Source organism: Rhynchophorus ferrugineus, unplaced genomic scaffold, assembly GCF_030347505.1.
Source record: "Rhynchophorus ferrugineus isolate W39M unplaced genomic scaffold, kcgeb_rfMv2 rfM8, whole genome shotgun sequence".
Classification (NCBI taxonomy): Eukaryota; Metazoa; Arthropoda; class Insecta; order Coleoptera; family Curculionidae; genus Rhynchophorus; species Rhynchophorus ferrugineus.
In genome coordinates this window covers 23600992-23889349 of record NW_027472587.1, presented here as the reverse complement: position 1 = coordinate 23889349, position 288358 = coordinate 23600992, and the positions used below count along the sequence as shown (strand labels likewise).

At 31.8% G+C, this 288358-nt stretch overlaps 11 protein-coding genes, 2 long non-coding RNA genes and 7 other non-coding genes across 34 annotated transcripts; 9 read left to right on the top strand and 11 right to left on the bottom strand.

The window, feature by feature from the left end:
* Positions 1–19801: 19801 nt before the first annotated feature.
* On the top strand, positions 19802–19883 carry TRNAS-UGA (transfer RNA serine (anticodon UGA)). The gene has a single exon. It is a non-coding gene; the product is annotated as a tRNA-Ser (tRNA).
* A 59974-nt stretch (positions 19884–79857) lies between these two features.
* Positions 79858–251087, bottom strand: eEF2 (eukaryotic translation elongation factor 2). 4 transcript variants are annotated; one of them, XM_076411057.1, is made up of 12 exons: positions 250818–251087; positions 250114–250328; positions 249753–249946; positions 249152–249360; positions 248654–248913; positions 248167–248393; positions 247564–247980; positions 247026–247502; positions 246097–246302; positions 245714–245865; positions 245500–245656; positions 244580–245080 (listed from the first exon to the last, which is right to left on the bottom strand). In XM_076411057.1, the coding sequence occupies exons 1-12, from the start codon at positions 250818–250820 to the stop codon at positions 245021–245023; spliced, it is 2577 nt and encodes an 858-aa protein (XP_076267172.1). In that variant the 5' UTR covers positions 250821–251087; the 3' UTR covers positions 244580–245020. The 4 variants fall into 4 exon arrangements, with proteins under 4 accessions (XP_076267175.1, XP_076267172.1, XP_076267173.1 ...); XM_076411058.1 differs by having other exon boundaries at positions 244580–245031; positions 245551–245656; XM_076411059.1 differs by having other exon boundaries at positions 244580–245031; positions 245551–245656; positions 250114–250401; positions 250775–250894.
* Positions 109612–122514, bottom strand: LOC143200591 (ionotropic receptor 75a). The gene is made up of 6 exons (XM_076411071.1): positions 122294–122514; positions 122059–122229; positions 118969–119195; positions 112695–112906; positions 109909–110183; positions 109612–109854 (listed from the first exon to the last, which is right to left on the bottom strand). The coding sequence occupies exons 1-6, from the start codon at positions 122380–122382 to the stop codon at positions 109620–109622; spliced, it is 1209 nt and encodes a 402-aa protein (XP_076267186.1). The 5' UTR covers positions 122383–122514; the 3' UTR covers positions 109612–109619.
* TRNAI-AAU (transfer RNA isoleucine (anticodon AAU)) lies at positions 113364–113437 on the top strand. Its single transcript has one exon. It is a non-coding gene; the product is annotated as a tRNA-Ile (tRNA).
* Sgf29 (SAGA-associated factor 29) lies at positions 138319–143456 on the bottom strand. Of its 2 annotated transcripts, none has more exons than XM_076411074.1 (6): positions 143156–143456; positions 142850–143100; positions 142676–142795; positions 142463–142624; positions 142176–142407; positions 138319–139415 (listed from the first exon to the last, which is right to left on the bottom strand). In XM_076411074.1, the coding sequence occupies exons 2-6, from the start codon at positions 143009–143011 to the stop codon at positions 139162–139164; spliced, it is 930 nt and encodes a 309-aa protein (XP_076267189.1). In that variant the 5' UTR covers positions 143012–143100; positions 143156–143456; the 3' UTR covers positions 138319–139161. The 2 variants fall into 2 exon arrangements, with proteins under 2 accessions (XP_076267189.1, XP_076267190.1); XM_076411075.1 differs by lacking the exon at positions 138319–139415 and adding an exon at positions 139625–139781.
* On the top strand, positions 143452–155424 carry casp (Fas associated factor casp). 2 transcript variants are annotated; one of them, XM_076411062.1, is made up of 12 exons: positions 143452–143646; positions 143769–143837; positions 143929–144262; positions 144369–144549; positions 145187–145399; positions 147692–147876; positions 147930–148075; positions 152017–152308; positions 152408–152570; positions 152621–152852; positions 153616–153693; positions 155186–155424. In XM_076411062.1, the coding sequence occupies exons 1-12, from the start codon at positions 143608–143610 to the stop codon at positions 155264–155266; spliced, it is 2013 nt and encodes a 670-aa protein (XP_076267177.1). In that variant the 5' UTR covers positions 143452–143607; the 3' UTR covers positions 155267–155424. The 2 variants fall into 2 exon arrangements, with proteins under 2 accessions (XP_076267177.1, XP_076267178.1); XM_076411063.1 differs by lacking the exon at positions 145187–145399.
* On the top strand, positions 156897–161571 carry LOC143200590 (sorting nexin-2). Of its 5 annotated transcripts, none has more exons than XM_076411069.1 (10): positions 156897–156914; positions 158237–158354; positions 158403–158534; positions 158591–158837; positions 158891–159052; positions 159107–159228; positions 159288–159494; positions 159545–159781; positions 159840–159992; positions 161035–161571. In XM_076411069.1, the coding sequence occupies exons 2-10, from the start codon at positions 158259–158261 to the stop codon at positions 161083–161085; spliced, it is 1407 nt and encodes a 468-aa protein (XP_076267184.1). In that variant the 5' UTR covers positions 156897–156914; positions 158237–158258; the 3' UTR covers positions 161086–161571. The 5 variants fall into 5 exon arrangements, with proteins under 5 accessions (XP_076267184.1, XP_076267183.1, XP_076267182.1 ...); XM_076411068.1 differs by lacking the exon at positions 156897–156914 and adding an exon at positions 157094–157111; XM_076411067.1 differs by lacking the exon at positions 156897–156914 and adding an exon at positions 157922–157976.
* Positions 164440–168770, top strand: LOC143200599 (uncharacterized). Its single transcript, XR_013006758.1, has 2 exons — positions 164440–165255; positions 166233–168770. It is a non-coding gene; the product is annotated as an uncharacterized LOC143200599 (long non-coding RNA).
* On the bottom strand, positions 168365–173167 carry Pabp2 (poly(A) binding protein nuclear 1). 5 transcript variants are annotated; one of them, XM_076411076.1, is made up of 5 exons: positions 173038–173167; positions 172443–172710; positions 171906–172168; positions 171700–171842; positions 168365–168755 (listed from the first exon to the last, which is right to left on the bottom strand). In XM_076411076.1, exons 2-5 carry the CDS (start codon positions 172705–172707, stop codon positions 168722–168724), a joined length of 705 nt encoding a protein of 234 aa, XP_076267191.1. In that variant the 5' UTR covers positions 172708–172710; positions 173038–173167; the 3' UTR covers positions 168365–168721. The 5 variants fall into 5 exon arrangements, with proteins under 5 accessions (XP_076267191.1, XP_076267196.1, XP_076267195.1 ...); XM_076411081.1 differs by having other exon boundaries at positions 168365–168746; XM_076411080.1 differs by having other exon boundaries at positions 173091–173134.
* On the top strand, positions 173760–175391 carry LOC143200592 (protein PRRC1). 2 transcript variants are annotated; one of them, XM_076411072.1, is made up of 7 exons: positions 173760–173921; positions 173976–174174; positions 174236–174444; positions 174497–174605; positions 174680–174829; positions 174895–175048; positions 175099–175391. In XM_076411072.1, the coding sequence occupies exons 1-7, from the start codon at positions 173840–173842 to the stop codon at positions 175228–175230; spliced, it is 1035 nt and encodes a 344-aa protein (XP_076267187.1). In that variant the 5' UTR covers positions 173760–173839; the 3' UTR covers positions 175231–175391. The 2 variants fall into 2 exon arrangements, with proteins under 2 accessions (XP_076267187.1, XP_076267188.1); XM_076411073.1 differs by having other exon boundaries at positions 173761–173921; positions 174503–174605.
* Positions 187643–189642, top strand: LOC143200596 (polyadenylate-binding protein 2-like). Its single transcript, XM_076411083.1, has 4 exons — positions 187643–187907; positions 188160–188422; positions 188486–188628; positions 189609–189642. The coding sequence occupies exons 1-4, from the start codon at positions 187643–187645 to the stop codon at positions 189640–189642; spliced, it is 705 nt and encodes a 234-aa protein (XP_076267198.1).
* LOC143200597 (polyadenylate-binding protein 2-like) lies at positions 202265–203774 on the top strand. Its single transcript, XM_076411084.1, has 4 exons — positions 202265–202530; positions 202779–203037; positions 203101–203243; positions 203741–203774. The coding sequence occupies exons 1-4, from the start codon at positions 202265–202267 to the stop codon at positions 203772–203774; spliced, it is 702 nt and encodes a 233-aa protein (XP_076267199.1).
* On the bottom strand, positions 216850–217367 carry LOC143201518 (uncharacterized). The gene is made up of 2 exons (XR_013006964.1): positions 217235–217367; positions 216850–217169 (listed from the first exon to the last, which is right to left on the bottom strand). It is a non-coding gene; the product is annotated as an uncharacterized LOC143201518 (long non-coding RNA).
* LOC143200595 (polyadenylate-binding protein 2-like) lies at positions 223078–224711 on the bottom strand. Its single transcript, XM_076411082.1, has 4 exons — positions 224367–224711; positions 223822–224081; positions 223616–223758; positions 223078–223145 (listed from the first exon to the last, which is right to left on the bottom strand). Exons 1-4 carry the CDS (start codon positions 224608–224610, stop codon positions 223121–223123), a joined length of 672 nt encoding a protein of 223 aa, XP_076267197.1. The 5' UTR covers positions 224611–224711; the 3' UTR covers positions 223078–223120.
* LOC143201804 (U2 spliceosomal RNA) lies at positions 237847–238038 on the top strand. The gene has a single exon (XR_013007012.1). It is a non-coding gene; the product is annotated as a U2 spliceosomal RNA (small nuclear RNA).
* Positions 241717–241781, bottom strand: LOC143201836 (small nucleolar RNA SNORD31). The gene has a single exon (XR_013007039.1). It is a non-coding gene; the product is annotated as a small nucleolar RNA SNORD31 (small nucleolar RNA).
* LOC143201835 (small nucleolar RNA SNORD31) lies at positions 242382–242448 on the bottom strand. Its single transcript, XR_013007038.1, has one exon. It is a non-coding gene; the product is annotated as a small nucleolar RNA SNORD31 (small nucleolar RNA).
* Positions 248048–248121, bottom strand: LOC143201834 (small nucleolar RNA SNORD31). The gene has a single exon (XR_013007037.1). It is a non-coding gene; the product is annotated as a small nucleolar RNA SNORD31 (small nucleolar RNA).
* LOC143201838 (small nucleolar RNA SNORD31) lies at positions 249424–249490 on the bottom strand. The gene has a single exon (XR_013007041.1). It is a non-coding gene; the product is annotated as a small nucleolar RNA SNORD31 (small nucleolar RNA).
* A 614-nt stretch (positions 251088–251701) lies between the features above and the next one.
* Positions 251702–281097, bottom strand: LOC143200589 (lysosomal proton-coupled steroid conjugate and bile acid symporter SLC46A3). The gene is made up of 7 exons (XM_076411064.1): positions 280435–281097; positions 277285–277483; positions 260331–260461; positions 257997–258098; positions 257798–257935; positions 251919–252159; positions 251702–251864 (listed from the first exon to the last, which is right to left on the bottom strand). Exons 1-7 carry the CDS (start codon positions 281066–281068, stop codon positions 251759–251761), a joined length of 1551 nt encoding a protein of 516 aa, XP_076267179.1. The 5' UTR covers positions 281069–281097; the 3' UTR covers positions 251702–251758.
* Between the last annotated feature and the right edge of the window lie 7261 nt (positions 281098–288358).

Below are 288358 nucleotides of genomic sequence, written 5' to 3'. Positions count from 1 at the left end.
AACCATTAACGGCAACATTGTTAATGTTTCTTCTTGGGCTATATTTGCCAGATGGTATGACTTAACATGTCCAAGGGGCATTAGAACTTAAAAAGAGTTAATTTGTGATGACGCGACACTCAGAGTCGCTATCTTTTTCTTATTCAGTTTATTTTACTGTATGTTATGCCACCCACCCTGAATTTCATAAAATGGTGAGTTTGTTCACAGAATATTCTAGTTTTTCCTTTTTAATTATCATTGATTATTTAATAAATCTTCATTTATTATTTATTATTCTCCATTTATTATTTTATGTTTATTATTCCCTATTAATATTAAGTAATAAATTTCTTCTATTTATTTAATTATCTATCAATTTATCTTTATCTATTTTATTCTCCTCTATTTTACTATTTCCTCGTGCCTTCCTAATTGCCTTCCTTCGCATAATTCTTAAATCACAGTTAATTAAAGATAATAATTATAATCTACGGATTATTTGAAGCATACATAAACGCCACTGAGAGTGGCTTCTGCTGGCTTTTGGTGGCAGCGTTTCTAGCCTATGCCTTTAGCCCTTTTCCCACAAGGGTGCGCATTGCATATTTATCATAGCTGAAGCTGAAGAAGTTGGTGTACAATAGCAAGAATATAGCTTATTTATATATTAGATATGTTGGCTTTACCCTTGCAAGTACTACTAACCCTAATTACAGACTCTTGTACTTCAGCCTCCGTTGTTGTCAATGTTATTGACTACCATGAAATAAGATTGTTGTCATGGTTATTCTATCGTTGCTATTGACTACCATTATCATCGTGTCTTACTGATATTATCAATACCATCCATTATCAGTACATATGTCTATATTTGTTTATCGATATTATTATTTATTAGTACTATGATCCACCAGCATAATAACCCGTACCTTAAGCTGCCAATACATAACTGTCCATACAATTATATTTTATTATTAAATGTCATTAGAAATATTTGTTGTCATAATCACCGATCCTTGTAATATTTTATAAAAAAATTTAATTTCCCCCTTATTATTGAAAATTGGTTGCTCAGGTAAGTTTCATTATATTTTCAGAACTGTTGCCCGACCACCTCGACATCCGGAAGTCGCACGCTTAGAAAATGCTTTATTTAATTTGCCATTTATTGTGTAAGTAGCTGTTATATCATTTATTTTGATCTCTGTTTTATTTATTTAATGTTACACCAGTAAATTGTTTTACTCAATGTAATTTTTATATTACGCCCTGGATTTAAAATTAACCGTACGCAACTTGGTCTATTAATTATGTGTAAGTATATCGTAGTCATATTTTCGACGTAAATGATGTCTGGCCCACCAAGCAAAGTTATCCTCAGAATGAATATTGTCTTAATTAAACTTGATGTACCATAATTGCTCCCTTCGTTCATCGCGCTAACTTTCTTGTTAATTTCTGCAGCTGAATATTAAAAATATAAATAAGATGCAAGAGAATTACTTGTAAAAAAATACAATAATGTATACTTCGTATATTAGAATTCTTTGTTTTAATTAAGTGCTATCCATCTTCACCTTTCCAAAATATTAATGTATATACCAAAGCATCTGAAAAACTATGATTATCTTCTATATTGATATCATTATTCAGATAGTTTGCCAACCATAACAATTGCAACGAAAAAGGACTAGCAATGTTGGCCACAACATGCATGGCCACTGTATCTGCTGCTGGTGTAGAGATCCCGTGGATAAGAAGAAGAGGAAACCCTACTACGCGGATTGTATATTATCATTTAAATATTATCAGTAAGCATAATTGCCTAATCGTCCTCAATAGCCTTCAAAACTCCTAAATAGCTTCGTTTAGGTCTCCATTAGGATTTATAGATTTCCTAAGTCTGAAAATGTTTTTGTTCGCATTTCAGGACTTATATAGGAAATACAATTTTAAAAAATCGTTTCTATGTTAACTTAAACTTATTTGTTCTAATAACATTTTATTGTTATGGGTTTCCTCTCTCATTGCGAACCCGGAAATCAAAAAACTTAAATCTGACTAATAATGTGGCCGGTATTAACAATTCGTACCTAAATTCAATATACTTTTTGACTGCAAGAGGCTCCAACTGGTCTAAAAAGTTACAATATTAAAAAAAGTTTAAAGATTTGAACAATTTTTAACAATTTTAAATAATTGCAATCAAAATCGATAATTGGGATATGATACAGCAGCATCACCATAAAAACTTCCAATTGTGTTTCATTTTAATATTCGACAAAATAATACAACAAAAGTTATAAATCTCCAATACACAATTTTTGGCATTCCATGATTAGCGTCTGTTAACACTTAATAACTCAAAGAAGCTAAATGAAGGATTGCTATTTTATGTAGCGAAATGATAAACCAACAAATTTAACAGTTAAATTAGGTGATTCGGCAATTGTTTGTAATGATACTTGCATTTCCATCAAAAGATATCGCTGATCAAAATACATGAAACGAATTAACAGCTTACCTTATTCTCGCACCTCAAAAAATCGTGGCTTTCACCAAATGATGAAGAGAGATACTATAGTTACTGGTAGGTATGTAGATAAATATTAATATACCGATATTTTCGGTCGATATACCTAAACTTTTAATTTCAGATTTCGTCTCCAGATGTTCTTTTTTTTTATTTCGATAGCAAAAGCTACGATTTTTACGCAGCAATCAAAAGCTAATGCTCAATATTTTGTATTAGCATGATATAAATAACCTGAAATAAATTTGGAAATGTTATAGTAAGTTTATAAGTTAACCTCTTGCACAGCACATCTCGATATTTATTATAGTAGGAATGAAAGGGTTTATATATACAATAACGGCATATTTAAAAACCAAATCATACCCAAATTAATATTAATATTTAATCTAGTACTAGGAGGAGGTACTAGGATCTAGTACTTCTACTAATGCACTCCATATACAATTTAATGGTTAGTTCAAAGGCTTTTTATCTCTTCAACCTCTGGCTAAATTCACCGTTATCGAGTGGTGGTAATATTTTTATGTTTACGAATAGGACAGACATTAGTCTCCATCAATGTAAATAGTATCTAATGCTAACTGATAATGTTTTCGATGTTTTTATTTCGACAATTTGAATTGTATATAGGCATAATAACACATCTTCTAAGTTTATCCAAGAATCCATAGAGATCGGAAGACATATAGAAATTGCCAGTTATGTAGGAATAGACTTTTATGCAACCCATTTTTACAAGCATCTTCAAGTTTAATTAAGTTTTAGGTAAACTCATCTTACAGCTTAACATAAACCTTATTTTTGTGTTGATTTAATCTAGATATACCTTAAGTTGATTTATATCATTATTTAAAATGATTCATTTAGCTTACAAATTTTCCATAAAAATATTTCAAGTGTTGCGATAAAACTTTAATGACGTAATTTCAAAATACTTCGAAAATTATGTTTAAAGATGTTACTACGTTCTACATGCGGAATTTTTTTGAAATTTTGATATCACTGCATTTCTCTTTATTTATTCTATTACTACCGTTTATTGACTATATGTACAAACGCTTCATCAAAATTTATGAGTTTCAGGACATTCCTTAATTACATGCTTTGTCGATCCACTTGTTAGAATATTTTGCTTGGTATGGTATATTTATGGTTAGCATGGTTTATTTTCAAACCAGAGCAAGAACATGTTTTTGTCCTTATGTTTCCTTATAGGTCTATTTCTCCATAATGGGCGCTCTTGGATTCGGAAGAAGATACTAGCTTTGACGAATGATATATCAGCAATAAATTATTAAAAATGTTACTATTAACAAAAACTAATCAAATGCTATTCTAACTTTTACCTTTTTCCGTTAACTCTTTTTCTTTTTATACTTTTTATTAGCATCTTGCCATGAGTGGGCTAATGTTCCATTTTAGAATATCTATGTTTAGATACACAAATATATATATATATATATATATATAAATATATATATATATATATATATATATATATATATATATTAATCTTTTTAGCGACGGCCTATATGAAATAAATAATTTTACTACACATTATATTTAACATTGTTGTAGAAAGAACAAAATAATGTGTCCCTATTATGGTCAGTGGGACATATTCAGCTATGAAATAAAAATATATTCAAACAAAGCACTAACTAAATACTGTAGGTAATAAATATATTAATTTGTGCATCAAGAGTCAAAATTAATGTTGCAAAGAATATTAACAATTATAAAATAGCATTTTTTGACATAAGGCAAATTATAAAGTAGAAGATAAACGAAATTCATAGAAGGAAATTTAACGATGAGGTGTCTGCAATGGTGAGATCGAAAAGATGAATAATTTTACAACGATCGATGCAAGTTTATTTAAATATTTTAGTAAAGAACTAACTCTTTTACTCAAATCGGTTTATTTATTGTTTTTCAATATATATTTGAGGTGAGACGTATGGATAAAAGATAAAAATTATATGAATATGTAATTAAATTAATGAAAATATGCAGCAGTTAAAATGAAACTGCATATTTTGCATAGATGAAACATATAGGATAAATAGAAGAACAATAGAAAGCCCGATAATAGATAGAGTATTATAAAATTCATAGTTTGATTCTATAAATTCATAGAGTGATCAATATTTTCAACAATAAATTTGTAAAAACTTATCTATATAAATATATCTATACACAAGGTCGAATGGTACGCAACACCTAATAGCGCGACATATCAAAAGTTTAATTATATTTGATCTATAATTTTTAAAAAAATTGCCGAAAAGAGAAAACCGCGAAAAATCTGGCAACTGATTCTTACAATTCAAAGCCATTTAGAAATCTTAACGCCAACTGCACGCAACGGAATATTCTCTCAGGAAAGTAACAAAAAAATTAAAAAAGCTGAACAACATAACCCACCCATTAAAATTGACAACAATACCTGGGCTAAAAATGCTAAAGATAAAACGGAAGTTTTCTCTAAACATTTAAAGACATTATTTAATCCGTATCGATCGGCGGTCCCTAAACGTGGCGTATCAATGCAAATGAGAAAAAATCTACCCACGTGACATTAACCCTTTGTAGCAGAACATGTCCCTCAGTAATATTTAATAAACATGAACTTCCGCAAGCAGACAATGTTAAATATGGGGGAATGCATTTCGATCGACGTTTGACATGTAAAAAAACATATAGTTAGAAAACGTAAACAGCTTGGGCTTAAACTAAACCAAATATATTGGCTGATAGGAAGTATATATCTAAATTATCATTAGATAACAAGGTTTTGCTGTATAAGTCAATACTTAGACCCATCTGGACCTATGGTATTGAACTGTGGGATACTACTAGCAAATCTAACATAAATATCCTCCAGAGGTTCCAAAATAATTGCGAGTTGCGAGTCATTGTCGATGCGCTATATTACGTGTCCCACAAAGTTATTCAGCGCGATATCCCCATACAACCCATAACGAGTGTGATTCGGAGTGTTAGTTCGAAGTACTCTGAAAGACTATTAGTGCATGCCAATGCACTCGCTAAAGAGTTAAATGTGCGCTATGACTGTGAAGTGCGTAGGCTCAAATGCAAACTGCCATACGAATTGATTAATAGACACATAGAGTAAGATTTAATAATCTCTAGAATAAGCTAGAATAGTTTTTCGAATAAGTTAAGATAGACTTTAAAATAAGTTAGAATAATATCTAGAATAAGATACTGAAGATACTGATTACTTACAGAAGTGATCTACTACATGTCGGGATAGTTATAATATATAACTGAAATCACATAATAATACTTATTGCCTACGGGCAGATTTCTGACGTTCTATTAGATTAATTTTTAAAAAATATTTAATAGGCATAAGTAAAATAACATCATATATACCTATATTTAGCGCCCTGAAGTTGTTACATTTCTGAAAATAATCTTAGTTATGATACTTTTGTTATAATGTTCAGTGGTGTAGTGATTTAAACTTATGAATAATTTGTTAATTATTGAAACTTTATGAAAATTAGATTCTGCGATCACTAATATTCATCAACCCACTCAATCATGAAATGCCTTCGATTAGGGTAGGATCAGACTATGGGGTAATATGTATGTGGAAGGAGTCTTCCTTCTAGTTTTTCTTCCTTTCTTTTGACTTCTTAGTTCTAGTTTAGTTTTTTTGTCTAACTTATATGCCAGTCCATGCCGGTTATGCCGGACTTTGTTAAAGGCTTCAGTAATATAATCAATTTTCCAGTTCTCTATTGATCGTAGGTATCCTAAATACAGAAATTTTAAAACATTATACTTAAGACCTTATTAAAACGATTGCAATTCTTCGCGGAATAGTATCTATGCTGTGAAATGATTCACTGATGTTGGAGATGGAAATATATTCCCCACTCTGCTCTAAAACAATTCCCCATAACGGTCCTATTAGGTCTGGATTTATGCTGGCCAGGAAAGATGTTTGAAGATATATTAGTGCTTCTTAAACCTTGCTTCTTATATATATATATATATATATATATATATATATATATATATATATATATATATATATATATATATATACATATATATACATATATAAATATATATATATATATATACATATATATACATATATATATATATACATATATATATATATATATATATATATATATATATATATATATATATATATATATTCCATGTATAACACCTATCCAATTCCAGAAAGGAAATATCTCATATCAAATCAAAAACAACCTTTTCCTTTGCGAAATTATGATTGCTTTCAACATGTGCCTCACCACAGCCGTCATAGCCTGTCTGCAGTAAGATGTAATTATTCGATTGTTCCATGATCCTCTCGAAATCCAAACTGGCGAATGGAGATTATGTTGTTTAGTTTTCATTAGTTGTGCAATTACAGGTAGGAGGCCTATAGTCTATATGAGGTCTTTATATATTATGGAGGTTTGGGAACCAAACCAATGAGGAGATTTCCAGGTTTGGGAACCATTAGGACTTGGGCAATTTTCTATTGTTCGGGGAAATATTCAAGCCTAAAGCAGGCACTGAAAATTTTGGCTAAGCTCATGATTTCCTTGTGGGTTTAAAATTTCAAGGGAGTTGCGTCGACAATATCGTAGCCTGGTGATTCTTTCCTTGAGATCTTCTTCCGTGTATTTACAGAGGTGTTCAAGAATACCTTAATATTTTCTTTCGACTACGTCTTCCTCGTTAGACTCCGAGAATAGTTACTTAGAGAATTACTTAGATATTCAACAAAGTTGCTGCCTTTCTCCTGATTTGACCTTGCCTACCCTCATAACAGGTGAATTGAAAAGTACCCGGCCTAACATATAGATGGCGCTACTAGAATTAAATCAATATGTTTTTTAGTTAAACCTAACTCTCAAAAGATGTGCATAAATTTGACAGCTGTGGGATCATTAGTTTGTGAATTATAGCATTTTCAGTGAAGCAACTTTTGTTATTATGAAAAAAATGTATAAAAGGGAATTTCGCGTGTGATGAAATATTGTTTTTTGAAGGGAAAAAGTACAGTTGAAGCAAAAACTTGACTTGCTGACTGATGCCGACACTGGACACTGTCCCAGAAAAATAAAATAACAAGGATTGGTATGCTAAGTTTAGACGTGGTAAAATGAGCACCAAAGACGCTGAACTGACGCCCAAAAGAAATTGTTAGCGACGAAAACATTAAAAGAATCCACAAAATGATTTTGAATTACCGTAAATTGAAATTGAATAAAATACCAGACACTGTAAAGATATCAACTGAACGTGTATATCATCATCGTTCACGATCATCATAACAAAATCATTCACGAATATTTGGGTATGAGAAACCTCTATGCAAAGTAGGTGCCACGCGAGCTCACTTTTGGCCAAAAACAACGACTAGTTGATGATTTGGAACAGTGTTTGAAAATGATCAAGCGTAATAAACCCGAGTTTTTGCGTTGACATGTGACAATGGATGAAACATGGCTCCATCATTTCACTCCGAAGCCCAATCGACACTCATCCGAGTAGACTGCTTACGATGAACCCGCTTCAAAACTTGGGAAAACGCAACAGTTGGCTGGCAAGGTTATGGCGTCTATATTTTGGAGTGCGCATAGAATAATTTTCATTGACTACCTTGAGAAAGGAAAGACCATCAACAGCGACTATCACGTGACGTTATTGGACCATTTTAAGGACGAAATCTCCGAAATACGGGCTCATTTGAACAAAAAGAAAGTGCTGCTTCATCAAGACAATGCACCGTGTCACAAGTCAGTGAAAACGATGGCAAAAAGCCATGAATTGGGCTTCTAACTGCTTCCTCATCCACAGTAAAAAAAATAATGCTCGCTAAAAAAATTTTTTGACGAATGAATAGGTGATAGAAGATGAATGAAGATCAATAGGAGTTATTTGGGATTTAGGCTTCTTTGTGGTTTTAGTTGCTTTCCACAGCGAAAAATTCATCTCTACTGAGGTTTTAATTATAGACGTGTAGTTCTGGAAGTTGTTGTTAGTGAGCTTTACAATAAGGCTTTTCAATTCTTTCGAACATTTATTGAATAAGATATTGAAAAACAGTAAAGATATTTTCGTTAATAAATTACTATCTTTTCATAATTAGGCTCAAAATATAGATAACAACCCCCAAATAGTACGGTTTTATTAAGTAAACATTCCTAGAGACATACCACTTTAAAGTCATCTACTAGGAAAACTCGATATTACTTTTTCCCAATCTTATATATCAAGAGGTTATTGACTGTCATCGAAAGTTATTATCAAGCAATCATGGAACTCAAATTGCATCAACGAACTGGTGTCATCATACTCGCAAAATTGTCAGATTTCACCAGCACAACAAAGATCTGAATTGCAAACAAGAAGTCCATGATTTCGACATGTTTACATCTTACCAGCATATTCGTAAATTACTCTGCCAATGAATTACTGAACTGGTTACGAATACATTATCGTTGTACGATTCTGCAAACATAATATCTTAAAAATACTTAATTTGAATGTTACAATAAAGCAATTTCATCAGAAGCATATCTTCATCGCGACTGAATCGCAAATTCTAAAGTGAAAAACGTTATACATAGCAAGTAAGCCTTATTGAGTATTCTTGTCGTACGATATCTTGCTTTGTCCGTTTTTTTTTTTCAGGAAGTATATTTATTCCGTTTCATTACATAAGTATTACTGTCTGATTAACATTTAAATAATTAGTTTTAATTGTTATTTTTCTTTGTCTAAATGGTTCAATTATTTCTGTTTCAAATAAACCAATAGCTTAATTCACTAAATGTTAGGAAAACAAATACTAGCGCTTTTAATTATAATCTAATAATATATATCGTATTAATGAATTATAAGATTAATAAATATTTAAAATGTGCCTTCAATCGGTACTTTGATAAATTTATATTCTTGCAAATTTTTAAATTGAATTTCTGTTCATCAAATATCTGTTCAATTAACATTTTTAGATGCATGTATTCTGATCATTCCAATTCAATTAATTCAAATTTTTTCACATTAAAAAGGCAAAAAACAAACAAAACCCAAAACACGAAATTGAATTGAATTGGTAAAATATATTTATACAACACAATATATTATACAATATATTGGTACAATTGGTATTGGACGAAATATTTCCCACCATTTTCTACAACTTTTTCTCATCTCAGACAAAAAACGTCGTTGGTTTGTATCGATTTTCGGAACTACAGCATTTCGAAATCGTGTGCCAGCCAAGCTATTTTTTTATTAATCTCTTAGAGCTCCAACAATCTGCCTATGGGCAATAAGTATTATAATATGATTTCCGTTATAAATCTACTGTCACGTAGAAGATCGCTTCAGTCATTAATCTGCTGTACAATCTCATAATCTATATCTTATTATATATACTATTCTAACTTATTCTATAGATTATTATATCTCAGTCTATTTATCTATTAATCAATTCGTGTGAGTTTACGTTTGAGCCTAACCACTTCATTGTCATCGCGCACATTTAACTGTTTGGCGAAGGTATTGGGATGCACTAATAGCCTTTCAGAGTACTTCGCACTAACACTCCGAATCACATTCGTTATGGGTTCTAAGGTTATATCGCGCTGAATTAGTTTATTGGAGACGTAATATGGGGCATCGACGATGACTCGTAGCACTTTATGCTGAAACCTCTGGAAGGTATCTATGTTAGATTTGCTAGTAGTAAACCGCTGTTGAATACCATAGGTCAAAATGAGCCTAAGTATCGACATATTCGGCAAAACTTTATTATTTAAGGATAATTTAGATTTACGCCCTATCAGACAATGCATTTGATTTATTTTAAAGTCAAGCTGTTTGCATTTTGTCACTATATGTTTTTCTATGTTAAACGTCGAACAAAATGCATTCCCAGATATTTAACGTTGTCTGCTTGTGGTAGTTTATAATTTTTTATTTTTACTGAGGGATAATTTCTTCTACAAAGGGTGAATACCACATGATTAAATTTTGTCTCATTTGCTCTAATACGCCATGTTTTCAACCACACTTCGACTTTGTTAGGATGAACTTGGAGGTTTCTTGTGGCTGATATTGGATCCTTGTGTGATGATAAAACCGTTGTATCATCAGCAAATGTTGCAAGAAAAGTGTTTTTTTGAGGTCGGTAGGTCAGCTGTATACAATGGATATAACAGTGAACCAAGAACAGTGATGGAGATCGGTATTCGTCACCCTATTTCACAATAAAATGTCTATGTGTGAGGTACGATTTGAGTAATTGAAAGTGCGTATGGGGCAAAAGCTATTGCAACCAAGCTATACTGCATCGGTTTAAAGAAGTGATAACCTGACTGGAAGTTCATTGAGAGTTTAAACTGGATTTTGCCGAATTTGCTTTTCAATATATTATCTTGGAACTTTTCTTGTCATACAAGCCGTTCTTTGTTATTAATATCAAAGGACATGATGCAGCAGCATCACTTTTAAAGTTTATAAATTGGTTTAATCTAAATATTCAACAAAACAATGTAGCAAACGCAATGAATCTCAAAGATATAATTTTCAGCATTCTATGATTCAGACCTTAATCACTTAAAAACTGTTACTTGGTATAGCGAAATATTAAACAAAAAAAAATTAACAGTCCAATTAGTTGATTCGGCAATTGTTTAAATGATAATTTACAATTCCAACAAAGATATCACTGATCAAAATACATACAGGCTCTTAATAAGTTACTTAATAACTACTTATTTTGGTAGCTCAAAAAGTTGAAAACAGCTTTCACCAAATGAAGAAGAGAAATACTAGAGTTACTGATCGGAATACCGAAAAATATTGATATATCCATATTTTTGGACGATATATTAATTAATTTTTTTGTTTGGTTTTTTTGTTTTGGTTTTAATGAAGAATATCGATTTTTTATTTCTCTGGCATATCGATATTTTCCTCTGCAGTCGAAATTCACTAGCGATGTGTAAATTAATAGCTTCTTGGATTTTATATAAAGGTGTTTATATAATTTAGATGAAGGAATCTGGAAATATGAGTTTATTTTTGCTTGAAAGAAATTTTTATCATCTACCCGCATACCGCTTTATCTTTTCCGTTTTAATGTTGTTTTTTATTTTATTGAGTTTACAGTTCTATTAACCTTCTTCATTAAATTCACAAAACAAGAGATATATTATCATGATTTTGAAGACGAGTTACAACAAAATATCAGCAAATGTGCCATATCCTAATTAAAAACTTGAAATTGATGAGTCAGACTCATATACTACATTCGCACTGCCGACCATAAGAAAAAAATACTTAGTAATTAACCTATGAGATATGACTTTCTAATATGGTCTGTTCATATTATGTTCTTGAAATGGCAGATATAGTTCTGTAAAATGTCATCAAATAAGTAAGTAAATTAAACAAGAAAATGTTCGGTGTAGCTATTTTTTTTTTAGAAAATATCTCCTGAATTATTAATATTTGTTTTAAGATCAGATAATGTTTTTCTTCTCATTTTGTTTTAGTTAAACAGATATACAATGCTCAAGATCGAACATGTAACCGAATCAATCTAGAAATGTGGTCCAGTTAACAAAATTTACTCAGAACAGGAACAAGATAAAGAATGTTATTAATTATTAATACATTAATACTGTTAAATATAAAGTTACTGTGGGTTTTACTAAAAATATTTTAGCGCGTTGCAGTTGCACTGTATAATAGTCATTCAATTCACAGACACTGAAATATCTAAAAAAATGGAAAACAGTGTAATCTTGGATTCACCGAAAAGAAACTGTTCCCATAAGAAGCGGGCGACGAATCAAGATCACCTTGATATTACCTTAATTTGAAATCAAATATATGAAATGTATAACACTGTTTTTATATAGATCTTTCAATATAAACATATTTTGATACAATTATTTCAGAGAAAACTATTAGTCTGGAAAGTACTCATCTTAGAGATATGCAGCTCTTTGATGAATGTAGGACATCGCCTCATATACTGTTTGGTAATATATAATGTTAATAGTGTAAAGATATCTTTACAAGAATTTTATAACGCTTATATTAAAATCAAGAAAAACGTATTATTCCAATTTGTTTATTTATATGAACTATTTCAGAATGGGACATTGGGTCACGCTTAGCAAGATGATAATAAAAATAGTGTAAGGACAACCAAAGTTAATGGAGAAAGGTAAACATTGAAATAACTATTGATGAGATTTTGTTAGTCGTCATATTTATTAATAATTTATTAAAGATATATTTGTTCTTCATGCTGGAAACAGGAATGGTTTTATTCCTGGTGCAGAATTAGTGTTTTCTCTAAATCCAAGGGTAACTACCATGGAAAAATGAACTATAACATGTTTTGCTGTAGTTTGAAACTCAGCTCTTAAAAAACTTAAAGGAATTAACAGTTATTGTTATGGGCAATGCACCATACCATAGTACACTGTTGGAAAATATGCCAACAAGTGCACCGACAAAAGCTGCAATTAATGAAGAAACCATTGCTAAAGAGCGAACTATTTTATATTGTTACTAGTTTATAACAAATCTTAATATATAATTGAGAAATTTTCTGAATGTGGAATTATTATGCTGACAATTATCAAGAAAAGGGCATGAGAGTGGAAACATCTACACCTGTAGTATATTATTACTATACGATAACTGTAAGAAATCTCATTGTAAAGTGTAATTTATGTGCATAAAAAATTTATATGCATAGTTATATGTGTAAATGTTCAGAATATATATGAGCATTTGGTTAAAATGTATGATTAGGGGTAAATGGTACTAACTGTTTTGCAGATATAGCAAATACATTAGGGAGAATGCAGTGATTAAATCTAGTTTTATCAAAAAAGATTTATATAGATAGTAACAGAACAAACTAAGGAGAAATGCGTTGAAATCAAAATGACTTTAAAAGAAAACACTGCACCGAAGGAAACAAGAACTAAATGTAAAACGTAAATATGCTCTCTAATAAAAGTAAAATATATTACTTGGATATATAATTGTTAATTGGTGGATTAGGGCTTCACGGGATACCACTACATAAAATACGCGCCTAAAACACTACCTCATAGGTGGTGTGGAAAACAGTTCAGTGTAAATATAATTAATGACCCTAGTCTACAATTATAATTAATTGTAGTTTAACTACTTCGATAATATAGGTATTAGATATACTATAATGTTAAGATAGATTATATTTGATAACATTTTTGTTTCGTTATTTTATGTAGATTAAAATTTTGTCAGATCAGAGTTAAAATGAACTAAAACTCGGAATGAATGCGGCAACATTGCGAGGTTGTGACATCATCAATTCAGATGACGTGAGTTCACTATTTTAATGAATGGACTATAGTAAGTAGTTGTAATATATAATAATAACATCTAATAATTGTTACCTTTTTCCTTTTTCCAGTGTAATTTAGTTAGTAGCATCTTTTTTTCTTAAATGTATGTAAAAGCGAGTTTTATTGTTTATATTTTCTGGACATTTTTTCCTAAAACCCAGGCAAAAACATGTACCATTCAAGGAAAGCAGAAATCGTTCAGAATATCCACGGTACTTAGAATTTTCTGTTAGTTCAATATTTTAGACCTTTTTAATTTTGGGTTGTTTATGTTCTTAAATAGAAGGTTTAAACGAAAAAGGAAATAAATAAAAAAAAGAATTTAAATGACATAAGCTGAAACGTCGTGCGTTACCGTCTCTTCGAACCGTATGCCATGTCGTACTTCATCCTAACACAGTTTATCATTAATTTGAATTATCGCTATTGTCGCTATTATCCTTTACATGTTGTTTGTTGGCTATACGTTGTATTTATGGTTTATTGATAATTTGAATCATACATAAATACCACCAAATGTGGTTCCTGTCGGCTCTTTGTAACAGCATATCGCATATCTAGAGTGTTTGCCTCTGACTTTCTCCCTTGTACGCATTGCTCGTTCATCATAGTCGGAGTTAGGAAAAGTGAGTGCACAATTCCAACAAAGTTACCCACTTATCTATTTATTTGCAAGTATATATTTCCTTAACAGGTCAATTGAAAAGACCCCGGCATACTATAGCAAAACACATTTTTGTGGCAAAATTATGTTTTTTTATTCAACATAATTCATTTCAAGGATGATACACTGATTATAACGACCCTCCAACTTTTCGATATCATTTTTGTAGTACGATTTGTCCTTTCCTTCAAAATAGATCTCAGTTTCGGCGATTACCTATTGATTCGACGAAAATTTCTTCACAGCGAGCATTCTTTTGAGATCTGAAAACAGGACATAGCCACTGGAAACCAGATCTGGGGAATACGGTGGATGAGGAAGCAATTCGAAGCCAAATTCATGGATTTTTGCCATCGTTTTCACTGACTTGTGATACAGTGCATTTTCTTGGTGAAACAGCTCTTTCTTTTTCTTCAAATGCGGCCGTTTTTCGGCGATTTCATCCCTCAAACGGTCCAATAACGCTATGTAACAGTCCCTATTGATGGTCCTTCCATTTTCAAGGTAGTCAATGGAAATTATTCCATGCGCATCCCAAAATACCGAAGACATAACTTTGCTAACTGACTGTGACATTTTCCTATTGCTTTGGAGCGGGTTCATCGTATGCAGTCCACTCGGAAGACTGTCGATTGGACTTCGGAGTGAAATGATCGATTCAAAAACTCGGGTTTATCACGCTTAACCATCTTCAAATACTGCTTCCAACCATCAACTTGTCGTTATTTTTGGTCAAAAGTGAGCTCGCGCGGCACCCACTTAGCACAAGGCTTTCTCATACCCAAATATTCGTGAATGATAATTATGTACACATTCAATTGATAACTTTAGACTGTCTGCTATTTCATTCAATATCAATTTACGGTCTTTCAAAATCATTCTGTGGATTTTTTAAAAGTTTTCGTTGGTAACAACCTCTTTTGGGCGTCCACTACTTTCACCGTCTTCGGTGCTCATTTCACCATGTCTACATAGCATAGCAATCCTTGATGGTTGATTTTCCTGAGGAAGTGTCCGGAAACTCGGCATCAAGCCAAGTTTTTGCTTCAACTGTATTTTTTCCTTTCAAAAAGCAATATTTTATCAACACGCGAAGTTCCTTTTTATCAATTTTTTTCACAATAAAAAAAGTTGCTTCACTCAAAATGCTATAATTCACAAACTAATAATCCGACAGCTGTTAAATTTATACACGCATCTTTTGAGGATTAGGCTGGGGACTTTTTCATTGACCTGTTATTTATAAAATATCATTAATCAGGTCGTATGGCAGTTTGCGTTTGAGCCTACGCACTTCACTATCATCGCGCACATTGAACTGTTTGGCGAGTGCATTGCGATGCACTAATAGTCTTTCAGAGTACTTCGCACTAACACTCCAAATCACACTCGTTTGTTGATCACGTAATTTGGGGCATCGACGATGATTCACAACACTTTATTCTGGAACCTCTGGAGGATATATATGTTATATTTGCTAGTAGTAGCCCACAGTTCAATACCGTAGGTCCTAATGGGCTTAAGTATTGACTTATTATCTAATGATAATTTATATTTACGCCCTATCAGCCAATACATTCGGGTTAGTTTAAGTCCAAGCTGATTGCGTTTTGTAACTATATGTTTTTTCTATGTCAAACGTTGATCGAAATACATTCCCAGATATTTAACGTAAGAGCAAATACGGGGTAGAAAATACAAACAATAGACGACAAAGTAAAAATATCAGTATTACTAACATTTAAGTGTTACAAATATTTCGACATAAATATCGAAACAGTCTCGATAATATATCAAGAACGAAATATTTTATAGCCACTTATTGGAACTTAACGAACGTAAAACGCGAATCGATTTCGGCATAGGCGAAAACCATCGGTAACAGGTGACGGTATGATAGAACGAACAGCGCGGACCTTGTTCTGCTTCCGGAGGCCAGCAGCTTTATTTCCGATTTAATTAAAAAAGGAGAAAAAAAATGCCGCATAAACATGTGCGCAACCATCAAGGTTCATTCCGATTTTAGAACACAAACTCGCACACACACACACACACACACGCGCGCGCAATAAACATCGGCTTAAAAGTTCAATTGTCCGCGATCTTGAGCTGCGTTAAAAAATGATTATTTGTCAAGGGAACGTTGGGTTTCACGATTGGGCCTGGGAAACCGAAGGAAGTGTAGTCGAAGGAAAGCACGCTTATTATTATTGAGCATATTAAATGAATGTGGGATGTATAAATATACATATTTTTAAATATTTATAAACCGATCTGCGATTTATGGCTATTTCATAACGTCAGGTATAATTTATTTATGGCTTTTAGGTGTATTTCATCACGACATAGATTCTGTATCCATCAAACTAATGACTTGGTGAATGCGTACATAAATTATTTTTTAAATTATATATTATTACTTGTTTATTTATTTTGATCTATCATATATGTTGGTGAAAATAGAATCCACGATCAACGAAACAAATATTAAAAAACCTAAAATAACAGCTTATGCGACCGCTCAACATTGCATTTTCGACATTCATTACTTTTATTGTTTGATTGGAATCAATCTGATGCTGAAGCACATATTCTGATTGTCGGTTTTGGTATCAACAATTTAAATGTGGCGATATTTGTGTCTGTAGTAAAGACGGGAGTTGTAGATCAAAACATTTCGAAGACAGTGAACTTAAAATTCATTTAATTTCTAGAACAAATAATTACGTTTTTAATTGATGACTGTGTAACAAATTTATGTCTAATTTAATACTGTATGCCTTGGGTAATATTTTCACAATTTAATGATAACGCTATGTAAACAAGTAATAGGATAATTTTCTATAAAAAAAAACAATGATATGTATAACTCAATTGTACTTTAAAATAAATTTATTTTACGTAATACGGTGTCATATGCAAATATTGCGACCACATTTTCATTGAATGTAGGTAAGTACTGAGTGTACAGAAGATAAAGGGCTGGTCCCAATACATTTCCCTATAGCACATCCGCTTGTATTTTCCTCAAGTCAAAATGAACATCTTTCTGTTTGACTCTGAAGTATCTGTCAGTTATATATGACTCTATATTTTTTGAATATTGGCTAGAGATATATTTTGCTTTAAATCCTCATACTTGAGCAACATCTAAAAATATTGCAGAACAAATTTTATTTTTTTCTAATGATTGTGCGTACCTGACCAAACGTGGTGTGTTGTTTCCTGAAACCAAGTTGATGATCTGGAATAAAATAATACTATTCCACAATGATTGGTTTTATCATTTTCGATAGAAGTTTTTCAAAAAATTTGGCAATATTAATATTGGCCGGTATGACACTGTGTGATGTTTCTTGAGTTTCGTTTTCTAGTTTTTAGGAATCATAATAACTTGTGCTACATATTAAAATCTGAATGAGGCATTTTTTAAATTGGTGATCTTAATTAGCGCTTTTATTTAAAAATTTCCAAGTAATAAGATCAAACACAAGGACACCTTTTGCGCTAATACCATTTTTTATTTATTTTGTATTTAATATGACAGGTCAATTCAAAAGTCCGCGGCCTGACACATAGATAGCGCTGCTAGTATTTAATCCATATATTTTTTAGTTAGCCATAACCCTCAAAAGATGCGTGTATAAATTTGACAGCTGTCGAATCATTAGTTTGTGAATTATAGCATTTTTAGTGAACCAACTTTTGTTAATGTGAAAAGAATGGATAAAAAGGAATTTCGCGTGTTGACAAAATAATCCTTTTTGAAGTGAAAAAATACAGTTGAAGCAAAAACTTGGCTTGGTGCCGAATTTTCGGACACTGTCCCAGGAAAATCAACCATCAAGGATTAGTTTGCTAAGTTTAGACGTGGTGAAATAAGCACCGAAGGTGGAAGTTAACGCAGTGGACGCCCAAAAAAATTGTTATCGACGAAAACATTAAAAAATACACAAAATGATTTTAAATTACCGTAAATTGAAATTGAATGAAGTAGCAGACACTCCAAAAATATCAACTGAACGTGTATGAGAAAGCTCTGTGCAAAGTGGGTGCCGCACGAGCTTACTTTTGACCAGAAGCAACGACGAGTTGATGATTTTGAGCAGTGTTTGAGGATGATCAAGCGTAATAAACCCAATTTTTTTGCGTCGATATGTGGCAATGGATGAAACATGGCTCCATTATTTCACTCGGAAATCCAATCGACAGACATCCGAATGGACTGCACACGATGAACCCGCTCCAAAACATGGAAAAACGCAACAGTCGGCTGACAAGGTTATGGCGTCTGTATTTTGGAATGCGCACAGAATAATTTTCATTGACTACCTTGAAGAATGAAGGGCCATCAACAGCGACTATTACATAGCGTTATTGGACCTTTTGAAGGACAAAATCGCTGAAAAACGGCCGCTTTTGAAGAAAAAGAAAGTGCTGCTTTACCAATACAATGCACCGTGTCACATGTCAGTCAAAGCGATGGTAAAAATCCGTGAGTTGGGTTTCAAATTGCTTCCTCATCCACCGTATTCTCCAGATCTAGCCCCCACCGACTATTTCCTAATCTCAGATCTCAAAAAAATGCTTGTTTGCTCACCGAAACTGTGGCCCATTTTGTAGCAAAGGACAAATCATACTACAAAAATAGTATCGAAAAGTTGGAGGGTCGTTATAATAAGTGTATCACCCTTGAAGGGAATTATGTTGAATAAAAAAAGAGCTAATTTTGCCAAAAAAATGTTTTGACTATGGTAAGTCGGGGACTTTTCAGTTGACCTGATATTATTGTTATACATAGTTTATAATATTCAAAGGGTATGGGGTTATTTGTGATTTTGGAGGAAAGTGGTATCTAACAATATTATAAACTTCTTTTGTTTAATTTATTCTATGCACTATTGCTGTAAACGAATATCTGGGATTTTCTATAATATATAAGTATTATTAAATATATGCGACATTAAAGTTATCTATTACGAAACACGAAATTAGTTTTTCTCCAGGCCACTATTATGATATCGAAATTCTGCTTACAGTGAATTTAATTTTGTTAATTAGCTATTATTATTTAAGAACTATATTTGTAAATGCAGTACAATTTAATACAAAACAAATATTATTAAATATATCTATTTCAATAATATATTCACCCTATCAGGTGAAACAAAATTATTCATAACAGCTGCGGTGTCCGAGTGGTTAAGGAGATGGACTTGAAATCCATTGGGCTTTGCCCGCACAGGTTCGAATCCTGTCCGCAGCGCAGAACTTTTTCATAAATTTTCACGAAAATATTTTCTATCAATCAAACGATATCAATTGGTCAATTGTTAAAAAGATTAAAATTGTGTTTGGTTATTTAATTATATTTTTGTAATTTCAAGTTGCATGCAGTATAACACCGTATATTATGATATCTGATACACAAACTTATAAGATCTGTTTTTCTATTATATATTTATGTAATCAGCTATAATAACAAGATATGAAAACTGTATCCAAATGGTTAAGAGACAGAGAAGGTCTTGAAACAATTTCGCTTTACATATTTCATTAAAACTATCCTTTATTTGTAGGAAACATAAAATGAGATGAAATACAAGTTTGAAAAGCCAATTTTAATAATGATCCATAGACAACACTATAAAAACCCATGAAAACTCAACCAGTTCACTCTAGATTTAGCAATCACTATTCTCCCAGTTGTTAATTTTATCAATTTTTCCTGCATTAACAAATAAAACATATGTTGTGTAAGGTGCTCTACGTTACGAAAAACAAAATACAAAGAAAAATTTCATTTCTTCAATAGTTCTATAATCCGAAAGCAACTTTATAAATTGAAGAGATAAATAGCCTATAATCCATATCAAAGTCTTGAGACATATAATTACAATATATTCAAGTTTTGTTTTAAAGATAAAATAAAAGCAATCAAATGTTTAAAGTCAATAATTGTGATACTAAAAATTAATTGTAACTAGTCACATGAACTTATCTCAAACTAAAAATATTGAAAAATAGATTTTCTAGGCTTCGAAATTGAATTAGCGAGTTTATTTCTTATTAGTGTGTTCCACGATCACTTCTCCCTTCGAGTCAATCCAGGACTTCTAGACACTACTACAGACAAAAACTATACAATGCAATTAAACAAGCCAAATGTGTAGACCATGTGCACAATATAACAGGTCAATTGAAAATTTTCCGGCCTGACAAATAGATGGCGCTACAATAATTAAATCCATATGTGTTTAGTTAGCCTTAACCCTCAAAAGATACGTGTATAAATTTGACAGCTGTGGGATCATTAGTATGTGAATTATAGCATTTTGAGTGAAGCAACTTTAATTATTGTGAAAAAAATGGATAAAAAGGAATTTCGCATGTTTATAAAATATTGCTTTTTGGAGGGAAAAATATAGTTGAGCAGAAACTTGGCTTGATGCCGAGTTTCCAGATACTGCCCCAGGAAAATCAACCATCAAGGCTTGGTATGCCAAGTTTAGACTTGGTGAAATAAGCACCGAAGACGGTGAATGCAGTGGACGCACAAAAGAGGTTGTGACCGACGAAAACATTTTTAAAAATCCACAAAATGATTTTGAATGAATGTTATTGTGAAAAAAATGGATAAAAAGGAATTTCGCATGTTTATAAAATATTGCTTTTTGGAGGGAAAAATATAGTTGAGCAGAAACTTGGCTTGATGCCGAGTTTCCAGATACTGCCCCAGGAAAATCAACCATCAAGGCTTGGTATGCCAAGTTTAGACTTGGTGAAATAAGCACCGAAGACGGTGAATGCAGTGGACGCACAAAAGAGGTTGTGACCGACGAAAACATTTTAAAAAATCCACTAAATGATTTTAAATGAGCATAAAATGAAATAGTAGACACTCTAAATCTATCAACTAAAGATATGAACGTGTACATTATATCATCCACTAATATTTGGGTTTGAGCAAGCTCTGTGCTCGCGGCACCCACGGGCTCACTTTTGACCAAATATAACGACGAGTTGATGATTCGGAGCAGTGTTTGAAGATGATCAAATGTAATAAACCCGAGTTTTTGTGTCGATATGTGACAATGTATAAAACATGGCTCCATCATTTCACTCCGAGGACCAATCGACAGTCATTCGAGTGGACAGCACACGATGACCAAGCTCCAAAACGTGGGAAAACGCAAGGTTATGGTGTTTGTACTTTGGGATGCGCATGGAATAATTTTCATTGGCTACCTTGAAAAAGGAAGGACCATCAACAACGACTATTAGAGAGCGTTTTTGGACCATTTGAAGGATGAAATCTCCGAAAATCGGCCGCATTTAAAGGAAAAGATAGTGCTACCTCACCAAGACAATGCACCGTTTCACAAGTCAGTGAAAACGATAGCAAAAATCCATGAATTGGGCTCCGAATTGCTTCCTCAACCACCGTATTCTCCAGATCTGGCCAGAGGCGACTATTTCCTGTTCTCAGATCTCAAAAGAATGCTCGCTGGGAAGAAATTTTCGTCGAATGAAGAGGTGATCGACGAAGAAATCGTACTACAAAAATAGTATCGAAAAGTTGGAAAGTCACTATAATCAGTGTGTCACCCTTGAAGGGAATTATGTTGAATAAAAAAAAATAATTTTTCCAAAAAAATGTGTTTTGCTATGGTAGGCCAGGGACTTTTCAATTGACCTGTTAGCACCTCTCATTGCCTTTTTCTTACTGAAATGTAGTATATGTTAATATATGAATTTATATATACATAGTAATGAATATATGTGTTAATGTTAGTATATCACCAAAATATGCCGTCACTAACAAAAAAATACGTAAAATGAAATGAATTTAAAGTATATATAAACCTATATCTTACAGTCAAAATAATGAAACTGAATACAGAATGAAAATAGTTAGTGGTTAGTCAACAAACGATTTAAAAGTGATCAAAGAGCGATAGGAAATTAAAAAGGATAGGTATGACTATTAGTAAATTAAACTTAATATCTGACTAATGAGACAAATACAAATTACATTGTTTCTATCCTATTGAGCAAGTTTTATTCGGGCAAGTTTCAAAGAAAGGTGTTTTTGTAAAAAAAATGATTGAGTTTTATGTAAATAATACAATTTATATGACAGGATATATTACAATACTAATATTTAACATTAAAATATAACCTTAAAATTATTAATATGCTATTAAGTTATATTGTAGGAAAATATGTACTTAAAAAAAGTATTAAATATTTAAAGTTGAGTAAATCATGTCTTGCAATGAAAACGTTTACTAATATTTCTCCGGATTCAATTGTATCACATTTCTTTAAAAATTCATCAGATTATTAATTCATCAAATACTGGTTCTAGATAGAAATATAGTTCTGATTATAGATCGTTATTCATAGTTTACATAACATCACATCTATCATCTTTGATATTAAAATTACTATGAGGTTATTGTTAAAATCAGCTTGTACTCAATTAGTTTTTTATTTTTATACCACCTTATCTCAAGTTTTAGATTAGCAGTCGTACAAAGTAACAACGATTATAATGTTTATTTCACACTGCTGTGATCAAAATATAGTAAAACCTGGTGTTGTTCATTCTATTTTTTCTGCCTGGCTAAACTACCAACTAGAAATAATATGTTCATGTTGTGCGCCGTTTGCATGAAGATATTCGACAAATTATGAGTCGATAACTCTTTTTTTACAGTTCAATGTTCTCTCGCGCAGCATTCGTCCGTCACGAATTTTTCAACATTAATTAATTTTATCTGTTTACTGATTTAACTTTGTCGTACCTCTAACTATATCATAAACCCAAACAGCTTCTAACAAAGCTCTGTGGGTATTGAATATATATTAAAGCCATTTGAACAGTTGTTATTCAATGAATTGGCATACATGTATGTAATATGTATCTAATAGCGATTATTTTGAAGAACAACAAACTAATTTGGATACATTTATAATCATCGTTATTTTAGAATAAGATACGGCGATAAATATTTAAATTTTAAATATATATGTGTGGTTGTGTCAGATGAATATTATACCTACATTATGCCTGTGATATCCCTAAATGTGAAGTAGTAACAATGCGCATATTTGCTGATGATGCTATCTTATTCGCTACAATAATTGACAAACAGCTATAAATTAAATAACATTCCCGAATGGACTGAGAATAAGCTGATATAATAACTGATTATATTTAACCGATACTCATCTAGAGCCTGTGATCACAGCAAAATTCTTGGGCATGGCACTGAATATCAAGCTCTAGTAGAAAGAAGCAGAAATTATTAATTGAATATAAAAAATAAATTAAATTATTAAGAAGAAATGATCAGAGATTCATATGACGCTTAAAAAATATTCACAGCAAATTGTAATCATATAATAAACATATTTTAAAATCTGAGTGTGGACCTATGATATGCAACTACAGGGTTGCATAAAAAAATCCAATATCAATATGAAACTTATATCAAACCCAAAAATCAATTTAGGACTTCTAGATACTACTAGAGATAAACAGTATACAAGGCAATTAAACAAGCCAAATGTATAGATCGTGTGCACAATATAACAGGTCAATTGAGAAGTCCCCGGCCTGACAAATAGATAGCGCTACAAGAATTAAATCCATATGTTTTTAGTTAGCCCTAACCCTCAAAAGATGCGTGTATAAATTTGACAGCTGTCGGATCATTAGTTTGTGAATTATAGCATTTTGAGTGAAGCAACTTTTGTTATTGTGAAAAAAATGGGTAAAAAGGAATTTCGCGTGTTTATAAAATATTGCTTTTCGAAAGAAAATACAGTTGAAGCAAAAACTTTGCTTGATGCCGAGTTTCCAGACACTCTCAGGAAAATTAACCATCAAGGATTGGCATGCTAAATTTAGATGTGGTGAAATGAATATCCATGACGGTGTGGACGCCTCAAAGAGGTCGTTACCGACGAAAACATTTAAAAAATCCACAAAATGATTTTGAATTACCGTAAATTGAAATTGAATGAAATGAGACACTCTAAAGATATCGACTGAACGTTGTGGGTATTGAATATGTATTAAAGCCATTTCAACAGTCGTAGTTCAATACATTGGCATACATGTATAAACTAATTTGGATATACGGCGATGAATATTTCAATTTCAAATGTATATGTGTGGTTGTATCAGATGAATATTATATTTACATTATGCCTGTGGTATCCCTAAATGTGAAGTAGTAACAATGCGCATATTTGTTGATGCCGCTATCTTATTCGCTACAAGTAACTACACTGAGACGATTGTAAAAATAATTGACAAACAGCTATAAATAACATTCCTGAATGGACTGAGAATAAGTTGATATAATAACTGATTATATGTAACCGTTAACAACTTCAGGGTTGCATAAAGAAACCCAATAACAATATGATCCAAACGTATATCAAACGCAAAAATCAAGCGCTGATAAGTTTGATTATAAAATCTTAGATCTAGGCTTTAGGAGATACTGAATAACTAGTGTACCATGTGCTTTTTAAATTAAAAAACAAATTTGAGTTAGGTTTCCTATATTCAATAGTTCATAACTGGGTAACATTAATCGACTATTAATGGCATTATAGTCTGCATTCCAGTGTTTATGCCCGAACTCCAATAAACTATATTAAGGAATGTTCTGAGTAATTGCGGAACTAAAACAACAAGCTGACTTTTTCTATAAAATAGTTCTTTTCAATTAATAAAATTAATTCAATTAATTAATATGAGAACAGACTTATGGTCTGTCCGGAATTTAAACCAATTTAGCCATCTATGGAACATGTAGGAAAACAAAAAATTAATTAAATAGTCTCGTAGTAGTGATGTCACAAGATGAAATAAGCCACTTTGGAGATGAATTTCACCGATTTTTAACAAGGTTCTACGAAATTTAAAAAATTATATATAACGAAAATTAACTTCTAATTATTTAAAATAATCTTTGTTTTTGAAAAGCAATGACTTTTGACTGAGTTAAAAAGTAACGCTACCTCTAAATCGGGAATGCTCTACTTCACACTTAACTGTTACCCTTCAAACTCCGTATAGTGTGGTTAATTAAATAGAAAATGGAAAAACTGAAATTATTTTATAATGAATTAGCCAAATATTTCATATAATTTTTAAAGCTCTATGATTACTAATAATAATAATAATAAAGAACCTCCGATAGATGATAGAATATAAATAGAATTAATAATTAGCAATCTTTTATTTTAATTTGTCATATTTATCTTAGATCTTGTCTCCAATTGGCATTTTTTCTCAGATATTTCAAAATTTAACTAAAGAAAAAATATTTATCCCATAAAAAAGCTAGAGTACAAAATTTTTTAAATTATTTAATACATTGTTACTAGTCGTTTCCGTCTAACCTACAATTTGTCTTTATGTTAACTTAAATCTAGGTATATATCTAGGATAACCCATCGGCTCTAACTCAGTCTCTGGTGAAATAATGTTTATACATGTCACTGCTGAATTTTTTAATATATGCACCTCACTACACAACACTACACAAGATCAGATGATTTGTTTCTTTTGAGTCTGTGTCCTGTTCTGGTGGTATTCAAAAGTTGCAATAATTCAATATTAGTACGAGAATGAAGTCTTTCCTCATGCCCCCTTGCCATTCTCTTGATTTCTTGACTGACTGTTTGTATCTGAAGATCTCGATGTAGGTAATCAGTACTATAGTATTTGGGTGCATCCACAATACCTCTCAGGACTTTGTTCTCAAAAATTTGTATTTTATTAATGTTACTCTTTATGTCCATATAGGTTTCAATATTTGCTTGTATAATAGCAATTTATTATGTACTGATAATTGTGATTTTCTTCCAATTAGATCCTTTAAAACCAATCCTTTTTCGTAACTAAAGATGAAAAAATAATCGGGAGATGGAAGAAATTAATTTGTCTACAGGAAGCAAAAAAGCAAAAAGCAAAACATACGAAAAAATATAACGACCGAAAAGAAAGAAGAATTAAAGGGTATATTGAGAATAGTGTAAATCGTAAAAGCAAAAGGCAATCTAAGATTGATCAAAAAGCTACTGAATTATTAATGGAAATTTACAATAAATTATGAAAAAAGGAATAGAGCCCACTCCACATATCTACATTGCCTTGTGTTCGACATGAGGACTAAAAACTCACTAACAAATGAGAAATTAAAACATTCACATTTTAACTATTAATTGTATTTATTAATGTATTTATTACCTGCACTATTTGGTTATGGCTTTGTTGCGAAATACATTTACTAATAAACTAACAAAATTTGCAGAAAAATCTCAATAAATTTTACAATTACCTCTAATACAATGATATGTTATGTTTCCAGGGCTTTGTCAATTACTACCAATTTTTAAGCAAGGACAATTTCTTTTAGCTGTTCCTGGTTCGCCACATATCAAATTAATTAATTCTTAAAATTAAAGATAGATTGTTTGATGTTTATATTATGAATCTGCCAAACCGCTTGCGAAAATCTAAATATCTTGTAAACAGAGCAATACTTCAGAAGACTGAAAAAACCCAGCTTAAGCAAGAGGATCAGACAGAAAAAAAAATAGACGGAATGTATAGATGGCAAAAAAATACACAATATACATAACGCATCTACACCACTAAGTGGTAAAAAAGGTGATATTTTATTAAATATCCAAATACAAATCCAAATTAAGTACTTCTCTATAATTAAAGCATTATTTTAAATTGTGTAAGTGAACAATTTGGGATGTTTTTCTTAATTGGCCTAAAGCTTCTCCAATCTTTTTGAAAAGACTCTGGCTAAACTAGAATTTAGTCTCGGCTTTAATATACTTCTGAAATCATTTATTCATTAAATACCATTATCAGTCTAATGAATCATGGCGAATCTTGACCTGAACGATTTCCTAAATTAATTGGGCGAGACAGCAAACGTGGGGCACCAACGGCGAACAGTAAAAGTAAATGTCATTGTTTACGGAAGTCGAACCATCGCAAATCGTTGCAGAACAGTTCTCGCAACGTTATTTATGGCATTCGCCTCGAACTTGATTCTTTGCTTCGATGATCACAGTGCCGTTCAGTGACTGTGGTCGTTTTAATTATTAGCCAACGACGAGTTCAAGACTATGGTCGCTTTCATGGAACATTTATATTTCTATTAATTCAGAACTAAACACTTAATAAAAATATGGCAAATAAAATATAAGGAATATTTAAAAATATTTTTAAAATATTTTTTTTTATATTTTAGGAAAGGACACGTGGAAATTAAAATAGTCCACTAAACAACTTCAAGATTTCCAATGGAGTCGACTAAAATTAATATTTATATCGGAATATTAAGAGTTCACATGCATTTTGAGCAGCGAAATATATATTTATAGAAAAGCGTAAAAGTATTAATATAAAAAAGTATTGAACAACCTAACCTGAATATTAAATTCACTTTTTTTTGACATTTCTCTATATAAAGTAATAAGTTTTCTATTTAGTATTATTGGATCATTCAGTGTATGCAGGAACTAGTCATGGAACGCCCAGATTATCCATCAAACCCTTTTTTAATTATAATAATAATAAATAAAATAAATAAATACATTTATTTTAAAATTTTACCAGAAATAAAAAACCAAATTTCAAAATCCACCATATCAAGTCAAACACCAATAAGAAGCGCCATAAAAACACTGACGTCACTTACCCTTTTCACTGATTTTTTTTTTGATTCATCATTTCCGCATCCCAACGTTTAAAATTTTTAGTGCGCTTCAATTTCATTTGGATTATATTTCACAGATAAAAATTGGCTTTATAATAAAGATGAAAAGAAAAAATAAACGAAAATTTTGGATTTATCCTATCAAAGAACATAAATTGGATCGGAATTGATTCATCGATGGTGACTGTACTGTGTGACAGTAACTGAAATAATTATTTTAAACAGAACACTAGCATTTTTATAGAATTGAAGTGAGTAAATATATCAAACACATTTACTATGAAATGCGGTAAAATATTGAAGAAGGTTAAAAAAATACCTTTACTATAACACTTCATAAGAACATTAATAAGTGCAGGTGATAAATCTAAAAAAAAACCAATAATATCATAATCGTCAGTTGGAAACTGTGAGAATAATCTTGTTGAAATCAAGTGCCCTATATTTGCTAAGAAACCAACTGAAAAATTTTATGGTGGTAATTTGGAGATACAAATGAAAATGTATTTGACACGGATACCAAAATATTCATTTCACATAGTTGATAGTAAGTAGAACACAGAAATAGTTTAAATCATATACATTTGATGATGGATATTTGATTTTCTTAAACTTTTCGCAGCTCTGCCGAATGAAAAATATATATGGTATTCAAAAATTAAATTATCTTGTAATATTTAAGAAAAAAAAATACAAACAATTTAGAAATTTATTTTAAAAAAGCCTTGTAAATTTATAAGCTCGTACATCTTCAAGACTTGACAAAATACTTTACATAATCTTTATTTAGACATGCTTTAATATATTAAGTTTTCCTATAAATTCTTATACTGGTTTCTTCCACTTTACTTGACTTCAGTGACAACAATTTGTTCGTTCATATTATCCAAAGTTATAATTATTTTTCCATGTTACTATTATATATTATAAACAGCTAAATAGCCTAATAAATTAGACTCCAAAACCTTAATCCTCTTAAACATAATACATGATTCAATTATAATTGCATGGCAACAATTTAAAATGTTAATTTTTCTTTCAAACCCATTTTTTAGCAGAAATAAGTTTTATACCGTGTAAAGTAAATATGCTGAATTGTAAATTAGTTCTTTAAAAATAGTTATCTAGCCTATTGTCGATTTTGGTTTCAATGATTTTAAAGTGGCTATTTTAATATCAATAACAAAAATCAGTCTGGGGGATCAAGAATATTGGATTAGAAGTATCTAAAGTAGAGCTCGGTAATTAAACCATGAACTTGGGGAACGCCTCCATGATTATTCCTGACGAACCAGGGGGCATTGATTATTGTTCTGAGAATTTTGTTCTAAATAACTTGAAGACGTTCCATCTGACCTGGTGATACGTATTTGACATAGACACTAAAGCCTTATAGAACGACAGATCGAACCAGCATCTTGTACAGGAAAGATTGTATTGAGAGAGGAAGCCTGCTGGCGCAGTTGACGAGCGGGAGTAACAAATTGACAATATCTTGACCTTCTGGAAGGACCTTTGAATCTGGGAGTTCCACCTAAACTTGCGATCGAAGACAAGTCTGAGATAGGGGGTTTCTTCTGAGTACATCTATAGTATATTCAAAGTTTTTTAGTAATGCGTCATGGATATTTGTGACCTCCAAACACTGCAATGTTGCCGCATCAACTCAGTTTTATTTCAGTTTGGCTTTGACATACAAGAAAATTTTAATCTAAATAAAATGATTGAACAAAAATGTTATCAAATATAATTTATTTTAATATTATAGTACATTTAATACGATAATTACCAAAGGACTTAAAACTACAATTAAGAACGCAGGTATAATAGTTCGTAAGTTAGATTTGTTTTGTTTACATTGAATTCTCTTGTTTTTTATGTAATGGTATCCCCCTGCAGGCCTAATCCACCTAATTAACTATTGTATATCTGAGGAACGTGACATGTTGGAATTTTTGTTGTCTCTACACTTTTTGTTTTACTGTTTTGCCAAGAGTGCCACAATGAACCACTTTGATATATTCAAGTTTCATAAAGATACACAAATTCAAATAGTTTATCTTCCTTGGTCTCATTTTATGCCTTTAAAAATTTAATTCTTTTTAAGGCAATATTTGGAAGTTCCATTAAACCTCTCCGAGGGTTATCTTTACACCATTTAAAACCTATGCCCTGTAAGAGTGTATGAAAGGATGATGAATGGAAAATAGTTTGTGTACTTACTGTTCTTATACATTTCGTATATTTGGTCTTGAATAGAGCCTATATCAAGATGGTCAAGATCCATCACCTACTTGTAGACAAATTTTCTTGGGTGAATCTAACGTATTATTCATTATTTTGTAAGCGATGCTATTCACAGTACCCACACTAACATTTAGCGCAGCAGCAACCCGCTAAAAACATTTTCAATAAAATTGTAGGGACTTATATTATTTAATATCATGAATAATTACGTCTTTAACGGAAATTATAGGCAAAAGGGAGCCTCCATTATCTCATTCCTTTTCTAAATATTTTATAAAAAGCCGCAATCAATTTGTGATGCTGACTATCTATTGTTTTCGGCATTTTCAAAGGAAATGATATCATATATTACGGAGCGATTTAAAATTTATCAAAATAATCAAAGCGCTAAAACAACGTTTGTTGGTTTTTAATCTATAGTAATAATAACAAATATTTTGAATAATTTTGCGTAGGTCTGACAACCGGCCACCGTCCGTTGGTCAGACGTATGCAAAATTATTTAATGCAATAGTATTAAAAAATTTTAACTCTTACCTATAAATTATTGTGACTGTATAATTAACTGTAGTTTTCAAATATAATATAATGTTAAAATAAATTATATTTGATAACATTTTTGTTCAATTATTTTATATAGATTAGAATTTTCTTGTATGTCAAAGCCAAACTGAACTATAACTCAGAGTTGATGCGGCAACATTGCAATGTTTCGACGTCACAAATATCCAAGACGCATTACTAAAAAAACTTTTAATAGACTATATATACCATACTCAGCGTACTCGCGAGATATAGCGCCTTCTGGTTACCACTGGTTCAGTACATGGCTTGGTATCGTTTAGCGCCTATTGTAACTAGCGTACAATGTGTTAAGTGCAAAGCTTAAAAAATAGGTATAACATTTTTAATCATTACTCATTACATTTTCTTTTATTTCAAATCCAGTTCTTTTCTTTTCTTCTTAATGTGCTTCTTGCATCAAAGCTTTACATCGAAGCTCATCCCAAGATATTAGATGATAATAGTATTCAGATTCAAATATAAGACGATAGCAGTCATTGCTATTATTGCATTTACAGTTTGGTTATATGTAAAAACAATATAAACTGATTAACATTCGTTTAAATGAAATTCGTTAAATTTAATTCCCCATATCTGAGTCTAGTATTTATATCGACCTCGGCTATTGTAATTTTCTGGGTGCTTCTTCGCAATTATTTCCAACGGCAGGTTTTGTAGTATAATCACCAAATTCATCTATGGTAAAATAAATAAATAAGCCCCATAGACTTCATGGATAAGAAAAATATTGTACTATAACCTTTTTTGATATAAACCAAGCTCTTTTGTACCCAGTTACGTCAGTAACCAAGTTGGTGTTAACGATACTCTAAAATTTAACAAAAAACAGTGTTGCTTGTACAAGGCATCTGTGGAAAAATAATTATTAATTATTAAGACTATATAATGTAAATACACAAATAATAAGATTTTATTTCATTATTCATAAAATAACCTTAAAAAGTAAAACGCTAATAATTCCTCCCACTGATATTCCAACCCATACAGTTGATATGATGAAGTGGTTATTTCATTCTGGATTCGTTACACTCTTGTTCAACATTGACGGGTTTTGCTTATTTACGTGTCTGCCAAAATAAAAAAGAGTTACACATGAAAATATATTAAAGGTAAACATTGGAAAGCGCTCAACTGTCTGTTTTTACTCTCATACCAACTGAATTTTGGCATAGCTTTAGGCATTCGTATAAAATGCAATGTAGTGATGTCAATGCATTTTAAAACTGCTCTTCTGAATTGAAAGCTTGAAGTCACAAATAAACTCGACACTCCATGTTTCGGTAGTTCCTGATTCCCTTGATTGCCTGGATTGTTACTTATTTCAGTTGTGTACCGATCCCATGAAATATGACATTAAAATTTTGAAGCCAAAGAAATGTAAACCTCCAAAAAAAATCACCTTGTATGACCCAACATATGTTCCACCCTATATATTAAAATCTAATGAAGGAAACGACCTTCATTATTCGAACAATACTAATAAAAATAAACGATTATCAAATCAGCCACACTAAAAATGTATAACGTCATCCAATACGAAATTAACCTAAAAAATGTCCCTGACTTCGATTTAATAATGAGACACATAAAAACAATTACCTAGAAAAGCTGTATTTAAATTAATACCTTTGAATGTGTTATTTAAATTATTACCCATCTCAGCTACAAAAATTATTAAAATCATAAAAGTTTACGAGCTAGGATAGATCATTGACTTTTATTCCTCCCTCTCTCTCCTATGAAGATCCATTTTCTGCCTGTTTTTGTACCAAAATCCAAAAAAAACGAATAACAAAAATATTAAAATAGTATTTATGATCAGTTACACTAATATCAATATAACGATCTTTGACAAATCCCTCATGGTTAATTAAATAACAAATAACTGCGAATAAGAGGTCAATTGAAAAGTCCCCGGCCTGACATATAGATGGCGCTACTAGAATTAAATCCATATGTTTTTTAGTTAGCCCTAACACTCAAACGATGTGTGTATAAATTTGACAGCTGTCGGATCATTAGTTTGTGAATTATAGCATTTTGAGTGAAACAACTTTTGTTATCGTGAATAAAATGGATAAAAAAGAATTTCGCGTGCTGAGAAAATGTTGCTTTTTGAAGGGAAAAACACAGTTGAAGCAAAAACTTGGCTTGATGCCGAGTTTCTGGACACTGCCGCAGAAAAATCAACCATTGGAGGATTGGTATGCTAAATTTAGACGTGGTGAAATAAGCAATGGATGCCCAAAATAGGTTGTTATCGACAAAAAACATTAAAAAATCCACCAAATGGTTTTGAATGACCGTAAATTGAAACTGAATGAAATAGCAGACACTTTAAAGATACATATCAACTGAACGCGTACATTATATCATTCACAAATATTTGGGTATGAGGAAGCTCTATGCAAAGTGGGTGCCACGCGAGCTCACTTCTGACCAAAACAACGACGAGTTGATGATTCGCAGCAGTGTGGGATCAGATGATGAAGCGTAATAAACCCGAGTTTTTGCGTCGATATGTGACAATGGATGAAATATGGCTCCATCATTTCACTCCGAAGTTCAATCGACAGTCATACGAATGGACTGCACATCATGAGCCTGTCCCAAAGCGTGGGAAAACACAACAGTCGGCTGGCAAGATTATGGCGTCTGTATTTTGGGATGCGCATGAAATAATATCCATTGACTACCTTGAAAAAGGAAAGACCATCAACAGCGATTATTACATAGCGTTTGAAGGACAAAATCGCCAAAAAAACGGCCGCGTTTCAAGACAAAGAAAGTGCTGCTTAACCAAGACAATGCACCGTGTTACAAGTCAGTGAAAACGATGGAAAAATCCATGAGTTGGGCTTCGAATTGCTTCCTCATCTACCGTATTACAAAATATGGGAATACTATTAATAAAGTCTAAAAGCCATATCAAACTTGCTAAATAATGATGTATTTAATGAAAGTATGGACAGTTATTTTTAATTGTATTTCCTTGTGTTGTAAGTTAGATACCAATAATATAATATAATATTACTTAAAAATCTGAGAGTATAGAGATGTATAAGCAGCTAATTAGTTCGTTTAGTCATAATTATCTAAGAAAATCAATGGAAATGGTAACAGTGACAAAGAATTATAAAAATATTGACGATTTTATATACAATTTCTGTAGAAACAAGAAGACAAATCATAACAATCATTTTCATATTTTTCGGATTTTTTGTCATTATTTATCTGATATTTCATGGTTATGAAATAAGTTTTTTACTACCATTATTAAAAACAAGAAACGAAATATATATTGAACATGTGAAATAATGGCTTTTGCTCGGTGAAATATCGAAACTTTAAAACTTTCGTAAGGCCTAGAATCAACAATCAGGACACATTAAGTAATTAAAATTTCTAGAAAAACATGCATTTATCTTTATTAAGCAGTTATATATAACTCATAATATATAATGAAAGACTACCCTTTCTGTAAAATATTTCAAATATTTGCACCTATGGTATGATCATAATTTAGCTGTTGCCCAAAATAATTAAGCAATATGGCATTGATAATGGTAGTAAAATAGCGTCATATAAAAAGTATCTTAACTATAAGAGACCTATTTGTATCCGAAACGAAATATCCCCGGATTCTGGGATATATCGCTCTCATCATCTCCCCAAAGAAGCAATTCAAATGCTTCCCAAAAGTTAATGCAATTTATAATATTTAATAAAACATACCTATTCCTTGGCACATTTTCATTATGTCTGTGTAGATTTATCCAATACACAACCATGTTCATTATGATAGAAATTATAATAATTTAATAGTTTAACTTCGAAACTACAACAACTTGTGGCATTACTCATGGTCATAAAGTATTCGTTCATTAAAAGCTGCTAGAACCGAATAAATCTATTACTGCAGATATCTAGCGATTTGAATTGAACAGATTGAACAGAATATTGTGGTAAAAAGGCCAGTAATAGCGAGTAACTGGCTAAAATCCATGTTTTCTCTGATAACCACTTGTTCAGATCGACGCATCATAATACTAAATCAACATCGTTCTTTCGACACGATGTCGTCAAGTTGCCAAAAAGATGGCAAAAAGTTAATATTGCGATTTATTTATATTAGAACATTATTAATATTGTTCACGTGAAATATAATTTAACTAGTCATTAAATGCAAAAAATGCGTGGAAAATATTTAGTAAATATCAATATCGAATCCCATTTTTTAAATTAATTCTATATATGTATTCCAACTCTATATATTACGTAACAGATAAAAAGATATCTATGGAAATATCAAACTAACTAATTGTTAAAATATTTTAAATTCAGATAAAGGACCAATCCTATAACATTGTTCGGCGTGCGAATGCATGAATAATTGGGTCACACTTCAGTGGCTATAATATGGTTCACTGAACTTGGCTAAAAATTTTAAACTATAGATAAAAACAACAAGATTTATTTATCTTAATTATTTAGGACAACTTATTAAAATATTTAAAAAATTTGCATATAATAATATGAGATCATAGTTTAGTGTAAAATTAGGGCTTAGTCTGCTTCATTTGGAAATATAAATTCATATATAATAAAAGCTACAAAGGAGATTGAAATAGTTTCTAGAATCTCTTCTCTGGCTATTTCCAGTTCCTATAAATATTTATTTGGGGCTTCCCTTTTTGTCAAAAATTTCAACTTTTGGGTGAATAAAAATGTCTTCTCATTACAGTATCTTTCGTATTAGATATCTACAATTCTTTCAAAAATATGTATCGGCTGTCTGCAGTAATCTTTCTAGCTTCGAATACAAAAGCGGGTAGTCTAGTATATCGGGTCGAAAATATAACTTTGTTTATAAATCACATCTGAAAGACATGTCGAGCACGTCGATAGAAGGATTTTTTGAACCTTGATGCCGTGCAATACTGGCTTTCTAGTCAGATATTTTCCGAGTCCCAGCTAGCTAGCTGACTCTTTTGTATATTAGACTCACTCAATTATGGATACTCAACAATTATCCGTGTCTATTTCACGACTACGGATATCATTCAATCTCTGTGCATTTTAATTTACTTTTTGACTTTAGTAGATTATCACATCTTAATTGAATATCCTCAGATCAAAAGTAGATTCAGATGAAGGCACACATAATTTGTTTAACATATTATTTAATAATTTAATAATATTAAAAAAACTTTGGACCTTCGTACTATATTGGACTAAAGTAAAATACAGGTCATAAAACTACACGGAACAACTCACAAAATAAGATATTTAAAACAGTATATTTTAGTCGTGATTTCGTGATATTAATATTTCCCTTCTTCCATACGTTAGATCCTAAAGAAATTAAACGTAACATGTGTAGCTTGACCGATTCGATGTTAATATATTATAATATTATTAGCAACATATAAAAAATAATTTATTTAAACTATATTAATAATTATAAGTAGTACAATATTTGAACTTTGTGTAACCAGTCGCCGTAGAGATTTATAGCAAGATTTGTAAAATATAGAGCGATACAAATATATTCTAATTAAGTTTTTGCGAGCAATGTCAATCATACTCAATCATAATTGACGTAAGAAATGATAAAGTTTCTGTTATTAACTTTATGGGTGGCAGTATATGGCAATAATATCAATTATATAATTGTATATTATATAACTAAACATGCAGATAATATTTAAGAATAAGAATTATAAGAAGAAATAAATACTACTGGGAACCTTTGCTGATGATATAATTATTAAGGCAAACGACATATCTCTGCCTAGAGCAGTAGAAAATGTACAAATGGCAGTCAACAAAATCTACAAAAGGACGTAAGATTGAAAAACTCAACTTTATAGCTCCAAATCTGTTCATGTTAATTTTGCATTGCGGCGAAACAATAAAAATGTAATTATATCACTCAAAGGATGCCCGATTCCTGAAGTAGAATCAGCTAAATACCTCGGAATCCATCTTGACAGTAGATTAGATTGGAAACATCATATTACACAAAAAGCAAAACACATTAGAACCAAAATAAAACAACTATACTGGTTAGTCAGAAGATACTCTTAACTTGATCTAAAATCGAAGAGTAACCAACGAAGAACTGTACGATGACCTGGAAATCAAATGGATTTACACAGTTATCCAAGATTTCGCCTTGAAACACTAAAGGAGATGACTAAACCATACTATCGTGGAAGCAACACAACTGCTGGGCAGCGCGCAGGATGTCAGAAGATTAAAGCGAACTTATACCATACGAACTTATATTTAGTGTATACCTTTAGTGTAAACTAACATATAATTTAAGTTATTATAACTTTATAATTGAGGAATACATATTGATGTATTTTCTCGCACTCGTCTTGCTTGTGACGTACGATTGAGGTACAAATAAAATATAGTAATATATTAATTTATAATTAAGATTGTACTAAGCGTATCCAATAAAGATGTTATCAAAAAAATATTTAAGACCAAAGCTAATAATATTTTTAACAAAATAAAACAGTGAACTCAAATTATCAAATTGATAACGTCAAAACGTCGAAATAACGCAGTATTAACTTTGAGTATTAGTTGATTTTATCCTTGACATCAAAAAATGCTAATCTAAATAAAGGAATAAAACAAAAATGTTATGAAATATAATTTGGTTTAATATTATAGTACATCTATTGCATATATTATGGAAAGAATTAAATTACAAGTAATTTTACACTGTTAGTGTATATAACTTAGTGTATATATACAATAGTTCGTAGGTTTGGGTTGTGTTTTATTATATTTACAATGAACTATTTTACTCACCACCTATGAGGTAGAGTTTTAGGCGCATTTTTTATGTAGTGGTATCTCCTGGAGGCCTAATCCACTTAACTAATAGTTCTACATCCAAGTAATATGTTTTACTTCCATTAGAGAGCACATTTACGTTCTACGTATAGTTCTTGTTTCCTTGGATGTTATTGTAAAGTAATTTTGATCACTCAGCTTTAATTGTTTCCACTCTCATCACTTGGCCTTGGTAATAGTCAGTATTGAATCATAATCCCACATTCAGTAAGTTTCTATCCCACATTCAGTAAGTTTCTATCCCACATTCAGTAAGTTTCTATCACTGCCAGTTGTTGTTTTATCACTGCCAATTTTGGAATAGGAGTTTAAGTGAATAACTAAGCAGTTAATTTCCAATCTATCTAACACTTGATCACTATTTGTCAATTTCTTCCTCAGTGTGTATGATCGGGTTCATCCAAACCGAAGGTGTTATTGTTATAGCTCTTTCCGCATAAACTGATATTTACATATCCTTCCCTACCATATTGCCTATTGTAATAATTCTTTGTCACAACCCTTATAAATTGCATTCCTGTTTCCAGCATGAAGAACACTATATGTGCAATTAATTGTTAATAAATGTTATAACAAACAAAATTAATCAATCAATTGTTATCAATCACTTTGTTCTTTTATTATCACCTTGCCATGTTTGGTCCAATGTCCCATTCTGAAATGTCCTCCTATGTCCCATCTAAATTCCTTAACTTTATTGTATGCTTTAAAAAAATGTGTTATTTTAAAAAACAATGCCTGAAAGTTCTATTAGATCTCTTTGTGGTTATCTTTTAGAATAGATTATGATCTAATAATCATGATTTAGATTGCGTATTACCCAACAGTGTATAAAGGGATGTTCTATATCCCTGAAAGAGCTTCATATCTCTAAGCTTTCTATGTAGACTTTCCAGGCTAACAGTTTCCCCTGATATAAATATTTTAAATTATACATATATTGAAAAAACTACACAACTACGTAGAGCTAACACCAAGCTGATATTGATTCATCATCAGCTTCATATAAGGACGGTTTCTTTTCGGTGAATCCAGGATTATATTGGTTTAAACTTTTTTAAAATATTTTAGTGACTATGTCTATACTAATATTCAGTGCAGCTGAAACTCGTTAAAAACTATCTCCAATAAAAACAGCAGGATCTTAGTATTTACCAGCAAAAATACTTATCTCTTCGACGCATTTTACTAGCAAGAGGGGTGCTCTATTATCTCATTCCTGTTCGAAGTAACTTAAAAAATATTATTTCTTTTTTTTAAGACTGGGCCTAAATTTAACGTGGGCTCCGAACTACGGTCCTCAACATTAAGCCTACCGACTGGCGAGTGACCAGCTTTAGGGTCTTCAGAAGTTTTACCACTGCGCCACCAAGCGGGCAAATATTATTTCTAAGACTGTTTCTAACTCTGGCTATGACTAGGGTTTCAGAAGTTTCAAACAGAGTAATATTAATTAGCGTTAAAACAACGTTTGCCGATTTATTAGCTGTAGTTATTATAATTAGTATTTTGAAGAATTTTGCAGAAGTTTGACAACCGGACGACGTTTGTAAGCTGATTTGGTTACATATTCGTACGTTTCTGGCAGCATTGTATCTTTTTTTAACTAGAATAATATGAGAGGGAAAATATTGCCTGACGAATTTACAAATTGCGATAGGCAATACATTAAACATCTTAATGACGTGAATTTACTATTATTTTGACTATTATTAATAGATTCTACATGTATTTTAAAGCTTTATAGAAATAAGCCCATAGTGAGGTATTTTCATAAAACAGATTATTAAAAATGCTGACGATTCATATTTAAACGTTTTCAAATAGATTCTCTAGAATTTGTTTGAACTTAATAACACAATATGGAAACTTACAAATCACATCCCATTACTGACTGGTGAGGTAATGGTCATTAAAATAAATTACATCATAAGTAATTGAAAGAAAGTATCTACAGAGAGTAATTACAATTTTACATTTTGATAACTACAATGTAATGATCTTCAGAGCAGCATAGCATAAATATAATTTTCAATGTATCACCATAAATAACATAAATAAAGATCAAATGAAACTCAGACTTGTTATTTACAACAAGATAGTTTCTCTATTCTACTGCTTCTATTGGTAATAAGCACCAGCAAGCCAAATTACAGTTAGTAATCTATAGTGACATACTGATGAATAAAACTAGGAATACAAATAATAAGTAGACCAGTTAACAGAGAATAAATTTAAAAACTTAAAATACATATATAACTAAATTCTTAAATTAATCAACCTAATGCAAAATCTTTTCAGAAATGAATTTAAAATGGGCTTCTTTTTTTATTCACATGTTAATTTAAATTAATTTCGGATCTAAAATTATATGAACATGGTCATATTGCTTACTCTGTGTTTAGCTAAGTTGATATCAATTATTACATACAGTGAAAATTTAATAATTATCACGAGATTATCTATAAATTAGTACATTAATACACGTATCTATAATAAAAAGGGAACACCACGCAGAACATTTTATATTGCATAAAAAATATTAGTGCTTAACTTTAAATGCATATATCTCAGCTCGAAATAAAATGCATTAGTCAAGATAAATTCCTTTAAAGACCATTCAGTCGTGCACGATTTATTCAAACGTATATAGAATTATAGGAAAATTGACTTAAATTTAGAAATTAACAAATCATTGTTTTTACTAAAAAGTTAGTAGCTAAAATTAGTTGTTAAATTTAATATCCTCTATCTAACAAATTAATGCCTAAATTAATATTAATTTTAACATAAATATTAATTCCACAGTTGGATGGGATATACCATGTATACCATCTAAAAAAAGCAGAGAAAATACCAGCTTATATAAATGGGCTCCTTCTATCTATTTATATCATTTTATAAATATTAGATAAAAGCAGAGAAAATAATGGGAAATATTAGTTATTATAATTTTTATCACTGTGTATCTTTTTCCTTAATATTTAAAATCAGTTATATATGAATTCGAAGATACTTAACCTTTATTGCATATTTTATTTATCATAAAACTTTAAAAAAGGTACATGTCGAGAAAGTTTTGATTCAAGTCAGGATTTTGTTTTTTTAGAATCAAATTGATGTTTATGAAGTTGTTCTTAAGAACTTATAGAATATGATTTTAACATTTCTACACTTGAAAAATTCTAAGTCTATCAAATATTTCACCATAATAACTTATGGTGATTTATATCATATTCCAATTGTCAATTTCATCGATTTAAGGCAGTAGTTTTAGTGCCAATGACAAAAAACTCCCGTGTTGACCAAAAAAAAAAGGTCGAAGGTAGTGAACTTTTAGATAGACTAGCAGTTAATAAATCTATATATGCGATATATATCTTTCTATTCGATTAGGAAGGTCTAAAACAAGGTAAAATGGTTACTACACGAAATGAGTGAAAATGACATTTCGAAAGGTGTAAACATAACAGTTTAATTACTTGCCAAGCTAAGAAAATTGCAAAGAGCATTTTGCTTTTCATATGGTTAGATCAGCAAGCTGTATATATTACGAGCTGGTAAGATCGAATGAAACTCTTAGTGCATATATATCTGATGATTTCAACGCCCTAGTAACAGATACAATGTCACACTCTCTCATAATATAGCTTGGTAATACATTGCAAGAGCTGTGAAGGATACAATATCTAGCATATTCGCCTTCTGATTACCACTTATCCCTTATCCCTAGCTCTTCGTAGAAATCCACTAACAAGTGCAAATCAGTGGCTGTACTAATTATTACCATCAGTATTCTCGTGAACAACAGGAATGTTTGAAATGATCAATCAGCAAAGTATTTATTAGTTCAGACATTTATTAGACAAATATTACTTAAATTATCGCTCCTGGACAAGATTGGCAGACAGATTAGATAAATATATATTCTACCAATTTTCTCTTTTCTCGAAAAATTATATTCACATAAACAATTTTGTGAATTAAAGGGAAACAATTATATATACAAGCACCCAATATTTACGTATTTTTATTTGTTATTTTAAACTCATATATATTATTGTTTATGTCACATACATTACATAACAGATCGGCTTGTGAACTGTAACAATTAAATAAATAATATCTCTGAACTTATCAACCACATACATCAGATAATCTTATTGAATAAATGATACTAATATTATGTGTTTGCTACATATATTATTATAGCCTATTCAAATTAACAGTGAACTCAGGTCATTACGATGTCGACTGTACGCCTATAGTAGACTCTAAATTCGTTTTGAAATCAGACAGTATTTTGCGTCTCATTTTATTCTAATTAAAAAGAGATACAATGATGGTTGATGCCTATAAATCGTTGTTCGCACTTTGCTTGTTTTTATACATTTAAAATAGCTGCTTAATATTTCTTAATACTCTAATTGGAAATGCCGAAGCAATCATAAAATCAGAGTCAGAAACATATTGCCTTTTCAATCAGTTACTTCGGACAGGGACTAAATGCAGGCCCATTCTTGCCAGTATTTTTTTTTTAATAAGTAAAGGGTTAAATAGGTAAATATTGATACTATTGTTTCGTTTTCTAGAACTAAACTGAACTGCACTGACCACTAGTATCTATATGTGAGATGGATATTTCAAAATAGAATAAAAGACAACATGTAAAGACAACAAGTTTATGGGAAAAAGTCAAAATTATAATAACATCTGATTATATTTTCTTAGTCATAAAATATTTTAATAAATAAGGAATTAAGGCTGTAATTAAGGAATATCTTGCAAAATAAATTAAATTTTGAAGACGTTAAAGAGTGAATTATTTTAAATTGTTACGAGGGTTAAAAGTTTATTTACGATTCATGTAATTTTATTTTAGAATAGTCCTAAAAAGATACTTGATAGATCAGATGGCTGAACAATATGGCAGCGTATATGTCCCCACTGCTTATTCAGTCCCTATCGCTGTGAAAAAGAACTATTAAAATAGATATGCAGGTCGAAAAGCATATACAAACAAGGACCGTCTGGATATGTGGAAAAAACATTGTCTAAAACAACACCTTCAGTTTGGATGAACCAACCTCCAACACAACAAACTGGCCAATTTAACAAATAAATATTCAATATTGACTTCAATAGTGACTAGGAAAGTGACAGTGTCTGAATAAAACTTTCCAGATGATGGATTAAGAACCAATGCTGACAATTACCAAAATAGGGTGATGAGAGTAGAAACAACCAAAGGTAACTCAAATCTAATTGTACAGTGTGAGAGATTTGATTGCATGGATATGTGTGTAATTGTTCTGATTATACATGAGCATTTGGTTATAATGTATAAGTAGAGAAGGAATACTAATTGTTTTGCATATATGACAAATGAATTAAGAAAATGCACACATATAGTGACAGAAGAAATATTGATATCAAGATGACTTCTTAAGGATATACAATTGTTAATTGGGTCTATTAGGCTTTCACGGTTTACCACTGCATAAAAAAACACGACAAGAACTCTACCTCATAGGTTGTGTCGAAAAAGAGTTCAATGTAAATATATAAAAATACTCTAACCTACAAACTATTATGGCTTCGATAATATATGTATTAGAAGTACTATAAGATTAAATTAATTATATTTGATAACATTATTTTTGTTTCATTATTTTATGTTTATGTAGAATTTTGTATGCGAAAGCCAAATAAACCAAATGTTAAATTTGATACGGATTGATGTTATAGATTACTTAGGCTTTGACTAAGTAAAGTTTGGAATTTATGGCTTAATGGATGGCGGTAGGACGAAAATAAAACAGTGAGATGACCGTTATTTATTAACATTATAAAAAATATAGAAAATATAATAAATAAGACGGAAAGCAAGGCGATGTTACCTAAAGAGAGACGAAGGTGGCACGTTTGAACTGAATGAGTGTCTGCATCAGTCTGCATGTGAGAGTCAGTGACTGCATGATCAATGCAAAATAACCTTTAATGATGTCCTTCAATGAGATCAACGTCTCGGACTTCGTTATAGTTTACTGCTCATCGTTGCTGACACCCACACTTGTTCAACATCTGGTATTTTGGGATATTCATTTTTCTAGGTATTTTGTGAGCCGTCATGTAATATACAATGGAAAGTACAGAGTTGAATGAAACGAACGTTCGGGGTCTGCGCGAGAACTTGTGCGAAAATTCGGCATGGATTCAGCGATATTTCTCCGTTCGCGGTGATCTAAATCAATTCGTGGCGCGTTCGGTTCATCTCGGAAAGTTTCGGTCTCCGAAAATCATTTGACGGTTTTCATCACTGGGTTCGGAGGCCTGTATTCTTTTATTTATAACCATACTTTTCACAATTTTTTTATAACATCTTTATTAGATAAGCTTAGTACAACCTTAATTACAAATTAAAACTACTAATTATTACTACTTTTCATTTGTACTTGGATTAATTCACAAGCAAGACGACTGCGAGAAAATACGTCAATATGTATTCCTCAATTATAAAATTATAATAACTTATAGCTATATAACTAGAACTTTATATAAGTTCGTATGGTTTGGTTCGTTTCAATCTCCTGACATCCTGCACGCTGTCCAGCAGTTGTATTGCTTCCATGTTAGTATGATTTAGTAATCTTATTTCGTGTTTCAAGGCAAAATCTTGGATAACTTCGAAAAATCCTTTTGATTCCCAGGTCATCGTGCAGTTCTTTGTTGGTTACGTAGCGATAGGCATTGGTAATCAATCGAAGCAATTGTTGAGTCAAGCGCTTATGGATGGTTATTTTTACACCTTGATGTGTTCGTCACATTTTAAAATGTTTACATTGTTCTATGTATTAAATAAAATTAATAGTAATGTGACATTGTATTTTTTCAATTGCTATTTCTAGAATCTGCACAACTATCATATATGATACGAACAATAATATGTCGAAAAATAATATTCCAACTACCCTTGGCAAACTTAATATTCTTATGTTGTTAATAATTATTTTATATATGATTATTATTAAACATCTTTTCTTTCACCAGTTGTGAAATAGTTTTTCCATTTTACTTGACAAATTTTGTACTATGGAAAATATCAATAAATGAAAGAACAATGATCAGAAAAACAACTCATAATGTTGATACGAATTTTTTCAATTACCATTTGCAAAATAGATATCAAAGTTAGATATTATTTCAGATATCATAACAAGATTCCGGCAAATAAAATATATCTATGTTAATTTTCCTTTTTTTAGAAGGTTTTTGTATAATCTTATGTATTATTATTAATCATTAACAAATATTAAATACATATTTATCATTCAGAAACATCTTTATAGCAATAATTAAATTATAAGGAAAAGCAGCCTTAGTTCTCGAAACCAAAACATATGTCATTCATAATCCCGCCAATTTCTCCTACGTTCGTTCGAATTTGTTGGCCCAATAAATTTTGATGGCTCCTGGAACAACGTTCTGTTCGTCGCCAAGCGCTGAAAGTCATGCGGCGAACGCTGGAACTATGAAAAGTGCATGCGCAATATGACTTTGACCCAATTTTGAAACCTGCTTGACACGAATGTTCGCCGAATTCAGTTCTGCCCATGCGCATTTTCAATTTTCGGTCGCTACACAAAGTTAATGCCACAACATCGCGACGTTTTTGCGTCATACATTTTGATGACGTTAATTCAGTGTTTTATTGGATAAAGCTATAGCATATCGGCTTAAATCAATTGTGACATTTAAATAAATAATTTTTCCAAATATATTAACAACGTAGGTTAGGTAATCTTATTTAAGGAGAATAAATGATATAAATGTCATGTGTGTGTTACATATATTACCACGTTCGATTTCCACCGTTATTTATCAACGAATGATTGGCGCGGTACCGTCGCTATCAACATTGGCAGCGCCGTAATTACCCGCTCTCCTGTACTGGACACCTCGCAGTCTGTCCTGCAAGCGGATCAAGGTGACCAGGCCTCGGTTTGAGCTGTCTCCCGTCAAGGTGATAATCTATCAGACCGTCGAGGCGAGGTGGTCCGCCGTTTCTTCGAACAAACAAAAATTCGGGTTATCGAGAGCGAACAGCGCAACAGAAAAAAAGTCCGGCTACCTTTGTCGATGATGCCGAAGCGAGCACAAGATCGACGCGTGTCAAATATAGAACACACCTCTGATATTGACACTTCACCATCTACTAAAACATAAATATTAATGTTGTCACATCCCATCGTGCTACTTTGTACTTTATCTGGGTTGTTAGTCTCATATTTTTGCATCAACTTAATTTTCCGTAATTTAATTTTCTTCAATAATTTACTTGTAATCAGCTTTAATTACAAATAATTTGGCAATGCGAAACTGAAAAAATATATTTTTGTTTTTGTTTAATATAGTGTCTAACAAAGAGAGTTTGGTTATGTTTGCAGTCTTCTGTCAAAACCTAATAATTTACTAAGAATGGAAGCTCGAATAGTAAATTTAAGCTAATAACATACTAATATTTTTACAACATGCGCTTTATTTGCAATTGTTATACTTTAAATTAAGAAAAATGTGTGGAAAAAATGTTCTCCACCTAATCAACAATTGTATATCTGAGTAATGTGTTTTACTTTCATTAGATATTTATATTACATATTTACATTTTACCCTTAATTCTTGTTTCCTTCAATGCAATGTTTCCATGTAAAGTATTTTTTATGCAAGACAGTTAGTATAATTTTTCTCCTCCTAAATTTCAACCAAACGTTCTTGTATATACTGAACAATAACACACATCCTCATAAAGCTTTCACATTCTATAAAACAATTTCCTACAGTTAAAGTATAATAAAGTATATTAGTAGTATATGTGTATACTGACCTTTAGTTATTTCCTCTTTCATCACCCTGTTATTATAACTGTCAGCACTGAATGATACATCAACATTCATAAAGTTTTAGTCAATCACTGTCACTCTCAGAAATACTAATCAAGTGAATAACCAATCTGTTTATTTACTACAACTATCTGTTTATTTATCAATTTCTTCTTGATCGTGTCCGATCGAGCTCATCCAAACCGAAGGTGTTATTCTCAACAGTGCCTCTTTCCATAAATCCAGATAGTGTTGGTTTGAATATCCTCCTCAACCTGAATGTCAATTGTAATAATTCTTTACAATGCCCCATATCAATTCAATTGGATTAAATATGCAGTGATAGGGAAGAAGACATAATACTCCGTAGCCATAGCGTTCAGCAATCTAATCTACTATGTATCTTTTATCAGGCTCATTTCTAAAAAAGTAAATTACATAAAATGCAATTAAATATTTCATTTATATTTACCGAGTAACGATTTGTAATAGTTCATTCTTTAACATGGTTTCTTCGAAACTTATTTTATGTAATTTAAACCATTCCTCAATTGCAGAGTTTATTGGTGCACTTATTGGAATCTTCTCCACCAATGTACTATGATATGGTGCATTGTACATAACAATAATTGATGGTTCCTCCAAGTTCTTTAAAAGCTTAATTTCAAGCTACTGTAAAAACAAGTTATGGTTCATTTCTCCATGGTAGTCACCCTTGCACTTAGAGGAAAACACTGATTCTACAACAGGAGTTAAACCAATCCTACCTCCAGCATGGAGAACTATATGTCTACAATGAATTATTAAGAAATGTTATGACTAATAAAACCTAATCGATAGTTATACCAACGTTTACCTTTTTCCATCAACTTTTGTTGTCTTTGCTATCTTACTATCTTTACTATATTTACTTTACTATATTTATTATCAGCTTGCCATGAGTGACCCAATATACCATACTGAAATATTTATATCTCATCTAAATATACAAATTCATATAATTATTCTTCCTTGATTTTGTTATATGTATTTAAAAATTGTATGTGTTTTAAAAGCAATGTCTGGAAGTTCCATTAAACCCCTTCGTGGATTAGCTGTACACCAATTAAATTCTATATTACCCAACAGTGTATGGAAGAATTTTCTATATCCCTCAAATTAGCTGCATATCTTTCAACTTTTTATGGATACTTTCCAGACAAACCATTTTCTCTGAAATAATTGTATTAAATTATGTTTCGATTAAAATAACTACTTACTGTTTTTATATATTTCGTATATTTGATCTCTGATACAGCTAACATCAAGCTAATCTTGATTCATCATCCATTTCGCATAAAGACTTTTTCTTTTTGGTGAATTTAAGGTTATATTGTTTTTTATTTTTTGAGGTATTCTAGAGATTGTGCCCGTACTAATATTCATTACGCAAAAAATATTTTCAATAAAAACCCCGGCGATTTGCAATTTATTAAGACAAAACATTAAAACAATGTTTGCAGGTTTATGACACATAATTATAATATTTTGAAGAATTTTGTAGGCTTTTGACAAACGGACAACTTTTGCAGGCATATTCTATCTCTTTTTAAATAGAATAAAATGAGAAGGAAATTATTGTCTGACTGTAAAACGAATTTACAATTTGATAGGCACACATTAATAACTTGCGTCACTACTGTTTTGAATAGACTATACATATACTTGCTATACTATTATATTATTATACTATTATATTACATATTAAATAATTGGCCTAATATGTCAAAATTCTTATTTCTATAAACATTGTGGAGTGCGTACCATTCAAAAAGTGGAAAACTTAACAAATCATAACCAATTTTTTAACCATATTTTAGACAAATACACATGGTGAGTGGAGTGAGTCCATCTTTAGAAGTCAATGTTCTGAATAAAATAGCTCAAGAGCAAATTATTAGAAATAAAGTAGATACTAATTAAAAATATTAACCTACTAAGTGAAAAAGGCGGAAAAACTACTTTAAGAAATGTTACGAAAAAAATCAAGCAAATATTTGAAAGAATTGAATATAAACTTTCAACTTGAAAGCAGAACGAAAGAAAAATTAAACATAATTAAAGAGAATACAAAGAATACTAGACGAAGAATACAAGGACTAGAAAAGCGGGGAAATAAGAATAAAAACATGAATAACAATAGTTGAAAGGAACAAGCGAACACGAAATCATTAAAAAACAAAATCATTTAAATTGTTTTGGAAAATATATACTGATGTATTAATCCCGTGCTCTCTTTGCTTATGTATTAATTGCAAGTACAACAGAACAGTAATAATAAATTAATTTGTAAATTAAGATTGTACTAAGCATATCTGCATATATATATAAGTGATTATGATATAAACAACACATTCAAACAACACATAAACTATTCTAAATAAACAAAAAACTTTTAAAGGAATTCGATTAAAATCTGCGACATAGAGCTCAAGGATATCTACATGCGGCAAGAGTGAGAGAAGAGTGAGAGAGAGAGAGAGGACATTGATAAAAGTGATGGGTAATATACGAAGAAAGAAAGATAATACAAAAGGAAAATGAGATTTATGGATGCAGAAAAAAGGAACTAACAATAATAAGTGTGATAGAACAAAAATGGTTACAGAGTAGGTTAATACAAAGAACAAGAGCAAACATATGTTAAACTTTTAACACAAACCTAAAAAATTACAAGAATGAACTCACAAAAACTAATTCATCATAAAAACAAAGAAATGTTTACTGAAAGCGCCCAAAGAAGAGATAAGAGATAAGAACAATGTTAGTAAGTAGAAAAATTAAGAAAGTGAGGATAAAAAAAGAACTCAAGAATTATAAAATAAAAATATATCAATATATAATAGTGTGTTCATAGCGAAGCAATAATGCCAAAAAATAAAATGAGAACTGAGCAGAGCAAAACTCCTTAAGAAGCAGGATTTACGCTATCACAAATTGTTTAATAGTCGTATGGTGTAATCGCATAATAAAAATAAAAAATAAAGGAAAATTATTTCTTAACACCAATAATCTATTAATACAAAAAAAAGCTCACAACTAAACTGTATTTTAAAAACCTTCAAAGTATCGAGAGAAACAGATTCGTATCTAAAAACATATGCGACATTAAATAACTAAAGAAACAATAACATAAAATTTAAACGATGACTAAGTCTACTACGTCTTTAGATCATCGCTAGAAACGAAATTCTATACTAGACTAATTATTTGGACAAGATCTTTAACGCGATGACCTCGGTCTACTTGCATTTTACCAACCCACCAGCAAATCGAGTACCTAATTGTTTGATTTAATGAATCAAATATTCCGATGTGACCCGTTGATTGTCTATAGTATTAAACAAGCCCAAAAAACAAGCCAACTGAAATTAAAAGACGATGATGCATTGCAAAAAATAATAAATGATATAAACATTGTTTCTGTCCTTGGTCTCGTCAATAATAATTTCATTCGACAAAACGATATGCTGCCCACTTTTTGGGTGTCATTGACATTAATATGGTCCCTGAGGAAATAATTTACTTTCCGCTATAATTGCGACATTTCGCTTGTCACCACGTTTTAAAATTTAAAGGGGAGCACCTACTTTGAAGTTTTCGTGAAACACAGAGCGGTATCACCATATGTTACACTATTTTTACATCAAAGAAGTACATTTTATTAATAAAAATATTCTGTATTTTACCACATTATTATTACTAAAAATATAATGTTGTTTACATTTTCAAAAATACAGAGAGTTATATAAAAATATCAAGTCGCATAGAATTGAAGAATTTCATTCAACTGCACAATTACGGCAGGAATTAAAACACAGTAAAAAAATCACTAAAATATGCCAATTAATAGAAGGAAGCCAAATTATTTTAAAAAACCTCTATTGAAAAGAATAAAACCAATCACAATAAAACATTTGACGATTGCTAAATCAAGTTCTTCTGTGAACCTGATCAATTCGATCACCAGCATCATAGAAAAATTACTAGAGTAAAATAAATCTTGTTCTGCAATATTTCTAGATGTTGCTCAAGCTTCCGATAAATTTCGGCATAAAGGTTTAAAACATAAAATTAAAAAGCTTCTTTCTCCTTCTCTAATATTCAAAAATTTTAGAGTCTTATGTAATTGACTGATACTTCAGAGTCAAACAAGAATATGCCTATTCTGACTTGAGAAAAATACATGAGGGTGTTTCACAGGAACGTTATATTGTAATTGTGAGCAGTCTTATAGGCTGCATACTCGAGACTTCTTAATGGCCAAGGCTTATGATGCGGTGCAACTACTAAGTAGAATGGCCTCATTATATTTGGAGGCGGAAATGTCTTGGCCTTAGGATGAACACCTGTTCCGGACCGACGTTGAGAGCGAGGGTGAAATAACGACTGAAATTTGGACTGACAGAAACGCAAAAGAGAGCAACGCAGGGATAGGTGTAGTTTGCAGTAAGGGTGGTAGTAGAAAGGAAACAAGCAGTTGGATAAGGGATGGAGCATCGACAATTGTCAGCTAACTGATCGTTCTATTTTACTATCGTAAAGGGTGATAGTAAAACATTAGCTGGATAACAACAGCGGTAGCAGTCAATAGTGAGATGAAGAAAATTCATGAGATAGCCAGGAAACTGCAATTGGAAGGAAAAATAATCAAAATAACGTGGGACAAAAGAAAATCGAACAACGAATGGGAGCGCGCTCATAAACTGGCAAAAGCAGCAGTGGAAAAAGAAGAAATCCACCTACGGAAGGGCTGGCTTAGCAAGTTAGACTTTAAAAGAATAAGATATGATAGGATTATTCGAACTTGGCAGCAATATTGGGATATATCTGACACGGGAAGAATAACCTACAGATACTACCGACAAATCGGAAGGGATAGACTCAATTTGACCTCTGAAGCCGTTCAGATCATCATTGGGCACGGGAATATGAAGGCCTATTTAAAAAGTTCTCGATTCAGACCGGGGCCTGGTGTTTGTCCGTGCGGTGGAGGAAACGAAGATAGTGAGCATATCATGTGGCAGTACACTGCTCACAGTCGGCTAGCAAGATTATGGCGTCTGTATTTTGGCATGCATAAGGAATAATTTTCATTGACTACCTTGAAACAGAAAGGACCATCAACAGCGATTATTACATAGCGTTGTTGGACCGTTTGAACCACGAAATTGCCGAAAAACGGCCGCTTTTGAAGAAAAATAAAGTGCTGCCTCAACAAGACAACGCACCGTATCACAAATCAGTGAAAACGATGGCAAAAATCCATAAATTGGGTTTCTAATTGCTAACTTATCCACCATATTATCCAGATCTAGCCCCCAGCGACTATTTCCTATTCTCAGATCTCAAGAGAATGCTCGCTGGGAAGAAATTTTCGTCGAATGAAGAGGTTATCGCCGAAACTGATACCTATTTTGAAACAAAGGACAAATCGTACTACAAGAATGGTATCGAAAAATTGGAGGGTCGCTATAATAAGTGTATCACCCTCGAAGGGAATTATGTTGAATAAAAAAAACTAATTTTGTCAAAAAAATGTTTTTTACTATGGTAGGCCGGGGATTTTTCAATTGACCTGTTAGTTTTTTCGAACAACAATAATTTGGCGAAATCATTTGTTTGATTCTTTTCCTTTGATACTTCATAAATCAAATATATGATAAAACCCATAATAAATTATTTGTTTATTATTTAAATATTATTATTTAGTAGAGTTTTAAATTTTTTCTCATCAAGTGGGCGCTAAAAACGATAACAACCATTTTGTTTTGATTCAAACCCAACAATATATATGTTGGCGATAAAAAAAATCCAAAAAATGTTACGTGCCATATGGCGGACACCACAATAAACACACTGCATAAATACTTTGGGAATCCATTTATCTCTGGTAAAAGTGACATAAATTGAATATTAAAGCTCCATTTAATGGGGGTCATCATAATCCAGGCCGTTCCTCAAATTCAGCGGAATCTCTATAAAGGTCATTGAAAATTGGAAAAAATTGTCACTGTAAAAAAGCGAATAGTTCCCCTTTAAAATAAAAATTAATTTCGTTAATAGCTCGCGCATAACTGGTTTCATTTTATTTTAAAATTAGCCCGCTCTTAATCTCCACTCTAAATAAAAGCAGTGACACATTGAATAGTTTACAAAGAAACTTCTTCTTGGCATAGCTATACTGCTTAAAGATTATCCTAACGTGTTAAATCTATACTTATATTATTTTTTATATATTACAATAAATTATATTTTAACCGAGAATTTCACAAAATGAAAACACAAAATTTGTTCATTTCCTCACATAACGATAAAATTTTCAGTTGTTTAAAAAGACATCCATTATAAGAAACATTATTAGTATTCAATCACCGGCATGTTCATAGCTATTATAAACATGCTGTTCCGTGGTTTAGAATATAGATTAAAACTTAACAAAACGACTCAGTATTTCGTATTTATTTATTTAAAAAAACGGTTCCTTTAAAAGCACAGCTATATAATTCGATGCCTTTTTTGTAGAATTTTTTGGAGAAACTATTTTTGGTTACATTAGACGGACTTCACGGCACACTACCCACTCAGCTGACGGTCTCTTTTATTCAGGTGGGTAATCCATGGTTCATCATCCCGCTATAAGAAATCCTTTTTATTTCATTAGATCTGCTTAAAACACCACATCTGAATCATCGACACGTTATTATTTTTTACTTAACGTAAGCAAACGCATCATCCGTATCGAAAGTAACTTACACATACTCGTACACGTATATATTTTAGTTGCTTATGGATATCCAAAAGTATTTTATGATGTTTATTATAATAAAGAATGTAATTTCTTTAATTTTTCTTGTCTTTGATGAAAGCGAATTTATTCATATAAACTTTCATTTATTCTTTTATCACTTTTCTGATAAGATCATAATTCTTTCTAAAATTTCTGAACTAAACACTGAACCAAGTGATTTTAACTCAAAGAGATTAAAAAGAGAATTCAAATTTACAGTATTAATAGAATCCTGCATGGATCGGAATAAGTAATATTAGAGCAGGGTAAGATCCGGTCTATACGATGGATATATCTAAACTTTCCATCGAATTTATCTCAATGTTTGTCTCATCCAAGTACATGATTCCAAACTATATTGTAGTCGATGTTTAGTTCTATGGCGATGTTACGAGATTAAATAAGTCTACTATAAATAGTGACCATGCAGTTTTGTTATAGTCTGATTATAACTTCGTTCATTTCGACTAGCAGACTTTAATCACATGGGTAATACTCGCGCATTGCCAACCTTATAAATATCATAAATATATAATAATACATAATCATATTGTTATTATATTGTACATGGATATGAGATTTTACAACCATGTATAAGGAAAAACTAAAACTACCTCTTCCACAACCTATTGTGTTCTACATTAAATGTTGATTAAATTTTTGATCATCAGAGATTTCAACATTATCAATATGTTTCTACATAAAAAATAACGTTTATTTAATACATGAAGTTATGTTATTCTAAACGCATTGTTGGAATTATTAGGCGTATTCTGTATAATTCCGGAATGCTCTGGCATTACTTATTTACTCTGATTATTTCTTCATTTTTAAGACGTTTAATTTTTAAAGTAAAAATATGTTCATTTTTAATAACTTCTTCGCAGCTTTCTGACAACACGGCTATATCGTATCAAAAGAACAATATGGCTTTGACAGCCATCCAATTATAGATCCATTTTCGCCATTCATTAGCACTTCGAAACCGATTGCTAGTATCGCTCTGAACAAGTGGTAACCAGAAGGCGTTATCTGGTGAGTACGCCAAGCACGGTAGAACTTCCAATTCGAGCTGCATTCTTCTTAGCTCTTACAACATGTGGCCAAGCTTTATCATGAAAGACCATAACCTGGCGTAAGTCATTATTGCTAGTTTTTTTGCAACAATTCGTGGTTGAACTTAGTCAACTGACATCTATAGGTATCTGTATCAACAATTTCACCGCTGTTCCTTGCTAATTTCACCATATCCACAACAAAAATAACAGGTTAATTGAAAAGTCCCCGGCCTACCATAGTAAAACACATTTTATTGCCAAAATTAGTTTTTTTCATTCAACATAATTCCCTTCAAGGGTGATACACCGATTATAGCGACCCTGCAACTTATCGATACCATTTTTGTAGTTCGATTTGTCTTTTGCTTCAAAAGAGGCCTCAGTTTCGGCGAGCACCTCTTCATTGGACGAAAATTTCTTCCCAGCGAGCATTGTTTTGAGATCTCAGAACAGGAAATAGTCGTTGGGGGCCAGATCTGAAGAATACGGTGGATGAAGCTCAATTCATGGATTTTCGCCGTCGTTTTCACTGACTTATGACACGGTCTTGTTGAAGCAGCATTTTCTTTTCCTTCAACCAAGTTTCTTCAATTGTCACATATCGATGCAAAAATTGGGGTTTATTAGGCTAGATCCTCTTCAAATACGGCTCAATCATCTTCAACTCGTCGTTGTTTTTGGTTAAAAGTGAGCTCGCACGGCACCCACTTTGCACAGAGCTTTCTCATGCCCAAATATTCGTGAATGATATAATGTACACATTTAGTTGATATCTTTAGAGTGTCTGCTATTTCATTCAATTTCAATTTACCGTCATTCAAAATCATTTTGTCGATTTTTTTAATGTTTTCATCGGTAACAACCTCTTTTGGGCGTCTATGGCGTTCACCGTCTTCAGTGCTCATTTCACCATGTCCAAACTTAGCATACCAATCTTTGATGGTTGATTTTCCTGGGGCAATGTCCTAAATCTCGGCATCAAGCCAAGTTTTTGCTTGAACTGTATTTTTTCCATTCAAAAATTATATTTTATCAATGCGCAAAATTCCTTTTTATCAATAATCATATAACATGTGATAAATACCCTGGGCTAATCCATGATTGCTTGCATCTGAGATTGTCATAGTATATATACTTTCCATCACCAGTCACAATAGGCCACCGAAAATTTAACTCTCTTTTATAAACAATTCGAAATGACATTTTCACTCAGGTTATTCGAGAGCTATTTTCCCCCTTTTGGATCTTTCCCATGACATTTAAATATATTAAAGCACTTTATTTAATAACGGCTACAGTACTCTAAAAGTTTGAGCTCGGCTTGGGTCGAACAAGTCTTACAATTCATTATATTCGAATTTCGAAATCACCGCTTATAAATTACTGAAACGAAAACCAATAATGGAAATATGGTAAAACTATAAACTCTTAATAGATTTCTTCAAATTAAATGAAGGTAATGACTGTTCAATATAGAATTTTGATATTTCTATGATTAGTGTCTGTACGTACTGAGTAAGTCAACAACACTAAATGGAAAACAGTTATTTTTTCTAGAAAAATGTCAAATCTATCGAACTCAATAATTAGGTTAATTATTTTCATTTTAACCATTGATTAACATTTTCACCAGCAGATGTCGCGGATCAAAATATAGCCAAGCATCTAATATTTAACCAATTATTAATATTGCAGGTGTATCGTTATAAATAAAAACACAACGTAAAAGCCGATTAGATATAACCATCTATGGTATAATTATGTTAAAACTATAAATTCTAATATGACTATTATGAATAGTACATCTAACAGCCGAGCTATTCTTTATAACAAAGCCGCTGGCATTCATGAATTGTATTGTAGTTAGATTTATGGGATGACTATTTCTACGTACAAGGCAAAAACGCACTTTAGTTCCATAATATACTTGTATTGCGAGGATAATTTTTAATTAGTATAAATATTATTTTTAGAAAACAGGCGTGAAATGCAACGAATGGCGAAGTTAAGCTGACCGACATTGAAATAGACCTATAAATATCAGAATATCTATATTTATAATATTGTCTGTATTTTATCGCTGTTATATTTTAATTTTAATTTGTTTGGTACATTTTGTCGGTTAATAAGAAATTCATTTTTAAGAGTTAAGATTCCAAATTTAAACAACAAAATGTATACTTTTAATTAATGCGTGGTCAATTTTCTTATCTGTAAACTAGGTTTTTGTTATGATTTTTTACATAGAGCTAATTAAAAACGTTATATTAATTTATGTTATAAGTATATTTTTTATCAAAACCTTTTTATTTTGAATACCCACCTGTTAAGGCCTTATTGGTCTTCGCATTCGATCTTGATGGTATAACTAGTATCAGAACCAACGTAGCTGATTCACATCACTTTTAGAGTTTTATTTTGCTCAGGACGGTAATCTTCTTTATAGTGATTAAAGGACACACAAAACTCTTTTAACCAGTTGTACTGCATTACAAGCTTACCATTGCTTTAACCATTTTACTAGAAATTAATTCACTGTAACTAATGCTAAAGGGATGGTTGGAATGAAGAATAGATTGGGTCCTTATATTTAGTCTGAATGGTATGATGAATGAGAAATGAGGAAGTTTGGTTTTGGACTCCAATAAATTTAAATCGCCAGTGTCGTCTTGTATCGCGGTTCAACAAGTAAACTCTACATACTATTAAAAAAATGTTTTTTAAGTAAAATAATAGTGCTTGTGTTCCAAACCCTTTCCCATTTCATATGATTTCATGACGCTTTAAGACTAATTATCATGTTTGCTTCAGGGCCTTTTCGAGATTAATTTTTAATAACGAAAATATATTAAAAACTTCTTTCATAAAACCCTGTGGAGCAGTGGAAGCAGATGTTTTGTTTTATATTCATTGGCAATGACTAAATTAAATAATAACCTTATATCTGATCATCCTAAAATGTGATCCTGTTCTCTATTTTAGTTATTGGCATTTTCAGCGATAAATTATTTGAACGTCTTCTTAAAACTATCGCTTCAATTGTTATAAGTATTTCAACCAACCACAATGAACTACTAAGCTTTTATTACATTGTGTACATTATTAAATCAACACAGTCACATTGATTTTTTTTTGTTCATATCAGGCAAAATCCAAAACTTCAGCCGAAATATCCTCACACTTAATCGGCTATTGGATAAAAAAAAAACCGATTGATCACTAAAACATAAAAAACAACCGACTTCAAAGTGATAAGTCCAATTTTTTATTAAAAATATTTTATTTTTCTCTTTTTAGTGTTAGATATATACCCAATAAATTACTTATTTTATTAAGTAGTTATTTTATCATTAAGTATTACAATGGATAGCCCAAGTAAAAGTGCAGACCGTATGAGGAAAAATAGTAGTAAAGAAACAACGATTGAAAATAAGAATCGTTTCAGGCCCCGTGGTCCGCTACTTAGTCTAGATGATTTGGCAAATGTTCCAGCCAAACTAGAAAAGAAAGACTGGTGCCCCAGTTGGGAATCGAATCCGCGACCTCTGCATGTAAGCTTAACGTTCTAACCGTAACACCATGTTTTTTGTTTATATGATGGTTAGTGTTTTAAAAACAAACTGAATGGCTTTTACACTGAACTACTTCCGATTTTTCGTCATATTAGTTCAGCAATAACATTATACACAATATCTAATTATTTTAGATAAAAATATGCCAAATCGGTTTCCCTCGATTTTCTCTCCTTCCCCCTATCAGATCCTAAGTTGATTCCAAATGGACCAACTCGGAAGTGCACTTTTTCGAATAAAAAAAAGAATTTTGAAAATTGGTTCATAATTGACGGAGAAATCGGCGAACATACATTTAAAAAATACGTACAGCCGAAAATAGAACCTCCTTTTTGAAGTCTGTTAATAAAAAATAAAAGATAAAAAATCGATCGAAGTTAAGAACTACTTCAAGAGACACTACCAGTAATTCAAGCACGCCCGTAGAGTGATATTCTTTTTCAAGTGTTGTCATACTATACACCTTCATTTAGATTTAAGAAACTACCTCTTCTTATAATGATATTGAAATAAATATGTTTAAGTACAATAAAAGCGTATTTTATTCCTACAGATAGAAAAATTATAGTACAAATATGTAATTGAACTATTTCAGTTAACCACAACTGAACAATCAAGAAGAAGAGTTAGGTTGACGTTGAATCCACAATACGTCCCTCACCACTGAAATTTGAGAAGCTCAATTTCTCGAAGTGGGAAATTTCGTTTAAATGTAATGAAATTGAAGCAATACCCTCTATATTAGTTTGCTGGAATTTTAGGAGAAGCATTGTTAAATTGTCGAAAGTTTCCTTAACCGTCAGCATTTGGGAACTATAAATTGAAATTAGCTTTTTCTAGTCGAATTTAGGTAGAAATAGCTAGTTGCTCAGACATTAGCTATTATAATTTAATGAAACTATGCCATATGAAACATCTACATAGCTTGAACTTCGTAAATATTTTGGTACAAACATTACGGAACAAAAAGCTACTCCATACTGATGTCATAAAGTCTTACTGTGCACATGGTGGATTTAGCAAGGTATAGTACATTACTAGCTGATAAATCCCAATGAAATTGTTGCTAAAGATCTTCGGGTGTCAATTAATCAAATTGATCAGCATTTTATTGCACAGGACAAGCAATAGCAAGTAACAGGCGCAAGGTCATTCTCTTAACTTACAAAGGATACATTGATGCAGCTCTAATTGTAGCTTCTACCGCAGTCAGCATACTTACTAATCTTAGCGCCTCCTGATAAACATAACCACTTGTTCAGATCAACATACATCGTTCTTTCAACATAATATATGTTATTAATATATAATATCATATATTGTACCAATTTATCTCATTAAATGGACTTTTAGATGAAAAAAATTATCAGAGTACTGGTAAGGATCTAATACTATAACTTAACTCACTATAACTTAACTTACTATGGCTTAACCTCCAAGATAACTAACATTAAAACTACTTTTATGTATAGTATATTTTTACATTTTTCATTCATTTCATTCAGGCGGCATCATTAGTACCACGACATTCGTAAAACCATCACCATTAAAAGCGCAAGAGAAGGATAATAACTAATTTCTTTTGACCTAAATTGAATGCTATGGGCATGGATGATATGTGCTTTCAGCAGAACGGCTTTATGCGACATTTGATGTTATATTTCATATATAATATCATACTTTCAAAAAAAAAATAATTTATTTAATATCTTATATACAGTCTGTTATTAATTATTATTATTTAATTGTTTTCATTATTTAATTAAAATCTATTTAAATTCTACTTCGACCCACCGTTATTGAAAAACTCTAGATGAAGTTTATTCAGGATAAGATTATATCAGTTGGTAAATTAATTGACCTGAAAAGAATCTAAATAGTAGGCTAGATGACTGACTGACTGATAAAGAATGAAAAATGTATGATTACTGAGATTTTAGTAGAAAGAAATGAAGACATTTTAAAAATTGCCCATTTTCAGTCGACACATATCAGTTGACGTTATCAGAATTATTGACATCACTTAATGTTTCCAAACAGTCATTTCTCATTTCAAACGTTTGAATTTTTTGGAGCCCTTCGATTTTATTTCAAATATTTTTCTTATATGTCAATTAAATAACTTAATTTTATGCTACCAACGGAAATAAAAGATAAACGAAAAAATTTGACTGGAATTTATCAAGGCAAATAAGTTAAATTTGCCAGAATCGATTCGTTGATGCTGACTACTGTGTAACCTTAACTGAAGAAGAACTCTTATAGAATTAAAGGCAAGTGCGTACTTCTGACACACTAGGCATGAAACATGGCATAGTTTGAAGAAAATGAAGATTATTATAAAAAATCAAATATACTATTAGCATATAATTTGGCTAGAATATTATTAAGTCCAAATAATTACTTTAAAAATACCTACTAATAGCACAATCGCCAGGAACTGTAAGAATGACAATTAATGTCAATCAATTTTACATAATATATATATTGACTACAACACAAAATGCTTAAAATTATATTTGATGATGAAATTACCTCGTAATATTTGAGTAAATTAAGTGCAAAAAAAATTAAGTTTTTTTAACAATAGACTTACTGTAACTTTGTACATGCCGCTGTAATACTCCATTAAATATTTTACAAAATCTCTGTTTAGACATGATTTAACAAATTAAATTCTCGTATGGATTCTTAAACTAAATCTAATAAACTATACCGGAAAACAGATATTTCATATTAGCTATGACGGGATTTGATTGAAATTTGTTGAAGACATGTATTTAGTTTTTCTGCATTTTCATAATATATGGCCGATAGTGAACATAAGAGGATGTTCAGTGAGTTCAGTTAGAAGCCCACCACTTTCTTCTATCTAGATGGCAATCGAATCTTGTAGGAATATATGCTTCATGCACATTTGTAAAACTAAACCTATTACATTACATATAATGTCAATATTATTTGCTAACTGAAACAAGAACGAAATTATTGGCGACTCATATATACCACAAGCAAAGCAAATAAAACTTTATCAGCAATGTTATTTACCTTGATATTGCGTTTATACACTTTAGACATACTTAAGGTAGTCAAGATACTTACAATAAAATGGTTTGCGCATTGTAAGATTTAGCCACTTTTATCACACTTTTTTCTGTCTTGGAACGAAAACTTATAACTTTCTTAGAGTTTTTACTGATATAGAAATATATTATGGAACATCATACCATCAACACACATTATAATGTATAATTATAATACAAAGTTAATAAAATAATATATAATATAATCATAAAAACCGTCCAATGCATCCTAAATAATTACGTCACGTGCCAGCTTTGTTGGTGCAGGACGATCCTCCTACTGTGGCACATGGTCGTAAAGGAAAATGATCACGCCAGTAGCCAGGCTGGGTAAGATCGGATATCTTCTGGGATAATCTCTAAGTTGTATGGATTCCGAAAGTTTTTAGTGCGTATTAAATATTACACTATTTCAAACATCAATTTTTCTCACAAATCTTTTGCAGATATAATTTTTATTTTTGTCATATCACATTAAAATATTTGCTCACTGCAATAAATTACTTAAAATTAATCAATATTTGAGTAACTGGAATCTAAAATTTAGAAATGGTCAATAATACTTGTCAATATTACTTCTATGTTAGTCAGTATATGGTTTCGTCGGGCTTCAATAGGTTTAACGGCAAACTGAACTACCGCCAAATAAAAACAGACTCTTTGTGTCACGCATTGAATAGCAACAGTAGAAAATTAATGAGCAATTAGTTCCATTTCACTTTAATTGCAGATGAATACAAAAGTGCATATTCGAAAGTAACAGTAAAAATTTCTCCTCTAAGCTCGACTAATGAGAATCGAGAAAATGATATTAACAATAATAACTAGGTTATTTTTAAATTGTCGCGTTTCGTATTTTTGTTCATCAATTTCAGATAAAATTAAATTGAGCATATGTTGAAATAGCATGTTGAATAAAAGGTTTAACAAAATGAAATTGAAGTGTTCCAAAATACTTTAGTCACATTTATGTTAATTTATGAACAGTTTTTAGAATTTCCTTCTAGCAACAAGGGTTTATTGATCCTACTGTTTAACTTAGGCGCCGAACCACCGTTATTGGCATTAAGCCCACTAAGTGGCAAGTTATAAACTTGGAGATCTTCCCAGAGGACATTCGGCCTTACCCAACCTGGTTACTGCCTTGCCTAAAATGAAAATTTGATAACATTTTTTTGTAATAATTTCCTTAGGATGAAATAGCTTAAAACAAAATAACAACAATCACATCACCTATCTGATGCACAGTATTCATTTCTGGCTGTAAATATTCGGTTTGGCCTTTGTCATGTTGAACCCACTTCACGATTCAAAAACAATTTATTTCCGATTTAGCTTTAAGTTGAACAACAGCTTGTCAATAAAATGGCGACGTCTCTTGGGTAATATTCATATTGGTAAGCCTTGAGGGAGAAAATGTTATTTGTTGAGCTGGTTTTACAATTGTATAGAGTTCTTCTTAAGTTTGCGATGAATATTGGATTAATAAAGTCTGCAACTTTTTAAACTCTGTTAATTAAACTCTAGTATAATCCGTCTTCAAATCTTGTTAAACTCCCCTCGACTTATAGGTTACTGGTGTTAATAATACCACTATTAAAAAGCACAAACGTTATTTCACATATGTTACCATTCCATTCCAAAATTAAAAACCAAGGCTTTCACAAATTGTGCTTGGCTCGTAGAAAAATCTATATATTAATAGGCTTAGCCTCCGTTTTAGGGAAAACGGAGCCATCTGAAGGCGTGAAAATTGCCACGGTTATGGCTTATATCGGGATAGAATTATGCTTAAAATTTTTGTGTAATATGCGCTACAAATAAATAAATTCCAATAAAACAAAATACGCGTAATTTTTAAAATCAAATTCTGGCAACGCTGTACCACAAAATGCCGGTTAGCAATTTTCAATCGAACATCAGCCAAAAGAAGAAGACATTAAAACATTGTACGAAGTTATTTAATTTTAAGCAATGTTATTTAAGATATTGTGTTATTTTCTGTTATTCTCGTATTGCTGTAACAATTAAAGAGTTATGGTAAGTTTAGATTTAAAAAAAACGTTTAAGAATAGTATGATAGTAAAATTGTGCTTTACATTTTTGTAGAAAGTACAATAATAATAACAATAATAACAGCTGTAAAAATAACACAAATATGTAAAATTTTATTCCAACATACACTAACAATATAGAACGAGATAATAACAAAATAACGAGAATAACAAGAATCGTTTATACTCTTTATTTACAAGATATTTAAAATTTCGAAAGCAGCTATTGTTTTAACTTAATACCTCGGGAACAGAAAACTGCTGAGAAAAATTGATCTTGCTTTAAGGCTCATAGTAATTGATATGGCTCTAGATACATAGTGTACCATTGTACTAGAGACTCTCTAAAGATAATTAAGATCTATCTGTAAGTTTTAGTGGCATTAATTACTCATTCATTTCGGGTTTCATTAGTAAATGCATTCCTTGATAAAACCCTAACCGAATATTGCATGTAATAAATATGTTAATTTGTTCATCAAAAGGTAAAATGAATGTTGAAAAGCATTACTTCAATAACAATTATTACTTCATTTATTATTCCACAAGTATGTTATAGTATAACACTAGGCATATAACATAAAAGTAGAGAAAGATCATATATAATTATATTTAATAATCTGAAGTTATCACAGTTCTGAAAATGATCTTACTTATGTTACTTTTTATAATGTTCAGTGATGTAGTAATTTAAGCTTGTCAAACTATGGTCATTGTTTAAACTTAGTGTAAATTACATTTACTTACATGTCATTTAAAAAAGGTTAGTGAGTAGTTCTTGAAGTAGTTTACATATATTTTAATTTGTTTTAATATACAGACATTAATTTTTTAATTGTTATATATCAAATACATTTCTAATGTGAACTGTAAAACTATGGCATTTGAAAACAAATTTTAGTAACATTTTTAAATTATTCCTATTACTTTGTTATGAGAGAAAAATGATTAACTTAATAAACTGGGGTCGAATTTTCGATCGAACCACACAATCACTAATTTACTTTATTAACAGAAAGAAACTGTGTTATTTACACATCACCTTAGTTAAAATTCGTAAATTCGTTCGAATTAAAACTGACCTGAAAAGATATGAAAAATTGATATGGATGGTATAAAAGAGTAAACCGATATGTTAGCATCAAGTTAGCAGCATCGTCAGATAACTAAGGTCGAAATAACAGAGCTTTTAAATCAATCGCACATATTAATTAAAATCACAAAATGTTTTCAAAACACGATGTTCCATATTTCGTGTTTGCATAATTTTAGTACCTTTTATTTAACAAAACAAATAATTATTTGAGGTATTCATATATTGCAGATGCTCTCCACATATTCTTAAAACACGACACAGTCTTCACACATAATTTAACAATATTCGTTCACAAGGCTCTGTCTCTTCAGCTTCGAATATACCCACTGGTGTCGAGCAGTTGTAGCACTTCGACGTTTAATGTTCACATAATCTCTTTTAATGCTCTTCCACAAACCGTTACTAACATACCGTTTAATTTACTCGCTAGCCGTTGATAACCTTAGTATATATGTAACGAACTTTGTTTTTGGAGCTGATTAGTCGCGTGCAACCCACTCGGATGACTGTCGATTGGACTTCGGAGTGAAATGATGGAACCATATTTCATCCATTGTCACATATCGATGCAAAAACTCGTGTTTATTGCGCTTGATCATCTTCAAACACTGCTCCAAATCATCGACTCGTCATTGTTTTTGGTCAAAAGCGAAGATCGGTGCTCATTTCACCACGTCTAAACTTAGAATACCAATCCTTGATGGTTAATTTTCCTGAACAGTATGCGGAAACTCGGCATCAACCCAAGATTTTGCTTCAACTGTATTTTTTCCCTTCAAAAAACGAAATTTTATCAACACGCGAATTTCCTTTTTATGCATTTTTTTTTCACAATAACAAAAGTTGCTTCACTCAAAATGCTATAATTCACAAACTAATGATCCGACAGCTGTCAAATTTATATATGCATCTTTTGAGGGTTAGGGCTAACTAAAAAATTTATGGGTGTAATTCTAGCAGCGCCATCTATGTGTTAAGCCGGGAACTTTTCAATTGACCTGTTATGTTATCCACAGCTGTTATATTTATTGCTCAATATTGCTACTTGTAACGAGTAGTACAGTATCTTCAGCCAATGCGCCCGTTCTTACTCCTTCACATTTAGGTATATCACTAGTGTAGAGTGAATTCAATGCTACTTCAAGGTCACTGCTTTGTGGTGTACCTGCACACCTCATTTCTAAATCACAATTATATTTATGTGGGATTTAAGACTCTGGCTCATCTGGCTAGGTAATTTGCTTACGAACTTGTATCTGTAGCCTTCAGTATGGCACTTTAGCAAAAATTAGAACCCATCTAGAATTATAGCTCAACAAAATTTCTTTTCTAACATTATTAAAAGTTTTCTCATTTACATCTATAATACGATGAATCTGGTCAACTGTCATCAAGACCAAACTGATGAGTCAAGATACATATAATTATTCTTTCAAATATTTTCTTAATATCAATATATCGATATTTGTCGACAATCATATACCCTATACAGAATTTCACCTCTTTAAATGGTTACGGTCAAATATTTCTAAAAAAGGGGACTAGTAATATTTAGAACAGTACTTCTTAAATAAATATCTTTACAAAGTAACTATAAAAAACTAAACAACTAGTTTTATTTATAAAAATGGTCTGCAATATAACACATTTATTAAAGGTTCCATTTTTCTCATAAGATTTCTTTAAATGGCATAAAATAAACATGCAAAGACAATACCCAAGCGAAAACCTCAAATGCATTTATGGAAGGATGAGTTGCAACTAATTTTGATGAAAACACATTTGTCATCTTTAAGCGATTGTTTGCTGTTCGCTGTTTGACAAACCCGGTAGGTGTGGCGGAGAATTTATTGAAGCCACAATAATATTTGGCAGATGACTAAACATAATACGCGGTTTAACACAATCACGTTGAAAAAATACTAATTTTGCGAATTGCTTAATAGCAACGTTCGATCTAGTGACATCAGATATTAATTTACTAGAAAATAATAATAAATAATTTAGTATAATAAAAATGATTAAAAATATAAATATGTCCAAAGACAATGCCAAAGTGTAAATTAACATTTAAATATAGAGAGAATGATTAGATGAAATATCTAAAAGAGCCTACAGTAAAATCTATAAGAGGCAACCTCAAAGTAACCTGGTAGAAATTATGTGAATAACAGGTCATTGAAAAGTCCCCAGCCTGACACATAGATGGCGCTACTATAATTAAATCCATATTTTTTCAGTTAGCCCTAACCCTCAAAATATGCGTTTATAAATTTGACAGCTGTCGGATGATTAGTCTGTGAATTATGGTATTTTGGGTGAAGCAACTTTTGTTATTGTGAAAAAAATGGATAAAATGGAATTTCGCGTCTTGATAAAATATTGTTTTTTGAAGGAAAAAATATAGTGAAGCAAAAACTTGGCTTGATGCCAAGTTTCCGGACACTACTCCAGGAAAATCAACAATCAAGGATTGGTAGGCTAAGTTTATATTTGGTGAAATGAGCACCGAATACGATGCAGTGGACGCCCAAAAGAGGCTGTTACCGACGAAATCATTTTAAAAATCAACAAAATGATTTTGAATGATCGTAAATTAAAATTGAATGAATCGCAGACACTCTAAAGATATCAACTTAACGTGTCCATTATGTCATTCACGAATATTTTGGTATGAGAAAGCTTTGTGCAGAGTGGGTGCAGTACGAGCTCACTTTTGACCAAAAACAACGACGAGTTGATGATTCGGAGCAGTGTTTAAAGATGATCAAGCGCAATTAACCCGAGTTTTTGACAGTCATCCGAATGGACTGCACACGATGAACCCGCTCCAATGCGTGGGAAAACGCAACAGTCGACTGGCAAGTTTATGGCGTCTGTATTTTGGGATGCGCATGGAATAATTTTCATTGACTACCTTGGAAAAGGAAGGACTATCAACAACGACTATTACATAGCGTTATTGGACCGTTTGAAGGACGAAATCGCCAAAAAAACGCCGCATTTAAAGAAAAAGAAACTGTTGCTTTACCAAGACAATGCACCGTGTCACAAGTCAGCGAAACCGATGGCAAAAATCCATGAATTGGGCTTCGAGTTGCTTCCTCATCCACCCTATTCTCCAGATCTGGCCCCCAACGACTATTTCCTGTTCTCAGATGTTAAAAGTATACTCGCTGGAAAGAAATTCTTGTTGAATGAAGAGGTGATCGCCGAAACTGAGGCCTATTTTGAAGCAAAGGACAAATCGTACTACAAAAATGGTATCGAAATGTTGGAGGGTCGCTATAATCGGTGTATCATCCTTTAAGGGAATTATGTTGAATAAAAAAACCAAAAAGATGTGTTTTACTATGGTAGGCCGTGGACTTTTCAATTGACCTGTTATGAAAGCAATGAAATACAGAGAAAATCAAAAATGGTTATAAGAATAGAATAAAGAGCCAGTACGAATATAGTGCTGAATATACGAATATACGAGATTGACGATGATGAATAATAACTGTTAAAAGGCAAAAATCTTTAAATTATCTGTAATGAACTGGTAGAATCATCGGTAACATAATATTAGTTTCCATTTTGTTCCAATACCTAATAAAATGTTTACCGCAAACCAACGACAATTGCACAAATTGAACGACATGTTGTTGCAAGATCAGTAATAGAGAGTAACAGACAGTCATCTCCTGTACGATAACGATCTGCTGGCCACATACTACAAAAAGTGAAAGATGCGCTGTTACAACTAGAATTTAAAGTTCTGCCATACGAGATAGAACTCCTTCTGATTAACATGTATTAAAATCGATCCATTATGGCTTGGTTGGCGTACTAATTGCTTCCAAACCAACATCGTTCTTTAGACACGGTATTAATATACCAGAAAGACTGGAAAAAACTGTAGAAAATAATGGAAAATATTATTATTAATACTGTTAATAATATTGTCACTTTTTCCCCAGTAAATGCATTTAATGAAAAATTAATCACCATATATGCAAGCAGATAATATATTCAAAAATTACTGTTATATAAGTCTATATATTTGTATTTGTATAGAAAAATTTTTGTACAAAAGCAACCCTTAATGTGTCTCGATTCTTACCACTTAAGCGAAAGTCGAAAGCGACACAATAAACATAACATAAAATTAATAGTCTACTGAGAATATAAATATATATATAGACAAATAAACAAAAAGTAATTTTCTTTTTCTGTAATTTAAATTTATTTTCAATTAAGATCGTATTTCTTTATAACTAATACAAACATGCATAGCTTTGTTCAAATATCTAGTTGTAAAAAAGCAAGGCTATATTTTTGGGAAAAATATATTTGTAAAAAAATTTCCACTAATATAATTAATCCCCCGTTATAATTCAACGAAAATGCGTACGAAAATGTCGTCGGGCCCATTCAAAAACGACCTTGCTGGTGCCAATCCACCGTACTTTCCGCGAACATCATCATTGCCCTTAGCATAATTTCAAGCAATAATATAAGGCTGTAAACAACAAACCGCAAATATTAAACGATAACACAAATATACGTTAATCTCGTAATTACGGTGTTTTTATCGTGATAACGTACGAGATAGCACGACGAAAAATAAAATACATATAGATATAAAACCGAACCTACCGATTAGCCCTGACCTACAATTGGATTGAAATCATTTTTGGACGCGTATACTTTTAAAAGTCAACTTTAAATCAGACCTCAAGGATGTTATGTTGTTACGTTTTCGAGTCGGTTGTAATTTATTTGTGTCTGCATTAATTTGTTCGTTCTTGAGCTAATCGGTCGCAAGCCGTATTAATACGGTTCTTCATCTGGTTAGATGCGAAATAATGCAATAATAAAGCAATTATAAATCATTGTCGGAATACTGAATTTACATAGTAATAGTGCTATATACAGTTTAGGTTTTTATATGATGCTTTATTGCAAAAGAACAAAATTATATTTTATGAGCCATCATCCATCAACCACTGTTAAATCTACTAAATAAATCTACTATAATATAATTTACTGAAATCGCCTAAAAAGTTATAGATCTAATACGTAAATGAAAATTATGAAATATATGTCTTAAAGAAAAAACTTGAAAGACCTGTTTGAACGACTGGGTAGACAATGTTCACCTAAAACTATTTTAATATAAGCAAAACCGATAATTTTAACACTTATCTCATCTTACACGTAAACTAAATACAGCGCTTTTTTCGAACAATCGGTATCATATTACTTATAATAGACAAAACAAAAGGTATTATCTTTGGTATCTGAGAAACCAAAAGAGGTGAGGTAAATTGGGGCCATAGGGTAATCATCACCAATTCCACTCCAGCAATAGGGCTACTTCTCTTATAAATACATAACAACATGAATGTCTCTATATCCTATATCTTTGATATTATCTTCAGGATACTAGCAAATATATAAATTGAAATATATTTTTCATTTGTAGCGGTACTATACTCGGCAGTCCTTTTCGCATATCGTACTTACCGAAACTACATCATATTGCTCAGAGTTTTTATATTATTTAACATAAATAAACATTTCTTTATTAGCAATCTACAAAATTAGTGTTACTAAATTACAACATTCTATCTATCACTACATAGTATAAAACAAAGTCGCCTTTTCTGTCCCTATATCCCTATGTGCGCTTAAATCTTTAAAACTACGCAACGGATTTTGATGCGGTTTTTTTCAATAGATAGAGTGATTCAAGAGGAAGGTTTATATGTATAATACATGCATAATATACTAAGGCAACATTGCTAATTTTAGAGGTTTCTAACGTGATGTCGTAAATTAACCTATTTTTTAGGCTTATTTAGCAATTAGCAAAAACGCTGCCTAACCCTACGAGTTAGATCAAATTAATGTACTACAGTATTGTACACCATAAAAAGGTCTACAAAAAAGTCCGCGATGGTATATGTTTATCTTTTAGGGATAACCCACATTAACCATTTTTATTGTTTACTTTTTACGTGAGAAAATGGCTTATTTACGAAGCTATTTTAAGCAATACGGCATTAATCCTTATCGAATTAAGTACCTTAAATACAGTGTGCAATTAATATAGATCAATATGGTTCCTTACAGCATGTAAATTAAACAAATATTTTCGGAGATATTACAAATTTAAAATTTGCGTTTAAAAATGTGTAATGTAATAAAAATTGTATGAATTTAGATATTCCAAAGATAGCAGGAAATCTTCATAGTAAGTATAGGGGAAGAGGAATTGTTTTACTCCAAATTTAATGCGTGCAGGCCAAGGGCAGTAATGAATGAACCAAAAAACTGGATCGATTTTAATCATGTTTTCATTGAGTTACATAGGCATATATATTTTATGCCCATGCAAAGTCGGAGCGGGCCGCTATATTTTTATATACAACGTTCATATTTTTTCTGTAGTGTATTTAATTTAGTATCAGCATTGCACCCGTGCGAAGCCGGGGCGGGTCGCTAGTAATTCATACTTTACAAACGTATGGTCATCTGCTAATTTTTTCTGTTAAGTTTTTTTATTACTCTTAGCAATTCCACAATCTGCCCAGAGCACTATAAGTATGTGTTATTTAAGTTTATGTTATATATACAAGGCATGTACAAAATCACTTCATTAAGTGATCTCCTGTATACATACCATTCTAATTAATCAGTCGTATTTTAAAGTTTATTCTAAAGTCTATATATATCCAAAAATCAGATCGGATGGTGTTAGACATTTTAGTCTACACACTTCACTGTCACTTCGCATATTTAGGGATTAGCGTGTACATTGGGATGCACCGACACACTTTCAAAGTACTTCACACAAAGACATTGAATCACACTCGTTATTGGTTCAAGAGGTTGTATGATTTCATTTGAAACTCAATAATGACACTTTATTTTTTAACCGTTGTGTGATGATTATATTAGACTTGTTAGCGGTTCCCAATAATAATATCTTGTTATCCAATGATAACTTGGATTTGCGCCCGATAAGGTATTACATTTGGTAGAGTCTAACTGCAAGTCGGTTTGTCTAGTATGTTCTTCTTCCAAGTTAGGCGTCAATCTAGGTGCATATCAAAAGAGATAGCAGCCTCTACTTGCGGGCTTTGACAATTATTGATATAGACTAGTGCACATGTTCTTCTACGGAAGGTAAAAGTTATATTACTAGATTTTGATTAGTTGGCTTTTAAACGTCATCTTTTTAGGCACGTTTGTATTTGATTTAGGTTTATTGCTGGATCTTCGTGAGAGGCTACGACAGCCGTGTCGTCTACGAATTTTGCCACAGTGGCTATTTTTATTGTAAATAGATCGACTGTGTACAGGAGATATAGTACTGGTCCCAGTACACTACCTTGCGGAACTCCTATATATTGCATGTAATTCGGATTGTTCATCGCCTTGTTTTACAGTAAAAGGACGATAAGAGATAAGATTTTAGTAGCTTATAATCCGGATGAGGGAGAAGTTTCTTTAATTTAACCTGCAATACCGTGTGCCATTCTTTATCGAAACAGTACCAGCAACCCAAGAACTATGGATGCTTTACAAATCACAGTTGTTACCTAGTTCTAATAATTCATGTCAAGATGATTTTGAGCACCTTCAATCCATCTTTGGTAATTTTACAATAGTAAACTATACCAAGGAATACTTAAAATAGAACTGTTTATAAAAAAAATTCCGCACCAATACCAATCTGTCTTCTTAAGTTTGATTATTTTTAAATTTTTAGTGAGTTCCTTATTTATTTCTTGAAGTCGGCTTAATTTTTTGTTAAAAATATTTTATTTTTCCTGTGTTAAGAAATACTATCGAAAAATAATTAAAGGAATTGATAATATGAATAGTCAACTAAGAAAACAGAACAATGAAATAGAATATATGAAACAAGTAATAAAAAGGTAAGGAAAATATCTTACAAAATTTAGCGTAAGGGACCAATAAGAGGAAACCATATAATTGTTAAGAATCAAAATACTGGAAATTATAAAACAAATGAGGGTAGACAAAACAATATAAACGCGAACGCGAGAGAAAACAATCGCATTAACACTGAAAACAAAAATAAAAATAAAAATGCTAAAGAAAAAGAATAATGTAAAAGAAACCGAGATAAATATTCAGGAATACATGAAAAAAGAACGATCAGAAAATTACTAAAACTACGTCTAACAGTAACAAAAAAAAACAGAAAGAGTCATACAAAAATGAAAAGATACTGCAGATACCATCTAATAAAATTTATATATGCTGCACTCTGCAGGATCAGTCACTAAACTTAGTAGAAAATATACTAACTCACTACCCAAAATTAATAAAAAGAAGACGAAAGCATTACCATTTGATACATCACCTGTTATTGCAAATCTCAACGACGTTTAGTTAGAGTAAGTACAAGAGCTCTAGTACTTGGAGTCAGTAAATCAGGAAAAGGAAATGGAATCTAGGTCTAAAGTAATAAGCCAATTTGACCGAGCTGCAGGTGCAGGAAATGTTATAAACAACAAGAAAACACGGCGCATCCGAAAAGTTATCTTACCAATCAGTATAGCTCCGATGCTTAAACATTCTTATAATATGTATCTGTTGTTGCATCCGTCTATAAGGTGCACTAGAATACATGATATCTCAGATTTATAATAAATCCCAATGAATAGATTAGATAATCTTAGAAAACATTCGATATTAGCGAATTATACAACATAGGGCAAAAGTCCCGCTACCATTTTGATTGCCTCTAACTTTGCTCAAAGAAAAGATAAGCAAGTTTGGTTGTCATAAAAAGTTTATTTGGTCTTGAAATTGTTTTTTGTTATGATTGAAAAATTATATCGGCTAAATGGTGAACGCGATTCGCTATGAAACTTTAGGCTCTAACTACGGCATTTTTCATGATATCCTGCAACACCTGAGGCTGAATTTCTTCGATTTCGTGGCGAATATTGTCTTTAAGATATTGAATCGTTTGAGGCTTATTCACATAAACTTTTGAATAAAGAAAAACCCATAAGAAAAAGTCTGGTGCTGTTAAATCCGGAGATCTGGCTGGTCATGCTAAATCGCCACTTAGCGAAATTAGTATTCGTGAAAAAAGTCATTCAATAATTGAATTGTTCAACGAGGTGTGTGTGCTGTGGCCTCATCTTGCTGAAGCCCCATGTCCTCTAGTTCTTGCTCTTCCATTTCAGACACAAACAAATTTCGAATCATGTCTTGGTACCGTTCAGCAATAACAGTAACTGCAACAACTTGGTCATTTAAAAAAAAAGAGACCAATGATCTTTCCAGCACGAATATCACACCATACAGTTGTTTTTAGTGGATGAAATGATATTTCATGAATTAATAGAGGATTCTGTATTCCCCAAAACCGACTGTTCTGTTTATTAACATGGCCACTTAAAAGAAAACGGGCTTCATCGCTATTTTCAATTTAGATGAGAAGACAATTGAATTTTGTGCGGGAATATTTTCAAATCAGTTTTCAAAATTCGCTTTAAACTGCGTGCAGAAATGTATAACTGGGAACCACGTCTCCGAATTGATGTCAGCTGTCGTACCGTACTGTCGAAAATTCGCATGTAAACGATAAATTGTGGTTTTGCGAGACACTGGACGATTTGGATATTTTTGACGCAATTTCCGCTGAGTGGCAATAATGGAACGATTATTTTCAATAAATATTGTCACTATTTCTGCTCGTTCTCGTGTCATATATTTATCCATAATAAAATTTGAACTGAGCTAAAGATTTCATCCCCTAATATATTTGTATACCTTATAATAAGTGACTTACTCACTAAACCAGGCCAGACCCGCAGTTATTTAAAGCACGACTCACGACTCCTACATATATGAAAGTAGTGATGCATAAAAGCAGTTGCTATTTGTCAGTTTCGTTATATTGTAATTTAATTAAATAATACATTCACAGTAAGATAATTGTACAATGCCAACGTGCAGTAACGATAATATTGCTATAAAATGATGTTGTCAATGCTATTGTAATTAATGTAAATGGTCTGAACCCATATAAGTATCGATAGTATTCATCTTGTTGGGTGACTAATGATTAATTCATCAAGCCGTTATGATATAACCTTGCAAAGATTAATCCAAACTGAAATATATCTGTATTATTTATTGTTTACAGTGTATCTAAAAGCCTTAAATTTAAAACAAGATAATATTCTTGTTTAATATAACACTATCGTTCATAATATGTCACCAGTTCAAACGGTCAGACGTCAATATCAGCTGTTAGAGATCTCCTGTGTTCATGGGTAAAAACTGATTATTTTTATGAATATAGATTATTTTACCAAATCCACTAAAGACACTAAGTCAAAAATTAATTTAAACAGAATATGGAGGATGTAAACTCATATAAAAGACGATAAGAAAGTACATGAATAAGACAGCAAAACTGAAATGCAGATGGCGAGCAAAAATATATGGAAACGAAGAAATGTGTTAAAACTAGAAAAAGTAAGAAATGGAGGTTACTAGAAAATTAACTACAGAAAATAAAGAACAAATGTATAAAAATAAATCAACGGGAGATAAAAATTAGCAAACAAAAATAATAGAACAGAAATACATACAGAGTAATTTTAGACAGTTTTTGATTCAGTAGAAGAAACAAATAATAAATAACATTAGCAACTTCACAATCTCTGGTAACCATGAAACAAATATGGAATTGATAAAATGTGGAAAAGTACTAATAGAAACTACGTAGTTCAATAATAGCGTTGGGAACTATTGATTGAAAATAGCCGAAACAGTCGATGTTCAAAAAATTAGCTACTATTTTCAGCCAAATGCACGATTCAACTATTTTTTCCATTCGTGATCTCAGACGAAGAGGTACGAATTCTTTCCTGCATAAATTGTAAGGGAGGAACGGACGGAGATAGTTGCTTGGAGCAGTTTATTTTTAATGTGTTAATTTTTTCAAACGGTAGTATGTGCGAGACGGAGATATATATATTCCTTCTCGTACTAACTTTAAAATAGAAAAGGAAAGAGATAATTACTGAATACTATTACCATGCAATTAATAATTTCATTTTAAAGGAAGTATAATTACTTTTATATTTGAATTTTCTGTGGATCTGTAAAAACGAACGAAGTAATAACCCCACAAATGTTTTATTGTATTTTAATAATATGATAATTTCTTTTTTTTTTAACATACTATAATAAATATAGATAACACAATAGAACTTAAACAAAACCTAAAAACTAAAGAGGTGCAATAACCATAAATACTTAATAAAAATTAAACATATACCTAATCATAAAAATAAAACTAATCCATGACATAACTAAAAATGATGACACAATAACTACCAGAGCCTTTTTAAATAAAATAATTGTTTCATTTAGCATTGAACAGAAATATTTTTTAATCACTATTCAAAAATAAAATTGTGTTTTCTCCCATGTTCCGATTTCTTCGATTGTTAATACTTGAAAATGTAACTGATATAATTCAAGTGATATCATTTCATGAGTTTGCCAAAAATCTAATGGGTTTTCTAAACACCCAATAAGTAGCATTTCCAAATACTACTTAATTTGTAAAGTTGTAGTAACTGGTGAAATTATTTCTTTCATTCTAGCTAATTCTTTATCAAAATATCTGAGATATCATTATATTCCTCGTCAGTGGTTGTGTCTTGAATTTCGAGTTGCGGAACTGTACCTGTATTCTTGAAGTTAGAGTGGAAGATATCTCTTTTGTAATAATTTCTTGTATCGCCTCAGCATTATTTGTATTACCAAATACTGATTCTTTAAATCGACGATCTAAAAGGTTGTTTTTTATTGATGACATCTAATTGCAGATAACGGAAGTTATGATTCTCTTTCAAAATATTCTCCAAGCATGGAACTTTCTTCATTTCGCTAAATTAATCATTCTACTGAAAAGTTATCAAACAATTAAAATAGATTTTAAAAAACATTTATCATTCTTACCTGCTGATAAAATAAATGTTAACCAAGAATATATATTATTGAATACTAAAGATGAGTTTTCCTATCAGAAATTGTATTTATTAGAAATATTTAGTATAAATATTGAATATAGTTTATCACCTCGTTACGGTTAATATTTTTTACAATTTTTTTTACAAATTTTTACAAAAAAAAAAACATGTTCAAGTCGTCTCGAATCCATTCAATTTTTTTAACCTTTCGAATGTAAATGCAATTCTCAAGATTTTAGGAAAGAAGTTTAAACAATCAAAAGACTTGAACAAAAATTGGGAGATTTAGATTGAAACAAAAAAGTCAATCAAAAAAAATATTACATATTATTGTCATAGAAACAGTAAAAAATATTTTACTACTTATCATTCACAATTTTAATCCGTGAATAAAAATAATAATAATAATATAATTTTATGACATCTACAAAAAATTAAATTAACAATAAAAAAATTCTGAATTAATATAACTGTTTGGGTTCGGCACCGACCTCAAAGTTATCAGTTGGTAGTAGTTAAAATAATATTGTAAATAGATAAATAGATTTAGGTAGGTATTAATCTAAATTGTGTGTATGCAGTAGAATATAGAAAACGTGTAGTAGATAAGTTAAATAAGGATTTTATTTATTTTTATTTAGTTATTACAACGATTATTATGTACATATTTTATTTCAAAATGTTTCATTATTTTTTAATTTTTAGTGAGTTCCTCATTTATTTTTTTAAGTCGGTTCAATTTCTTGTTATAAATATTTTATTTTTATCTATTTGTTTCTCATCACTTTTTTAATAACGTCAATGAACGCCGGTCACATTATGTAATAATCTTTCGTTTTGCCTCCATTCACCTAGACAATAATCTCTAAAGCTTCAGGGAAGGCAACGAATGCCAATGCTAACTGGTATTTGGTAAAATTGAAAAGGGGATTGTTTATTGAGACCTGTTAAGAGCTATCCGCACTTCGACGTGCTTAAGCTATTAATTCTACTCTCAATAACTAATGTAATTGAGGCAGATGATTTAAAAAACCACCCTAAGTAATCAATAGAAATATAGTTGTTTTCTATCACATCAACTTTAGATCGTAAACAAATTTAGTGATTAGGTGAAACCGAGGAAATGTTTTACGTGGTCCGTTCAATGCTGGCGCTGAGACCACTTTTTGATTGGTTCCTTTAAATTGGTTTACAAAGGCATTTGATAGGCTTATTTTTATAACGTCATTGTTTGTTTCAGTTTGTTTACGATGCCATTTTTCTGTCTCTGACATAAAATACTATCATCATTTTGTGTCTTAAATATAATCACTATTACTTGATCATAATGTGTCTTCATGCTCAAAAGTGTTGTGTATCCAATATATATATACGGAAATAAAACGACGTAGACTTCCTTCCTTCCAGACGTAGTTTTCCTTGAAAGAAACAACCCAAGTTAGCTAAATTAAAGATGTGTGTGTGTGTGTGTGTGTGTGATAGCATTGCTTCTACCTGGTACGTATATAATTATTAATATAAAGCATTTCTGTTCATATATATTACCATTTAGAGGAATGCAACAGAAGAAATCATGAAAATAATATCCACACTTTAAAACCAAAATGTTTTATGGTTAAAATGGTTTAAAACCAATGGTAAAATTGTATTGAAGGTAAATGTTATTATACTACATGAAAAGTTTTTGTTACCCTTTAAAAAGTTGTTTGTTAATTTCCATCAATATAAAACTTAATTATGTTGAAGGGGATTTATTTTTAACAAATGTATATTGGTTAAGATACTTATAATTAATATTTTAGCTTAAGGTTCCTTAACCGAGGTAACCTTTTCAACAAGTATGTTAATAAAATACATTAATGCAAAATAATATAATATAATTTGTAGACCAATAGGATGAGCTTGATTTTATAGATAAGAGATTATCATGCTTGTTTAATTATATTGTTAATAGATGCTTAAGCCAAGATCAATTATTAATTAAGATCAATTATATACTTATAGATTAGCATTTTGATATTGCATAATATTTGTATTTATATAGAATTTTAGAATTTATGGTTTTGAAAAATTGTATTTTGGTTTTATTTAAAATTTAATTGGTCAGTAGAATCTGACCTCAGAGGTTAGTCACGTGATGCATATGAAATTATAGGTGCCGGTAATGCCAATTTAAACTAACCAATGAATTTCAGCGAAATGACGTTCTCAGCGCCTTCCTGCTAAGACCACGCAAATCAATTCTGAAATTATTTGAATTAAGTTAACACTCTATGTATTACTCAATCAGAACCATAGTTTACGCAAATTTTTCATAACAGTGTAAATTTGTCTTCAGAAACAATGGTGAAAATTGCTTGTTCCAGTTTTTCACCCAGAAATCTACAGTGGTGGAATTATGGCTTCTACCAGAAAAGTTGGAAAAATACATGGATGAAAACGGTACAAATAACATAACAGTAAGGTTTGAAATACATTTAAATTGATTCGTTTTAAAAACATTTTAAACGAAATGCCTATTTCCCGAACTATGTAATTAATAATAATATGAATAATTTATAACATTAATAACCTTCTGATTTATGAAATACGAATTAATCTTCCTGTTTTTTATTGTACAATTGATTCAAGACTTAAAATTAAAACGTGCGTCAATGTCAAGCATTTGCACTAAAACAAACGCAAACATCAACAAGATAACGTTCTGTTTGCAAGCATGATTTAATTAGACAAAAAACATGTAGCAAACACAAAGTGACATAACCGGCAGGTAACATCAATGACAGCGTTAATTGATGGTTATTATATATTATTTCCTGATAACCTCGTCCCAGATTTTATAAATTAAATTTAAATAATAAGATATTACACTGATTTGTATTGTTCAGATAGGGCTTGTGCGATATCCAAAAATCCTTGTAGGTTTATTTTAGAGGTGTTTCACCTTGGGATATTAATTAATATCAAATTCGTTTTAATTATTATCATATACAATAGGATAAATACTTACCTGCAGTTTCAAGTTCACCTAAACAAGAATATTCTTTATTTTATTACACAGGTTGTTAAATCAGAACTTAATAAAATAAATATCTTTATTCCACAGTATAATGTTGTATAACTTGTTTATAATTTAATTAGGATACACATTACTGTTTGTATTTCCCTTTTTTTTTTTTTTTTTTTTTTTGTTCTGGCCTAAAAACCAGGCGGTGGAATGCATGACGCATACCTGGTCGCGGAGACTTGCCCTGGAGTGACAAGTTGGACCGGGTTATGTGGGACTGCCTCTGGGCTTACCAATACACTAAACCGAAACCGCCTCACAGTTGACCCCTGTGGATCACTACTGCTACTGCATTAAATTTGGGGATATGGCACCCGCTGATCGGGCAGCCGTTATTGGGCACGAGAGCCCGGCGATTCTATTGATTCGCGAACCTGAGTTAACACACAACTGGGTACTGTTGTATGGTGGCAAAAGTTATGACTGTAGCGACGGATGAGGTCGTTTCAGCCTGGAAAAGGGGGAGAGCTTAGCGGTGACGCGGTGCTAAGTTCCCAGCATGTCAACCAGCTCGCGAACAAGCGCGTTTTCAGAAGAACTTGAGCTGAGTTGTTGTTTGTGGAATGATTGAGATATGAAGTGCTTGATTTCTGGAGTGTCAGTTTCCCTATGGATTTGATTATTTCTGACAAACCATGGAGCGTTTAATATTCTCCTGAGGAGCTTATTTTGGAAAACTTGAAGCCGTTTGACCTGGTTGGGTGTAACAAACTTGAAGTAGACATTAGATCCGTAGAGGAGTACGGACCGAATTAACATCTTGTAAAATAAGCATTTGATGGAGATGGGAAGCCTGCTAGAAGGGCAGATCAGAGGAGATAGCAGGTTTGCTATCCCCGAACCTTTTTGGATTGCTTTCTGGATTTGGGAATGCCAACCGAACCGCCGGTCGAAGTGAAGACCTAGGTACGTGACGTTATCCAGCCATGGAATTATTGCGGTGTCGATCTTAAGTTGCGAGACGCGCAGTGCGTAACGCTTCTTGTGGAAAATGATGGCCTGGGTTTTCAGGGGGTTGATTTGCAACCTCCAGAATTTGAACCACTTGACCGCATGATCGAGCTGCTTCTGTAAACGCTCATGAATTGTAACTTCGAACCTGGCGGCCGTGAAGAAAGCAGTGTCGTCAGCGTAAAAGGCGACGTCAATATGCTCTTTTCTCGGCATATCTGAAATAAAGAGATTAAATAAGGCTGGGGCCAGCGGGGAACCTTGAGGTACGCCAGCATCGATTTGTTTACGACTGGAAAGTGACGCCCTGATCTTGACCTGGAAAGATCTGTCCGAGAGATAGGACTTGATGAGAGCGGTTAGGTCTTCTGGGAGGCCTAACCGCACGCACTTTGCGAACAATCCGTCGTGCCAGACCTTGTCGAAGGCTTTGGTTAGGTCCAGAAGAACTGCTCCAAGCTTTTTACGTTGGTCAAGAGCATGATGGATGTGTGCAGCCAGACGGGAAGCTTGATGGACGGATGAGTGGTGAGCGCGAAAGCCGAATTGTTCATCTGGAATGATGTTGTTTTCCTTTGTGAAAGAGTTGAGAGCGTAGAGTATTGCCCTCTCGGCAAGCTTCGAAATGGCGCTGAGAAGGCTGATAGGCCTGTAATCAGATGGAGATGATTTTGCTCCTTTCTTGGGTATAACCGCTATATGTGCGTGTTTCCAAGACGCCGGGAAGTGTTGCAGTCTCATGATGGAGTTAATAATGTTTGCCAGTTCTGCGAGTTGCTTATGCGGGAGCTTTTTTAACTGGGTAATCGATATTCCATCGAAACCTGGAGATTTTTTGGTTTGAAGTTTGCCGATCATAGTCTGTAGAGACTTTGGAGATACAAAATGGTTGAGAAGAAAGGCGGGGGTTACTGGTCTTTTGACGGAGTTGGATTCGTTGATGACAGTGTCAATGTCTTTAGTTTTAGTGTTCTGTGCGGGTGGGAGGCATTTCATTTGAGCTTCGTAGGTCTCTGCAAGGAGCTCGACTTTTTCTTGGTCAGTGACTGCAAAATTTCCTGTAACCGCTGACTTCAGGGGAGGGATGACATTGTGCGTCTTCCCCACGAGGCATTTGGAGACACGCCAGAAGGAAGGGGGGCCATCCAGCCTTTGGTCCGCGAGAAATGAGTTCCATTTCATTGCTCGCCAAGTCGAGACGGCCGCCCTTACCCTCTTGCATGCTCTGTTCGCCTCCCTTTTGTCTGCAGCATCAAGGGTGAATCGAGCTAATCTGCATAAACCGTTTTTGATGCGAATTTCACGTTTAAGAGAAGCGGGAAGATTGTTTTTCCACGGCTGGGGTTGTGATGAAATTTTGACTGTGGAAGATTCGTGAGCAGACTGAATATCGCGAGTTAGCTTGAGTACGGCTTCCTCGAGGTGTTCTGGTGTGTTAATTTTCGGAATTGGATCGGATTTCAGGAGAAGAGATTGGTAGTTTTTCCAGTCGGTTTTTTTCCTGAATCTTGTTAGTGGGACTTGAGTGGTGGCGCAGTTTCCGAGTTTGAGAAGGATCGGACGATGATCAGAGTCTAGTTCGTCAAGGACTCGAACTTCGGAATCGCGATTTACGTCTTGAAGAATAAAGAAATCAAGGATTCTTGCTGCGCCTTGAGAGACTGTACTAGGGTGATGGGTGGGTTCATCTGGCAAGGCAAGACCGTAGCCCAGATCTGCACTTAGAGCTACGATGGCGTTACCTGCGGGATTCGCTCTGGAACACCCCCAGGTGGGGTGGTGGGCGTTGAAGTCGCCACCTATTATTTTCGGAAATTTTCCTTCGACGAGTGATCGGTATTCGGCATAGTTGAATGCAGAAGATTTCCTGTACAGGGATGTAATCACGAAGGGACGTTCTTGGATATCGATTTTAATGGAGGTTGTTTCGAAGTTGTTTACTGATAACGATGGAAGGAGCTCGTGTTTGACTCCTTTTCTGACGAGAATGGCGGTTCCACCGCCTCGACCCGGAGTTCTATCGTTTCTGTAGACAAAAAAGTGTTCGAAAGAGAGACGATGCGAAGGTTTCAGGAAAGTTTCCTGGATGAGCACGATGTCGACGTCATAGAATGTTATGACGTCCTCCAATTCCGCTTGCTTTCCGCGTAAGCTATTTGCATTCCATGTCATCAGTATAAGAGATTTCGGAACAGCCATTTCGAAGAGTTAAAGGCTGCTGAAAGTTATAGAGACAGGTAAGTGTTGCCGCTTAGGCGGCGACATTTGGAAAAAGACGAGCAAGTTGGTGAGCCAGGGCGATCACTTGTAGGAAAGCCTGCGGGTCAGTAAACGCCTGCATTGTGGAGTTAAGGTCCGGTGTATTGGTTGGAGCAGGAGTTTGAGTTGGAGCAGGCTGGGTAGCGCTGGCTAATTTTTGGGCTAGCTTTCTGCCACCTTGGTTACTCCATGCAGAACCTTGTGGAGGTCTGGTTTCGGTCGGAATTTTTGGTTTTCTTGGAGCAGGACGGCAGCTGCAACCGCTGAAGTTTGCGGTATGAATTTCACCGCAGTTGCTGCACTTTGGAGGTGCTTCTGGGATTTTGGTACAGGATCTAGTGTCGTGATGCCCGGCACATTTGACGCACCGTGGGGGGGCTCGGCAATATGAGCTGGAGTGCCCGAAAAGCTGGCAGTTGAAGCACTGCACTGGCTGGCCGTTTCCTCTCTGGACCTCGACCTTCACTGTGATGACGCCGAGTTTGGTCATATATATGATCTGTCGCTCTTCGCGAGGGACAACTACCTGAACAATTGGTAGTTCTGTCCCGGATTTTAATTTCCATCTTTGCACAAATTTGGGATGGAAGCCTTGATCAAAGAGAAGTTCACGTACTTCGTCAATGCAGAGTGATTCTGGGATGTTTTTTATTATTACCCGGAATGCTCTCTCCTCCGGATGACAGAAGGAATGGTAAGGGTAATTCCTTTCCTCGAGCAGGGTAGTAAGTTTACGGTAATTGTCGCTTGTGGCGACGAATAAGAAAATGCCGTCCTTTTTATTTCGGGTTATAATGTCTATTGATTGTGCCTTAGTAATTCTAATAAGCTCCATGAACCTCTTCTTATCACGGAGCACTATAGGCGGAATTTTTTCCTTTGGGGGACTTTGAGAAACAGTCGCCGAAACGGTTGGCACTGTTTTTGCTGTGGAGGTTAAGACTTGTTTAGTGACCTGGCTACTTACCTGCGCAGGCTGGTCTTGGGTTGGTCTTGTGGTAACTTGTTTCGGTACTGGCTGTGGGGCCGTCTTGGTGGTCGGCTTGTTTTGCACTGGTCTGGTGGCAAATTTTGTAATCGAAGGCTGTACGTTAGCCTTGGCTTTCGATTGGGTAGATTTAGTGGCTGGCTTGGCTACCGGATTGGGTTGTGATTTGGGAGCCTGTTTTCCCTTGTTGCCGGCCTTCGGCAGCTGGCTTTCCTGAGGTGGAGTGACGGGCCCTCTTTTCCTTTTTCCCACCAAGGTGAAACCGTCTTCTGAGTCTTCAGTTTGGTCTAAGTGTTGTGTCGGTTTAGCTGGTGTCTGGGACTGAATTTCTATGGCAGCGGGAATCTTTACTTCCATGGCATCTCTTTGATGCTTCATGAATTGTGTTATCGTAGCTGTGAGAGTTTTTATTTCTTCCTTGAGCTCTTCGGAAGCCTTTTCGCTCTTTTCCAGCTTTTCCGTCTGTTTGTTCAGGGCGTCTGTTTGGGCTTTTGCGAACGTTTTAAGGTCAGCTATCTGCTTTCGCAGGTCTTCGTTCTGTTTTCTCAATTCCGTTATAAGCACTTCTCGGCTGTCTTCTGAAGATGGTCCATTTGAATTTGAAACACTGGGATTATGTTCAGGAGGCGACGTCGGCTCTGACGTACATGACGCCATTGCCTTGTCTGTAAAAACGCCTTTTCGGCGCTTACAGACGCTTTTTTTTTTTTTTACGTAGGCACTGGTGAAACGTGATAACGGGTCGACCGTCTTAGGGAAAGTTTCGGGTAATTCTCGGAAGCGCAGGTAGGTTCGGCGGACCGGACACGACCGTTCTCTTCGAGAGCTAGCACGGAACTGTTTGTATTTCCCTCTGATACATGCGAATAAATCAAACGATTTCCCGATAGGTAAAATAGCCGCAAACATATTTGAAAAGGATTCGCAATATTGTTGTAAAGTTGTGAACTAAATTGTTCCATTATTCCATATATATTGTTTTATCTAAAGGTCTAGCACTTCCAATCCTAAGTAAAATGTAGTTGTTTCACAAAAATGAAAAAGAAAATAATTTCCATTATTGCCGTTTGTTAATATCCAGAAATAGGGGCGTTGGCCACAAAAAAAAATTGGATAATTAGATATATCGGAGAAAAAAAAATATTGATGTATTTTTTTGCCAAAAAGTATAAAAAATATCGATATTTTTAAGAAAAAAGAAGATTAGTGAAGTATATTTTTTTTATAAATATTTCAGATGGGTCTTTCAAATTAAGTACCAATTTTAAAGGTTTATTAAAATTATTATTTAATTTATTTTAAATAAATATCGAAAAATATCGGCTAAAAATATTGATATCTCGGCCAAAAATATCGATATTTCTTCCAGGAAATGTTGATATTTTTTCTGCATCCCTACCCAGAGAAGCTGTACATAAATATTCTTTTTTTAAACACTGCAATAATAAAATACGTTAAGATGCAACTCATCTAATATTATATCTAACGTCAACATTCGCTATGTTGAACACGACTCAATAATTATCGTATCTTCCAATTGTACCAACTATCAAATTTGCAGGTTGAAAACCAAACGTTATTTAGAAAGTATAAATCGAATTGAGGGAACTAATAATAAATCAACGAAGGTTTTCAAAATAAGTAGTGATTGGCCCGTAGTCGAAATTGACAAAAAATTGTATGTTAATGACAAAAACGACTTGGTTGATCAAACAAGTTTGAAGACAATGAATTGCAAGAGTTATTGAACGAAAATACAGCTAAAATTAAACTTTCAGGCATGAATGACGACGTGGCTCAACATCTAGCCTAGCATTGTCATGAAACAACAATTATTTGGCATATGTTACTTACTGATCCTTCTTGTAAGAATATCCGTCAGATTTGTTCATTTGTTGCAACATAAAAAATAATAAAGAATAAAAAATAATAATAAAAATAATATTAAATAATTGACAAAAAAACGGAAGCAAGTCAAAAACGCAAGCAAAAAGGGAAGCAAAATTTTTGTTAATATGATTAATATATAGATTCTTTCAAATAAATCTTCAAGTAAAATGCTTAAAATTAGAAATTAAATTGTATAGTTGCACTTTGCCAATATGGTAAGCAACGTATTAACAATTTTAAGTTTTCAACATACGAAATCGCTCGTATTTAAATTATAACCTTCTACTAGTTTCATTCGATCAAATCCCTCTCAATGTTTTCTTAGAAAATAGCCTGGGGGAGTGGATAAAACCTCGAATTTATTGAAATAAATGTTATGCCCTATATACATCCAATGTTGAGCTAACACTGCCTAGATCGTGTGTCCATATCTCACACATCGTTGATGTTCTTTTATCTGTGAATTTATCATCCGTCCAGTCTCTCTTATGTTACTTTTGCACAATCTAGTTGCTGAATGCAGCTTCGTCATATCTTAATTATCGGTTTGTCAAGACCTATTAGGCGAAAATTAATGCATTGCAACTAGCAATGAAAAGTGGATCTACTACACAATCCCATGTACAAAAAGCGGAATATTCATAGCTGTATAGTCTTGCTATGGACACAGTAGTATCAGCAAGGTGTAGTGTATTACGAGCTACTAAAACCGAATGAAACTGTTATTGCAAATATCAACAATTGAACGAATTTGACGGAGATATTGTTACAAAAAACCAGTGAGTAACAGAGCCAAATAATCTCGTTTCATGACAATGCTAGACTGGATGTTGCAAAAGTTATGAAGGATACAAACGAGAAATGAAACCGTGATATCGAAACTGCTCGAAATGACATTTTCAGTAAATTCGTGCCTGAAAGTTGCTGACAATTTCAGCTGGATTTTGGTTCAATAACTCTTGCTATTTATACTCTTGCATTCCTTGTCTTCAAACTTGTTTGATCCACCAATTCATTTTTTGTCAATAACACTAAAAATTGCTACTTTTAAATTGTGGAAAGTAAAATCGGTAATTAGGATTTCTTCGGACAGTAGATTTCTTCTAATCAACAAAAGTATCAGTAAAGTCATTTGGGGCGTCTCGCGATAAACGTCTGTGACTGAAAGTGAAAAATCTCTATAATACTAAATGGAAAACTGTTATTTTATGTAGATAAATGTAAATATCATAGCATTTAATAGCTATCTTGTGTTTTTTATATTACTTTGATACTTCGCATTTTGAGCAATAAATAGCGTTAATCAACATATATAATATTACCCTAGAGCATAATTTCGCTATCTAAATATCTATATCATGTATTACAAAAAAAAGTGTTATCGATTTTAGTTTGTAACACCATTGAATCGACCACAGGACAGTATCCGGTGAAATGTTCCACATTAAATCGAAAGAATGCTTGGAATTTTTAATTACACATAGATTAATTAAAATCATATTTTATGAATCATTTTATGAATATAGAAATAATTAGAATGGCTCTTGTGCCACTAGTAATTGGAAAAAAACAAGCAGCTTAATTATCTAATTTTAGAGAACTAGTTTACTTAAAGTTCATATCCGTCTTAGGTGTGCGTGTTTAACCCAAATATTTTCGAGAAAAAAATTGCAGTGCATGTACGCAACAACAGACCCTGTTACATATTCCTTATTAGCGCGATATACGTAGGTCAATGCGCGTGTTAAAGAAATCCAATTAGAAGACAAATCTTATCTATAAACATACCTCTAGAGAAGCAATAATGCTTGGTAAAAAACAACAATTGGCTAAAAAGAAGTTGTAAAATATAAAAAGGAACTACAATGCGTGATCATTAACAACTATATGAATATGTTATACAAGTATCAGAATTATGCACCCTTAAAAGAAATCGTATTCGTAAGTTTCACTTTATTCAGTTTTCAATTACCATTTCTACATTTTTTTTTCATCAAATTTACCCATTAGTGGAGTTAATTTTTGAATATCTATATATCTATATCTAATCTATATAATATTTTGAACATTTTTATTTATATCTAACTTTCAAGAGCTTGTATCTAGCTATTTTAACAGGTGAATTGAAAGGTTTCCGGCCTGACAGATAGATGGCGCTACTAGAATTAAGTCCATATATTTCTTAGTTAACCCTAACATTCAGAAGAGGCGTGTATTAATTTGACAGCTGTCGGATCATTAGTTTGTGAATTATAGCATTTTGAGTGAAGCAACTTTTATTATTGTGAAAAAAATTGATAAAAAGAAATTTCGCGTGTGGATAAAATATTGCTTTTTGAAAGGAAAAAATACAGTTGAAGCAAACACTTGGCTTGATGACAAGTTTCCGGACACTGCCCCAGGAAAATCAACCATCAAGGATTGGTATGCTAAGTTTAGACGTGATGAAATGAGCACCGAAGGCGGTGAACGCAGTGGAAGCCCAAAAGAGGTTGGTGCCGACGAAAACATTTAAAAAATCCACAAAATGATTTTGAATGACCGTAAATTGAAACTAAATGAAATAGCAGACACTCTAAAGATATCAACTGAACGTACATCATCATTCACGAATATTTGGGTATGAGAAAGCTCTGTGCAAAGTGGGTGCCGCGCGAGCTCACTTTTGATCAAAAACAACGACGAGTTGATGATTCGGAGCAGTGTTTGAAGATGAGCAAGCGTAGTAAAGCCGAGTTTTTATTGTTTGTTCTGAATGTGATATGATTCGATGCTGCCAATTTCTAAGACAGGGTGATGAGAGTGGAAATAACTGAAGGTGCATATATAATTAATATATGATAATTGTAGCAAATGTTATTGTATAGTGTAAAAGATTTATGTGCACAGATATTTGTGGAATTGTTCAGAATATACATGAGCATTTGCATTAAGGAGAATGAATCTAGTTTTATCAAGAAAGATGTATACAGGTATTAATAAAACAATCCAAGAAGAAATATAATGATATCAAAATGTCTTTACAAGGGAACACTGTTCCCTAAGGACAGAAGGACTAAGCGTAAAACTTGAATATGCTCTCTAATGAAAGAAAAATATATTACTTGAATATACAATTTTTAATTTACAGCTACATATAAAATACACCTAGAACTCTAACTCATTGGTGGAATGGAAAAGAGTTCAATGTAAATATAACCAACATACTATTGTTTTGCATAGCTTCTTTCGGAAGGGGATCAATTTCTACAATTAAGAAAAATAAATATTTAATATATTTAATATTTATAGACATATGTATGTATATATAATAATTCATATATATATATATATATATATATATATATATATATATATATATATATATATATATATATATATATATGTATATATATGAATAAGATTACCCCAACTTACAACAACAAAACATGCTGCAACGAAGATTACCCCAACTTACAACAACAAAACATGCTGCAACGATCATAAATTTCTTTGATACTTAATCCAGTCTGTTTGGGATTTTTAACATTATCAACTATTTTTTAATGACAGCCAAATACTTCTTCGAATGAAAACGGTTCTGCATTTCTTTACTATCTGTGCATCGGGGTACAGAACACTTCCTAGCTCGAGAATTCTTTTTTTTTTCGAATTCTCGAATTTCTTTACATCAGGCATACTCACAAAATATAAAGAAGAATGCGATCTCCCCTGTATCTGACTGTGACTGTGACCAAATTATGCTCTGCCATGCCAGCAGAGGTCCTGCAAAGCCGGTTTATTTAATACGGGGGGGGAATAAAAAATAAGAATAAAATTTATTTTATTACAGGGGGAAATTAAAAAATACAATATTAATAAAATATTTTATTAAAATACTAGTTAACATTTGTTTAAAATATTTTCTAAATACATAAAAAAACAACATGTCCAATGACAACTGATAACTTATTTTCTAATTGTACATTAATTATTGTCGTAAATATTATTAGCAGATATATTATATAATATTACATGTTACAATTTTGATTGCGAAACCTCCTTTTCTTTTTTATGTATTTTTATAGGTGTATAATAGGGTCCTATCCATAAGATATGTAGCCATGCAAAATTTTTCATTTTTTTCCCTTTGCAATTCGGTTTACTTTTTCATCCACCGCAAGCGACACTAATTATTACAATTATTGCTTTTCTTATTATATTTCCCCTTTCTCGATGTTGAACACAAGTAATTGTTTTTGAAAAAAAGGCTGACATTTGCTGGCATAACATTTTATCAAGAATATCCTTTAAATTTGCTTTGGCACATACTTTGGCCAATACTTAAAAGTTCTAGAGATGGCTTCAAAAACCTGTGAGTTGAAACAAATTTCTGGTGTCGTAAGACAACATTAGTCATAATCGTCTCGCCAGCTTTAATAAATTCTGTATCGGAATTGTTTTGCCGATACAGAATTTTTGACCTAAGAACCTTCACATTTAATTAACTTTAATGATTTTCTGGCAAGGAAACCAGATATATAAATATGTTATAATATTCCTTCATATTTTATTTTTTTATATGTGTAGGAACTCTTATGGAAGGCATGGATAATAATGTGAAGGCTGTTGTGGATTGGTTGCCAGTTAGCACATCCCTTGTAAAAAAAATTCTTAAGTTATCCAAACCTCCTTCTGAACATCCTCTCCACAGCTTTTGAATGCCGAGACAAAATGGTCAGGTATGGAAGAAACCTCTCTAATCCCCTAGCATCTAATTATTTACAAAAAAAAATCCAAACTATTCTGCTGAAATGGCCTAAGTATTGCGAATTTTCTCTTCTGTAGTACTGTGCATATAGTAATTATTCTATTAACGTTTTTAGAAGCAGAAACTACTTAGAATAGTTGGGCTAGTATCCGACCTCTAGATTCTATAAAATAAAAATTATAAAAATTAACAAAATAATAAAAATATATTACACATATTTACTTGTACCTTTTGGTGTTGTATGGTCTGGCTCCTGACTGCCTGAATTTGAAGGCACATATTCCTCTATTTCCATATGATCTATATAGAGACATAATATAATTTTAAGTATTGAGTATCTTTATTTCGAAAATAACTGTACTTGAATAATTGCATCTTTGCTAAGCAGAGGTTTACCATATTTGAGTATATAATCTTCTGCTCTAAAATGCAAAATGCCTTTATATGCATATATAAATACTGCTAAGAGCGACCCTTAAGTTTATCATTGTTAACCTTATCAAGCCAGTTCTTGCTTAAAACCATAAAAACGATGCATTCTGTCAAAACCTTCACTTGACAAACGCTCACGTTATAGTTTATGACATCTATAATTCAAATCGAAAGGAAGAAATATGTAATCTTTTTATCGGCGGCTCTCTGGCGGTGTGGCATTTAAGTTCCCATTCTATATTTCAATGTTTTGTCGGCATTCTGAAAATGGCACTCAACATAAATAAACAACAAATGTATCATAGAAACGAAGTGAGCCAATCAGCTCTCGTCATGGACAGGGATTAGAGCAAGTAATAAGTTAAAAATAGCGACATCTGGATGTTGGACGTCACGAAACATTTCCCCAAAATGTTCTATAAAGTTAAATCTCTCTTTATAACAATAATTCACTTATCAGGAGGTTACACAAAGCCCTTTGAACTACTATACTTAAATTATGTGTGAACACTGTACCATATTTACAACGTAAAACTAGCTGATTGTTAATTAGTTATTAATAACTAATAAACTAGTTGCAATCGGTGTGCTGTGTGGTTTTAAATTAAAGAAAATATTGAGTGTGACTGAGAACTCAATAAATCATCTGACGTCTACGTTTATACAGAAAATGGACAAATAGAAGAGTCAGTGTAGTCTTTACTGACTTTACGAGAAAAAACTTATTGATAAACATTGTCTCTCTACATCCTTGCATTACACAGATATTAAATTGTATATCATATTCGCTAAATAGCTAAATTAATTTGCTCTTCTAATAATTATTCTGATTGTTATTAGATGGAGCCGCAATGAAGTGTTATCGAATTTAGTTAGTGATAAAATAATATTTAACCAACTATCTAAAATATCGGCAGCACATTAATCTTTATGAAACGATTCTCCATAATAGATTAAAAAATATGTAATAACCACCAATAGGACTTAAATCTTAATTTATTGGGTAGTATTACAATTATGTGACAGCATAGCATGCAAATTAAAATATTTCGTTCGGTTCAATCGAGCCCATCGTGAGACGCCGTAAACAAACAGGTAAATAAAACCGCATAAAACAATAATGCAATACCATAACAGATATTAATTGCTTATTAACGTTCTCCCAACAATTATAAATGGAAGTGCAGCATAACCTTTTGTGATACATGAAATGTTTTAATCATGACCGTCATGAGCGCGATAATTTATTGAATTGGAACTGTACATCATCTCAATAACAGTTCTATTGGCGATAATAAGGTCAAGATTATCTTGTTTGTGTTTTTTATGCTATGTAATGCATACTTAATATATATCCAGTGACGTCTACCTTTACCTATATGTCTAACATTCTTCTTTTCACACTACATAATATCAACATCACAAATAACTAACTCATTTTTGAAATATAATAGTTTCATATCCTACACATATATTTTATATAACGCTGCTAATGCATATCATAAGGCATATGAACGTCCAGAAAAATTAGAGATATGTTTATGTCAACACGTAATATATTTGAGATGCAATCAATGAATTCAATAAGTTCCCACATCTTTCTGGTGTAGCGGGAAGGACTTTGGGTAGACGATAATACTATTATATTTTGAATTCGTTGAATTAACAAGAATCAACATCCTTATAAAAGAAAACGAAAAGCTTATTGAGAATAGAAGATAAATTAATGTTGGGATCATTCCAGAGTTACTTGAAATATTTATTGACATAATTTAGGGAAGTTTAGATAAAAGAATCGAATTTTAAGCTGTAATATCACCATAAATAATATCAGTCATGAATTATTAAAATCAGGCTTTGAAAAATATCACAATTCGTGGTTTTCCGACACAAGCATCTCAGTTCAAGGCGTAATGCTATTAAAGGTAGACTAAATATGATGTGAATTAACCTAGTCTACTTCAATCTGGTAAGAAACTTTCAGTTCAGAATTTACAACCACCGTACATCTATTGGATCTGTATATGCTATATTATACTACTAGTACTACACTGTGATCTGAAGAACCATCCATTCAGAATGCTATTAGTAGTGACATATCTAAAAATATATGATAATTAAAACAGATTCTGAAGTAAATTGATGGTTTTTGTTTTTAAACCCCTTTACATTTTATAACTAACTCAATCGGTAGGATTTCGGGGATACCATAAGGCTGTTCTCTTTCGAACTCACTCAATTAAATGAAAAAATACAGGTTGGTGTTGGATTGGAAATCGTTCCACAGTAACTCGAAGTATTTCTTAATGTAGTTAAGCAACTCTAGCTATAAGATTACAAAATATAAACTGAAAGTACTCAATAAACTCTAGCTATAAACTATTCTAAGTGAAAATCGTTCAAGCATTAAAAAATATCCCCAGTTCGTGGATTACCATCAGAGTTCAAGGTGTATGGCCACCAATGGCAGACTGAAGTTGCTGTGAACTAAAATAGTCTGCTGAAATTTGGACAAAAGCTTAAAGTTCAGAGTGAACAACTACCAAAAGCGGATTGTAGTAGCTCAGTTCCTTAGCTATAGACTATTATAATCTGTAGTCACCAAAACTTGAAAAAGTATTCCATAGAAATTTGAAAAGCACACCATAGAAATTTCGGTAGAAACAATACCATTTCGAAGATATACCATTTCATAGCAGATAAAAGTACAGGCAATACTGAAACATAAGTTTATTCCTAGTTCATATTAAAAATAATTCCAGGTGGGACAACGTCCACTCTCATCTCTGTGGTTATTACTATAAAAGGTAGAATGCAACTCATTGCAACATTGGTTATCATGCAACTGTTACGCTACAGACCATACTGTGATCTGATAGCCCATGTGTAGTGGTGGCCCAACAATATAGTTACAATTGTATACAGAATTGCATACCTAAAAATGTTTTGTAATAGGCAAAACCCTCAGTGTCACTTCATATCGCAGTTCAACAAGTAAATAATAGCTTTTCAAGTTAATTTAGTTTTTATATTTAAAACCCTTTTATGTTCTAACTTTAATTTATTGAAACATGAGGACCCCAAAACTTAAAAATCCTGTAATTTAGAAGATCATCTAACTGGTGGACAACGGCACAAACAGTTTTAGCAAATATTTTTATTACAATTGTAAGTTGTCCATACGAGACAGACAGCACGAAAATGTATTTAATTAAAATGTTAATATTAAAACGAAACTGAGTCAGCATTATCGCTTATACCGTCGATTCAATAAGTCTCCATTTCTTTCATTCGTTAGAGTAGAAATAAAATAATTTTCCAGTGGGTATTAAAGAACTATTTTAAATCTTACACGTTAAATAGCTAATATAAATTAGAAACAGTTGGAAGTACAAATAAGTTTCGATCATTCAAAAAAATGAAGACTCAACCATGGCGTACAACTTCTTATTAGTAGAATAATCATTTGTCAAAAAAGTATGTTAATAATATTAGCTATCTGTATTGGCAAATTTTTAAACTCAGATGCACACATTAAATGTAAATTTTTCCTATTAATAGGGCCATGCATCATTTCTGATATTAATCATAACTAATTTTGAAGAACGTCGGCTGATCTTGTCATTATATTAACAGTAAATCATATTCAGTGTGTATGCCAATGCGTGCCTTTATACTTTAATAAAGGCCATACATTCCTTATGCTCTTCTTCGGCTTAATTTCAATAAAACACAATTTGTGAGATGGCTGCTCATTATCATCAAATAGAGTCGATTAATAAAATCTCTTTCCAATACTTTAGCCAAAATATGGTGATATTGAGACCAGAAACTAAAAATGCATGGTAGACAGTAAAATTTGCCGGATTAGATTTATAGGAATTATTGGACCAAGATTAGTGCCTATAAGCTATAAAACTCATGAGGTGTGTCCACAGTAAACTTGTGGTAACTGAAGTCGTTTTAATAAACATATAATCCACCACATATAGTTAGTGATTTTAATCATCACATACACTACAGCCTAAAATGATCATTGGAATGAACATTATCAGCAACAATTCTTGCCATTGGGGCACTGAAACTAAATAGCCTCTAACATAGAAATTTTGGAGACGTTTCAGGGGATATTCTACCTTTCCCATCATGTTAATACGATTACTCATTCCGAATTAACTTTTTAGGAACCCAAAAACTGGCTCTCGACTTTGCAAAATCGAATTATTCTGCCCAAATAGATAATAGATCAAGAATGAAAGGAAAGAAAAACTCTGACGATGTGAAATACTTTAAACTCTGAATAAAGATCAATTTTAGTTCATTTTGTAAGTATCTATTATACCTTCGTCCACCAGCTTATCCACCAGTACTATTCAAATGACCTTCCGAATGGAACTTTTTTATCCAAATTTCCATGATATAGCTTATAAATATCCATGGCAGCGCAAATAGCATGATACTATAAACAATATCAAGAATATAGAACTACATAACTTCCCCTTGAAAAATTCGAGATTATTTAGTCGATAACCAAGTTCTAATAAACAATTAAAGGAAAAATCCGAACCACCGATAAATAAAATGTAATAAATGGAAAACATATATCATCAATTTGCGTGTTAAAACTGATAAAATGAATTTCAACAAAACAACTTGTTAATCCTATATAATATATAGAAAAAAAACAAAAAGCCTGTAGCTAGGAATTAATAATAAGCAAACAATCTAACGTTAAAAATATAATATATAACTTATAGAGAAAATATGGCAAACACATGATGTTATATGGTTATTACTAATAATTTTCATATAACAGTTAACGTAAGAATTAACAGCCGAAACAATTATAAAATGTTAATTACTCAAAAAATAATAATATATAATATTGTTTTATTACTAAAATTAATTCAATTAACTTTTTTCTATTATTTAGGCGTTAACCCCAAATAACAGCAAACACTTCAAATAATAAAACTGTACCATTGTCCAGCGTTCGGTATTCAACTACAATTTATTATTTTATTATGTTTTTCCCATAACAGATTAAAGAAAATAATTTTAAAATGATATGTTACTAAAATTGTTTTGACAATATTTTCAATATTTCAAAACATATTAGTTTCAATTATATATAATACTAATTAAAATAATATATATTTGTATCTCGAAACATAATAACAGATTAAAATAACTAAAAAAATATTAAAATGCTGGAAATTCCTGAGACAGAGTGATGAAAGTGGAAACAACAAAAGGTATGCACATAACTAATTGAATATAACTGTAGAAAATGATATTGTAGGGCATGAAAAATTTGTGTGCACAGATATGATTGTAATTGTTCACAAATCAAACATAAGCATTAGGTTATAACATACGAGGAGGGAATAAATACTAACTGTTTTGTAGATATGGTAAATGCATTAGGCAGAATTCAGTGATTAATTTTATCAAGAATGGTGTACACAGGTAGTAGCAGAAGAAATAAAAATACAGTGATACCAAGATGACTTGCCAATTAACACACCATCGAAGGAAACAAGAGCAAAACGTAAAAAGTAAATATGCTTTCGAATGAAAGTAAAATACCTTTCTCAGATATACAATAATTAATTAAGTGAACTAATCCTCCAGGGAGATAACACTGTATGAAAAAACGCGTCTAGAAACTCTACCTCATAGATGGTGTGGAAAAGAATTCAATGTAAACAAAACAAATCTAACCTAGAAACTATTATACCTGTGTTCTTAATTGCAGTTTTAAGTCCTTCGATAATATATGTACTAGATGTAATGTTAAAATAAACTATATTTGATAACATTTTTGTTTAATTATTTTATTTAGATTAGAATTTTGTTGTATGTCAAAGCCAAACTGAACTAAAACTCAGAGTTGATGCGGCAACATTGTAATGTTTCGACGTCACAAATATCCACGACGCATTACTAAAAAAATTTTAAATTGACTATATATAAAACAGCTGCGTATTTCATTCTATTTATAATATATTTATTAAAATTCTGTGAATCAGAGCATTGTATGTACGATTATTCTTATAATATATAGGGAATATATTAATAAAACAACTTTAAAATTTTTATTTGACATTAGCACGTACATTAGAACAAAATTACGAGCTTTATTTTACAATTTTACATACAATCTAGAAATGTATATTAAAGGAATGTATTTACAATCGTTGAATGAACTTTTCGAAACTTAGATCTATAAAGTATCTAATTAAAATAACTGATAAAAAATTCAAAGAATAAAACATCATATAGTTAGATATTTTATAGCATTAATTATTAAATACTTTAAATTTAATTAACACTTTAAAACATTTGCCAAATTTTTCTAAAAAGTTTGTTAGTTAGTTTCATTTTTTTTAATATTTTTATTACTTTATCTTTTAGTATATATTTCTCGCTTAAATATTTATTGATGTCTTTAGCTTAACCTTTAAATAATATTACACTTTGCTTATTTGTATCGCTTTTCAACTTTTGAAACAATAGCTGTTACATTTTATTATTATATTTTTTCTTAAGCAATTTTAATTTATCTTCTTACTTTATTTTGTGTCTCGCGTGGGAAATAAAAACTCACCAACAAATGAGGAATTAAAATTCTATGTAGCTATATTGTAATTATTATTACTCTTTACAATATTCATCTTAACTCTTGATGTACAAATTAATGTACTTATTACCTGCCATATTCAATTAGTGAAATGCATTTATCAATAAAATCTTAAATTAATTAGAAGTTAATACAGATACATTCTATACAGAATACTCTTAATATCTTTTACAATTCCCTCTGGTACTATGTCTCTAGAACCATATCAATTACTATCAGTTCTTAAGCGAGTACATTTTCATTCAATTACTTAAACATTACAAGGAACTGACCACCAAATAATAAATAATATTGATTGCACTTGAATGCAAGATAAAAATAGAATACGAACACAAAGTCGAACTAAAAATAAATTTGTTATTGAAACGGAAAAAATCGTAATTGAATTGTTAAATAAACGAAGGTAAGTAGGAAACCAGGTGCATACTGAAACATATAGGAAGGAAATGCTAACGACAAAAAACGATAACTTATCAACCATGGACTAGAAAACGAATTGGATCTCGCCTTCACCTTTAACAAACCGAAGATTAATTTAATCTACCACCGATAGATATAATAAATTATCCTGAAAAGTCACATACATCATCGGATATTTTACCATTTGCGGTTCGAAATATCACAAAAATCAATGCCAAGGTCGGAGCGTTTATTCCAACGACTTCCATAGTCGATTCTCGAACGGAGTGCGCGATATAACCCATTGATGATCAGTTCACTAATCACCTTTCTCTTTTTTATGGTTTCTAGCTAAAAGTAGGGCAATCTAGAACGTATTAACAAGCCACGATACGATCTCGACTAATTTTTGTTGATAAACATGTCCCGGTCGATTAACAGAACGAGTAATAAACAAGCCTTTACAGCAAGGTAAAGGAAATAATTCGGAGAAAAATACATAATAAGCCGGAAGAACGGAAATGTGTCGCGGAGGTCGAAATGTTCCAACCGCTCGTATTTAAATGCGTTATTGTTATGTGGACTTGGTCAAATTACGACGCCCGTAATACGTAAACAACTCATAAATAATACAAGGAAATTGTTTAAAATTTCCACGTTCTATAATATAATCGATTTCGTCTTTGGGTTGTTTTTAACTTTCTTGAGGTCTTTTATTCTTGTCTAGAATTTTAAAAACTATTTTTATTTGTTTGCATATTTCCTTCGGTCAAATCATTTTAGAAAACGATATTTTATTCAACGTTCCTTACAAGTATTTCCGGGGATATACCTATTTTAGTGAAACGAATCCGACTATTATATTAACTCCAGTAAAAAGACTACCGTCGTTTTTGTATGACTTGGTTCCAGCTCTTACTCTAAACGTTTGATCGATTTAAACTAGATGTCATTAGAAAGTTGGAATGGTAGAGACCTTTACAACTCTTTAGGCCAACACGAATCTGCGCTGTCAGAATATAAAAGAGTAGCACGACTACGTCTCTTCCCTTACAAAAGCATGTAGCTCTGAATCTTTCCAACTTAACATCCCGAAAGAAATAAAAGAAGTAATCAGGTACAAGAACCGATTAGTGAGAAGAGCTCGTGCCACACTGGATCCTGAGAACAAACACATGGCGCAGTGCGCAATCATAGAAGTCAGGGACAGGGTTAAAGCCTGTCACAAGAGGAAATGGGAATCATTTTTTTCAAAATCTAGGCAATCTTACTGCTCCGTATGACCTCTAGCACCAAAGGTGTAATGGGGAAAACTTCAAATGCGATCCCCCCTCTAAAGGCCTCTCTCAATAAAACATATACCTTCGAAAAAAGCTCTAGGCCAATTATCTAGGAACAATTCGGTTTCCGTGCCAAACACTCAAGCCATCATCTGGCTGCCCGCGTCGCAGCAACTATCTACGAGGCACTAAGAAAAGATCGCAAAGCTGGAGCCATCTTTCTAGACGTTTCTGCAGCTTTCGATCAAGTATGTCACAACGGTCTAGTCTTCAAAGCGAACCAGCTAGGTCTACCGAATCACCTAATTTCCCTGATTCATTCATACTTGGGCGGCAGATCCTTTCAAGTAAAGATCGGTAACGCAGGCTCCTCTCTGTAACTGATCCGAGGATTCACGCAAAGTGCTCCACTAGCTCCTGATTACTTCAACCTTTATATGGCTGATTTTCCACTTCACAAATATTCCCACACAGCATTCTATGCAGATGATACAGCTTTCTTCACCACCGGTTACAGTCCCGACGCCATCCGTGACAGACTTCAAACCCAACTGAATCAGGCGATTGCATCATACAAATTTTGGAGGCTGTAGATTAACCCGAGTAAAACTCAGGCTATTCTCATCCACCGTATGAAACAGTTCCGCGCTTATTCTTATTCCATTCTATTCCTTATTATTATTCCAAATCGAAAGAGTTCCTATCCCCTGGCTCCAGAATGTATTATACCTGGATCTCCAGTTCGACCGCAGGTTCCAATAGTCAGCCCAAATACAGCACGCTATTTTCAAAGGCAATAGCGTTTAAAGTCTATTATATCCACACCTCTGCTGAAAAAGCAAACTTCCCAATCCCCCAGAAAGCGACTCTGTATAATATGCTAGTCCGTCCAGTCTGCCTCGACGGAGCACTTGCACTACTCCAAATGTTCCAGTCAAAAAATATCCGCGCGTTACTCAATTCCTCATGGTCTATGAGGAAAGTGAACACACACATCGAACCAGGCATCCCGTTAGTGAAAAGTTTGACGAACATGCTCAATATAAGGATACCCTTAGGTGCCTTAGAACACGATAACAATCTGATCAAATCACTACCCATCCACAAACCCCGGTAGCTGATCCAACTACTCCAATTCCAGTTATATCCCAGGGTCTCTGTCGCGATACTTCTCTATCCCGAACCCGAAGAGATATCAGCAAAAAACCATTTGGTTCTAGCTGATCAATCTGGAATAAGAAAAGAAACGTATTTTCTTCTTTGCTACTTTATTCTATTCCTTTAGCATCTATTCCTTCCGCATAAGATTGACTTATCCTAATATCCTGTCCATTCTCCCCTCTACCATATGTGAGCTTTAACAATTTAGCGTTTATGGCTTGGTGAACAAAGTAAAAGTCATAATTCCACGATGTAACCATTATTTATTGCCGTTATAAAATGTAACGAACGACAAATAGATAAAAGGAGAGTGCAGCGCAGTATTACCTGAGAGATGCTTGGGCAGTCGAACAAAGTACCCTTCAGTGATGTCCAATGAATGATAGTGGCATGCGATGTTTTCGGCACGCTACTATAAAGTAGTATTAATATTAAATACCCACAGTTGTTGGATGTTATGTGGCTTTCAAAATTGTTGTTTCTACAGACATATGGCAACGATTCAATAAATTGAATGTGAAGCTTCAAGATACAAAAAAAATTATATTCATAGTAAGTCTCATGCGCTATTATTACAAGAAACTAGAAGTATTTTCCAAATTTGAAAAAAAAATTTAACGATTTACACCAAATCAAACAAAGAATTTTCAGCGAAATTTTCTTAATTCTAATAATTATCGGAAACACTTATGTTCTTTACGTACCTTGATGTGGCATCATTTGATAAACTAGACTTACCCCAGCTTGATCGGTTGTAAATTGAAAAATTTTAAATGCAGCTTATTAATTTCCAGCACAGTTCAATATCGATTCACAAATCCATCAAAACGAAGAAATATTTGAAATCAATTGAAACAGAAAGATGGAGCAGCAAAAATGCCAATAACAAAATTTTGGAAACATGGAATTCGTTACCAGACACATTTAATTGTTGGTAGAAGCTATCTCGCGCTATTTTAACCAAATCTTCATCTACCTACGTCCAAATAGCATCAAAGAAATAATAGCATTAAAGACTCGCTTAGAAACCGTTTGACATATGACTCCAGTTCAGCATTCAATCTGCTAAAAATAACATCGCAAAACCATAATATAATCTACCCGAAGTTTTTTTGTACATACTTCATCAAGTTGCTTAATGTACTGCCTGTCGCAATTTGTATATTCGTTTTAGAATCAGACAATAGTTTCCTTTCCATTTTATTCTAGTTAAAAAGTTCGAACATCTATCCGAACTAGCCTGTCAATGTAGTCCGGTTATCAAACGTATGCTAAATTCTTCAAAAAAATAATCCGACACACCGACAAACGTTATTTTAATGCTTTAATTGTTTTGATAAACTTCAAATCGTTGCTTATTATTACTCTGATTAAAAATTTTGAAGCCAGACAAAACAGATTGCGTCTCAAATCAGTTATTTTGAACAGAAACGAGATAATGGAGGAGAAATATCTCAAAAAATTAAAAATATGTTCTTGAATTCGCCGAAAAAAAACCGTCCTCAGACGAAGCGGGTGACAAATCAAAAAAGTGGGTAGTTTTTCAATAAAAACATAATTTAATACAATTATTTCAAAGGAAACTGTTAGTTTGAAAAGTATCGAAGAGTTACGTATGGAACTTGCAGATATATTGTACTTGGTGCTGTAAACAGGAATGATTAATAACACCCTTCGATTTGGATAAACTCAATAAGACACATTGAAGAAGAAACTGACAAATGATGGAATTGTGAACAGAAGGTAGATAAATTGCAAATTAACAGCTTACTTATTCACTTGAATGAAACTTTCTGAATATATGATTCAATGCTGCCAATATCTAAAACAAGGTGATGAGAATGGAACCAAGTAAAGGTGAGCATATATTTAATATATGATAACTGTAGGAAATCTTATTGTAGAGTGTGAAAGATTTATGTGCACAGATATGTGTAGAATTGCTCAGAATATACATGAACATTTGGTTAAAATGTATTAGGAGAGAAAGAATAGCAACTGTTTTGCAGGTATGGCAAATGCATTAGGAGAATGCAGTGATTAAATCTAGTTTTATCAATAATGATGTATACAGGTATTAACAGAACAAACTAAACTATCCCCCTAATGAAAGTAAAATATATGGAAATACTTGGACATAGAATTGTTAATTGAGTGGATTAGGCCTCCAGAGCATTCAACTACAAACGCGCATAGAACTCTAACTCATAAGTGGTATGGAAAAGAGTTCAATGTAAATATAATCAAACACAACCCTAACTTATAAACTATTATAACCGTGTAGTTAATTATAGTCCTTCGATAATGTATGCATTATATTTAATATATAATGTTAAATAAATTATATTTGATATCAGTATTTTGGCCGGCTTGGTGGTACAGTGGTAAAGGAGATGGGACAGTCCTCCTACTGTTACGATAGCCGCGGGTTCGAATCCTGCTGGGGCATAGTCATAAATTTATGTTTGTGATTGTTTAACATTTGTGAATGTTCTAGGCTAGAGTGTAAAATCCGACAAGGAAAATGATCCCAGTCACACCAGTAACCAGGCTGGGTAAGACCGGATGTCTTCTGGGATTATTTCTAAAGTTGATCACTCGCCAGTCGGTAGGCTTTAATGCTGATGACCGTGGTTCGGAGCCCACGTTAAATTGTAGGTCCAGTCGAGATAAACCCATGGTTGGTAAAAGGAGACTTTAAAATATATTTTAAAAAAATAAACAAAAAAAAGTATTTTATTTTAATTATTTAAGGTAAAATTTTGTTGTATGTCAAAGCCAAACTGAACTAAAACTCAGAGTTGATATTTACAAAATAACTTCATCTAATCATCTAACATCATCTAATCTGCAACAACAGGAGTCACGCTAATATTAATTCCAATTTCAATTTTTTTATAACGTCTGGATATAATGTCATGATTCATAAATATTCGCCACTCCTGCTCTAGATCAACGTCTCAGGCTTGCCAGATCATTTATATCATTTACCGGTCATCACTGCTGGCACCCAGCATGTGTTCAACATCAACGTGGAATAATATTTCTGAGTATTTTGTAAAACACTATGGTAAGATATAAAATTCCACATGTCTCAAGGTTGCTGCAACTTAAATAAAGGAAATTTTTATGAATCAGTGTTTTCGGTTCCCATACAAATTTCTTCCACGGAATAATAGTGAGTGTTCAAATAAACAAACAAAGTCAATACAAATACAAGAAACGATCATTCCTAAAATTGGTGATCCCGATATTATTAAACTGCCAGTAGGTTCAACAAGGCCCACCTGCTCAACACGAAAATCGAAGCAAGACATGAGGAACTTATCAATACTACACAGTCGACGTTCCCACGAGATGTAACAACACCGCATGGACGCAATTGCTCCATGAGACGGGACACTTCCAAGCTTCCACTCTTACAGGTTCCCCAAAACAAAACGCCCCAAGGGAACTACATCCTGCTTTTCTGAAGACGCTACGTGATCCTGCAAAACTTCTAACTAAGGCTGGATTCCTACCTTCCAAGTTGTTTCTGGGCCGATGATAATGTAGTTGCAAAAGTCCTCAAGAACTATCACCCCTTAGAAGTACGTTTCGTAGCTGCTCCCCTTGGAGGGGAGTAATAGCGATGGCTATGACATTTTTAGGGTACTACAAATAGCGTAAATATAATCCTTACATGGAATAATAGTGAGTGTTCAAACGAACATATATAGCCAATATAAACAATAAAGGAAGACTTCAGAATATCATATATGATATTCAATGTGATATGATTGACGACGGTAAAATACGACGTTATAAAATTGATTATTATATTGATATATATTGATTTATTGCGAAATTCTAAAGGAAAAATTATGGTTATCATCCTTGCGTCCTATACATAGGAGATGCACTTACAGATCAGCACTTTCGAAGAAGTTAATAAATGACTGGATGAATGGTTTAGCTTCCATTCGTTCGATTAACTAGGTTTAAGAGAAACTGTCACTCAATTAAAAATTATTGTTCTTTGTACTACATAAAGCAGACTCACATACAATTATGTGATATTAAAGATGATAGGTATTTAAATGAATACAGTGTTTGCTTAGTAAAAATACAATTGAAATTGTGTTTGCATATACTAGACAAGTCGTCAATAAATTAGTAATTGGCCCAGATATGTTCTAAAACATTGCGGAAGGAAATACTAACGACAAACGACAGACAATTAACAATGTTATTAACCCTGACCTAAAAAACTAATTAGATCTCACCTTCACCTTTTACAAATTGAAGTTTAATTTACTTAATAACTACAGATAGTAAAAATACATTCTTTTTTCGTGGATGTTTCTTATTCTTTTATCGAAAGCTAAAACGAAGATTTTTAATATATTTTTAAATAAACTGTAATGAGAGTCTGTTTTATGAAGTATGTTGTGAATGAATATTTCTAATTTATTTTTTGAAATGTATATCGTCAAGATGTTCTCCATACCATTGACAACAGTTGCCAAAATTTTTTAACTAACATTTTGTTTTACCTCCTGAAGTATTTTATTAATAAGACATGTAAGATATTTACATAAAAATAAATCTTGTTGGAATAGGTCTGCACACCATGGTAGGCAATCGATGTAACTCCTATTCGAAATCATCTTTTTGGGAAACATTTATTGTACGTGAAAAGTAAGTTAAATGCTGCTCCTTAATTGTTGCTATTACTGGGTTTTATTCATTAAAGTGTTGGAGTTTTAAATCCATAAACTCCTTTAGCGCACGAATTCTAATAGCAATAAAGTAAAAATTAAAAAATCGTATTACATCGATCCTAAATAAGTGTCCTTAAAGTGTGCACCAAAGCTCGATCATCAGTATTAAGGCTAGTGACTATCCCAGAAGGCATCCGAACCCACCCTGATATGGCTAGGATGGTAATACCTTGTTCTGTATTGTTGCGTATGTACAATTCATGCATATGTGCAAGTATAAAGTATATCCATCTCCTGGCAAGATTCAAAATTGCGATTGTCACAGAAGAACGAGCAACATCCGTTTTCCTTGTATTACAAAAAATATTTCACAAATTAAGATGTATTTAGGTAATCGAATGGTATCGTCATTTATAATATTATTATACATTTTCCGCAAAAAAATTATCCAACTATTATTATGCTTTATGCTTAGTTTGAAAATATTTTATTTAATATTATAAATGTACTTGCCATATTATTCTTCCTATTGTGATATGCACTATGTGTAGAATTAGTACTAGTGCTACACTAATCCTTAATGATATTTTAAGATATTTTATTATCTTTCCGGTAAGTCGTTTCTATCTTCCTATTTTTCCTTCTAATTTAACTCGTAACATCTGATATTTGTTACATATCCTAAGTGCATTATATCGTGTTACATATCCTAAGTGCATATCATAATGCAATATCAGGGCTTGATGACAGAACTAGCATCCGACCATATAACCAAAGTTCAAAGGATTGAAGCTTTGTAGCTATTGCTAATCTACAAATATCTACACCATATAACAATATTGGCCAAATATACCATCTTGATGTTCATAATTTAAACTTATTTTGGTCAGAAAAATATATTCGTGAAAAGGCAAAATATCAATATACACTATCACTATTAAACAACCTATTAAATTCAATAGTTTTGATGTTTCTCTACATATAATAACTGTTTTCCATTCTATAATATTCGATTATTTAGTGTATACAGACGACTAATATTCTATGATCAAAATCAAATAGTTCTAGAAACTTATAGAGATATTGCCCCGACATATTCCGTTTGTTTGATGTATATAACAAATAACGGTCTAGAGGGTTAAAAATATTCGAAGACAAGAAATGCAAAACTTATTGGGCAACCTTGCTTAAACTCCCATAGAATTTTCAGACATCAAAACAGACTGTTTTCACACGTTTATATGCGATGATAATAATAAAAAAAGGAAAAAAGCTAACAAACGTTTCAACATAGCTATTGAATTGCTTGTCAGGTAAGGAAAAGCTCATAAAAAGCATTACATCGACTCCAAAGAGTATTCATGATCATAAAATTGTTAAAAATTATCTAAAAACCGAATGAAACCCTATTGCAAATGTCTACTGATCGTCAATGTCAAATAACAGACTGCATGACGTATTGTTGCAAAGTTCTGATTTTGCTGTATATAACAAAGAATGACCCAGAGCAAACCAACTGAAACTTTTAGGCCAGAAGAGTAATCTATATAGACATCGATGTGAATTTTTTCATGGCCATAAGTCTTGCTATACGTATCTAGTAGCATCAGAAGAGATAGCGTATTACAAAGCTACCAAACCTACTTGCTGTAACTCAAATGGGAGGTTCTACTACCAGCGTACATGTAACCATGCTTATTAACATGTGTTTTGCCAATTTTTCCTTACAAAACATTTCTAAAAAAGAAACAATCAGAATACATGCAAGCGCCTAATAGCTTGCTCGATTTCCAGTTCGTAATTCGGTTCGTTTGCCATTATTCATCAAAACTTGAACGTTCTGTACTTACTCTAGTCTCTTGCTATTTAGTTTGGTAATAATTTCTTTTGAAATACGACTTACTTTCATTACTTTGTTTTTTTCGCGAAATTCGCGACTATAGTAATTTAGAAAAACTTGTACGCCAACATTTGTATTACTGATTTTAATACTTCGTAACCGCTATTTCTCTACACTGAAAAAACTGAAAAACTTTACCTTTACCTTTAAAGCTACAAAAAGTACGGTTAAAGTACAGTTAAAAAAACCTATACATCCATGCTTACACAAGTTTCGATTGGCTAGTTCGAACTGCAGTTCTAATGGAACCTGACGGTTTCCATAACTACGCGTCCTTTTCTATATACGCCTTGTTTATCACAGTTGTGGTTAGAAGTAATTTTTAGGTTAATTTTATATTAGCATTTTGTGGAGGTAACATAATTATTTCATAGGAAAAATTAGCGGCAGATAATGCGAAAATAAGTGTATAAGGTATGAATTATTAGTAAAATGTTATCATTTATAATTTTAGTAGATTGTTATAGAACAAAGAATATATTTTTATTGTCATTTTGAGGTTAATGAAGAACAAAGGATTTGTTAAATAATTTGGAAACGTTTGTATACGTTTTCTGTCTATTTGTTATTATACTTATATCTTCCTGATTTTACAGATATTTCAAAAGAAGAAAAAATCTAAATGTTTAAACGAAGTATTATGATTTTTCAGCATAGTGTAAATATAAGGTGTACTTAATAGAAAGTGGTTGGAATAAATTGATAACATAGGATTTGAAGCTTTGTGATTTATTATTTCTTTTGGTTTATATAACTCCTCGGAGCAGATAAATTATGTCGAATTATATTACATCATTTAACCAATTTTATTGTAACAAATGGAATAAAATAAATAAAGAAAATGTAATCTAAGCAATACATATTTAGAGACATACTTGAAATTTAAAAACCATTTAAATAAAATATTAAAACAAATGTTTGGATCAAAATAACTTATCCTACATTTTCTTTTCGAAATGCTTTTTTGTTAAAATCTCCAAACCATTTAAATAAAATATTAAAACAAATGTTTGGATTAAAATAACTTATCCTACATTTTCTTTTCGACATGCTTTTTTGTTAAAATCTCTTAAGCACCATCTCTATGTTATTAATAATTTCAATTTGAGATTCTTGATTGACTGATTTCGAATTTGTAGATATATTGTTTATTCTATTATCGATGCCATTTTCCTTATTTGCTTCTTCTGCTTCTCAATGTGTGTTTTTTTAGTATAATTTTTCTAATTTCTTGTCTTGCAATTTAATCAGTGTCTTCTCTCCCCGAACACTAGCTACATTATCTGCAAAAGAATTAGTACCCGTTATCTTCTCATACATATATATCAAATGCACATGATTACACAAAGTATTTTTTATCGTAAACTCTGGACAGCTACCGACATACCTATACCCACAAATCAACACAACTATTCTCGCAGATTTAATTGATATTTACATTGCATATTTTGTTGTAATATTTGACTTCAAATTTGCCTGAATTTTGTTGAACTGTATGTATTAATAATGAAACGATCCTGACAAATACTAGCGTTTGGTCTTTCACTGTTCAAAATCCTTTTCCAAATTATAAAATCTACCAGATCATCCAACGTATCTAATAGTTTTTCAACTGACACCCTAGCATTCCTTCTTAGTGATTGATTGATTCGAAATATGTTTTAAAATATCATGAAGGATATATCAGGAAGATATAAGTATAATAACTAATAGACGTAGAGAAACATGACCACATTTCATTCTTACCTTTACTATAATCTTCAAATAAGTTCTGTTTCCATATTATTTAACATAAAAATATATGCTTTGAGCCATAGCAATATACAAAATTAGTGTTATAAAATGAGAATATTTTACTAATAATTCATACCTTATATACTTATTTTCGCATTATTTGTCCCTAATTTTGACTATGAAATAATTATATTACCTCAACAAAATGTAAATAGAAAATTAACATAAAAGTGACTTCGAACCACAACGGTGGTAAACAACAAGGCATATATAGAAAAAGACGCGTAGTTGTGAAAAGTGTCAGGCTAGATTAGAAGTGCGCATGTGCAGTTCTAGCCAATCGAAACTTGTATAGGCATTAATTTTTGGTTCTATTAATAGAAATAGAGTTTAAAAATAGAAGTGCTACTCAGTCTGTTTTTCAATGCATAATATATTTTTTTGTCACTTGTTATTGAGTTTTACACTTTTACTCATGTACAATCCCAAATAAAACAAATTTACACCCATACCTTTAAATTGCTGTAAATCATAAACACGTTAGTTCTATTTTCGAAATTATTTTATTGCATAATATTTTTACCGATATAGCAAAAAATTAAAATAAATAATTACATCAGTTGATAAATCCTTTTTATTCTCCTTATGTTGCTCAATTAAAAAACTAACTTTCACGTAAAACTATTTATATTTACTATTTAATAGTATCTACAATGTAAAGAAAACAAGACGAAAACAGAAACATGTTAATCAGAATCAGGTTTAGAGTAATCATTCACAGTAAGGTTTAATAATGGCGTGTGTTTTATTATACCATACGTGTTCCATTATGAGTATCTGTAAGCTCAAAAGCATACCAATGAAAAGCACCGCCAAAGCTGGGTAAAAGTCGTTCAATCCGGTATTGATAGTGATGGCTGTACCGGATAGCAAGCAATGCGGTTTCTTAGGGTGCCAGAAGATGTACTCCCTATTCAATACACCGTTCTCACTCAAACGAGCTAGGCTGAAAAGAACTTAATAGAAAGACCTAAATGGATTTATAATGAAATAACATTACCAAACATCCATGGCGTCTTTGAAGGGAGAGTTCTTCTGATAGGCGGCATGGACATGCCTTTTTCCCCACATTGGAACCTCTCTTAATTCACATATTGTATGTTCGTCGAAAGTATTCTGAATTATTGGGTACGCCATCTCTAAACCAATATGAAAAGCATACTGTCCTCTCTTTACTAGTTCCATGCCTTCTTCTGATTGTAGAAAAGCCGTTTTGTTATCAGTCTTCTTTAAAATTCTTCGATAAATCTCTTTCGTGACATTGTTACTTGATCGCTAAATAATTAACAAATATAACATACTGTAGATATACAAAATATACTGATCATTAAGAATAATTCCGAATATAATAGAACTAACGTCTACAGTAGAACTAAAAACTCAGAATAACAAAATCAAAATATTATGATAAAGATATATTTAATCTGAATATTTTAAAAACACAACAGACAATAGAATAAAAGTACATTCTAATGCGACTTTAAACAATCTGAAAGTTCCTTTTGCATAAATGCAATAAAACAACTTGAGCTTGTGTCAAATTAATCAGTGAATTATAATATAATTTTTCAATTAACAACACAACACAAATCCACAAACTTACTAAATATCCCATCATATTAATAAATTAATAGTTATTATCTCATTGCTATTATACATTAATATTATTGTTATTAATAATTTGGTTTATCATGGAAAGAAGGTCCCCAGAATAAAATTTTAATCAATCTGAGAAATATAATCAACTAGAACGTCCAATAAGTTTTGTGATTTAATAGGAGAGTTGAAAATATATTTTGTTACTCAATATATTCTCACTAATCTTCAAAACATTGTTTCAGCAATCTTGTGTTAAAATTACCACTCTTGAAATACACTTCCCTAGTTATTATTATCTACACGTTCGAATGGTCCCAGCTAAACCTGGCGAAAAAGCAACAGTTCGTTATTTTTTGTTTATTTTGTTACAATAAAAAAAAATCATATTTTTCTAATCGCTTGCTCGATTTCCACTTCGTCATTGTTTTGTTCGTTCCTTATGAAACTTATTGTGACGGGACTTAGTTGAAATGGTATTTAATGCATAATGTATTGTTTTCTTTCAATTGTTGTAGAATTTTACACTCTTGCCTATGAACAATCCTAAATATAACAACATTTCCATCCATAGTATTAAATTAATGTAAATAAAGACATCTTATTTTTATTTTAATAATTATTCAACGCGATTTTGTTTATATAAATTTCAAATAATTATCAATATACCTTCCTATTAATGACTTTTTCTTTTATAGTTTAACATACAGCGACCTTGAGGCATGTCGAAATTTATATATTATAATAGCGAAAAATATAATACCAGATGTTGAACACGTCCAACGGGGCTCCAACTGAGACGTCCAGTAAACGAAAACGAAAATCTGGCAACCCCGAGAATTTGATATCGGATATCATTAAGTTTTTGGAGAATTCAGTCACTGGTCATCATTCGGTTCAGATGTGCCATAGGTACATATGTAGCACCTGCACAGGATTCTACGGTTGGCAACGCGCAAGAATTGGTACGGCTCTGTATCTTTTCTCTTGCTCTCATCCCTTTCTCTCTCTCACGTTATCCGCAATAACCTTGCTCTAACCTAATTATCAAACAAGTTTAAAAGTCAGCTAGTATTTTCTATGCCCATGTAATTCTAACAATCTTAATTTACAAATCAATTTATTACTACTCTTCTGTTATACTCGCATTAATATACAAGCAAGGCGAGTACGGGATTAATACATCAGTATATATTGCACAAATCCTACAAATAGTAGCAAGCGTTTAAACAAACTAAACAAAATATATCAACGAACGTTCCTACCCGTTCTAATATTTAGCGGTATCTAACTAATCTAACAATTAAATTCAATTCGACAATTTCCCTCGCGGATTGCCCAATATCATATTCTGGATATTCATTAAGTTTGAAGACAATGAATTGCAACTTATTGGATGACCAGCTCAACTCAAGCAACTTTCAAGCAGCTTTAGCAGTTGATGAGGATGGAATATCATATCGTATACGAACCATTTCAACATTCTGATTTAATTGCTTACCAGGAAAAAAGGGTGTTCTGTATTGTCTTATAACTGGATTTAAAAAGTGGATCCACTACAACAATTTTAAGCGCAAAAGTCATGTTTTGCTTACTGTACATTTGGTGTAAAGTATCACAAGTTGTAATGTATTACGTGCTATTAAAACCTATGAAATTAAACTACTTCTACAAATATCTATTGATGTCATTTGAACAATTTGAACTGCGTCTTGTATTGATGCAGTATGCCTTGGCTGGCACACGATTTTAAAATGTTAAAAAAATATGAAAATGGATCACTCATAAGTCATCATCGTTCTTTCGACACGGTATCGCCATGCTGGTAAAGAGATGGGAAATAGTTGTAGAAGATGAAGAGAAAAAATGTTCAAAATTCATGAAATCATCTAGTATAGTCAATAATAATATAATCTATAATTTATATATCAAAAATATATATATTATAGCACTGACAGACGAAAAAATATATGTAAATCAGTTAATATATTAATGAAAATATATAATTACAACTTTTACAATTATATACATTATTATTTTAATTAGAGTTCTAAAAATCAATAGTAAATTACAATACAATAACCCTCAAGTAATATATACAATAGTAACATTGCATCTAAACGGAAGTCATGGAAAACGAGCTTTTATAATGGCATGACTCGTAAAAATAAATTGTACATGATTACTCACTGCCAAATACAGTCTGTCGTACAAGGTGTCCTGACAACCAACGCCAAAACCTTGATCTAGAATGCCTTGCATATTCGTGATGATGGTCGTTGGTACGTTCAGCAGGAACGACACTAAACTTGCCGAATAAAACTGGTAGACCATGGATCCAAGTAACAGGGTGAAGATTACGACGATTCTTCCTGATAGTAGATTCGAACACGATCCCATGCCTTCAACAATAAGAACAATCATTAATCTTATTTGTACAATCTCTGAAGATCAAATTATTTCGGCATTGTGCCTCTTGAAGATTTTAATCTCTAAATATTTAATTTATTAATATATTTAATATATTGCTTTAATAGATACACTGTTTATTTTACTTGTAGTTTTGGTGTGTCCTCTTTAAAATTATAAACTATTAGAATTTAGAGTAAATTTTCTTTGTCTCAAAAAGTTTAAAACATTAAATTCATTGTTTTTCCAATCTTGTTAACGGTACCAGGTATCTCGGTGGTCACTTTTTGATTTTTGTATGATATGATATATATATATATATATATATATATATATATATATATATATATATATATATATATATATATATATATAATGTGCCTCAGTCTTATTATAATTTCGCCATCATATTATGGATGCTGCTTTCACAAGTAAGAAGTAATGTCACCAGGCCCATTAGCTCAGTTGGTTAGAGCGTCGTGCTAATAACGCGAAGGTCGTGGGTTCGATCCCCCCATGGGCCAATATATATTTTTTATTCATTTCCGTTTTTCGAATAATATACCAAGGGGCATACCCAATATAATTATATTAGAAATTTGATTCATGAAACTCATTATCCTTTTACTATTTTGTAGATTCCGTTGATCTATGGAACTCAAATTGTTAAATTAATTACGCTGCTTTCCGAATGAGATTTGTAATAATTACTTGCATCGCAGTTGTGAAATTATATATGTGAAACATGTGAAACTTGGTTTTGACAATTCAAACGTGATTATATGGATGCAAAGAACATCCTGTAAACCGAAAACATTTGATTGAAGACCCAACACAAACTGAAAATTAATTGGTAGAATAGATGAATGTGAGCCGCGTCACAGTTTGTGAACAATTACGAACGATGAACAAGATCCAACAAATGGAAAGATGAATACCACATGAATTGAATGACAGACAATTAGCTTATGTATTGAATAAAACAGGTGATGAAAAATGATGTTGATGTTATCACCTGGCAGAACAAGGCTGCAAGGCTAAATCGCTTTGGTAGTAAAATCATGATCTGTGTCTGGTAGAACCAGGTTTATGTCATACGTTATAAACTGTTAAAATCTTGAGAAACATTTAATACCGACAACAGATGATCAATTTGAATAATCGAAAAACGTCTAAACTATGCTCAATGACATGATTTGCTATATGACAATCCCTCCCGCAAAGACACTAAACCTAAATACAACGACACTGTCATAAACGAATCCAACTCCATCAAAAGACCAGTCACTCCAGCCTTTCTTCTCAACCATTTCGTGTTTCCAAAGTCTCTACAGACTATTATCGGCAAACTTTAAACCAAAAAATCTCTAAGTTTCGAAGGAATATCGATTACCCAATTAAAAAATTTCCCGCATGAGCACCTCGCGGAACTGGCAAACATCATTAACTCCATCATGGGGCTGCAACATTTCCCGGCGTCTTGGAAACACGAACATATAGCGTTTATTTCTAAGAAAGGAGCAAAATCATCTCTATCTGACTACAGGGCCATCGGCCTTCTCAGTCCCATCTCAAAGCCTGTCGGGAGGGAAATACTCTACGCTCTCAACTCTTTCACAAAGGAAAACAACATCATTCCTAATGAACAATTCGGCTTTCGCGCTCACCACGCATCGGTCCATTAGGCTACTCGTCTGACCGCACAAATTAACCACGCTCTTGACCAACGTAAATAGCTTGGAGCAGTCCTTCTGGACCTAACCAAAGCTTTTGACAAGGCCTGGCACGACGGTTTGATCGCAAAGTGCGTGCGGTTAAGCCTCCCAGAAGACATAATCGCTCTCATCAAGTCCTACCTATCGGACAGATCTTTCCAGGTCAAGATCAGGAAAACACTTTCCAGTCAAAAACAAATCGACGCTGGCGTACCTCAAGGTTCTCCTCTGGCCCCAGCCTTATTTAACAATTCCATGGCTGAATAACGTCACGTACCTAGGTCTCCACTTCGACCGACGGTTCGGTTGGCATCGGCAGAGGGGATAGCACACCTACTATCCCCTCTGCCGTTCTAGCAGACTTCCCATCTCCATCAAATGCTTATTTTACAAAAGGTTAATTAGGTCCGTACTCCTCTAGGGATTTAATGTCTACTTCAACTTTGTTACACCCAACCAGGTGAAATGGCTTCAAGTTTTCCAAAATAAGCTCCTTAGGAACGCTCCATGGTTTGTCAAAAATAATCATATTCATAGGGAAACTGACACTCCAGAAATCAGGCACTTTATATCTCAGTCATTCCACAAACAACAACTCAGATCAAGTTCTTCTGAAAACGCGCTTGTTCACGATCTGGTCGACATGCTTAGTATCGCGATACCGCTAACCTCTCCCTTTTCCAGGCTGAAACGACCTCATCCGTCCCTGTAGTCATAATAACGGCTGTCCGATTAGCGGGTGATGATCCCCAAATTTAATGAGGTAACAGCAGCGATCCACAAGGGTCAACTGTAAGGCGGTTTAGTGTATTGGTAAGCCCAGAGGCAGTTCCACATAACCCGGTCCAGCTTGTTACTCCAGGGCAAGTCTCCGCGACCAGGTATGCGTCATGCATTCCACCACCTGGTTTTAGGCCAGAACAAAAAAATTATATGACAATGTGCCGTCTCATACAACAAAACGACGGAAGTATTGAAATCACTTGGATGGGATTATTGCACCCACCATACTCTTAAAACCTGGCTGTATAGCAAAGCAGCACTTGGTTGAAAAATAGATTAACTCAAAGGAAAACTATTCTTTTGGAATGGCATCCATAAATTGCCTGAGAGATGATTTTTCCATCCATGTATATAACTATATGTCCAATACTTTGAATAAATAACTTATATTACATAACAATAAACCGAAAAGCAATTACAGATACGCCTTGTATTTGAAAATAGGTTCCAAATATAAGACGCTTTGAATATTTTTACAAACAATAACAATTAAGTTTTAGTGTTAGTTTAATAACTCTTTTTTTCTTTACAGGTTTAATTTTTTTAAATGAGAGTTAGAATATGATCAAGTTATTTCTAAATTATATTCCGTCATTAGAAACTGGAATTTCATTTCCTATTTGTATTGAAAGCGCATGTTAAATAATATAAGAATATACCCGGCCTTTTTAATCATAAAATTGCACATTTGAATGATGCGATGTAACAGTTTCATTGAAAAAGTTTTTATTTTCATTAAGATACATTTATTCCTTACTTTTTATATCGTTATTCGGAGAAATTACTTCGAGTAATGATAATGAATTAAAAATAGATCTCGTTTCACTTCTTCTCTTCTTTCATAACTTTCAGTAACACTTTGCATCGTATTAGGTTCTCATAAAACTTTTGAATTGAATGATAATTTTCTTCTTAAAATTATTTAAAACATTTCTCAGAAATTGAATGATCAAAATCGCTTAACAGGCCTTTCGACGATGTGTTTTGAAAGTATAACATAACGAAACTGTAAAAAATGGTAACAGAAAAATGTAGCATTTATTTAATTTATATATTTAATTCTGGAAAAGTTACAATACACCTTACAATTTTTAACAGCAACCACCACTCTACTTTTGTTACGACTGTTTTACTTTTGACGTTTGATTCAACACCATGTCTCATTGATAAGACCAATGCAGAATAGATACTTAGAAAACTTTGATGTCAATGAATGGAAATAAAAAATAAATCAAGTTCGTACTTTGGTACTTCACTTCGTACGATATCGTACGTAAGTACATTACTTACGAATAAACCTCTGCAATTTGTTTGTTTCCAATTAATGATCTCAAATTGTTTCCATCTCATGGAAAAATGGCGATACCGTGTCCAAAGAACAATGTTGTTTCTCGAAACCATGTGCCCGACAAGCTATACCGCATCATGTTTGGTACTTTAAACCCAGCCCAGCAGAACTTCCGTAGATACCATCCAATTTAACAGGTGTTCCCATTAATATTTCGTATCTCACGAACAGAAACCGTGCATAAAAATTAATGGAAGTACCTAATATTTTTGAAGGGTTTAAATCACTATCTATAGTCTATCCAAAAAACAGTGCACTTACGTCATCAAGATGTTTAATGTATTACCTGCCGCAATTTGTAAATTCGTTTTAGAATGAGACAATATGTCCTTCACATTTTACTTCAATTAAAAAGAGATACAGTGCTGTCTGATACGTTCGAACATGTAAATGAATGAGCCTAAAATGGTTCGGTTGTCAAATATCTGCAAAATCCTTCAAAATATTAATTATAAAAAAATACAGGTGATAAACCGGAAACGTTGTTTTAACGCTCTGCTTGTTTTGATACATTGCAAATAGCTGCTTATTATTACTACTCTGACTGAAAATGCCGAAGCCAAACAAAACAAATTGCGCCTCTGATCAGTTACTTCAAACAGGGATGAGAGAGTGAACGAAATTCGAGAGGCAAGCATATTAAATTATAATTTGCTAGGATTTTTGTTAAAAATATGTTTAATGTATTGTAGCTGCACTGAATATTAGCATGGACACGATGACTAAAATATCTCAAAAAATGAAAAATATAATCTGGAATTCACCGAATAAAAAAAACGCCCTCATATGTTAAAAAGCTGGTGATGAATCAAGATCAGTTTGATATTAGCTCTATCGGAGATTAAATATATGAAATGTATAAAAACAGTGAGTATTTTTCCAATATTAACATAATTAAATACAATTATTTCAGATGAAACTGTCTGGCAATTATCCATAGATAGTTTAAAGCTATGAGATATGGTCTTTAATAAGACATGTAAAACAATACTCTGTCAGGTAATATAGGATTTAAGACTTATTTCAATTTGTGTATAGAAATGTAGAATGGGGCAATGGTCATTCATGGCAAGATGATAATAAAAAGTTTTAAAACAATAGAAGTTGATGGAAAAAGGTAAACGTTGGAATAACAATTTATTAGGTATTTTTATTCATAATATTTATTAATATTTCATTACAGATATATTGCTCTTGTTCTTCTAAGAACGGTCGAGTTGGAATGCCCAATAACACCTTTGGTTTGGATGATCAGACACATTGAAGAAGAAATTGACAAAAGATGAAATCGTGAACAAATGTTATAGAGATTGGAAATTGACGGCTTAGTTATTCACTTGGATTAAACTTTCTGAACGTAGGATTATGATTTAGTGCTGACAATTTCCAAGACAGGGTAATGAGAGTGGATACAACTAAAGATAAAGTATAGAAGAAAGTATATAATTAATATACGATAACTGTAGGAAATTGTTTTGTAGAATATTAACAAATTATGTGCATAGATATGCGTATAATTGTTCAAAATTATACATGAACATTAGGTTACAATGCATGAGGAGAGGATGAGCACTAACTGTTTTGTAGATATGGTAAATGCATTAGGGAGATTTCAGTGATTAATTTTAACAAGAATGGTGTATTCAGGTGATAATAAAATACGGTGGTATCAACATAATTTGACAAGAAAAGACATCGTCGAAGGAAACAAGAACTAGACGTAAAAAGGTAAATATGCTCTCTAATGAAAATAAAATACCATTACTTGGATATACAATTATAAATTAGGTGGATTAGTCCTCCAGGGAACACCACTACATGAAAAACACTCCTAGAACTCTACCTCATGGGTGGTGTGAAAAATAGTTAATTGTAAATGTAATAAAACAACTCTAACGTATAAATTATTGTGGCTGTAATATCAATCATAATTTTAAATTATTCGATAATATATGCATTAGATGTACTATAAATAAATTATATTTGATTATATTGCTGGCCGATTATTTTTTTGATTGACATTTTTGTTTCATTATTTTATTTAGGTTAGACCTTTGTTATTAAGCTATAACTTTGCGGTATAAATTGAGATGACGTAGATTCACTGCTACTTTGTATAGACTATATATGTTATTCTTTTTTACATCTAGGTTTCTTATATCTAGGTTCCTTAGGTCTAACTAAATAATTAAATATAACTTGATACTACCTTGCTGGCATAGTGATCCCAGAGTACGTAAAATAATATAACTCGAAGTCATGTCAGCGTTACTTCCTGGAAATCGTGGTGATTTTACTACACCGCGAATAAGCAATTGTGCTATTATAGAAGCTAGGCTTAGCAATACGATTCCAATCCACACGCCGCTCGATAAAGGCTTTAGGAAAATCTGGTACGACTTCCTCGACTTGGGATTTCTTAAAATAAAAGCCGCCCTAAAACAAATTAATAATCTGAAATACAAAAAAAGGAATAGAATATTTTGTACAGTAGACTCAACTCGATTATTCAACTAATTTAGGGTTGTCGAAAAAATATCGATATATCATATATATTTTTAATATACATGAATATTTTTTCGAAACAATGTTTTTTTTGCTCTTGCAGGACTATAAACCTAGAAAATATCAACCACTTTGCGCCCGCCTTCCAGATGTTGCATTTTTCATATTTAGTATTGCAAAATTCTTTAGGAACTACCTAAGGTAAGAGACAGGTTCGTCCATCGATCGATGGACGAACCTATCCTGATAAATTTGTAAGCTTTTGTTGAAGATAAAGCTTGCAATTCCTCGTTGCATTCCAGCTCGTATTGCCGAGCCCCCCCACGATGCGTTAAATGTGCCGGGCATCACGACATTAGATCCTGTACCAAAATCCCAAAAGCACCTCCAAAGTGCAGCAATTCATATGCGGTGAAATTCATATAAATTTAGGGTTGTCAAAAAAATATCGATATATCATATCTATTTTTAATATACATGAATATTTTTTCGAAACAATATTTTTTTTGCTCTTGCAGGACTATAAACCTAGAAAATATCAACCACTTTGCGACACATAAATATTTTTTGAGGAAACTAACATAAAAATGCATGTGGTTTGAGGAAATTTGGAACTCCTAGAATCGATTATTAGAAAATTTACGGTATCTACAAAATATCTAAACCGTCTTAATTATAATTTGTGTTTTTTGATGTAATTTTCTATTATGGAGCATTTATATTTTTTGGGAAAATTGAAATAACGATAAAAAACTTGAAGACGGGGTTGTCGTCTCTACATTTTCTGAGTTTTGCCACCTGTGCAGATACCGAACAGAAACAGTTTGGGCCTTTCATCAGGCTTAATTTACCAGATGTAATATGTTAACATGTTCAGTGGACGCTAGAACTTGATAAGCCCTACATTTTTTAATTTGTTGATTTTACTGTGTTTCGTCCTGCCTAACCTAAGTTTCATCAAATATTGAGTTTGTTCACGGAATATACCAGTTTTCTCCTTTTAATTTCATTCCATTCTATTTATTCCTCTATTTTATTATTTATTCGCATCTTTCCCATAATTCTTAAATTACTGTAAATTATAGATATAATTGTAGGATTGGAATTAAGTATAAATTATGACTACTTTGTAAGCCAGAAACGGAAGCCACCGATAGTGATTCCTGCTGACTCTTGGGGGCAGCGTATCTAGCGTATTTGCCCTAGGATAGAAGCTAGTACGTCGCATGCCAGCTTCCTTTGATACTGTGTTATACTTTTTCCTGGCATGTTTATCATTGCTATTAATTATCGCTGTTCACAAAAGAAATTCACGAATGAATTAACTGAAAGTATTTTTTCTTTGTACAGGTATAAAATTCACAATGATTCCTAACGATTTGTGTCTTTAGGATGTAATTTGTGACGTGATTTTATAAAATAATGCACATTTTAAGTTTCTATGGAATTTCGGCACCAACACAAAAAGCTACCTTTCTCTGAACTATATCACTTTCATTCCATCAAGCACAGTGTCAAGCAATTTTCGCTTAAAACCATTCGAGAACTTGTTTGTTGTGTTCGTTTATATGTATTAATTTTTCTTAATTTGTTTATTTCATAGAATTGTATAACTTAACAAACCTGGCTGAATTGTCTTTTTATGCTCCAAAGCTAATTTTAAAAGAAACGTAAATTTTTCAATGTATTGTCACTCTCTTCATATTATGAGATACAAACAAACTTGTACAAACCTTGTCCTGACCAAAAGTGGTTCTAAAGTTATACGCGTACATACACCTCGGGGATTCATTTTTATTCATATAAATAAATAAAATTAATATATCCCTATACTTCCTAATATAATGAGGGATTAACATACGGATTTAATTCAAATGCGTATGAAAAAATACTAATGCAAGATGGTAAGGCATTGGGCGTATGACACTAATTTGTAGAGATTTTTCATCAATAGTTTTTGTTATAACTAAAAATAGACAATAAAGAACATAGTCTTGAAAATAATATACATTGTTTTCTGCAACCCAACGCCATTTTCCAGGTACAATTAAAAAAATGCAGTTTTTGAATCAACCGATAAAGGTGAAGCTCGTTAAGCTCATTGTCATTCGATAGTAAATAACATCTTTTGATGTAGTTCTTCTCTCATGTTTGTTTGTGTCCTGCTGACCAGCCCCCTGAAATTCATAACAAAGCACCCTTCACGTTTCATGTACTGGATTGCTACCAAGATCTGACCACGATTTTGTATGATTGAAAGTCTCGTTTGTAAATATAATTTGCATCAACCGTCACAACTTTCCAAAAAAAAATTATTTCTTGCGTTCATTCATTGACCAAACTTGTGTTCCCTCAACACGCGTAGAACCCGCCTTCCAGATGTTGCGTTTTTCCCATTTACTATTGCAAAATTCTTTAGGAACTACCTAAGGTAAGAGACAATCCTAGTAGATTTGTAAGCTTTTGTTCAAGATAAAGCTTGCAATTCCACATCTTAAATCGAAATGATCCTAAACACGGATGTTCACTATCAGATCATGACTTCTAAAACATTTATACCAAATAATTACACGTTTCATTAAACACGCCATCGTAACCAACTTGAATTCTCATGCTTTAAAAATCCTTTTCGTTGTTCAAGTTCATATAATTATCATCGTAAACTTCGCTATTTTGATTAACAACAACCCACAAAGACTTGTCGTTCGGTGTTCTGAGACCTTTCAAAACCACAAGAGACTATGAAAATATTTATATTTTTAGCTGGAAGAAAAGAATCCTAGTTATGGCTTACCTCAGATTCCATGTTTTTCTGCCATAAGAAAGCAAGGATAACCGTTCTTGTTTTACAAATATCGGTGACATACCAATATCGATCTCTTTTCGAAGAAGACCACCAACAATTCCATCCACATGTCCATTCGGTTGGGTATAACCCCATGATTTTGTTGAAGAAACGTTAAGGCTTGTGAAATACATTATTTTTAATTAGTCCTAATAATTATTGAAATGATTATGCGGCTGCTTACCTAAAATTGTAATACCGCCTACAGAAGAACATTAAACGCGAATGAAATCTGTTGAATGTATTTACTGTGATATTTTCGTCACTCTTCATGTAATCCTCCAAAGATTCTTCATATGGTTCTTGTATCTAGAATAAGTATTAATTGATATGCAGTATTAATAAAACAAGCCACAGAAGTATTAGGTTGTTTAATGAGTTCACTGTAGAAATACGGATTCGTGTTAGGTGGTTATACATTTATATTAAATATTGTAAAACTTAATGGACCCAAACCTATCTCAATCTCTCAAAAAATTTACAGTTTAACCGTTCATGAGTCAAGTGTTTTCAAGCACCTACATGATATGGGGAACATTTAAAATGGGGGCAATTGGCTATCACATTAATTGACTAAAAATGACATTTCTATCAATTTAAATATCGCAGTTTCATAGCTTGCCTCTAAAAACAATGGATTAGTTCAAGAAAACCATCCACATCGATACCAATGCAAAATATTCATAGTCATAAGATGTAGTGTATTGCGAGATTCTAAAATATTATGTTACTGTACATGTCTACTGACGTCAATTGAACAAATTGAATGACGGATTTTGTAAAAAAAAATCTGCAATTGTGAGTGTCAACAGGTGTAAAGTCATCCTCTTGCATGACATCGCTCGGCTACGCATTACAAAAATTGTTACACTGCTTGTACAAAAATTGTTGCAAGGACAGCTCGAATGAAAAGTTATAACGCAGGCAGCGTACTCGTCAGACAAAACGCCTTCTGATTGCAACCTGTTCTGGTCAATGAAGCATGACTTGACTCGTACACTGTTTTTAAATGTTAAAAAGAAATTTAAAATGGATTGATGATTGGATTGCTGCCAATCTAGCATTGTTATTTGCATTTACAAGCATTGACGAAAAACTATATACTAGAGATTATAAACCGGCAAACGTTGTTTTAACGCTTTGCTTGTTTTGATAAATTTCAAATCGCAACTTATTATTACTCTGATTGAAAATGCCGAAGAGTATTAAGTTGCTGCGCTTTTTTACAAAGCAGGTGGCGAATCAAGATCAACTTGATTCTCTATCAGCGATAAAATATATGAAATGAATATATATGAAAAAACATTGAGCAGTTTTTTCAATATAAAAATAATTTAATACAATTATTTTAGAGATAACTGTTAGTCTAGAAAGTATCCGTGGAAAGCTTATGCAGAGATATGCAACTCTTGGAAAAATATAGAACATCCCTTCATGCACTGTTCGGTAATATAAGATTTAAATTTTGTAAAAATAACCTACGATGAGGTTTAATGGAACCTCCAGATATTGTTTTTAAAAGAATACAATTTTTAAAAGCATATAATAAAATCAAAGAAGACTTATTATTTCAATTTGCATATTTAAATGAGACATAACAACAATAGTTGATAGAAAAATGTAAACTTTGGAATAACAATTAGTCTAATTATCAATAGTCATAACATTTATCAAAAATTCATTTCAGATATATTGTTCTTCATGCTGGAAACAGGGATGGTTAATAACACTATCAGTTTGGATGAACTTCATCAGGCACATTGAAGAAGAAATTAACAAATGACATCGATGATGAATGATGAAATATGATTATGATTCAATGCTGGCAATTACCAAGACAAGGTGATAAGAGTGGAAACAACTAAAGGCGAGTATATAATTAATATACAATAGCTGTAGGAATCTTATTGTAGAGTGTGAAAGATTTAGGGTAACAGTTATGTTTGTAATTGTTCAGAATATACATGAGCATTTGCTTAAAATGTGCGAGGAGAGAAGGAATACCAACTGTTTTGCAGATATAGCGAATTCAATGGGAGAATGCAGTGATTAAATCAAGTTTTGTCAAGAAAGAAGTATACAGGTAATAACAAAAGAAACTAAGGAGAAATACAGTAATATCAAAATTACTTTACAATGAAACACTGCACCGAAGGAATCATGAACTAACAATAAAAGTCCTTCGATAATATATGCGTTAAATGTATTATAACGTTAAAATAAATTATATTCGATAACAATATTTTTGTTTAATTACATTATTTAGATCAAATTTTGTTCTATGTTAAAGCCAAAATGATCTAAAACAGAATTGATTTGACAACATTGCGACGTTTTGACATCATCAATTCAGATGACGTGAGTTCACTGTTTTATTAAACGGGCTATACATGGTAATACCTAGTATGTAGTAAAGACGTATTATTTCTTCAAAATACTTATTAGTATTATTGAAATGTCCAACAGTCAGTAATTTAACGACATAAATATATATTTAGTTTAGAAGTATATACTTCGATATAGTTATGTACTTCGGTTGTAGTTTCTTTCTAAATATACTGGTTACTTTAACTTTGTATTCTGCCACTAATTATAAAATTGTAAAACGTTATTTTATATAAGCATTGTATTACAACTTTAGTAATCGAATATATTCAACTAAAACCAATTTCGCCAAGATTTTAGTAACATTCACTAAGATTTAAGAAAATAACGGACAATATGGTGGATGTAACTCAATAAAATTCATGACCAATTTTAATTTTGATTGGATTCTTAAAATTCTTATTTTGTCGTAACGAAATACGTTTGGCAGTTTCAAAAATAATTAGTATTCTGTAGTATGATGGTCTTTTTTATCATTTTCTATGCCACTGAATCAGCAGTATAAAGATTTTTATTACTCAGTTCTATTATTAAGTATTTGTATATAGTGTTGAATATCAAATGTCCTCAATATCCTGTATCTTCAATAAGTTCACATAAATAACCATCTGCAGCAATTATCACTTTTTCATTTAACAAAAGTCTTTTTCCCAAAAGAAATTTTGAGATGTGAAAATCCCAGTCAGTCAAATCAGAAGGTCATATCTGGTGAATAAGCTTAATGTTGAATAATTCATAATTAATTAATTGATTAACATATGTTAACAGGTCAATTGAAAACTCCCCGGCCTACCATAGTAAAACACATTTTTTAGGCGGAATTAGTTTTTTTTATTCAACATAATTCCCTTCAAGGGTTACACACTGATTATAGAGACTCTCCAACTTTTCGATAATATTTTTGTAGTACGATTTCTCCTTTACCTCAAAATAGGCCTCAGTTTCGGCGATCACCTCTTCATTTGACGAAAATGTCTTCCCAGCGAGCATTCTTTTGAGATCTGAGAACAAGAAATAGTCCCTGGGAGCCAGATCAGGAGAATACGATGGATGGATGGATTTTTGCTCTCGTTTTCACTGATTTGTGACACGGTGCATTCTCTTGGTGAAGCAGCTCTTCCTTTTTCTTCAAATGCGGCCGTTTTTCGGCGATTTTGTCCTTGAAACGGCCCAATAATGCTATGTAATAGTCGCTGTTGATGGTCCTTCCTTTTTCAAAGTAGTCAATGAAAATTATTCCATGCGCATCCCAAAATACAGACGCCATAACCTTGCCAGCCAACTGTTGGGTTTTGCCACGCTTTGGAGCGGGTCATCATGTGCAGTCCACTTGGATGACTGTCAATTGGACTTCCGAGTGAAATTATGGAGCCATGTTTCATTCATTATCACATATCGATGCAAAAACTCCGGTATTATTACGCTTGATCATTTTCAAACACTGCTCAGAATTATCAACTCGTAGTTGTTTTTGGCCAAAAGTGAGCTCGCGCGGAGCCCACTTTGCACATAACTTTCTCATACCCAAATATTCCTAAATGATATGATGTATGAACACGTTCAATTGACACCTTTAGAGTGTCTGCTATTTCATTCAGTTTCAATTTACGGTCATTCAAAATCACTTTTGATTTTTTAAAAGTTTTCGTCGGTAACAATGTCTTTTGAGCATCCACTCGTTCACCGTCTTCGGTGCTCATTTCACCACGTCTAAACTTAGCAGACCAATCTTTGATGGTTGATTTTCCTAGGGCAGTGTCCGGAAACTCGGCATCAAGCCAAGTTTTTGGTTCAACTGGATCTGCGTTTCCTGTAACTGCATTCTGTTCATCGCCAAACGCTGAAAGTCATTGTGGCAAACAGTGGAACTAAGCAAAGTGTAAGCGCACTAAGATTTTGAACCAATTTTGAAACCTGTTCAAAAACCTGAAACGATTTTAGCACGAAGGTATTATAACAATTATATTACTACTATCGATTACTACTGAATCCTAATGTGTGAAGCAGATCCAATAAATGGTCATTAATAGTCAAAAATAATGAATTTATTGAATATCTCTAAACTAAAACCAATTTAAAAAATGGGCTGCTCACGTCCAAAACCTTGTATAATCAATAATATTATTTACTATTTCACTAGCTCATAAAACTTACAACAATAAGGCCTTTTAAATTAACTCCTGTTAAATTTCTTCGATCCATATATTTGTTCCTAAAGTCTGTTACAACATAACCATCGCGAATATCGTAATACCCTACTGTAGTAGTCTTTAAAACGCCTCCTTTATCATAAGCCTGATTATATAAATCTTGTATAATTAATTCATCAGATGTATTCGTAGCTAACGCAGTTGCATTTCTTGGAAACGCCAATTTTACTTCTGAATTTACTCCCAAATCTACTTGAATAAAATGGTTTAAATAATCGCTTGAGGCATAAAATATCAACCAAAATTTTGTGTCACCAAAATGCGGCCAATTTCTACACTAAAAACAAAACATAACTTATTTTAGAAAATCCACTTAACTATAACAGGTCAATTAAAAAGTACCCGACCTGACACATAGATGGCGCTACTAGAATTAAATCCATACAATTTTTAGTTAGCCCTCTCAAAAGATGCGTGTATAAATTTGACAGCTGTCGGATCATTAGTTTGCGAATTATAGCATTTTGAGTCAAGCAATTTTTGTTATTGTTAAAAAATGCATAAAAAGGGTAAATTTTTGAAGGGTAAAAATACAGTTAAAGCAAAAACTTGACTTGATTCCGGGCACTGCCTTAGGAAAATCAACCATCAAGTTATATCATTGGTATGTTAGGTTTAGACGTGGTGAAATGAGCACCGAAGACGGTGAACGCAGTGGACGCCCAAAAGAGGTTGTTACCGACCCAAACATTTAAAAAATCCACAAAATGATTTTGATGAATGACCGTAAATTGAAATTGAATGAAACAGCAGACACTCTAAAGATATCAATTGAACGTGTACATCATATCATTCACGAATATTTGGGTATGAGAAAGCTCTGTGCAAACTGGGTGCTACACAAGCTCACTTCTGACCAAAAACAACGACGAATTGATGATTCGGAGCTGTGTTTGAAGATGATCAAGCGTAATAAACTCGAGTTTTTCGGTCGATATGTAACAATGAATGAAACATAGCTCCATCATTTTACTCCGAAGTCCAATCGACAGTCATCCGAGTAAACTGCAGACGACGAACCCGCTGCAAAGCGTGGGAAAACGCAACAGTCGTCTGACAAAGTTATGGCGTCTGTATTTTGGGATGCGCATGGAATAATTTTCATTGACTACCTTGAAAAAGGAAGGACCATCAACAGCAACTATTACATAGCATTATTGGACAGTTTGAAGGATGAAATCGGCGAAAAACGGCCGCATTTGAAGAAAAAGAATGTACTGCTTTGCCAAAACAATGCACCCTGTCACAAATCAGGGAAAACGATGACAAAAATCCACGAATTGGGCTTCGAATTGATTTCTCACCCACAGTGTTCTCCAGATCTGACATCCAGCGACTATTTCCTGTTTTCAAATCTCAAAAGAATGCGTACTACAAAAAATGGCATCGAAAATTCGGACGCTATAATCGTGTATCACCCTTGAAGGGAATTATGTTGAATAAAAAAAAAATTGCCAAAACAATGTGTTTTACTACGGTAGGCCGGGGACTTTTCAATTGACCTGTTAATTTTTATTAATATGTACATTAAGCTGTATTAAAAAAATTGCTTGTTCTGTATTAGTATTAACATTTTAACTTAAACTTACATTATGAAGAATTTCTGTTGACTTTTCACATTCGAGATCCATTACAATTCCAAGTCTGTTAAAATTGAAAACGTTCGTTTTTAAAGAATCTATTTTTTCTATATTGTTTACTACTAATAGGGCGTTTTTCTTTACTGTTAGTTCTTTTATCAGTTGAATATTATCTAAAAATATAAATATATTAATTAGGCATCAACAATGAAAATTAATTTTAAAAATCAGTTTGCTTCCTTTGAAATATTGTATAGATCAATGTTGTGCATTACTGGACACTGCTTTCCTGCCTTTTGTTATTATGAGTCGCTCGGAACTAAGAATGTTTTCTAGAGGACGTTATCATATATGAGTTTATTAACAGTTTAATCGTATGCGCTAATAGGCACTATATTTTACTTATCTGTTCTAACATTAGATGCTGTTACGAACTACTTTTGATTCGGGACGAGACAGCAATAACAACACCACTTTTGGCTTTGAAACAAACAACAGAGAAACTTTTATTTACATTACTGTCTTTTGATATTTTTGAACAGTCACCTCAGCTAGTCTACAACGCTCTTTACTAGTTATTATTAACTAATTAACTATTTTTTTAGACATAGTTCCTTAATAAAGTGATACTTTATTTCAATATTGTGAGTGAACTTCTTGTGTTCAAAGATTTTAAACATAGAAATAACACTCAAATTGTTAACATTTAATTTCATTTGTTTAGTCTGTTCCTAAGCTGTCAAACCTGCAGATATATATTTGCCTTCCAACAAATTAACTCCATACCACTGGGATGCCTTTATGTATCGGTATGAAACCACTATTTTTTTTCCGGTTGAATGGTTACCATCTCAATCCACTATCGCTTTACATATACATTAGTTTATATAGACAGTGTGTTAAAAGCACATTAAAGCTATACTCACGGGATTTTATTTTAAACTTGGAAGGCAATTTTAAACAATTTTTAAGTCACGAGTTCAATATAGTCCACCAATATAAGGATTTAAAAACAAAAACAGAAATACTCACTGAGAGAGTTATGATACGAAATATGCTGAAAAGTCCAATCCTATCATTTCGGAGGATTGATACAGCAATTAATTAATTAAATTTATCTCCAGCGATTTAGGCTCATTTACAGCCAATAGTTTTAGATTTTAGATTTATTTACGACAACAAAAATACTCGAAACACATATGCATTATTTCGGAACATTTAGATACGCTAATTTCTAAGATTTAACTATTAATGATGCAGACATTTCGGGCAAAGTAATAAACCTTGATAGCAGAAAGTAAAAACATTTTCAGATATACTAAAGGTTCACCAAGCTACCGGTATTTCTTCCTAAGCGTTTGGTAATGCAAAGTTTGAGCTGCTTCTGTGACCTTGACAATACAGTAATTTCAGAACGTTTTAAAGTGTAACAGCACTGTGTTACTAACAGCTATTTGATAATTAAAAGTGTGATAATTAATAATTATGTAAAGAATAATTTAAGTTGATTCTTAAACATGTCGTCGTTTTCCTTCAGATGCAAAGTATCTTACACTGTACATTCACAAAATATTCCACCCTGTACATATAATTTCTCCCCTTTATTATATTGATAAACTTGTTAAACAAAATTGACTGATAATTAGATGGAAATTCTAACATTTATGTCGCGCCACTTTTCTTCATAAGCGTTTACCCCTTAACCATTTCCACTGAACATGTTATGTTTAGATCAAGGCGTCAAACGAATCAGTCATTGGTCTGCATATGTGAATGAAATACTTAAGGTTACTAAAGTATTTAAGTTAATAAGGATTAACACTGTATCCGTCAAATGTCAGTCAGTTTTATCCTTAAAAGATATAGGATATAACCTATCCCCCTATATATTGTTTTATTATATCCCAAAAAGAGATTAGGTAGCGTTTGCGGTGAAAGCTGCAAGTTACCCTGAGCTTTTCCGGTATTTTCATCAGTCATCATATCAACCGATTTAATTTTTTTCCTTAAGAATCACTCTGCATATTGGTGACAGTCATATAGCGAACAGACAGAAGCGGCTTGGGACTTTGTTTTATATTATGTATAGTGTGTAACAATTATTAATTTCATCCATGCTGACGGTACTTTCTCCGGTCGCTAAATTTGTATGAACAGAAAGTGAAGCCTTTGAAACACCGGCCTGGATCATTTGTACCATCAGTTGGTTGACACCTGCAGTCTTACATCACATTAGTCATCTTATTACCCTTTTTGTCTAACATCTCTATTTAGTTCACAGCATTTCTCTAAATCGATTTGTTTTGGTATCAATAAACTTTTTTATGTCTGATTTTTCTAATTTATTTGATCCGTTTACGAAAACGAAACATTTTTCTCGTAACTTGGGACAACAGGATAGATGAGCACCTGACTGCCTCACTCATAAAACATAACAAACACTAAAGACACAGTAAAACACTAACGCCATCTATTGTACATTCATCAAAATCAATTCACATTTCTAATCATTCTTATCAAGAAATTATAAATATTTGTTATTTATCGACTATTGTTAAATCCGATACGTAAAATCAATTTTGTTTCAGTTTTGTTTTAAGAAAGCAGTTATGTAAAATTTATTCATATCTATCCAAAACATAACAGGTCAATTGAAAAGTCCCCGGCCTGACACATAGATGGCGCTACTAGAATTAAATTCATATGTTTTTTAATTAGCCCTCACCCTCAAAAGATGCGTGTATAAATTTGACAGCTGTCGGATCATTTGTGAATTATAGCACTTTGAGTGAAGCAACTTTTGTTATTGTGAAAAAAATGGATAAAAAGGAATTGCACGTGTTGATAAAATATTGCTTTTTAAAGGGAAAAAATACAGTTAAGGCAAAAGCTTGATGGCTTGATATCGAGTTTCCGGACACTGCCCCAGGAAAATCAACCATCAAGGATTGGTATGCTCAGTTTGGACGTGGTGAAATGAGCATCGAAGACGGTGAACGCATTGGACGCCCAAAAGAGGTTATTACCGACGAAAACATTGAAAAAAATCCACAAAATGATTTTGAGCCCCCAGCGACTATTTCCTGTTCTCAGATATCAAAAGAACAAAAGAAGCTATGATCTACTCGTTGGGAAGAAATTTTCGTCGAATGAAGAGGTGATTGCCGAAACTGAGGCCTATTTTGAAGCAAAGAACAAATCGTACTACAAAAATGGTATCGAAAAGTCGGAGTGTCGCTATAATCAGTGTATTACACTTGAAAGGAATTATGTTAAATAAAAAAATCTAACTTTGCCAAAAAAAATGTGTTTTACTATGGTAGGCCGGGGACTTTTCAGTTGACCTGTTAGTTGCCTGTCTAAATAAAACTCACCTCTTTTTGAATAACACGTAAGAACAATATTATAATATAAATTGTTTTTCACAAAAAACTGCTTAACCATATTTGGATGTATTAAACATTCCGCCAAAACGAAATTAAAAATGATCAAAATTCTAAACAGCATATCCTAATATAATACAAAGAACACAAATAAACTGAACAAATATATAATTCGGACAACACGGTTCCCTCTTCACCTACGACTTAATAGGTTATATTCCCATATAGGCCACTAAAAGGTTTTTTTTTATTAATATGACATGAAAATATCAAAACTACATAATAACGACTCCAATTACGCTACAATAAATTGTTTTATCTATCACAGCAAACACACGTCAATCACTTAAAAACCGTTTAACGTTCAAAACCTAAATGAAACATTAATAAAGAAACCGCAAAACAAGAAAATAATAGGCATACATTGCAGATTAAAACAAATCTAGCGTATCGACGTTTGTACAAGCTCCATTACGAAATATATAAATAAATCATAAACGTGTCACACTTGATATATATCTTGGAGAAAATTAATATATAAATGGTACATTAAAATAAGCTTAATAAGATTTATGTCTTCTGTTTTCATGAAAAAATGTTAAGTTGATATAATGTAAATCAAAAATTCAAACACTTGAAGCTTGATCACGCATTGAAAATCATAGGTGCTTGCATCTACTATGTTAATTTTTTCACTACAAACAAGCTTTTATTGAGAATAATTGGTACAAAATATATTAATTAAACTATTTCCCACCATTTTCTACAACTTTTACCATTTTTCTGCCAACATAGAGATACCATGTCAAAAGAACGATATTGATTTGCCAACGATCCTATAATCGATTCATTTTCACACTTCAAGTTGCAACAGTATAACAGGTCAATTGAAAAGTCCCCAGCCTACCATAGTAAAACAAATTTTTTTGGAAAAATTAGTTTTTTTATTCAACATAATTCCATTCAAGGGTGATAGATTGGTTTTTGCGACCCTCCAACTTTTCGATACCATTTTTGTAGTACGATTTGTCCTTTGCTTCAAAGTAGGCCTCAGATTCGTCGATCACCTCTTCATTCGACGAAAATTTCTTCCCAGCGAGCATTCTTTTGAGATCTGAGAACAGGAAATAGTCGATGGGGGCCAGATCTGGAGAATACGATGGATGTCAAACCAACGCTCGTCCTTTCGCCATCTTGTTAGAAAAGTGGGAAAAAACTCTAGAAACGTATGGAAAATATTTTGAATAACCTACAGATAGAGAAACATTTTGTTTATTGTACACATGTTTCACAATGTATCCCTTTTTAAATGAACAAATGGTCGGAATATAGGTAAGCACCTAATATTTTAAAATTTCTGCCACAAGTATCGTTCTGTTTTTAATTATTTTAATTTTTTGTTCACTAAATAACCAGATCTGTGGAAAGCCGTTTTTTAATACATAATTTTCAGAAAACAGAAAAATTTATTTATTCAAAGTATTGACCATTTGATTCTATACATCTTGTTCGTCTTTCAGACAATTTATGGGTGCTGCTTTGTAAGCGAGTGTCCCCATTGATGCCTTAATAGTCCGACGGGGCAAAGTCCGGAGAGTACGGCATATGCGATAATATGTCCCATCGAAAGTGTTTTCAACGCTTCCTTGGCTGGTTTTGCTTTATGAGATAGCACCTTTTCGTGCTGTAAAATCACTTTACCGTATCTTCGGGCTCATTCTAAACGTTTTTTGATCAATGTATGGTTGAAATTGATTATTTGTTGTCGGCATCGATCACTATTAACTGTTTCATTAGGTTTCAACAGCTCGTAATACAGCACACCACGCTGGTCCCAATTAACACAGAGCATTGTCTGGTGACTAAAACGATTTGGCTTTGGAGTCGATCGGCCGGCTTCGCCAAATAATAACCATCATATTTTGCGCTTAGAGTTATCAAAATAAATCCATTTTTCATCATGTTTATAGCAGAATTTCACAGACGATGTTTCGATTTTTCATGTGCCTGTCATCAAATTGATGTAGCACCCATATTCCCATTTTCCCCACTGCTCGTAATCGGTCGCTAATCCTTTCTTGGGTTACATTTTTAGCAATTGTTTTTGAGTTTGGGTTGGATCTTCATCCAATAACTCTTGCAGTTTCGCATCTTCAAGCTATTTCGGTCTACCAGAACATTCTTTGTCTTGCACAGCGAAATCACCACTTTTTAGTATATTAATAACACCATGCCTCATATATTTTTAACGTTATAGCATACTCACCGTAAGTTTCTACTAGAAAACGATGACTTTTAACCACTTTTTTCAATTGATTAAATAAGCTGAATATTTTCAGGCATAAAACTTGACATTTTCAAAGCGGTATAAGCAAAATTTAATATATAAAGCTTTGAAGCTTGATATAAGAAAGATATTAGAACAGAATGATACATTTGTCAAATCATAACATCGCATACTTAAGTCTAGCGAAATCTGTTATAAAAGCCAGTAATGAATTTCCGGTACACCTGGTGATTATTAAATTTATTTTTAAGGTGCCGCTAACATTCAGTGCTTTTAGAATATTATAATAACCGAAAATTCAATATTTTGTGTGACAGTTCTGCAGGCGTACATAAAAACCTATTCTGATATAAATGTCGTAACATTTCTATATTGACATCCCCTTAGTTTGTAACCACTTTACCCTTGAATAATTCATAGACTTACCTTAATTAGATTGTCATGTTAACTAATCAAAGCAATCATTTTTGTAAATTTCATACTAAATATAAATAGAAAATTTCAAGCTCTTTCAACTCTTTACTATTAAATAAAACCCTTCAATACTACTACTATACTTGAACAAATACTAAAATGTTTTAGAATACTAATTATTTTGACAATATTTTCCAATGAACTTTGTTAAACGCTTATTCAAAATTCCACATATAATGAGTTTTTTATTGAAGTAGTTTAATTTTTTATAGTAATATTTCTGCACTGAAAGCCACATTTCTAACCAGTCAACCTCTGAATCATTCATCTTCTACTATTCGAAATCTTACCCTCTGTTTTTAGGCTGTCATGTGTACTAATCAAAGTTACTTTTCTCAATTTCAGGCTAATCAGATTAGGAAATTTTATTTCATTCTTATGAGTCTTCATCCGTTCTAATCCAAAAGTTGCAATACTTCGACGTCTTCCCATGTTAACACTTCACTCCATGAATCTGTCCTTATCTTTTGAATCCCTAAGTTCCTGAATATTTTTTTAGACGTTTAGATAAAAATACTTCTTAGGACTTTGGAATTATTGTATTATATTTATATTATTTCTGGCATCCCCATATCTAGATTACAAAAGTTTGAACAACAAAAAATGTATTATGTACACATAATCGAATTACCTAATATTTTTTTATAATTCAATTCAATTAAATACACGTTATTATCATAAGGTGGGCTGTGAGATTTTCTACTTGTTGTGTATCGCACGTGTAGATTAAATACCACTTGCTTTAGTTTCTTTTATTTTTAAATATACCTTCTCACTGAAGTCTTAAATATCCATAGATGAGGAAAACAATTCAACTGACCCTTTTAACATTCCATTTTAAATCGATCTAACAGGTCAATTGAAAAGTCCCCGGCCTACTATAGTAAAACAAATTTTTTGGCAAAATTATTTTTTTATTCAACATAATTCCCTTCAAGGGTGATACACTAATTCTAGCGACCCTCCAACTTTTCGATACCATTTTTGTAGTACGATTTGTCCTTTGCTTCAAAATAGGCATCAGATTCATCACCTCTTCATTGGACGAAAATGTCTTCCCAGTGAGCAGTGGGGGCCAGATCTGGAGAATACGGTGGATAAGGAAGCAATTGGAAACCCAATTCATGGATTTTTGCCAGCGTTTTCACTGACTTGTGACACGGTGCATTGTCTTTGTGAAGCAGCACTTTCTTTTTCTTCAAGTAAGGCCGTTTTTCGGCGATTTCGTCCTTCAAACGGTCCAATAACGCTATGTAATAGTCGCTGTTGACGGTTCTTCGTTTTTCAAGGTAGTTAATGAAAATTATTCCATGCGCATCTCAAAATACAGACGCCATAAACTTGCCAACCGACTTTTGCGTTTTCCCATGCTTTGTAACGAGTTCATCGTGTGTAGTCCACTCGGATGACTGTCGATTGGACTTCGGAATAAAATGATGGAGCCATGTTTCATTCATTGTCACATATCGACGTAAAAACTTTGACGAGTTTATTACGCTTGATCATCTTCAAACACTCCTCCGAATCATCAACTCGTCGTTGTTTTTGGTCAAAAGTGAACTCGCACGGCACCCACTTTGCACAGAGCTTTCTCATACCCAAATATTCGTGAATGATATGATGTACAGGTTCAGTTGATATATTTAGAGTGTCTGCTATTTCATTTTACAGTTTCAATTTACGGTCAAACTTAGCATAGCAATCCTTGATTGTTGATATTCCTGGGGCAGTGTCCGGAAACTCGGCATCAAGCCAAGTTTTTGCTTCAACTGTAATTTTTCCCTTCAAAAAGCAATATTTTATCAACACGCGAAATTCTTCTTTATCAATTTTTTTCACAATAACAAAAGTTGCTTCAATCAAAATTCTATAATTCACAAACTAATGATCCGACAGCTTTTTAATTTATACACGCATCTTTTGAGGGTTAGGGCTAACTAAAAAACATATGGATTTAATTCGAGTAGCGCTATCTATGTGTCAGGTCAGGAACTTTTCAATTGACCTGTTAATAACTGAAACAATCTTACAAGAAACTCTCAGAAAAGTGATTCAAGTTGATAACATTTATATTTAATGTCATATTATGTCCAAACTACATCCCTAATGTTTACAAAGTGGCCCAAATCATCATGATACTCAAACCAGTGAAAAAATCAGAACACGTTTTCTCCTATCGTCCTATAAGTCTGTTACCTGTAATATCCAAGATTTTCGAGTAATAACAGAAGAAAGAAATATTATTCATTCAATCATCAATGTAGTTCAATTCGGTTTCCGTAACAAACACGGAATAGAGCAAGTTCATAGATTGGTCGATCAAATAAATAAAAACTTAAAAGATAAAAAATATTGCTAGCCTGTGTTTTTCGATCTATCTCAAGCTTTTGATAAAGCCATATTGCACTTCATGTTAAATTGAAAAAGATTGTGTGAGAGAAAGATATTTTATTGGTGTTCCGCAGGGCAGTGTCAAGGCCATTGTTATTTCTCCTATATACAGCTAACGCCCGACCTCAAACACCACTACTATAGCAACGCATGTTAACGATACGGCCATTTTATCATCTCACAAAGATCAGCCACAAGAAACCTACAACTTCATCTCACCAAAATCCATTTGTGGTTGAAAACATGGCATATCAAGACGAATGAAACAAAATCTACTTACCTGAAGTTTACTCTGCGTAGAAGGACTTGTTCTCCAGTAAATATTAATAATCATGAACTCTTGCAAGCATATGATGTTAAATATATATGAATTCTTCTGGATCGACGCTTAAATTGAAAAAAAAATATATGCGAATAAAGCGTAAACAACGTATTATGCTTATAGGGCGTAAATCGAAATTTTATTCAGATAGTAAGATATTACTGTATAAATCAATGCTTAATTCTATACGAACGTATGGTATCGAACTATGGAATACTACTAGCAAATCCAACATACCTATCCTTCAGAGATTCCAAAATAAAGTGCTACAGAAATGATATCGTTGATGCTCCTAATTATGCCAGTAACAACCTTATTCACCGTAATATCCCCCTTGAAACCAGAAAGAGTGTGATCTAAAAAGCCAGTGTAAAGTACTCTGAAGGGGTGTCAGTGCACTCGAATGCACTCGCCATACAATTAAATGTGCGCGATGTCAGTGAAACCCCTAGGTTAAAACGTTTACTACCATCCAACCTGATTAATAGACACAGAATAGTTTTTAGAATAGCATAGAATAGTAATTATATTAAGTATAATACTAGTCTATAAGTTTGTATAAGAGATAAATTATTGAAGCTACATATCATTGTATAACATCAAATCCCATCAAATACTTATTGCCCATTGGGCAGATTGTAGAATGCTAAGAGATTAATAAAAAAGTAGACTTTCTGTTATTTGGGTCTAAAGATCCATACACATCACATAGATGAGGTTGTTATTTTTAATAATTAAAAACTCTAAAACTTTATAACCATATCAGATAACTGACGATCATAGAAAGCTAAATATAATTAAATTATTAACGAACTAAAAACAATAAAATCACAAAAAAAGAATATACTATAGAGAATAAAAACGAGCCACAGCAGAAATAACCAAAGTCAATAGGAGAAATTTATTATAACTGTTTTATAATCTACATACTGATACACAAACTGGTATTTCTAATGTCGTCATTTACCAAGAGTGAAAATAATCAGTACCAGTTATGTCTTTAAACAGATTACAAAATTACAAATTGTTCTGGTGAACTTTACAACACTACAGAACAAAAACACCACAAAAAACATCAAATATTCAAATAAAACAGTATTGTCAGTTGATCAAGGAAGTTACAATAAATAATAGAAAAAAATACTCCTTCAATGATGGAATTTGAAAATGAAATCACTTGAAATAAATAAATGCTTTATAACAATACATAATTTGGCAAAAAAACCTAGTATAACTTATTTTTTAATGGATTTATTATTCAAATTCAATATAATGTAATAAAACTGAACAAGGATATTTGCATACAGTAGAGTACACCATAAATTTAAATATTTCATTTAACTAAAAGATTCAGTAAGCTTAAACATCATCATAAATATCTAAGATACATTTTCGCAATACATTTGTCGAAAGATAATTTTAATAACATTGATAAATCCAGCAACAATTAATGAATACCTCTGGTGAACTTTTCAATCTGGAAAACGGAAAAAGCATTTTTCCCAAGTATTAACTCCTAGTTGTAAAATAACAATTTTAACATGTTTAATGTAATTAGCATTCCAGAAGCTAAAATCATTAAGCACTGCAAAACTATTTTCATAAAATATTTAATGCATTTTTGAATAATGATAGTTTGATATTAAAAATATATAAAATAACGGGGCAAAAAAAATGCTAACTGATACTGCACCACAAAAGAAAATATCAAATTATGACGTTGAAGAACGTTGAATTCATAAAGCACAGATTCTGTTATGTGAAATACATGTGCATGATTATTGAAGTATCTAACAACGCCCAAAACAAAACTATATCATTTTTATATAAAAAAATAATCATTAATTCATAGTTGATTACTATTCATTAATTGAAATTACCTATTTACATGTAAGTCAAAAAACATGATAATCTTAAGGATCTAGGATCTACCTAATGTGCTCCTTGCTTTACATAAAGAAAAAGTATGATTACTATGAAGTATGGGTAAGGCTAAAAAGTATGGGTACTTGTTAAAAATTTAGCTTTTCGAATAAGTGTCCTCTGAATCACTGTCGCTCCCGCCACCTTGTGATGTACTGGCGGCACTGGTACTTCCCTTCATCCTTTGCTTGTATGGGACCATGTAACGTTGTGCTACATTACAAGGTGGACTGTAACCCTCGGGATACGTGGAATCCTCGAATAAAACTTCATACTCGTCCGTGTGGGTGGTTGGTTGTTTATAAACAATCGCTTTATAAAAACAGGATGTTTGTGGGAACAACGCCAAAACTGCAATAAAAATCACAGTTCTAGAAAATATAACAATTAAAGTATAATTTTATGACAAAATAATAAAATTTTTAAGAATTTAATACTAGACTTGCAACTTGTATCAGAAATATGAATTGTGAAAGATTACATTAACTTACAAGGGACTGGTATACTAGGCTGTATATTTAACATGGTCAACCAATATATATACATGTGGATATATATTTCAGGAATTTCTTCTATTCTTTTTTAATTAGAAAAAGACAAGAAAGGCGAAGGCTGTCCAAACTACTGCTTCAAGATCATCAATCATCATGTTATGCCGACAACTGAAGATTTAACTCAGCTCTATAGTTGCTGCGAAGGGTACTTGGCCGTATCGTACTGCACAAGAAAGCAAGTAAAAGTCAAGTCAACTTTAGAATCCCGTAAATAACTAAACAAAATATTGGATATGATAGTCGATTAAAGCAATGCTATTCTTTAGCATTGCAACTTTTAATCGCATGTTGCAAAACCGGTAAAAAAATACTTAGAAACATTAATATAATAAGTGCTACCCCATCCGCCGTATTCTCCAGATCGATACGTGGGCATCAAAAAAACAAAAGATACATCGTTCTTTCGAGATGACCATAAATTGCCTAAAATATGGGAAAAAGTAGAAGCTATGAATGAACAATAGTTTGAATAAAATACATTGTAGCGATTTTTTCCAATGAAACTTCAAATTATCAAAACAAAACGATCGCCGCTTTCAGGGGGTATTTCTACTCCTTATTCTACTGTCCCCAGCTCTCGCCAATAGATCAAATAATAACGATATCTTTAATAACAATTTAAACGCGACGAAAAATTTATGTGTAGATACATATACATTTCAGAAATTTCTTTTTTTATTTAAAATTAATTTAATTTTTGTTGTCCGATTAAACTAAGCAGTAGTTTGTGTAGTGTGTAGTAGCAAGATTACCAATTATCATTATATGCCAACAACTAAGCATTTAGATATATTGCAGCTATATAGCTGCAACGCGAATATCACGTGCAGTATCACACCGCACAAGAAAATAATAATTTTCACTAGAATCAGATATCATAATCGAATATTTATACGCTGAGTGTTAATTTGTAATGATTCAGATCGAAAATTTGTAGCATTTTGTTTGATGTATATAGTGGCACTTTGGGATAACGAGAATGTAAAATTATTGCATTAAATTAACAGACATTAAACAGACAAATACAATATACCCAGAACAAAAACAATATATTAAAATAAAAATTATATCAAAAAAATATATAAAAATTAACATCTCAATGAAAAACAATATATTCAACGCATTAACAACAGATATATGTCTAGAGCTATAGAAAAAAACTACAAGTGGCAGTTAACAAGATCTATAAATCAACTAGAGACTGAACAGTTTAGCTAAATAGAAATCTGTCCATGTTAATTTTTCGTTGCAGGATCAAAGTGATAGATTTATTAGCCAATTATAAAGCCTATTTGAGTTTATGTTGCACAAATATGGGATTGCACTAAGACATCAAACCGACTAGTAATCCAACGCTACCAAAACAAAGTTCCTTAATTAATGACCAATGCTTAACACTGCTTTACGAACAAAGAACAGTACGATGACCTCATTATCAAATAAATCTATGACGTTATCCAAGATTTCGCCTTAAATCATGAAATAAGTTTACAAAATCCCAGCAAAGTAGAAGATGTAATAAAAAAAACTACATTATCAGCGTTTAAGTAAAATCTCCAAAACACATTTGTAATTCAACAAATGTAAAGTATCAGAAACTTTTAAGGTGCAATAAAACAAGGTGACTTGAGCTAACGACAGCGATTGAAAGAGTTATTAAAATGTTTACGCTTTGATAAATGTCCCGCTATTAAAAACAAGCCCACTCTCATCTGTAATACGCACAGCGCAAATACTTTCACGGAGTCATGTTAAACATTTAAGAACAAAAAGTGCTTGCAATAGTTTGTAAAGAAAACTAATCCCCACACAGTACCATAGTTTACTGGTAAAATTGCAAGAAACATTATTATGAAACATTATATTACATTATGGTAGACTCGCAGAATGCAAGAGCTGCTGCAGTTACGTTTTATAAACAAGTAAATGATACTTAGAATACTTATAGAAGTTCAACACGCCAACTAGAAGTATTATATTATTGTATTTTGATAGACCAACCTAATAAAATCTAACAAACTACGTCACACAAGAAAATAAACAAAATCATTAGCTGGAATACAATGGACTAAGACTCCTGAAGATCGTTGGGTGGAATTACTAAAGAGCTTCTGTAATAACAATCTCAACTGTACCAACTTTCAAAAATAAATGTTCACATTACGTATATTAGACATTTTATGTACTAAAACCAAATTACGATAAATTTTTGATGCAAACAATGCAAAAATCTATATATATATATATATATATATATATATATATATATATATATATATATATATATATATATATATATATATATATATATATATATATATATATATATATATATATATATATATATTGTCATATGTATTTATGTTATGTATTATATGTATTTTCTTATTAATAGTAAATTATTTTGCTGAAAAAATTAAATATAAAAAAAATGTTTATATCTTTTTAAAGTTCCCTAATGTGAATTAATAAATAAATTAAATGAATTATTAATGCCTAATAATTCTGTAACTGCAAATAATAAATGTACTTAGCATTATACAGGATTTTTACTAACCTACTTTCCCTTGTGGGAATAGAGCTTCTGGATTGGTTTCAGGATTGGCCCGCATTAAAGGCAGTGGTATCACTCTTCCTTTTCCTAATGTATGCCTGTCTTTTTGATTCTGTTCTTTCAAAATATCTTCTACTTCATATTTAGTTGTACCTGGATTATAACTAACAACTTCTGCCACTATCCAATCCTCTTTATCAACTAATTTTGCTAGTGCTACTACAGTATCTCCCACCTGATATTATAAACATACATTAAAGAACATAAATACAAAAAATTAGTTGGCTTACTTTAGCCACATAATTTCGTTCAGCAGGTATAGCACCACATAAAGGTGGTGCTTTTTCACCAACCTTTCCTACAAAGAGAGGTAATGTTTGTGCTGAACTTAAAAGCATTTTTATCCATGTTCCCCTACGTATTGCTTCTTTATTAGATGTCGATGTTCTTGCCTAAAAATCCACTCAATAAAAATTATATCCACTAACTAATACAACATTTACTTTAATACGCCTTTCATTTTTTATATTTCTAATTTCATGGATTTTCTGTAAAGCATTTTCTATTGCTTCCCTTTCCGCATCAGTCTGAGCCATGGCATTTTTGATCAGTGATTTGGTTTTCTAAAATACAGCATATAATATATACAATATTATATGTGTATATGTATACAATACCTGGGAATTGAGTCCTTTATCATCATTACTAAACCTTTGCAATGTGTTAATACTTTGTTCACATAAAGACCTCTTATTCTCTATGTCCTGAATTATACCATACAGTAACTTTAATCGTTCTTGAACTTGTTGTGCAGCAACTGCATCTGCAGTTAATGGCATGTTTACTGTTTACTACTGTTAGAATGTTTTAAATACTGATTTAAACTAACTACTGAAAACCAGGAAATAACTACAAAGATAAACAGAACCTGAAATTGATAAAAGATGAAATATATGTATTTATTAAGTGTACTGTAAACTAACAATGTTATAAATAGTTTGTGGGTTAAAACAATTAATAAATAGATTTAAAAACATTAGCCAAAAATTTGTAAACAAATCCTTTGACAAAATATAAATGTCATTTTTTAACCATATCTAGTATAGAAAACCGATAATACACATGGAATATTTGTCATTTCATGGAACATTTTTAAAAATTACATATAATAACTTTCTGTTAAAAAGTAAAATTTAAAATATCGATAATTAATTACAATTATATTAAAAATTTTCATTTAATTAATTCTGCAATATGACAAAACATTTCATTACGATCAAATGCGCATGCTTATAACTTAGTTTCCAATGTTGATGGAGCTTCTTTGCTGACAAAAACTGACGTTTTCTGACAAGTCGAATATCACGAACGTTGAAGTGCAGGTTAAAGTTAGGTTTATATTTTTGTAAATTTAGTTTCACAAATAGGTATAATAATGTCAGAAAATAGAGAAGAAATTCTTGCCGATTTTCAGGTAAGTTTCTGTCATAAAGTCATATCGAACCCAAGCACATTTTTATGTTCTTTTTACAATGACAAACACTTTCTGCATATTTGTTATGTCTTTCTATATCATCCTTATTGTGGTGTTTCTAGGCATGTACGGGAGTCGAAGATGTTGCTGAGGCAATATTTCATTTGGAAGAAACAAACTGGGATTTATTGGTAAGTGTTTTATTATTTTTTATTTCATAGACAAAGCTTATGGTTTCACACAAAGAATATCAAGTTTATTTAAAATCTTGTTATAATTTAGAGAGCAGTTAGCAGAGTTATGCCGCCAGACACACAAGCATTTCATGCTAGGAGTGATCCAGATGTAATGATTGTTGAAAATGACCAAGATGTGCCAACAGCAGTTCCCAAACCAATACCAGCTGATAAAGTAACTGACATGATGGATGTGGGCAACAATATTGGTCATTCACCAGCAAAAAAGAGAGATTATTCATCTTCATCGCGTGAAAATAATTTTGCTTCAGCCTCAACATCAAGTGGATCTGCATCTACTGGTCCGAAAATGTTAACATTCAACATTAAATATTGTGATAGAGTTATTAAAATTAGATTACCTGATAGTGCAAACCTAAGTAAGTTATTGTTTGAATTGTACATTACTTTCGTATTTATTTTATTTATATGCCAAAAATCATACTTCATGTTTGTTAATTACAACTGTAATTATCAATTTTTAAGGTGATTTAAAACAAAGACTCAGTAATGAGGTTAATGTGGCACCATGTAGACAGACATTGTCAAATTGGGCTCGTATGCAGATCTATGAAAAGACTCCATTTACAAAATTAATGCTACCTATTGAGAATGACTTGATTTTAACTGTAAAATCAATGAGTGATGGAGCTGCAGCAGAAAACGAGTAAGTTATTTCATATTTTTAACTGTCTTATTACTATATTTATAATTAAGTATTTTTATGTTTTTATTACCTAATTTTCTGATTTTTAAGTTTTTTATGGATATAATAAACTAGTAAAATTATTTTTCTTGCATAAATGTATAAGAAAAACACTAATAATAAAATAAATAACTTTAAATCTTAGGTTTACATTAAGCAACAATATTATATTTTAATTGATTTAGCATTGAATATTGAACTATGTTAAAGTAACATATAATTGGAAAATACAAAAAGATAATAGAATGGTATCAGAGATGAAATACTTTAAGTATTTTATGAACTTTAAGTATCATAAGGATTTGTATCACAGGTTATTTGATTACTTAGTGGCTGGGTTAACTTAATGAATAAATACAAGTGTTAAATGAATTAATAAAACCATGCATTTTCAACCTAGACTGTTGTTTTAACTAAAAACAAGACAAATATTTAATTGAAGCTGGTAATAGCATTCAGTTATGTAGTATCTTTAATTGTTACTCATTTATAACCTGAAAATTTTTAATAGTATATAATTAACAGTTTACTGATTTAATCCATTTTTAAAAATAAAAACCAGTGTAGCACAGAATATAATGAGCAAACTATTTTTTAGAAATGAGGTGACTCAAAAACTCAACGGTACATATACACTGCATGTTAAGTTTGAGAACAAGGCCTATGATCTGAAATACCAAGGTGTTAAAACCATTTTGCAAGTTAAGACTGATGTTTATACACTCACTAACATACCAGCAAGACATCAAATTTGGAGTGGTTGGCCTCCAAATATAGATGATAACACGGTGTTAGCATTATCAGGCATAAAGTAAGTAATATTGATCTAAATAGATTAATTCAACTTAATACATATAAAATATATCTCATTACTAATAGTTATTAAGTCAAGAATAGTTTTCTATATATAAACTTCATCAAAAATCACTTGCATTGAATGAATAACACTCCTGTTCCTATAACTTGCTTTTCTAAAGCATTTAGTCAAGTAATGCTATTTAAGGAATATTTTTTGGCAAATATATTTATGATCTGTGGCAAATTAAATTTGGAATTTACTACGTTTTCCTATATTGTAACAATTTTATCAACTCCACTTTGTGTAGAATTTATGAATGAATTTTCAAGCGAACTTTGCAAGAATACTCAAAAAACATTTAATAAATAAGATTAAATTATCGTTCTATTAATTTAAAAAATCACATACTAAAGATTTGTTAAGCCCATGCGATAAAACAAATCAGGGCCTTGGTGTATTAACATTATTTTTTATGGGATAATCAATTAACAAATTCAAATATTTATACTTGCTTAATGGATTAAGATTTATTATGAAAGCAATTTATTTTATTACTATAACTTATATATATTAAAAATATTAACGCTAAATTTAATCTAGTTAATAAACATTCCAAATTGGATACGGTTCTGTTGGAATTATTAAATTATATCTTATGTTCTCTTTGATGCATAGAGTTTTTCAATAAGGGGCAGGTCAATAGTGCGCCATTATCTGTGGAATTTAATATCGTTCAAATGGTCTCTCCTTCTCACGTTAACACAGAGAGGTACTTCTCTGTTTAACCATACCTTTAAACTGTTTATGCAAAGTGTCCATGATGGCATCCCCTGTGGGACACATAAAGCACGCAATTAACTTTAAATTCTTGGGTCATTTAGATCTTGTACGTGGCTATTCTCCCGTACACTCTCACAGAAAATTAAGTGTTTTTCAATTCAATAAGTTTGAAAGGCCATTGTATCGTAAAATGTGAAGAACATCATTCACACTCATTCATTTTGATAATCAAATAGGCGCTACCAACACAACGTGGTCATCATACCTTATTGAAAAACCCTATGTGTACCGGAAAGTCATTGCCGGTCTTTTCGAAAAAAAAAACTATATAATTTTCAAGAAAATGGAAACATGTACTTATTTCAATGTATTGTCAATTTGATTCTATATATCTTTCAACGAATTTAGGGATCCATCCCAAAAAAATTGTTTGTTCTTTAAGCAAAATCATTCATCGAGGCATTTTCTAACTTTTTCGAAATTGGCCAAGTGCAAGTCCGTGTCCCATTGATGCGAAAAGTTGATAATCGGACGGGGCAAGGTCTGAAGAGTACGGCGGGTGCGATAATATGTCCCATCCAAGTACTTTCAACGCTTCCTTGACCGGTTTTGCTTTATGAGACGGAACATTATGTTGCTGTAAAATCACTTTACCGCGTCTTTGGGTCCATTCTGGGCGTTTTTCGATCACTGCTTGGTTTGGTCACTCGTCAGTCACCACGCCACTCTGGTCCCACCAAACACAGAGCATTGTCTTGCGACCAAATCGCAAATCGCATCTAGGTGATAACCATAAATAATTTTTTTAAGCGTTTTTAAAATAAAGCCCCGATCATCCGTCGCTATTCTATGCAGAAATGACTTCCGATCATACCTTTGAAGCAGCATTTCACAGACGATTTTTTGATTTTCTATTTACCTGTCATTCAATTGATGTGGTACCCATCTTCCCAACTTTTGGATTTCCCTATTGCTCGTAATCGATCACTAATCGTTTCTTGCATTACATTTAACGCTTCGGTCAATTGTTTTTGAGTTTAGGTTGGATCTTCAATAACTCTTGTAGTTTCACATCTTAAAACTTTTTCGGCCTACCAGAAAGTTCTTTGTCTTGCACATCGAATTCACCACTTTTGAATTTTCAAAACCATGCCTGATATGTTTTTAAGGAACCGTAAGTTTCTACCAGCAAACTATTATTTTCAGCAGCTTTTACCTTTTGATTAAATAAGAAAGCTAATGCAAGTGCACGTTTTCAGGCACCGAACTTGACATTTTCAAAGAAGTATAAATCTATGACTGTGTTTCTAAGCCTAGATTATGTTGAAGACATTTGTTAGAAAACCGGTAATGAGTTTCCGGTACACTAGGTATATTGCCATTTCGGACTGTTAAATTGTAATTTATTTTATGTTACTCGAAAACAAGTTATTCTGTGTGCTTTAATGCTACACTGTGTGTAGCTTTAAATTCATTGTATGGTAACGGTGTTATTACTAAATATATAATATTGTGGATGATTAGTTATCCAGACCATGAACTGACTGTAAGGAAGAATCAACAAGTTCAAAGAGAAAAGCGATCCATGCCGACAATCGTTCAAATTGACAGCGATGAAGACGAATTTGAAGACGCTTCTGAAAGCTTCAACGTTGATGATGAATATTTCGTCGATAATGAAAACACAACGAAGAAACAAGAACCGCTAAGTAGGTTGTTCCGTTAAATACTTTGAAACGTGTAATATCGCATTATATTCCAGTTCCAGAAAACGTGGAAGACGAACTGATTGGAACCATAACATTTAACGAGAGATTCACAAATCGATACGGACCGATTCATCCAGCTTTTTATCAGGGTACTTTGGATGAAGCGTTAAAAGATGCTTGCAACAAACCAGCTAAGGATGTAAGTTTTTTTTCATTTTAATATATTATTAGATTTCGTTTTTTTATGTTTTTAATTCTATGTTGAAGTGTTTTTACATATCTCCAGTATATTTTAGGATAATTATTCACACATTATAAGAGAAAGAATATAAGAGAATAGTTTTATTAAGCTTATTTAACACTATAGCCTAGTATTAAATGTATTTCAATGTTGTTTTGTACATTGCCACGTGCTTAAAAAATTTTCTTTATAATGATATCTCATGCATCAACATGTGGGTTTAACGGTTTACGGATCTAGTCACGTCAACTATAAAATGTATATGTCATACCCCACCAAAATATTTCAATATTTTATATTTCTATTTAATATATTATATGATGGTAATGATGTAAAACTAACTTTAAAAGATGTATAATTAATAATTAAATTGATTTTAATTTAAAATATAATACTCAAGCAAGGCGAATACGGTATTAATACATCTGTATGTATTTTCTAAATTAAAATAAAACTAAAGTAAGTATAAGTTAAGAATACACTTATACACTAAACAAGTTCGTATGATTTGATTCGCATCAATCTTCTGACTTCCTGCGTGTTGTCCAGCAGCTGTATTGCTTCCATGGTGCTATGAATGTTGCTATTTAGCAACCTTATTTAATGTTTTAAGGCCAAATCTTGGACCACTATGTATATCCATTTTGATTGAGGTCATTGTGCAGCTCTTTGTTGGTTATGTAGCGATAAGTATTAGTAATTAATTGTAGAGCTTTGTTCTGGGTATGTTAGATTACTAGTTGGCTTGAAGTCTTAGTGCAAGCCCATATTTACACCCCATAGGTCCAAATTGGCTTTATGATTGACTAATAAACCAATCTCTTTGATTTTAGGTCAAGTTGAGAGTATCTTCCGACTAACCAGTACAATTTGAATCTGCTCTGATTTTTGTTTAACATGATGTTTCCAATTTAACCTACCGTCAATATGTATTACGAGGTATTTAGCTGATTCTGCTTGAGGAATCGGGCATCCGTCAAGTGATATAATTAGTTTTTTGTCATTTCGCCGTAACGCAAAATTAACATGGACAGATTTGGAGCTATTTCTATATTTAACTGTATTACTGCTATAACTGTATTTTCCAGTCTCTAGTCCATTTGTAGATGTTGTTGACCGCTACTTGTCCTTTTTCTACATCCTTAGGCAGCAATTATGTTGTGCCATGATAACGGTGTCATCGGTAAAGGTTCCAAGTTGTATTTCTTTTGTTGTTGGAATATCAGCTGTATAGAGCAGATACAGGAGTGGTCTCAAGACACTGCACTGTGGAATTCCAACTGAAATAAATTTAAATGTTGAGAATACCTTTCTTGCGAGGCTCTAAATTTTCTTTGCAAAAGATATGATTCCAGAAGTCGATGGTCGAGTGGTGATTTCGAATTCTAAACTGAAAACCTGGTATTTCTATAGTTTAATACGTTTTAACAGCAGTTTCTCAAATAATTTTAATATCAGCAGGTAGCAGCGAAATAGGCCTATAAGATCCAACTTATTCCGCCGGTTTGTCAAGTTTTTAAGCATAATTTTTCGAGCAGACTTAAGATATTCCGGAAGATGCTTCAGTCCTAAACTTCTTCATCTCAGCCATTGAATATATATGTCAATATGATTATTTTTCTTCGTTGCAGCTCTTTCAATAACCCAGATTGAGTTGGTTGTCAATTTCTGTGGCCACATTCATTGGAGAAATCAAATTTACAGCTACATATCAGCCTGATAAACAGGATTTAATCTATTGTAGATTCTGTATATTCGGTTGGAATACATTAACTAAATGTTCTGCAAATAATTCAGCATTTTCATCGTTGCGTCGAACCCATTCGAGCATTTTTAATAGGCAGTACCATAGCGAGTATTTTTTGTCTGCTTTCGGGCTTAATTCTCTTACCTATTTTTCGAAGCAGATCTATTTATATTCTTTAATCTTTTGATTTGTGTGATTACTAATTCTATTAAATATTGTTTTGTCTACAACACTTATGATTCTGTGCCATACTCTTCTAGCTTTTCGTCTTTATTTTATGAATGCTCTAATTTTAATGGGGTTATTTACCTCATATTCTGATTACTCGCTTGAAGTTGGGTTAGCTTCTTTTGCAGCAGACCGAATCTGTTCAATTATATTTCGGATTTGCTGCTCAAGATCGTCCATACTTTTGAGTCTTACGTTTAAACTGACTTATTCCTGCATTATAAGTCTAAACGTGCCCCAATTAGTAAATGTGCTATTAAGATTAGGCTTCTTTGTTTTTTTTCACAAAGATATATATTTTTCACATGATAGTTCGCATGAGCTCTCGATTTGTATTTGACTTGATGAGATGCCTTTCGAGATATAAAAGTCCAGTAGGTCTGGCACTTTATTACTGTCAGTGGGCCAGTAATTGGGTTCACGCCCTGAAGGATAGTTACAATTTGTTATTTTAATTGCTGCGAATAATTCATTTCCTTTTCCAAGGTGTTATTAATCGTGAACCCCTGTGTGTTTAACATTAAAATCCCCGTCAATCACAAATCTTAACTTAAAATACCTAATTTTAAAATTAAATCTCATTATTGTTGTTGTGTTATTATGTATCTTGTTGGATATTATACGGCTCGTATGTTTATTTCAGCGCCGTTCTTTTGAATGCTAACTATCGTAGCTTGTATTTCTTCTTTTTTGATATCGTCTTATTGGAAATGCTGTATATTTTCTTGTATATTTACAGCTGTTCCGTCTCGAGCACGTTCGCTGGGATGTACTGTCCAGTATGGATCATATCCCCGTATTTTAATATATTTTTTAGAATAATGAGTCTCTGATATGAGAGCTATATCTATGTTATTTGTTGTCAGATATAGTTTTCATTTCCGGACTCCATGATTTAACCCATTTGTGTTCCATGTTATAACTCTTAAGAACAAATTACTCATTTTGGGATTTTTATAGTTTTTCTACCCTGTTTGCTAACTAACTAGAATTGTGTCTCATTTCAGTCTGAAATTCACTGAGCAATTTCATCATGTCGACAATTGTTGGCTCGTTGATTACAGTTTCCATAGATTCTACCATTTCCATTCTGTTAGATCATGTGGTCATGTTTTCCGAATCGCTCCTAAGACTCTTAATCATTGATATATAGCTTTTCGACTAATACTTTTTACTGCAATTAAATCTGGTGTTGGATATTTATCCCACAATATGCTCACAGGTTATTCTTTATCTTATTGCTCACAGGTTATACTAAAACCATCTTTTTTAATAGTGTCGAACTTCATATTAAATTAGACGAATAGCAATGTAAAAATAATATAAGAAACTTGTTGACCCATGGAATCATAAAAACATGTAATCAAGGAATCACAAAAGCATGCATCACCAAAACATTACTATTAGAGATTGATAGCGCCATCTATTAGGATAATATAGATTGATAATATTAGGTGTGCTACTTATTTTTTACAGATTGTTTAGCAAAAGTGTTTGTTATAAAAAAGTAATCAACAACAATTGATCAATTATTTAACTTAATCTTAAACTTAGATTTCGAGGTGATAAAGTCGTCAATGAATTTACGCACATCATTTAGCGTTTTGAACTGTTTTTCGAATAAGGCGTACTATATTAACCCGAACACATGGTAATCAGATGGGTCCAAGTCGAGCATTGTCAGCAGAAATGTGACTTGCCTGCTTCCTTACAATTTTACGAACATGTCAAAAAATATTCTATAAAGCATTTAGTTTTTTATTTCTTATGACATTCTTATTCTACATCACTATTGATTGTTATATGCGATTTAAATTCGTATAAGAATTTTATAGTCGAAATATATTATGTAAGATTACATTACTATGTGCAAAAAACATATTAATTAGAATAGTATCGTAACTTATATTTTTTTGATTTTTAGCGTAAAATATTGGCTCTTTATTTGCACCATGACGCTAGTGTATTGACAAATGTTTTTTGCACGCATTTGCTTGGGTTTGAAAGCATAATGCAGATAATAGAGAAAAATTTCGTCTTGTGGGGCTGGGATATCACCTTCGAGAGCAACAGACAAAAGTTTCACGCTGCGCTTGCAAATTGTTTGGGCCCTACGGCCCCACTCAATCTAAGAAATATCCCGGTTGATAAACTACCAGCAATGGTACTTATAATGAAGATCAGATCAGCTACCGAAGTATTCAATGTAATTAACGGTAAGTGTAACTGTCAGTTGTAACAAATCACTTTATATGCAGAGAGAGTTGATTAATAAACAATGATTAAGAATTATAATATTTATAAGTGTATTTTAGGTAACGTCAGCGTTAATGAATTACTCTCTACTCTGATTGAATGCGTGGAAGTATTCAGTGATCACCAAAGTGTTGAGGTCAAAGAAGAAGCAGAGCGCCTAGAACGGGAGATGGTTAAATGGGAACAAGATCAGGCATATCGTGAAAGCTTGGAAGCCGATAGGTAAAGGGCAGTGGCTCATCTAATATTTATACATGAGTTGATTCTTACAGAGCTAAGGAAGAGGCCAAGCAACGACAGGAGAAAGAGGAGCGTGAGACTAAGAAGAGGATAGAAAATGAGAAGGCCGAATCGGCTGCTAAAAAGGAAGCACACCGAAAGGAAGTTGAGGCTAGATTACCATCCGAACCACCAGCAGGACAGGGGGAACAAACAAAAATTAGGTTTAGGTTGCCTAAGGGTGTTAACATTGAAAGGCGATTCCCCGCAGAAAGTCCATTACAGGTATTAATTTTAATTGATTTAATAACTGAGTATAACAAAAATACTATTTTACTACTACTATATATTATGCTACTATTAATTACTCGGAGTCACGTCTAATAGTTTCTATAGACAAATTACACATAAACAAATGTATTACAATTTTTAAAAATACAATAAAGTAAGTAAATTTGTAATGTTTACTACTAGATATCTGTTTTGGGTATTTCCATAAAAGTCATTTTTTAACGGATGGAAATAGATTATATTTTTCTATTATTATTATATTATATATTGCAATTTCCATAATTTGAGCTATTATGTTATTGAGTTGGAATCATAATAAATTGAATAGGACCTACGCACCTTAGAAGACACTGACTTTTGCACATTACTTTGTGGATAATTCATTTTCTGTTTCAACCTGAAACAATCCGTTTTCAGATATAGTTTTATAATGTTACTAGGTATTGCCTTAAGGTATTGTAGGTATGGTGGTAATTTACATTTGATAACTGAAACTACACTTAATGTACAAATAACCTCTTTCTAATAAAGTAAAAGAAAAAGACAATTCTTATAAATTTTCAAAAGGACACTATGATAAAATTGTGTTAAACAATTCTAAAATACAAATTGGAATAAAACACACAATTTGACAATATCGCAATATTTTTGTCCAGCAGTATAACTGTTATATTATCTTTTTACTGTCTTTTTTTATTTAGTAATCTTAAAAAATTGAACAAATAAAATACTTAAAAAATTATGTTTTCCTTTACAGGTTCTACTAGATTTTCTAGTAGTGCAGGGATACCCCAAGGACGAGTTTAAAGTTATATCTAGCTGGCCTAGAAGAGATGTAAGTTAAGATATAATATATGTGTATATTTTTGAGGATATTTCAAAGTGCGAATTTTTTCGTCTGTATGCATGTTTCGTTAGCATACCTTGTACCTCTCTAATGTTTTATTTACTCTTATAAAAAATAGTGACTAATTTATGCAATCTTCTTCTAGTATTAGTAAAAAGTAAATTTCAGTCTTTGTAATGTACTGAAATTACTTATATTACTAATATACCGTATTTTCATTCTATATTATGCAGTGTTTTTGTCCTTTATATATTGTTGGTCTAAAAATTGTTTCTCTATTTAAGCTATTTGTAGAGATTACACGATTTAAACATAAATTCCGATGTTTTTTCGAGGCTTGGAAATAACGAGGGAAACATTTCCTATATATTTGGTATGGCATTGAAAAATGTTGTGCTTTTTCCTGTTGGCATGAGTAGAGAAGGCACAAACATATTGTGGAGATGTTTAATAAACTTTTTTTTTTCGGCAATTTTCATTCCAAAAATGTAATGTTCATGAAAACTTCATAATACTTCAGCACAGTCATTTTACCAATCAGTCTGTACCAGCTGCATATAGTAGGCCTTCAATCCCCTCTAAAATAATTGAATATCTTCAATCTGCTGCTGCTTTCAAACTATGCGAGTTGGTTTTGTGTTTTTAGCCTAAAATGTAGGTGTTAAAACTTTCCTTGGCGTTTTGGGTATGGCAACTCAAGCAAGACGATCACCTCTGAACAAATCTTCATAAATGTATATGAAATGCTCATTAAAGTCATCATCAAGCAATGGATTAAGATCGTTTTCAGTCTTTGTTGTCAGCCACAAATTTCTGTTCCCGATTTTTTTGACATGCTCTCATCGGTAAATGTTCTTCTGAATAAACTTACAATCTAGAACTTAATTTAATGACTAAAAATTAATCAGGTCTGATGTTAGTATACGTTTTAGCCTACACACTTTGTCATTACGTACATTTAACTATTTGGCGAGTTATGCCGACGCTTTTTCCGAGTACTTTACTACCCCTTTGGAACCTGTAACACGGTTATCGGCGCTGTAGTAGTTTTTACAATTATTTTGAACTGATATGTTTAGCTGAAAAATATAATAATTAATAGTTATAATTTATTTTTTCATATCTTTAATACTATCTACCTTTCTCTGAATAACAAAGCCATATTTTGTAAATTTTTGTAGCATCGTCGGTCTTTTCTCTTCCCGATAGCCTTTCTTATATTTCAGGATCTGGCGGCCATACTCATTACTATGAAGAAAATATAATAACAGGACAATGTAATTATCCAATTGCGTTGCCCATTGTGAAAAAGATGACTATTCCACGTAGTGTTTGCTATTTTACGCGAATTCTCGATTATATCTTCAAAATCGAATTTGATCCTAGTAGAGAATTTAAATTCCAACCGACTCTTTTGAATTCAACTAAATTACATATTTACAGCTTGACAGATATATTAACATTACCTTTTCTTTTCCAGTTGACTGTGCTTGATGAAAACCAAACACTTAAAGATCTGAAATTGTGTCCTCAAGAAACTGTGATATTAGAAGAACGTTAATTAGTGTCACATTCCCGTACTCGGGGCTGAAGTTTTTATAACAGCATTTAAACTTTAATTCGAAATACAAATGTATAGTTAGTTAATATATTTTTAATTTAATGTAGTATTACTCCTTTAATTACGATAATTTAAGTATACTTACATAATTTGATGTATATGTGTGTTTTATTTTCATTAATATATATTTTAAGCATACAATAGCCCTCCATTAAAAAAATTATAGAAATTGAACAAATGAAAGAATTTGGGATGATCCCAGAAAACTTACGTCTTACCCTGCCTATTTACTGACCTAATTGGAATGGTTTTCCTTGTTGGATTTTACACTCTTACCTACGGACGATCACAATATAAGTTTACAAAACCACGTCCTGGTGGGATTCGAACCTGTAACTAGTAGCAGTAGGATGACCTTCCTGCCGCCTTAACCATTCCGACTACCATACAGGCACAAGGGATTCTTAAATAGTAACATATCAAAAAAGATAATATTTATGAATATATAAAATAATAATAGCAACAGTAACACAATGACATAATACAACAGTAGGCTTAGTTGGAAAATTTCAGATTGCAATTAATTACATTAATTAAAAAATTAACAACCTTATGATCTCCCCGGAATCCTATCGACTACGTTAGTTAAATACAAAGGATTTAAAATAACAAAAACTTTTATTTTACTTCAAAAACTATTTTATTTCACAGAAAGAAGTGACGACTTGTTAAACGGTGATACAAAACGTCACTAATATAAACCAAACCCCTATCTCTGGAATGATTGCACCTTTCAGTCTTAACATAAACACACTGCCTTATCAGTCGCGCAATATAACTGTAACATAAAGTGCCTGTTTCCAGACAGAAACAGCTTTTATATTTTTTTTATTATTACTCTTAGTGGTTCAACAATCGGCCCAGTGGGACTAAACATCACTTCATAAGTGATCTCTTATGTAAAATATTATCTCAATTATTTATAGAAAAAAGTCATAAGTCTAACAGATTTACTGAAAAGTCCCGGACCTATAGATGGCGCTAGTTTTATTGCATTCATCGCTTTCTCAGTTAGTCCTAACTTTCAAAAAAACATGACTTGATTCCAAGTTTCCGGACACTGCCCCAGGAAAATCAACCATCAAGGATTGGTATGCTAAGTTTAGGCGTAGTGAAATGAGCACCGAAGACAGTAGACGCCCAAAAGAGGTTGTTACCGACGAAAACATAATGATTTTGAATAACCGTAAATTGAAATTGAATTAAATAGCAGACACTCCAAAGATATCAACTCAACGTGTACATCATATGAATCATCAACTCGTTGTTTTTGATCAAAAGTGAGCTCGCGCGGCACCCACTTTGCCAAGTTTTTGCTTCAACTGTAATTTTTCCCTTCCAAAAGCAATATTTTATCAACACGCAAAATTCCTTTTTATCCATTTTTTTTTCACAATAACAAAAGTTGCTTCACTCAAAATACTATAATTCACAATCTAATGATTGCGCCATCTATGTGTCAGGCCGAAGACTTTTCAATTGACCTGTTATGTGTGCTTCTTGCTAAATGTATACACTATACTTAGCATCCTCAGTTTGGGGAAGTTGACAATTATTGATATACATTAGTGAGTATGTTCTATGCAGAGTGAGTGTTACATGGGTAGATTCTGTTTCATATGCTTTAACACGTCATGTTTTCATCAACAGTTGTGTTTTGTCATTGTATGTTTGGAGGTTCTTTGATGCTGTTGTTGGATCTTCGTGAGATGTTAAAATTTCTGTGCCGTCTAGTCGGTAGATCGGTTATATAAAGCAGTATTGTTGAACCCCACAGAGGCTTCGGTAAGGTTTGACAGGAAGGTCTACTCTCAAAAGCAATTAAACTAGGAAAACCCTCTAATCTAGTCGCATTAGTCGGCAGCTTCTAAACTATTCAAGATCGAGGGAAACATAAAGTAGGCCTCATATTTATGAAACGTTATACAAAATTATTGTAATACTTTGTTTTTTTATTTAGCATAATATACGTATTTTATTGAGTGTTAAAGTGTATTCAATAGTAATTATTATAAGTACACAAAATAGCCTTCATGTGACATTCTTTGAAATCGCTCACCTGTATTAATTTGCAAAGCGCGGGGGTAATTTGTAATATTGGTATTACAATTCGTAATTAGTGTGAAACAATGTATCGTAGTTTAAACAATTTAATATTTCCCCGTTACAGATATCAACTCAGTTTTTAAATTTTTTTAGCCCTTTTATGACAAACATATATCTTTTATTATTTTTCCCAAAATCTAATACGTTATGAAGCATTTAGGTCTATTATCCCTAAAGCTTAACTGATTACAAGTATTTTAACGTAAAGTATACCTCAATTTGAATGTGGCTGGCTCGATATTTTTATAGAAAAAAAGAATTTTCAAATTCATCGTACTAATACATTATACGAAACGCTACGTAAAACAAGAAATTTAATTTCGTTTGTGGTGAGTGGAAGACAGAAATTCCAGTAATTATAAAACAATGTTCAAAATTAATATAAGTTGAATACACTACTGTTTTTGGATATCGTAACTTATTGTCATTAAACAATTACATATTTCCACGTAAAACCAGTTGCCTATATAATATTTTTCGATTGATAAGATCAAAATTATTAAGTTTCCCTTTCTGGCAATTATAAAAAACATAGACACACATGGTAAACAATTAATAAGTATAATTAAGAAATATTTAAAATGACAGCAATGACATTTAAAGCGATATTAAATTTGACATTGTTTCTGTTTTGTCAATTTATTAATCATCTTTGTCGATCGCTTTGTACTAGTTCGAAATTAAATTGAGAAACTGTTTTTAAAGTAGTGTAGAAAATAATCCTCTCTATTAGATAGAGGGTATATATTAAATTAATTTCTAGTTTGTTCTTAATCTGATTTTGACAGGATAATTTTGTTTAAGTGGTGTTGTTACTCTCTAAGCTATGGCTGATGATAACGTTGATCCACCCCCTCTTTTTGAAAATGTTAACATACATAGCCACGATAGAGATGATGATCTTTTTGTTTCTGCAAGACAAGTATGTATCATGAATGTATGTACAATGCTTTTAGTTAATATTTTGTAGGATCCAGTTGAAGAAACACCTACTGTTACAAATGGTCAGAATGATTTAGATGTCTCAAGTTTAAATATTTCAGAGAGCAGAGCAGAAATGGAAACGGTTCCAATTGATAATGGGCCAGACCCTCTTGAACAAGTAAATGTTCGGTTATTCAAGGTCAGCTTAATTCAAAACATGTGTTTTTATTTCAGGCTGAATTAGAATCTGAGGATGAATATTTGGACATAACAATAGCAGACACTCAAAAGATGGGTGAAGGAATGGGGGCATATGTAGCATACCGTATAATGACAAAAACAAATATGTCAATATTTAAAAGAAAAGAGTTTTCAGTTACTAGAAGATTTAGTGATTTTCTTGGCCTTCATGATAAACTAACAGAGAAGTATTTAAAAGTGGGTAGGATTATTCCTCCTGCCCCAGAGAAGAGTGTTATAGGTGATTATTTTTAATTCTTGTCACAGTACAGAATATAAGAATAAAGTTTATAGGAATGACTAAAATTAAAATGGGTAGCAGCACAGAAGGAAACCAGAATAATGGTAGCGATTTTGTAGAGCGAAGGAAGGCTTCTTTGGAAAGATATTTGCGCCGTACTGCTCAACATCCAGTTTTAATTATGGATCCTGACTTTAGAGAATTCTTGGAATATGGTAAAGTGCAAAATTTATTATTGACATATCAATTAATTTTAATAAACTTTTTAGATGTAGAACTGCCCAAAGCTACAAATACATCAGCTTTAAGTAGTGCTGGAGTAATGAGACTATTTAATAAAGTTGGAGAGACTGTTAACAAAATTACTTATAAAATGGATGAATCTGATCCTGTAAGTTACATTTACTACAGTTACAATATGGTCCATGAGTTAATATTATATATTTTCAGTGGTTTGAAGAAAAATTAGCTCATATTGAGGCATTAGAAACCCAACTGAGGAAACTCCATACTAATGTTGAAGCAATGGTAACTTACAGGAAAGAACTGGCAAATCTAACTAATGGTGTTTCTAGATCAGCTGCCATGTTAAGTTCTTGCGAAGACCATAATTCACTATCCAGAGCTCTGTTTCAATTAGCAGATACAGAAGAGAAGGTAAAAAATGCACCTAATATAGAATTAAATACATTTTATTTACTTTTCAGGTGGAGTCTCTTCATATTGATCAAGCAAATACAGATTTTTACATTTTGTGTGAACTGTTGAAAGATTATTTAGGACTACTAGGCTCTGTAAGGGATGCATTCCATGAACGTACCAAGATGTTCCAACACTGGCAACATTCTGAACAGATGTTAGCGAAAAAACGGGAAATTAAGGCTAAATTTGAGTTACAGGGCAGGACAGATAAACTGGATCAAGCTAATAGTGAAGTGACGGAGGTCAGTTTAATTGCTTCATCTACTTTCAGAAAGTTAATGTGGGCAAAAAATATTTTAGTGGGAGGCAAAGGTAGAAAGGGGACAGGAGAGTTTTGAGAAAATATCCCAGATGATTAAAAAAGAAATGGAAAGATTTGAGAAATGTAGGATTCATGATTTCAAGATAATGTTCATAAAATATTTGGAGAACCATTTGGAACATCAAGCTCAGGTATGATATTGCAAAATTGCTAGTTTGTAATATAATCGGATGTTATTCAATATATATTAAGGTCAATTTTAGTATGCAAGTGATTCTTTTTAAAAACCTTTATTAAAAAGTAATAAATAAGTTGCTCAATTAGTTTTATCATATAACATTTTATTATTTGAATACATTAAAAATATTTCTGAACATTTATTATAATAAATGTTTCATCCTTAAAGCCAAAAAACATCTGATCATCATCAATCCGAGAGATTTTCTGTAATTGGCGTTGAATTTATTTTTTCTCCTGCAATATGTTTTCTCACGATATAGCTTGCCCCAAAAGGATAAAGTAATAACTCGAGTTTATTTTTACTAGTTTGAAGATAGTCCACCATTAAAGTTACTATTGCACATAAAAACAATTATTAAAAAAATATCTTGGTATGATTTGTGAATTTCAGCAGCAGCAGTGTTACAAAATTCTTGGTCGCATTCGAATGTCTCCCGCATCAATCGACGACAAGAAACTCAAGAGAACTTTCAAAATAAAATGCAAAAATAGAACAATGAAGAAAATACCTATTTGTATATATAGAATAAAAAAAGATAAATCAAATAGATAAAGATAAAATATATATAGGATGATCAGGTGCAACTACAATAAGCTGATTCTGTCATATCATAATGCTTCAACAAATTCATTCTTCATTACAACAACAGAATGAATCATATCCAGTGCTCCAATTTATTTTAATTCTATCAAAAGTATTTCATATTTTTTTGAAGGCATGAATGAATATTTTTTGATATAAATCATTTTTATAAACTGGGAGCCTTTTACTTTTTGCTGCTATTCTTTATCCGCTGCACCGCATTTTTTCCATAGATCATCCATTAGTGTGATAATTTTTTCGACGAAGAAGAACCAATAGTGAATCTTAATTTAACCAGTGTTCTATGACAACATTTGTACATATTAGGGATTAAAAGAACAAGTGTTACCAACATTTTTTAAATTAAAGAGTCAAAAAATATGATATTTCAATATATTTTTACGTTACAGCTTGTAAAATATTGGGAAGCTTTCTTGCCTGAAGCGAAAGCGATTGCATGACTAGAGGATATATGTAAAGAATAGCAACACCTACATTCCTATTGGCGGTTTCCAGAAATGTGAACGCAATTAAACCATTCCATATAAGGCGTGTGGTACATGTGCAAATGCGGATTGGTTTACATTTATAGCGGATGATGTATGTTATAGCCCCTGTATTACTTCTCGAATTCAGGGGCGGTTTTTTATCATAATTTTCAAATATTATATAGCGTAATTAAATCCTAAGTATTTTGGCTGTACAGTGCTCAAGATGTTAGTACCAAATAACTATAGAGAGCTAACGATGTAGTTTGAATAGTTTGGTAAATTCTGTTTTTTTGTTCTAATGTAATCTACAAGCTATTGTGGAATGTGTATGTGTAAATGCGGTAGTAACAGTCAATTAACTTTAATCATTATTTTTTATTAGCCTCTGCAATTATATACATACCTTATGCTGTTTTAATAAATATTTAATATAAATATATGAATATGAATGTGAAATGTTGTGTTTCATTTTAATATTGGATGATAGAAAAAATTGGTGGTTTCAAGTCAGAGCACCGGTAGCGCTGATACACTATGTAGACCAGTGGTCGTCACACTTCTGTTCGAAGGTCACGTAGGACAGTATGAGGTAACACTTCGGGCCGCATATTCCAGAATTCGTAGTTTACACCACCAACCGACTGTCATATTTGTATAAGTACATTTTGTATGGCAACACCCAGACGTACGAAAAAAATAGTGGATTACACATATTTTTGTCGCGGATGTGAATCGAACCCACGCTTTGGAAGTGGATAAGTGGCCACCTAAGACCAGACGTGTCCTCACTTATATTTATAATCATTCACTCAATTATATATTTTTAATTAATTATATCTTACATTAGATATGATTAGTACAATCTTAATTTACAAATTAATTTATTACTACTGTTCTGATGTATTTGCATTAATACACAAGCAAGACGAGTACGGGATTAATACATCAATATGGTTTTATCAAATTAAAATAAAACTAATCTACTTAAGCTAAAGTTAAAAATACACTTATACACTAAACAAGTTCTTGTGATTTGGTTCGCTTCAATCTTCTGATTTCCTGCGTATTGTCCAGTATTTAGCTGATTCTGCTTGAGGAATCGGACATCCATCAAATGATATAATTAGACTTTTGTCATATCGCCGCAACGCAAAATTAACATGGAAAAATTTGGAGTGTTAAGCTGTATTTTCCAGTCTCTAGACCATTTGTCGATCTTGTTGACCGCTACTTGTATTTTTTCTACAGCCTTAGACAGAGATACGTCTTTTGCCATTATAACTGTGTCGTCCACAAATGTTCCAAGTACTGTTTCTTTTGTTTTTGGGATATCAGCAGTATAGAGCAGATATAGGAGTGGTCCCAAAACCTGTGGAACTCCAGCCGAAATAAGTTTAAGTGTTGAGAATGCCCCTTCATTCGAGACTCGTAAGTTTTATTTCGAAAATATATGCAAAATCCAGCACTCAACAGTAATCCTGGGGTCGCAATTTGCCCATTTGGTAGATTGATCCTACATGCCATACCCGGTCAAAAGCTTGAGACATCCAGGAATATTGCAGGGCAGTATTTCTTTTTTTCGAATGCTTTTTCAACAACCGCTGTTACTCTGTACACTTAGTCGATTGTCGAATGGTAATTTAGAAATCCAAACTGGAAATCTGGTATTTCTATAAAAATATTGTTTAGTACGTTTATAGTAATATGTGTTTGTAGTAATATAATACGTTATAAATGTTTTTTAACAGCAGTTTCCGAAATAATTTTGATATCGCAGGTAGCAGCGAAATAAGCCTGTAAGATTCAACTTATTCTGTCGGTTTGTCAATTTTTTAAGCATAATTATTCGAGCAACCTTAAAATATTCCAGAACATACTTCAGTCTCGAACAGGCATTGAATATCTATGTCAACATGATTATTGTTTTTCGTGGCAACTCTTTTAATAACCCAGGTGACAGGTTATCGATTCCAGAAGTCTTTTTATAGTCGAGGTTGTTGTCAATTTCCTGGTAACTTCCATTGGAGAAATCAGATTTGCAAATACAATGGGCTGATAAATAGAATTAATTTTTTTCATCGTTGCATCGAACCTATTCATTTTCATAATTTTTAATATTGGGATACTCTAATAATTGGTTTTTTAAATCTCTGAGTTGCTTTCCATAGCGAGTAATCTTTGTCTGCTTCTGGGCTTAATTCACTTACACATTTATCGAAGCAACTTTGTTTATATTGTTTAATATTTGTCCGATTACTAATTTTATTAAATATGGTTTTGTCTACCGTACTATTAGTTAGTAGTATTAGGATTATTAGTGCATCCCAATGCACTCGCCAAACAATTAAATGTGCGCGATGACAGTGAAGTGCGTAGGCTTAAACGCAAACTACTTAAGGAACTGATTAATAGACACATAGATTGGGACAAAATAATAATTGTTATCAAATCTCTGATTGTTGACGTTCTAAGAGATTAATAAAAAAGATATTTCGGATTTGCAACTCAAGATCGCCTATTTTTTTAAGTCCTATGTTTTAACTGATTTGTTCCTGCATTATAAGTCTAAACGTATCCGAGTTAGTAAGATTAGGTTTTTTCGTTTTTTTTTTAGAATTTTCGCGTCTAGTGTTAACAATATCGAGGAGTGTAACATAATCAGAAGATAATTCGCACAAGCTCTCGATTTATATTTGATTTGATGATATTCCTTTCAAATTGTAAAAATCCAGTAGTTCTGGTATAATATTACTGTGGGTGGGCCAGTAAGTGGGTTTATGCCTTGAATTATAGTTACAATTAGTAATATTTATTGTTGCCAGTAATTCGTTTCCTTTTCCAGGTGTTATTAATCGTGAACTGTGTTTCACATTAATAAATAAATTAATAATAAAATTCCAATTTCCTCCAATAATAAACTTGGGACTAATTTTAAAAATATATTGTATTGTATTGTTGTTATATTATTAGGTATCTTGATGGACATTATATAGCTCCTATGTTTATTTCATCGCAGTTCTTTCCAATGCTAACTATCGTAGATTGTATTTTTTCTTTTGTTATCTCGTCTTGTTGGAAATGCTGTAATTTTGTTTTAAGCAGCTCGAGCACGTTCACTAAGGTGTAGTGTCCAGTATCATAACGCGGGTTTATAAATGTAATTTTCGCTAGAATAATGAGTCTATGATATGAGAGCTATATCTATGTTATTTGTTCTCAGAAATATTTCTAGTTCCTGGAGTCGCTCATTAGCCCATTTGCGTTCCATGTTATAATTCTTAAGAACAATTTACACATTTTTGTTTCTCTTTATCTTGTGTTGGATTTTTTTCTATTTTTTCTACCCTGTTTGTTAACTAACTGAAATTGTGTCGAATTTCAGTTTGAAATTCACTGAGTAATTTCATCATGTCAACGATGGTTGGCTCGTTGGTTATAGATTCCTGCTTTTAAACTTTAATTTGGTTATTGCTGGATTTTTTGTCACATATATTTTTGCCGTTGAAATTGCTGCTTCTTCTAGTGTTTTATTTTTAATGGCAGATGGTTTTACAGACTTTTTAGGTTTGTCGAGTGGCATTAATTTTTGTACAGCTGTCATTTTATTTGACTGAAGTTCTTTTTCTCTTCTAGTACACTACACACCCTTTTGTAACTGGCAGGATATCCTTTTTCGTTGCATAATGCAAATGTTGCCACACTATTGCGTTACTTTTTGTATTGATTTGTATGATGTTTACCAGCACAGTTTTCACATTTAGGTTCCATCTAAAAATATATGACGTTAATATTATGTTAAAAAATGTTGATTTTTAAATAATTAAATTTAAAAGAAAAAAACCTTTTTTCCCGAAAACAAAACGGTAGTCTATATTTAATTAACTTTCCTTTATTATTACCATTACAATATAATTAAAGGATAATGCTTCCCGTGTTATTTATTGTCATATGAGTGTATAACGCAGTACGTCAATACTAATTAAATGTTGATCGCACTAAGTTTGAGCTCTGGAGCAGCAGAGGCGCTGTCTGCTAGGTCATATCTACCATATTCGTGTTCCCGTTTCCCGTCCTTTTATTTAGTCAACTTTATATGCAAAATCAGTTCTCATATTATAGATTATACGATTTGTACATATTGTCCATTCCAAACCAATTTGAATCCAAAGTAAACAAACCCGCAATCGCACATAATATGCGAAATTGTTCATAAATCTGCACATTTAACACGCTTAAAGCACCAATAAAACGCACCATCGTACGCACACGCAGTAACCAACAGTCAGACCCAACCTAATACGCAATTAATAAGACAACGCCAATTACCACTGAACCTGTTAAGTACTATTAGTAAATTAGAGAAAATGATGGGTAAACTTATGGAACAAATGGGCACAATGAATTTACTCACCGTCGTTGTTACCAAGCTAGCCTAATGACTAGTAGCCATTATAGCGAATATAAAATAGCCGCCTGGAATGCTAATGGACTCCAGCTACATGCCAGGGAGCTTAAAATGTTCTTATATGAACTATTGATACTACTAAACCAAACAAAAAAAATCAAACTATTGATATCATGATGGTATCCGAAACACATTTCACGGATAGAAATTATTTACGGATTCCGAAATACAAGCTCTATCACACAAAACACCCAGATGATAAAGCACATGGAGGAACATCTATAATTATCCGTGAAAATATAAAACAATGTGAAAGAGAGAAAATCCGCAAGGAAACTAACCGTAAATAACAAGCTACCAGTGTAACCATTGACTGTTTCTTTAACATGCTGGGTAATAGATTCATTGCCGGAGGAGACTACAATGCAAAATATGTTATGTGGGGTTCTAGATTAATAACACCAAAAGGTAGAGAATTGGTCAAAGCAATGAAGTCACATAATTTACAGCATATTTCTACTGGTGTGCCAACATATTTCCGATGCCATAGACTTTTGTGTTACACAAAATATTGATACAAAAACGTGCAAAGCTGAATCATCTGATCACTCACCAGTTATTATAACAGTTAACTCACGTATTCTCAACAAAACAAAATCATCTTCTTTGCATAACACCAAAAGTGACTGGCCATTATTTAGAGAGAAATTAGACAGTTTATTTTCACTAAATTTACCTCACACAACAGAAAGAGATACAGAAATGGCCGCAAAAAAATATAACAAAAACTAGGGAGCAAAAAAAAAGAGGCCGCGTACGCAATACTTGATAGGGCGACATATCAAAAGTTTGATTATATTTCATCTACAATTAAACAAAAAATTGGCGAAAACAGAAAAATGAGAAAAACTTGGCAACAAATCAGAGCAGAAGAAAACAAGAGAAAATTCAACAAGGCCACAAAAGAACTGAAACAGCTAATAAATAAGGAACAAAATCAAGAAATTCAAAACTATTTAGAAAACTTAACGCGAACTGATGCAAGGGAATATTCTCTCTGGAAAGTAACAAAAAATATTTAAAAACCTCAACAACATAATGCACCCATTAAAATTGACAATACCTGGGCTAGGAATGATACAGATAAAGTGGAAGTTTTCACTAAACACTTAAAACCCCTATTTAATCCGTACCCGTCTGAAGTATCCGCAATAGAAGAAAATAAGATAGTTGACTTTCTTCTGTTAACACTCCGTTTCAAATGGATCTGTCACATGAAAAATTTACTGTTAAGGAAGTAAAACATACAATACTTAAAGAAATCAATGATAAAAAAGCTCCTGGTTTTGACTAATTACTGGAAGAATCTTCAGAAATCTTCGAAAGAGCTCTCAGGAAAGTATATCAAATTAATAACATTCATATTTAATGCCATGCTAAGACTTAATTACTTTCCTAGCACTTAGTGGCTCAAATCTTTATGATTCTTAAACCTGGGAAAAAATCAGAAGACGTCTCCTCTTATCATCTTGTAAGCTTTAACTTAAACAATAAAAAATATTGCTCCGCTGCATTTCTCAGGCCTCTGACAAGGTGTGGCACACTGGACTGTTAAATTGAAAAAGCTTTTGCCCCACACGTACTTTCAACTGCTGAAATCATACCTCACAGACAGACATTTTATTGTCAAACAGGGTGACGAATACACTGACCTACACCCAATATATTCGGGTGTTCCGCAGGGCAATGTTCTTGGACCATTGCTATATCTATTGTATACAGCTGACCTACCGACCTCAAGAAACACTACTTTGCAACATATACTGACGATACAGCCGTTTTATTATCACACGAGGATCCAATATCAGCCACAAGAAACCTTCAACTTCATCTTAACAAAGGCGAATTGTGGTTAAAAACGTAGCGTATCAAAGCAAATGAGACAACATTTACCCATATTACATTCACCCTTCCACAAGCAGACAAGCATTATGTGTGTGATTCGAAGTGTTAATGCATCCCAATGCACTCGCCAAACAGTTAAATGTGCGCGATGACAGTGAAGTGCGTAGGCTCATACTCAAACTGCCATACGAACCGATTAATAGACACATAGAGTGAGATTTAATAATCTCTATAATAAGTTAGGATAGACTTTAAAATAAGTTAGAATAGTATCTAGAATAAGATTTAGATTATAAGTTGTACAGCAGATCATTCACTGAAGTGATCTACATGTTAGGATGGTTATATTATATAATGGAAATCATATAATAATTGAATATTGTTTATTGTTAGGGGCAAATTGTTGACGTTCTAAGATATTAATAAAAAAAATTGTCTATGTCTGATTCAAGGGTCTCTAAACAAAGACACGTGTGAATATGAAAAGTCGAAATGCGAAGCGGATTCATATTACCAATAAAATTTGTAAGTTCACTCTTGCTATCTTTATGTGGCTTGAGCCAATCACAGAACCAAATTTGAAACAATTTTTAGGTGATGTATTTTCACCACCGTCTATCCATACTTGAACTTATTTGAGAAGAGTATTTACTTATCAACCTGTGCGTTATTGTTGAAGATAGCCCAAGACTTAAGTGTCCCATTCTTTATCATATTTCCTATTTTATCAAATCTCAATTATTTTGAGGTAATTGTTTTTTTGGGTAAGTTAAAAGCCAATTTCGCCAAACAAGTCTGTAATAAAGATATTTCTAATTTGCAAAATTTGTTTAAATCTTTACAGTCCTTGGGCATAACTAATGGACCATCCTAATCGCCTTAAGAACTGAAGTAGTCTTATTTAAAACTAAGCATAAAGTTAAAGAAAAACACATAAGATATTTTTGGATTTTTATTAAATTATTCACATAATCTATGTATCAATTTACTTTCTTTTTAAAACTAATAAAATAATTATTGAAGAAGGCATGCTTCACTTTATTGTTAACACAAGTCAGATATCCTAAAAACCTACGCTGCCATAGTTAATAATGAAAAATAAAGTCAAATGATTTGTCAAAAAAAACTCTGATCACACCAAACGTGCGGAAATCACTCCCCCACACAGGCATACTCATACAGCAGGGATCATTAGATGTTCCTAAGACTTATGAATTATTTTTTTTTCCGAATTTATATGCATACAAACAAATTATATAAAAACATATCAAAGTTCGAGGTGTTCCTTACTTTTTATCAGTATGGCGCGTAATATCCTCGTCTGTAAGTCCTAAAAATGCAAAAATCAGTTCTTTTAAAAAACTTATCTTAAGGGAAAAATAGAAACAACACATAAACTAAAAAAGAAAATTAATTCCTACAATATAAAACTCATGCATAATTTGATATTAATAAATATTACCATTACATATTCATTGCAACAGTAAACACTGATTTAAGAAATTATAAGAAAAAACAAGTAAATATATTTTTTTAAATTAAATAGTGTTTTCTACATATTGGAAGGATTATGTTAAAAATAGTATAACATATGAATCTAATAACATAATAACCCTTTTAAAAATAACAGACACTTTTAACACATACATACACTAACTAAAAAACCTACATTGATTACCAAAATTAACTTTTTAACTACAAAGTATTTGGCTTATTGAGCGTGTTATTAACACGTACTTGTTACTATTAAGGCTATTTGACAACAGGTTCGACCAGTACCAACATAAACCCAATTTTAGACTGATTCGGTTACATGTTCCGACCTGATGCGTCATTCATTCTGCCTTTTTTTTTAACCAGAGTAAAATGAGAAGGAAAAATTCGCTGGGAGTTGAAAATGAATTTTACAGTTTTACAAACTGCATTTGATGTATATTCGACGTCATCATTGGCTGTTTAATTGGAAGGAATGTAGTAGAAGTAGCCATTTCTGGAGAATCCTAAACGGTATTCGGTAAACTTCGGTAGTTACCGCCCTATTTTGCGACGTTGCCACTTACGAGCAATCAAGAGGGAGAACACAGCCATTTTGGATTTGACCCTGGCACTGGTAGGAGCTTTTTTGGTAAAGTTAATAATTTTATTTATAAATTATTAGTTCTTGTGCTGTTCGTATTTTGATTATAAATGTTGGGCAATAATGGATAAATAAATAATTTCTAAATGTTGTCAAAAAAGCTATTACAACACTTTTAATTTGAACGGCTGAACGGAAATATGAGAACGTTCCATCCAGATGCGTATCCATTCAATTTTCATTTTTAATTTTTGTAAATTTGATTTAATTCTATACCAAATTAATTATATTTTAGGCAAGAAATTGACTATGTCCTTTATGTGAGTATATATCATCGAAATCACAGATCATTGATCATACAGTATTGAAATTGAACAAGAAACATTGAAGTTTCGCCGAATTGAAGATTTTTAAAGATGGATCCTATATTGATAGAAATATTACTACTTTTAAATTTGGGCATAATCGATCAGGAATTCATAAGAATGTATCAAAGTGTGAGAGGTGAGTTTTTAAAATCAGATTATTGACTCATAAAGATTTATGTAATATTCAGAAAACCAACCAATTGAACTCCACTGTTATAAAATATAAAATTGACACTACAAGTGTTGAAGGATTGGTAAAGGAGATCAGAAATATAGGATGTGTGTAATATAAGTCACAATCTTAGATTTTGGGTACAATTTGAAATGTAAAAAGAATATAGTCATGAATGTATTGCACACAGGCTTAATGCACATCAATTTGAATTGTATTGCTTGCCTTTATTGAATGAATTGAGGGGTTTCTATGCTGTTTTTTGCACATCAATGAGAAAACAATGAAGGTATTTTTTAGTGCCCTGCCTTATACATTATAAGTAAATTTAAAGATAAATGGATGATTGTGTTTTTATAAAATGATAAATAAATTATATTTGTTACTCTACATATTTCGTTACTTACTCTTTTTTATTGTCAAAATTATTTTAAAACGAAAGATATTTATAAAACGTTCTTCATATTACATTCTTTATATTATAGGGGGCGAAAAATATACCAAAACATTTTAACTTGGGTCTGAACAAAAATATTAGATTAACTATTTATACCGTATTCCTCAAATATATAATATTATAAATGAAATATATAATATATATAACGCGTGTAATTTTCAGCAACTGGCAACGTTGCAAATTCAAATCCTTGTGCCCGTTCTCCAGAACTAGACTCTTGTTAGACTGTAGTTATGCCTTAACTGGTTTATGTTGCTCTTTTGATTTACATTATTAAGTATATTAATTTTTACAGACTTTTCCTTCTAGTTTAAATCTATGTTTGAACCAGGAATGAATGTTTCAGAGCATTGAATAAGTCTATATTACATCTTAGAGAATACGAGTTACGAAGATAAGAGAAACAGCACATTCGACTCTGTATTTTATTTACACAACAAAAATATCTAAATAAACAAATAAATATTGGTAGAAATATCCAAGAAATATAAATTCGATTTTAGCGTCCAGTCACGTTGGACTAGTTGACTAGTTACTAGTTACTAGTACTAAGATAATTAGCTATTCTGAATTTGTTTAATGTGCTTAAGTATTTTTTCCAAGAGAGGAAGTGCGTTTTGAGATATGGTATCTTAGAAGATACATCTGACTGCTATAAAAATATAGCCAAACAACTTCTAAATTCTAAATTTTAAAACAGTTTCTAATTTTGTAAAATTGAAAACAAAATTAAGACGGAAATTTGAAACAATGAAAATGACTATAAACAAGATACCTCACAGTAACATATTTAGTAATAACAAATACATAAAATTTATAAATACGACTTAAATTTCATTTTATAAAAGTTTACAAAAACTTGCAGTCAGTGACACAGTTTTGTCATGTCACTAAATATTTCAACTAATAACACAATCAAAATAGCTTAATTGTTTTTGGCTGAAAAGAAAACCATTTGTTTAACTTGTAAAATATTTGTATATTATATTATATTGTAATAAACAAACATATCACTATTTTTGTTTTAAAATTATATAGAGATTATTAAACAAGTCCTTTACATGCATGCATTTTGTAATGTTAACTATTATGTTAATGTAATGTTCTGTAATATTATATATACATATATATTTTTATTATATATAAAATATAACAAACATTTCTGTTGTTTCTACTTTTCAAATTAGTGATGTAGCTCACCTTGGTCGACGCGTTGGTCTGTACCCGCCATAAAAAGCGCCTCTACTAATACCCCTCGTGCCTCTAAATGCAGTGCCACCTCTGCCCCTCGGAGGTCGGTTTGTGGTCGATATTCCAGGTCGGTTGGTTCTTTTGGCCATTACCTAACATCGGTCAGATAGTAAGGTCGTTTTTCAAGTTAATGTAATAATTTCAGGTGGGCATACCTTAATTGATCGTCCCCGGAACAAAGACTCATCCATAGCCATTGCTGTTTGAACAGAGTCCCGATCAGCAAATTCAATATATGCAAACCCTTTAGGATGACCGTCATATTTATTACATAAAATTGTCACACGATTGATAGAACCGCATCCATGGAAATGTTGTTCCAATTCCTCAGCTGTGGCACCATAATCTACGTTTCCAACATAAATACTACGATTATCCACCTCCATTTTTTCTTCCAATGACATATTTAAAGAATTTGCTAAAAAATAAAATAATGTAAACTATGAAGTTATACAGTTATTATACTATTGGTATAGCCAAGTTGATTTTACGGGCACCATAAGACAGAATAATCAAATTCTTCTAACAGTATTCATATTTACAATACAATATTTATCTAAAGATATGGAATTGATTGCACGATTAATGAATAGTCTAATTAAAATATGCTCTCTAGATTCCTAATTTTGATGTTCTAAAATTATGCATAATGCTCCAATACAATAAACAAAGTAAGACCAGTAAACACTTACTTAAACCGGGTGGACTCCCCATGTTCATTTGCTTATCTACCTCACTTTGCAATTGCTTCAATTTTTCCGCTTCCTCTTCCATCTCTCTTACTCTTGCTTTTATTGCTTCTAATTCAGGATCATCACCACCAGTCCCATCTCCATCAGTATCATTGAGCAATGTTTCTTCATGTAAGCCATTAGCTTCTTCGAATGTATCTAATTGATCTTCACCCATTCCTCCAAGAAGTGGATTTCCACTGTCCAAATCCTCATTTTCGGTCATATTCTAAAATTATAACACAACATTAACCATTAATAAAGCAACGAAATAGACACCACTTGATACCTCGCAAATCCCATCCAGAAAATAATTATATGCTTTTAAATATTTTAAATTAAAATTGCCGCATCGATAATATGCAAGCGTTTTATCAGTTTAATAATATATTTAATTGGTGATGAGAATTACATGAAATTATAAGGTTCAAAGACGTGGGCAAATTGGGAGCAATCAAACATATCAATAATAAATACGTACTTTAACCACATCCTCTATTTACCCCAAAATTGACATTCGATTAAATCTACCCAAAACTATCCATCGTTTACTTACTTGAGATCAAATTGTTTTTTTAAGTTTGTTTTTTTTTCTAAAACTAAAGTTACCGGTAAAATTTGCCACTATCTCACGCACGTTTACAAAAATGGCCGATTGACACTATTGGCAGAGTAGTATTTACCACAGAATATATGATGATTACAGCACTTAAAAACAAAAAAATCCCTATCTCGAATTACTGATTATAAGAAATATTACTCTCATTTACATTCTCGGTTCTAAATCGAGGTTTATATTGAAGCTAAATATAACTTTAAAGTTCTTTTATACGTACTTTGTATAATCCCTATATATTTCATTAATAAAAACTATAATTAGTATATGAGATATAAATTTTTTTTAATAACATAGTAAAATTAAACTGAAGGAAGCTTGTAAATAGAAGACCTATTAGGAGTGCCCACCACCCAGAGAAACATCGCTATTTAGAATTTTTCCGATTTTTTTTAAATATGAATATACCTTTATATTTTTTTTATCGATATATTTTCATTTTTAGAGGGCCATAAATTCCAGAATATTGGTGAAAATGATGATTGCATTATAAATCTGCTTATGTAGTAATGATCTAACAATAAATCAATTTTTGTGCAAATATTCCAGTATTATCAATATACGATATAGTTTACCATAATCGATACAAAATATTTATATAATCGATACGATTAAAGAAATTTTAATTCAACATTACTAGTTAATTTCTATATGACTGACGTTTTTTTCTATGACATTTGTGGTTGTTTATATTAACATATCTAAAAATTTTGTTTTGACGCGATAGATTTTTGTTAATAAGATGGAAAAGGACGATTCAAATGGAAATTCTTTTGAAATAATAGAAAAACCCCAAAGTGACAAAAGCGTATCGGAAAGCAATGGTAAATTTTGTCAAATTAGGTCACAGTAATCATTGTTAATATCTTTTATTTTAGCTCCTGTGATAGTTAATAATACAAATATTACAACAGGGAACTTGTTATCAAATGTCGCACCACCAAGTAATATTCCAGATTTTACAATATGGACCTCAGCTGCAGTTCCTTCTAATACAACACCTACTACAACAAAAACCAGCGGGGTTGTAACAGCTGCACCAATACTAGTTAATGAATTTCCAAATACACAGTTCAGGTAGTTTAATTGCACTCAGCAGATCCATACAAAGTAGTGGGCTTTTTCATTTTGTTTATAGCGCAGTCATTCCTTTAAGTAAGGGAATTCCACAAGAAGCTCTTGTAAAAAGGCCACCCATAGAAGCCGAACAAGTTTCACCTGGAGGATTCTTTGATTTTGTAAAAGATGCTCTTAGTAGTCAGGTGGTTTCAAAGATGGTTGAGAAGGCTAAAAACTCTGTTGATTCAATAATAACAACTTTAGATCCTCAAATGAGTGAATATATGAGTAATAAACTAGTTCGATCTGTAATATTTTGAATGTTTATTTACTGAAATAGTTGTAGATACAAGTAGTGATATAAAAATAGCTATTACATCAGAGGAACATGATATTGTGAGTGCTGTTCGAGATGCAGCCATTACAGTTTTCGGGAAAGCTTCAGTAATGTAAGTTTATTAAATATATGAAATAAATTTGCTACAAAGTATGATAAATTGATAAGTGATACTTAATATTTAAGTGGCATAAAAAATACCTTAACAAATCAGAGGCAAGCAGTGGGAATGGAAAATGGTATAAAAAATATAGAGGAAAAAATTGCTTTTTCTACACAATTAAGTGATGGGCCTGTAATTGGAATTGAAAGTGTATTGATTAAACAAGGCAAAAAGTATGTTTGTTTAGATTTGGTATATTGGGTATATTTTCTACATTACAAATTATTTTATTTTTAAGTTGGCATGATGTGACTTTGTTGATTTTGAAGGATTCTCACAATGAAATAAAACTGCAAACATTATCTCAAGCAGTTCCAGTCCCTGTAAATAAGTTTTTAGGACCGGAAGTTGCTGATATTGATGTGGAGAATAAATTATCCGAATACTTAAAAGTAAAGATTTTATAAATTATGAAAATACGTTTAAATATATTATTTTCCAGGCTATTCCATGTTGGCAGGAAGAAGTGTCAGGTATACAACGAAGGGATATAATAAACCTGGCCGCCAAGGTCCTACTGAAGTTTTATAAAGATTCTTTACCACAGCCTACGGCGGAGGTGCAAATAAAATGATAAAATGTTACTTGGCCCATACCAATATTGTATAATAAAAAAGATGTAATATATATTTTAACATTTAATATTTAAGTAATATCTTGCTTTTTTGTAGTTAAATAAGAGCTTGTTTTGTATTTTGTGTCACATTAATTAAATAAATTCATGGCATGTTTTGATTTGTAGAATTTTTACTATAAGGTTATTTTAATTTTACTATTAATTAAATGTTTATTTTTTAATTTCTGAGGTTCTCTTTCCTTCTATATATATTTGGCATTTAAATCCAATATACAATCTTGTGCAACAACCAGATACTAACTCAGCATAAATGAGGGATGTCAACACCACGGAGTGGTTCCATAACAGTCTCCCTTAGATATAGATTGACATTGACACATTGCCTGGTCTTACCTACCGGACGTAGACGACGTTTTTTGTATTGTACATGATATATGTGTATTTTTTCTTGGAAATGTTTCACTGTTAGGAGTCGCGGAATATGCTGCCTCCTGAATATTTTTTGTATGGTTTATCGCTGCTATTTCTATATCCATTTCAGTTTGTAATGGTAAGTTTAGAGAGATGTTTCGGTCTAAGTTTTCTCTAAATGAGGGCCAGTTAGTTCTATTATTGCACAGAGAAGGGGGTTTATCTTTGATGGTAATTTTTGAAGAAATTGTTACTATTATTAGTGAATGATCAGAAGACAGGTCGAAACATGATTCTGCCTGACACTTTTTTGGATCAATATTTTTTGTATTACAGAAATCTATTGTATCTGGTTTTTTATTTCTGTCTGAAGGCCAATATGTTGGTTCACCAGTAGAGATATGTTGTAACTTATTTGTCCTTATGGCTTTGAGCAGTTTTCTACCTTTTGAGGTTATTATTCTTGAACCCCACATTAAATGTTTTGCATTGTAATCTCCTTCGGCTGTAAATCTATTACCTAGCGTACTGAAGACTTCTTGAAATTGTTCTGCCTTGTTGTTATGTTTAGGTGGACAATAAATCGCAGACATTGTTAATGGTCCATAGACTTTCTCTATGGTTATACTGGTGGCTTCCAGGTAGTCTTTGCGGAATTTTTCTTTTTCGAAATGCTTTATATCATCTGGAATTATTATGGCTGTACCTCCATGTGCTTTATCATCAGGGTGATTTGTATGATTAAGTTTATATTTGGAAATTTTCAAATAATGTTTATCCGTAAAATATGTTTCGGAAACCATCATAACGTCAATATTTTGTTCAGTTACGAACATTTTTGTTCCCTGGCGTGTTGTTGGAGCCCATTGGCATTCCAGACGGCGATTATATAGTTATTGGTTTCAGGCATTAGGCCAGTTTGCTGACGACGGTTGTGAGTAGACCAAGCACCGTACTCATTGACTAATGCCATTAGGTTAGTCATCATGTTTTCTAATCTAGAAATGTTGCTGCTAGTTTCAGTAGGTTGTGATGTCGTTTCTCGATTTTGTGCTGAACCATTTTCAACCATTTGGGCATAAGTTATGTCTGGTTGATTTGGTCTGGTGGGTAGACTGGTAGGTGTGGAGAGTGTATAGAGTTTTTGCTGTATTTGCTTCTGAACTGCGCAACTCTTGTAGTTCGCTGGATGATTTCCGTTACAATTAGTACATTTCACTTTTCATCATGAACTTTACGAGTACAATCTCCTGTTTTGTGTTCTCCTGCACATTTTACGCATCTATATGGTTAGCAACAGTAAGTTTTTGTGTGCCTGTGCGTTTGACACCTCGTGCATTGTGGTACAATTCTTTTTATATGTGGTGGTTCGCATTTAATAATATTATTTTCCAATTTGGTGATTTCATACACCGCCTTATTATTTCCATTAGGTTTTATGTCTATATAAAACACAGGCAGAGGTTTTTTTGTCGTGCGATGTCGTATATTGTCAACATTTGCGACTTAGTGGCTTTTTCAGCTAGTGCTACCTTGGTGGTGTTAAAGTCCGTCCCGTGATGTAATCCTTTTAACACGACTTTAAATGTTCTCTCGGATTTTGGCCTGAATGTATGGTATTGGGTGTTTCTTTCATCTAATTCTTTTACAAGAACTTTAAAGTGATCCGCTTTGAACAATTGGATTTTAATTGTTTCATAGCTCACTGTTTTAATTGTGTAGTTCGTAGTAATGGTTTTCAATAGGTCATGGATGTGTTTTATTACTCCCACCTTATAGACTGTTATTGGTGGTGGTTTGGGAACAACTTCTTCAGGGCTTGATTGTATATTCTCTTCAATTTCTTCCGACAGGTTGCTAAAGCTGTTTTTTGTCTCTATCGGTTTCTGTAACCGATAGTCACTGATTCTTGTTTGTTTCCTCGCGATTTCTTCTTCCGGACTTCTCAATCGTTTTTTGTTAATCACTGTAGTCCATTTTGATGGTGGAGATTGCGTTATTGCTGATTGTTCTAATCTTATATCAAAGCGTGCAGGTGATTTGGTTGAATCGCTGTGGTTTGCCATTTTTATATTTTTAATATTTTATTTAATTTACTTCCAGAGGATAAAAAAATAATATAAAAACATTGTTTATTTCACGCACATTTTTCACTTACGTTATTTTTTGCACTAGTTTTTGACCAAAAATACTATAAATCAATTTTAAAAGGACTGTTATAAAATAATTTTTACATAATAATTTTAATACACTAATAAAAATGAGATGCAGTCTTTTTGTCTGGTCACGTAAACACGTATTCACTACACTTTAGGTCTGCTGAGAGACGGATAGCCGCATCTTTTATGCGTTTTTAACACTCAATTAAATAACCGTAATAAAATACTGTTTTTTTTTAAAGAAAGGTATCTTTCTAGAGCTTGGAGCGTATTGAAAATACGTCTTCACCCTACGAAGGTACGTCTTCACCCTACTGAACTATTTCTCATTGAATGCACTGTTTTTTTCACTTAACTTCCGCATCTTTGCAAATTTGATGAGATTTATATTTAAAATTTATATTTACTATTTACTATTTTTCTATTTACAAAGAGACCAACGTAATAGTAAGCTTAAAATAATTAAAATATCTTTAATAATTTGAAAGTAATCTTGCGAAATGAAAACTTTAGTTGCGGTGAACGACAAATAATGATTAAGAATGCCCAATAAACAAACGACGAGTATTAGTAGAAAGCGTTCGGGGATCTCCAGATTTCACGTATGCGCACTTCTGCATAGAATAAACCATAGAAAAGAATAAACTATATGAAACTAGATTGTCTTCCTTTTCTAACCGCGGTTCATTCTTTTCAAATAGATCGTTACGGTCTATCTGATCAAAACAACAAAAAAATCTAAAATATTTAGATTTTGTGTTACATTAATAATTCTTTAGTAATAACAATTGAATTTTTGTATTATTCTTGGTGGTTTAGCAGACATTGGTTTTAAAATATGAGTACAAGTACAAGGATAAGTGCAGAATGTAATATTACACTTTAAAAGCTATAAAACTCATACAACATCAATTTTATTTATAGTGGATTTTATTTTAACTGCCAAATTTATAACACATCATTTTCAACGACTTGAAATAGGTATCAACATATACCAAAATTTGATGATAACAAGAACAGAGAAGGAAAGGATTCGTCCATCAAGAATAGTAGCAAAAACTATAGTAACTGCTACTAATTAGATATTTTTTTAAACATAATATATTTTCGTAATGATTTAAATTTTATTTTATAGGTACGATATAGCTAGAATTCGTTGAGAAGTCGTAAAAGTCGAAGAATGTGAAATTAAGAGAATCAGAGAATAAATTAAACAGCATTTTGAGAAGATATCGAACAGTGTATCGTGATACTTTGTTAACATAAGTAGACCTGGATCAAAAACCAAAATATAAAACCATCAACGGCATCCTAGTGATCTAATGACAAGGAGAATACAATACATTATTATATGAGTATAGGTAAATAAATTATTGTTTTGTGAATATAATGATGTATTGACTGAGATGTATTTTAGCTTTAATCCATTCATTTTAGGCTAGTAAATGTTGCTATGATCTTGTAAATATGTTGATCGAAAACTCGAGTTAGTCAATTTATTAATGGGATTTGTGGATCAAGAATAGTAGCGATAATATTTGGAGATTTATAGAAAAATTTTACTGCTTTCATATATAGTGGGGGCTTTCTCGTTTCGTTTTTAGTCTCTTTTATGGTTATGTTTATTTATATGGTTCTTGGAGTTCGAATATGTAAATTTATCTAATAGTGCGCTTTTATAAAAATTTAAAGGCATGAAAAATGTTCTTATTACTACAAGTACTATTACTTGTACTTTGCCATTGTGTTATTTTATTATTGTAGATGCTGAAATGCGTAACGCATTATTAACTACATTAAATTAGATCAATTCTTGAAAGTATTGGTTGGGGGTGTAAATATTCAAGTTGCTCAATGGCTTCTGATTCATTTTTTATGTAAGCAATGGTACTGTTAAGCCATTCTAATAGTACAAAAATTAAAAATATTTTAAACAGATTTGGACATTGCTGTAACTACGCCACACCTGAAGAGTTGGAAACTGAAGCGTTATCCATCATTATATACTGGTGTATCATTCGATCACTTTGACAGGTACGTTGACACTTTAAATGAAAGAGAAACATTATACGATACTGTGGGAATTATAGATCAAAATATCGATAATAATTCTCATATTGAATTTGACGAAGAAAACGGAAATGCCGATACAGATAATACTTCACCACCACCGGATAAAAGAGGACGAACGTTAAAATAATTACTTCTGACATCTATCCATATAGTACACAGTTGAAAATTATAGGATGCTTAACACCAGTTGAAAATAATCGATTATTTTCACCAGAAAGTGTTTCCTTGATACAAACAATTGATCTATTATATTTGGTTTTACTTATATTTCATGCGCCAAATAGACCAAAGCAATTAATGGTAGAATTATAGGAGATAATAGTCTGAAACAAAAAGTATCGTATCTTACTACACACTACACTTGTGCTCTAAAACAAGCACAAGCTGTGGTGAAAAAATGTAAGCAAAGTTATGTGCAAATCACATATGACCTTACACAATTCAAGCAATAGAAAACCAAAAATCTTTTCACTCATCTTAGTCGTAGAGTAATAGAGATGCTACTCAATAGGGGACTCTGGCGCTAAGTTTTGCTTTGCCCAACATCCAGAGGCCGCCATAATGGGCTATTCAACTAATTTGATTGGTCAATTTCAATCTCCATTACAGGCACCTGTAAGGAAAATATTTTACTGTGAAGACATTTGATTGGTTCATTAGTAATAGGTTTAAATCAAATCAAAATAATCAGTTAAAGTTAATTTAGTCATGTTTAAATAACCAATAATATTTAAATAAAAAATATATAAAAATAAAAAAAAAATTTGAAGTAAATTTATTACGTGAATTTTATTTTATTAATTAAATATAAATATAATATTTAAAAATAAATAAATATAAGTATATAACGTAAATTTAAAATTTATTTTTTTATTTATTTTTAATTACTTAAAAAAAAACATATCTATAAAATATAAACATTAGAAAAAAAAGAAACTATAAGCAATAAACTTTGGTGCGTTAGAAATCAAAATGATCTCTTCCGTCTTTATCCTTTTTCATATTAGTTTAGTGCCATCAATTTAATAGGATCAGAGCTTTGTCTTTTTGTTTTTTTATACTGAAAGCAATCTTTGAGTCGTTCCCTCTTAATATCCTGTTCATCTGTTTTCCTCAAAAGTATATAGCACACCTTGTTAGTACATTTAATATTTTATCCGAACGATCATTATGAATTAATGAAATTAATTATGAACACAACTGAAGGGTTTTAAATTAACTTTTCTTTAAAACATTTGACAAAAATGTTGTTATATTATCGATGTGGCAAAACCGCTGAATAAAATAAAAGACATAGCTCAAAGACCTACTGACAGTATAATAAAACAATTTGTTGGAGTCTGTGGCACGAGATATTGTCTTGCCTCTAGAGAATCAGTTTCAATTTGTAGGTCCACTAATTTATTCATAATTGTATGTAAACAAAAGTCACACTTAATTTCTTTTTTCAAAAGTTTTACTAAATGACCAGTGATGTACACTACGGTACAACGTAAGATTTTCTTTGCTCTTATACGAACATATGGACTGAAGTTATAGAGTCAAGTAATTAACAGTAAGAATGAACAGAAAGGGGGCTGAATTAATACAAACTTTATCATTGCCTTCCGGAGTTTGTTAAAATCTCGAAAACACTTCCTTCGTACACTATGGTTGTGGACCTAGAACGATTGAAATAGGCACTACAAATATAGCAAGACAGTTTAGAAATTAATGGTAAGAATTATGAACAGAAATGTGACCTACTCCTTCAATTTACCTTCTGTATTATTTTGATTTTGATCCACTTCCATTTGTACATATTCTGGGCTCGTAATATTATTTTCACCAATACTTAATTGTTCATAAGTACTTAAAGGAAAGTTTAAATGTATCACAAAAATGTCTATAACGTGGTAACGATCATAAATCTGTTTCATATTTAACCCAAACAGTTTAGGATATATAATGATTAGTACTCATTTCTTATCTCTTAAGATCGCCGGGTATTTTTTAATGGAAAACGATGATGTATTTTCTCATTATCTGTGCATCCGGGCATACAACACTTCCTAGAACGAGAACGCATTTCAACTACCGACTTGTATATACTAATAAAATAAAATAATAATATAATATATAAATTTTATAAAACCTAACAACACTATTCACTGTATAAGGCACATTGAAAATGGTGTACAAAATAAATAAACAAGCCATTGAACGAAATGAACTAATTAGATCCCGTCGAGGCTCTTAGCACAGTGAATAAAACAAGTAATATGTTAAAAGTAGCGGCTTCTACATGTTGGACGTCGTAAAACACTTCCCCAAAATTTCCTATAAAGCTAAATCTCTATTTCTCTATGATATTAGTTCATTTTATTTAATGACGGCTATTTTAAGGCAACATGAATTTTAATAAATGAATATGGATTATCTCATGTTATGAATGAGAGCAATATTATCGCTTTTGGATCTGGAATAATCGTAAGTAAATATTTCAAACGGTACATTTTGATAAATTTTTTTTTAAGTAGATGTTATGAACCCGATTTCATAAAAGTATAAATTTTTAATGACCTTCTTCAATATCAGGACATAAAAATATCACGTACATCAGTTACAGTAGATAGAAGCATAAATGAATGAATTATAAAAATGAAGTATAAAAATTTGTTGCAAAAACAAAACAAGGTGATTGCGGGAATCAACATAGTTTTATATAATTCATATCCAACTTTTCACCTACTATATAAGCTTATCGAAGAGCATTCGTCTTGCAGATGATAAAATATTAGAAGGCAATACTTCCCAAGACGACGATGCCAATAATTATGATTATGAAATCGATGACGATATATTGGCCATCATATAGAAATAAAATTTCCGATATCATAGACTTTTGTATTTAAAAAAATATTGATAGCAAAACGTGCAAAGCTGAATCATGCTTCGATGTATCATCTGATCACTCACCAGTTATGATAATAGTGAATTCAAATATTATCAACAAAAGAAAAGCACGTTCTTTGCATAACACCAAAACTAACTGGTCATTATTTAGAAAGAAATTAGACAGCTTTATATCTCTAAATTTACCTTCTCAAACAAAAACAGATACAGAAATAGCATTAAAAATATAAAGAAACTATACAAGATGATAGGAAATAAAACAAACAATACTTAAAGAAATCAATGCTAAAAAAGCTCCTGGTTTTGACCTAATTACTGGAACAATCTTGAAAGAGGTCTCAGAATAGTGCATCATATTAATATGATTCATATATAATGCTATGCTAAGACTTAATTACATTTCTGGCACTTGGAAAATGGCTCAAATCATTATGATTCTTAAACCTGGGAAAAATTCATGTCCCCTCATATCGTCTTATAAGCCTGTTACCTGTGATCTCTAAACTATTCGAAAAACTATACATTGAGAGACAAAATAATCGCTGAGGAAAGAAACATTATTCTAGACCATCAATATGTGTTCTGTAGAAAACACAGAACAATATAATAAATACATAGATTAGTCAACCAAATTAACAAAAACTTAAACGATAAAATACATTTCTCGATATTTCTCAGGCCTTCTACAAGGTGTGGCACCCTGGACTGCATGTTAAATTGAAAAAGCCCCATATGCACTGCCAACTGCTGAAATCATACCTCACAGACAGACATTTTATTGTCAAACATGGTAGCGAATACACTGACCTACACCCAATATATTCGGGTTTTCCGCAGTGCAGTGTTCTTGGCCCATTGTTATATCTTACATATACAGCTGATCTGCCGACCTCAAGAAACACTACTGTGACGATACACCGATTTTATCATCACACGAGGGTCCAATATCAGTCGAAATATACTTCCAACTTCATCTTATTAAAGTCGAATTATGGTTGAAAACGTGGCGTATCAAAGCTAATGGTGGGTCTTAAAATTGATTAGAGGAACTTTGTAGATAGATTTGGAAATAGTAGATAAAACTATTTTTATATAACCTTATACACATCGTTTCTCTGCAAACTGCAAACTAGATTAACTTTTATTATTATTTGTTACATGTAAACAATAAAAAAATTAAATTTTTTAAAAATAAATTGTTTCAGATGAAAATTGTGAATACTAGAATGTACACAAATCGCCTACCAGAATGAAAATGCATAAACGCAGTACAACCGATATCTTCATTGTGTGATTAAATTAACTTTCGAAAATGTGTTTATAAACTCTTACATAACATTTTTAATTAGCTAAAAGATTTTGTAAAAATGCCCCGAAATACGCTGTCCTGTACCCATTTTCCCAATATAAGTCAATTTCGCCAAACAAACTCTAACAAAAAAAAATTTAATTAATATTATTAAATTACGAATTAATTAATAATTACAATTAATTATTAATAATACATCGATTTACTTTTTTTTAATTAATAAAATAATTATTGAAAAATGCATGCTCCAGTTTAAATATTTTAAGTGAGAAATAGAAACAACAGATAACCTAAAAATGAATATTCATTCATATAATATAATATTCACGCACAATTTGAAATTAATAAATATTACAATTACATATTCATTGCAACAGTAAACACTGATTTGACAAATTTCACGAGAAATCAAGTAAACATTTTTTAAATTGAAATAGTTTTCTCTATATATTGAAATGACAATTCCAAGTATTGAAAGTTCCTAATTCATGCTTTCATTACATGTAGTTTCCCTAATTGCAAAACTTAAAAAGACGTGACCTTCTTTCTCTATTCAGGGCTATAATTAATATTACAATTTTTAGTTTAAAATGAATTTTACAGCTTCAAAAAATGTAAACAAAGGAATATCGAATTTTGATAAATAACAATATAGCCCAATATACCACCAATAATTAAAATAACCACTAAACACATCAAATATGTATCAAATAGAGTTCAGTAATATTTTATCATTTTATTTGCACCTACGCAGTACATGGTTGTAGGTAGTAGGACCTTGGCGGCCAGGTTTATTATATCCCTCCGTTCTATACTTGATACTTCTTCCTGCCATACGGAATCGCCTGGAAAATAATATATTTAAATTTTTCATTAATTATAAAATATTTACTTTTAAGTAATCAGATAATTTATCCTTCACTTATTTATCTTTTAAAATTAACAAAATAACATTATGCGAATTTAAAAATAAAATAATTTTTGTATATCCCGAATTATATCCATAATTTTTTTCCAAGAATACCCAATATACAAAATCTAAATAAATATATCTTTTGGCTTGTTTAATATTTTCAATTCCAATTACATGACTATCATATAATTGTGTAAAAAAGTAATTTTTTCCTTTATAATTTAATACCATTTCGCACTTTCACTCCTTGACCCTGATTTGTTTCTGCTAATTTTTGCAATACCGCTGGTTTTTGTTGTAGTTGGTGTTGTATTAGAAAAGGTATAGCAATATAGTTCCATACTGTAAAACCTGGAATATTACTTCGTGTTGCGAAATTCGATAACAAGTTGTCTGTTATAGTATTTGTATTATTAACTATGGCTGAAGCTAAAATAAAAGATGTTAAGAAAGTTTACATTGACATAATTCGACAAAACTTATTGTTACTTTCTGATACGCTTTTGCCATATTAGATTTTCTCTATTATTAAAATTTCTATTATTTAAAACGAATTTCCACTAGAATCATCCCTTGCCATCCTATTAAAAAATTTTTCTAAAAACAAAATTTGAATGTCTTAAGGTTGCTGCTGGAACTATCATTATTCTACTTAATCTAAATTAAAAGAGATTGGTTTCAGTCAATTATAAAGCCAAATTGGACCTATATGGTGCAAATATAGAGTTGCAATACGATATCAAACCAACTAGTAATCCAACGCACCCAAAACAATATTCTACGATTAATTACCAATGCTTATGGCTACGTAACCAACTAATATCTGCACGATGACCTCGAAATCAAATGAAAACACGAAGTGATCCAACATTTCGACTTAAGACTTGATATAGGGCTGCCAAATCATGGAAACGTGGAAGCAATACAGTTTTTGGACAACACGCAAGAAATTAAAAGTTTGAAACGAACCAAACCACATGAACTTGTTTAGCGTAGAAGTGTATTTTTAACTTTAGCTTAAGTAGATTAGTTTTCTTTTAATTTGGAAGATACGTACCGATGTATTAATGGCGTACTCATCTTGCTTGTGTATTAATGCAAGTATAACAGAACATTAGCAATAAAATAATTGCAAATTAATATTTTACTACGCATATCTAATGTAAGATGAAATTAATAAAAATAATGTTAACGTAAACAACCAAAAATGTCAACTTATTAACCGATTTTTGTATTTTTAGGCTTACAGATGAGGATATTGCTCCCGTACTCATCAAAGGTGAGGAAATATCTCGAAATTTAATACGTCTTATAATTATGTATGCATATAAATCCGGAAAAAATAATGGGTTTTAGAAACGTTCAGTGTTCAGGATATCTGACTTCTATTAACAATAAACTATAATGGTTTTATTCATTTTAGAAAGAAACTATATTGATGTATTATGTGTATAAATTAATAAAAATTAAAAAATATCTTATATGTTTGTCTTAAATTTAAAATATTAATTAATATTAAAAAGAGTTCACAAATCATTAATCACACTATGAAGATATCGAATGCCCTGCGTTTATGTGTTTTTTTTTATCCAGGTAGGCCATTTGTGCATTCTGGTGGTTGAAAGGCGAACGCTTTGCCACTGTATTACTTTGTTATTGTAAATGCTGAAGGGCGGATCATACGGACCCTCTATCTACAAAGTTCCCCTATCAATTTTATGACCCACCATTAGTGTCGAAATAACAAACAGGTTTACGACGATCATAATCAAGTCCTTTTGATAATCTATTATTGAGACAAATATGGCAATTTTTTGCTTTTCACTTCTTCTCGAAAGTTTTTTCCTTGATCTGTTAATTAGTTTGCTCGTCATTGAAGAGAACCTACCTCTCGAATATGTATTTATGGCCCTCTGATATTCATGTATAGGCTATTAGGTTTATGGCCTTATTCATGACAAATTATCTTCAAATAACTTATATTTTATTATTATGAAAGGTTATACATCGTATATCAATTAGAGCTTTAATAATGAAATATATAGATTATACCAAGTATAAATAAAAGAAATTTAGTTATCGATCTTACTTCAGAGTATATATCTGGGTTTGGAAGAACGTAGAGTGTAAATGAGAATAAAAATTCTTAAAATCTGTGTATCTAATTGGTGGTTTTTCTGTTTTTAAGTGCTATAAACATCATACCCTTACGTTCTGTGACAGACTCTTAATAGTGTCATCAGCCATTTCTGGAATCTTGCCTGAAATAGTAACAAAATTTACCGCTTACTTTAGTAAAAAGAAAACAGATCTGAAGTAAGTAAATGATGAATAGTTTTTAGTAGATTTAGCGAATGTTAATTCTGGGGTAATTAAGTGATGTATTTAAAGTACATATTTATTATTGATATGTGTGTTCACTCCCAATGTGGTCATACATTTTAACGTTATAATTTTTTTAATAATATATAACCTTCTAATTGTATGTACTTCTCATACTGATAAACGCTTGCATATTATCGAGGGCCCTGTATTATTAAAAAAAAATTAGAATTATATATTTATTTTCTGCATGGGATTTACGTGGTATCATGTGGTGTCTCTTTCGTTGCAATACTAACGGTTAATATCATGTTACAACTTTAGAACATGACCGAAAATCAGGAATTGATCAGTGGAATTCCACTTCTTGAAGGAATGGCTGAGGATCAATTAGATACGTTCGAAGAAGCTAATGCCTTACATAAAGAAACATTGCTCAATCTTACTGATGGAGATACGATTGGTGGTGATGATCCTGAATTAGATGCAATGAAAGCAAGAACAAGAGAGATGGAAGAGGAAGTACAGAAATTGAAGGAAATGCAAAGTGAGGTTAACAAAAAAATGAATATGGTGTGTCCAATTGGCTTAAGTAAGTATTTATTGCTATTACTTTGTGTAATTCATTAGAGCAGTATGCATAAATACTTGAATGGCGAAATTAAGATCTAGACAGCATATTTTAAACAAATAATCATTAGTAATCAATTCCATATCATTAATTCTTCTTAATTATTTTGATATAGCTTGTATTGTTATGAATATAGATATTGTTAAAAGAATTCGAGTATTATCTTTTACAGTGTGGTAATTATATAATTTAATAGTTCATGTGATTTTTCAGAGAGCCGCTTATACGTGTCATTGGAAGATAAAATAGAGGTAGATAATCGTAGTATTTACGTTGGAAACGTAGACTATGGTGCTACCGCTGAGGAACTACAACGGCACTTCTATGGATGCGGTCCGATCAATCGCGTGGCGATTTTATATAATAAATATAACGGTCATCCTAAGGGGTTTGCCTATATCGAATTTTCAGATCGGACTTCTGTCCAAACAGCAATGACTATGGACGAGTCATTGTTCCGAGGACGAACAATTAAGGTATGTCCATTTGAAGTCTTTAAATTAACGTGATATACGACCTTACTATCTGATCTGCTTTAGGTAATGGCCAAACGAACTAATCGACCTGGAATATCGACCACAAACCGACCTCCGAGGGGAAGAGGTGGATTTGCATTTAGAGGCACGAGAGGTATTAGTAGAGGCGCGTTTTATGGCAGTTGTAAACCAACGAGTCGATCAAGGTGAGCTACGTCACTAATTTTAAAAGTAGAAGCATTCTTTACTTCGTAGTATTACTAAAATAATCTACATATCTTTAAGATAAATTGATGCTATGTTTTTTATTACACTATAATATTCAAATAGTTTACAAGTTAAACAAATGGTTTTTAACCGAAAACATTTAAACAAATTTGATATATTATTTTTTTAATTCAAAATACAATTCCTTACGTTATATCTTTAATTATTAAATTAATCATGACGTTTATAATATTGTTGCTACTAAATCTGTTAAATGAAGTGTTTTGTTTATTGTCACCTTCAATGTTTCACATTTTCACCTCAATTTTGTAAAATTAGAAACGGATACTGTATCTAAAAACGCACATTCTCACTTGGAGAAAATACTTGTAAGAAATAATGTAAAATAAAAGAGGTTTCTCTTATCAGCTATAGGCATAATTACAATCTTTTCAATAAAACCACCAATGCACATTATAGACGACGTCGAATGTCCAACTGCATTTGGCAAGTGTGTGAAACTGTAAAATTCGTTTTAATGTAAAAATTATAATTCAAGTTATTGTCCTGAATAGAGGAAATAGGTCGCAACTTTTTAAGTCGGGAGTAGCGAAACTATATACTTTTTTTATTACTTGATTTAAAACAGCTTTTGTAGCAACAAAAATTATAAGTACATATTAATAAAACACTCAAAAAAACTAATACTATGGCTAATAATTTGATTTTAGTAATCAATGTAGGTATTTTATTTAGTGTATTTCTTTATAGTATGTATGTGTTATGGTTATGTCTGTTATTTTTAGAAGGGTATTGCATTATTAGATTCATGTGTTGTGCTGATCATTGTCCTTCCGATATATATAAAGAAATATTTCATTCTAAAAAATGTTTACTTGTTTTTCTTATAATTTGGTTTATGTGTGGTTTTTAATTTTCACCTAAATTTTTTTGAAATAACTTATTTTTTCATTTTTAGGACTTACAGACGAGGATATTACACGCCGTACTAATGAATAATAAGGAAGTACCTTGAACCCTGATATGTTATAAGATTTATTTGTATACATATAAATTCGTAAAAAGCATGTCTCATAGGAATATCCAATGATCCCTGATGTTTGAGTACGCCTGTGTGGTAGAGTGGCAGATTTTTTTGTATAAATCATTTTTCATTATTTGCTATGGCAGCATGTGTTTTTAGGATATTACAAATTTTGAAATAAAAATAAATAATATATTATGCGTATAATTTAATAAATTTTTTTAAATATCTTATGTTCTTCTTTTATCTTATGCTTAGTTTAAAATAAGGTGAAGGCAATTAGTGTAGCCCGTTAGATATATTATAAGGACTATAAGATTTACACAAATTTCTTAAACTAGGAATATATATCGAAGTTATCTTTTAAGGGGGCGATGTGTCATGAACAGCCTAATCGGGCCAATTTTATGATTTTTGGCCTACTAAGAACTTAATTAAGGGTTATAATTTTAAAAAGTTATTTTAATCAGGCAATTAATATATCGATTGCCGTGCGTTATGTCTGTTTATCCATGTAGGCGATTTGTGTACATTCCGGAGGTCAGAATTTTCATCTGAAACAAATTTTTCAAATAATCGTTTTTATAAGCATCTTTTCTATGTAAAGTAACGTTACAAAAACGAAAATATTTTTTTCGAGACATGAATATCAAGTACGACTTTTTACCATTTCCTAAAAAATAGTAAAAATGAATATTTTCCTTAGATTTCTAGTTCACAGAGAAACTATGAGGATTATATTATTTATAAACTATAATGAGGATTATATAAAGAGAAATTTTCCAATACCGCAAGACATTTAAGACTGACCCGTACTATGTCAGGCACTAGACCTGTTACATCAGAGGAGGCTCATTAAATAGTTGTATTATCGATTTATGAAAAAAAAATTAAACATCTACACCTATTTCCCTTGTTATCGAAATGATAAATATGGTACATAATTTTTTAAATTAATCTCATAGAACGTCAACAATATGCCCGTTTGCAATATGTATTATTATATGATTTCAGTTATATAATATAACCGTCCTGATATGTTGAAGATCACTTCAGTAAGTGATATGCTGTATAGCTTATTATCTAAATCTTATTCTAGATACAATTCTAACTTATCTTAAAGCCTATGCTAACTTATTTTAAAAACTATTCTAAAGATTATTAAATCTCACTCAATTAATTAGTTCATATGGTAGTTTGCGTTTGAGCCTACGCACTACATGTCATCGCGCATATTTAACTGTTTGGCCAGTACATTCAGTTTTTTGGACACGTAATATTGGGCATCAACGATGACTCACAATACTTTATTTTGGAACCTCTGGAGGATATCTATGTTAGATTCGTTAGTAGTACCCCACAGCTCAATACCATAAGTCGAAATGGGCCAAAAACTGTTGACTTATACAGCAAAACTTTGTTATCTAATGATAATTTAGATTTACGCCCTATCAGCGAGTACATTTGGTTGAGTTTAACCCTAACCTGTTTGTGCTTTGTCACTATATGTTTTTTCCATATCAAATGTCGATCAAAATGCACTCCCAGATATTTCACGTTGCCTGCTTGCGGAAGTTTATGATTATTCAATTTTACTGGGGGACATGCTCTTCTACAAAAGGTGAATGTCACATGGGTAGATTTTGTCTCATTTTATTTGATACGCCACGTTTTCAACAACAATTCGACTTTTTTAAGATAAAGTTGATGGTTTCTTGTGACTGATATTGGATGTTCGTCTGATGATAAAACCGCTGTATCGTCAACATATGTTGCAACAGTAGTGTTTCTTGAGGTCGGTAGGTTAGCTGTTTACAATATATATAACAATGGACCAAGAACACTGCTCTGTGGAAAACCCGAATGTATAGGGTGTAGGTCCGTGTATTCATTAACCTGTTTGACAATAAAATGTCTGTCTTTGACAACTGATTTCAGCAGTTGGAAGTGCATATGAGGTAAAAGATTTTTCAATTTAAAATGCGGTCCAGTGTGCCGCACCTTGTCTAAGTCCTGAGAAATATCGAGAAATGTATTGGAGTAATATTTTTTATTTTTATGTTTAAGTTTTTGCTAATTTGGTTGACAAATCTATGTATTTATTCTATTGTTCCGTGTTTATTACGGAAGCCAAATTGATGGACTGAAATAGTATTTCTCTCCTCTACAATTATTTTGAATCTCTTAATGTATAGTTTTTAGAAAAGTTTAGGGATCGCACGTAACAAGCTTATAGGACGATAAGAGCAGATATCTTCCAATTTTTTCCCAGGTTTAGGAATCATAACGGTTTGAGCCACTTTCCAAGTGCTAGGAAAGTAATTAAGTCTTAGCATAGCATTAAATATGAATCATATTAATTTGATGCACTTTTCTAAGAACTCTTTTAAGATTCTTCCAGTAATTAGGTTAAAACTGGGAGCTTTTCTAGCATTGATTTCTTTAAGTGTTGTTTGTTTTACTTCTTTAATAGTAAATTTCTGATATGGCAGGTTCTTTTGAAACGTAGTGTTAAGAAAGTCAACTATGTTATTTTCTTCTCTTGCAGATTTTTGAGATGGGTACGGATTAAATGCTGTTTTTAAATGTTTATTTCCCCTCTATCTTTATCATTGCTAGCCCTGGTATTGTTATCAATTTTAATGGGTGGATTAATAGAATTGTTCCTTATTACTATTTATTACCTTTTGTTTAATATCTCGCGCTAGTAGGTGTTGCGTACCATGCGGCCTCTTGTATAGTTTTCCTTATATTTTTCACTACTATTTATGTATCTCCTTCTGTTTTGAGAGGTAAATTTATAGATATTAAACTGTCTAATTTCTCTTTAAATAATGGTAATAATTGTTTTTAATAAGTTAGTTTTGGTGTTATGCAAAGAAGGTGGTTTTGTTTTGTTGATAATATTTGAGTTTACTGTTATAATAACTGGTGAGTGATCAGATGATTTGTACGTTTTGGTGTCAATATTTTTTGTAATATAAAAGTCTATGGTATCGGGAATTTTATTTCTATCTGACCGTGAATATGTTGGCTTAACAGTAGAGATATATTAATTATGTGCTGTAGGTTATGTGCCTTCACTGCTGAAAAATAAATTGTCAAGAAACAGTTTAATAATCCTTAAATTTGATTTCGCAATAATATAATCTTGTAAAAATTAAATATGAATACCAAAAATACGGAACAATATTAGTATTAAACTACAACACAAAGGTAGGAAATATAACTAAAAAATACATAATTTAAAATTATAAAATTAGAATTTTAATTTCAAAAGCTTTGATTGACAGATACGATTTTCAAAGAAATATAATTCTCTCATTGTATAATAGTGTCATAAAGAACGGATGCAACATAATCATCATCATCATCGCTTTCATTGTCATAATTATTGGTATCATCTTCTTGGGAAGTATTTTCTTCTAATATATTATTATCTCTGCAAGACTATTGGTTCTTGATAAGTTTATATAGTAGCTAAAAAGTTGGATATTAATTATATTAAACAGTGCTGATTTCCCGTAATCACCTTGTGTTGTTTTTGCAACATATCTTTATACTTCATTCATTTGTACTTCTCTCTACTGCAATTGATGTACATGATACTTTTATGTCCTGGTATTGAAGAAGGCCATTAAAAATTTATTCTTTTATGAAATCGGGTTCAACATCGGGTTCTGTTCACTTTTTTAAAAAAATTGATCAAAACGTAACATTTATAATTCTAACACCCATAAAGGAAATAGACGTTTACAGCGGTTGAAATAACTTCTTGGTTACCTTCAATTATTCCATTGACAGATTCAGAAGCGATAATATTGCTCCCATTCATTATATGAGATAATCCATATTCATTGATCGACGCTCCAGTTGCCTTAAAACAGCCATCATTAAATAAAATGAACTAAAATCATAGAGAAAGAGAGACTTAACTTTATAGGAAATTTTGGGGAAATGTTTGGCGACGTCTAACATGTAGATATCGCTACTATTAACATATTACTTGTTTTATTCCCTATGCTAAGAGCCTCGACGGAATTTAATTGGTTCATTTCATTCTATGGCTTATTTATTTATTTTGTATGCCATTTTCAATGCGCTCTATATAGAGAACAGTGTGGTTAGCTTTTTATAACGCGTATACTTTAAATTATTATTTTATTTTATTAGTATAGTAGCGACCCGCCCCGGCTTCGCACAGGTGCAATGCTGATACTAAATTAAATACACTACAGAAAAAATATGAACGTTGTATATAAAAACATAGCGGCCCGCTCCGACTTTGCACGGGCATAAAATATATATGCCTATGTCACTCAATGAAAACATGATTAAAATCGATCCAGTATTTTTGGTTCATTCATTACTGCCCTTGGCCTGCACGCATTAAATTTGGAGTAAAACAATTCCTCTTCCCCTATACTTACTATGAAGATTTCCTGCTATCTTTGGAATATCTAAATTCATACAATTTTTATTACATTACACATTTTTAAACGCAAATTTTAAATTTGTAATATCTCCGAAAATATTTGTTTAATTTACATGCTGTAAGGAACCATATTGATCTATATTAATTGCACACTGTATTTAAGGTACTTAATTCGATAAGGATTAATGCCGTATTGCTTAAAATAGCTTCGTAAATAAGCCATTTTCTCACGTAAAAAGTAAACAATAAAAATAGTTAATGTGGGTTATCCCTAAAAGATAAACATATACCATCGCGGACTTTTTTGTAGACCTTTTTATGGTGTACAATACTGTAGTACATTAATTTGATCTAACTCGTAGGGTTAGGCAGCGTTTTTGCTAATTGCTAAATAAGCCTAAAAAAATAGGTTAATTTACGACATCACGTTAGAAACCTCTAAAATTAGCAATGTTGCCTTAGTATATTATGCATGTATTATACATATAAACCTTCCTCTTGAATCACCCTATCTATTGAAAAAAACCGCATCAAAATCCGTTGCGTAGTTTTAAAGATTTAAGCGAACATAGGGATATAGGGACAGAAAAGGCTTTGTTTTATACTATGTAGTGATACAAGTCGGTAGTTGAAATGCATTATCGTTCTAAGAAGTGTTGTGTGCCCAGATGTACAGATAATGAGGAAATTCATCATAGTTTTCCGTTAAAAAGGTACCCGGAGAACTTTAAGAAATGAGTGGGAAACATTAAAAATCCTAAACTGTTTGGGTTAAATATGAAACAGATTTATGATCGTTACCATGTCATATACATTTTTGTGATACATACATACAACTTTCCTTTATATACTTATTAACAATTAAGTAATGGTGAAAATAATACCACGAGCCCAGAATATGTACAAATGGAAGTGGATCAAAATCAAAATGATACAAAAGGTATATTGAAAGAGTCGGTCACATTTCTGTTCATAATTCTTACCATTAATTTCTAAACTGTCTTGCTATATTTGTAATGCCTATTTCCATCATTCCAGGTCCACAATCAGGGTTTCGAAGCAAATTTTATCGACATTTTAAGAAAATCCGGAAGGTAAGTTTGTATTAATTCAGCCCCCTATCTGTTTATTCTTACTGTTAATTAGTTGACTCTATAACTTCAGTCCAGATGTTCCTATAAGAGCAAACAAAGTTTTACGTTGTACCGTAGTGTACATCGTTTATTTAGTAAAACTTTTGAAAAAAGAAGTTAAATGTGACTTTTGTGTACATAAAATTTTGAATAAATCAGTGGACAAATAAATTGTATTATTATACTACCAGTAAGTTTTTGAGCTATGATAATATAACAAAATTTTTGTCAAATGTTTAAAAAAAAGTAAATTTAAAACCCTTCAATTGTATTCATAATTAATTTCATTAATTTATAATGATCTCTCGGATAAAATATTAAAATTAGTAACAAGGTGTGCTATATAATTTTGAGGAAAATAGGTGAACAGAATAATAAGAGAGAAAGATTCAAAGTTTGCTTTCATTATAAGAACACAAAAAGGTAGGACTCTGATAGATCCTATTAAATTGATGGCACTAAACAAATATGAAAAAGGAAATAGATGGAGATAATTTTGATTTGCAATGCACCACTTTGGTGCTTTTGCTTTTTGTTAATGGTTTTATATTTATGTATATAACATTTATATTTTATATATATATTTATTTAAAAAAAATTACTGAAAATAAATTGAAATATTTTTCTTACAGGTGCCTATAATGGAGATTTAAATTGATCAATCAAATTACTTGAATGGCCCATTATGGCGCCCTTTGGATGTTAGGCAAAGCAAAACTTTGCGCTAGAGTCCTGTATTGAGCTGCATCTCTATTACTCTATGACTAAGATGAATTAAAAGATTTTTGGCCTTAGCAATAGGCTTGGATTGTATAAGAAATTTAGGATTTGCCAAATCATATGTGATTTGCACATAATTTTGCTTACATTTTTTCACAACAGCTTGTGCTTGTTTTACAGCATACGCCACTACTGATGTGTTTGTTGGTGGTAAATGAATAGGTGTAAGATACGATACTTTTTGTTTCGGACTATTACCTCCTATAAATATACAATTACAAGCTGCCCGCTTTGTCTATTTGGCGCATGAAGTACATGTAAAACCAAATATAATAGATCAATTGTTTTAGCAAGAAACATTTTCTGGTGAATATAATCGATTATTTTCAACTGGTGTTAAACGTCCTATAATTTTCAACAGTTCACTATAAGGATTGAATTCGGAAGTATTTTTTTTAACATTCGTCCTTTTTTTTCCGGTGGTGATGAAGTATCTGCATTTCCGTTTTCTTCGATCAATTCACTGTGAGAATTATTATCGATATTTTGATCTATGATTCCTACAGTACCGTATAACGTTTCGTTTCCATTTAAATTGTCGACGTACTTATCAAAGTTATCGAATGATACACCAGTATATAATAATGGATAACGCTTCAGTTTCCAGCTCTTCAAGTGTGGCGTAGTTACAGCAATGTCCAAATCTATTCAAAAGATTTTTAATTTTTCAACTGCTTATTAGAATGGTTTAAGAGTGCCATTGCTTACATAAAAAAAAATTAATCAGAAGCCATTGAGCAACTTAATATGTTACAATTCAGACCATCTCGGTAACGAAAACCTTTACCCCCAACCAATACTTTAAAGAGTTGATCTAATTTAATGCAGTTAATAATGCGTTACGCCTTTTAGCATTTACAATAACGAAATAACACAATGGCAAATCGTTCGCATTTCAACCACACAAATAACTCCCACCATATTTTTTTCAGTTAAGCGTTTCACCTTATAACCACGTAAATGCAGGAGTAAATTTCCCTTCAGCATTTACAATATTAAAATAACATAATGGCAAAGCGTTTACATTTTAACCACGTGGATAACTCCCAATTATTTTATCGGCTAAGCTTTACATCCTTTTTGAATTTAATAAAATAATTATTATTTATTGTTAACAGAAGTCAGATATCCTTAAAACTTATGCTGCCATAGATAATAATGAAAAACATGAGCATATTATTTCAACAAAAATTTCTGATTACACCAAATGTACGGAAATGCTTTCCCACACAAGCATATTCATACTTCAAGGACCATTGGATATTTCTAAGACTCATAACTTCCCGAAATTATATGCATACAAATAAATTATATAACATATTAAATATCGAGGTATTTCCTTATCATTTATCGGTATGGCGTGTAATATCCTCGTCTGTAAGTCCTAAAAATACAAAAATAAGTCATTTATAAAAAAGATTTTAAGTGAGAAATAGAAACAACATATAAACTAAAAATGAATATTCACTCGTATAACAGGTCAATTGAAAATACCCCGGCCTGACACATAGATGGCGATACTAGAATTAAATCCATACGTTTTTTTAGTTAGCCCTAACCCTCAAAAGATGCGTGCATAAATTTGACAGCTGTCGGATCATTAGTTTGTAAATTATAGCATTTTGAGTGAAGCAACTTTTGTTATTGCGAAAAAAATGGATAAATAGTAATTTTGCGTGTTGATAAAATATTGCTTTTTGAAAGGAAAAATACAGTTGAAGCAAGAACTTGACTTGATGCCGAATTTAAGGACACTGCCCCAGAAAATCAAATATCAGCGACTGGTATGCTAAGTTTAGACGTGGTGAAAAGAGCACCGATGACGGTGAACGAAGACGTGAAAAGATATTGTTACTGATGAAAACATTAACAAAATCCACAAAATGATTTTGAGTACCCATAAATTGATATTAAATGAAATAGCAGACACGCTAAAGATATCAACTGAACGTGTACATCATATCATTCACGAATATTTGGGTATCAGAAAGCTCTGTGCAAAGTGGGTGCCGCGCAAGCTCACTTTTGACCAAAAACAACGGCGAGTTGATGATTCAGAGTTTTGACACGAGTTTTTGCATCGATATGTGACAATGGATGAAACATGGATCCATCATTTCACCCGAAGTCGAATCGACAGTCATCCAAGTGGACTGCACACGATGAACCCTCTCCTAAGCGTGGAAAAACACAACAGTCGGCCGGCAAGGTTATGGCTTGTCTATTTTGGGATGGGCATGGAATAATTTTCATTGATTACCTTGAAAAAGGAGGGACCATCAACAGCGACTATTACATAGCGTTATTGGACCGTTTGAAGGACAAAATCGCCGAAAAGGGCCGCATTTGAAGAAAAAGACATTGCACCGTGTCACAAGTCAGTGAAAACGATGGGAAAAATCCATGAATTGGGCTTCGAATTGCTTCCTTATCCACCGTATTCTCCAGATCTGGCCTCCAGCGACTATTTCCTGTTTTCAGATCTCAAAAAATGCTCGCTGGGAAGAAATTTTCATAGAATGAAGATGGTGATCGACGAAACTGAGGCCTTCTTTGAAGCAAAGGACAAATCGTACTACAAAATGGTATCAAAGAGTTGGAGGGTCGCTATAGTCAGAAGAAGGGAATTAAGTTGATTAAAAAAACTAATTTTACCAAAATATGTGTTTTACTATGGTAGACTTTTCAATTGACCTGTTAATATAATACTCATGCACAATTTGAGATATAAATATTACCATTACATATTTATTGCGACAATAAGCATTGATTTAACAAATTATAAGAAAAGCAAGTATACATTTCTTAAAATGAAATAGTTTTCTCTATACATCGGACTTATTCGGACTATACATTGGAACATTGGAAGAACAATGTTCAGTACAACATATGAATCTAATAATGAGATACCCTTCTAAATATAACAGACAATTGATTGTAATAGATACGTATATTAAATAAAAAAACCCTACATTGATTACCAAAATCAAATTTTTAGCTATAGTATTAGCCTTTTTGAGTGTTTTATCAACATGTACTTATAATTTTTGTTACTACAAAAGCTGTATTAAACCAAGGTGTGAAAAATGTGTATATAGTAGAAGTTTCTAATTAGCACATCCGTTGCTTGTAGTATCACTACTTGCGATTTAAAAAGTTGCGACAAACTTCCTGTATTCAGGGTTATAACATGAATTATCATATTTGCATTAAAATGAATTTTAAAGCTTCACAAATGCAGTTATATTTTCGACGCCCTCTATGACGTGTATTAGTTGTTTTATTCTAAGTACTGTAGTTATGCCTATAGCTGATTAGTGTTGCACTTTGGTTTCACATATGTTTATGATTTTGAAAGATCAAGACTATATCACATTCAACGCTGTATTTTATACATAATATACAATAAAATGTTTGAAGTGTGCAATGAAGTGTAATTTAGACTTAAACGATCTGCCAGGTTGGACAGTTATTTAATATTAGTCACTAGCTGTTCTGGATTTGTTATGTCTATAAATGTATTTTAAGTATTTTCCCCATGAGAGAAAATGCCTTCTCAGATGCAAGATCATAGAAGATGGTGTTTCTGCTACAAAAAATTAACCAAACGACCAAACGACTTAAACAAAAATAATGGTACGTATGCTTATTGTACTATAATATAAGAAATGGTGTTTTTAGCCAAAAGTATTTAAGGAATTTTAGTTTGTTATTTTTTTAATTTGAAATTTAATACCTTAATGTCTATCTTTCAAGTTTATATTGATGATAAAGTTTTTGTACTTGTTACTACTAAATCTGTTACTATGAAGAGTCTTGTGTATAGCCATCTTAAATATTTTACATTTCCACTTCAATTTTTTTTTAAATTTTATAAAATTAGAAACTGTTCAAGTCATTTGGTTAATTTTTTATACCAGCAACACCATCTTCTAAGAACCTATATCTTAGAAGGCACTTTCTCTCTTGGAGAAAATAAATAAAATTCATTTATTGAATTCAGAACAGCTAGTCATCGTAATATGAAGTAACTTTCTAACGTAACAGGTTGTCAAGATATAGTAGAGTTTTATTTGGTGCTCTTAAAACTTGCCTCCATCCTTTCAAACCCAGAAATACATTCCTGTTACAAACACAGATAGACAAAAAGCAAAAAAACGTTTAAAAATTGACATACTTAATAATCTAAAACAAAATAGAAATACTAACCAGCTATAGGCACGATTACAGTCCTTTCAATAAAACAAATAATGCACGTCACAGACGACGTCAAATATACAACTGCATTTGGCAAGTTTATGAAACTGTAAAATTCATTTTAAACTAAAAATTATAATTTTTATTAAAGCCCTGAATAGAGGAGGTCGATCACATCTTTTTAAGTTGCAATTAGTGAAACTACATGTAATGAAAGCATGAATTAGGAACTATACTTTTTTTTCAATACTTGAAATTGTCCTTTCAATATACAGAGAAAACTATTTCAATTTAAAAAATGTTTACTTGTTTTCTCGCGTAATTTGTTAAATCAGTGTTTACTGTTGCAATGAATATGTAATTGTAATTTTTAATTTCAAATTTTGCATGAGTATTATATTATATGAGTGAATATTTCTTTTTAGATTATATGTTGTTTCTATTTTTCACCATGTTTCAATTGTTTTATATAACTTTTTTTGTATTTTTACGACTTACAGATGAGGATATTATGCGCCGTACTGATAAAAAATAAGGAAATTATTTAATAGGCCTTTATTTTTCATTGTTTATTATTGCAGCATAATTTTTAACAATAAACTGGAGCACGCCTTTTTCAATAATTATTTTATTCATTAAAAAAAGTACATCGATATATTCTATGTATAATTTAATAAAAATCTAGAAATATCTTATGTGTTTGTTTTTTAATTTATGCTTAGTTTTGCAGGGTACTGCAGTTCTTCAGAAAATTAGTGTAGCCCATTTATTGTGCCTAAGGGCTGTAAATATTTAGGCGCCTTTCACAAATTAGGAATAAATACATTTATTACAGTTTGTTTGTTTGGTGAAATTGACTTATATTGGGAAAATGGGTGTCGGACGGCGTATTTCGGGACATGTTTATGAAATCTTTTAGCCAATTAAAAATGTCATGTAAGAGTTTATGAACATATTTTGGAAAGTTATTTTAAGAAAGATATCGATCGCCCTGCGTTTATGCATTTTCACTCTGGTAGGCGATTTGTGTACACATACATAATACAAAAATATTTTTTTATTAGACGAAAAAAGTTGGCAATTCTTTGCGTGGCTGAAAGGCGAACGTTTTGCCACTGTAATACTTTGTTATTGTAAATACTGAAAGCCGGATCATACGGACCTTCTATCTACAAAGTTCATCTAATCAATTTTATGACCTACCATTAGTGTCGAAATAATACAGGTTTACGACCACCACAATCAAGTCCTTTTTATAATCTATTATAGAGACAAATATTCCCCTTTTTTTCTTTTCATTTCTTTTCGAAAGTTTTTTCCTTGATCCGTCCATCCATCATTGAAGAGGACCTACCTCTTGAATATGTATTTATGGCCCTCTGATATCCAGGTATAGGCAATTCAGTTTATGGCTTTATTCATGACATATTCTCTTTAAATAACTTTTATTATATTTAATTTTAAATAATTTATAAGCTTTAATAATGAAATATATAGATTATACCAAGTATAAATAAAATAAATTTAATGCTCGATCTAACTTCAGTATATATCTGAGTTTGGAAGAACGTAGAGTGTAAATGAAAATAAAGATTCTTAAAATTGGTGTATCTAATTAGTGGTTTTTCTGTTTTTAAGTGCTGTAAACATCATATGTTCTGTGACAGACTCTTAATAGTGTCAATCAGCCATTTTTGGAATCTTGCCTGAAATAGTAACAAAATTTACCGGTCAATTCCGTTAAAAGAAAACAGATCTCAAGTAAGTAAATGATGGATAGTTTTGAGTATATTTAGCGAATTTCAATTTTAAGGTAAATAAATAAAATAAGCTAAAGTACATATTTATCATTGATATGTGTGATTGCTCCCAATGTGCCCATATCTTTCAAACTTATAATTTTTTTACTAATATATAATAATAAATATAATTTTATGTACTTCTCATCGCCAATTAAAAATATTTTTAAATTGATAAACGCTTGCATACTATCGATGGCCCTGTTTTATTTCGAAATATTTAGAATCATATAATTATTTCAGAACATGGCCGAAAATCAGGAATTGGTCAGTAGAATTCCACTTCTTGAAGGAATGGCTGAGGATCAATTAGATACGTTCGAAGAAGCTAACGATTTACATAAAGAAACATTGCTCAATATTAATGGAGATACGATTGGTGGTGATGATCCTGAATTAGATGCAATGAAAGCAAGAGCAAGAGAGATGGAAGAGGAAGTGAAGAAATCGAACGAATTGCAAAGAGAAGTAAACAAAAAAATTAAAATGGGATGTCCAATTGGTTTAAGTAGGTATTTAGTTATTACTTTGTGTAATTCATTAGAGCAGTATGCATAAATGCTTGAATAGCGAAATTAAGAACTAGACAGCATATTTTAAATAAATAATCGACTAATCAATTCCATATAAATAATTTTTCTTAATTATTTTGATATAGCTTGTATTGTTATGAATATAGATATTGTTAAAAGATTTCGAGTATTATCTTTTACAGTGTGGTAATTACATAATTTAATATTTCATGTGATTTTCTAGAAAGGCGCTTATATGTGTCATTGGAAGAAAAAATAGAGGTAGATAATCGTAGTATTTACGTTGGAAACGTAGATTATGGTGCTACCGCTGAGGAACTACAACAGCACTTCTATGGATGCGGCCCGATCAATCGCGTGGAGATTTTATGTAATAAATATGACGGCCATCCTAAGGGGTTTGCCTATATCGAATTCGCTGATCGGGACTCTATCCAAACAGCAATGGCTATGGATGAGACATTATTTCGAGGACGACCAATTAAGGTATGTCCATTTGAAGTCTTTAAATTAGCGTGAAGTACGATCTTACTATCTGATCTATGTTAGGTCATGGCCAAACGAACTAATCGGCCTGGAATATCGACAACTGACCGACCTCCGAGGGGCAGAGGTGGATCTGCATTTAGAGGCACGAGGGGTATTAGTAAAGGCGTGTTTTACGGCAATTGTAAACCAGCGAGTCGATCAAGGTGAGCTACGTCACTAATTTTAAAAGTATAAGTAAAAAAGTAGCTTTACTAAAATAATCTACTTATCTTTAAGAGAAAAATAATGGTATGTTTTTTTATTACACTATAATATTCAAATAGTTTACAGGTTAGACAAATGGTTTTTAATCAAAAACATTTAAGCAAATTTGATATATGTTATATTTTTTAATTCAAAACGCAATTCCTTGAGTTCCATCTTTAAATATTAAATTAATAATAACTTTTATATAATTGTTGCTACTAAATTTGTTACTATGAAGTGTCTTTTGTATTGGCACCTTCAATGTTTCACATTTTCACCTCAATTTTGTAAAATTAGAAACAGATACTGTATCTGAAGTTTGTTTGCTTGTTTTTCTTATAATTTTTTAAATCAGTGTTTACTTTTGAATAATATGTAAATCTTTTTTGGTTCATGTGTGGTTGTTAATTTTCACCTAAAATGTTTTTCAATAACGTTGTTTTTTCATTTTTAGGACTTACAGACGAGGATATTACACGCCGTATTAATTAATAATAAGGAAATACCTGGAACCCTAATATGTAATATGATTTATTTGTATGCATATTAATTCGTAAAAAACATACCTCATAGGAATATCCAATGATCCCTGATGTAGAGTACGCCTGTGTGGTAGAGTGGCACATTTGGTGTAACAGATTTTTTTGTATAAATCATTTTTCATTATTTACTATGGCAGCATATGTTTTTAGGATATTACTAATTTTGAACTGAAAGTAAATAATGTATTATGTCTATAATTTAATAAATTTTTTTAAATATCTTATGGTTTTCTTTTATTTTATGCTTAGTTTAAAATAAGGTAAAGGCAATTAGTGTAATCCATTAGTTATATTCAAGGACTATAATATATATTCAAATTTTGTAAATTATCTTCCTTTTAGCCTACTAAGAACTTTTTTTTTATTACTCTTCGTGAGTCCACAATCTGCCCTATTGGCAATAAGTATTTCTTCTGTTTATATTATATATACATGGCATGTAGAAAATCACTTCATTAAGCAATCTTCTGTATAAAATATTATCTTAATTAATTAGTCTTATTCTAATGCTTATTCTAAACTCTACATATGTCCAGTAATCAGATCAGGTGGTGTTAAACGTTTTAGTTTACGCACTTCACTATCACGTCGCATATTTAACTGGTTAGCGAGTACATTGGGATGCACTGACACTCTTTCGAAGTACTTCACACAAACACGTTGGATTACACTCGTTATAGGTTCTAGAGGAATATCGCGTTGTATCACTTTATTTGAAATATAGTACGGAGCATCAACAATGGCACGCAACACCTTATTTTGGAACCGTTGAATGATGGATATATTAGATTTGCTAGCGGTACCCCATAGTTGAATTCCATATGTCCAAATGGGCTTGAGTATAGACTCATACAGCAATACCTTGTTATCTAATGATAACTTGGATTTGCGCCCAATGAGCCAATACATTTGATATAATTTTAGTCCTAGTTGTTTCCGTTTAGAGAGTATGTGCTTCTTCCAGATTAGGCGTCGATCTAAATGCATACCAAGATATTTAACATACTCTGCTTGGGGGAGTTGACGATGATTGATATTTACTGGTGGACATGTTCTTCTACGCAGGGTAAACGTTATATGCGTGGATTTTGATTCATTGGCTTTAATGCGCCATGTCTTCAACTTGTCTTGTAGGTTTATTGATGCTGTGACTGGATCTTCATGGGATGCTAAGATTGCTGTATCGTCTGTATATGTTGCCACAGTAGTTATTTTTGTGGTGGGCAGATCAGCCGTATACAGAAGATACAGTACTGGACCCAGTACACTACCTTGCGGAACTCCTGAATATATGGGATTTAATTCGGTATGTTCATCGCCTTGATTTACAATAAAATGTCTGTCAGTGAGATACGATTTTAGTAGCTGATAGTCCGGATGAGGGAGAAGTTTCTTTAGTTTAACCTACAAGCCCGTATGCCATACTTTGTCAAAAGCCTGAGATATGTCTAGGAAAGCAATATCTTTTGGCATTTAGGTCACCGTTTATTTGGTTTACAAGTCTATGCACTTGTTCTATAGTCCCATGCTTATTGCGAAAGCCAAACTGATGTTCTGGAATAATTTTTCTTTTTTCTATTATATACTTTAGTTTTTTTATGTATAATTTCTCGAAAACTTTCGAGATTATTGGTAATAAACTTATAGGTCGGTAGGAGATCACATCTTCTAGTATTTTTCCTGGTTTAAGTATCATTAATATTTTAGCTACTTTCCAGATACTAGGGAAGTAATTAATTCGTAGCATAGCATTAAATATATATGTTAATAGTTTTATAGCCTTTTATGATAGTTACTAAGAACTTAATTTAAGGGTTAAAATTTTAAAAAGTTATTTTAATCAGGAAGTGTATATATTGACTGCCATGAGTTATGTTTGTTCATCCATGTAACCGATTTGTGTACATTCTGGAGGTCACAATTTTCATCTGGAACAAGTTTTTCAGATAATCCTTTTTATAAGTATCTTTTCTATGTAAAGTAACGTTACAAAAACGAAAACATTTTTTTCGGGATATGAATATCAAGTAGAATTTTTTAACATTTATTTACATCTACTTACAATAAAAAAATAGTCAAAATGAACATTTTTCTTAGATTTCTAGTTGACAGAGAAACCATGAGAGTTATATTATTTATAAACTTTAATGAGGATTATATAAAGAGAAATTTTCCAATACCGCAAGACATTCAAGACTGACCCGTACTATATCAGGCACTAGACCTGTTCCATCGGAGGAGGCTCATTAAAAAGCTAATTAAATCGTTTGGAATTTTACTTTTAAACTTTCAGAGTATACTCTCGAATAGTTGTATTATCGATTTATGAAAAAAAATTATTCATCTACACCTATTTACCCTCTTAATGAAATAATAATTATGGCACAGGATTTTTTTAAATTAATCTCATAGAACGTCAACAATATGCCCGATTGCAATAAGTATTATTATATGATTTCAGTTATATAATATAACCATCCTGATATGTAGAAGATCACATCAGTAAGTGATCCGCTATACAACTTATTATCTAAATATTATTCTAGATACTATTGTAACTTATTTTAAAGCCTATCCTAACTTATTTTTAGATCTATTCTAACTTATTCGATAGATTATTAAATCTCACTTTATGTGTCTATTAATTAGTTCGTATGGTAGTTTGCATTTGAGCCTATGCACTACAAGTCATCGCACACATTTAACTGTTTGGTGACTGCATTCGGATGCACTAATAGTCTTTCTGAGTACTTGGCACTAACACTCTGAATTACAGTCGTTATGATCTATCAGCCAGTACATTTGATTTAGTTTAAGCCCAAGCTATTTGTGTTTTTTAACTATATGTTTTTTCCATTTCAAATGTCGATCAAAATGCATTCCTAGATATTTCACGTTGTTTGCTTGCGGAAGTTCATGATTATTCAGTTTTACTGCTCCTTTACAAAGGGTGAATGTGACATGGGTAGATTTTGTCCTCATTTGCTTCAGGTTTAAGAATCACTTCTTTCTCCAAACAATCCGCTTGACCGATGTTACTCCCTGCGATGTATGACCCTGCAAAATTTCAAAATTTCATCCGTACAAATAGACAACTCCCTACTTGATATCACGCCTTTAGAGAAGTTCAGTGTGGTATGTGGGGCAACAGTTACTTCTATATTATGCAGCTTTTTAAGTTTTAAATTTTCTCTGATTGCGTAGAATTAGCTACCATTACGAGTATAGTTTCATTTCTTAACTTTTACACAGATTTCGACTCGCTCACTGCAGATAATAATTCTTTGTGTATAATAAACGGAGATAGATCTTTCAATAGATCACTCTCAGAAATTTTTACAAAGTATCTATCATAGTCTTCCTGCGTATATCTGCCTAAAAATTCTATCTCTCCCCTAGGTCTTTTTAGACCTATGCTCTGGTGCGCAATCGACGGCTAACGGTCGAGATGGGCCAGCGACGATCCACGGTCTCGACCGGTACTGGGGTTCCGAATCCCTGCACCGTAATTTTGTTTTCTATTTTATGTACTTCCATAATTTATAGAAAAATACATAGAACATGTAGGGGACGTCACAAAACACCACACAACTGGAGCCCCGGGGTCGTCACGCCCGTGCTATGGCTGCGACACATCAACCTTGGTCAACACCTCGCAACCACAGTCCCCTGAGGTGGCCCATGATCTTCTATTATTACTATTTTCCTTTCTAATGGATTGAAAGCCTTCAATTAAGAGATAATCTGTATTCCTTAAGCCGGTTTCTTGAAGGATTAAAACGGAGGGCCTGCAGGGCCCTATTGTAGGCTGCAGTTCACTATTTATGGGTTTGAAGCTATTCATATTCCATTCTGTAAGTTCAATTGTTATTGCATGATATGAAATTGACTGATTGATCACCTCGCTTGATCACTGATTTTATCACTTTTGAATTTTGAATTACCGAGCGACTGTTGTTGCTCTTCTTGTTGGGTGGCAATGAGGAACGAGAAGTACGAGAATATCCAGCAGCCAAGTCTTTGTCTTTAGGAGGTGAATTGTCGCTGTCTTTGTCTCTAGTATAGAAACCATCCATTTTGTTGAAGGATGAAGTGAGGTATGGCTGGGAGATGGTGGGGATAGATTGATGATCCGCATCTCTGAGTACGGTCTGAGTTTGGAGGGTGGTTGGATTGGACTGCCTCCTGGTTGTTGAAATGTGGATGAGCATTGCAGAGATATGTTCGTTTTATTTATAGGAAGCTTATATGAAAAGAGATTATGTTCTGCACTTTTGACAGACAACAGACAGAACTCCTTGGGAAATAGTGGAGACCCGCAGGCGTCACTCTCCGAACCCAGGCACGAAATGTAGGCCCCGTGAGGGATGTTTTCCATTAAGTACATCTTATATTTACATGTGAGCATCCGTTCCTTATTCCATGAAGTAGCCTGATTACAACCCTGGTTTGATTTCCTAGAAGAGTATGTTTAGTAGCGGTCCACGAGGCACAATTACGGCTCGTCAGGTGGAGAGATTGGATCGATGTCTGGCGTGGCCTTGTCCGCTTACTTATCATATAGGCCCTGTAAATCATATAATTATTACAACAGCATTACCTCTAATAAACCACGATTGTTCTACCCCTTTTAATAGTTTTATTTATAAAATACCACGTGCCGATTCTGTGTTTTCACATACATTATCCTGAATATTCATGATATTTCATTTAAACATTTATCTTTTATTAATGTTTTGAAATATCCGTAAAATCAGTACATTTTAAGGATATCAACAAACCTCTAGTATAATCTACAAACAAGTTCTGTTTTCATATTATTTAACATAAAAATATATACTTTGTTACATAAGTATGCAATATAGAAAATTAATGTTACAAAATTATAATATTTTAGTAATAATTCATAACTTATTTTCGTATTGTCTGCCGCTAATTCTCTCTATGAAAAAATATATATATAGTCTATACAAAGTTTTTTTAGTAATGCGTCATGGATATTTGTGACGTCCAAACATTGCACTGTTGCCGAATCAACTCTGAGTTTTAGTTCAGTTTGGCTTTAACACACAAAAAATTCTAACCTAACTAAAATAATTGAAATTTTTTTTTATCAAATATAATTTATATTAACATTATAGGTATATCTAAAAACTACCGTTAATTATACAGCCATAATAATTTATAGGTTAAAACCTCTTATCACTATTGCTTTCACGAATTTTGTATACGTCTGACAACTCATTGCTGCCCGGTTGTCAGATCTACACTAAATTATTGAAAATATTAGTTATAATTACTACAGGTTATAATGCGGTTATAATAATTATTTTAGCCCTTTTATTATTTTGATAAATTTTAAGTCGCTCCGTAATATATCATATTACTTTTTTTGAAATTGCCGAAAATAACAGATATTCTGGGTCATAAATTGATTGCGGCTTTAGTAGGTTATTTCGAAAAGGAACGATATAATGGAGGCCCCCTTTTGTCGGTAAATTCCGTTAGAGAGTAGAATAACATCGCTAACAAAATGAAAGATAATACGTCAGATTCACCCAAGAAAATCCGTCTACATACTACGTGGGTGACGAATCTTGACCATCTTGATATTGGCTCTATTCGAGAATAAATATACGAAATGTATAAGAACAGTAAGTACACAAACTATTTTATCGATATAAACATAATTTAATAAAATTATTTTAGAGAAAATTATCCGCCTGGAAAGTATACATAAAAGAGTTAGGGACATGCAGATTCGTACATTCTTACAGGGCATATGGTTTAAATGGTGTAAAGATAATCCTCGGAGAGGTTTAATGGAGCTTCCAGACATTGCCTTAAAAATAATTAAATTTTTAAAGACATAAAAGAATACCAAGGAAGATTAACTATTTGAATTTGTGTATCTTGATGAAACTTGAATATTTCATTTTTGTTCATTGTGGCACTCTTGGCAAGACAGTAACAAAAAAGTGTAAAGACAACAAAAATTGATGAAAAAGGATAAAAGTTACAATAGCATTCGATTAGATTTTGTTGGTCATTATATTTACTGATAATTAATTGCAAATGTATTGCTGGTCGAGAAGGATATTCCATCAAAAACTGTTTGGATATGTGGAAAGAATCATTGTCAATCATAACACCTTTGGTTTGGATGAACTCGATAACACATACAGAGGAAGTAATTGATAAATGGTGGACTCGCGAACATGTTTTAGACAAATTAGAAATTAACAGTTTTGTGATTGAATTGTACAGTGAGTCGGAAAGTGAAAGTGATTGAAGGAAACTTTCAGGATATGTGATAATACTGTGTAATACTGGGAATTCCTGAGATAAAATGATGCGAGTGGAAACAACTGAAGTTATGAATATAATTGTAGAATATGGTATTGCAGGGCGTGATTTGTGTGCACAAATATGATTGTAATTATTGAAAATAAAACATGAGCATTATGTTAAAACGTATGAGGAGAGAATGAATATTAACTGTTTTGTAGATATGGTAAATATATTAGATAGAATTCAGTGATTAATTTTATGAAGAACGGTGTACCAAGATAGTAGCAGAAAAAATAAAATGTACAGTGATACCTGTAGATAGACCTTTGTATATAAGATGACTTGACAAGTAAACACACCATCGAAGGAAACAAGAACTAAATATAAAAAGGTAAATATGCTCTCGAATGAAAGTAAAGTACGTTTCTCAGATATAAAATTGTTAATTAGATAGATTAGGCCTCCAGGGGAATACCTCTACATAAAAAAACGCACCTAGAAACTCTACCTCATGGATGGTGTGGAAAAGAGTTCAATGTAAACAAAACAAATCTAATCTACAAACTATTATACATGTGTTCTTAATTATAGTTTTATGTCATTCGACAATATATGTATTAGATGTACTATAATATTAAAATAAATTATATTTGATAACATTTTTGTTTAATTATTTAATTTAGATTAGAATTTTGTTGTATGTCAAACCCTTTAAATATACTAATTATGATACCTCAATGAAATGCGTAAATCTAAAATTAACACTATTAATAACTATTAATTAGTGACATTCATAGGATTCAAATAATTAGCCATGTATTTTTTGAATTTCTGACGACTAAATGGTCCCAAACATGGCTTTTAAGGAATTCAAACAATTACATTACTTTTATTATAAACATTAATTCAGAACAATTAAAACAATTCAGATTTTATTCTTGATATCGAAACGCTGCAAGTTTTCGTCCTGAAAAATTGTTAAACAGAAATAATTGTACTTTGATTCTCCAAATAAATAATGTTTAGTATCAATTTATGTAGTGAAAAAGCTCAGTTGTGGAAGTCAAGCCTGAAGAAAGAAGTTAGTGGGTAAGCCTAAAATATTCTATTTCTTAATTTAAGTCTTACAAATTACAAGGTCTTTTCGAATTTATTCTGGTTTATACTTACTTAAAAAAGATAATTTAACAAAACAAGAGCTATCCATAAAGCGCAAATAAGAAAGTTTAAAAATGAAGTGGATAAAATGATTATAAAAGATTCACTTAGTAGCAAAAAATTCGACTCATTCGACACTCGATTAAAACGTTTCGAATAATGTTGGATATAATTGAGAAAGTGCAGGATAAGATAGATTTACTTTAGATATAGAATATGAGGAAAGCATTAAATGGGTGGATTCGTATATATAATAGCTGATGTAAAAACATTAATGAAAAGGTGTAGGCCGAGCGACAACGCCAGTTCTCGTAATTCGATTAGACTTGATAATGAAAACTCTGGGATAAAACTAGCTTATGATTATCTTGCACCCATTCACAAGTTTCACTATTACCGTTCGTCACTACAATATCCCGCTACACAGGTTATGCGTTCGCTGGATTTTTCAATTACCAATTATAGCATATCATGGGCCCTTATGTAGGCGATATAATAATATTATTTTAATAGTTCATTAGCATATAAACTCATCTTGATTGATCTTGAGGTAATTCAAAACGAATCCGCAGAAAAAAATAGATTTTTAATTGGTGATGCATCGCAAAATTTAAATTTCCTAGCAGTATTAAATTAAAATACACAGTATTGATCTACACTGATTATGTTTTTGGTTGGCATAAGGATTGACCCAGTTACATACCGCGAATAGGAATTTAAGAATAGTAAAAATGAGATTCTTGAATGGAAAGACTTAGAGAATTTTTGAAATCCCGTGCGGATCTTCTAGATGCGTTAGAACGACCTAAAATTAGCAATCGACCGAATTATGTCGAAAAACTTCGCTATAGCAATCCAACATTGATTTTGGTGGCTTGGTAAGATGTGCATTCTGCAGCAAGGGTGAATGGCCCTTGCTAGTAAGTGTAGTACTTTCATTAAATTATTTGTAAATGATCGTATTAACAAGATTAGGTAATTAAAACTTTGCTTGAATTTAAAAAGGGGCCATTACAGTAAATCATGCATAAATAACCCATATAGTTAATGCAATACTAAACACAATAGTTTGCTTTAAAAAATTGAAAAGATTCAGGAAATGCAGGAACAAAGTATTAGATAAATACCTTATTGATATATAATATATATATATATATATATATATATATATATATATATATATATATATATATATATATTCAATTCCATCACGTATGTATGATTTCCCCGTTCAATTCTGAATTGGCGTTTCGGTTGTATAATATCGAACTCAATGAATACGGATAAGCGTAGTGGGTTGGTTAAAAAACTCTTCGCGACGTTTATAAATAGAAAAATAAATATTAGCGTTGGGAACTATCGACTAAAAATAGCCGAAATAGTCGATGGTTGCCAAAGAGTCGAAAAAGTCCAGTTCTATTTCCAGTCAATTGCACAATTCGACTGTTCTTTCCATTCATGACAACAGATGAACAAATGAAGATGTACGAATTCCTTTCCGTATACATTGTGATGGGGGCAAAGAACGGAGATAATTAGTTGGATCAGTTGATTTCTAATATATTTGAATGGGCAATTGGCACTGTTAATTTAATTAATGTTTTATTTAGGGTATATGGCCATATATATATACATATATATATATATATATATATATATATATATATATATATATATATATATATATATATATATATATATATATATATATATATATATATATATATATATATATATATATATATATATATATATGGCTCGGTGAACGAAGGTAAGATCAAATGAAACAGTGGTTGTTTACATTTTATATACTAATTATATTAGTTATTTATTACATGGTTAACAAAACAAAATAAAAGGATTGCAGCGATATTACCTGGAGACGAGGCTAGGGCAGTCGATGGTGGCAGGTCTAAATTGAACGATAGTCAGACACTGAATGATTTAAAGTGCCCTTTAATAGGATACTGTAAACTAAAGGTAATTTCAGTTTAGTACATGCGCATTTTCATTTATATTAATTAATAATCTGAGTGAAGAAGCGCTCTCGTGGCAAACTCTGCGCAGGCGCATATACCTTGTTTGTTAAAATTTAACTATAATATATTTTTCTTTATGTATCGTTCCACAACGGAGAAATTTAGCCCTGTGAAATTAAAAAACAATCAAACATGTTACAATAGAAAAGGAAATGCTGGGAACTCATTTAATGACTAGTAAATATAGTAATACGAAAATTATCATTCATATTTTATGAAGTATTTTAAATTAAATGCTAATCAAAATGTACATTTTAATAAATGAGTTAATAATTTTACTTACCGAGTAAATAAAAATTGGAGCCATTTATATTAGAAAACTATTAGAAAATTTTAATACAAAACCGAGTGAAAAAGACCATATTTATATAAAAATTATATCGATATTATATATATTAGATGATATGTTTACATCAAATCTATGCACCATATTTACAATTCAATTCTAGGCAAAATTAAAATATCTATAATTCTTCTATAAGGCCTTCCATATATATGTTTAGTGCCATCAATTTTATGGGATCTATTAGAGTTCTAACTTGTCTTGATATATTGAACGTAAACTTTAAATCCTTCCCTGTTGATATTGCATTAACTTCATTAAACCAAAAATACAATCACACCTCATAATAACTTTTAAAATTTGGTCCTAAAAATCATTATGTATTGGACAGTTGAAACACTAAAAATTTATGTGTTTTTTAAAGATATTTAGATTTTAGAGTATTTAATCTATGGAACTACTTAATATAGAATGTAGACAACGTAACATATATATATATACATATATATATATATACATATATATATATATACATATATATATATATACATATATATATATATACATATATATATATATATATATATATATATATATATATATATATATATATATTCAATTTATATAATGTTATCAAAACAACACACCGAACTATTAAAATCGTACATTACAACCAGAGTGTTTAGAGTCAAACAAGAAGAAGCTTACTCTACAATAAAAGAATCTAAATCAGATGTACCACAAGGATGTGTATTGGGACCAATGGGGCTTTATCTACTCTACATTTGTGATATACCACAATTGAAGAATATCACGATGGCTACATTTTGATACTGCGATTCTAGCTGTCGGAGATAATAGTGAAGAAGCCTCACGAAAATTACAACAGGCAAGTGACAATATAAATAATTGGACACATGTTTGAAAATAAGAATTAACGAAAGTAAATCTGTATATGTACAGTTCACCTACAAATAGACCGTACAAGCACCAATAACATTAAATAATAGTTGCATCTTGAATTTCCAGTTGCGAAACTGTATTTGTAGTTTTGAAGTTAGGATGGAAGATATTTATTTTGTTTTAATTTTTTGTATCGCCTCAGCATTATTTGTGATACCAAATATTGTTTCTTTTAATCTAGGATCTAAAAATTTGGATTTCCCGCATATCTTGTTGTCAAACTTTTAGTGATGATTTCTAATTGTAGATAGCAGAAGTTGAACATTCTCTTTCAAAATATTCCCAAACCATATAAAGTTTCGCTGTATGCATCATTCTGCAGAAAATTTATAAAATTATTTTTAAAAAAGTTCTTTGTTACCTGCTTATAAAATAAGTCTTAACCAAGTATTGTCGGGACCATCATTTTTTTTCTTATATTGTTTAATAGCCATGAAAATAATTTGTTAAATATTAAAGCAGAGTTTTCCTACCAGAAAATGTATTTATCAGAAAAATCCAGTTTAAATACGGAATATAGAATATATATAGAATATAGAATAAATTCAAGATATCGCCTCTTTATCGTTAATATATTTCAGGAAATTTAACAATAGCTACTGTAAGAACTTCTTCAAATTGCTTCGTATTGATGCAATTTCTGGAACCTATCGAATCTAAATTTAATTTTCAAGATTTGAGGAAAGAAGTTTTGACAGTCAATAGGCTTGAATGAAAATCGAGGGGGTTAGATCGAACCGAAACAGTCAATCAAAAAAAAATGTTATTGCCAAAAAAACTGTATTTTACTATTTATCATTCACAATTTGATAATTTTTATTATTATAAGTTCTATTACATTAATAATCTTGAAAAATAGCTTTCCAAAATGCTGCTATATTAATGTACAATATATTGTTATTTACAAGCAAGATACAAAAATAATATAAAACCATATACATTATATATAAATCTATGTAAGCATAAATCCGGCACATTAATTTCAAGGTTGCGGCTAGGACGACAGAGCCAGAATGTTAAAAGTCAGTCGAACGTAACTAGTAGAACCGAAAATAGTAACTAAAAGTACACGACTGCAACAGTCGATAGTAAAAAGTAGTAAAATCAGTCGGACCAAAAATAGCGACTGAAACAAGTAAATAGTAGTCAATTACCAAACGTGGATGGTCGTTTTTAGTCGATAGTTCTCAACGCTAATAAATATCAAGATTTCATTGTTCATATTCCTGTTAATAATTGTGAAAAAAAAACATTGGATGTAGTAACAGGAACAGCTTGGAGGCATTTGTTGATAAGACAAGAATCGAATCGGAAATTTGGAAATACATAATAATTTGATAAAATTTTATCCGAATATAAGAAAACTGGAAATTTGAGAAAAATGTGATACCACAGGTGTTGTTAATAGCAATATGTCAAATAATGGGGAATTAAAAGAAAATTTCGCGAAAGAGTCGATAGTCAGAAAACAAGCGACTGAAAATAGTAATTATTATTTTCAGTCAAATGAACGGTTCAACTTTTTTCAATTCGTAATTTCAGACGAAGATACGTACGAACCCTTTCCTGTATAAATTGTGAGAGAGGAAGCACGGAGATAATTGCTTGGAGCAGAAATATTACAATGTGGCCGCATCAACTCTGAGTTTTAGTTCAGTTTGGCTTTGACATACAAGAAAATTCTAATTTAAATAAAATAATTGAACAAAAATGTTTTCTTCTGCTACTATCTGTGTACACCGTTCTTTAAGAAATTAATCATTGAATTCTGTCTAATGCATTTAACATATCTGCAAAATAGTTACTATTCATTCTCTCCTCATACGTTCTAACCTAATGATCATGTTTAATTTTGAACAATTACAATCATATTTGTGCACATAAACCTTTCACGCCCTACAATGCCATTTTCTAAAGTTATATTCAATTAATTATGTGCATACCTTTAGTTATTTTGACAATCAATGTCAATGACAGTCATGTGACATTTCTCATCACTTTGTCTCAGGAATTTCCTTTAGTCACTTTCACTTTCCGACTCACTGTCCAATTCAATCACTAAACTGTTATTTTCTAATCTGTCTGAAACATGTTCACGATTCCACCATTTATCAATTACTTTCTCTGTATGTATTATCGAGTTCATCCAAACCGAATCTGTTATGGTTGATAATGCTTCCTTCCACATATCCAAGCAGAATATCCTTCTCGCCCAGCAATATATGCATTAAAATTGCAATTAATTATTAATAAATATAAAAGCTAATCGAATGCTATTGTTTTAACTTTTACCTTTCTCCATAATTTTTTGTTGTCTTTACACTTTTTTGTTACTGTCTTGCCAAGAGTGCAGATTTTGAAATATTCAAGTTTCATCAAAATACACAAATTCAAATAGTTTATGTTACTTGGTCTTACTTTATGCCTTTAAAAATTGAATTCTTTTTAAGGCAATATCTGGAAGTTCCATTAAAACTTTCCGAGGGTTATCTTTACACCATTTAAACCCTATGGCCTGTAAGAGTGTAGGAAAGGATATCTTACATCCCTCAAAAAGTTGCATGTCCCTAACTCTTTTATGTATACTTTCCAGACAGACAATTTTCTCTAAAATAATTTTATTATATCATATTTATATGGAATAGTTTGTATAAAATAGTTTCTGTACTTACTGATCTTATACATTTCGTATATTTGGTCTCGAATAGAGCCACTATGAAGAAGGTCAAGATTCGTCACTCACTTAATTTGTAGACGGGTTTTCTTATGTGAACCTAAGGAATTATTCTTCATATTGTAAGCGATTTTATTCAGAGTACCCACACTAATATTTAGCGCCGCAGCAACCCGCTAAAAAAGATTTTCAATAAAATTATAGGGACTTATATTATTTAATAACATCAATAATTACCTCTCTAACGGAATTCACCTACAAAAGGGGGCCCCCATTATCTCGTTCTTTTTTGAAACCTATTAAAGCCGCAATCAATTTGTGATCCTGAATATCTATTATTTTCGGCATTTTCAAACAAACTGATATGATATATTACGGAGCAACTTAAAATTTATCGGAATAATCAAAGGGCTAAAATAATGTTTGCTCGTTTATAACCTGTAGTAGTTATAACTAATATTTTGAATAATTTAGTGTATGTACATGTGACAACCGGACGGCGACCAGCTGTAAGGTGTATGTAAAATTCTTGAACACAATAATGACAAGAAGTTTTAACTCGTACCTATAAATTATTGTGACTGTATAATTAACTGTAGTTTTCAGATATACTATAATGTTAAAATAAATTATATTTGACAACATATTTGTTCAATTATTTTATTTAGATTAGATTTTTTTGTATATCAAAGCCAAACTGAACTAAAACTCAGAGCTGATGCGGCAACATTGTAATGTTTCGACGTCACGAATATCCATTACGCATTACTAAAAAAACTTTGAATAGACTATATGTGTTTATATTTTCCAACGGTAGTATAAACGAGACGGAGATGTATATATTCCTTCACGTGCTAACTATAAAAAAGAAAAGGAAAAAATGAATTGCTGAATACTATTGACATGCAATTAATAAATTCATTTTAAACGAGGTAGAATTATTTTTATATTTGAATATTCTGTGGATCTGTAAAAATGAATGGAATTTTTCTATGGAATGGAATAATACCCCACAAATATTTTATCGCATTTTAATATGTTAATTGCTATTTTGAAATAATATACTACAATAAATACAGACAATACAATAGAACTTAAAGAAAACCTAAAAACAATAACCATAAATACTAAATAAAAATTAAATATATACCTAATCATAGAAAAAACCTGATTCAGGACATAATTAAAAATTATCGCACAATAACTACTAGAGCTTTTTTTAATATAGTAAATGCATTATTTATTATTGAACGGAAATATTTTTTAAGAAAAATCAAGAGAGTAATCGAAATTTTACCTATTGTTGCCATAAAAACATTCAAAAGTATCTTATTATTTATCATTTACAATTTTAATCTTTTTAACCTATTACACTAACAATCTTTAAAAATATCGTTCCAATATGCTGTTATATTAATATACATTATATTGTTATTTACAAGCAAACTACCAACAAAATCATAAAACTATATATATATATATATATATATATATATATATATATATATATATATATATATATATATATATATATATATATATATATATATATATATATAGTTTTTACGACTAAAGCAGTGGATGGTAAATAGTAGTAAAATCAGTCGAACCAAAAATAACAACTGAAAGAGTCGTTAGTAAAAAGTAGTCATTTACTAAATAGTCGATAGTCGATTTCAATCGATAGTTTTCAAAACTAGTTAAAATGTACCGTTAAAACGCTAAGTTTATTCAGGGATTCATAAAAGTTATTAATGGTCTATATTCGAATGAAATATACCCTTTAAATAAACTGAAAATATTTAGGAAATTAGAAAATTTTTTTATTATGATTCAAGTAAAGGACATTTTATGAACCGGTTTTTCTAAAAAGAAACAAAGAAAACAAACAAACAAAAAAATTTAGTTATTATATTATAGTTTATAGGGAGATGTTACACTGCAATAATCGAAATATATTATATGGTAGAACGGACGAGTTATGATCCAATAAAAGATCGTTTTCATTCATTTCTATTGATTTTGATCAATTTTTATTAAAAAAAAAATGTTCTGGTTATAAGGCATTAATAAGAATTACGGGTTTGATATTAGGATCTAAATATTTGATTTTCTAAATATACAATTTATATAACATTATAGTACATCTAATGCATATATTATCGAATAATTTAAACTACAATTATACAGACATAATAGTTTATAGGTTATAGTTATTTTATTATATATACATTCAACTCTTTTCCATACCACCCATGACGTATAGTCAAGCTTAGCGAGTTTTTTAAGTAGTAGTATCTCCTGGATGCCTAATGCACCTAACTAACAATTGTATATCCAAGTAATGTATTTTACTTTCATAAAAGAGCACATTTACCTTTTAGGCTTAGTTATTGTTTCCTTCGGCACAGTGTTTTCGTGTAAAGTCATTTTGATATCACTGTATTGTCACTGTATCTTCTGTTACTACCTCTGTACAACATTCTTGGTAAACTGAAATCTCCTTAATACATTTACCATATCTACAAGACAGTACTCATCCTCACCGCATACATTCTAAACTAATGCTCATATATATAATAACTCTGAAAAATTACACACATATCTCTGCACACAAATCGTTCACACTTTAATATACAACTTCCTACAGTTATCGTATATTAATTATCTTCAGTTGTTTACTCTTATTGCCCCGTCTTGGTAATTGTCGGCATATAATCATATTTTACCGCATTGTTTTAATAAACATCAAATCGCCGCTTATTATTACTCTGGTTTAAAATGCTAAAATCGTTACTCAGAGTCAAAAACTGATTGCGTCTATAATCAGTTATTTCGAACAGAAACGAGATAATGGAGGCCTCCTCTATGTATGCGAGAGGTAAGCATTTTTACTATTAAATATTAATTGCTGAGCATTTTCATAAAAATATTTTTACATTTTATTGAAAATATTTTTGGCGTGTTGCAGCTGCACTAAATATTAGTACTTATCTCAAAAAATAAAATTATATAATAAATAAAAATAAAAATTAAATAAATTGCCAAGTATAGCCAGTAGTTGCCAGAGTACAGCAAGCTAATCATTTCTCAAAATAAATTGCGATAAATGGCGTTGCTCTGATTTATTGTTGGGCATTTATTTGTTTAATTATTAAATGGTTTTATACAGATTTAAATAATTTTATATAGTTTATGAAGAATGCATTTTAATAATATTTAAAATTTCAGCATTTTAACAGGATTACAAATATGGAGTGTCAAAGGTAAGTTTAGTTTCAGTTTTTAAAAATAGGACAAATTAATTAAATGACTTAAATTTTTCAGTGAAAGTAAATTAATATATCAAGTTTGTAATAAGACATACTGAGCAGCAAGAGAATGAGCTTGCTACACAGCTGAAGCCGAAGACAAAAAGAATCATCTCCCATCTATGTCCTCAACTTAATGATTTTAGTACCCATACTGAATTTTGGGAGCATCTTTGTCAGATTCATAATATAGGTGTTGAACTAAAATCTAATCCATATTTTAAAAATGTGGAATACTTTAAAATTTAGAAATCACAGGACGATAAAGAAAAATATATTATTTCAAGAATTCTTTAGAAAGCAATAGTAGAGATTTAATATAAAGCGGTATACGGAGCAATTGTCAAGATACTAATTTCGATCGATTAATATCTTACCAAAGAATGGTGTGTAATAGTTTAGAATATACATGAGCATTTGAATAAAATATGTGAGAAGAGAAATAATACTAACTATTTTGCAGATATAGCAAATGCATTAAGGTGAATGCAGTAACTAAATTTCGTTTTATCAAGAAAGATGTATACAAGTAGAAATTGAACCAAGTATGAAGAAATACAGTGATATCAAAATGACTTTACAAGGAAACACAACAAACATGTGCTCTCTAATGAAAGTAAAATACATTACTTGGATATACAATTGCTAATAAAGTGTACTAGGCCTCCAGGGGATAGCACTACATAAAAAACGCGCTTAGAACTCTAACATATAGATGGTGTCGAAAAGAGCTCAATGGAAATATAATAAAACACAACTCAAACTATTATAACTTTCTAATCAAATGTAGCCTTAAGTTCTTTGATGACATATGTATTAGATGTACTATAACGTTAAAATAAATTATGTTTGGTAACAGTATATTTGTTGTAAGTCAAAGTCAAAATGAACTAAAACTCAACGTCATTTGAGGACAACAATGTAGAATAAGTACATAGTTTTATTGACGGAACGCTATAGTTTCTTTGTGATCTAGACATCTAAGAAAATCTTCATTTTTATTATTTTTTATTGTATGAAATGTAAAAAAACTATTGTCAATTGCTGGAGTCATATCTTTCCGGAAGAAAATAGAGTATCTCATGAAAAGGCGCTCTCGACATTTAAAACTATCTCGGCTGGAGTTCCACAAGGTAGTGTCTTAGGACCTCTCCTATATCTGCTCTACACTGCTGACATTCCAACAACAAAAGAAACACTACTTGGAACCTTTGCTAAGCACACAATTATTATGGAAAATGACATATCTCTGCCTAGGACAGTTGAAAAAGTACAACTGGCAGTCAACAAGTGGCAACTTAATAACTGCAAATCTGTCCACGTTAATTTTGCATTGCGGCGAAATAATAAAAACTTATCACTTAATGGATGCCCGATTCCTCAAGCAGAATCAGCTAAATACCTTGGAATCGATCTCGATGGTAGGTTAAATTTGAAACATCATGTTAGACAAAAAGCAAAACACATTAGAACCAAAATAAAACAACTATACTGGTTAGTCGGAAGATACTCTCAACCTGATCTAAAATCAAAGAGGTTGATTTATAAGACAACTATAAAGCCAATTTGGACCTATGGGGTGCAAATATGGTGTTGCACTAAAAATTCAAATAAACTAGTCATTCAACGCTGTCAAAACAAGTTTCTTCGTCTGATTACCAATGCCTATCGCTACGTAACCAAAGAAGAATTGCACGATGACCTGGAAATTAAATGGATTTGCTAATATATCCAAGATTTCGCCTTGAAACACGAAAGATCATACTAACGTGGAATCAATACAACTGCTAGACAGCGCGCAGGCTGTTAGAAGGTTGAAGCGAACTAAACCATACGAACTCATATAAAGTGTATATCTGTAGTGTAAACTGTAGCTATAAATTATTATAATTTTTTAATTGAGGAACACATATTGATGTATTTTGTCGCCCTCGTCGTGCTTGTCAATTAATCCAAGTACAAATGAAATGTAATAAATTAATTTATATTTAAGTTTGTACTAAGCGTATCTAATAAAGATGTTATACTAAAAAAAATATTCTGAAAGAAATATTAACTTTCGTTTGTTTTTAACGTTAATTTGCATAGAAGACACAAGTTTACAACTAATATTTTTAAAATTTTGTTTCAGATGAAAATTTTGATCTCTAGAATGTACACAAATTACCGACCTACATGAAGACACATAACGACACATGGCAGCTGGTATCTTCATTGCGCGATTAAAAGAAACTTTTGAAAATTTGTTTATTAATGCTTAACGAAAATTTTTAATTGGCTAAAAAATCATAAAAATTAATGGAAATAATAGGAAAATAAAGTAATATAGAATGAAAGAAAACAAGTCTGCAATGAAGATATTTATTCCTAGTTTTCGAAATTTGTCTAAATCTTTATAGTCATTGGACGTAACTAATTGTCTTAAGAACTGCAGTATTCTCTATTTAAAAGTAACCATATAATAAAAGAAAAACAAAAAGATAATTTTTAGATATATATTAAATTATATTAATGCACACAAATAGATTATATAACATATCAGATATAAGTCCCAGATAGTTCCTTGTTTTTGATCAGTATGGCGTGTAATATCCTCGTCTGCAAGACATAAAAATGAATAAATAATTTCTTTTAAAAAAGATATTGTAAATGAAAAATAGAACCAACACAAACTAGAATAGGAAATTCACTCAAACAAGTCATCAGAAAAATCAAGTTTTCATTTTCTTCAATCAACATTTTTTTTAAAATGATATTTTCCTCTAAATATTGGAAGGACAGTGTCCAGCAAGATATATGAATCTAATAATGTAATACCTGGGTTTAGCTAAAAAGAACACCGTTTGTTTAAATATTTGTATATTTTATTATAGACAGATGGATAACTATTTTTCTTTTAAAAATATGTAGATTATTTTAGTAAAACTAAAATATAATAATGTTGTTTTATATTATTAAACAAGCCCTATGCATTTTGTAATGTTGTGAATTATGTTCTCTCATATTATATATAAAATATAACAAACAGTTCTGTTGCTTCTACTTTTCAAAATATAGATATAACTCACCTTGGTCGACGCGTTGATTTATATCCACCATAAAATGAACCTCTACTAATACCCCTCGTGCCTCTAAACGCATATCCACCTCTGCCCCTCGGAGGTCGGTTTGTGCTCGATATTCCAGGTCGGTTGGTTCGTTTGGCCATTACCTAACATATGTCAGATAGTAAGGTCGTTTGTCAAGTTAATTTAAAATTTTCAAGTAGGCATACCTTAATTGATCGCCCCCGGAACAATGACTCGTCCATAGCCATCGCTGTTTGGACAGAATCCAGATCAGCGAATTCAATATAGGCAAACCCTTTAGGATGCCCATTATATTTATTGCATAAAATCGCCACTCTTTTGATCGAACCGCATCCATGAAAATGTTGTTCCAGTTGCTCAGCGGTAGCACCATAATCTACATTTCCAACGTAAATACTACGCTTATCTACCTCCATTTTTTCTTCCAATGACTTAAAACCACTTGCTAAAAATATAATAATGTAAACTATTATTAAGTTTTATAGGTATAATACTACTGATATAGCCAAATGATTTTACAAGCACTGTAAGACAGAATATTGAAGTTCTTTTAACAATGTTTCTATTTATAACAGTCCAATATTTATCAAAATTATTAAGAAGAATTAATGTTGTGGAATGGATTCCTGGATTATATATTTAAAATATATTCTCTAGCTCTTAATTTCGATATTCAGGCATTTATATATGCTCTAATACAATATACAAACTAATACAAGTAAACACTTACTTAAACCAGGTGAACTCCACATATTCATTTGCTTGTCTACTTCATTTTGTAATTGTTTCAATTTTTCCGATTCCTCTTCCATCTCTTTTACTCTTTCTTTTATTGCATCTAATTCAGGATCGTCAGTACCAATCGCATCTCCATCAGTGTCATTGATCAATGTTTCATCAAACGAATCTAATTGATCTTCGGCCATTTCTTCAAGAACTGGATTTCCACTAACCGAATTCTGATTTTCAGTCATATTCTGTAACTGTAAGGAAAGGGTGGTATTCCTCGATAACTTTTACATATCCTAATTTAAAATGACCGCATCGATTATATGATTACTTACTTGATATCAAACTGTTTTTGTTTTAAGTTACCGGTAAAATGTGTACTATTTCACGCACGTTTACAAAAATGACCGATTAACACTACTAACAGGTCTTACAACAGTTAAAGACAGAAAAACCCCAATCTGAAACCAGAGATTATAAGAATTGTTATTCTCATTTATATTCTGCGTTCTTCCAAATCGAGACATGTACTGAAGGAAAATCGTACTAGAAAGTTTTTTTATTTGACTGGGTTTAATTGTTATATTTGTTAATAATAGCTGTAAATGGTATACGAAATATACTTTTTTATAGTAATACAACATAATAAAAGGAATTTGAGGAAATATTGTTATGGATAAGGCCATAAACCTAATTGCCTATACCTAAATATCAGAAGTACATAAATTTGAGTATAATTGTTAATGGGTAATAATGATGGTTGTACCCTAAACCTATTTATTTAGTAACTACTTTTTGAGTAAAAATTCCGCTATAATCGATATGCAATATATTTTATCATCCGATACGAATAGAGATATCATAAATGAATATTACTAATTTATTTGTAACCAGTATTAATTATTTTAAATTAAATTTTATAATATAATAAAATTTTTACTATAAGATATGTTTGGTGGTTATTTTAATTTTTTTATTATTTAAAAAGGTTTTTCAAAAGTTGACATCTACTTTTTTTATTAATCTCCTAAAACATCAACAATCTGCCCGTGGGCAACAACTATTATTATATATTTCAGTTATATAATATAACTATCCTGGCATGTAGAAGACCACTTCAAGTAAGTGCACAACTATAACCTACATCTGTAGATGTACAACTCTTTCAACTAATTTTATTCTAGATACTATTCTAGCTTATTTTAAAGTCTATCCCAACATATTCTAAAAACTATTCTAGCTAATTCTAGATATTATTAAATCTCACTCTATGTGTCTATTAATGAGTTCGTATGGTAGTTTGCGTTTGAGCCTACGCACTTCACTGTCGACGTGTAGATTTAACTGATTGGCGAGTGCATTGGGATACACTAATAGTCTTTCAGAGTACTTTGCACTAACACTCCAAATCATACTCATTATGGGTTCTATGGGGATATTGCGCTGAATCAGTTTGTTGGAAACGTAATGTGGGGCATCGACGATGACTTGCAACACTTTATTCTGAAATCTCTCGAGGATATCTATGTTAGATTTGCTAGTAGTACCCCACAGTTCAATACGATAGGTCCAAATGTGTCTCAGTATTGACTTATACAGCCAAGCCTTGTTATCTAATGATAATTTAGATTTACAGTAGATATATTTGGTTTAGTTTAACCCCAAGCTGTTTGCGTTTTGTCACTATGTTTTTTCCATGTCAAACGTCAATCGAAGTTATTATTCAATTTTACAAGAGTGAATGTCACATGGGTAGATTTGGTCTCATTTGCTTTGATACGCCACGTATTCAACCACAATTCGACTTTGTTAAGATGAAGTTGAAGGTTTTTTGTAGCTCATATTGGATCGTTGATGGTCTGGAATAATATCTCTCTCGGTCTCTCCTCTGCGATTATTTTGAGTTTCTTAATGTATAGTATTTCGAAGTATTGTTTGTTTTACTTCCTTAACAGTAAATTTCTCATGTGGCAGTTCCATTTGAAACGGAGTGTTAAGAAATTCATCTATGTTATTTTCTTCTGTTGCGGATATTTCAGACAGGTACGGAATAAATAATGATTTCAAATGTTTAGGGAAAACTTTCGCTTTATCTTTATCATTGTTGTCAATTTTAATGAGTCATTATGTTGTTGAGGCTTTTTAATCTTTTTGTTACTTTCCAGATAGAATATTTCCTTACATCAGTGGGTGTTAAGTTTTCTAAATAGTTTTGACTTCCTTGATTGTGTTCCGTATTTATTAGCTCTTTCAGCTCTTTTGTGGCCTTACTGAATTTTGTCTTGTTACCTTCTGTTCTGATATGTTGTCAGGTTTTTCGCAGTTTTCTCTTTTCGGCAATTTCTTGTATAATTATAGATGAAATATAATTAAACTTTTGATATGTCGCGCTATTAGGTCTTGCGTACCATGCGGCCTCTTGTATAATTTTTGTTATATTTTTGCTGCTATTTCTGTATCTCTTTCTGTTTTGAGAGGTAAATTTAGAGATATTAAACTGTCTAATTTCTCTCTATATATGTGTTATACAAAGAAGGTGGTTTTGTTTTGTTGAGAATATTTGAGTTCACTGTTATAATAACTGGTGAGTGATCAGATGATAGATCGAAAGATGATGCAGCTTTGCACGTTTTGGTGTCAATAATTTTGTAACCAAAAAGTCTATGGTATCGGGAATTTTATTTCTGTCTGACGGCCAATATGTTAGCTCACCATTAGAAATATGCTGTAAGTTATGTACCTTCATTGCTTTGACCAATTTTTTGCCTTTTGCCGTTATTAATCTGAATCCCACATTACATGTTTTGCATTGTAGTCTCCTCCTGCAATGAATCTATTAGCCAGCATGTTAAAGAAACCATGGTATTGTTCTGCCTTGTTGTTTTTAGGTGGACAATAGATAGCAATTATTATTAATGGCCCTTGTACTTCTTCAATGGTTACACTGGTGGCTTGTAAATATTTCTCACTGAATTTCTCTCTTTCATAGTGTTTTATGTTTTCGCGGATACTTATAGATGTTCCTCCATGTGCTTTATCATCTGGGTATTTTGTGTGATACAGCTTGTATTTCGGAATCCGTACATAATTTCTATCAGTAAAATGTATGTTTCCAATGAAATTGATACAAACAAGATATCAATATTTTCTTCATATAAAAACATTTTAAGCTCCCTGGCGTGTTGCTGGAGTCCATAAGCATTCCAGATGGCTACTTTATATTTGCTATAATGGCTATTAGTCATTAGGCTAGCTTGGTAATGACGACGGTGAGTAAATTCATCATTGTACTCATTTGCTCCGTAAGTTTACCCATCATTTTCTCTGATTTACTAATAGTACTTACAGGTTCAGTGGTGATTGGCGTTGTCTGCATGTCAGGTTGGGTCTGACTATTAGTTACTGCGTGTGCGTGTGATATTAAGGATATTGTATTTATGTTTTAGCTGAGTTAAATGGTATAGGCTGGCTTGGTGGCTGCAAGTTTCTTTTATCTCTCAGTGCTGGATAACATTTTTGTTGCAACGCTTTATAGACATGTAGGATGGTCAACGTTACGGACGCACTTTACTTTATCGTGTTTTGCGCGTGCAATCATTCGTTGCATGCTCTCCTGCGCATTTCACACCTCTATATAACTTGCGACAGTATGTTTTGGTATGCTCATATACTTGACATCTGGCGCATTGTGAAATTATTTTTTTTGTGCTACGTGGTTCACATTTAATGACATTGTGGTCCAAATACTTAATCTCGTAAACATGTTTATTATTTTGTTTTGGCTTCAAATCAATTTAAAACATTGGCAGTGGCTCTTTTGTTCCATGATATTTAATATTGTGTATATTTACAACTTCGTGACCTTGTTCAGCTGGATCTGTTTTATTTGTCTTTGAATCTGTGGCGTGATGTAGTCCTTTTGTGACGAATTTAAATGTTTTTTAGGACTTTGGTCGAAAAGTATGGTATTGCGTATTTCTATTGTCCAATTTTCTTATTAAAACTTTTTGAAGCCAACAGTCGCTGATTTTCGTTTGTTTTCGGACGTGTTGTACTTCCGGACTTCTCAAGCGTTTTTTTGTAACGATGATCCATTCTGAGATTTGGAGTGTTTTAGTTATTGACAATTGATCGCTATTTCGAATAGCGGATGTTTCAATTGATACATCGACAGAAAGGTCTTGTGAATTAGCCATTATATATTGAAATAATAATAGTTATTAAATGTTTAATTTAAATTTTACTCGCTCGATTTACCGTTCCGAAAATAAAAAAGAAAATTCCTAGAAGGTAGTACCCTCTATCTGAATGGGATCAGTACAAGTTTACTGTAGATCGCTTCTCACGTTGATATACCGGGAAATAAGCGCGCGGATAGAGCGGCTAAATCATAAGCCTTATCTCCCCTCCCCATCACGGATTTTTGTGTCCATACCGACCTTATACCATTCGTATTTTGTTTCACAAATAGCGAGGTACAACGTTGTTGTGCCCAGAAGGCCAACTGCAACAGGCTCTTTGACGTTAAAACTGACTTTTTCTCCTCTGTTTGCCTTCCTACCTTTCTCGCACGGCCCCTTGATGACTTCGAACCCGCCTGCTCACTGTGAGTTTTGTCACCGTGCCACTATATCAGTGTACTACATATTGAACGACTATCCACGGCTCAGATTATAACTAAGTATGGGCTGCAAGATTTTAGAAATACCTTAACAGGAGAAAATACAGACAAACTCTTCGTATTTTGTACGAGAAATTGATTTTCTCCATAGAGTTTAGCCTATGCAAAGTTTAGTGTGACTTACCAAATAACCATTACCACTTCGGTATAGGGCTGAAGTGTGCTGTCTGGATAGAACCTCTGCTTCGTTATGGTTCTGTTTGTAGTCCTGTATTTGTGTTCATTTTTAAATTGTACGTCCACTATTTATACTTTTAACCCTCCTGTTTGTGCTATTATTTATTTTTTTAAATATATTTTGCGCAATCAAAAAGTCTCCTTTTACCAACTGTGGGTTTATCTGGACCGGACCTACAGTTTAACGTGGGCTTCGAACCACGATCCTCGGCATTAAGCCTACCAACTGGCGAGCGATCAACTTTAGAAATCATCCCAGAAGACATCCGGTCTTGCCCAGCCAGGTTACTGGCGTGACTGGGATCATTTTCCTTGTCCGATTTTACACTATTAGGACAATCACAAATGCTAAACAATCAGCAGGATTCGAACCCGCGGCTATCGCAACAGTAGGAGGACCGTCCTATCGCCTTTATTACCGCGCCACCAAGCCGGCCAATATATTATTTTATATATATACAACAAGATATACCGATATGTCGCTAGTGCTGACATCTCTTGTACGCTTATGCTTCTAACATAATTACAGATATCATCAATGTGCTTAACAGTTTCAACACTCCTACTAGCACAAATAATGGTAACTGGTCTATTTTGACAAATGATTTATACCTAGTGAATCTAAAAACTTTCACTGTTTAGCTTAACTCAAACCCCTCGTCTAAATATCGGCAGCTATGTCAGCTTTCTGTAAATACCTATGTTCTACGAAATAATCTATCTCGACACCGCACTTCATTATCATCGTCCATTTTTCTTGCACTACACGACACACCCACTTACTACTGCATTGCACTACTGATTATTTTATCAGGAATATCAACTAGATCCCATGTCTGGTTTTCTTCAAATGCTGTCATTCAGCTCATCTTTTATAACTTTCCTCCATTTGTCACGTGGTTGTTGTTGCAAGACATCCCTGACAATTTCTGGATCCTGTATATGTGATCTTTCTAGACGAATATAAGTGCAGTAGTCTTCGAACTTCTTGGGTTTTGGAATCCTTTCCTATCTTTTTAGTAGCGGTACACTTTCTTCTTCAAAACTAGATGAATCGATTCCATCGCCTAAAAATGATCCCGAATATCATTAAGATTTTCTGAAGGTATCTAGGATTATGTTATCAACAATGGGAACTCATTATTTGTTTTTGAGTTTATTTTAGTAATATTCTCCATGACGTTCACATCTCTGTTAGTAAAAACTATATTTTTCATTTGATTATATACTCGATAGCCTTTAATTTCTATCGTTTTTTCTTTAGAAATATGAACCATAACTAAGCTGCCCAAAATTCTTAGGTTTTTAACATCAGGTACTCTTGCTATCCACAGCTCGTATTGAATTTTGCTCAGTCCAGAGGCAAGTAATCTATTTCGTAGGTAAACAGCAGTATGGACAACTTCAGCATATAACTTCTTCTCCCATTGTTAAATTATTTGTTTAATTAATAAATAATTTGCGGAACGCTGGTTTAATAGGGCCAAAAATAAGTTATTCTTAGAGATGTTAGTGATTCATGAAACTGACTAAACTGATTAATTCCTGAGTACCTTTCTTTAATTCAAAGTTAACTGTTTCTTAATGACATGCAAACATTACATATTACTTGTGTATATAGTTACAATACAATGCAACACTATAAAATACCCGAATTATCTTCGATCATACGGATCGATCTTATTTTACAAGCTTGACTAATAATTAGTCGTTAATATAATGTGAATTATTTTCATGAATCTTTCGTGAATACTAGCAAACCTCTTGGTTTGTCCTATTTAAGGTAATGTGTCTGTCACATCCACTCTGAAACTATACGGTATCTCACAATCACCTTTTCTTTGAACCAATAGTCCACTTGCAAGGGTTTTTCATATCCCAAGTAAACTAGAAGTCAGGCAGTGACAATAAAAATGTTCTGTCAGAGAGATCCAAAATACCATCATAAAGCTACAAAAAGGCAGATGTTATAAAAACGGCATTTTGGGAGATAAATATAAATATATTATAAACATATTTAACAATGTTTCTGATTTATCTCTTTGACATCCTGAACAGCAATTTCGTGTCAAATAGCATACATTGATCCACCTAGCGAAAGATTCTCCGTTGGGCCGCATAGATTGGTGGGAATTAACAAAATTGTCTTAGCTCTGTGTCCTTTTCCTTTAAATGGTGCTCTAATTTGCTTATTCTCGCAACATACTTCACAATTTTGTTATCATACATCTAAAATTCCAGGATTAATTAAGTCCTTCGACATCCACAGTCCTTTCATCTTGTTAAGATAAGCGCTGTTATGGTGTCCAAAATGACGATGCCAGACGATGACTGTTGGTGATGACAATAAATACTTATTGGTAGCTAGGTCTGGAACACACTACATGTTTTTAACAGCAATATTGTATTTATCTGGTCCAACAACTGTCGTTAGATTTGTTTTCCCTGGACAGATCAGAGTAACCTTTGTTTTATTGGCCACCATTATATGTTTCAATTCCATCTGGCTCTGAACATTCTTCAACCACTCTCTGTTATCAGTAAGATGTACACTTGCACCAGAGTCTATATACCAGGCCGACTTGCTAAATGATCATAGGTATTTAGATTCAGAAATACTGAACAGAAGATATTAGAACTATTCTTGGCCTTGCCATCACCTTTCTCTTATTGGGACATTTATTCTGGAAGTGTCCAATTTTTTGCTTTTATAACACTTTACCTACTTGCTGCTTCTGCCTAATTTTAAATGTTTGCATTTCGGTACCGATTTTCGATATTCGGTTTCGGTAAAAAATATCGATATATAGGTCAAAAAAATTTCGCCTGAAAATATCGATAATTTAAAAAATATCGATATAAAGTTATATAGATATTTTTTGGCATCCCTATTTATATGTACATAACAAGAAATATATGTCGCTAGTGCCGACATCTCTTGTGCGGTTATGCTACTGGCAGAATTATATTTCATACATCATATCATCATTGTGTTTTGCAGTTTCAACTAAAATTTATAAAGGAATAGCAACCTGTAACAATTCCAAATGTAATATTTACAACATTTTGTCAGACTCTTTCAACAAATTCAACATTTTCGTCTATAACCTACATATATATCTTGTGGTAGATTTCATTTCCGTTACAAATAGCAACAACCATTAATAGAGGACCTGAAATTACTTTATTTAGTCAATAAATAGATCAACAGATGACAATATTTTAGACTTATAGTAAAAATAGCTGGTTGTTGTTATAAATTAAGCAATAATTCGCAACAGAAATATGCAGCTAATTTCGACCAAATATATGATGATTTGGCGACCTAAAAGAGACAAGGTGGCGACAAAGTGGGGGTTTAAAAGACTATTCGAAATAATTAAACATTAAAAGCTATCACTAATATAAATTAAGATCTATGTAGATTTAATCCATATCAAATTCAGATCGCTTCTACTTTGATATAAACTTATTCACCTATAAATGCATACTATAGTATCGTTTTAGATAAATATTTTGTTGATTAGAAATTCAGATGATATCCATATTATATTAAACAATTCCTTAAAATAATCTTCTCAGTTGTAAAAAAATATGACTAAACATCACCTGAAATGTATTAATTTACCGCCCTTTTTAGGGAAAATGGCCGCACCGAGAAGCTTATACGTAGGAAGAATATTTACGTGTAAAATTTGCCATACAAATATACATACATATACAAATATTTCAATAAAACGAAATACGCCCAAATCAGGTAACCACTAATAGCCGATCGATGACACAAAATATATAAATAAATAATTTTAGGCTCTATTTTCACTGAACTTTTTTTTGTTTCTGTTGTATTTAAATCGACTACAGCTGTGTAATTTTACGTGGTTATCTATTTCCGTATTATTGGAATTATTGAAGATTTATATTAGTAGTATTAAGATTGATCTATAACTGTTATTAGTATGAACTTATAATCCATTTCAGGTTTCATTAGTAAATTATTTTGTAACAAAGCCGTAACCAAATATTACTGGTAATGAATACATTAATTTGTGCATCAACAGTTAAAACGAATGTATTAATTCCTCAAGTAGACAAGGCACAGAGGCAAAGTAGAAAACAGTAGATAAACGAAAGCCATATAATACTAATTAAATTTGAGCTGTCTGTAATGATGAGATTCCAGAATATTACATAAAATGAAATAAATAAATTTACTGACAGGAAAAATTATGACAGCTACTGTTTTAATATAATTATGTCATAAATAAGTAAATTCAATAGTGGGATAAATAAGTAAATAATGATATAATTTTATTTCAAAATGTAGGTAAAGAATTCATTCAATATTTAATTATTTAAAAACATTTTATGTATAAATCATAAAAAGATATATTACTACATAAATGAAATAATCAAAATATGTAGATAAACTAAAACTAGCCATAATACCTAGATGAAACAAAGTAGTTCATTTAATCTATATGAAATATATAGTGAAAATTTTGCCTCCCTTTTTAAGAAAAACGGAAGCAGTGAAAAGCTTGCAATTTGGTATGATTCTAGCTTATACGGAGAAATAATTTTTAGACCTAATATTTTTAAGAAATATGTGCTATAAATAAATATACTCCAGTAAAAAGGAAAACACCCAAATCGAACAACTAGGAATAGCCATCAGAACATTTATACAAAATACATTAACAAGTTCAGGGGCTATTCGTGTAGTGTAAGAGCTATAGTCTATTCAAAGTTGTTTTAGTAATGCGTCGTGGGTAATTGTGACGTCGAAACATTACAATAGTGCTGCTCAACTCTGAGTTTTAATTCAGTTTGGCTTTGGCATACAACAAAATTCTAATTTAAATAAAATAATTGAACAAAAATGTTATCAAATATAATTTATTTTAACATTATACTGCATCTAAGAACTACAGTTAATTATACAACCAAAATAATTTATAGGTAAGAGTTACAACCTCTTATCACTATTGCTTTCAAGAATTTTGCATACGTCTCACAGCTGTGACTAACCAGCTGGTCGCCGTCCGGTTGTCAGATCTAAGGTAAATTATTAAAAATATTAGTTATAATTATTACAGGTTATAAACCCGCAAATATTATGTTAGCCCTTTATTTTTAAAAAAATTAAATTGCTCCGTAATTACTAAAACTTTGATTAGACTATGGCTCTTATAGGTTGACGACGATAACTAGGACTAGGACTAGGACCGAATCCCACTGGAGCTAAATTTGTTTTCTTAATTAATTAGCATTTGAAACGATATTAAAACATAAAGTGAGTGGTAAAAGCATTATTCAAAAAAGTTTCTGTGTTACTTTCGCTTATTCCCGTATTGTTGAAATTATTAAAGAGTTATGCAAGTTTGGATAAAAAATGATCAAGAATAATATGTTCACGTAAACTTATATTACTTTACATTTTTTGTAGAGATTGATTCTACAAATTATGTGTCCGCTTTATCGGAAGGTATATAAGGTATAGTTATAGAAGGTATAAGTTGTGAAACAAAAATTCGACATATGTAAAAATTTCATCCGAACATAGATTAACCAAATTCGAGAATAATAAGAATCGTCAGTTTTCCTTGCTTACAAGATATTTAGATTTTCGACATCAGCTTTTGATTTAATTTGACGTCTAATGAAAAAAAAAAAGATAAAAAGAAAAATTGTTCTTGTTTAAAGGCTGTTATTAATTGATATGATTGTGGCTGTTAAGATTTTTTCGTAAATTTTAGTTGTGTCAACTTCTGATTAATTGGTTTCATTAGTAACTGCATTTCTTAAAAAAGCACTGACTGAATATTGCAGGTGATAAATACGTTAATTTAGGCATCAAGAGTTAAAATGAATGTATTTATTGTTTTTGTAATATAATATATTTTAGAATTTATCAAAATGAGGTAATGAAAATATACAGGAGTTAAAATGAAACTAACTACATAATTTGCATAGATGGAATACATAGGACAAACAGAAAAAAATATTAATTATTAACAATACATTTGTAAACCTTTTAAGGCATTGATAAATATTGAGGTATTTAATGATTAATGCAATAAGATATGTGACTATATATGTTATTCTTTGAACCTTGGAAAATCGATAGTTAATTTAATGATTGTAAAGGCATAAAGGCGTTTCTTGTTGATATATATATATATATATATATATATATAGCAACGACTTTGTAGAATCAATTTGGTGAAGGTATATAGGCAATTAAAACATTAGATTCAACTGAGTCGCTCTGTAACTATATTTTACAAACAAATCCATTAAAGCCACAATACAGAATGAATCAATTTGGCGGGATCTTCTTCCTATCCGGATGGCATTAACACGAGCATGCGCCGTAGCGTTCATGCAATTTTATATTTCAAGGCAACTACTCTAACATTTATTTATGCAACCGTATATACAGGCGCATTTATCATATAGGCTCATCCACCCAATTATTTATATGCCCAACAATGTATTATTTCATTTACATGCTTATGTTTATAACATAAGTAATATAATAACATAAAAATAAACAAAAATCATATATATTTATATTTGATGCTTTGAAGTTCTTTCAGTTCTGAAAATGAGCTTACTCGCTCATGATACTTTTGTTATAATGTTTAATGATGTATTAATTAAAACCTATTAATACTTTCTTTATTATTGAAATTTAATGGAAATTATGTTTAATTAAATGCTATTTAGTGAGTGTTAGTTTTTGAGATAGTTTGCATGCATTTTAATATACAGATATTTGTTGCTGTAATTTACATAGGTTATATTTCAAGTAATTGTGGTCGAATTTCGATCACACGGCGATCATTAGTCTAGATAATATCATATTACAGTAATATTATCTCAACATTATCTTTTATTAATTTTTAACAATTGGTTAACGAAATTTAGTAAATCAGCTTTATTATACAATGTTTTTACGGTAACTATAGGTAAAATGATAAAATAAACAATTAATAATAATTAATTATAAAATATACAAAAAACTAATTAATACCCTAAAGGTTTTAAAAATGATAATTCACATCGACATCAATATTTTTCAACCATGGATTAGATGAGAATGATGCCCATTAAAATATACAGGATAATATATTAGCTAAAATGGAATAAATTTTTAATTTCTATAAATTGACATAATTTAGAAAACCTATGTTACTTAAAAAAAGTAAAAAGGAAAATACTTAACAGACATTAATATGCAGTTTTAAAGCAAATTAGTGTTAATATTCTAGTGTGAAAAGGTCAGTATACATCCCGGAAGACATTCGGTCTTACCCAGCCTGGTTACTGGCGTGATTGGGCTCATTTTCCTTGTCGGATTTTTTACTCTTACCTAAGACAATCCGTCCTGTCGCCTTTAACACTGCGCCAACCAAGCCGGCTAAAAAAGTTCTGAAAAATAATCTAAAGGAACTAGCCGTCTAGTAGATTACCTTTTCTTTTTAACTGATGAATTTGTCGCCTTTACGAATCTTGCTACGCTCAGAGTCACTAAATTTTTTACTCAATTGATTTTACTGTTTTGTGCCACCCAAGCTGAGTTTCATCAAATGGTGGGTTTATTCACAGAGTATTCCAGTTTTCTTTTTATAATTTCCATTTATTATTCCTTAAATATCCATCTTTTTTTATTATTCTCCGTTTATTATTTTCTATTTATTTTTCATTTATTACTCTTCTATTCAATTTTGTATTCTTTTTTCATTTATTCTTTATCTATTTTATGTAAGAAATGCTGACAATTTACAAGGTACTACGATGGTGATTAAAATAACATTTGTCTATTAACTATTTTAATAAGATACTCGTCGAGAGACTCTTAAGGAACTATGTAATTTTCAGTCAAGGTCAACTCCACTAAAAGAATTTAAAAATAGGATAAGAGAGTTTCTTCAAATGCGTTTTCCTTTTCAATTTGGTTTTATTTCTCTGTTTCTAAAATAATTACTGCATCTATATTGAACTAGTGTAGAAATCCATGCCCAACTTACCAAATTTAAATAAATTTAGTTTATCAAACGAAGTCACATTAGAAAATATGAATCTCTGATACTTCTTATGAAGATATTTTGATGAATTGAAGAATTAAACTTGATTTTTGTATGTTTATGATGTAAATATGAATATCTCATATTTTTTTTAGAACTTGATAAATACTTCAGTGAATCATAACTTAAATATATACCATTTTTATAACTGTTAGGTGGGTAAGTATAATAGACACAAATCCTTATTAAATTCGTGCTTAAATAAATTTGTTCTAGTGATGGCTGCTTTCCATCAGTTCGCGGATTGTGGTTTTATAGCATTCCGTGTATAGGAGGTGCTAAATTAAAATTAAAAAAAATTGTAAATATTTTGTGAATTATTTTAGTTAAAAAATGTTTGATATTTTTTATTATAAAAGTTATATTATATATTTTTTTAAATAATAGAGTAACTTTATGTGTTATACATTTTAGCATATTTATTGATTATTTGTATTGTACGCTATCACTAAAGATGGCGCCACAAGTTATAATTTGTCATTTTCATTCGACGTCTTTGGTTTATAGACTTTGAACTCCAATTGAGCGCTATCGCTTCTCGGCCTTTTGGCTAAGATCAAAGTGTAGTATCTGTTCTTATCAGCTTAATATCTGATACGCTCCGCATGCGGAGCCAGTATATTAAACTGATTTTTGGAATTTGATGGAAGGTTAGGGGCTTGCTCCGCTTCCGTCACGGGTTGGCCCAGCATTGCAGTACCGCAGGGATCGGCCCATTTAGAGTAATTTTTAAATATAAAACCTTATTGATGATTTAGATTGTAAGGCGTAGTAAAATTCTAAATATTTAATTTCACATTTCATTTGTTCTGCAAGTTTGATTTCTCTGGCGTTCGGCTTTGCCACGTTGTGACAAATAATATCTTTAGTATGGCAGATTTTGGAAAAGCTATTTTTAAGGATTGTTATTCTATAAAGGCAAAATAAGCTAATTTTGATGGATAAAATAATTCCTTATCAACTGCTATTCAGTTAAACAAAATAGAAATCAATTTTTAGGCGAAAAAATTGATTTAGAACCACATTAATATTGTTTTATGTTTATGTTATCTTAGGCAACTATTAGGTAGAATCTCTTTTTGGTCAACTTTTCGGTCTGTTTCTATTCTCGTTCAAAACTACAGAATTTTAAAGTGTATTTAATTAACTCTGGATCATCCGATGAACTTTAACACTTTCAAATTCATTGGGCTATTATTAAATGAAACTTTCTTGTACCTTTCTACTTATCGGTTTCCAGTATATTAAATCAATCAGAAGCAGGCATCAATACAAAACTACCATTCTACTGCAAGCTCTACAGTTTGAAATTGGAAGTTCTTCAAGATTGTTTTTTTGTAGAAAACTACCTAATACTTTTTCTGATTCAATCATACAAGATTATTGGTCAATGTTTGTTCAATCTTCTTTCGTTAAACCTTATTTGTTTGTCAGTACAAACATTACTAGTGCAATTCAAAAATGTATGATGTTTGTGCTACCATTCTGATTTTAAAAATTACAAATGAAGATCCGTTGTGCCAAATAAGAAACAAATATTGACATTTGAACTCACTTTGATAAAAAAGTTTTTGGAGAGAACCTTGTGAACTTTTGTCAAGAGCACTACTTCAAATTCAGACTAAATTGCCTATTATTTGTGCTTAAACACTGATAGTCATTAATTTACTAGTGTAGATTTTCATTAGTCTTATATAATCCCTTATTTTCGAAATATTAAAGTACCATAAAATATTAGAGGCTATTATTCCATTCCTCTTTTACAAACTTCCGTTTTTATTATTTTCATTTCATCTATAGTTTTTAACTACCGAACTGATAGCTTCATTATTACTTATTTGCCAAATTGAATTATTGAGCGAAGTGTTATATTATCATATTATTTTGAATATGAGATAAGTGTAAATCATCCTTTAAAATAAAATAAAGTCGCAAGTAGTCTTCGTTTTAAATCCCAAGCACTTCATAACCTATAATTTTATCTTATATGTATTTTAAGGTATCCTTTTACCAACTACGGGTTTATCTGGACCTACAGTTTAACGTGGGCTCCAAACCACGGTCCTCGGCATTAAGCCTACCGACTGGCGAGTGACCAACTTAATAATCATCCCAGAAAACGGTCTTATCCAGCCTGGTTACTGGCGTGACTCGGATCAGTTTCCTTGTCGGATTCTGCACTCTTGTCTAGGACAATCACAAACTTAAATTTTCAATCATTCCCCAGTAGGATTCGAACCCGCGACTATCGCAACAACCATCCTGCCGCCCTTACCACTATGCCAACCAAGACTGCATAACTTATAATTACCTGTTACTGCATTCATTAAATTGCTTTTAGATCTTCTTCTCTATTATTAGAAAATATAAAACCTTATACCCATTATTAGTTGTTCAATTATGAAGTACACAATCGAAATATATCGGGTGTGCTAAATGTTACACGTGATTCGGGTTGATTATGACACTAAGAGAGAAGAAAATTTCGACTCACTATTATTACTATACTAACACTATATATTAACTAACATTTAAGCAATGATATTAAAAAGGCCAATGGTTACTTAGACTTTATTCATATTAACAATATATACAATAATCATAGCATCAACGTGACGAACTAGAACATAACTATGTCTGAAAATAAAAATAAAAATATAATGTACTGTTACTAATATTTAAGCAATGATCTTAAAAAGTGCACATGGTTACTTAGACTATTCATATTTAACAATATAACAATAATATAATAATCATAGCATAAATATGACGAACTAGAATATAAGTACATATCTGAAAATAAAAACATAATTATTCATTTAATTAGTTTATACAATTGAATAGTTTATCGTAATGGAATACTTAATACAATACAATTGTATCTAGACTTCCTTTGGTCATTATAGATAATACCAATACAACCATACACAAGAGGAGACATTGCTGTTCCCACTACGAGCACACCTTTTCCACTCTAAGACGTGAAATTGGCCGGCTTAGATGTGTGGGGTAACTTATCCATAATTTCTTTTTTTTTAGATTTTAAAAAAGTTACTTTTACCAACTAAATTACAAAATAAGTAAAAAATAGAAGGATTTAATTTCATATATTATCATAAAAATATAAGAAAATCAGAAAATGAAGAGTACATAAATATATCAAAAAAAACTTACTTGCACAGTGCATTTTGAAATTGAAGGTCACCTGTAACAAAAACAATAGATAACAAACAATATTCACATTAAAATGTTATACTAGATATTAGCGAAAATGCAGTCAGAATCCTTTTGGCTAAAAACACAGATATTAATTAAATATCTTCAATTTTATGAATCTCATCATTGAAAAACCTTAGAATTTTATTGTAATCGGATATTCATTAACCAGTTTTGTTAAGTACTTCCATGTTAGAGTATCAATGTAAATAATATAACCCAAGTATTATTGAATTACTCAGTGTGTCTTTAAATGTAAAAAAACATAGTTGTAGAGCAAACATCTGACCAATTAATGCAAACTTTGCAACATATGTGATAATTAATAGTAGCTGTTGCCAGTAAATCTAATAAAGTTTGAAATAAATTTTCTACTTACCAGTTAGAAAGTAATATCAAGTCTCAGGCATAAAAATAATCATCTGGAAGACAAAAAAAAATTATTGGAATATATTCATGTAAATGGGTATAAAAATTAGTTAGCTGAAAATACTCAGGCCTGTTGAGCTTATATTACATCTGTCACAGATTTACAGAGTAAGAAAAATGTCATCATTTACAACGACTTAACAATAATAAAAAAATAAATAATCAAGCTTACCTAAAGCGTCAAATATCTTCAAACAGAGATTTGATTCAAGGGGAAGACCCAGCCGTGAAGACCAGACGCCCATAGAATCTCTGCTAGGATCAATCTAAGATAAAAACAAATATTTAGACAATTTCACACAAATCAAAATTAAGTCTATTAAATACACCTGTCTCACATTAGGAAACTGCAGTAAATATTAACCGATGTACTGCAGGGCAAATAGCGACATTAATATTTCGAGTCTATATAGGAAACACATTAATCAGCCTAACGCTTTCATAAAAATAGACTCGATCATTTAAGAATATGATCAAATACTCACACGAACTTTGTCCATTGGGCCGTCATCGTCGTAAGTAGCAACAGTAATGTTGACATTTTCAACAATACCTTAGAAAGTTTGATAAAGTTTTGCAGCGTTTTAACATCAATACCAAAAGGGCATGGCCCATCTTGATCACGAACAAGATTGGCTCAGAGCGTTCGGCGATAGCCTGACTTAAGACGGTTACAGTTCGTACAAACACACCTGCAAATAATTTATTATTATAAAATTGTCTTGAGCTTTATTCATATTTTATAGCGAATAAACAGCATCAGTAGCACCAATCATTCACCAATGTCAGCCTGGGGCGGTTGGATATCATCATGATTAATTGTAAAATGAAAATATTGTAAAAACACTACAAGATTCTTTCTTGTAGTTTCTTCTTTCTGTTATATGAACATTTTAAATAGAATTAAGTGAACATATTTTATAATCAAACTTTCGAAGTTCATAAGTTTACATTTTCACACTAATATATTTACTTATGTATATTATATTTATAATTTTACTGTTTATATATATATATATATATATATATATATATATATATATATATATAAATATATATATATATATATATATATATATATATATTAATATAATTAATATATATATATATATATATAATTTAAACAAAGTGAAGCTCATCAATCAGCTGAACACTTTCGTAAAAATAGGCTCGATAATCTAAGTAGTAGTAATATCAAATACTCACATGAACTTCACCGATTGGGTTGCCATCATCGTTGTGTCTGGAGAAAATTGACATTTTTAATACGTTGAAGTTCTTCAGCGCCTAACTGCAATTCCAAAAGTAAAGGGTCCATCTTTGTCACGAACAAGATTGGCTTAATACCATTGGCGATGCCTGCGAATAATTACCACTATAAAATTGTTTTAACGTTATACATAATTTATGGTAAATAAACAGCATCAGTAGCACCAATCATTCACAAATGTCAGCCTGGGGCGGTTACAGATATCATCATGATTAATTGAAAATATAGATATTTTAATTAGAAATAAGCAAATGTAATTTATCAAGTTTTCTCTTCGATTTTAAAGTTCATAATAAGTTCACACTCCCACACAAATATATGTATGTCAGTAACATATGTAATATACACAATGTCAGTAAAAATATACACAATTTAAAGAAAATTAAGCATCACCAAAATTTCTCCGGTAATTATTTAATTTGCTAAACCATTATTAACTAATAATAGAAATTTGCTTACCCGAAAAACAATCCCACTACAAGAGCACCCTCGGTTACACAGAAGGGCAGCAGTTACCACAGAAGAGTCTAAACGCCCAGGAGGGTAAGAAAGGCTGAAATAAATGTATTGTGTTTATAACCATAAAGATAAAAAAAATTAGCTTACCTGAAAATATTGCTGTATCAATCACGAACTTTCACTTTGTGATTGAAGATTTATGCAAAATTGGTAACTTTTAGAAATTAACAAATTATAAGCTTATGGTTCTATCCAATTTTTACTCATCGTGAGGAAACTTCCAAGGCAAGTTTCTAATGAATGTTCGAGATTTTATGGGCTTATTTACCAATAAAACAAAAGTTATTTAAGAATCCTTTATTCATATGTAAAAATATAAATAATAAATCAACAATAATTTGTAGAACTATATTTACATACCTGAAAATAAAAACAACTAATATCTTACTCATGAGACACAATCGCATTATTTGGCGTAACAGAATAATCGATGCAGTTAGTTGTATCTAGACTTCCTTTGGTCATTATGGATAATTACCATACAACCATACACAAGAAAAGACATTGCTGTTCCCACTACGAGCACACCCTTTCCACTCTAAGACGTGAAATTGGCCGGCTTAAAAGTGTGGGGTAACAATTACTTCTTATAATATAAAGTAAAATGTAAATTGTTTTATCATAGGTGGGTCGTATTCCGTTAAAACATTCAATTCAATTCAATTCAAACGATAATTACGCATTTCGATATAAAAGTAACTAGAAAAATCATAAATACTGGGTTTCGGAAAAAGTTGCGTTTCGCTAATTACAATGTGAGAAATGGGTCAGCTTTGGTTGTTCATCTACAGGGTAAACTAAAGAAATTCTTGAAGAATCAACTACCAGTCGAATACAAAACTGTTTTGAACTATTTCTACAAAGCCCTTTGCAAACAGAAATTCGATATAATCCGTATATTTTTTGCGAGTTCTGTCAAGTTTTAATGTTCGCCACATAATACAAACATAGCACCCTCTGACCATTATTTGTTTCGGTTAAGCTGCCTTTATAAGACTGAAAATTACTCAAAAAGTTTCTCAATCAGAAACCACAAAGTTCTTCACGTATATATGACATCACCACTCTACAAGGAATGGTGAATAGTGTTATAACTGGTTTAAATAAATTCATCTTCACCCAACAAGAAGACTAATCAAATTTTATTATGAACTTTTCTTTAAACCCAACATATGATTTGGTTAAGCCATATTAAATTAATTTGCATTTAAAGATCTTACCTGCGTACGGTGAAAGCGAATTTAGCAATTGAAATCCTGCAAGAAAATAAATATTAATGAAACATTTCAAATTATTTTGCAGTAATTATACTGCATATTTGGTGATTCAGAATCCTTTTGGCAAAAAAAACATAGATATCAATCTTAAATATCTTCAATTTTATAAAGTTGTCATCATAAAAAAACTTTTACTAATATTTTTAAGAGCAGATAAATTCATAAAAATAGCGCTTTGAAAAAAGATATATTAAAATATTGTATCAATATAAACTAGAATAAGAAAAAAAATATAGCGTGCTTACCAACTAGTGACAATTTCAACAGTGTTCAAAACGGAATGACCTGAAAATGTAAAAAAAAACAGAATATTAAAAAATGTCAGGCCAACGTGATATAAAAATAGATTTTGATAAAAAAAATTCAGTCCTGTTGAGCTTATTGTTATATCTGTCACAAGTTTACAGATTAAAAATTGTCATCATTTAAAATGGCTAACAGTTACTAAAACGAAATTGATAACTTACCCGAGTAGTTTAGATCTTCACAATGCAATCCTGTCGAAATCCAACCAGCGTCTTCATACGTTCATTGTTTAAAAAAAAGAGTAAATAAAATTTATAATTTATTGGGTAAAAATGAGTAAACAAATACAGTCATGATAACAAAAGGATAGCGATCCCTTAAAATATCTGTGTGAAACCTTAATATACCATCAAAACGGTCTCCACCAATCGATTAAAAAAAAAGAAACAGTATTTCAGTTTGTAGAATTTACTTTGCCTTCTCCCTAAGGAATAAATACATTGTATTGAGACAATAAATTTAGCTGGTGTTATATTTAAAGTACTTTGAAAATAAATTAGCTGGAAAAAGTACCCTGCCAAGTAAAAGAATACAAATATAAATTGATTTATTAAGGTGAATAATTGATATAAATCTTAAATAATTTTTCTTGCACTGTACAAAAAAATGGATTGCTATTGATGACGCGTTTACAATTTGTCCAAGTATTGAGTAAGATCTGGAAGACCTTCTTTAAGACCCTTTCTTTTACGTGTATCCTGAAAAACAATAAAATAAAATATTAGACATGTTAAAAAATAATGTTATCTAATATATTAGCAGCTGTTACCATAATTAAAACTTTTTGCAAATAATGGAAAATTCAATAATAAAGCAGTTTGATTAATATTAGATATATAACTTGGTTCTCAAGATTACTGATTTTTTAGATATTAAAGTTGAAGAAATATCTTTAAAAATTAAATTATATGTACGAAACATAATGTATAGTTTCTTCAACAAGCATGTTTACACTTTGTGAAAACCGGCCAATTAAATCTGTAGAGAAATTTGGTGTTCTTTGGCTAACTTTTAATGAAACAAGATGGTAAATGATTTGTTAGTCCCCCTATTCTGGCAAAAAAGTAAGAACACTTTAGAACCGAAACTAAAAGACTATTAATCTACCATCTCTTGCGAATGTTACAATATATATATGATATGTAACATTGTCTAAGGATGGATACAAATCTGAAATTAACAGAGATATAATGATTTAAAAAATTCAACATCCTTACTTGTACAACGTTGTATGGCCTGGTGCCGCTTTCTGTTGGGTCACCGGGAAGGATTTGCCAATGGTCAAACACGCACTGTGGGAAAGCTTGACCTCCAGTATTTGATCTAGAAAAATAACCACTCATAATATGCAGGGCGAGATCAAGATATACTTGGTCTTACCTAAGATCGGCGGTGAAACCGAATGATTCATTTACAGGTAAATATGCTTTTACGACGAACATGGGCGTACCGGCGACTTGCATTTCTTCGAAGACATGACCACGTCTTCTGTTCAATACACCGTAGATACCACCAACGGCAACTTCAGGACACTAAAACGTAGAACGAATAATGTATTTGTATTGTTAAACGTAACTAAACAACAAGGATATAATTATCGTATGTAAATGTTTGTATTCAAGCCTTACATTATTGCACACATACGTAATAAAAAAGGCAATAAATTACAAATTATATACCATCATCTGCAGATATCGAACGCATTTCTAACATTCGATATCGAATAAAGATGGCATCAAAATTGAATTGAGTAAAAGAATTACCTGAATTTCACATTGATAGACAGGTTCCATGAGTCTGGGCTGGGCAGTTAATAAGCAAGCGTACAAACAACGACGGGTGGTAGGAATGATCTGACCGCCACCACGATGGATAGCGTCGGCGTGTAGAGTGACATCATAGATGTTAAATCTGACGCCACGCAAGTTTTCTTCGGAAAGGACACCTTCCTTTGTTGCCCATTGGAAACCTGTAAATCGAATTAAGCATAAATCTCACTCCATTAAATATGATTATTTTTGTCTTAATAATAGGTATGATCCTATAAAACAAAAGCCGATGGAAGGGAAGCCAAAAGAAGTATACACTAACTCTCACACTTTGGACATATTTTGAAGTGGGCTTATATATTCCTCCAAATAATTTACAAGGATATCACCAGCTGACCAGCATATCTCTCCAATCCTTTTTATTTAATGTTATATTCGCTGATGAAATAATTACTTAAGGCCTGTAATACAGAAGAATGTGACCCCCACAACACTAGTATAAGCCAATTTCTTAAAGGATCATATTAAAGAGTTATTCAATTAATGTTATGACGTAAAAAGAACTTAAAATAGACGAATTCGCTGCGCAATCTCCGTGTTTGTTTGGATTAAATATTGCAAGATCAAGGCCCACTATTCATATTCATGTACAATCGATGGCGCCGGATAAGCACTTATATTAACTAAAGGGTCAATGAATAACCCAAAAGTGAATCTTTAGGACCATAGAGAACCATTAAAAAAAAAATAGTAGCCCAATAATATATGAGGTGTGGAGAGTATTGATCAATTATTAAGTGATGAGATCTGCTAAAGATATCAAAAGCAATTCTGTAAAAAGTTAACATATACGTCTTAATCCAATTTTAATACTGGACCTCCTCGTGTATAACTACCACAGTAACCATAATAACCAAACTCACCAGCCACAACAGAGTCCTTGATTTCATTCAAGTACTGTACACCCTTAGTACAATCGACCAAGATGTTGGGACCAGTGCCGTCAGGACCGAAACACCAGATCTTACGGGCCTCGGTAACGTCGTAATCGTATTTTTCTCCTAGATACCTAGCACGAGCCTTGAATTCGTCCCGGGGATTGACTTTGCCATCGTCAATGTCTTCGGCTAAACCATCAGGCATAGGTTGGGCCTTCATGAACAATCTGTTGTGTTTGTTTGGCGATTTTGATAGACACATCTGGTCAGATTCTTCACTGACGGTCTCACGGTAAGATACTACTGGGTCAGATTTCTTAATTGGAATGCAAGCATGATCTTCCTCCAAGTCCTTCAGGCAAATTTCCAAGTGGAGCTCTCCGGCACCGGCAATAATGTGTTCTCCAGATTCTTCAATGATACATTGTACCATAGGATCAGACTTGGCTAAACGTTTCAAACCTGAAATCAGATGACATGGACCTTAGTAAGAGTCTCACGGTAAAAGCGAACATTTTCGTACCTTCTACAAGTTTTGGTAAATCGGCAGGGTTCTTGGGTTCTACAGCTACACGTACTACGGGAGATACGCTGAACTTCATGACCTTCAAGTTGTGGGCGTCTTTGAAAGTGGTGATAGTACCGGTCTTAACCAAGAATTGATCGACACCGACCAAACCGCAAATGTTTCCAGATGGGACATCTTCAATGGCTTCTACGTAACGACCCATCATGAGGATGGTTCTCTGAATTGCCTTCTCGTATAAATCTTCTTTCTTGCCAGGCACATAGTTAGGTCCCATGATACGAGCCTTCATGCCGGTGGCTACTTTACCGGAGAAGACACGACCAAAAGCATAGAAACGACCTTTATCTGAGGTGGGTACCATTTTGGACACATACATCATCAGAGGACCGTTAGGATCACAATTCTTAATACCTAAAAATAAAAAACTAAGAATAGTAATTTGCATATACCAAAAATATATATATTAAAATTTGAAGGTAATTGTTCAGTTTATACCAATCATTCACAGTGAATCAGCCTGGGGCGGTAAACTACATATCATCATGTACAAATAAGCAAAATTTAACATGTTTTAAAAGCTAGATAAGTAATACATACCAATAGCGGCTTCATCATCATGTGGACCTTCGTATAACATTTCCATTCTATATTTCTGGGCAGTTACTGGAGATGGTAAGTGAATGGCAATCATCTGAAGCAAAGCCTCACCAGCAGGTAACCATGTGCGCATAACTACCTTCAACAATTGTTTTCCATCCTTATCCTTGTCTTCATGTTTCAAGTTAATGCCCAGTTTGGGGAGAAGTGCTTCATATTCTTCTTTCCTAAAATAAAAATTTAAGTTACACCCAATAACTACAAATATATAATGTATTCTCGATATCGTAGCATGTCACCATAGGACATAAGGATAGAGGTCCCATGACAGCGTTTAAATATCAAGGCTTATGATTTTCTTCCATTGCACTGCCAACAATATCTTCATTTCCTAATAACTTCATAAAAGTTATTTTGGAAACTATATAGTGGCTCTAATTGTGCTGGAAGAATTAACATTTTTTGATAAATAACACACAATTCTTACTTGTAGTTCATAATGCAGTCAAAAATTTTGTAGATTGGATCCAAGATGTACATGCAGAACGATCTTTTGTTATCATTATCCTTTTGTTTGGACCATTTCTTTGTTTTTGGGTTGAAGAAGTTTTCACCCCATAACCTATTCATCAGTTTGCTGACATCGATCTTGAACTTCTCGGCATACATTTCAGAGAACTGTTTCAAGGTGAAGGCCCAGCCATGAAGACCTGATCCAAAACCTACAGAACCTTTGCTAGGATCAACCTAAAATAAAAAACAATATTTAGAAAATTTTACTTGACTAGTTAATTGAAAATATGTCTATTGAAGTTCACAAGGACAGCTGTTTCACATCAGGAAACTGCAGTAATCATTAACCGATTACTGCAGGGCAAATAGCGACATTAATATTTCGAGCCTATGAAGGAAACACATCAATCAGCCTAACGGTTTCATAAAAACAGACTCGATACTTGAGAAGTAGTTATGATCAAATACTCACACGAACTTCACCCATTGGACCGCCATCGTCGTTGTAAGTGGCGATAATAACGTTGACATTTTCAACAATACGTTGGAAAGTTTGGTAAAGTTCTTCAGCATCCAACTGCAATTCCAAAAGGGCACGATCCATCTTGTTCATGAATAAGATTGGCTTAATACGTTCGGCGATGGCCTGACGCAAGACAGTTTCAGTTTGTACACACACACCTGCAAATAATTTATCATTACAAAATTGTTTTGAACTTTATTCATAATTTATAGCAAATAAGCAGCATCAGTACCACCAATCATTCACTAATATCAGCCTGGGGCGGTTACACATATCATGATTAATTAAAATATTGTAAAAGCACTACAAGATTATTTCTACAATGTTTTATATAAACATTTTAATTAGAATTAAGTAAATATATTTTATAACCAAATTTTTGCTTCAATTTATAAGTTTATAAGTTTACATTACTACACAAATTTATATATGCTATATTTACAAATTTACTGTTTTTTTGTAATAAAATTGAACGAAGTGAAGCAACACCAAAAATACTTACATAATTATTTAATTTACTAAACAAATAATTATTTAGGAATTTACTTACCCGAGACACAATCTACTACAACAAGAGCACCATCAGTTACACGAAGAGCAGCAGTTACTTCAGAAGAGAAATCTACGTGCCCAGGGGAGTCAATCAAATTAATCAAGAAACCTTTCTCTTCTTTTTCACGCTGATCAGGATTGGTAATGAAAAGAAGATCTTTATCTTCGAGCTCAAAATACATAGATATGGCACTAAAATTAATACATTAGTTAAAAAGTTTGTCAAAACAATTATCCAACATTATTTTAAAAAGAAAAAGCTTCAGAAAGACTAATCGAAATTATCACATATGTTCAATGGTTAGCAAATTTCATCACTCAATATTTCTAAAACGACTACATATTCTTAATATACTTACGTTGATTTAATGGTGATACACCTTTCTTGTTCATCTTTTCTAGTATCTGTAAAACGTGTTTCTCCAGCTTTGGCACCAGCAATAATACCAGCTTTTGATACTAATGAGTCTGTTAAAGTGGATTTTCCATGATCTACGTGAGCAATGACGGACATATTACGGATGTTCCGTTTTTTGTCCATCATGGCACGAATTTCATCTACTGTAAAGTTCACCTAAAACAAAAATTAATTTTAAGAATTCTGAACATTTGGAAACAAAATAAAATAATTTAATAACAGAAGAAAGCTCATAATAAATCAAAGTAACTCCAAATATTGCTAGTGTATTAAAATAAAGTTCAAACATCTGGTGCATGTTACGTTATTGATCTAAAATGCATTTTTACACAGAAACCTCTTTGTAACTATTAAACTAAGTGTCAATTTGATGTATATTCTTACCATATTTTAAATAAATGGAATAACAGAAATAATAAAATTCGTGATTTTATAAAAGAAATCTATTCAAAATAGCTCACTGATAACTAATTCACAAAGATGTAAACACTTTACAGTCTGCATTTCATACTGTTGTGCAATGTTGAAAATCGAAACAGTTTTTCACTATAATATTAAAATTTTCCTAAATATTTTTTTTATTTTTTGATTCAAGAATATACAAAGAATGTAACTATATATTTAATTATTTAAAGAAGTGCTTACCATTTTGGATGTTTGAAGATTTCTTTCTTAAGAAATACAAATAACGATACGCCAACTATGGCGCACTCCCGTAAAAGAACGAGACGGGATAAAACACCAGTCAGCTGCCACGCAAGACTGACAGATCAGGTAGGCACTAGTTAAGTCAAAAGTTACTAGATATTACTAGTCACAGTAAAACAATAATTTAAAAAAAAATGAATGAAATATTTTATGGCATAAGTAATATGTTTTAGAACTTACGCACCGCACGGGGACAAATACTGTACTAATTAAATTCCTTAATATCATGAAATTGATTGTTAAAATTATCGATATCGACAATATTATATATCAATGGACCTGTTATATATGTTTATTATATTTCCTGAAATCATATATTCAGAGGAAACAGATACGCCAAGTCAGTTTTGCAGATACTGTTATTGTAATAATGTTAATTTAATGACAAATAATTATTTTTAAAAAATGATAAATTTTCAATATGAACGATATCACACCTTACTAATGTAAAGATAAGGAAATTGTCATTTTGTATTTACTATCTATTTTATATTTATCACTTTTATTCAGAAAATATGGGGTTCATAAAAAATTGGGTCTGCTTTCCATATATTTCGTGCAGGAGAAAAGGAATTGCTCATAGAACAACCAGTTTTTTTGTATTTTATACCTATTAAGTTTTACCAGTTAAATTTCCACATGTTTAAATTAGTCTTATATAGCTATGTTTAATATATTATTTTTGTTAAAATTTATATACAGTAAATTTTTATTCGGTCTTAATAATTTATAATATTATTTCAGAAATCATATATAATTTTCATAAAATTAAAATGAACTTTCCTAATATCTCTTAAATTTTATTAAATCAGAATGAAGAATAAGTTTTACAAAATTTATTTGTCAAATTGTTTACAGTATAATATTTAATTCTACTTTTAATTATCACTTGACTTGATTTTTTGTTCTTGAAGCGGACATTCTTCTGGAGCTATGTTGTTTTCTTCATTTTCTAGGTCCTTTTTATGTTCAAGGTACAACCAACTGCATAAAAAAGTACGAGTTTAGTTGGATTTTTTGCCGGTATGATATACTTACAAGAAAATGAATAAAGCAGGTATCGTTAATCCACCGCCCACAAGATAAAAACAGCCGGGTAGTGAATCTATAGTGGATGAATAAATTCTACTGTACAATGGACCATATATTAATGGTACGATGGCTTCACCAATACCAAAAAGAGAATTAATTTTGCCAAGCTCTTCTGGAAGTACCAGTTTTGTTATCATTGCTCTCATTGCTATAAACGATGTTCCATTTAGAAATTCTATAACAGCACCTACAAAATATTTTACTAATAGGCTAGATGACTGTAATAAAGAATACATAAATTTCTGGATACATTATTATTATAATTAAAAGTGGTATTATTAAGATAGCAGAAATAAAATCGCAAAAATAAAAATTCGCCATTTTAGGTCAAACACCTATCAGAAGCGCTACAAAACAATGACGTCACTTACCGTTTATTAATCATCATTTTTGTAAATCACCTTTTTAAACTTTTTAGCTCACCTCGATTTTATTTGTGTTATCTATCTTAAATTTTACAGTTAAATAAATGGTTTTGTGCAATCAACAGAACGAAAAGGTAAATGAAAAAATTGAACTGGGATTTAAGAAGGCAAATAATCTAAATTTGTTTAAAATCCATTCGTCGATAATGACTGTATTATGTGACCGTAAGTGAAATAATAATTTTAAAAAGAGTACTAGAACTTTTGTAGAATTCAAATGAGTATATATTCCAAACATGCTAATCGTAAAATGTAGTAGAATATTGAATAACATTAAATATATTTTTTAACTTCTACCAACTGATTAGTTTTAAGTCGGTACGAGCAACAAATTAGATTGGTTTTCTTCATAATATAATTTTGTGTTTATGGCACAAAATTATAGCATTATTTTTGTATTGTTTGCGCTCGGAACTGACTTCAAACTAATCAGTTTGGCTGTAGTTAAAATAATACTGTAAATAGATAAATAGGTTTAGGTAGGTATTAAGCTAAATAGTTCCTATATAGTAAAATATAAAACGTGTAGTAGACAGGTTAAATAAGGTTTTTTTACATATTTTATTTTAAAGCGTTATTTTTTTTGGTTAAAAATCTAAATTTGATTATTTTTTACTTTTTTGTCAGTTCCTTATTTATTTTTTGTTGTCAGTTAATTTCTTTTTGTTAAAATATTTTAAATTTCTCTTTTAGTTTTAGGTATTCACTCAATAAATTACGCAGATATTTTATTAAGTATTATAATGTGTAGGCCGAGTAAAGGTGCTGCCGGAGTGATGAGAAATGGGAATAAATAAACAATGATCGGAAATTAGGAACGTTTCAGGGCCTAAGGTCCGCTACTTAGCCTAGAGGATTTGACAAATGTTCTAACGAAACTAGAACAACAAAAAGTCGTTTGTCCCGGCGAGAATCGAAGCCGCGTCCTCCGGGTGTGGGGTGAACGCTTTAACCACTACACCATAGAGGCAGTTGTCTGCTATATTTCAACGGCTCCTCATATGATATGATTAGTGCTTTAAAATCAAAGTGAACGACTTTGGGGAGCAAATTCTTACCAAAAACTAGGTATTTAACAAAAAATGGTATTTAACAGGTCAATTGAAAAGTCCCCGGCCTACTATAGTAAAACACATTTTTTTGGCAAAATTATTTTTATTTATTCATCACAATTCCCTTCAAGACTTCAAGACCCTCCAACTTTTCGATACCATTTTTGTTTCATACTCACCATACTCAGTTTCGGCGATCACCTCTTTATTCGACGAACATTTCTTCCCAGCGAGCATTCTTTTGAGATCTGAAGAATACGGTGGATGAGGAAGCAATTCGAAACCCAATTCATGGATTTTTGCCATCGTTTTCACTGATTTGTGACACGGTGCATTGTCTTGGTTTTTCGGAGATTTCGACCTTCAAACGGTCCAATAACGCTATGTAATAGTCGTTGTTGATGCTCCTTTCTTTTCCAAGGTAGTTAATGGAAATTATTCAAAATACAGACGCCATAAACTTGCCAGCCGACTGTTGCGTTTTTCCACGCTTTGGAGCGGGTCCATTGTGTGCAGTCCACTCGAATGACTGTCGATTGGACTTCGGAGTAAAGTGATGGAGCCATGTTTCATCCATTGTCACATATCGACGCAAAAACGTGGGTTTATTTCTCTTGATCATCTTCAAAGACTGCTTCGAATCAAGAATTCGTCGTTGTTTTTGGTCAAAAGTGAGCTCGCGCGGCACCCTCTTTGCACATAGCTTTCTCATACCCAAATATTCGTGAATGATATGATGTATATGCTATTATGATACGTATGCTATTTAATTCAGTTTCAATTTACGATCATTCAAAATTATTTTCTAGATTTTTTAAATGTTTTCGTCGGTAACAATCTCTTTTGGGCGTTCACTGCGTTTACTGTGTTCGGGGCTTATTTCATCACGTCTACACTTAGCATACCAATCCTTGATTGTTGATTTTCTTGGGGCAGTGTCCGGAAGCTTGGCATCAAGCCAAGTTTTTGCTTCAACTGTATTTTTTCCCTTCAAAAAGCAATATTTTATCAACACTCGAAATTCCTTTTTATCAATTATTTTCACAATAACAAAAGTTGTTTCACTCAAAATACTATAATTCACCAACTAATGATCCTATAGCTGTCAAATTTATACACGCATCTTTGGAGGGTTAGGGTTAACTAAAAAACATATGGATTTAATTCTAGTAGCGCCATCTATGTGTCAGTCCGGGGACTTGTCAACTTACCTGTTAGAGACAATAACGAGTGTAATTGAACGTGCTTGTGTGAAAAATCTAATCTAATCAGCTCAATATGCAAGTGATAGTACTTTATACAGGAGATCACGTAATGAAGTGATTTTCTACATTCCACGTACACATATGAGTAATAAAAAAGGAGAAGAAGGAGAGGAAGAGTCCAGAGAACCATCCAAATCGACTCCAAAGCGGTATATTCGTGGAAGAAAGTCTTTATGTGAATATGTGAGAATCAGCATATAGTATAGGTATTAGGAGATTCTAAAACCAAATGGAACTGAATTATTCATATGGCATATATTTTCAAAAAACAGAAATAACGAGTAATTGACGCTAAGTTATTCTCTTGTATAATATCGCTTAGCCAAATATTGCAAGAGTTGTGAAGCATACATTGTTACAGCTTGAATACGAAGTTCTGTCGCATACACACCAGATATAGCGACTTGTAATTACTACTTGTTCAGATTGATGCTTCGTGGTTTGTCTGGCACGCGGTTTCGATATGTGAAAGAAGTGTGAAAGTGTATCGATGATTGAATCGTTACCAAACAAATATCTTTTTTCGGCATTGTGCCCCTATGTTGCCATAAATATAAGAAAGTTGCAAAATAAGGAGGGAAAATATTTTTCAATAAATAAATTTCAATTTTGGTTAATAAATGCATTTTTAAATTCGTTTCGTTCGGTTATCTATATATTAATTGGTTAACTGAAAAGTTTGCCTCCGTTTTTAGGAAAAGGACTCCGTGCACTTGGAAGCGTGGGACTTGGAACGATTAGGCTTAATATTTTGGCGTTAATATACGCTACAAATAAAAAAATTCCAATTAAGCGAAAAACGCCCAAATCGAGTAACCAGGAATAGACCTGGTCAGATCGATGAAACAAAATATATAAACAAATGATTTATGCTCTGACCGATGCGCTGTCAGCTCAAACTCATATATAATAATATGATTACTCGTCGCACATAAATCAATATATATTTCTGATCTTATATTAAAAATGCTGTAAAAACAAGTTCTAGTAACATATCATTTTAAAATAATTTCATTTACTCTGTTATCAGAGAAACATTAACTAAATAAATTGTGGTCGACCACAGGGCGATCACTAATATACATAAACAGTCTTGTTTTAAGAAACTAATAATTCCAAAATTCTTTATACTAAACATTAACTACACTACAGAAATCCGATTTTATTATCCTTTTCTGTCTGAATTAGTTGCTGTCGATTAAATGTTACTGCCATAGAGTACACATGGGTTAGAAGTTTCACTTAAACAGGCGAAACCGAGGAATTCTTTTGCGTGGCTCTGAGACCACTTTTTTGATTGGTTCATTTGAATTGGCCTACAAAGACATTTCATTGGCTCATTTCTATAATGCCATTGTTTGTTTCAGTTTGTTTATTACGCCATTTTTGTGTGCTTGACATAAAATGCAAGCAGTATTTTTACGTCTTAAATATAATCACTATTATTTGATTATAATGTAACTTCATCCTCAAATATGTTTTGTATCCAGTTTATGTGCGGAATAAAAAACAGACATAGTTTTCCTTGGAAGAAACAACTCAAGTTAGCTAGATTAAGGATGTGTGTGTGTGACTTAGCACTGCTTTTACCTGGTAAGTATACAATTATTAATATAAATCATTTGCGTTCATATGTATTATTATTTACAGGAATACAACCCTGAAATCACGAAAATATTACATTCAGTTTAAACACAAAATGTGTTCAAATGGTACTATAGAAAAATTACATTGAAGGTAAATGTGATTATACTACATGAACGTGAACAAGATTTTGCTGCCGTTTAAAGTTGTTTGTAAAGTGCCATCAATTAAAAACCTAATTATTTTGAAGGGGTTCATTTACTTGATACAAATGCATATATTGGTCAAGATGCTTATAAATAATATTTTGGTTTAAGACTTCTTAACCGAGTTAATCTTTTCAACAAGGATTTTAATTAAACACATTAATACAAAATAATATAATACAATTTGTAGACCAAAAAAATGAGCTTGATTTTATAGACAAGAGGTTATCATGCCTATTTTATTATATTGTTAAGGATAGATGCTTAGCTGTCTTTTTAACTTTTCGATTTTACCATAATAAGAGTACAGCAATAATTTTTATATATATATATATATATATATATATATATATATATATATCATATATTTTAATTTTTTGTTGCTAACTTTTGCTTTTTGGTATGTTTTCTCCATTCTGACGTATATTGATTGAACTGTTTTAATTATCCGTTCCATAATTTTCACAATAGCATTCTAGTAATAATTATATCTTGTCTCAATACATTTTTGTGTTGAACAAGTAAGTGAAATATGAACAGACACAGACTTTCAGCTGTGTTGCTTAGCTTTTAAAAGAAAACTTTAATAAATCTTATTTCAATTGATATCACTAAAGAAATATGAAATAGGGAAAAAGAGCTATAGACAATTTTGATTATATTTACCACGAGATATGTTATGTTTCTAATTAGATTGCAGCCATTTTTATATCCACACTTAATTATTTTTATATTAATAAATGGTCTTGAAAAATTAAATTTTGGTTCCATTTGAAATTCAATTTGTCAGTAGAATGTGACGTCAGAGGTTAGTCACGTGATGCGTATGAAATCGTCGAAATGTTCTCTTATTAAAATATTTTCATGACAGGTGCCTGTAATGGTAATTTAAACTAATTAATGAAATTCAGCGAAATGACGTTCTCAGTGCTTTCCTGCTGAGACCACGTAAAACAATTCTGAAATTATTTGTATTCAGTTAACACTCTATGGTTACTGCAACCTTTGTACCGTGCACGTGAAATTGCAACTCACGTGAATTAGTCCGACGTTATTACAACGTGAGGCTTATTAAACGGAATTGCTTTGTTTTTCGTCTTAAAAGAGCTTTTTAAAAGGACGCTTTTACAGATGACCTGCAATATAGTTCAACATGTTTTTTTTTGTTAAATTATCGTATATCGTTTCAAAGAGAATGTTTTGTATTATTTATTTTAAATTAAAAAATAATCCTATTTAATACGGAACGTATCAGTATTCTGATATCGGATATTTTAAATAAGATCTACTTACCCAAATAAAAGTAGAGTGGCGTAGTTGCGTAGGCGTATACCCCGGAAGCTAAAATTTTCGACGAGCACGAGATGATTCCCAAAATAGAATCGTCCAATTTTAAGAATTTCGAAAAGAAAGCTAACGAAAATACAGTTCCTGAAATTGAAAAGTAATTACATACGTTTAAACTTAAAAGTAGCACGTCGGTGGACATTACCCAATGTGTTTGTAACAAATTGAACTGTTGAAAAGAAACTGTATTCGACGGAATCCCATCCAAATTTCAGACGAACAAGGAAGTAAACAACATTCAACTCCCCTAAAATAATATATTTATTACTTATTTGACTTCTTACTTTCGTTTGCATTAAATATTTGATAATCCATTCGTCCTCACTTATTAATAACATTTATCGTAATCTTTTTATTTCTCCTTTGACTTGATTTTATTGAAATTATGTATTGTTTATAATAATAATTGGGCTCTTGCATGTATTTTGGCCATTTTTCCAATTTTAAAAGGTATTTATATTGAAAAATTGATGTAATATATGTTAATCAAAATGTTCACTATAATTATTTCAATAAAGTTTTAGTTGGTTTGGTTTGGTTGGCTACATATTGGCCCAATTTAATTTCACTGAACTGAACTTTAAACATGAACATTTGACTTCTGTGTCGATATGAATGACGCATTTTTAGTCGTCAGTCACATTACGATCTAGAAAATTCTTCTTTTCTGCCTGGCAAGCAACGAAGCCGCCATGTTGAATTGTTTCGAAATGGCGTTTTCAACAAATTCATGTGCAAATATTCTTTCCCATAAAATAGTTGATTTATCTACTGCTTTTAGAGTTTCCTGAATTTTTTCTGACAATATGGGCTGCGTTTTAATACAATAAGTTTGCATTGTCTCATTGTCTTTGAACTTTTGTGGATCCTCCAGGTGGTCGTTCTTTGTCACTGACATAAAAATCCCCATTTTTGAATCGTCGACATCAAAATTAATAACTAGGTTAAGGCGGAATAGGATCACTATAAGTTTTCACCATAAGTGTTTGACGGATTTAACCTGTGGATTTCTTCAATCAAAAGTAATGAATGTTGAATATGTAATTTTGGGTATTTCATATCTCAGGTGTGCAATAAAAAAATGTTTTTTTGTCTGTATTTTACTGAATTTTTAACAGAGATGGAAAGTGTTCAAAGTCTCCAGGTAAAGATGAATGGAGGTATCTTCTAAGAAAGCCATAGAGACATTTTTAGCTAAAATCATTTCAAACTTTAGGTTGTCTAATGATATAAAAAGTACATTTTCTTCACTCACTCCTTCATTCGACTAATTTCCAGGAAATTGGGGAGATGTGAGTAAAGAACAAAGTGAATTATTTCACCAGTACATTAGAGATATGGAAAAGATATCAAGGAAAATTGAGCGTCTCCGTGATATCTAACTACTATTGGACGCTTCAGAGAGACCTTCCATATTCTTCAACAGAAAACAACAGGAGCTTTACAGGAAAAATGAAACGGTTTTATGGTATGCTACTGATGAACGTAGATGAAAAATTTGTAACGGTAACAGTTTGTAAATAAGATCATATTTTAAAGTGTATTCCCTTTTATATAATCAATTAAAAAAATAATAAAAATAAAAATTCTAATTAAAAAAAAATAAATTAAATAAATATATATTTTTTTAATAAATTATTAATTTAATAACTCATTAAACATAGTTAACCAAATTGTCAAGAAACTTGTCGTATTCCATTCACAAAATATAGAAATAATAGATCTATATTTATATAATTGTTAACTAGTATCTAAATAAAATGTTTTATTAAAATCTTATTTTTCAATTTCCGCCTGTATTAAATAAACTCTAAATGCTTTGCGTGTCCTCAGATGGCTTGAACGATCAAAACTTTATACACAGGTTATAATTTTATAGATGGGAGATCGATTTTCGGATTCAGCACAACCAAAACAGCTTTAAAGTTTAGAGAGACATATAGATAGACTGTATAAAAGCGTGGAATTGCTACTTTTGGTGTAATACTTTATAAAATTCGTAACGATTTACCTAGAACTGATTAAATGGAAAACCCTTCCCAACCCGCTATGATGAATGCAGCGTTAGCAACGTTACACAACGTTACGATAACAACAGTTATTGTTTCTTCCAATAACCGCTTACAATCATTCTGTCTGATGACTCCTTTCATTCCTTAAGGCGAGGAATTTTTTCAACGTAGGACGGTATATTGCACACATTTTTACGAAGCTTCGATGTTATAAAAAATAAACTTAAAAATATACATCGTGTATTTATATAAAAATGGATCAATGAATTTTTTGCCAATTACTAAATTAACCCTTTTAAATCAAATTAACTTAAAATATCTATTGTGTATTATTGTATCTTTTTATTTATTATAATTGGAAAGGATATTAATGTTAAATGTCACCTTTGTAATACAAATAAAAGCGAAACATTAAGGTTCTTGATGGATTGATCAAATAAATATGAGATACTTTTTTTTCTATTTACCATAAAGAGGACCGACTATTACCATGAAGAGGAACATGATACCGCATACTCTTTGTTTTCTTCTCCTTTTGCTTCCAGACTTGATAGCAGTTTTGAATGTATCAATAATATGATCGGTTTGAAAAAAGTCCCTAAAATTAAAAAAAAAAAAATCACTCTCAACAGTATGAGCTTTAATATAAAATAATCTTGAAAACAAAATAAAAACAGACCTTACATACCAGGCGCGTTCGCCATATTTTAAGAAATTAAATATAAAAAAATTAATTTATAAATAAGTTGAAGTTGAATAGCTACATTTTATTTAAAAATAGTTTTTGCATTTCCGTAATGCTTTTCTTGGCAAATAACTAGTTATTTAGTTATATTACATAGAATAAAATTAAATTAATCCTTAAATGAATTTAGATGGTTTGGCAATGTCAACGAAAATATGTAAAGTAAACAATTCAAGTTGTATTTTTACCATAAAGAGGACCGATTATTTGAATGTCGGTAGTAATCAACAAATTAGATTTGTTTTGTTCGTAATTGATTTTGTTTATATGTCAAAAAAAGTCGGTTCAATTTTTTCCTTAAAAATATATAATTTTTCTCTTTTTAGTGTTAGATATTTATACAATAAATTACTCAGTTTTTTAATTGAGCATTACAATTATAGCCCAATTAAAAATGCAGCCGTTTGCGGAAAAATAGGAATAAAGAAACAATTATTGAATATAAGGAAGGCTTTAGGCCCCGAGGTCCGCTATTTAGTCTAGGTGATTTTACAAATTTTCCAACCAAACTAGAACAAAAAGTTGCTACAACCTCTGCGCATGAACATAACATTTTAATCGCTATACCACACAAACACTTGCCTGTTGCTTTCTACGACTTTTCATATAATATGATTAGTGCTTAAAAAGCAAACTGAATGGCTTTTACACTGAAGTATTTTCGGTTTTTCGTCCCATCAGTTCAGCAATAACACCACACACAGAGTTGCACAAAAAACCCAATATGAGCCCAAAAATGTATATTAGCATGAAAACAAAGTTTGTTGCAGCATTGTTAATGTTCCATAGTATATTGAAAAAGAAGGTAGCAAGTATTAGTTAAGAAATTCAACAGTGTGAGAAAAAATACCAATTTATATTGCATGAACATAGTGAAATGCTGCTCGACAACAGTGGTTATATAACACCAGTGGAGAGTTTGAAGAGTTGTAAGTGAAAACTATGGTGTTTTTAAAACTTATACGGAGTGTAACAATGGGAATGCATGTATCAAACGCTAACTAGATTTTAAGAATAATATTACAGAAACATTACTAGATATTGAATAACTAGTTGTAATATGTGTATTATGTTCTTGTAAGATATTAAAAATATTTCAGTCATTTAAGTCATATAAATAAATAAATAAAAATGAATATGAATAGAATATGACATTAATCTTGTCAGAGGGGCTAAGGTATTTTAATTTTGATTTCTTTAAATAGTTCTATAAAATCGTAAAAAGAAATATCTGTTTGTCTTATATAAATATTTTAGTATTGTCAAGTCAATTATATTAGTCATAAACTTGACAGAAAACACAAACTTTTAATTGGCTTCAAAATATTCTATTTTAAAGGAAAGACGAGTGGATGAGTTTTTGAATCGATGGTACGAATGATAGTGCCGACTCAAGTCTTAGAATGTAAACGACAATTTCATTATGAAAACACATTACTGGTTATGTTTTAAATTAGTCGATAACATTACTGATTTTTTAGAATATCCGTTAGTCTTGCGGTATAACATCTTCGTTCTAAACATAGTCGTTGTTCCCTCTGGACAGTTTTCAGTATAATAAAATTATTTCTGAGAATGTTTGACCTTAGTTTGTTAGTTTACCTTCGCCAACATAATGTGGAGAATTGTACTGATGTACCCAAATTTCCATGGTGTTGCCCTATGTAGTGGTTTCCTAAGTTTCGATATTAATAAATTCTGACAGTTCACTACTTCAATTCGCCTTTGATAGTCGTATACCCTAAACTGCAAGATTAAAAAATGTCTCCTCAACTTCGGAATTATATAATTAGTTTTTCTTGTTCTGCCAAAAACCAGGCGATGGAATAAATGACGCATACCCGATCATGGAGACTTGCCCTGTAGTGACAAGTTGGATCGGGTTATGTGGAACAGCTTCTGGGATTACAAATACACTAAATCGAAACCGCCTCACAGCTGATCCCTACAGGTAATTACTGCTATTGCATTAAATTTGTGGATTCGATGTTCTCAAATTCCAATAGTTCAATCTAGAGGTCTTTGAGCAAATTCATATGATCTTACAGATTAGTCAAACTAAAAACTATTTTAAGGACTGTTGCTTCTCTTTTTCTCTGACACATAAGTTAATTCCGGTTAGATGAATAAATTTAAAGGAGACCATCCCAGAATACTGGCTGCTGTGTCAGTTATCAATACATCTATTGTCAGTTATAATTTATAGGAAAAATAAATATAAAAAAATCTTTAATTTACTTGAAAATATTTCATTTTAGAAGAAAGATAAAAAGAAGTGACTTACAATATGCACGATATTGTCATTCCAATCTTACTCTAATGTAAATAAGTATCTCATAAACACTTGACCCGTTACATGTTTAACCAGGAAATAATATATCGTGTTTTACAATATCCAGTGCCGTATTAGTTCTGCTACATAACATGCGAATATGAAAGAAGCTTTTTGATTTTAAATGCATTACCCCTGTGTAAAAATATATTATTTCTCACAGTGATTGTTAGACTCGTTGATTTACATGTTAAGTTAATATTTTGTATAAACAGGATTTAGAGAATCTGTTTTTCTCTTTTCAGTTGTTTGTATAACACCTGAATCTTTTTAGTGTTTTTATTCTGTTTACTCAAATAGTATTTGTTTTCCAAATCAGCCTGTTTGATTACACAGTAAACATTATCATTACTGTTATTGGTTGGTCTCAGATGCTTATGTCTTTTTGTTGTTTGTGCGTTGAATATTTTTTTTTGGAATAGGAATTAAACTAAGCATACAAATCTAATTTTGAATATAATTGTTTCGTGCTGTTTTCAACTGGCATATTGTTTTTATATACTTCATAGGTTGTTCAGTACATTTTTTATTTACGAAGTAAGATGATGCGATGAGGTTCGTCTTTTATTTCTCGACCGATTTATCGGGTATTCTATTAATCGACGGATATTTAGAAGACCTTCAAGTGAATACTTGGGCTTCAAGCAGTTCTGTGTAAAATGGACTCACTCACACTGAAAATCATATTCGAATGTCATTTAAGAGGGTTAATATATTGGGAGAAGTTTCTTATCATGACCTACAAGCATGACTTTGCGTCAAAATATGAATTTTTCTTCGGAACAAAATATGACCCAGAAATCTTTTTTTCCAAATTAATAATACAATAAGCTCAGATTACTACTGGTATATTATTCTAAACTCTCAAAACTAGTTGGATGTAAAAATTGGCGAGAAGAAGTTTAAATATCTAATAATATAATATAAATATTTTTAATCAAAACTATGCACCAATTATCATTAAAACTAATGTGAAAAATCAGTAAATTACTGTAACAATTATTGCAATATTCAGCGTATTTATAAGATTTAGCCCCCTCCGAGCACCTAAAAGTAGAAAATATATATTATTAGTGCCCCAAAATTGGATTCTTGCCCTTTGATCAGAATCGCCTACTCCTTCCACCCTTGGCTACAATTATTTAACTGTACTTTTGGGATGTCCAGGATTTACTAGCTTCAGAAAGCCACATATCTGGATCTCCATTTCGACTACAGGTTTCAATGCTCATTCCAAAATCAGCACGCTATCTGCAAAGGCAATGGCGTATACAGGATCTTATTTCCACTCCTCTGTGGAAAAAGCAAACTCACAACTACTTGCACAGTGTTCCAATCCGAAAAAGTCCACGCGTTACTCAATGCCCCATAGTTTATGAGGAACATAAACACCCATCATAAGTCAGGAATTCCATTCGTGAAAAGCTTCACGAATATGCTCAGTGTGAGGTACTTCCTTAGCACTTTACCACATGCAAATCCATTGATAAAAATTTTATCCTCTTACCATTCATGATAGGTAGGTCGATAAGTAAGTAATATCAGCAAAAGACCATTAGGTACTAGCTAGACAATTTGGTTTAATAAAAAAAGGACGTTCCTCGGTACCACATGTTTGAAGCATGTAAACTATCGCATAAAAGGTATATTTACACCTCATAATAAAGGGTATGTCAGAATTAACTTAATTTCTAAAGTGCGATCACAAATCTAGAAATAACTTTATATTTACGAAAAACAATATTTTTAAATGAGTCTCATTAATTTTTTCATATTCATGCAACCTTGGGCTGCTATTTTCAGTATCCTAATTCAGCATTGGGGTCAGAAAATATATTGTTGTTTGATGTAGCTCTAATCGATTTTTCGGGTCAGTATCTACAGTTATGCTTATTGGCCTGATCATTAATAAACCTAAAAAATCCTATAAAACTCGACTCGTCCGATGGACGATAATATCAGACGACAGAAAAAAAAGCTAAAACTAACACATCAGTTTGAGTATATTAAGAAACGGTGAACTGATCAAAAAGCCTATGAAGATAAAAATATATGTTCAGTTCTTCAAATATTCCTAGATGCAGCACAAGAATTTAATAAGGTTTAGTTTGGTACTGAAACAATAACTGCAATCTTATATCATAGCCAGAATGTTTAAAACTATACAAGAGGGAGCCAAGTACATTAAAATAAGTTAAGACGGGTGTACCACAAAGGGCCATGTTATTTCTCAATTGCTTTTTGATGCTGTTATTATTCCTGTCGGAGGCAATAGCGGAGAAGCAACTTGAAAATTACAAATCAGTGAAAATAGGTCAGTTACAATATAATTGGACTCAAACATGAAAATTAAAAATTAACAAATGTAAAGTTGTGCACGTGCAGTTCGCCACTAACATCAATAAGAGTAAATTATTATATTTTAGTAAAATATCATTTCATATAATAACGCTTAGTATTTATGAACGACTCTTGATGCAAAACCGGACTTGAAATATAGGAAATGTATTGGTTAATTGGAAGAAAATCACAATAATCAGTACAGCCTATATGGACCTAATGAGTTCAATTATAATGATGTTCTGCGAAATGTAATGTAAATATTTTCTAAAAATATTCTAGAAAAAATTCAATCAGTAACTTACTACCGACTGATACTGAGTCTCACCCAGGAAATTAAGGGAATCGCAAGGAAACATGAGGGGAGACTCTATCCTAGACTAAGATAGGACCGATGGGTTCTCCTAGATATATAACTAGAATTAAACTATTTAAAATTATATAATATATTAAAAAAATTAAACTAAAAATATTAAACTAAAAGACATATTGTAGATTAGTCGGTAACAATTAGTAGCAATGTTATAAATAAAACAAAATTAAGACTAATCATTAGGCCGCTATATTAAATAGATTTGTTCGAAAACTAACAGGCATTTGTAATATAATATCACAGAAAATATATCTATTATATTATATTGTATATTATTACATTATTACTTAGATGTACAAAAATTAAGTAATGTAAAATTTCCTGATTAAAAAACATTTTTGCCCCAGGGGGCTACGGCTGCGAAGTGTCAACTAAGGTTGATGCGTTGCGGCCATAGTACGGGTGTGATGACCCCGGGGCCCCAGTTGCGTACTGTATTTTTGACGCCCCCTATGTGTTCTTTGTTTCTCTTTCACAAATATGGATATAATTAATTTGGAGAATGGAGTTACGGTACAGGGACTCGGAACCCCAGTACCGGTCGAGTACGATCGTTAGCCTTTGACTGCGCGGCATTTCCGGTAGGTATCTGTTGGCGGGCCTTTCGCCATTTGTGATATACAGAGAGCTGTTTTCAGCGGTGGGAGATGTATTGTCAACTAAGAAACTGAGAAATGGAACAATACTGGTAGTAGTGGCAAACCCTAGACAGTCGGAAAAAATATTGAAGTTAACGAATATTCATAATGTAGAAGTGACAGTAATCCCACATGCAACGCTAAATTTCTGTAAGGAAGTTATATCTAGCAGAGAATTCTATGTGTGCTCCTGAGGAGGAGATCCTTGAGAACCTGACATCGCAGGGGGTCACATCAGTTAAACGAATTAACACGAGGAAAGAAGGAGAAAGTATTGCAACCAATAGTTTTATACTGACGTTCAGAAAGGAACATATCTCTGAAAGGATTAAGGCAGCATATCTTAGCCTTAAGGTGAGGCAGTACATTTCGAAACCCATGGGGTGTTACCACTGCCAACGGTTTGGACATGTGTCCATGAGCTGTACCTATGCGCCCGCCTGCCCATCTTGTGGAAAGAAGGCACATGGAGAAACTGAATGCTCTCCACCACCTCATTGTGTCAACTGCGGCCAGGAGCACTCTCCAAGATACAGCGAATGCCCTGTATACAAAGAAGAATTACTAATACAAAAAGTAAAAAACCGAGGAGAAGATATCATACTTCATGGCCAAAAATATAGCTAGACAGCAATTGGGTAATACCCAAATGAATTATGCTAAAGTTGTCAAAAAGAACTATGTCAGCACAGCCACACAGTATAACTTAGATAATCGTGAAACAAAGGAGACAATTAAATCGGCAGCATCCATCTCCACTCGGGAGACTCCTCAGACTAGAGAGAATATAACCACAGAAAATCTCACGGTTACATCCCAAGGGGCGATGGCCCCTACACCTCCGCACCGAAGGTCTTCACTATCCCGAGTAAGTTTGGGTGAGATTGATCGATCCCTTCCATGTCCTCCTCCTATTCCTCATTCACATTCGTCCCAATCTACGTCCCGGCAAAGGGGAGACGCCTCCTCCACTTTACCTACTAGGGGAAAAGAGAAACAAACTGACTATGTAAGCAGTCGGAAGTCGTCGTCTGGCTCATCTCGTGGATCGTCACCACCAAACAAAAGGAGCAATAAAGGTTATTCTAACGATCGCACCAGTAGAATTACCAAAAATAAATCTAGTACTGACATGGATATAGAGGAACCAGCAAAATGAACACAATGACCATCATAATACAATGGGGAATCAACGGACTTAAAAGAAAGCAAGAAAAGCTTCGACTCATGCCAATCAGCCTCAATGGAGCAGAGGTGTGGTACAGACAACTTGAACTACTCCAAGTGTTCCAATCCAAAAAAGTGCGTGCGTTACTCAGAGCCCCATGGTTTATGAGGAACGTCAACACACACTTCGAATCAGGCTTCCCGTTTGTGAAAAATTTCATAAAAATGCCCAGTGTGAGGTTCTCCATAGGAACCTTAGCACACGATAACACCTAAATAAAGTCCCTACCCGTCCACAAACCCCAGTAGTAAACAAACTACGGCAGTCCCAGTCGTAACCCAAGGTCTCTGTCTCCCGCAAAACAATCATATCCCGAACCTGAAGCAACATCAGCCGAAGACCATTTGGTTCTAACTGGTCAATTTAGGAAACGAAAAAAAAACTTCGACTCATCATAGGATTATACAAACCATCGATCATGCTTTTGCAGGAAACCAACTTATCCCCTGAAGACTCATTCCACATAGGTAACAATATCATAAGACAGTGCACGTCCATCTGGAGGCGTAGTTATTTTAATCCGAACAGATATGCATGAAGAAAAGCTTAACTTTATAACAGAGCCTGAAGCAGTAGTGGTTAGAGCATATTTATCTGGCAGAAATGTCTCAATATATAATTTGTATCTGTCTCCCTCTACGAGCATTGAAAGAACCAGTATAGAAGCTCTTTTTTCATAACTTCCAAATCCCAAAATCATCATGGCGGATCTCAATGCTCATGCGTTTGAATGGGGCTCGCCTAAATACAATCAAAGGGGTTGATGGATTGTTGAGGTGGTTGATGATTATGATCTGTATGTTATGAATGATGGATCGCCTACATTCATATCCACTTTGTCAAGCACTTTATCACATTTGGACTTGTGCTCTTCCTCATTGGTTGGACAGGCGAGATGGACAACTATAGCCGATATGCAAGACAGCGACCACTTTTCTACACTGGTTGAATTCACTGATTCATTTGGCATATCACATACAGCGAGGTGACTTAATATTGGAGGCTTTGATTGTGACCAGTATAGGTCGCTGATTGAAACCACCCCAATCACTGATGATGAGGATTCAGTTGTAAAAAAATTCACTGACTCCATATTCAGTGCAGCTAGAAGATCCACTCCCATCAACACCAAAAAGATAAACAAATTACCCGTACCGTGGTGGAACGAAGACTGCGCTAGGGTAATAAAGGATAGGAAAAGAGCTCTCAACAGATTCAAATTAAACCCTACGTCTGAACTTTTCCAAAACTACAAAAGATTAAAGGCAATTGTGAGAAGAACTATTCGACAAGCAAGGTTCAGTTCCTGGAGAAAATTTACTAGTAGCCTTACCCTACAAATCTCATCACATACTATATGGAGAAAAGTAAGCATACTGAAAGGCACCCCACAATCCAAAATACCAGTAATGGTTGATGGAAGTCGACGTATTGAGGACCCATGTGAGATGACTATCACTCTATACTACATAAAAATACGGAGGAGATTAAGAGCAATGATGGGACAAGCAAGAATGTATATGATTTTATGGATACTCCATTCAAAATGGAAGATTTAATAAGGCCATGAATAGGGACAGGAACACATTTCCCTGACAGGACGACATTAGTTTCCCATTAATCAAAAATTTAACCCAATCACAACTTTCCCATTTGCTTAATATCTACAACAAATTTTTGATAAAAGGATATTTGCCTTTATAAGGTAAACCACGGCATTCAGTATCTAGCTACAGGCCCATCGCGCTAACCAGCCACTTATGTAAAGTACCTGAGCGCATGGTCTGCCATAGGCTAATATATATAATTGAATAACAGAGATTACTAAATAATGGTCAGAAAGGCTTCATAAGAGGATACTCTACACTTGATCACTTGATCGGGTTTCAGGAGGAATTGCCTTGATGAATTACCTACGTGGGCCGGACGTAATGGGTTGAAGTTCTCAGCAGAGAAGTCCGTGAGTGTTAATTTCTGTAGACGGAGGAGCTGCTCGCGAATAGCAACACTAATAATGGAGGGTAAGAACCTGATAAATAAATCAGAAGACAAATTCCTTGGCTTGCTGTTTGATCATAGGCTCAACTGGCTCCCACACATAAATTATATCAAAGATAAATGTTTGGCAGACATAGGTCTAATGAAGACCCTTTTCAACATCAATTGGAGAGCACATAGAACATCGTTGATCAATATATATCACGACAGCCACCTATGTAAAGTACTTGAGTGCATGGTTTGCCATAGGCTGATATATGTGCTCGAAAAGTAGAGATTACTAAACAATCATCAGAAGGGCTTCATTAGAGGATACTCTACATTTGATCACTTGATCGGGTTTCAGGAGGACCTTTGTGAGGCCTTTAATACGGGACAACCTGTGACTGCAGTTTTTCTTGACTTAGAAAAGGCCTTTAATTCCATCAATGTTAACAGCATCCTGAAACAACTATTTAACTGGGAAATAGGGAGCAAAATGCTCGACTTCATTGTATCTTTCTTAATGGAGTAATATCTACAACATATCACTAAACCAACGGTGTACCAAATTGGATTATGGAAGCCAGTATTATATTACTGCGCCACCTTCATAGGTGAAGAAATTGAACCCCATACAAAACGCCGATATGAAAATCATACTGGGAGCATTCCGCACTAGTCCGGTTGAAAGTTTGCAGTGCGACGCATAGATTTCATCACTCGAGTCACGACGAGAGATCCTGTTGCTAAACTATGCAAGCTCCCTCAAATTCCGTCCAGATTTGGACCAGTTCAATACCTTTTTCCAACCTAAGACAGACTGGACCAATATAAGGGAGAGGTACTTAAGCCCCTCATTAATCTTCCAGAGGATATGTAAACGATTAATGATTGTGATCCCAGATGCAACATGTAGAATCACTAATATACCACCATGGCAGTTCTCAAGAATACATATAGACCTCTCTATGAACGTTCTGAATAAGGAAACAAATAGTCTTTCTACAATAAGAAGCTTTTTTAGACAGATAATCGAAGAGAACTATTCAAATCATTTTATCATCTGCACTGATGGTTCAAAACGTGAGAACTTTGTGGATGCTGCTTATACGTCTAATCTACTCGAGAGATACTTTTGGCTTTCATCATTGACTAGCATTTTCACCGCGGAGCTGTTGGCTATATATATGGCCCTATCTGCCTTGGAGGAATCACGGATTAGCGAATCCATACTAGTAGTATCGGATTCTATGAGTTTCCTAGAGAGTTTAAGATCGGCAAGGACAGTCCACCATCTGGCCATATACATCAGAGAGATACAAAGTTACAATTTAGAGGTGTAAGAATAACATGCCTCTGGGTCCCCTCCCATAAAGGAATATCTGGAAATGAAAGAGCCGACTATCTGGCAAGTAGGGAAGGGGAGTGGATCAAGTTAAACGAACTGTTCAGCAAAAAAGATGCCAAAGTATATATGGAGTGCCTAATAGGCAATTGACCTAATCAGAATGGGACCTTCTGATAAAAAACAATAAATTATGGGAAGTCAAGAGGATCTCTTATCAATCTATAGACCATAATAACATCAGTAGACACAAGTTAAGCGTCCTCGCACGACTACGAATGGGGCACTGTAGACTCACACATGAATATTTGTTGAAGGGACAGAGCCCGCCCTTATGTGATTGTGCCAGATCCAACTTAGCGTCAGACACATTTCATTGCATATATTCTATTGTTTATAATCTACTGTATAATATTGTAAGCGTGTTAATGTTCATATAATGTATAGTAATTCACCCTAAATAGCCCAAGAAGCTGACGGGTTTAAATAAATAAATAAATAAAAGAATTTTTTTTTCTATTTTACTTCTAACTTGATTTTGAGCAGACTAAGACATAATAAGTGTAATTTTTAGAAGACATCATCAAGAAGTCATCGCGAGCAATAGTTCATAGCTAGCGTTCGGGCAGAATATCTGCTTTTTAAACAATACACTGCTGAGGGCGCCGCAGAACTTAAAATGACATATTCTTCATCAAATTTCGCCACTATTTGAAAATCTTCTAAAAACAAAAGTTCTTGAAGCTTCAGTGATCCGGCTTTTTTACTTCAGTCGTAGAACTTTTTTTACTTCCTTCTTCTGTATTACCGATTCCAATTACTTGCTGAAACTATTGAAGACGGAAATTTTAAAGACTAAACAAAATTAATTTATGATAGGAGATAAGATAAGAGCTATAAACTGAAATTGGAACTTAGTACGATGTTGATACACTGTCGATATAGAAGTAAAAATGCGATAAGGTTGTTTAGTGCACCCTATATATTCATATAAATAATGTTAACTCATTGGTTCAATAACATTGTGTGTCAAGTAGCTTTATCTGATCAATTTTTTTCGAATCGCCATATAATTATATATTTATTTATCAGTCATTTGTGTACTGGTATTCATTGATAAGAATACATGATAATATAACCATGCCATACTAACCAACATAACGTTATAGTTTCTTCCATATTCTTGGAAATGTAATAAATTAAATTAAAAGAAATTAAAACTGATAGTAAAAGGTTGGGTTAAAGGTAACTTTGGTTTTTTTCTAATATATGACTTAAAAGTCGCCCATAACTAGTAATATTTATTCAATTAAACAATACTATTCTTTGAAGTTAGAGTTTGAAGGGTAACAGTCCATAGAACATTTTATATATTATCGTCATTCAGCGCTATCTTATTCGTTTATTGACTCAAACATTATTATACTTTGAAAATGAAGATCTAGATCATTTTTGGTCATATTTTTCTGTTCTACGTCGCAGAAGATAGAAATGCTAGGTTTATCGAAAATTGTGAGATGTTTATGAGAGTGAGTGCTTAAGTGCACATAAGAAATAAATATATTGATGAAATTCTTTAAAATATTGATATAATTGAGTTGTGCCAACATATTTTATTTCACAACATTGCTGTGGAACCAAACGTCGATCATAAAATAGTTTTGAACCACTTGTATAAGACTGAATACCAAGAGAAGGTTAATACCTGTGTTCTACCTGACTTAAAACTGTAAAAGTCTAGTAAACATTTAGTCGGAGTTTTTAGTTGTGAATTGAGCAGATGAAAACGATTCTTTACGTTATTTGATGCCCTGAACGCAGATCCTCAATCCGTGTATAAAGATTGATTCTAATATTTGGGTTCGCGTATGGTGGCAGCACATCGCTATTGTAATGGCAGTCAGCGGACGACGTTGATATAAACACCATTTTGAACTTTTTTTTCTACTGTCGCATGTGGCAAAATCGTTTCAAATCGTATTTGTTACGTTTGTGGATATTATATGCTCGGTAAACGTGGAAAAATCATAACAAATGCACTCAAACATGCACATTTGCAGTATTTTGGTATTGCTGGTAAAATATATATTTTTCCTTTTATATGCGAGCGTTATGGATAGAAAGGAAACTTGAATGAATGTCGTCGATGAAGAATAGCACAATATATATCCTGACGTATCATCAGTGCTGGAGCTAGTTCCATAACAACAACGGACAGTGATCCATTAATAATTTATCCGGGTAAAAGTGTAAAATATGCCCTAAAAACTTCATCACCGGCGATCAAAGAAACTTCGAGCGTTTTCGTTATGGAAGAAAAATATTTAATTTATTAAGAAATATTTGTCGGATATTATATTCCAAAATTCATGACTAAGAAGAAGTTTACAAAATGTTTAACGCCTCATGAAGTAGCAGCATGAGCATCATTTGAAAGTGCTTGTTAAAATTTTCTTGGTAAGCAAAAATGACTGGATTACAAGCACGTAATCGACAATTTATTGTAAAATTACCACAAGATTAGATTCAAATATCTCTCAATTTCAATTTGAAATGTCTTACTACTTGATTTGTTTCCACAAAACATGGGCGATGTGAGCGACAAGAAAGAATAGTGGCTACACCAAGTTATAGCAAAAATCGAAAAGCTTTTCAGAATTGTTGTAATAAGGTATGATGAGCGTCGTTGGATCCCAATGAGTGAAACAGATCCCAAGCAGTATAAAAGATCCAGTTCAATCCATTTTCGATTGTGATTTATACTTCTAATATGATAAATAGCCGTTAATCATCAAAAATAGTAAAATAATTAATTTACTGGATATTTCGAAAAGTATAACAAGTTTAAAAAAAGGGTTGCTGATATATTTATATGTACTTATACCATTTGGCGTTATGGCCGTTGAAAAGTGAATCATGTAGAAAATGTGAAATAAATTGTAACTGAATTGTAATTGTAAGCCTGAAGAAACTTCAAAAACGGTTTCAACTGCTGGTGGGATTAGAAAGAAATTAGTCAACATGGGCTGCTTGAACCTGGCTATATTATTCTCTACTATCAACAATTAATGAGATTGATGTAATAGATTTAAAACAATGGTTAGAAATGAGTTAATCAATAGGAATAGTGTTTTCTTTCATCACTACTACGTTTGACCATATATACATTTAGTGATCGTATGGAGTGAGACTGCACCACCTGACTGCTAATTCTCTAGATAGTGTAAAGCTGGCAAAAATCACCAGGTTCAATTTTTTTAAGAAAAATCTTACAGGTTAAACAATGAAGGAAATATGGCTTTAAAAGAAAATTAATAAAACATATATATAATCTATCCAAAGTAGCAGTGAATACCCATCATTAAGATGTTTAATGTATTGTCAGCCGTAATTTTTTAAAATTAGACAATATTTTCCTTCTCATTTTATTCCAGTTAAAAAGAGATACAATGCTGCCTGATACGTTCAAGCGCGTAAACGAATGAGTCTGTAAAGGACGTTCGGTTGTCAAATGTCTGCAAAATTCTTCAACATATTAATTATAACAACTAGATGTTATAAGCCACTAAACGTTGTTTTAACGTTTTTTTGCTTGTTTTGATAAATTTCAAATCGCTACTTATTACTACTTTGATTGAAAATTCTGAAGCCAGGCAGAACAGATTGCGTCTTTAATCAGTTACTTCGAACAGGAACGAGATAATGGAGGCCCCCTCTTGTCAGTAAAATTTGATAGAGCGGTGAACATTTTTATTGCTAAATATTAAGTTGCAACGGGTCTGGTCATTAAAATATCTCAAAAAATGAAAAATATAATCTTGGATATACCTAACAGAAATGGTCCTCATATGAAGCGGGTGACGAATCAAGATTAGTTTGATGTTAGCTCTATCAGAGATCAAATATATGATATGTATAAAAACAGTGAATAGTTATTTTAATATAAACATAATTTAATACAATTATTTCAAATGAAACTGTCTTTAAAATATCTACAGATAGCTTAGAGCTATGGGATATGGTCTTTGAGGCATGTAGAATATCTTTCCGTACACTGTCAGGTAATATAGTATTTAAATAATGTAAAGATAATTTACGAAGAGTTCTAATAGAACTACCAGATGTTGCTTTAAAAAAAATTCAATTTTTAAAAGCATGTAATAAAATTAAGGAGGACTTTTGACATGAAAATTTTCATTTTGATTTTATATAATGGTCATCATCAGATAATAAAAGCTCATGGAAAAAGGTAAACGTTGGAATAACAATTGATTAGGTATTATTAGGCGTAACATTTAGTAATTACTAATTGCATTAATTGATATATAGTTTTTGTTCTTCTTAGAATTGTTGAGTTGGAATGGTTGATAATACCTTTGGTTTGGACGAACTTGATCAGATACATTGAAGAAGAAATTGACAAAAGATGAAATAGTGAACAAATGTTATATAGATTGGAAATTAACAGTTTAGTTATTCACTTGAATGAAAGTTTCTGAACGTGGTTTTATGATTCAATGTTGACAATTTCCAAGACAGGGTGATGATAGCGGAGACAACTAAAGGTGAGTATATAATTAATATAGGATAACTATAGGAAGTATTGTAGAGTGTGAACGATTTATGTGCACAGAGATGTGTGTAATTGTTCAGAATTATACATGAGCATTATATTATAATGTTTTATAGTTATGGTAAATGCATTTGGGAGAATTCAGTAATTAATTTATATTATCGAGAGTGGTGTACACAAATAGTAACGGAGGAAACAAAAAATACAGTGACTGACAAGGAAACTCTCCGTCGAAGGAAACAAGAACTAAGCGTAAAAAGGTAACTCTAAAATGCTCTTTAATGAAAGTAAAATAAATTACTTGAATACACAATTGTTAATTAGGTTAATTAGGTGGATTAGGCTCCCAGGGTATACCTGCAATAAGTAATAATAAGTAATAATGTATAAGAGTGCAATGTTAACATAATAAAACAACTCTAACCTATTGTTATTGTATAACTAACTGTAGTTTATATTATTTGATAATATATGCATTAGATGTACTATAATATTAAAATAAATCATATTTAATATTTTTGTTCCATTATTTTTTATAGTCGAGAATTTTTTTAGGTGTCAAAGGCAAAATAAACTAAAACTCATGGTTGATACGGGAACATCGCGAACGTTTTGACGTCATAAATTAAGATGTCGTATGTTCACTGCTTCTTTGGATATACTATATATGTTTTATGTATATGTGTGTTTCTTTGTAGACACGGCACATATACCACTGATTAGTGTTTGGAATTTATATGAATAACTTTGTTTTAAAACACGAAGAAAATATCAGTGGTTGAAATAAGTCGAATAGGCCAAGTAGCATTAGCCTCTAGGCGTGCGAATGAAGGGAAGTATTACAATCAAGTTTAAAATAAAGCTGTTTCGAGAACTTATTTTCGAGCTTCTTTTTATTTATAATAGTATTAAAAATGACATTATTCGATGAAGATGCGATAGTCAATGTATACATGATGACAAAATACAAAGCCTAGACTATAATGATATAATGAATTGAAGTTGGTGCAGGATGATATCTCAGCATGTTCAGTCTGGATGATCCAGCAGTTATTTTTACAGTTTCTTTACTTATTTTTGCTATTTCAAGGCTATGATATATTTCATTTAATGCGTTTCAATGGCTGAGACACTCTTAGGTGAAATGCTGAAGTGTCTTTTTCAATAATCTCCTTGCAAAATTATCGAAGAGAAATTTACGTTCATATGATTTCCTGACGAACTAATTTTCTTTTATAATAGATACTTTTTTAGCTGTATCTTGCATTCAAATATAGTTATAATTCGTATTAAACCAAATTGAAACAATTTATAATTGCGCATTTTTTATTTTGAATTGAACCATTGATTGCTACTCAAACAGAGATAGAAAAGATTTGAAAAATATATTTATTATATGAACAAACCACAAGTCAATTCATAAGTATAATGATATTTTGTATTAAAAAGCCAAAGATTACTTTCTCGTACAGTTAATATTATAGGAGTTGTGTATATCGATAGACTGTTTTAAATAATACTAATTCTACTGTATGATTAACTATAACATATATGGTACTTATTTATTTTTGGTGGTAGTGGTAGTGGTAGTGGCAGTGGTTGTGGTGGGTGTGGTAGTGGCAGTGGTAGTGGTAGTGGCAGTGGTAGAGGTAGTAGAGTAGTAGTGGTAGTAGTAGTAGTAGTAGTAGAGTAGTAGTAGCAGCAGTAGTAGTAGAGTAGTAGTAGTAGTAGAGTAGTAGTAGTAGAGTAGTAGTAGTAGTAGTAGTAGTAAATATATGTATCCAAACAATATGAATTAATACAGTTAAATTATTAATACATATTTGAGCAATTGAAGCTGCTTTTATCTATGGGTTATAATACTTACTTAAAGAATCCTTGACTCTTAGTCTCATTGTCGCTACAAGGTTTTGGATCAGAAATTGAGAAATATCCATAGGTCAGGGCAATAGAGTACATACATAAGGCAATGATATAAACACCATAGAAACCAAACATTTTATACAGTATACCGCTAAGTGCAGTGCCTAAACACATTCCAACGTTTGCCAGTGTATTAATAGCCCCTGAAATTAAAAATAAATATGAAACACTATAAATTCCAAGTAAAGTAAAATGTTGTATCAAAAATAAATTATTTTAAAGGCACCGCGAACAGACCATTTAAGCTAACTTAAAGGGATTGTCAAAATTACTTTTGTCATTAACTAGAGAAATATATGGAGACGACACGCGTTTTACCATGTTTTAGCGTCACACGAAGCGCATCCAATAACAGCGTCAGAGAGCTTCCAAACACACTCAAATAAAATACGGCTTTGGATGAAAGCAAGGCGAGCCAAAGCAAATTAAATAAATTCTACTCTTGTAAATGTTACCCTGCCTAACATGCCCCTTAGTGAATATTAATAATTTTCATTTTCCCACAGAAGTGGATGCTAAATATCTTTTCAGTTATTACTGACCTTCCAAAGAACGCCGTTAAAATTTCATGATATTCTACTCATAAATTTGTTAGTTAGTCTTTTAATTCTATGCTGCTTCTTTATATGAAAAAATACCGTTCAAGTGAAGTAATAGCTTGGAAAGTGTTATAAGGTTTCCGCCCAATCAGAAACAATAATAAATGTTGGTTTGCTGACTTTAAATGTGGTCGTAGAGACACTGGTGATACAGAACGCAGTTGACTTCGAAATGAAGTTGTAACACCACAAAACATCAGAAAATCTAGAAAAAAATTTTGAATAGTTGAAAAGTAAAGTTGCGTTTACAAAAACAAAAACGTGTTTATGATTTTGAGTAGTGGTTGGTCATGTTTAAATGTAATAAACCGGAATTTTAGCATCAATATGTGACAACGGATGAAACATGGATCTATCACTTCACTCCGCAATCAAATAGACCGTCATCTGAGTGAACAGCAACTGGTGAACTTCATCCAAAGTACCCGAAAGCATAACAATCAGCTGGAAATGTTATGGCCTTGGTATTTTGGCCATGGTCTAATATTCATCGGCTATCTTGTGTAAGGAAATACCATCACTGAATATTATATAGCGTTATTGAAGCATTTGTAGGCCGAATTTACAAAGAAGGAACCGCGTATGACAGAAAAAAAATTCAAATTCATCAAGACAATGCAGTGTGTCAACAAGTCAACCGGAACAATTTCAAAACTACATGAATTGAACTTCCAATTACTCCCGCATCCGCCGTCTTCGCCAGATTTGGCACCCAGCGACTATTGGCTGTTCGCAAACCTCAAAAAATGCCCACCGTTAAGAAATTTTGCTCGAATGAAGGGGTTATTGTAGAAACTGAAGACTATTTGGAAGCAAAAGATAAATCGTTCTACAAAAGTGGTATTGAAATGTTGATGGAAATGTTGATTGAAATGTTGATGATCTTGATGGAGATTATGTTCATGAATAAAGCCAATTTGAGCAAAAAACGCGTTTTTTGTTACGTCTGGGACTTTTCAGCCAATGTGTTGTTTCAAATGCAAATATTCTCACCGGGCGCAAATCGAAGTTATCAGTAGATAATAAGGTATTGCTGTACGAATCAGTATTTGGAACTAGTTCGTTATATGGGATCCTGCTGGGTATTGCTAGTTTCACGATTAAATGTTTCATGGCATTATTAATACTCTGTACTGTCTTTTTGATTAAATGATATATTGGGATATCGCGCTATATTTTTTATCGCCCATAAAGAGTGTATTTCAGATTGTTTGTGTTAAGTTCCTCGAAAGAGTGTTTATGAGGTAGTGCAGCATGACAGTGAAGTGCATAGACTAAAAAGTTTAACGCCATCCGATTTCATTAATGGACCTAACAAATCAATTGAAAAGTCTCCGGCCTGACACATAGATGGCGATACTAGAACTAAATCCATACGTTTGACAGTTGTCGGATCATTAGTTTGTGAATTATAGCATTTTTTGTTAGCAACTTTTGTCATTGTGAAAAAAAATGAATAAAAAGGAATTTCGCGTGTTGATAAAATATAGCCTTTTGAAGGGCAAAAATTCAGGTGAAGCAAAAATTTGGCTTGATACCGAGTTTCCGGACACTGTTCCATGAAAATCAACCATCAATGATTGGTATGCTAAGTTTAGACGTGGTGAAATGAGCATCCAAGACGGTGAACGCAGTGGACGTTCAAAATAGGTTGTTACCGACGAAAATATTTCACAAAATGATTTTGAATGACCGTAAATTTAAATTGAATGAAATAGTAGACACTCTAAATATATCAACTGAACGTGTACATCATATCATTCACGAATATTTGGGTATGAGAAAGCTTTGTGTAAAGTGGGTGCCGCGCGAGCTCACTTTCGACCAAAAACAACGAGGAGTTGATGGTTCGGAGCAGAGTTAGAACATGATTGAGCGTAATAAACCCGAGTTTTTGCGTCGATATGTGACAATGGCTGAAATATGGCTCCATCATTTCACTCCGAAGTCCAATCGACAGTCATCCGAGTGGACTGCTCACCATGAATACGCTGCAAAGAGTCGGAAACGCAACAGTCGGCTGGCAAGGTTATGGCGTCTGTATTTTGGGATGCAGATGGAATAATTTTCATTGACTACCTAACTAATTTTGCCAAAAAAATGTGTTTTACTATGGTAGGCCTGGGACTTTTCAATTGACCTGTTATATATACTTTAGACTAAGATTCAGAATAATATTTTTTTCACGCCAATCACTTAATGTAGTTATTTTCTACATGTCATGCATATAATATTTATAATAAGAAATTTCCCGCTGAGAAAATTGTTGAATCATTAATGGTAATAATTAAAAAAACTTTGATAAAAACTTATATTATTTTCGACTTGATCTGATTTTTATTTTAATTAACACTTAAATATGATTTAGAAATGCATTGTACAAAATCAATAAATTCCGAAATTGTGTAGTTTACTCGAATAATAATTAATAAGCATTATCAAATAAACGACTTACTATTTAAAAAATCAAGCCTGTATATATTTACTATACGTACCAATTCTTATTGTTCGTTCTTCCTCGGTGCTAACATCACTAATATAACTATAAACACCAGTAAACATCGCAAACCATGTTCCGGTAATAGCCGGACAAAACGCTTCGAATATCGAGTTAATTTCAATGGGCAGTTCGTAGAAGAAATAGGTACAGATTAGCAGGCCTAACACCATGGACATGTCTCCCATTATAGGCATCAGCATACAGGGTTTCCGTTTCTGGAACTTGTCACTCCACGCCCCCAAAAACATTAGAATCACTCCGGGTAGAATACTTTGTACTGTATTTTTTACAATGGTCATATTGGTGGCCAATATTTGAACCTCTTGTTCATCTCTAGCGTAGTCTGAATAAGCTGTGACGTTCCTAATAGTGAGAGCATCACAGTGTTCTTGGGATATAGCTAAGTTTACACGACAAGCTTTCTCTAAATTTAAGTTTTGTATTGCTATAGTGACCATCATACTGGGTAATATATAAAACAATAATACTGGCTCTACAGTCATGTTGGAAATAAAATATTTAGCTTTTTCTAATAATGACTTTTTACTGGTTCCATGTGAATCATCGTCTAACTGTCCTATAACGGTTTGCATTTCTGCTTCTATGCTTTTAGATTTCGGCAGAGACATCTTTACAAAATTTACTTCACCTCATTTTTCACTACATATCAACAAAAATTAACTAAAGAACATCTTATGTTGTACTTAAAATATAAGCCTATATTCTTGTAAATGTGGTATCTTATCTTGGCGAGTGAAACGCGACTTATTGTTTATTTCTAGATTTACATGAAGAGGAATAATATAAAAAGCTTATTAACTGGATTACGAGGGAGAAAAATACGATATTATAAATGCTACTGTTTATTAAGTTAATGTATTCAATGGCTTTAAATTTATATATTGTTCAATAAGTCTGCTGTTTAAATAACGAACATTTTTTTTTGTAAAAGTCAATGTTTATAGTTTTAAGGTTTTGTCAATCTTAAAATCGAAATTTTAAATATTGAATTTTTATATATAGTATTGTTGAATAGGTTAATTTTTAATTATCTTTGGAATCTGCTCAATGGACAATAATAATAATAATTATTATTTCTTATGGCAATTATTATTAATATAACATGGCGTATCCATTAATGAGATATGATGGCGGTAAATGTTGTATCTCTTTACTGCTATTGATTATATTTAGCTGATTGGTAAATACATTATGGCCCCTTGATACTTGTTCGAACAACTCGATATTAATATTTGGAATATCACTTTGTATTAGTTCATCAGAAACGTAGTACGCAGCAACGATAAGACTTTGTTTTGGAACTTTGAGTGATGGCTATATTAGGTTTGTTCAGTTTTGATTTGTACAGCGATATCTTGTTACTTAAATATTCTTTGTATAACAAGATATCCCTTCGATTCTTGTGTCTGACAAGACATTACAGTCTATTTAGTTTAAGTCCAAATTGTTCTCTTTTCGCAAGTATGTGTTTTTTGTAACTTAGATGTCGCTGTAGATACTAGATATTTGATACCATTTCACTGCTCCACATATTTTTCTCGTAGGATGTCAAGATTGCCGTATAAAGAAGTATAAAGGAATTACAATATTGCATTCAGGCAGTACCTTGTAGAACTTCTGAATATATTGTAATTGTAGTTCAGTGAATCCATCATTTTGCTTTATAGTAAACTGTTTAGTTGTAAGATAAGGTTTCGGTAGCTGAAAGTGTGAATGAGGGAGAAACTATTTTAGTGTTATAATCTATTCAAGTATTCAGTCAAGCGATATTTTTTAGTATTTAGGTCTGTATTTAGTTGGTCTAATTTTTAATTCCGTGCTTATTACGAAATTGAATAAATGAATTAGGATTTCGGGATTTGGAATTATAATGATTTCATCCCCTTACCAATTGCTAGGAAGTATTCATACGTAACATTGCTTTAAAGATAAATATTAGGCCGGTAAGTCGTTCTCTTTCGTGGTGACTTTTTTGACATTTTTTGTTGCTTTAACTCCTTTATTTTTTTGTTGAATTTTCTCTTGTTTTCTTCCATTATTACTTGTTACCAATTTTCTCGTACCCTATTTTATTCTGCAATTTTTTTCTTGGTCGTGAATTATATGTAGTTTTATCTTTCATGTATTACATTGCATATGATCCTAATTCCTACATATTTTTTAATATATTGCTACTTTTTCAATACGTATTTCACTCATTAAAGGCCAATTTAAAGAAGTTATTTTATCTAGATTTTCTCTAAATTATAGCTAGTTAGTCTTTTTTGTGCAGAGAAGAGGGCTTATCTTTATAGATTATTTTTAACAGGACTGCATGGATGCTATATCGATATTTTTTTAAATGAAGATTTCTATAGTATTGGTATTTCTGTTTATATCCGTTGGCCATATATTGGTTCATCAGTAGAGGTATGTTGTAAGTCGCTTGTCTTCTATATTTTACTTCATTATTGTATCAGCCCTGAACGCCATTTTAAATGCTTACCGTTTTATGCCAGAGGAGACAAACGCCATTTTACAAAAGTTAATTTTTTTTTGGGTTTACAAACAATTATTAACCTACACATTTTTAACCATATTTGTTTCTGAAGAATAGAAAATTGAAGGTTTTTGTAGCGAAGATCGTTTACGGATTGTTATCATAGTTTCAGGCAATCCCACAAGAGAACTATCGGGTTAAATTCCACGATTTTGTTCATCAATTTATTCTAAGTTCTTTATTAACTCTGTATAGTGCTGTTATTAACTGGTAATTATGATACATCATTGTTACTTTAGCCGAAAATAAACTCAGATATTGATATCTTTTTATTTTGTTACTAAGACAACAGGCTAAAAGCACAATCTTATGAATAGTGTAATAACTTGTTAGATTATAAAGACTTTAATAAAGTGACTGAAGTGCGAATATACCAAAGTTGTCGAATTAGCAGTAAGTATTACTACTAAAAAATGCCAAGAAATTCCCTGCAGTTTTAGTCTAGTTTGGTATCATTTGTAACAAAATTCAAGTAAACCACATATAACCAGCAGTTGTATGACTAGTGGCTACGAAAGTATTGATATGTGTAGTAATGGAAATTTCTTAAACTTAATTTATAAGTATTAAATAGATAAACAAGAAAATGCTAATTTCAGATGCTATAATATAATTAAGAGACTTCATTGAGTAACTAAGAAACTGCAGTTGCTATTTCTCCTGCAAACCAGGCCATTTTTAGAAATTTTGCCATTTTTAGTTTATATTAATAATCTGAGCATATTGCCTTCCAGTTTGGAGGCAATCAAACAAAAATATAATAATTTTATGATGTTTAATTCTTTCTACTGCCCTAAGAAATATTAGATATTAAAATTGTATCGAGTTTTATAATAGTTGTTGAACTACAATATTAATATATCTTAATTATTAGAGTTATAAATGTTTTGTCATAGTTTTTTGGAATAGGATTTAATCAAGAAGTGCGTAAGAATATTCCTACGCTATGAACATATTTGGATTGTTAAATTGTTTTAATATTTATTAATATAAATATTTATATATAGTAATATAATTCTTTATTCTCAGGTGGTATTTTTATCAGTTGAACATGTACGTTAGTAAATAATTATAATGTATGACTACATATAATAAGGTAAACTGACGATTCAATTTTAATATTAGAAAAATGCATTGAAGATGGAGGCTGATGTATACTTAAGGATTAAAAAATATTTCAATTTTTAAAATTGATACTGCCACAACAAAAAAGAAAGAAAATAAGTTAAGAAAGTTAATTTATGAAGGTCACGTTTATAATTTTATAGATTTTGCAATACAGGAGGGTGGATATTGAAATATTTGTTTCCCTAATATACATATATGCGACCTCTCATGGTGTGACACTCTTCGGTTATATTTCTTTAAGTTAAGGGTATTCGTGTAATTGGTTGATGCCGTTATTACATTTTTATTAATAAAGAGAAAATAATTTTAAACTTTACTGGGTAGATCCACTTGAATTTAAGCTCGATTATATCTACTTAAATTAACGGTATTCGCGTAATTGGTTCATAGATTAATTGGTCAGTACTTCTTTATTCTATTAATGGCCAGTAATAGAAAGTTGGTTTTATAGGAATTGATGGATTTCGGTACTTAAAACATCTAAATTCGTTGACAACACTAACGGTGAGATGAGAGTTCTGAGGTGTATTGTAATTACTGATAAAGAAGCTATAATAATATACATTGAAAAAGGTATGGCAACTGTTAATTCACAAAGTTAAAAACTCGTATCCTAGTTCTCGCTGTTGTCCGAATCAATGGAGGACTGGAGATAAGAAAACAAGAGCAAGCGACAAAACATATCTTTTCTTTTGAGATGAATGAAACCAGAATAAAAGTGTTGTTTTTCGGGATGTGAGCGTTTATATAGAATGATCTTCTTTGCAAAGAATTCTACACTAGTGCAAAAATAGTTTTTAAACAACTAATGAAATAAACAATGATAAACTTGAGGGAATCTGTTAAAAGCTTCTGTATCAAAATTCCGGAGAGGATTTTTCTCTGCATTTTAAACCAGATGATTATGGGTTAAAATATAACAGTTCAATTGAAAAGTCCCCGGCCTACCATAGAAAAACACTTTTTTTTGGCAAAATTATCTTTTTTATTTAACATAATTCCCTTCAATGGTGATACACCGATTATAGCGACCCTCCAACTTTTCGATCCCATATTTGTAGTACGATTTGTCCTTTGCTTCAAAATAAGCGCCAGTTTCGTCGATTACATCTTCATTCGACGAAAATTTCTTCCCAGCGAGCATTTTTTTGAGATCTGAGAACAGGAACAGGACGCAGGTCGCTGTGGGTCAGATCTGAAGAGTACGGTGGATGGTGAAAGCAATTCGAAGCACAATTCATGGATTTTTGCTATGTTTTTCACTGACTCTTGACATGGTGCATTGTCTTGGTAAAGCAGCACTTTGTTTTTCTTCAAATGCGGCCGTCTTTCGGCGATTTCGTTCTTCAAGCGGCCCAATTATGCTATGTAATAGTCGCTGTTGAAGGTCCCTTGTTTTACAAGGTAGTCAATGAAAATTATTCCATGCACATCACAAAATACAGACGCCATAAACTTGTCAGCCGATTGTTGCGTTTTCCCACGCCTTGGAGCGGGTTCATCGTGTGCAGTCCACTCGGATGACTGTCGATTGGACTTCGGAGTGAAACGATGAAGCCATGTTTCACACATTGTCACGTATTGACGCAAAAACTCGGGTTTATTATGCTTGATCATTTTCAAACACTGCTCCGAATCATCAACTCGTCGTTGTTTTTGGTCAACACGCGAAATTCCATTTCCATCAAATTTTTTTTCACAATAACAGAAGTTGTGTCACTCAAAATGCTATAATTCACAAACTAATGATCCGACAGCTGTCAAATTTATATACTCTTCTTTTGAGGGCTAGAGATAATGGATTTATTTCTAGTAGCGCCATCTATATGTCAGACAGAGGGACTTTTCAAATGACCTGTTACAATAGTATTGTTTAAATTAGTTGAAATATTTACAAGTTTAATACTGGAATCAGTAGTTGTTCATCCGACATTAGAAGCTTCAAAAATAATTAGAAGTACATGGAAGGGAATTGAGTGGTTAGAAAGTTGAAAGTTATAACAAGTTTCGAATCAATTTTTCTAGTTGTCAGATTCATAGGCTGAGAGATTAATTTAATAACAGAATTCTAATTGGTGAATTACAAACACATATTCCATATAAAATTGAGCATTCAATATCGATATAAAATTACATTGATATAATCATTTCTTAATAAAGTGTAGTATTTAAAATAAAACCGTTATTACATTTCGACGAAGTGGTAATTTGTTGAGTCGATTTTGCTGCATAACCATTCCTATTCTAATTTAATCTTAAACATTTTATTCTCTATATCTCACATCCTGAATTCACCGCTTCTAGAAAATAAGTAGATTCGTATGTGTGGATCGATCTCTCTCCTTTGAAATGCCTATGTTCATGGTTTTTGTCCCGTTTAGACAGCATACATATGTAGAAAATGTATTTGTGTATATCTATTGTATTGAACACCAGTTGGCATTTCATGATCTTTTGAGAACTGCTTAAATGGAACGGTTTCATAAGCTTTGGTTTCCCCAATTTCCGTCAGTCCATGACTGAGAAATTGAATTAGTGCAATCTGCCTTATTGCATTGTTATAGCAGTACCAGGAAGACTACTGATGTCTTTCAAAGTCAATTTTCAATTATATTTGTAATACTTTTGATTATCCTAAAGCCTGAGGTGTCATGCTTTTGCTGGCTACCGCAGTTGATTCGAGTTAATTAAATGAAATTAAAAGATGATTTAAATAAATATTGTAGACCTCGCTAGGAATGATTTGAGAGGGGTTTTAAACAAAAGCAATCAATTTACTTGAAAACTCCTTTATTTTAATTTCAGTAGTGGCGACTTGCTAGATCAATTGTATGAAAGATGTGGCTGATCTAATTCTATTTTTACATAAATTAAACCAGGGCTGTATTAGTCGTGCAATTTAAAAAAATTACATTTAGGATTATAATGAGTAACGTTAAATTCCTGATCGTAATATAAATGCGATTTAGAATTTTAAATATTTTAGAGGTAATTTTAGAAACAGACCTTATCTTAGAAACACATAAACAGACGATTATATCTATTGAACACTCGTGTTGACTTGCACTGCAATAGTACTACTAGCAGCATGTATTTGCAGTGAATGAAAGAGGCAATTCGTATTCGTTTTCAACGTCTGCTGCTGTGATAATAATTATATCACCAGTTGAGGCACGTGAAAATATTTACTTAGTATTGCGGTATAATTATGTCAATTGTTTTCATACAATACTTTTGTTTTTGCAATTGGAAATTGGAAAGCAATTGGAAAGTTTTCATGCATTCCAAGAGTTCCAAATAATTCTGATAATTTTATGTTTTTCAATAATTGGCCAGCTTTTCTCACAGTGAAGTCTTTGGATTTTATAACGCGTTTAATCGATGTTCAATCTTACTATAGATTAATGCCTTAACTATAGTCTATTCAAAGTTTTTTTAGTAATGCGACATGGATATTTGTGACGTCGAAACATCGCAATGTTGCCGTATCAACTCTTAGTTTTAGTTCAGTTTGGCTTACAAGAAAATTCTAATCTAAATAAAATAATTGAACAAAAATGTTATCAAATATAATTTATTTTAACATTATAGTTTATCTAAAAACTACAGTTATCTATTATGCAGCCATAATAATTTATAGGTAAGAGTTAAAACCTCTTATTATTATTTCTTTCAAGAATTTTGCATACGTCTGACAGTTGGTCGCCGTCCGGTTTTCAGATGTACGCTAAATTATTCGAAATATTAGATGTAATTACCACAGTTTAGAAACCGACAGACATTGTTTTATCCCTTTGATTTTTTTAATAAATTTTAACTCCCTCTGTAATATACCATATTAGTTTGTTTGAAAATATCGAAAACAATAGATATTCAGGGTCGCAAATTGATTGCGGCTTTAATAGGTCATTTAGAAAAGTAACGATATAGTGAACGCCTCCTTTTGCCAGTAAATTCCGTTACAGAAGTAATTATTGATGATATTAAATAATATAAATCACTACAATTTAATTGAAAACATTTTTAGCGCGTTGCTGCTGTGCTAAATATTAGTGTGGGTACTGTGAATAACATCGCTTACAAAATGAAGAATAATAAGTTAGATCCACCCAAGAAAACCCGTCTACTTACAAAGTGGGTGACGAATCTTGACCATCTTGATATTGGCTCTATTCGAGATCAAATATACGAAATGTATAATAACAGTATGTACACAAACTATTTAATCGCG

Coding starts and splice junctions, on each gene's coding strand:
- LOC143200595 (XM_076411082.1), bottom strand. CDS start 224,610: ATGACTGAAAATCAGAATTCGGTTAGTGGAAATCCAGTTCTTGAAGAA. Junction 224,082..224,366: donor GTGGAGTTCACCTGGTTTAA/GTAAGTGTTTAC, acceptor TTATATTTTTAG/CAAGTGGTTTTAAGTCATTG. Junction 223,759..223,821: donor TCCGGGGGCGATCAATTAAG/GTATGCCTACTT, acceptor GACATATGTTAG/GTAATGGCCAAACGAACCAA.
- LOC143200597 (XM_076411084.1), top strand. CDS start 202,265: ATGGCCGAAAATCAGGAATTGGTCAGTAGAATTCCACTTCTTGAAGGA. Junction 202,531..202,778: donor TGTCCAATTGGTTTAAGTAG/GTATTTAGTTAT, acceptor TTTTCTAGAAAG/GCGCTTATATGTGTCATTGG. Junction 203,038..203,100: donor TTCGAGGACGACCAATTAAG/GTATGTCCATTT, acceptor GATCTATGTTAG/GTCATGGCCAAACGAACTAA.
- casp (XM_076411062.1), top strand. CDS start 143,608: ATGTCAGAAAATAGAGAAGAAATTCTTGCCGATTTTCAG. Junction 147,877..147,929: donor GAAGAAACAAGAACCGCTAA/GTAGGTTGTTCC, acceptor ATTATATTCCAG/TTCCAGAAAACGTGGAAGAC. Junction 152,309..152,407: donor AGTATTCAATGTAATTAACG/GTAAGTGTAACT, acceptor AGTGTATTTTAG/GTAACGTCAGCGTTAATGAA.
- eEF2 (XM_076411057.1), bottom strand. Junction 248,394..248,653: donor GACTGCATTATGAACTACAA/GTAAGAATTGTG, acceptor TTTTTATTTTAG/GAAAGAAGAATATGAAGCAC. Junction 245,866..246,096: donor TCTATCAATGTGAAATTCAG/GTAATTCTTTTA, acceptor TCTACGTTTTAG/TGTCCTGAAGTTGCCGTTGG.
- Sgf29 (XM_076411074.1), bottom strand. CDS start 143,011: ATGCCATTAACTGCAGATGCAGTTGCTGCACAACAAGTTCAAGAACGA. Junction 142,796..142,849: donor ATAAAGGACTCAATTCCCAG/GTATTGTATACA, acceptor GCTGTATTTTAG/AAAACCAAATCACTGATCAA. Junction 142,625..142,675: donor AAAATGAAAGGCGTATTAAA/GTAAATGTTGTA, acceptor GTGGATTTTTAG/GCAAGAACATCGACATCTAA.
- LOC143200590 (XM_076411069.1), top strand. CDS start 158,259: ATGGCTGATGATAACGTTGATCCACCCCCTCTTTTTGAAAATGTTAAC. Junction 158,535..158,590: donor GGCCAGACCCTCTTGAACAA/GTAAATGTTCGG, acceptor TTTTTATTTCAG/GCTGAATTAGAATCTGAGGA. Junction 159,993..161,034: donor ATTTGGAACATCAAGCTCAG/GTATGATATTGC, acceptor TTTACGTTACAG/CTTGTAAAATATTGGGAAGC.
- LOC143200592 (XM_076411072.1), top strand. CDS start 173,840: ATGGAAAAGGACGATTCAAATGGAAATTCTTTTGAAATAATAGAAAAA. Junction 173,922..173,975: donor AAGCGTATCGGAAAGCAATG/GTAAATTTTGTC, acceptor CTTTTATTTTAG/CTCCTGTGATAGTTAATAAT. Junction 174,830..174,894: donor TTGATTAAACAAGGCAAAAA/GTATGTTTGTTT, acceptor TTTATTTTTAAG/TTGGCATGATGTGACTTTGT.
- Pabp2 (XM_076411076.1), bottom strand. CDS start 172,707: ATGACCGAAAATGAGGATTTGGACAGTGGAAATCCACTTCTTGGAGGA. Junction 171,843..171,905: donor TCCGGGGACGATCAATTAAG/GTATGCCCACCT, acceptor GACCGATGTTAG/GTAATGGCCAAAAGAACCAA. Junction 168,756..171,699: donor AGACCAACGCGTCGACCAAG/GTGAGCTACATC, acceptor TTGCATTTTTAG/GACTTACAGACGAGGATATT.
- LOC143200591 (XM_076411071.1), bottom strand. CDS start 122,382: ATGAAGAGTGACGAAAATATCACAGTAAATACATTCAACAGATTTCAT. Junction 112,907..118,968: donor GGGATCACTATGCCAGCAAG/GTAGTATCAAGT, acceptor TTATTGTTGAAG/GCATGGGATCGTGTTCGAAT. Junction 110,184..112,694: donor ACGACAGACTGTATTTGGCA/GTGAGTAATCAT, acceptor TTAATTATTTAG/CGATCAAGTAACAATGTCAC.
- LOC143200596 (XM_076411083.1), top strand. CDS start 187,643: ATGACCGAAAATCAGGAATTGATCAGTGGAATTCCACTTCTTGAAGGA. Junction 187,908..188,159: donor GGTGTGTCCAATTGGCTTAA/GTAAGTATTTAT, acceptor GTGATTTTTCAG/AGAGCCGCTTATACGTGTCA. Junction 188,629..189,608: donor AAACCAACGAGTCGATCAAG/GTGAGCTACGTC, acceptor TTTCATTTTTAG/GACTTACAGACGAGGATATT.
- LOC143200589 (XM_076411064.1), bottom strand. CDS start 281,068: ATGTCTCTGCCGAAATCTAAAAGCATAGAAGCAGAAATGCAAACCGTT. Junction 260,462..277,284: donor AAGAGTCAAGGATTCTTTAA/GTAAGTATTATA, acceptor TTTTAATTTTAG/GGACTTTTTTCAAACCGATC. Junction 251,865..251,918: donor CCTGCTTTATTCATTTTCTT/GTAAGTATATCA, acceptor TTTTTTATGCAG/TTGGTTGTACCTTGAACATA.